At 39.7% G+C, this 288358-nt stretch overlaps 2 protein-coding genes across 2 annotated transcripts; one reads left to right on the top strand and one right to left on the bottom strand.

Moving 5' to 3' along the window:
- The first annotated feature begins 99503 nt into the window (after positions 1-99503).
- LOC128739836 (protein amalgam-like) lies at positions 99504-266054 on the top strand. The gene is made up of 7 exons (XM_053835336.1): positions 99504-99534; positions 100664-100845; positions 100931-101141; positions 188965-189222; positions 256033-256107; positions 260162-260174; positions 265955-266054. Exons 1-7 carry the CDS (start codon positions 99504-99506, stop codon positions 266052-266054), a joined length of 870 nt encoding a protein of 289 aa, XP_053691311.1.
- A 7257-nt stretch (positions 266055-273311) lies between these two features.
- Positions 273312-279122, bottom strand: LOC128739835 (uncharacterized). Its single transcript, XM_053835335.1, has one exon. The coding sequence runs from the start codon at positions 279120-279122 to the stop codon at positions 273312-273314; it is 5811 nt and encodes a 1936-aa protein (XP_053691310.1).
- Between the last annotated feature and the right edge of the window lie 9236 nt (positions 279123-288358).

The following is a 288358-nucleotide window of genomic DNA, read 5'->3' as shown; positions in this document are numbered from 1 at the left end:
TGAACTGGAACAAATTGGCTCTTTAAAGGAGTAGTAACATCCGAAAAGCTACCCTTCATTGAAACACGTCGAAGGCTATGAATTTTGTATCGCTTTGTATCGCACCGGCACCTGTTCTACCGGAACCCAACAACCCGTTCGAAGCGTTACAGTTGTAAGCCGATTAAGGTAGGAATTAGAAGCTGCTCCTGTTCGAACCCTCGTTCGCACCGCCGAACCAAACTAATCAGTTTTGATCGATGAATCTGTTGAAGCTCTACTCTGAAATCAAGTACAGATGCTTGCAGAATATGAGTATGATAGGATTTAGGACTAGGAAAAATACTAGTTTTTGTATGTAGGTATATTTAAATATCAAAAGCTCTCTTTTTCCACGGCCGATTTTAACATTTCAAACCTATTTATAATTAAATCAAGCCAAATAACTTGCATTATTCTTCGGTATTCAGTACATTTCCAAGAACAACTAATTATCATACAATTAATGACAAACTCGAACTGATGTGTTCCTTTTCTCCTATCATTCCAGGTACGCCTAGAACGAAATCAATAGATGAGTATGCCTTCACGTCCACAGTTATATTTCCAAATATCACACATTTTCGTTGAAAGCTCGTTCCACTGAATTTTTCCCATCGGCACAGAGACGTAGTCCCGGGGGAAATTGTCTTCTTGTGCCGTATCGTGCTGTACAGTTGTCGGACGTGGAATCATAAAAAAGTCTGGAGCTGCTGCGTTCGATTTAATCGCGTGGGTTCCATTTGTTCCATTCGAGCCTTCTGAAATTCACCATAAGCCCGAGCGGGCGGCGGCGGTGGCGTCGTCCTTGAGGCAATTCCATCTCTTTGTAGTTGAGTCATCTTGTCCTTGTGTAGCAGACGCGCTTCACGTGAATATACAAGAAATTACCAGAAAAAGGTCTCCATCCCGTTTCAACATTGAATACAAATGAGGTCTGCTGCCCTACAGCTGTTGATGATAGCAGCCCATTACCGACAGACGCTGGGATGGAACGGGGCCAGGGTTATACTATAGCAGGCCTTCCGTTCCCTCTCATTGGTAGGCATATCAAGATCTAATCGTTAAGGCGATACATTATTATCTTTCGCTTTGGCATCAGTAAGGAAGCGCATTGCTGAAAAGTTTGCTGCTTACAGAATGATATACGGCGTAGAAGCATGAAAATTGTTTCACCTCGCTACGAGAGGACGAGAAGCGACGGCATATTACGTTCACTTGAGCAGTTTTCCCATGGTGTAGTGTGCTATTTTCATACCAGACCCGGCTTGACGATTCGCTGGAATTATGTCAGCGACGAACGAAGTAAGTCGTCCTATGTTCGATTGTCAATTTGAAATAGGATTACTAATTCAAAGTGAAATCTCTCTGAGACGACGTGGGAATGTTGAGTGAACTGATTTTTTTCCTATTTGGTTGAAACCATTTCTGTCAATTGTGGTATGATATAACAATATAGACTTTCAACAGGATATTTCTGTCAAATCTTTTTAGTTTCTTCACTTTTACTTGTCAGATTTTAGTTTTTACTTTTCCATTTTACTTCTGACGCATTATATTTTCTTTCAAATTTAAGTATTACTGTATCGTGGATTTTCGGCTTTCCACTCTGTTTTCGATATAAAACAGACTGGAAAGTCGAATATCCACAATACAATATATGTACTTCAGTCGATCTTAAGTGGACATAAACGACTAAATTTTTTTATAAATTTTTTATTTCAGATTTTGATTCTGCAATCTTTTCCGCTTATTTTGATACTAATTTTGTAATGATCCGACCACGGGAAGTGACCGAAAAACTATCGAACACATAAGCATTCCAGTACGATGTGGAACAACCTCGTCGGAATAAAACGCTGCTCCTGTAAGACCATGATTTTCAAACTTGATGTACCTTTTTCTCAGAAATTGCTCAACGTATCGGAACAAACTTTTTTTTGTTTAGTTGGTAGAAGCTTGGCAAAGACTTTCATAACTTTTAGACTTAGTAAACGCAACAATCAATTTGCAACTTTTAACTTTTATGTACAAACTTCGTTTATACTTTATACTTTATACTTTATACTTTATACTTTATACTTTATACTTTATACTTTATACTTTATACTTTATACTTTATACTTTATACTTTATACTTTATACTTTATACTTTATACTTTATACTTTATACTTTATACTTTATACTTTATACTTTATACTTTATACTTTATACTTTATACTTTATACTTTATACTTTATACTTTATACTTTATACTTTATACTTTATACTTTATACTTTATACTTTATACTTTATACTTTATACTTTATACTTTATACTTTATACTTTATACTTTATACTTTATACTTTATACTTTATACTTTATACTTTATACTTTATACTTTATACTTTATACTTTATACTTTATACTTTATACTTTATACTTTATACTTTATACTTTATACTTTATACTTTATACTTTATACTTTATACTTTATACTTTATACTTTATACTTTATACTTTATACTTTATACTTTATACTTTATACTTTATACTTTATACTTTATACTTTATACTTTATACTTTATACTTTATACTTTATACTTTATACTTTATACTTTATACTTTATACTTTATACTTTATACTTTATACTTTATACTTTATACTTTATACTTTATACTTTATACTTTATACTTTATACTTTATACTTTATACTTTATACTTTATACTTTATACTTTATACTTTATACTTTATACTTTATACTTTATACTTTATACTTTATACTTTATACTTTATACTTTATACTTTATACTTTATACTTTATACTTTATACTTTATACTTTATACTTTATACTTTATACTTTATACTTTATACTTTATACTTTATACTTTATACTTTATACTTTATACTTTATACTTTATACTTTATACTTTAAACTTTAAACTTGCCGTGAGACGTAGTCCTACATCCTACGTCCTACATTGGAATTCCCGTGCAGTTGCTTTTTCGCTCAATGAGAAACTAAAGCACAGAGAACAGACATCCAGGCTGGCATACCCAACCGGTGTAAATTTTTGTAACGGCCATTTCTAAATAACCCCTCGTTCACGTTAAAGTTACCCGAAGTTACCCCTCGCATTTGTTAGTTTGGCGATTCGTTTGATGGCGGCGCCACCCGCAAGCATCTGTCAAAACTGAAATCCAATATATTTCTTTCCCTTTTTTACCTATGCAAAAACCAAAAAAACCCGAATTAATCCACCTAGCGGCGTGACCTAGCCTTTCTACTGCCACAATAATCATTATTTAATTTCTCAGAAACATCTGAATAGAACAGAAAAATAATCTTAACACAAAAGATAATTTTTGCAGACTTGAATGAATATATATAGAATATTAGAAATTAACCCTCTAACGGGTCTACAGACGGCCTTAACTTTCGGGCTTCAGAGCCACATACGAAACTTGTTTTGAATTGATAAAAAAGAAGAAAAACAAAAAGTTATTTATATCCTTTAATTCTACTACTGTGTTTTATTGATAAATACGTATTTCGGTCTCGACGTGTGACCTTCATCAGTATCTAACTAACTTAAACTGTTTTGTTTTGAATTGACAATATGAAATATGTGTTCATAGCAGATGTTTTGATATTATGATATTAATACCATGCGTTCGAAAGTTAGCATCTTTGAAAAACAAGAATTCAGAAAAATTATTATTATGCTTCACTTTTGAAGAAAAAGGATATCTACAACAAAATGATTAATCTGAAAATTTTACTATTAGTTTATTTGGCTTCAATTTCGCAACATATCTGAATTAGAAAAAATAACTGAATAGAGCATTAGATATGAAAAAGAGAAATTTCTTAGCTGGTGCTCCTTCAGATAATTATTTTTGCATAAAAATCAAAACTTGAGCCTCTTTTAAATGTACTTTCATGAAAAGATAGTCATTAGCTTGATCGCATCGTTTTTACAATGTTAGCGGGTTAGGAAAACAAGAAGAAATCGAAAAATAGTGCAAAAGCTGCGCCATAAACATGCTTGAGAATGAAAAATATGATCGACATAATTTCCAGCGCATGTACATAGGTACATGACATAAGACATCTGTCCTTTAAAATGTCACTAACGAAAACAAATCTTACAAAATTACTACCATGCACCGTTCACTTCCTATTTTTCAAATAACATTTCTAAGCTCTAATATCTAATGATTGAAAAGAGCATCTATTGATGCGCAAAGTTTGTTTGAAATTTGTATAAATTTATTTGGAAAAATCAACTTTTAATCCTATACACCACTTTACCGACATGCTTAAATTAACTACTTTTTTTCGCTTTTTGCTTTTCTTGTACAATTGTGAGTGAAGTTTTTGGAGCGTCTTAGTAGAATACGAAACCTAAAAATAAAAAATAAGAAAACTTATCCTATTCAATTCTACTATGTGTATTTTATTCACGACAGATACGTATTTCGCCACACTGAGGAAGCCTGCAAGTCGTAGGCGAAATACGTATCTGTCGTGAATAAAATACACATAGTAGAATTAAATTGGATAAGTTTTCTTATTTTTTATTTTTACAATTGTGAGTAACAGCAAGTGAAGAAAATGACAATTGAAATGTGAAATCAAAGAAAGAAAAAACTTTTCGATTGAATCCCACTATTTAATATTTATTTTCAACAGATACGTAGTTCGCCTACGACGTGCAGGCTTCATCAGTGTCTTATTTCAAAGCGTATACGTATCTGTCGCGAATGAATATTAAATAGTGGAATTTAGCCGGTAAAAGTTTTTTCTTTTCTTTAATTTCAGAGTTCGTATTCCACTAAGAGGCTTCAAAAACTTCAGACAATTGAAATGTTTCTCACTTTTCTTGAATTTCAATGCAAATTTGAAAATTGCAAACTGTCATCACATGCACACGTACATACATACATACATACATATATACATATATACATCCCTACATACATACATACATACATACATACATACATACATACATACATACATACATACATACATACATACATACATACATACATACATACATACATACATACGCACACACATACATACATACATACATACACACATACATCACACACATTGAATACAATCAACATTTGATTGAAATGTTTTGAATTCACACGTTTTAACGGTTTAATATACGTTGCTCAAGTGTTAAAGTTTGAATAACTTTTGAATGAACCGTCCGATTTTAAATAACACGGTTTCGTTTGATAGATCTCAGCAGTAATTTTCAAATAATAATAAAATGTGTTATTTTTTTCATTGAATTGATATTTATATGTTTCAAAAATATGTTTTAAATACTATTTTTTCACATTTCTTTATGTAACTTTCAAACTATAAAGCCAATCGTCATGAAATTTGGAAGTTAAGGGTTTGCAAGACTTTTCTTTCATATGCAATCAATTTTGTTCAAATCGGTTAAGGGACCTATGAGATAATGAAGTCCCATATTTTTCGTATTTTTATACATAACTTTTGAACTAAAAGTCCGATCAAAATGAAATTCAATAGCAACCTATGGCACATCTAGACCTTTCATTTGGCACTAAGAACATTAAAATTGGTCCAGCCTTCTCCGAGAAAAGTGAGTGAGATTGAAAGCGTTACATACACACACACACACACACACACACACACACACACACACACACACACACACACACACACACACACACACACACACACACACACACACACACACACACACACACACACACACACACACACACACACACACACACACACACACACACACACACACACACACACACACACACACACACACACACACACACACACACACACACACACACACACACACACACACACACACACACACACACACACACACACACACACACACACACACACACACACACACACACACACACACACACACACACACACACACACACACACACACACACACACACACACACACACACACACACACACACACATACACACACACATACACACACACAGAAAATGCTCAGTTTTCGAAACTGAGGTATATGACATTCGGACCGCAGGACCTTCTTTAAATTTCCGGTTTTCCAAGTGATTTCAATACCTTTATACTATATATTTATATAGTAGAAAGGCAAAACATCAAAAGCTCATCAGTAAACAAACCGAACGATGGGAATGGTACAAAGGTTTGTTGACACTATCGAAACTAGTGTGGTATCGATAGTATCGTCAAACTTCATTGTTAGAAATGATTTGCGATTTGTGACATACACGTGGCAAAATTCGGTCTTCTTTTGATGTTATCGTGTTGTTATGCTAATTATCATTATTATTACTGTTGATGTTTGACTAGTTTTGTTCGAAATAGTATCCATCAAATCATCGATAAATAGCCCCGTAATATCGATAGTTATTTCAAGTGTTATCTCTCATCGTTAATTGATGGAAATACTTGACGGTGATTGTCAGTCAATTTAGTTTGGCGATTCGTAGGCTAGGCGGCGTTTGATAACTGTTGTAATTTTAACGGTTTTTCGTTTGAATTTTTATACAGAAAATTACGAAAAATTTGTTCTAGCTTGGATGTCTGTTCTCTGTGACTAAAGCTTGTTTATATTTCTCTTCATTTTTGGCCTGTTTCGCTTTGCGTGGATGGATTTCTCATTTGTGGCAGCAGTTCTGCTTATTGTATTGAACAAAAAAAGGTGCACTTTTTGCACAATGAGTGAGGAAATGGCAAGCCTGCTCTCGATATCGAAGAGACCCGGCGAGAAATCGGTTAGAATAGAACCGCCGGAAAGGACCGACTCCCGGCAGAACTCTACAAAAATGGGTCTCTTTACTGGAGAATTTCATGGATTTGGGAGGAGGAAAAACTACAGGAAGAGTGGATGGAACGTGTGATTTGTTTCATCTACAAAAAGAACGATCGGATAGATTGCTGTAATAACCGCGGCATTACGCTGGTCAACGCCGCCTACGAGGCGCTTTTCCAGGTTTTGTTGCGTCGTCCATCCTCAATAGCCAGATAATTGGTGGGCTACCAGGCAGGTTGTATGGGGGCCCGTGCTAAAAAAAAGCAAAGCAACGGTGCAACTTGAAGATCATTTACAAAATACGTGACGAATGTTGGACCTCTCCCAAATGTATTGAGAAATAAATGATTGATCTCTAAGATGCTCCCTTCTTAATAATCTAAAAAACAAACCGTGTAAAAAATACTTGAGCGTACTTGCACTTGTGTTGAAAATGGTTAAAAAATGAGAATTACATTTTTAATAACTCAAAACAGTGAACCTCTCGTTCGCCTCGCCAAGGAGCCCAAGAGTTTAATAACAAAAACCCATGATGATCGCCAAAAAATTTTTACTCCATCTGAAAGCCCAGTTCTTATTCTTTACAGAATTGTGCCATTTGCTAATTGTTTCATTGCAAATTTAGAAAATATCACGTAATATAGATCTTAAGGTTTACTAAAACTTACACATTTTTTTAAATTGTTGGACCCCTTGGCGAACGAGGGGTTAACTGTTTAGAGGTATTAAAAATGTAATTCACATTTTTTAACCATTTCCAACCAATCAAGTTCACTCAAGTATTTTTACACAGTTTGTTTTTTTCGATTATTAAGAACGGAGCATTTCTCAATACATTTGGGAGAGGCCCGACATTCGTCACGTATTTTGTAAATGATCCCCAAGTTGCACCGTTCTTGAGTAATCGAAAAAAAAAAACAAACCGTTTAAGAGGACATCAACGACTAAATTTTTTTAAAAAGTCATAAATTTTTTGTTTCAGATTTTGATTCTGCAGTCTTTTCCGCTTATTTTGATACTAATTTTGTAATGATCCGACCACGGGAAGTGGCCGAAAAACGATCTGAAATAAAAAATTTACAATTTTTTCAAAAAATTTAGTCGTTTATGTCCCCTTAAACAAGTACTTGAGTGTACAAAGATTGAAATACTTGAAGACCTCGTGTCAGAAGTGACCCCGTTTCAACGAGAATTGCTCTATGGATCAAATTTTCACTCTCCGACAAATGCTCCAGAAATGTCGTGATTACAACGTGTCCAAAGTAAAGCAAAGCCTGGGTGCTACATTCCGTTATCGAAACTTGACCTTCTGTTTTTATACGACAGACTTCGCAGCAAGCTGTTGGAGTGCAGGTCAATTGTGGGGCCGGTTGCTAGGATCCTATTGACTCTAACGGCCTCTCGAGACCACGTCCACGCATCATATTTTCGTGGATTTCAGAGCAGACAATGTGAAAACACCCGGAAGCCCGATGCGGTCAATCAAAACTACCCTGAAGCGAGTGATGTGCAACTTGCGCGTTTCGGGGACACTCTCGAGTCCTTCCAATCGCGCAGAGGGTTGCGGAAAGGGGATGGACTGTCCTTTATGTTATTCAACATCGCCATTGAATGTGTGATCTGATGAACGGGCATCGAAACGAGAGAAACAATCTTCGGCAAAAGTAGCACCTCCTAGCCTTTGTAGATGACCGCGACATCATTTCTAAAAACTTTGGGACGGGGGAGGCAATCTACGTCAGACTAGAAACGAAGGTTAGGAGGATAAGGCTAAAATCAATGCGTCGAAAACCAAATATATGGTAGGATCGTTAGCCTCCCATGGACAGTGGCTATTGACGGCGATGATCTGGAATTGGTTGATGCGCTCGTATATTTGGGATTTCTGGTCACCGCCGACAATAATACGAGTAATGAGATTCAACGACGAAGTCAAGTTGGAAGTCTAGCCTTGTTTTTCCTCTGCAAGATGTTTCGATCAAGGCGCACACAAACCTATGTGCAAAACACTAATCAGATCCTCTATGGACACGACGCTACGGTGGACCGGCCAAGTCACAAGGATGCCAGACGACTGATATGAATATTATCCTAAGAAACTTATCACCATTCCTTTTTCATTATAATAAACAAATGACAAATATTACAGTGATCGTCCGGGGTTAAAAACAACCGCAGAGGATTCTCTGCCAAATATTGTTAAAATTCTTGAAATTCTTTCACCATCATATTCTGATAATAAAATAAATTTTCACGGTGCTTAATTTCAAACGTTCCGGTTTCATCTACGCATTTCCATAAACGACATGAAATCTGCAGGCACAAACCGCTCAGTGACGTCCGAGAAGTGTACGATAGAGACATTTCGTAGAACGTGGTGCTTCTAATTTGAAAACCTCTGTGGTTTGACAAATTGGTGAAATCAACTTTGCTTGTGATTATTTGCCTAACGAAGCAATGATACGGTTGGATTGATGATGACCATAAATCGCCGGCCTGGCAAAGATTCCAATCAAACTTTATTGAGTGCCAACCACAGCAGGAGATTCTCTGTTTCAATTAATTTTCTACCCGATAGCAGGCTCGCCCGAAGAAAGCGACAGGAAACTAGGCTCGGTCGGCAACTTTTCTGGTGCTAAATTGCTGTTCGATGTTTCATGCATTACTAATAAGGGCACGCCAGGTTTTGGCCCTTTCAGTTTGGTGTCCGGCTGTTCAGGGTAGGGATAAAATGAGCCTAATCCTTTCGGGAGATTCCACTCAGTTGAATTGCTGGCAGTGACTGTGGCCAACTGACCTTTGATCTCATAAAGCTCTGCTTTATTTGGAGCTAAAGATAAAATCAATTAAAGCGAAGTTGCATTTAAATTGGCTTATTTTGTGATTAACATATTTCAACCATCCGCAATCTCTTGATTGATACTGATGACTTTTAACGTAAGGTTCTCTTCTATTTATTATTCAGGAAATGGATGGTTTATTTTTGTTTGGTCGGTGCTTGAAAAAACTTATTTATAGTTCCTTCAACGTAAAAGAAAATTTATTGGGCGGAGAAATCAATAAAAGCTGTGCAGGTTGTGTTACAATTTCATTATGTACGTAAAATGTTATTTTATACTTGTTTTTATAATGAGACTGGATTATGCTGCACGTCATACGTGTAATACAGAGCGTCTCCATCGAATTTGTACCAATTGAAACAGATACCTCAGTCAGGCTTAATATTATTTTTCGAAGTCGACAAAATTATTTCATCAAGCAAAGACGGCAATAGTTTAGCAGCAAATATTCTGGAGAAATTTATTCCTGCTTCAGACCGATCATTTTCTTACCAAAATTCTTCGTTAGGCAAATATTTCGACAAGCCACAATCTGTTCAGTTAGAGAAGCACACCTGTGAATATGCGAGTATGTTTCTCGCTCCGATCTATTACGGTGTCTGACAGACTGACAACTTAACTTGCAACCTTCATCAGTTACTAGTGAAAATGCAGGATTGGGATGAGACATTTCCACTAAAGAACTGGGGGAAAGTTAAATTTGAATAATATATGAAAAAGAATAAGAAAATGAAACAATGTCGGGTGTCACTTATTTGGACAATTTAAACTGTCGAAATGAGCAAACTTTTACTAACTTTTCGACTCAAAGATTGTTTTATAATTACACACAGGAAATGATTGGAGTTGCTCATTAATTTTCGATTTGCCAAGGCAGTAATCATTTAACGGAATAATAACATGACATTTTCAAACAGCAATGCGGAGATGCTGCGCCATACCGAATACAATACAATCTTTCAATCACGATCACGAGTACCGAAGGAAAACGAAATTTTATTTCAAACTCCATTATCCGTAGATTTTCGTTCTTTGGTTGTTGTTCCCGTTGTCGGCAGGTGCTGCCGTCAGACTGACTTCGTTCTACGCTGTCAAATGAATAAATAACTTGAAGAAGCTAACAATCAATCTTTCTTCCTATTCCGAGCCAGCCAGAACCGTGCATATGCAGATGTTCGTGTTCAATCAGAAGTGCTTGTTTATCAGGGGAAAGTTTATTGAGTGTTTTGTTTCTACAGTATTATCGTCGTACATCTCTCGTATAGCAATTTGCGATAAGTTATGCATCTAAGACTAATGAAATATGAACAGGTGTATCTCTACACTGGAAAAAGTAATAAGTAAGTTGATTTTTAATGAAAGCAAATGCAGAAAATTATGCTCAATCATTTCTCTCAAAAGCATTTTTAATTGTGTTTCTCAAAAAATCTACTTAACCATAGGAAATCCTTTCAAAAAAAATATGATCTTGGACTTTTGCCTCGGATTTTGTTTGAGTTCCTCGAATACTATGGTTTCTGGGTGGTTTGCATTTTAATTTCGCTTGTTTAGGGAAAAACCAAGGGGGGCACATTGGCCAGGGGAAGCACGTTATACACAATTCAATATAAGCTCCTGTCCAATTGAGCTTGCTGACGTTTATCGTACGCACACATCGACGCGCGATTTGTTGTTGCTGTTGTTAGATTTTACATTGATTTTACACGTTTGTTTTTGTTTTCCCCCAGTTATACCCCGGTAGAAAAACATACGTTTGAGTGATAAACGATAAGTTTTTGTAGCCTTTTTCACTGGGCTTAGCAAACTCTATAGTTTTAGATGATCTTCTATTGACCGCCTTAACTCACAAAGGGGCATTCGAAATACAAAATAAAAAAACGCGAGTGCGAAATTTTGTGAAAAGGAACAAGAATACATATGATTTGGGTCATAGCCGGAACAAAATTCGGATTTCCGTTGTGGACGAGAAAAAAATCCTTCTTCCCAAAAGCTTTCTAGGAATTGAAATTTAGAAATTAAGTTCAATACCCAGAGCAAGCTTGGCAATCGAAATTCACAAAAGATGCTGTGTACCTAAACAGAAATATGTTCTTATAAGTTAGGTATAAACTCTAAACATTACCTGAATAGCTTTTTCGGCAGTTTTTAATTACCTAGAATGTAAAACATACCTACGATGGTATTTAAAGGCAAGGGAAAAATTTAACTCATCAGTCAGTCAAAGTTTCCATTACTTGGGTTAAGAGACATTTTGAGTTGAAATTCTCCGCTGTAAGTTGAGATCGTAAGCAATGCGACCGATGTGTAAACTGTTCTGTGGATTTCCCGGTAATCCAGCTAGGGATGGGCTGTGTTCAGCGTGTTATGATGCTTCGATGGAACGAACAACTACCGTCGCCGCCACCCCCGCTGATTTGAAGTCATCCAAAGTAGCCAAACCCGTGCATTCCTTACTGCGAAGAATACGGGCGCTGCTCACTCCAAATTTCAATAGTACAATAATCGTGATCGAACATATAGCAATAATCAATCCACGTCAGAAAACGTCAGAAAAGCGCAAAATTGCCGATGTAAAAGTAAAACGTCTATGAACGGATGTGTTCTTTATTCCGTAACGCACAAAGAGTATTCAAATAAAATAAATTAATTCTACAAAACCTCTTGTTATTAAAAAAATCAGAAAGGTTGTGTACAAGACACAAGCGCCTAAGTAACGCAGACACTACGTAAGTCTCTTTGTAGTGATAGTAGCATGTATCCATGCATGTAATAATTTGATTCTTTACGTTTACATGCTATATGCAGCATGCGTTGTATGTAATATTTATCAAAGTAGTAACATTGTATCCTCAATAAATTTCAGAATTATTTCTATGTGCATTTGGAAACCATTTAATAGATTTAATTTAATAGAACACAAACTATTGATTTCCTGTTTTCGTACAGAATTTAAAGATTGTTTTTATTACAAATGTTTTCCCCACGTTGAAAGGATTTTACAAACTCAATCCCATTTTATCAACAGTACATCTTTTCACTACACTGAAACGAAAACATGCGTATCCATCCAGAATCATATAACCGAACACCACAGGTGTAGCGCACATTTTCAACACAGCTATTAAATTTGCTTAGGTTTAATCGTCTCACCGTAAAGAATGAGTTTATTTTTGAGTTTGGTACTGTGTCTTCTACCACTTCGATAATTGTTGCACTACCCTACAGGAGATTTGGCATCTTGGAGTACCTTGCGGGCCACCAAGTTGCCCTAGTGGAACAACCGTTGTCCCTTGAGGGCCACCTGGTTGACGGTAGGGCACATACGGTTGACTATATGGAGCATACGGCTGTACCCCGGTAGCCCGATAGACCCTACCAGCTGCGTGGAATAGGGGCCATCCGCCGGGGTTGTTCATATGCCCGTACATTCCCGTAATCAGCAGAAGCTGCAGTTCGTCGTGACCTTCTTTCCATTTACGAATGATTCCAATACCTTTATACTATATATTTATATAGTAGAAAGGCAAAAAGGTGACAGTCTCCCCATCCCAACAGGTCGAGATTTCTTTGCGATGTTCAGACTTATACTAATTTGATATCTGCGCTTGGGAATAGTGATGTCCGGTAATCGCTCGATTAATCGTGTGATCGATCAGAACATGAAATATTCGAAAAATTTGTAATCGAATACTGCCAACACGACTAATCCATTAATCGAATAGTTCATAGGGGATAAAAAATGCGAATAATCCCCATTCATAATCATACGATTAATCGAATACTGACTTAATCGATCAGTGCGTACAACGCTAACCGATTAATCGAATTGAAAATTTCGGACATCACTACTTGGGAAGTATTCCTTAAAAAGTGAAAGAATCCCCTCGTCGTAACCACCCAAGCAACAATGTAAGTTTTATTGTACTCTTATGGTGATCTTCAAGACCAATTTTGGTCTTAAATGCCACCATAAGAGTGTAATAAAACCTAAATTGTTACTTGGAAAAATTACAAGCATAGATGCCATTTTCACAGATTTTTACACTCACATAAATTTGGAACTCTACCATTTCCTCCGCAATATGTAACTTTTCTGGTGTATTTCTTTCTGTAATATACATAGTTTATGAAGTACTTTAATTATCAGACACATTGGTAAAACCGTAGAACCAGAACTTACAGCAACTGACATAATTGGTAGGTCCCAAATTTATGCGTGCGAAAAAATCTGTGATTCTGGCATCTATGATTACAAGATACCTTGGAACCGCTATAAACCTAGTTTAATTTGATGTCCTGAAAGTAATCAGTTATAAAAAAGTGAGCGACCAACTCTACCTTCCGGCCGATTGTATACGTGGATGCAAGAATTTATTCAAAACTGGTGTCTTGTGGGAAAAAGGGGTTGAGGGAATATTCATGCATGTGAGGTGATGCTGAGGCAGCAATTTGCAAAGTAAGGAAAAATCAACGACAGTCTGATCTGAAAATAGGTTTTGAACGTTTGGTCAACCTGTTATAATAAATGGTGCTATATGTCAACTATTTTCGAGGAAATTGACGAATGTAAACTAGTGATAAATGATAACCCAGATTATTTATTTATTTTTTCCGTTCAACCGTAAATTATGCGTCCAATGAAAAATATTTTAAATTTTGAGCAATCCTTAAGCCAGTTATCATTCGTTTCAAGCCAGTTAAGGGGAAACCGAAAGTGGCTCAAAGATGGCTGGATAAATGGCTACCATTCGAAGCATGTATTGTTTTGCGCCTTAAAAATGCATCTGTATTGGCAGAGCACGCTTTCGCCACGTAATCAGTGCTTCCAGTGCTGTTCTAATTTCCTAAAACTTGTAATTCAATTTATCGATCTGCTATGTATCAATAAACGCTCAGCAAAACATAATTGCTAATGGAAAATAAATTTAACTGAACATATCGAACATTACGTGTTCATAAAAGCGACCAATGTATAATTTGGAATTAGTTAATAGATATTTGGTTACGCACATATTTCGTTGAACTAGCGATTTCCGAAAAAGCAGCAACACAGTATCAAACTTTCGTCACATCAATGAGCTTTTAAAGAGCTTTCAACTTTCGCCGCATCGATGAGCTTAGAGTGAAGTAAACAAACAAAACGCAAACGCAGGAATCAAAAACGCAATCCGATGCAAGCGGATTAATTAAACATCCTAGTGATCCTACGCATTATTCAGTTGCTGCTGTTAATTTTGATTGAATCGGAATGCCTTGAAAAAGAAAACAAGCCCTTTTCGGGATGTTTGTAGTCAGTGTGGTTGGCTGCGGATCAGCTGTTTATGTTTGCAAGCTCCGCTATTTGACATATATTACCAATACTAATGCAATATTCAAATAAACGTTTAGGTTTTTAACGAACACATGAGATATACAGTACAGTGTTTGTCGCACTAACACAATAACGTTAGCCACTTTCGGTTCCGCCTTAATATCTGAAATTGACTAGTGGTACAAGTCACACAAACATTTTAAAAATGCGATATCGTCACCAATCACCAGAGAGGTGTAACTGTGGCCTGATGAAACTCTTAATGGAAGTACAAATTCAAAGAAACGGATAGAACTGATATACAGAGCACGGGCATTTAGGTAATTTAAACGTATCTTCTTGTATCAAATTTACAGGAATGTTTCAGAGCATGAATTACGATACAGCAAATCAAAAATTTGCATGACAAAGGCAAATTATTTTCGGTGAGACGATTAAGGCTAGACGAACTTGATATCTGTGTTGGAAAAGTGCGCTGCAGCTATAATATGATTTTATATGGATGCGCATGTTTGCCGTTTCATTTGAAATAATTCTGAAATCTTTTGAAGATTGAGCGTATACAATGTTACTACTTTGGTAATTTTACATTCAACGCATGTACCATATATGTATGTTAATGTATATATGAAGAATCGTATTACAGTGGACCCCCGTTCGTTTGAACGATTCCTCATGCAAACTAACGGGGTTAGTTTTTAATTTGAACAACTGGTAACCCTAAATATGCTAAAGTTTGTGTGAACTGGCTGCCCTGCTCTTTGTTATCGTTTTGGTGGTTTGATTCAGTTGGCAGTTGCAAGCAGCAAATATTTCATTTTTCGATCGGATTTCTACCATAACCGTTGGGAAAACGCAATGTGAAATAGATTAAACACGCTAGATCAGTACAAACAAATCGTGTTTATGTGCATTGTCCGCATTAGCAAATGATGTCATTGAGAATGACATTTGAACCATTTTTAGTTTGCACGTCGTGCAAACCAACGGGGTTCAAATTAAAAAGTGTTCAGATTAAAAACGGTCAAACGAACGGGGGTCCACGGTACTACATGCATGGATACATGCTTCTATCGCTACAAAGTCCTACGTTACCTGCGCGGTCGTGTCTTGTACACAACCTCTCTGATTTTTTTTGTTGCAGTACTGTGCCAGATGTGGCTTTAAGTTAACTAATCCAACTAGACTGACCAGGAATCCGGCGGCACGAACTGCAGCTGCTGCTGATTACGGGAATGTACGGGCATATGAACAATCCCGGCGGATGGCCCCTAGCGAAAGTTCCACATGCGGGTTGGATGGCCATTACAAGCAGCTGGATGGCGATTCAACGCAGCTGGTAGGGTCTATTGGGCTACCGGGGTTTCACGGGGTACAACCGTATGAGTCATGCAGTCAATCGTATGGGTCATACAGGCAACCGTATGGGTCATACAGGGCAACCGTATGGGTCATACAGTCAATCGTATGGGTCACACGGTCAATTCTATGGGTCATACAGACAACCGTACCGATCATACAGTCAATCAGGTGGCCCTCAAGGGAAAACGGTTGTTCCGCTAGAGCAACTCGGTGGCCCGCAAAATACTCCAAGATGCCATCGAAGGCTCCACGTTGCCAACTGGCCTGTGGTGTAGTGCAACAATTATCGAAGTGGTAGAAGACACAGTACCAGCCGTACCGAACTCAAAAATAAACTTATTCTTTACTGTGAGACGATTAAACCTAGGCGAATTTGATGTCTGTGCTGGAAACGCGCGCTACACCTGTGGTGTTGGTCATATTATGATTCTGTATGGATACGCATGTTTCCGTTTCAGTGCAGTGTAGTGAAAAGATGTGCTGTTGATAGAATGGGATTGAGTTTGCAAAATCCTTTCAACGTGGGGAAACATTGGTAATAAAAACAATCTTTAATTTCTGTACGTGAACAGGAAAGCAATAGTTTGTATTCTTGAATCTGTCAAATTATTTCCAAATTCGTTATTATTCTCTAGATTCGTTATTATTTGAAAATTACCGTTCACATCTTTCAAACGAAACCAAGTTATTGAAAATCGGACGATTCATTCAAGAGATAATCAAACTTAAACATTTAAGCACCGTATGTTAAACCACTCAAAACGTGTAAAACCGAAATATATCAATCAAGGGTCGATTGTATTCAACATATGTGTGACATATGTGCGTATGTGTGCGTGTGTGTATGTATGTGTGTATGTGTCTATGTATGTGTGCATGTATGTGTGTACAATTTGCACAATTTTGCAATTTTTGAAATACAAGATAAGTAAGAAACATTTTATTTGTCATTTTTATCACTAGCAGTAATTCACGATCGGACTAGAAAACCAGAAAAACGAAGGAAAGCGGTTGATTTAGGCATATACATAGGTATAGTGGTGTATAGAACTGAAAATGCTAATAAATGGATTTTCCCTTATAAATTTATACAAAATTCAAACAAATTTTGCGCATATCGGATCACTCGTGCCATCAAAACAGACTAGCGCTTGAAAAACCATTATTTTTGTCATTCTTAAGCATGTTTATGGCGCTACTTTTGTACTGTTTCTTTGATCTCGTATCGTAAAATACCAATGCGATCATACCAATGACTATTTTTTCATGAAAGTATTCAAAAGAAGCTCCAGTCTTGATTTTCACGCAAAAACAATTATCAAAAGGAACGCCAACTAAGAAAAAGTCCAATTTCTCTTTCTTATATTCCAGATCTAATACTCTACTACAGTGATGGCCAAAGTGCGGCCCCCGGGCTGCATGCCGCCCTTCGTGATGATTCGTGCGGCCCGCGGGCTAATTTGAGGGATGGTTGACTTATGAATAATTTTTTTGATGACTCAGGGGTCACTCAGTTCAGTCGTAGTACCTCGTGCATATTGTAGATCTGATTGCTCTGCGGTTTAAATCTTGTGGTGATTGCTAAAGATTGGCTTTTGCTGCTGCTTATTTTACATTTTGGTATGCGAAAGAATGGCCAGAGCTCATTGTGGCCCGCGGACTCATGGGGCGGCCTGATTTGGCCCGTACCATGCTTATGCCTGGGCACCACTGACACAGTTATTTTTGCAATTCAGATGCATTACAAAATTGAAATCAAGCATGTAAATTAATCATAGAAAAATTTTGAGGTCAATCATTTTGTTTTAGATGCCCATTTTCATCGAAAGTAAAAAAGGAAATATTTACGCTGTATTTTTTTCAAAATTTTCCTGAATTCCTTTTTAAAGATGGTAACTCTAACGCATAGTCATAAATATTGTGACATTAATATCTGTTGGATTTCTTTTCTTAGAATTGGTCAGTCAAAGTGTTAGGGTTTGAAACTATATTATTCGGATGATTTCGTTCTGCCTTTTATCACACGATAAAACGGTTTGATACGGATGGTTCGATAGTAGGGTTGCCAAGTCTGAAAATTACAAAAACCGGTCGGTCGGTCCTACCTTCAAAATGTGGGGGGAGGGGGGGGGGGGGTTTGTGGCAGCATATTAGCAAAACTAAGTAGCTATCTTCAATGAACCACTGTTCAGGATTGCTAATAAATGTATCAGAGAATTTAACAAACCAGGCAAAAAGTACAAATCCGGCTTCATAGGTCAGAAAACCGGCCTTTTTGTCGGATTGACCGGGCACTGACTTTGCAACTGAAAAACCGGCGACTTGGCAACCCTATTCGATAGTTTTATTTAGATTGATTCGACTGGCAATGATAGGCGCGTTTTATAATCTGCTCGAAACCGTGTTGAAGCAGGATAACAAAAAGCCTTTGCGATCTTCTGTTCGCTCTATCAGTATCAGTATATATCAGATGACAAAGAAAGCTATTCCTAGAAGTTAATCTAACGAGATCATTGTCATTGTCATCATTGAGATCAATTGTTCTAAATTGAGGTGTTCGAAAAGATCTTTTGCATTTACTTAACAATATCAAAATATCAATAAATCGGTTTTGCATACATTTTTCAATTTGAGTGTTCCTTATAGCATTCTTTCTCAGCTTTCTCCGATGGTGGTCTTAAAATTAAAATCGCTTGGAGGAATCATGGCGAAAACGGCGATTTTTTGATAAAATCCAACATGGCGGCCAAATCCAAGATGGCCGCCGAATTTGTTTTCACTTGCCCTATCTCTCCTCTTTACAAAACCGTATCGTTTGCAGTTTGTTTCATGGGAAATTTTGGAAATAGCACAATAATTATATGAAGATTGTGAATCTTGCTACAATTAACCGGTTGTTTTATTCAGTTAATGCCATTGCACACCTAATTTAATGAATGTTCCTTCTAACATTTTTCTCGGCTTTCGAATGGTGGTCCTAAAATGAAAATCCAATATGGCGACCAAATCCAAGATAGCCGCTAAAAAAAATTTTACTCCTTTTGAAAGCCCTGTTCTTCTTCTTTACAGAACCGGGTCATTCGTTAGTTGTTTCATGGCAAATTTGTGAAATATCCCATGATATAGATCTCAAGGTTTGCTCAAAATTCAAATTGTTTCGAAACTGTTAGGCGCCTTGGCGAACGTGTGGTCCACTATTCCGATGTATTAAAAGTGTAATTCTTATTTTTTAACCATTTTCAACCAATTAGGTGCAAAAGTTCCAATATTTGAAGACCTCGTGTCAGTAGTGGCCCCGTTTCAGCGAGAATTACTCACATATATTCGTATACATTCGTAGTCCTACGTCAAGCTTGCGTTTGTGTCCGGAGACACATTCCCTTTTACTTTTTACATTCGACGGAGGGAAGGAGAAGACTGTAATGAAACAAACGTGTTAATAGTATCTCAGGGGAAACAGGGTGTGGTAGGGAAAGAGCGGAAAATAGGCAAGGGAGGCTCATCGAAGCAACGCTTATTAAGTGAGTATAACGTTTCTCTATACTCAAGCTGAGCGATCCACGGATCGCACGAAGTTTTTTTTTCCTGTATGAACTCACCACTGTGACCAGTACAAGCTAGCTTTATTTAGCAAATTTGAAGATAATGCCCATATGTAACTTGTTTCAAATTCTGCTTGATTGAGACGGTACTGTCAAATAAATGTGAAATGAAATTAAAGTGAATGAAGTGATTGAGCCATGCCTGTTTCTTTATTATTATTTTTTCATCTTAAATATCTGAACGAGGCTGCGAAGTCTGTCGATAAAGAAGGGTAATGTCTAATGACGGTTTAAGCCCACGGCTTTGCTTTTTTATTTATCAATGTTTTTCAAATTTCTTCAAAATTCCAAGGATAGCGAGAAACACTCTTGGTTAGAAAACAGTTTTATTCTGTTTCGAAACATACGTGAATAAGAAAGAATTGTCCAAATTGAAACTCAGTTATGTATTGGAAACATGAGCTTGCACAATTGATTACAATTTCAGTAATCCAGTTTGTTGCAAAATACTTAGAATACAAAAAATGCATATACGGGAAAATAAAGTATATGATATACAGTATTTATAAATTTTTCAATCCACTCTAGACGTTCATAAGATACTGAAGTTTTTGGAGCGTCTTAGTAGAATACGAAACCTAAAAATAAAAAAGAAGAAAACTTATCCAATTTAATTCTACTATGTGCATTTTTTTCACGACAGATACGTATTTCGCCTACGACTTGCAGGCTTCCTCAGTTTCTGTGTTCGAAAACAGACACTGAGGAAGCCTGCAAGCAGACTTGTTATAAACACCGCCCGGTGCGACACGGTTGCCACCCGTCCACATACGCACGGCAATGGGTGCTTTCGATAATAGAACGCACTGGCGTTGCTACATACTGGCACGCTCGCCGACAACGCGAAAACCCGATCGAAGTGCCTTGCCTTCGGTTAGGCACCAACGAGCACGGTACTAACGACGGGCCATCCCATATGACGGCTTGCATGATTTCGTTCTTTGCTTTCTTTCTCATTCGTTCATATTCGGTGTACGTCACTGTGTTGTTAGGACGTTCGGGCACCGTTCTCTTGCCGTGCTTTTGCCGTGTTTTTGCGGTGCTCTAGCAAGTGCCGGCTGGTGTACTGGCACGCCGTTTCGCTCGCGAACTAAATAACCTATATAACTGCTTGGAGCGATACGGTAAAAACTTATGAACGTAACGTAACGATGTAACGCTTATTATGATACCTATAGGAAAACGTTTAGAAACAAGTTAATTTTTCGATTCAAGGACAGGTTTTCTAACTAATTGTTAATTCGTTTATACAAAGCATCAGATTGTGTTTTGTTCCGGAATATTTAATGTGCGAACCTGCATGTCCCATGCGGGTTAAAAGCTATCCTACTTTCTTTTATAAATCTTGATTTGGTTAAATTACGCATTTCAATCGAAAACGGGGTTTCAATTGAGAGATGTGAATATAATATTCAAATAAAGTATGGTTTAAAAACTCGTTAATTTAATCTTTAATCGTTTTAACTTTCATGTCCATATTATTCGCTAAACGAAATGTACAGAATGTTTTCGGATAGGTAGATAAGTGCGCAGCGCAGCACGAAAGAAAGAAAAAAAGCAGAATATGAGTGGGGTGCTCGGCTGTCGGTGTTTCGCCCGGTGCCGCTCGGTGCCCACTCAACACATATAAAACCGAACCTAACAAAAAAAATCGGCACCGATGTGCGGAGTCATATTTGTTCGTACGAGAGTCGGCGAAGTGCACTGAAACCGGGTGCGTGTGATGTATGAACGAAGGAGAATGTTTTAGCACGGCGTGCGGAGCGGCGCGTGCTTTCACATGTCTGCCTGCAAGTCGTAGGCGAATCAAGCAGTTGAGTCATGCAGCTGAGTCGAGCAGTCAAATCGAGCAGTCTAGTCGAGCAGTTGAATCAAGCTGTTCAATCAAGTAGTCCCGTTGAGCTGTCCAATCGAGCTGCCCAGTCAAGCTGTCCAGTCGATCTGTCAAGCATCTGAATCGAGCAGCCCAGCCGAACAGTTGAATCGAGTAGTCTAATCGAGCAGTTGAATCGAGTAGTTGAATCAAGCAATCGAATCCAACAGTTTAGTTAACCAGTCTAGTCGAGCAGTCGAGTCGAGTGGTTAAGTCAAGCAGTTTAATCAAGCTGTTTTAGCCAAGTAGTACAATCGACCAGTTAAATCGAGTAGTATAGTCAGGCAGTCGTGTAGAGTAGTATGTCGAATCGAGTAGTCGAATCGGGCAGTTGAGTCAAGCAGTTGTGTCGAGCTGTAAAGTCGAGCAGTTGAACCGAATAGTCCAGTCGAGCAATCGGGTGTCAGTCGAGTGTAAGTTGAGCAATCAGGTCGAGTGGCTAAGTCGAACAATTGAATCGATCAGTTGAGTCGAGTAGTCTAGTCGAGCAGTTTAATCGAGTAGTTTAGTCAAGCAGTTTTATCGAGCAGTCCAGTCGAGCAGTTGAGTCGATCAGTCGAATCGATCAGTCCTATCAAGCAATTAAGTTGAACGGTCGGGTCGAGTAGTAAGTCGAGCACTTGAGTCTAGCAGTGGAATCGAGCATTTGGGTCGAGTAGTAAGTTGAACTGTTGAATCGAGCAGCTGAGTCGAGTGGTCTAGTCGAGCAGTTAAATCGAGTTGTTCAGACAAGTCGTCCAATCGAACAGTCCAGTCGAGCAGTTTAGTTGTGCAGTCCAGTTGAGCAATCAAATCGAGCAATTTAGGCGATCAGTCGAGTCGAGCAATTTAGCGGACCGGTTGAGCAATCGAGCAGTCCAGTAGTCGACCAGTTAGTTGACTGAGAATAGAACCCATTGTTACGAAAGCATGATGTCCTGTCAGGGACCTGCTTTTAGTTACCGATAATACCCTAGACAGACTTACAATTGTACCAGCGTTGTACGTGTACAGCGTTGTACATGTACAACGGAAGGGTGACAGACATACTGCTGTACGTTGTACGTGGTTGTGCTCATCACTGATATTCTCTAACCGCATGATCTAAGCGTTGGTTTTTGTTCCTATTCGCGAAATGTAAACACAAATTTCAAGATGCCGAGCGTTTAGCGTTAAATCTTTGCCAAAATCTTCCAAAACAATAACCAGTTTAAAATTATGCTTAGTTTTTGTCATCACAACTACCAGTCAATGGCGCGCAGTAAAAATCGAGCAGTTGTAGCTTCGTACAACGGTGAAAGAGGTAGGTACAGAAACAGTAGTTGTACCACTTCATTTGCATGATTCTATCGTTTTACACGGTGACAGACATACAACGCTGGTACAATAGTATGTCTATCTCTGGTATAAGCCTCGTATGACGTCCTGTCAGAGACCTGGTTTTGGCTACAGAAAAGCTTCTTATATATGGGTCATTCTACGTCAAGTGTCCGAGTGCCATGTAATCGACCTTCACGGATTTGAACCAAACTTTGCCAGATTGTTCGTTTTAGGTCAGAAAGTAAAAATTCAAAATCTGGTACCTGTTGGACATTCTCTCGATTAATGGGAGCACCTTTCCCTCAAAATGGGAAAATACCCATTTTTGTCAAACCGTTTTATTGTATTTTGCTTCTATCTCCGGAAATATTAGGTTTAGAAAGACATTGTTTTCGCATTTTCAAAGGAAATCACCCAAGGAATTCGAAAATGATATTAGTTTTGAGCACCAGTGCTGCCAAACTTTTTTTTTACTCGATTTGAAAACTAAATTTACACTTTCCTCTCAATGAGTACAATTTGATCTCAACAGTTCCAACTTCATTGTGTTTCGTAGAATTTTTTACATAAGAATCACTCATCGCCCCGAGGTGTTCTTTGCCGATCCCGAGATATAGCGTTTTAAAGCAAGAAATCCACCATTTTTTATGTAAAACAAAGATTAAAGTGACTTTTTCTTGAAGCAGTGAGACTCTATGTAATGTAAAAATACTTTGCCATATTGTGAAAGCATTTATGCAGCATATAATAGTTTTTCTCAACAGTGTTGCCAGCTTTTCAGTTATTCGCTTGTTTGATAGTACTCAATGAGATAATATTGCTTCAAAAAAGGCGTAAAATATATTTTAGTTGTTTGACCGCAGCATTATAAGATGTTTTGAATCTCGCTGATAGACATGAGTTCTTACCTTTATTGTTTATTGTTGCTATGAGATTAATATTTCCTTAATTAATGTAACTAAACATTCAGAAAACTGAAAAGTTGGCAACACTGTTAAGAAATACTTCATTATATACTGTAGACTTGTTTCCACAATACGACAAAGTATTTTTACATTGCATAGAGACTCACTGCTTCAAAAAAAGTAATCTTGCTAATAGTTTTACACAAAAAATGATGGCTTTCTTGCTTTAAACGGAGAGAAACGTTGGGTTCGAATCCGGTTATAATTGGCTCCCATGTGAACTACGTACTTTGGCATTCTGTTGACACACACTATCACAGATGTGTCATCTCATCAAACATTAAAATTCATATCAGCAACTTGTCATATTCTAAAAAGCATCAGTTTCTGCCTCCGGAAATAATTAACCGTAAAAGCTGCTTTGGTTTGACCACTGTGAAAAGTTCGAAATACATTTATTCCGCGTTGGAGCGCACGGCCTTGACTGGAACTGAAAGAGTGAAACCAAATGATTCTAGAAGTGTCCAATTACGGATAAACTTTTGTCCACAATTGACTTCAATTATATTTTCAGTGACCTTCTACTCGACAAGACAGGACACTTTTTTCGTTTTCCAGCTAGTTTCTATTTTTAGACCAATTTTAATAAAAACAGAGTTTCATGAAAGAATTGCCAGTAATTAAGCCGGCGGTTGCTATAACTTGGTCTAACTTAAGTGTCTGTAGCGCTTGAAGTTCTTTTGAATCTTCAACCAACCAACACGATTTTTTCAATCATTTAATTTCTGTCATAAAACCAATCGTTCCTTCCAGATGGTTCAACTTCACTCATACCTACCGGCAAAGCTTTGCTGTTCGGTGCGAAAAGTTTCGTTTTATCGTCACTGTTTGCTAATCTGTTGTTATTATTGTTGTTGTTATTCTTTTAAATCTCTGCATCGCAATTTACTGCCTTCGGCCAGGCTGACAGCAGCAGTATCTTTCTAATGACTTCATGCAGCAGAACGGCAAAAAACCGCAAGACCAACAAAGAATATCGATTCCCGGCTGCCCTTGGGTGGCGTCTCGTCGGAGAGCAGTAGACTCTGCTTCTATACCTCTGTATATGCGAGGAAAAATTTTCCGATTGAGCAAAATCGTAACGCTAACCACCCCACCAGGGTGGTTAGATTTTTGTGTTACACCAAGGAATAATTATGCTTCATCTTTTTTCTTTCGACATTTTTCCTTTCAAATCAATTTAATTTCTTTTGCTTCTTTTTAAAATTACTGCTACTGTTCTAGATTCGTAATAAAAATTGATGATTATTTATCAATTTCTCTGGGCAGTCATTATTGTTTAGTTCAAGCCACTTGGTACCTGAACCCAAGTGATGCAGCAAAACAATAAATCAAGTTTACTTCTTATTTTATGAACATATCCAGCTTCTTTATGATAATTACACAACGAGCAGAATTCAGTAGAATTATAGTGTGGGAAACTCGTTGACTTTGAATTACCTCGTCCTTTCTGTGCTAAGCATCAAATATCGACTTTTACGGGAAACATTTTCTCCGGTTGCTGCAAACCTCGATTCTTTCAGGGTGCCAGATGGGTCGATATTGCGTAGCCCCATGTTATACGGTGTAGCGCCTTCTACCCATTCGAAACATGCTTCGCAACAGTAGGTATGTCTGGGAGCGGACGGCGTTGAGGGCTTTTGTGTCCAATCCATTGCGACCGAACCACTGACTACCATCGTCGTCGTCGTCGTACAGGTTAAAAATGGTTCCGGGTGAGGTATGGCTTGTCGTCGTCCCATTTCAAATCTACTGCGGCGGTAGAACCTTTTCACTTGATGGAGGAGCAAAAAGCTCCGGCATGCCATATAGAAACACAATGGACAGCAAATTACAAAAATTCGCAAAACGAGCAGACGGTTTTTCCGATGGCATGTCAAAACCTTTTTGCCCCGACAGGCTGGGGAGTCTCGCATTCGCTCTGTTCTACGGTGCTCTCGAACACCTGGCATATGCATCCCTGTGAAGGACTAAGAAGCAATTAGAGCGCGAGTTGACTGGCCAAGTGCTCGTACGGGTGAGTGCTTTTGCAGTGTGTGCAGTTTAAAAATTCCACGCTAGCAATTTGCGTTTCTTCTGTAAGTGCACATCGTGTGTGAGTGTGTGAGCGCGCCAGAAGAGTAAGCTTTCTCTGCAAAAAAAAAAAAAATAGAGCGGGATTCCCTCCAGCGAGATTGTACCTGAGTTTAATACTGCACCGCAGCAGTGTGGTTCGATCCTACATATTATTGCAATGAAAGCATAAATGCCACAGGACTCGTTTTGTCTTGCGAGGAAATATCAATCAGCTGGTACCTTAACTCCAACCGATTATTGGAAATTGGAATTACTATTTTTTAAAAGAAGCTCGAGCTTCAATTAGACCCAATTTATTTTATGTGAATAATTTATGTACCTGAAAATCAAATATTTTTATAAAAATAAGTATTTATAAATCTTTTCATCAGGGCGAAAGCTATCTGAATCTCGAGCAAACGAATGTGTGCCGTTAACAAATGCCATACTACCGGAATTGTTATAAAAATCCTTTCTTTTAACATCAAAAGAATGAATCTAGCCCTGTGGCATTATAAAGCGGAAAAATATAAAGTAACACGACTTTTTCTTTTTAAATAGTAACTGTGCAGTGTTAGCACGGCCTTCATAAAATCTCAAGTAGGGTGGGAATCATTTTTGGAACAATATTTTTGGATCACTCGACTTTGTAGTTTTTTCCACTTAATTTTAAAATAAGGTCGTACTATTCAAAACAGAAGCTTTGATACTTTTTTTTTTGTATGGGCTTATCACTTTGACCACAACATTATTGATCTATTGTAATGTTGCCCGGGTGTATGCTGTATTCTGCACTGCATTTCTGTGCTTTATCGTAATTGAGCAAACGATAAGCTTATATTTTTTTTATGCGTGCTTATGTGTTGAGGGTTTTACCCATGCTTCGATGCATGTCCTACTATACCAAACCTATTTCGTCTCGTTATAGTTAGCACTGGTGAGTCCTCCTGAGGTTCAAAACCATTTCCTCATTAGGTGCTCATACCAGTATACTAACCATAAGAAGCGTCTTCGGGATAATGTAGAACTCAGCATGAAGGAAGGGTAATGAGGGGCCAGAGAATAAACCCATGCTAAAGTCACTTTGACATCGAATGGCCTGATTCTACTAAGATTCAAACCCATGATCATTCGCTTGTCAAAGCAGACTCGGTAACCTTGCGGCTACAGAGCCCCCCTACTAGCTTTGATATTAGATTTAATATCCACTAATTTGATGCGGCTAGACTCCAAATTGTTTGAATATTGATTAACATTTTACATTAAACAGTGCCAATTAAACACCATCTACTCCTACTACTACTACTACTACTACTACTACTACTACTACTACGACGACGACGACGACGACGACGACGACGACGACGACGACGACGACGACGACGACGACGACGACGACGACGACGACGACGACGACGACGACGACGACGACGACGACGAGTGGAAGAGCACAACTTTTGAAGGAGGCAGATTTCCGGATTGAATGCAGCTCTGGGTTCTATTATTGGTGTTGTTACCGACAGGTATCATCTCAAATAAATGAATTCGTCGACCATTTTGCTTCAAACTGTAGTGATTGGATGAGTCTTGCTTCCATTTCAACCTTACAGCTTCCCGAGGCCATGATATCTACAAGAGAACCGGCAGATCATCAGACTAACGAACATTGAACAAAATCGGCCATATTTTCATCACTTAGTTGGTACGCCATCCTAAGACAAAGTCCGATGAACAAAGTTTGTTCAATGCCTTTGGTTTGGGCTACCGCTCTCCATTTGCTCAGACACCGTATACTCTCTACCAGATCTCGCTCCACCGGGTCTAACCATCTTGCTCGTTGCGCCCCTGGTCGACTTGTTCCTACCAGATTTGAGGTAAACGCCATCTCTGCAGGGCAGTTGTTCGGCATTCTTGCAATATGCCCTGCCCATCATATCCGTTTAGCTTTAGCCACCTTTTGGATACGATGGGTTCGCTATAGAGCTGTGCGAGTCAGGGTTCATCCTCCGCCTCGATATTCTATTCTCCTGTACGCCACCGAAAATCGTGCTTAACACTCGTCTTTCGAAAACTCCGAACACTCGCAGGTTCTCCTCGAGCATTGTCCATGCTTCATGCCCGTAAAGATTGCGCTGATAATACGCCTCCGAATTTCATGGCTGGTGTCATTGTCCGCCCTTGCCAGTGAGCCAAGGTAGACAAACTCGTCAACTACCTCATACTCATCGCCGTCGATCGTTATACTACTGCCCAAGCGGCGTCGGTTGACCTCGGTTCCGCTGGCTAGCATGTAGGGTACGGGGTTACCCTACTTTTTTTAGACGTATTTATTTCGTGCTTCGCGCTTTAGTCTGGTTTAGTTTAGTTCAGTCACCGCCACAGATGTTCTGCCGATAATATCCATGTCATCGGCAGACGAATTGACTACACGGATAGAAATTTAATCCCCAAAACGAGCAAAATGACTCATGATTTTAAGTTTCTAGCTTATGTTTTCTGAAAATACATCATGAATCATAATCATGATATCATGAACTTCTTGCAGTACAGCACAACGCAAGATCACGAACTATTATTCATGATTTTGTACTGCCTGATATGGCAGCTCAGTCATGATTTGACAACAAATTTCATGATTCCATTATTTTATTCATGGTATCGGAATCGGATTTCTTTCTTTGTAGATTTGTTGAAAATCGTGCCCCGCGTGTTGATATCCGCTCGATTCATAACACCTTGTAGCGCTATGTTGAACAGCAGGCATGAGAGACCATCACCTTGACGAACCCCTCTGTGTAATTAGAACGAACTTTACAACCCACCCGAACGCAGCACTGTGTACCATCCATCGTAGATTGAATCTGTTTGATGAGCTTCCTGGGGAAACTGTTCTCGTCCATGATTTTCCTTAGCTCTTTCCGGTTAATGGTATCATATGAGACTCTGAAGTCAACGAACAAACGGTGTTTCGACGATGTTCCCACAAATCTGGTCGCAATTGGTGATAATCGTCCCAAAAATGATTTGGGACAGCATTTTGTAGGCGGCGTTGAGAACTGGAATCGCTTGATAGTTCTCACAGAATCACAGTTGATGAAGGGACCGTAAGGGAAAGTAATGAAGAAGGATTTTTTGGGAATGGAGGGGAAAGAGTGGAAAGGAAGGGGGGTAATAGGTAACTACGCTTAACAAGTTGTCGTTGTGACTCCTACCCTTTGTCCAATGCTGGAAGGTGCATGGGTCGAACCAAGCTATAATCTGAGATTATAACCGGATTTGCATAAACCCCCTTATTAACGTGCAGACTCCTTTTGTCCAGCGCCTCTGTGGTTCATAGGTACACGTGTACCAACGAGCCACATGCCCTGGCGGGTGTTGTGGGTTCAAATCCGATTATAGTCTCAGATTATAGCTTAGTTCGATCCATGTACTTTTCAGCATTAGACAAAAGGTAGGAGTCACAACGACAACTTGTTAAGCGTAGCTACCTATTACCCCCCTTCCTTTCCACTCTTTCTCCTCCATTCCCAAAAAATCCTTCTTCATTACTTTCCCTTCCCTTCATCAATTCTAGAACCATCGTTTCAAAAAATATTAATTTATGCCTGACCCACGCCACGCCTGACCACGAAGTTTGGTCAAAGTTCTCACAGTCCAACTTTCCGCCTCGGGCAGCTTTCCCCATCTTTCGGCTAGCTTTTCCGGTCCCATTTTAATAAATTCGGCTCGGATGCCATCATTTCCAGCTGATTTATTGTTCTTTAGCTGCATGATGGCCTCCTTAACTTCGCCTATCGTTAGAACTGGCACCAAACGAGAAAGACCCCGACACCGACAAATTCATTTACTCAGCCGCTCTGATTCACCGCCTAGGCGCCATTCAGATGTGCATCGAAGTGCTGCTTCCAGCTTACGGTCATCGCACGAACGTCCGTCAAAATGCTGTCATTCTTAGCTCGACATATTTCAACTAGGGGCTCAAAGCTTTTGCAGGATCCGTTCAATTTCTGAAAACTTCCGCGTTTCCTGAGAACGATGTAGCCGTTTCAACTCTGCATATTCGTTCTCTTCCAGGTAGCGCCTTTTCTACCCGGAAGATTTGGTTTCACTCCATCTTTTTCTGTTTGTGTCTTTCCACGTTCCGACATGCGTCACTGCGCAACCTGGCCACCCGCGCAGCATTCTACTCATCCATCACCCTCCTACATTCATCGTCAAACCAATCGTTCCGCTGATTCCGTGCCACATTCTTGATGGAGCTTTCCGCTACAGTGCTAATGACTGTCTTGAAGGTGTTCCAACAGTTCTCGAGAGGGGCTTCGTTCAGCTCGTCCTCTTCCGGTAGCACAGCTTCGACTGAGTGCGCATAGTTTGCGGTGACGTCTGGTTACTCCAGCCGTGCGAGATTTAACCGAGGCTGTTAGGTCGGACTCTACTCTATTAGGAGGTGGCAGATGGAATGGAATGGGACCACGCTGAACACGGGAGGTGGAGTCATAGGCTGATCCAGAACGTCTCATCCTGGATCGGTAGAAGACATGGTGAGGTAAATTTTTACCTTACTTCATTTTTGGGTGCTATAAGAAGTATCTTATCTACATACGCGTGGACGGGAAGAGTCGCCTTTTTATCCCGTTTGTAACCGAGGAAACTCCGGAGCACGCGATGTAGGCCACTCGGCGTGACATGCTTGCGGTCTTTGGACTAAACACCAACGTAGACAACATCGAGCAGAGAGTGTGCGCGGAGAAGCGTGCGTCGGGCGCCGTCGTGAAGGCGGTGACGGACGTGACGACAGAGTTGCAACGGCTAGAACGGGTGCAACGACGGGGCCTAACATAAAGGATATCCACGGTAAAATTGCAACACAAAAAATTAATTCGCAAAATTCGTGTTTTCATCAGATTGTCATCAACTTTTCAGGGTATCAAATGAAACAACTAAACTTGATTTAAGCGCCTTCATTTTATTTAATTTCGCCTCCGTATCCGTATCCGTAACCGAGAGGTTTTGCACAACCTGAAAATCGGCATGATTTTGCATATTTACCCACGCTTTCTTCATTTCTTCAACTATTTTGACTACTTTAGGACATTTTAGGATATTCTGCTTCATAATAACTCAGTATTCCACGACAAAGTGAACAATGAGTTGTTTAGCAGTCGTGTGTGTTATAAAGCAGTATAGATGATTGCAATATTTAGTTATATCTTAATCATATACTTATTCAGGAGTATTAAATTGCGTGTTATAAAAACCGCTGTATAAAATGCAAGATAGAATTACAAACAATTGTCAAAATTTTCGCACGTATATTGCCTCTACTTTGGTACATATATGTTCTTATCTGGCATGAATTATAACTTTTCCATTGAGATATGATGTCGTATTTCTCAGTTGTAATCGAGATATACAAACCAAATGGTTTACTGAGTCGCGACTGTATTTTGTTTTCTGTCATGGCTTGCGGCCTTCTGAACCTTGAATTGACTGAATCCAGCTAAAATTTTAGTTTTAGCTAGAATTCAGTTTTTGTCTCATCTCAGAGAACGGAGGAATTTGTTTTTTGGCAGAAGGTTCCAACTAGGCGCTTGTGGTCCTTAACACTATACAGACAACTTATAATTCCGCTTCTTGGCTTACGATCGACAGTCAGACGTTCTTCGAATACGATAATGACACGAGAAATCGTAGAATTCGGGATTCCTAACTTTTTACCGATGATACGATGTGATAGATTCTCATTTTCGATTCACTTGTGCAGAGCTTTTTCGCAAGCGAGCTGTTCTTTCGACAATATTTTTCAGATTATTGCACACCTTATAAAAATACTCTCAATATAAACAATGCACCTTGGACTATCTTGATGCAAAATTTCAATTAAGTATATCCAACGGTTTAATAGTTAGAGCAATTTGAGTGTGTTGCAATTTTACCGGGGACACCCTTTAGCTTAGCTAGATCAGATAAAGGGACGACTGGGTAGCCCAAGTCTTAGGTGATGAGTGTGGCAGTATGGGATGACAGGGGGTGTTTTTTTAACCTACACCAACTACGGCAACGGTGGAGTGCATAGGCACTTCCTCTATTCTGAAGTAAAACCTAAGGGTAGTTCCGCGAGGGGTTCAGGAAAAGGGAAGCAGGAGAGTTTTTAATAGGTAGGCGCACATTCTACACAACACCGTGCTACTACGGATCAAATTTTTACTCTCCAATAAATTCTTCAGATACTACGGGAACACAACGTACTCACGCATTATAGTTTCGTGGATTTGAGGGTAGCATACGACTGTAGTGCGAAGGGTTATGACAGATAATATACGAGGAAAGCTACCATGAAGAGAGCGTTATGATACGTGCGTGTATCGCGGGCACACGCGAATCCTTTCAAATCTCGCGGGTTTGCTGCAAGGGAAGGACTGTCCTGTATGTTATTTAACATGTCCTGAATGTTGTTTAACTGGATCATACTTTCAATCCAGTGAACGGGTATCCACGACAAGAGGAAGGATCTTCGGCAAGAGTAGCCAAATCGTAGCGTTCGCAGACAAACTCGACATCATTATAAGAAACCTTGGGATGGGGGAAGCAACTTACGCCTAAACTAAAAATGGAAGCTGGGAGGATTGATTTACAAATCAATACAAAAATCCAAATATATGGTAGGAAAGGGCTCCAGAGAAAACAACGTTTGCCACAATACCATAATGTCCGATAGCCATAATGTTTGTTTGTCACAATTCGTTATTTTTGGCATGATGGTCCAGAACTACGTATCTACCAGCTCAAAACTTAAAGGACTGGTGTGACTAAATGCTCTGATTTTCCCCCTCTCAGCTAGTTTGCCAGAGACCTAAGCAAGTTTGTTTAATAAATGCAGAATGCCTATAATTCGTCCCTTGTCTTGATTTTTCTTCTTAAGTTTGATTGAAGGTTGCCTTACTAGGGCCACACTACCGAGCCTTGTGACGGGGCCGCCATCTTAGGTGTAGTGCCGAGACAACACATTTCACATTTCCGCTCCAGCTAAGATACTGTCGTGAGTCGCTTCTAACTTGGAGCACAACCGCGCAATTTGTAGAAGGATCGTCAAGCCAAAAAGCTAAAATTTCGATATAGACCAAAAAGATTTTCGGGTAGTGCAATGCTAGGTGGGGGATGGTAAATGGTTGAATAATGCGCTCCAGAACCACCAGGAAGTTCCACAGCCTCTTATTCAGCAACTCCTATCTCTACCTTCTTGTGGTACCATCCGGGATATGTTCCTTAGTGGAAATCAGGCAACCGGGGGAAACTAGGGTCGTATGCGGACACTCATACGACAGGGGGCACTCATGCGAAGGCTGAGTGTAAACTCTCCGCCTGCAGGACGGTTCTTGTAGAAGGTATAACTACTAGGAACCAAAGCAGAGGGTCCCTAAAGGAGATGGTTTTAATAGCTGTTATCCATGGATATAATGTAAAAACTTGAATGGATAAACCTCTAATCCAAGGTGTGACGCGACCCGTGCCGAGGGATGAATGGTGGAGAGTGTTCTATAAATTCTCTCGCCGCAACGGAGCCTGTGGAGTACCAAGGCGCCCTCCGCAGTAATCTGCCCTTGCTGCATCAAGCTGGTCACTGATGCAGTGGACGATTTCTTACCGTGCATGCTCCCTCTGCCGAAAAAAAACAAAGACACGAAAGAGATGGAAGGGAGAATAGGAGCAAACATCTAGCGCTGTTCCTCGTCTATCCTTAATACGCCGACTCGTAGTGAGTCGAAAGATGACATGGCTCCAAATCTGAAGAGTGAGCTGAAACTGTGGGAGAGCCGAACAGTCATGGCCAATTGGATGGCCGTACAATCGCTCAAACGTTCTAACCGTCTATAACGTTGAGTATTAAGGTACTCTAAAGTTGCTGAGTCTCAATAAGAGAGATATCAGCACGCTTATCGGTCTTGAGACAGGAGTAAATATTATATTCGGAATCTTGGTTTCGTACAAGAATATTTAACCACGGAACACTTACTCTGCAATTGCGGAGCACAAACAGCACGCAAACTGCAATATCTCAAAAAGGGGAGACATGGTATGCGTCGCCGATCAAGGTAACAAGGTTCAAAACCAAGTCACCTCTGATTGGCACCTGCCTTACTTTAGCTACCATCCTATCACTTCCTTAATAAGTAATAGGTCAGCTTGAAGCGTACAGAAAAAGTAATAAACGGGGCATTCCACAATAGTTCAAAATAATGGACGCAGTGGTAAGGGTACTCAACAGAAGAAGATGATGCTAGGTAGGACTCGTACCCACAGTCTTCCGATTGGCGCTCGACTGTGTGACGCGTATGCGTGAATGATAGAGTCGAGAGAATGATAACAAAATTAGATATTAGACTAACTGATACAAGGGTAGTTTAATCAGAAAAACAGTCGAGCGCCAATCGCAAGACTGTGGGTGCGAGTCCACGTAGCATTGCACTACCCGAAAATCTTTTTGATCTATATCGAAATTTTCCAGTTCACTCAATTAATCATTCTTCGCATCAGACATTCCTCACTTCCTAACAATACATGGAAAGGAAAATTTCCGACTATGTGGTTTGTTATAGCGACGATTCTTTGTACGAAGATCGCGCGTGTGCTGGTGTTTACTGCCGTGAACCGGAATTGGAGTAGTCCTATTTGTTGGATAGTTACTGCACCGGTTTTCAAGTTGAAATGAATCAAAATCTAAAACAGTTATCGCCTGCCACCCTCAATTAGAAGAACTAAACATTCTGAATGCCGTCCATGTGGTTTGGGTTCCTGCTCATTCTGGTACAGCAGGAAATGAATTGGCTGATGAACAAGCAAGATCTGGGGCAGAAAAGTAAGTTTTCGGTCCAGCACTTGCATACAGAGTTGCGGCATGTTGGATAAAACAAAAGATTCGATCTTGATTTTTATCTGAACATGATTGTTTTTGGAAAAATTTTGAAAATTGTCGTTCAACGAAAAGTTTCATTATTAGGCCTTGTGACAAGGTGGCAAAATTTCTTTTGCAACACTCTAATTTCAATTGCAGTGTTCTTGTCAGATCACTGAGCGGTCATTGCAGACCTAACCCTCTTGTATGAGGTATGAATTTGAACCCTAAGATACAAATTACAGCCGTGTAAACATTACAGATCTTGCAAACTTTCAGCCAGCTCAAACTAGTACCTTTGGCTCCGGAAGGCGGAGACGAAACAGGTGAAAGCGAAAGCGTCAATGATACTAATCATGGATTCTAATATAATGTTTTAACCTTCCTGGAACGATAAAGCTATGTAAAAACTGCATTACACCCCCCCCCCCCCCCTCCCCCCAGTAGCTTTTTATTTAAATACTTTGTTAAGCCCAATGTTCTTGTTAAATTTGATTCTCATGTTGATGTGCATTAGTTTATCAAAACTTGAAGCCTTCGGCCCTAGATTCACAGAAAAACACTTCAGTCTCGATACGGTTTTCATTTCCGCGGTAAACCAAGTTAATGTCTTAATTAGTCGAACGGAAACCCATTGAGATTTAGCGATTATTAATTTTATTTAGCTAGCTGTTTTCACTTGCTTACACTATCTCACCTACTTTTTCCGTTGTGGACTTCGCTTCCGGTCACAAGGCGGGCACCACTTTCCTCTTCCTTTCCCTCTGATTACCGTCGCCTTAGGTGATTTCCGCTTCTTTCCTGAAGTACACGTTCAGTTGCTGCTCCAACACGTCCGGGAGCTCGACCTTCGTCGCCCAAGCAAAAGAATGGGACCATGCCAGTAGGGAAGAGATTATTGATTTTGTTAACAAACGCTATAGGATTCCGGGGAGCTTAAGGAAGCATCGAAGGTATTAGTTGACTGTCGAGAGCATTAGGCGTTAAAAAGGGATTACATGTTGTCACATTTTTTTAAAAACAACTTCTTTTAATTGTTTTCTTTACAAACTGTAACTATGTAACTTCATAATATCTGTTTAACCTATGATGTTTTTGTCCAATAACATACAATTAGAATATTGCAGCAACTTCCACGACAACGGACATACAGTCAGTCTCCTGATAGATTTTATAATTTATCGCTTTCCGCCGGAGTCGTCACCTAGGCGGCTTTAATAGCATTCGTTTTCGCCGATAGGTAACTGGCTGCGTGCTCAAGGCGAACAGGCTGATTGGTGATTAATCAATGGGCGGTAAAGCAAAGCAAATATCTTGCTATAAATAAATACTACATAAAAATTCATAAGAGGCGCAACACGACAATCTCAAAAATTTTCAAAGTGAAGGCTTGCTTACAAACGCTTACAAAGATTAATGTTCATTTGAACAGAAAATTGCTTCAACTTGTACGGTAACGAATATTTGACTAACTCATAGAATGCAATAGTAACTTAATCACCCGCACTAGGTTAGAGAATTTTATTTCTGCTTGAAAACTTTTCATCTCGTACGATTTATTTTCCCGGTAGATGGATGCCTTTTCCGGCGGGCGAACTCACATTATTAAAAACAAAGTTTTCATATTTATTTTCGTCCATATCCATTTCAATTTGCTATCAAACCATTTCGATCGCGATGAACCCGGGCCGAAGTCACCAATTTAGTCCTAATCCGGTCCGATTTTTATTGCTGTCAAGGATTACCGGAGCTTTACGATTTCCCGATGGCATGCAAAGTAGCGCGCCTCTCGTCGTGTGAATTTATTCCTTCTCAAAATCAAATAATGCTAATAAAAACCCATAAAACTGGATTCGTTCTCGAATTTTATTGCCGCAAATTTGCTTAATGTTTCTTCGCTGCTTCTGGTTCTGTGCGCGTATATCTTCTCGGTAGGCAGATAGAAGTTTTGGATGGATAAAGGTTACGAAAAGGATTCGTTTACTTGTGATGGCGGGCACTGCTGGTTGTTGCTGTAAGTTCTCGATTGAAAAAGCATTTAACACACATATTGCAAAGGAAATGGATTGGAATAACAAACTACTGCCGAGGAACTGAGGAAGCCGGATTGTCGTCAAAAGAAGTAAGATTATGCTAAGTGTTTAGAAAGGTAATCATGATAATGAAGTTGTGCTTTGGAAACGAGTTTCCTCAGCATGAAACCATGAAGTCAATAAATAGCTGCCAACGAGTTTTTTTGACATTAATTTTACAGAGCATTACAGTTTAACAGTTACACGTTTCTCTGTGTAGAGTAGATTATAGAGTAGATTTAATCAATGAGTGCCATATGTTTTTGGGATTGTAAACAAATTGGTTGTGAAATTACTGGCTACAATTTATTGCATTATCAAATAATTTATTGCTTTGTGTGATTGGTATACACTTCTTCAATACAGCACAGAATACTCAAGCATCCGTCCTTATGCAGTATCGCACTGGCATTGTAGTAACTGTATTCCTAACTTTGTCTGTTTGTGTCTAAAAATAATCCATCCCGCCAGTGGTGGTGAAATTATTTAATACGTATTGCATGCTTAATAAGGGGGTTGTGACGTCTCTCTTTAGTCCAGTCCACTGTGGTACAACGATTCATCACTACCTGCGATCTCAGGGTTTGAGAGGAGAAGTGGGTTCGAATCTGGTTTTAATTGGCTCCGATTATAGCTTGGTTTGATATGCGGATCCCCACAGCTTGGGTAAAACGGATCGCTACGCAACTTCTTCAGCGTTGCTTCAATGATCCCCCCTTACCTAATTTTCCCCTTCGCGCCTTGTCTCATTTTGTTTGGATCCTATCAACATCGTTGTTTCATTACTTTCTTCTACCATTCCCTCCGTAGATTGTAAAACATTATCCTAATATAAAATAAATTATATGCCTGACTGTACTAAAAGGTCAAGAGAAGAAAAGAGGTTAGTGTATTCCATAAATTCAAAGTCAACAATTGAAAGTAGATTCGTAAAATTAATTCCCCCTTCCTTTTCAGACTCCTTACCTTTTACGACCTAGCCACATATACAACTGTCACTTACTTCCTTTATTGGTGGCGGTTTGTTATCGATCATGCGCCGATTATGGTCCCTCCAGTAGTATCGGTCCTGGACTGCCTTTCTCCAATCCCGTTGAATAGCAGCTGAACACGCATGGTCCTCAACAGCGCACATTTATCGGGCACGGAGTCTCCCCCGAAGTCTACGGCCTCTTCCTGGTTCTCTGCTGAAAATAGTTTTAGCTATTCTTTTATCGGACATTCTGCCCACGTGCCTAGCCCACCGCAGCCTGTCACATAGAGCAAAGCAAAGTCTTAAGTATAACCGTTTTTAAGACATTTCCCCTTTTTATCGATAGATTTCGCAGTTTAATAGTTACGAGGCAGTTACGGGGCTAGTGCAACGATCTTACTGACTTTTAGAAGAACCACCCACTCGAGATTTAACTTGTTAGATTATCATCGTACTTCGAAGCTAACTGGGTCTACCACATTGTACTACTTCTAGCATATTCGTAAATTTACAAAAGCTTGTGGTTCGTGCGTCTGCGCCACACTCCATTTTCCATTTTGCCACCAAGTTTAGATCGCAGAATTTTACACTCAAAACCCCCGAGTACTCGTCGATCAGCTTCCTTTAGTTTCCATGACTCATATCCATAAAGGGCCACCAGGAGAACTAGTGTTCTGTAAAGCACCATTTTTGTGCGAATTTGCAAACTACGGGACTTCAGCTGGCTATTCTTCGTTTTGCTTCGCGGCTTACATCGTTGCCTCATGCCACGAGCGTAGCGAGGTATATGAGTTCCTCTACTATTTCATATCGACACCATTTGGATTCCCAAGTTTCCTGCCAGCAACAATGTACTTTGTATTGGTGGTGTTATTGGTAAGTACCAATCTCACTGGTTCCCATTTAAAAGACCTATCGATCTCTTCCACTCTACGGGTGCTCTTTGTATTACACCTTCCAAGGCAATTCCTTCCTGCAGTTCATCCAACATCACGACAGTAGCTGAGGTCTTACCCGCCATTCTGACACATGATTTTGATCGAGCTAGAGTCGCATAGCGTACCTAGTTTCGTCGGAAAACCAAGTTCTAGCCTTACCTGCCATGGCTCATTTCGTTTAACTGAATCGTATGCCGCCTTGAAGTCCAAAAACAGATGATGCGTCTACAAATTATACTTTCGGAACTTTCTAGTAACTGACGCATGGTAAATATCTGATCTTTTGTGGAGCGTTGATGAAAATTGGTAAATGGTTGAATAATGCGTAAGACAGTGGTCCATAGCCTCTTATTCCGCAACTGCTATCGTTACGTGGTACACCCCGGAATACGAGCAACTTTAGCGGAGATCACCTAATCAACCCCGGTGGAAACTTAGGTCGTATACTAACAGGGAAGGAGGCTCACCCAAGTAACCGCTAAGCACTGAATTAAGCATGAAAACTGCTCTCAATTTGCAAGTTGCATGCTGCCAGATATAATTCAGCATTGTCAATGCGTAGCAGCTTTAACATAGCAATCTAAATGCTGAATTAAAAGTTGGTTGAAGCATTGTGAAATGCTGATTAGATGCTCTAAGCGAGCTTTATTGCCGTTACCGGCAGCAAAGGAGATTTTGAACGCTGCTCACTCTTGCAGGAAATCTCATTGCGAACAGTGAACGAACAAACATCAACATGAATTGGCGATTCCAGCAGTGAAAGAGATTTCGTAGGCTGCTCGCACTTACAGGAAATCTCGAGCCGAACTGTCAACGCGTGAGTGTTGACAAAAGCAACCCTTCCCTTTCTTTTTTTCTCACGCAGACCCTGAACAACATCAGCAACGCTGGCTATGGCAATATATATGGAATATGCAAGCGGATAACATGCAATCATTTCTGCTAAATATATGTATGCCACCACACAAAAACAAAATAAAAGGAAGGGCATTCCCTCAAAATTGGATCTATAGAAGAAATGGGAAAAATAGAATCTTTCCCTACATTCCACCTTGCTATGCAAATCAAACATCCGAGTGAAGAATTTCGGTAGTTTAAGTGGAGCTATTGGCAGCTGACTCTCAACTAGTGCTTACAGTTCAACTGGTAAAGGCGTTGCACTATTCCTGCAAAGCCACATATGGGAGTGTAATTGACAGATTGGCGGTTCAATTCTCACCAAAGATCACAAAAAAGCAGTCTTTAAACATCAACAGAAGATAAGGATAACAGAGAGGGGAGATAAAAAAGGACGAACATATATTTTTTCCATTTTTATGATTAGCGATTAATCGTTATGCAACAGGCGTTACGTTTTATGACATTTGTAAATCTCCAAGCTCTAATGCGGCTCTATATTTCGCCAAAATCGGCTTTTTAATAGCGTTTTAAAAGCATATAGATCAAGGCTGCACGATAAGGTGTGCACCACAGGCCAATAAAAAGCTAGATTTCTGCTTCTTTAAGTGCTCACTGGTTACTTGGGCAGTGTTGTCACGACACTATAAGATGGCAGCCCCATCACGAGACCTGATAACGTAAGCACAAGTACGGCTACCTATCTAAACTCACCTCACTAAAAAGAGTCAAGAAAAATCTACTCGGATCATTCGGCATCCGACAAAGGCGATGAAATAAGAACAAGGAATGGAGACTTGGTACCTAGAAATGCAGATCGCTAAAATTCGTTGATGACGATAGGGTGCTGCTCGATCAGTTAGAACCCCGAAAGTTTGGCATCGTAGCTCTGCAGGAGATCTGTCGTAAAGGCGTGAAGGTGTGAAGGATCCGTGGCGGCAAAGCCTAATTTTTTCAGAGCGGCGGAGCGACCAACATGCTGAGAACGGGCTTCGTAGTATTGGGCAAAATTCACGATCGCATAATGGACTGGAAAGCGATCAACGAGAGGATATGCGTGCTGAGGATAAAAGGCTGTTTCTTCAACTACACCGCCATAAACGTGCATTGTCCATACGAAGGTAGACCCGACGAAGAGAAGGAAGCGTTATATGCGTTCTATGCGCAGCTGGAGCCTGGAGGCAACGTACGACAGCTGCTCACCACGGGACATCAAGATCGTCATCGGGGATAAAAATGCCCAGGTCGGCAGGAAAAACCAGTGATCGGGCTCCATAGCCTGCACACCGACACGAACGAAATCGGCCAGCGATACATTAACTTTCCAGCTTCCCGAGGCTTGGTGATCAGGAACACTTACTTTCCCCACAAGGATATCCACAAAGCCAACTGGAGATCACCTGATCAACGAACCTCGAAACAAATCGACCATTTTCTCATCGAGGGCCGGTTTTTCTTGAACTTCGGGAACGTACACTCCCTGCGGGGTGCGGATATCGACTCGGACCATTACCTAGTATCAATACAAGTGTGCTCAAAGCTATCGACGGTTTATACCTCGCGACAAAGCCGCCCTCTTCGGTTGAACATTCCGCAGTTAAACAACCCGCTGAAAACTACGTGCGCGTACTGGATGAAGCTCTGCCTTCTTCTTTGGAGCTAGATGCTTCGACCCTCGAAAATAGATGGAGTATGATACACTCGACTGTCAATGAGGCCGCAACCGCGGTGCTAGGAGTGGTAGCCTCGAGTGCACGTAATGATTGGTTTGACGGGTAATGCGAACAAGCAATAGAGAGGAAAAAAGAGCCTGGAAAAACTATCTAAGCATATCCACGAGAGAGAATTTGGTAAAATATTGGCGAGCGTGGACTGAATTGACCACGATCCTGAGTAGGAAAAAGCGCCAGAAAGAGGACAGAGAGGAGGAGGAGCTGGAACAACTGCTCCGGGCTAATGACACGCACAAGTTTTATGAGAAGGCCAATCAAACTCGTAAGGGCTACACACCTAAAGGATGTCCCACATCAAATTGCACCACGGAAATGCTGTAGAAAATTACCTGGTTGACCGATCATTTTCAAATTTTCAGACATTAAAATAAAACCCATTAGTAAACTTTTGGTATATTTACTTCATTTAACATGAATACCATAACTATATGCTCCAGAAAATCATAGAGCCATCGTGTTGCTTCAACAGAGGAAGCAGACGCTTCTGTAGACACTCCTTGAGGTAGATCTGCTCGTTTACAGTCCCGGTAGTCACGAACGGCGCACTCCGTTTGCCACACGCGCAGATCACTTGACAAATCATGTATTTCTTGGCAAACTTTGAAAATTTCTGCATCCTTAATTTCTTCGGAACATCAAAATTATGCTGGGCGGTGGAGAACAGTAGCCCCAGAAGCTGGCGGAAGTACGCTCTGACGTAAGTCTCAGCATCCATGATGAGACAATGATGAGACAATGAGACAATGGCATCTCGGTGTGTAGTTTCCGGGCCCGTGAATTGCCATTTGTCACAATTTGGACCCTTCTGCACTTTGTACGTATACAGTCCCTCCCAGTCATTGACTCTCTGAACGAAAGACTTGGACAGATTTAACCTTTAGGCCACATCCCTGACCGAAGCATTGGGATTCCGCCTAAACGCTTCCACGCTTATGATCCTGATAACTAATAGAACATCCATTCTGACCGCATTTCTCCTTCCGTTCGATGCTCAGAGTTTTTTAGTAATGTTTAACCACACGACTCACAGTTGAGTGCACGAATCCGAGTTGTTTTCCGATGTCCCGATAAGATAGTTAAGGATTTTGCAGTTCTTTGCGCAAAATAAATTTGCGACGTTGCTTTTCGGGTGACGCCTTTTTTTACAATTTTCGAAAAACCGACGGCGATAAAAATACAGTGTAAACAATACACTCTAAACTACTTCTACCCAAATTTTCAAGAGAAAATACCCAACGGGTAATTTTCTGCAGTTTTCTGCAATTTGATGTGGAACACCCTTCAAAACTGACATGTGTAGGGCCGAGGGAGGGGATCTAATCACAAACGAGCGCGAGGTGGTCGACAGATGGAAGCAGTATTTAGATGAGCACATCAACGGCGAAGTAGCAGAAGGAGACGCAACGGAAGTTAACCTCGGAGTACCTACAAACGGCTACAACGTACCGACTCCCGATCTCGAAGAGATCCAGCGAGAAATTCGTTAGCTGAAGAATAATAGAGCCACCGAAAAGGACCGACTCTCGGCAGAGCTCTACAAAAATGGCCAAGAGCCGCAGCAACGGCACTTCATTGGATAATTTCTAGGATTTGGGAGGAGGAGAAACTACAGGAGGAGTGGATATAAGGTGTAGTCTGTCCCATCTACAAAAAGGGCAACCGGCTGGATTGCTGTAATTACCGCGGCGTGTTGGTCAACGCTGCCTACAAGGTGCTCTCCCAGATTTTGTTGCGTCGTCTATCCCCAATAGCAAGAGAATTCGTTGGGCAGTATTAGGCGGGATTTATGGGGGCCCGTGCTACTACGGATCAAATTTTTACATCCGACAAAACCCTCCAGAAGCGTCGAGGCAGGTGGTATGCCCAGGCATCATATTTTCGTGGACTTCAGAGTAGCATACGATACAGTTGAACGCGAACTACCCTGGAGCAAGTGATACTCTATGTGCGCGTTTCGTGGTCACTCTCGAGTCCTTTCGAATCGGGCAGAGGATTGCGGCAAGGGTGTAAGTTATCGCTAAGCACAGCCACGAGCGTGGTATGGACCCCCTGAACCAATGCCCCAGGGTCGGCCTGCCTATCCTTGTTTTCGCGGGTAAAGAAATGCTCGTGATAGTTAATGGAAAACTTTTAACTGGTTTGTAAAGTTTCACAAATTTATTTAGCGTTCACTACGGTTATTGTCTTCACTCTTCCCACTTTCTTAAGCTATCTAACCTGTCTATTTCTCTCGTCGACGGAGCCCCGTTTTCACCACACACTCCTTCCTTACTCCTCCAGAATCCGTACTCCAGCCACTCCGTTTCCGTTCCTCTGCTTCCGCCAACACACTCTCTCCGCATACACTACGGCCCTTGCCGCCAAGTGTATCTTCCAACGGACACTATTGCCGGGATCGGGAGCCACTCAATCCAATTCTACTGGCGGTGTAACGGTGATCACACTCCGACGGTGGCGATAAGGTTTTCCAAAGATGACCCAGCGGGGTTCTGCAGTCCTATTAACAATTGTATTGTCACTTGGTACTTCGATTTGTATAGTCACTTTCTATAGCGTATTTAACCTGTAGTTGTCGACTGTCTCGACCGGGATTATATTCACAAGTCTTATTGTATCTCGCCAAAACCGTTTTAATACCTACAGGTTATTCCCCTTAGCCAAAAGAACGTTGCCCCCGTTATGTACATAAACAATCGCCGATCGCCATCTTTTCGCCACCTACAGCCTCCGATCATCTGTGAGCGGTGTCCAGCTTTCTGCCTGTTTTCCCCTGGTGGCATCGGGTGGAAACTCGATGGGTGGTGGGCTGCGTGCTTGGGGTATATGGCCCTATTTCTAACTGTTGTGGGATATCTTGTGGGAATTAACATTAACCAATACAAACATTTCTTACTTTTTAATGAAACAGTAAACAAACGAATAAAATAAACAAATAAATCCATAAAACCTTCATAGCGGAGCCTACCGACGGTTACAAGGGGATGGACTGTTCTGTATGTTATTCAATATCGCTATTGAAGGTGTGATCCGACGAACGGGCATCGAAACAAGAGGAACAATCTTCAGCAAGAGTAGCCAACTCCTAGCCTTCGCAGACGACCTTGATATCATTACCCTGGGACGGCAGAGGCAATCAACGCGAAACTAAAAACGGAGGCTAGGAGGATGCGTCGAAAACCAAATATATGGTAGAAAGTGGCTTCAGAGAAAACAACTTTTGCCTCCCACGGACATTGACTATTGATGGCGATGAACTGGAAGTGGTTGATGCGTTCGTATATTTGGGATCTCTGGTCACCGCCGACAATAATTCGAGTAAGTAGATTCAACGACGCATTCAAGCTGGAAATCGAGCCTACTTTTCCCTCCGCAAGACGCATTGATCAAGGAGCATACGCCGCCGCACAAAGCTAACGATGTACAAAACGCTGATCAGACCGGTAGTCCTCTAGGGACTTGAGACAGTAACTTTGCTTACGGAGGACATAGGTACGTGCACTTGCCGTATTTGAACAAAAGATGTTGCGGACTATTTTTGGTGGAGTACAAACGGTTAGCGGAGAGTGGCGGAGGCGTATGAATCACGAGCTACAGGCTCGAATTGGCGACAAGTAGTCCAGGACTGAGTACATTGGAGAGGAATACGATACGAATTGATACGGCAAGACCTATCCCGGCTCTCGGCGGGTAAAACCAACCGACAAGATTCTAACAGTGGAATGTCAAGTTAATCTGGTTAATGGAAATATGTGCAACCTAAATAAGTGCAAGAAAGAACATTTGAAACAACTTCACAGTGTCCTTATGCCAAGGAATATATTACCAAGTACGGTGGAAAACAATCCATGCCTTCTGGAACATTCTCATACACTCAGTTATTGCATTAACTAAGTGTATGAGAATGTTCCAGAAGGCATGGATCGTTTTCCTATGCACATTAATGTAACTAGTTTAACCCTTTAGTGGAAGTCACCTTACAAAAGACGATAAGGGGTTATAATTGTTCGAAAAAGAATTCAAATATATCAAATTGTCGGATATAGAAAAAATAAAGTGTTGTTTTGCTTTGCTGATTGACTGTCTTGCCGGAAAAAATAAAGTTTGTTTATACATTTCGATTTCCAAATTATTTGTAACTCAAAGCGAATTACCGAAAACTGTTTAGTATTATTGTGTAAGCTAATTCTGAGGGACTTGCAATTTAATTTAGTTCATTTCTAATGTCAGATTACTGCACAAAGGGAATAGCCATAACAAAAGTAGAAGCAATAGATTGTATGTGGCCAATGGTTGAGAATCATTGGCTAAGTTTAGAAGTCAAGCACAAATGCTTATATATTGCAGAAACAACTCTACTTTGGCAATTTTGCTCACAATACAAGAGAATAACTTTTCTGCTCCCATCCAAAACTAAGTGATAGCCACTAAAGACACACGTAGGAAAACACAAACGTGCAGCATCGAGGCTACCAATTCCGAGAGCAACGATGTGAAGAATCCAGACGAAGTGGCTTTGTTTTATTACGTCTGGCGGGGATTTGAATTTCAGTGACCCTACGTTTGAGTAAATTGACTTTTCCATTCATTACTACACCGGCTGATCGGTCTTCTGTCTGAGCACTTGGTTAGGTTATGTTGTTTTTTCTCCGGCAGTAAAATATAACAACGAAATACAGCGCAAGGGTGTTGTCACGGTAAATAATTCCATCGTAAGTTGCTTATGAAAAATCTTTTGCAATTTACATGAACCCACGGAGAGCTTTTCTTTCACGGGAAAGTGGAGATGATGAGCCGGCTTTAAGCGGTACTCGGTTATTTAAATAACAGCGAGACCAGGTGTAAATTCGAAACTGCGCACCCTCGATACTAGGAGAATATTCCCATCGATAAAGTTTTTGCGAAGTTTTCCGAGCAGAAGCGTTGGCTGTTATGGTTAATATAAAACTGACCTTGGCGGGAAAGCGAAAATTGATGTCGAATTCCATCACAAACCGGAAACGGAAGTTAAGTTTGTTATGAGGAAATTTGAAAGACTTTTTGGTTAACTTAAATGAGCATTCTTTCCCCACTCATTCGCTAACAATTCATCATGTTGATTAAATTTAGGGGGAATTTTCAAGACGAGGTATGTGAATAATTTCAAAGCAATTACCATTTCTAAACACGTCTGAAACTGAAATATCAACGTGTGGAAACATCATCCCTAATAGCATATGATTTGCGAATCACCCAACACGTAGTTTTTCAGTATTAGCAGCATTTCCCAGAGGAAACAAATGGTCATGCACGATTAGCATTTCCTAAATAACATAAATAAGTCACGAGATTCTTACCTGCAAAATTCCGTGTTTCATAAGACTGGCGACATGTGTTGAGACGATTTAGGCGTGTATGTGTGTATTCTTGTACTTCTAGGTGAGATTACATAAACATGCTGAACTTACTGGGTCGTTTTCCTCGAAACTTGGCAACAACTTAATGGGAAACATGGAAAATACATCACCTTCCGTACCGTCCATTTCCACACCCACAACAAAACACAACAGCGTGCGTTGCGTTGGAACAACATTGAGCGACACATGGAGGGTACGGCCGCGACCCGACCGTCGTCAGCGTACGAAAAGACGAATGTGCTGACGATATTTCTTCATTTGTTTCGTTACCGGCAAAAATGATAAACGACTAAGACGGCAACCATTTGGACGCAGTCGGTGGGGAATTATTCCGTCGAGATTGAGCTTTTTTACGGCATTGGCGGCTTTCAATGTCTATTTTTGGGCGGACCCGCCGTAACGTGACGGTCCGGCCTGCGCAGCAGTTAGTCACAATTTTCCGAAAGAATTCCAATTACGCTCATGAATGTGACGGATGGCTATTGTAGCTATTCTTTAACCAGGGATGCGCAGCGCCGTTCGCCGGAGGCATCCCGAGGCACCACAGGAGTTGAAACTACGACAGGACGTAAAGTTCGCTAACATGCTCCGCATGCTTTTCGAAAACATGTCGTGTGATTTCGTTTCGATGGATTTGCATTCATAGCGTGTTCGAGTGTTGTAGGACATGGGGATAACAAGAAAAATGGAAACTTTTCTCCTGTTCGCTTTAGGATACCCACAATATTTAGGGAATTGTGCGAATATGCCCGTAACATTCAAAGTTTTGGATATATTATCTTATTCGGCCTTTTTGCAGCATGCTCAATCTTTTTACCTTTGTTATACTATATAACAAAGGTTTAGAAATTGGTCGAAAAACACGAAATTGATCCGAGGCCCGGAGGGCCGAATGACATATACCAATCGATAGAGTTCGACGAACTGAGCAATGTCTGTGTGTGTGTGTATGTGTGTATGTGCAGCTAATTTTCTATTGCCTGTTTTTCGAAGGTGGCTGCACCGATTTGACCGCTTTTACTTTTGTTTGAGAGGTATTATTGCCTAGTATATCACCATTGAATTGCTTTGCGGTCCGACATTTCGTTTAAAAGTTATAAGCAAAAATGTGAAAACTACGTGACACGCGTTTCTCCGGAACAACGTAACCCATTTTAACGATCTTAGTACCAAACGAAAGCTCTTGCTATTACTAAACTTTTTACCAAGTTTTATTGAAAACGGACAAGCAGTTTAAAAGTTAGCCTTAAAAAACCTGTTTTGACTAGGTACAAATGATCGCCTGTTTCTCAGAGTTGGCTGAACCGATTTATGCGCTATTATTCTCATTTGAAAGATAATATAGCCTAATAGATCACTATTGATTTGTTTTTTGATTGGACGTTTAATTCAAAAGTTATGAGCAATCGTATACAACACATTAAAATTTACAATTATATTCGACGATTTCATCTTAGATAATTTATCTAGTTTAAATCAGTTTGGCAGCAAATTAGAGGTTTTATTGCTGCAAATATATCTGCAAAATTTCAGAAGAATTGGTTTTGCAGGTCAAAAGATATTAACCCTTGAACACTCGCGCCAACTCTCGTAACACGGTTGCTCGCACGAGACAATAGCCCTAAACCAAAAAAAAAAACGTGCGCATTAGAGTTTTGACTAGGAAAACTTGGTTTTAGGTTTATCGCACCTTTGGAAGAGTTTCTTGAAATTGCAAGCTCTATCGTCTGGTAGAATTTAAATTTTGATTAATCCCCCTAAAAGTGAAATAACAAAAAATGTTTTTCTTCAGTTAAGATATAACACATTGATGTGATCTGTAAAGTTTAAGAGCATATTATTACCAGAAACTTTGCTGAAGACAGTAACCTTCTGTCTCTTCAGCGAAGATAGAAAAATCTAATTTATTTTATATGAGTTTGTAAAATCAGTTTTTCCATTTTAGCTCGTTTTGTAATTGTTGTATGACTTTTTCATGTTGTACAAATAGTAAAAATACATCACTTTGCGTGTTTAGTAACTGTAGAACTTTGATTATAAAAAAATACCCTAATTTTGACCCCGAATTACCCGACTATCGACAGACGGATACATGACCCTTTGTGTTAAAACCACTCTAAATAAAAAAAAATTATGGCATTTTGCTCGTAACAACTTTATTGAAGAATATATGTTAGTAAAACATCGATTTGTAACTTTATAACAATATGGCATTCTAAAACCTACACGTGTTGTACGAAATACAACAGCGTGAGTAACCGAAGGTTAATAAAAATTGATGAAATTTATTCAAGAAAACTTTATTGAGTCAAATAGAATGCCATTACAGGAAATTATGCATAGTTCAAAAACCTATAAACTAGACCTTTACTACGCAATGTATATGTTAAAGAGTAATATTTCCTCTTACAACTTACTTTTACTTGCATTTACTCAAATTAGTAACACTCTTACTCAGTACTTACTCGGCAATTTCATGAAAAAAGGATCTATCAAAATTTATAAGTGCTCCTATTTTCTAAACTTATTCAGTTTCCAAAAAAAAAATGTAAACAAACGCTCTACGCAACGTTAACGTAGATGGAGACCGTATAACAAAGGTTCCTTTCACCACTAGGTGGATTAAATCGGGTTTTTGTTAAAATAATTGATTTAACGGGTGGCAACTAAAATTTTGGAGTTTTTTCCCAAGCTGTCAAAAAAAGTCAAAGATACATGAAGAAGATCTGATTTACCGACATTAAAAATACATTCTCAAGGAACTCAAAATTCCGATGAAATCTTCGATTGGGCACACTGAGACAGATTTTTCGGGTCGTGCTTTTGGGGTAAAAATGGGATCTAATGGGTATTCAGGAACGATTGTGTTTTTGGTGTAATGCGATGATGCCCTAGCCGGCCAAGGAAAGTATTGTCCATCTGCATGATGTTTATGTAGAAACGGGATCAAAATTTTCTTCAAACATTCCTCTGGTGCATCTTAATTGATAGCCAAACCAGAGGGCTTGTTGTGGAAGAAACGAGAGTCAGAACGATGTCCTTCTGCGTCCATAATTTTGACTGGTCTTCCACTACTTTGCTTGCGAATAGTTGTTGGGCACCTTAGGATATGGCAAAGAGTCGAAGCCGCAACATGTTTGCTGTTTAAATGTCGTACCGTATACTTTTTGCCGAGATTTCTGTTGCAGTTCGCAGAAGTGTACAACACGCTCCCGAAATGCTCCTTGTTTCGATGCCATTTTTAGCAAAACCGGGCAAGCATAAACAAAACAAAAAATATCAACAAAAAGAGGAGATAGAGAGCTAACAAATACATACTCTCATTTCACTCTGAGCTCGTTTGTTGTTGAGCATAAGGGCCGTGAAAAAATTCCCAAATTTTAGTTGCCACCCGTTATTTGCAAAAGTGCCTCTAGAATTCTGATAATGACAGGCTCAATTTAAAAATTACTTCCTTTTTGCTATTATATTAATCCTTTGCATTGAATCGTAATTTTAACAGCAATGTACTGGAATTAAATTATAATTAACACGAATTTATCATTTTCCACTCTTGTTCGCTATTATTGGAAAGTTGTCATGCATCATTTTTATGTTAAACTTGTGACAAATTTGGCATCTTAAATTTGAATTTAAGCAGGTTTTGCTATTAAGGTCATTGCAAATTACTCCGCCCTTCAAAATTGGCTTTAAAAATCGAGAGGCAAAAAAAAATTTGTTAAACTTGAGTAAAATTCGTTTGTATAAAATCAATTATCTGTGGGTTTTACAGCCTAAAGAACTCGAAAAAAGAGTGTAACGTTAACGCTTCTAGCACGAAACAAAAGTGGAAGTACAAATAATGTAATTTCTGAAAATCGGCAAAAAATTTGACGATTTTGACTCTATTTTGGAAGGTTTTCGCATGGAAAATATTAACGTATACATGAAAAGCAAGAATAGATTCGGGTTCACGATTAGACTTCAAGTAAAAATTCCTTAAAATCTCAATTTTTTTCGTGATTAAAAAAATCTCTTTGTTTTTTTTCGCCTCCCCCCCTTCAGTTGCCAGCATCGAAAGGACAAAAACTTTAAAAAATATTTGTAATGCCCTAATTGAAATCGCGAAAAATATCAAAGCAATTGAACTGAAGTTTTTCAAAAAGAACATCTGGAATACACTCAACATCGTGTTGTTGGCTCCAATAATTTGAATAAATTTTTACAAGGAAGAATTTTATAATACGTGGAGGAAATAGTAGAAGCAAAATAATGAGTAAGGCAAGGCCAGGGATACCAGATTTGCAGATTTGTCTGCAAATTGCAGATTTTTGGAACGGTCTTGCAGATCATTATAAATTTGCAGATATTTGCAGTTTTTATGACTTTTATTGTTTTGTTGCAGATTTTTGTTCGAAGCTCTTTAAACTTTCACAGACTTCCTAAAAAAGTGTGCAGATTTTCGCAGATTATTTTTAAACCAGAAAATTCGAGTAGCCGGAAAACTGCTCGATTTTTCCGGTTTTCGAGCAGTTGCAGACATTTTTTTTTAGAAATTATGGCATCTCTGGGCAAGGCATCAAGGGAGGAAAGAGCAGTCATATGAAGCACGTTTATTATGTTCCTAATTTATTGCACTTGCCAAGCTAACAGATCCACGAATCACAATATTCGATCGAAATCGTAGAGGAAAATATTTTATATACACTGAAGTTACCTTTTACACGGTTTGTTTTTTACGCGACTATTTTTACGTGATTTTTCCTACGCGGTTTTGATTTACGCGGAACGTACGTTACGTACGTGAGCGTGAGAATGTTTGTATGATCCGCCATAACACCGGAATCCATTCACCGTTCTCCACCAAATTGGTTATTTGACTTAAGGGAATTAGCAGTGGGGGGTTGATAAAATGGGGTGTTTCCTAACAAGATGGAGAGGTCCAAATAAGTAAAAGGAGTTGCGTTTCTTCTTACGTTTAGACCGAAAGCAGTTGAGCAAGTGACTGGGAGACAAGAAGGGGATTCCACCGAGGAGGGATAGGTATATGAAAAAAAACTTTTTTTCCTATACGTTATAGGGGTTTTCAGAGAGCAAACAGATGCATAATTGGCTATGTGGCAGAAGGGCGAGCTGACTGGGAAAGAGCCAACAGGGGGATTAGATACATGAGTATGAATGTATGTTCCGCCCTAACTCCGGTACGCCCGAAACGGTTCTTCATCGAACACATGTTCCCCATGCACACATGTTCCTCATGCACACAGGTTCTTTGACATAAAAGAATCAATGCAGCGGTGTTGGGGGAGACGGTCTCTTATAAGGGAGGGAGGAAGGTTCAAATGGGTAAGGCGGTGCGCTTCTCTTGCATTTGGAACAATAGGAATTGTACAAGTGGCTGGACGACATAAGGGGATTTATCAAAGTGGGGAATTAGGGTGATTATTGACAAGGGAGAGGTTCAAAAATGTAAAAAAAAACATTATCTCGCTTTATAGGTTATATCGAATGATATCGCGACAAGCAATCGAGTTAAGCAAGCGAGTCGAGCAGTCGAATCAAGCAATCGAGTCAAGCAGTTGGGTCGAGCAGTCGAGTCGAACAGTTGAGTCAAGTAGTCCAGTCGAACAGTTTATTCGAGCAGTTGAGAGGAGTAGTACAATTGAGCAACTGAGTCGATTAATCGAGTAGTCCAGTCGACCTGTCGAATCAAACAGAACTCAAGCAGCTGAGTCGAGCAGTCAAATCCCCAAGTAGCACACAGTCACTTCTGGTGGCTGCAACCTATTTATGACTGAAATTAGTCATTAATCGGTTACCACAACTAGTTTATAACAACTGTGCTAGTAGGGTCGAGCAGTCTAGTCGATCAGTTAAATCAACTTGTTCAATCAAGCAGTTCAGCCGAGCAGTTATGTCGAGCAGTCAAGTTGGGCAGTTGAACCGAACAGTCGAGTCGAGCAGCTAAGTCGAGTAGTCCCTTCGAGCAGTTGAATCAAGTAGTCTTGTCGAGCAGTTTACTCTAGTCGAGTAGTTGAGTCGAGCAATCTAGTCGACCAGTCGGGTCAAGCATTTCAGTCGAGCACTTAAGTCGAACAGTTGACCCGAGCAGCTCAGTCAAGTAGTCCAGTCGAGCAGTTGAATAGAGCAGTTAAGTCGAGCTGTTGAATCAAACAGTTAAGTCAAGCAGTTGAGTCGAGCAGTCCGGTTGAGTGGTTAAGTCGAGCAGTCTAGTCGACCTGTTGAATCAAGCTGTCAGTTGATTCGAACAAGCAAATCGAGTAGTCTAGTCAAGCAGTTTAATCGAGCAATCGGGTTGAGCAGTTGAGTCGTGCAGCCGATTCGAATAGTCCAATCGAGTTGCAATATTCTTGGGATATGGCGGTTCGGTTTGGAGTAAGAATACTAGATGTGGTCCTCGTAACGTGTCGTTCTCGACTATATTGTAATGAAATATTTCTTCCTATGCTATGTGTCGTACGTTTTACGCTATGCGCTGTGTCAGCGTATAATTGTCACCGTTCGACGCGGTACAGTCCGTTTACGCTTATACAGCATAACCGATCCGCGTCGCGCTGAACCATTTCAATCATGAGCGTCCACCACACGCCCTATTTACATTTTTTAAAAATTGTTATCTATAGTTAAGAATTTTTAAACTAAACAAGGAAATATGAACTAGGATTTATATAATGCGTATTATTCCCATGTAATTTGAAAGAACTCATTATGAAACAATCGTCCACCACACGTCCTATTGTTTCAAATTATATGTATTATTATATTCATTCCTTATAACTTTTTATTCTATTTTTATGTATTATATCTTCTTTACCATTGATCTCTACCCTTATATTTGGGTCTATGTCCTCTACTACTCTGTATGGACCTATAAATTTATTGTCCAATTTTTTACCTATTTCATTTTTAATTAGGACTAAGTCATCTTTGTTATAACATTTTGGTACAATGTTTAAGTTATTTTTCATTGTTCTTTTCATCTTGCTAGAAAGAAGGTTTTCTCTTATTTCTTGATGGCATACTTGTAACTTTAACGTCAATTGCTTGCTATAGTTGTCTATGTCATAAATAGGCACTGGATTATCATTTGTTAAATTTGAAGGCATGTTACTATTTTTTCCGAATACTAAATAAAAAGGTGTGTATCCAGTGTTAGTGTGAACGGTATTGTTATATGCGAATGTGTAAAATGGTATCCAATGTACCCAAGAAAATAATTTTTCGTTACAATAGATGCGTAAAAAGTTTCCTAAACATTTGTGTGTGTTCTCCAAAGAACCTATAATTTCATGATGGTAAGCTGTAGAATTTAGTTTTTGAATATTCAATAATTTGGCAATGGATGTAAACAAACTCGACATAAACTCTGTTCCTCTATCCGACGCAATTCGTTGTGGAACACCATATTTTAAAATAACATGCTCCACGAATGCTTTAGCTACTGTCTCTGTTGACTTGTTAGGTATCGGTGTTGCGGTTATAAATTTTGTTAACTCGCATTGCGTTGTTAGTATATATTCGTATCCATTGGTAGGTATCAAAGGACCAACCAAATCTACGTAGATTTTTTCAAATGCTGTGCTTGCTGTTGTCGTAATGATCATTGGAGTTTTTCCGCATCTTCCAACTTTTGATATCTGGCATTGCTTGCATTTTTTAATGAAATTCTCTACATCGCATTTCATGTTTTTCCAAAAATATCTTTTGCTTATAGTTGCAAGTGTGCGTCTAATACCCGCATGTCCCGCTGTCGGTAATATATGATAGTCGTTTAGTATTAAAAGCTTTGACCTTTCGTCTGTTACTTCTTCTATTTGCTCTCCGATTTTTATTAAAATTGGTAATGTTTTTACTGATGATGGTCGACCATATATCTGTAGTTCTTCATATTTTTTAATGACGTCATATGTCTCCTTATTATTTTTGATGATTATATATTTTATATTATTAATTTTTGAATATTCCGCCACCTTCGACAACATTGCCCGTAGGTCAATTTGTGTCCTTTTGAGGGGAATTTCAATTACATCTGTGGAGATTTGCATGCTTTTTATGTTATCTTTCATTACCATTTTAACGTATTTGTCTTGTTTAGACGAAGGTTGATCAGTCCTATCGTCATTCGCTTTTTCGCCTTTAAGTTTCGAAGCTCTGGTAACGACTAGAACAGTTTTCCCATGAAGTGTTTTCAGGTCTTGAATCGAAATGCGTGACAACGCGTCCGCTATCACATTCTCGCTTCCTTTCCTGAAAGTTACTTCAAAATCATATTCTTCTAAAGCTAACCTGAATTTTGTTAATCTGCTGGAGGGGTCAGCTAAAGTAAAAAGGTAAACTAATGGTCTATGGTCACTGTAGACTTCAAATCTTCTTCCATACAGGTATGGTCGAAAATGCTTGATAGCCCACACCATAGCCAATAACTCCTTTTCTATCGTACTGTAATTTGATTCGGCTTTATTCAGAGTCTTGCTGGCATATGCAACCGGTTTGCCGTTGCTATTAGATAGCACAGCACCAATCGCATATCCAGACGCATCCGTATGTAAGTTGAATTTGTTGGTCTCCGTTAGATCCGGGTAATCCAGTACTGGTGGATTTATAAAACATTGTTTTAAATTCTCGAATGAGTTGTGGCATTCGCTACTCCATTCAAACTTTACACCCTTTCTGGTCAACTTGTTTAACGGTGTGCAAAGCCTAGCAAAGTCTTTTATGTGCTTCCGATAGTAATTTGCGAAAGCAACGAATCGCTTGACTTCATCCGCAGTGGAAGGGATCGGCCATTTTTTCACTGCTTCGATTTTAGCAGGATCAGGCCTGATGCCTTCAGCAGATATGTAATGTCCCAGGTATACTAAATTTTCTTGCAAAAAATTGCATTTTTCGGGGTTTAGTTTTAAATTTACCTCTCGCAATCTTCGGAAAACGTTCGAGAGATTTTTGTTATGCTCTTCTAGATTTCTACCAAATATGATGAGATCATCCAAATATACTAAACACTTCTCTCCATTAAGACCTGCCATCGCTATGGTCATTAGTCTTGAAAATGATGCTGGGCTTATTTTTAGTCCCATTGGAAGCCTTGTCATCTGATATTGTCCAGACGACGTCGAGAAAGCTGTTAGTGGCCTATCCTCTTGCTTCAAATTGCATTGGTAGTACCCTTGGGACAAGTCTAAATGCGAAAAGTACTTCGCTCCTGCCAATGAGTCTATGACCTCCTCTATATTTGGGAGTGGAAATGTATCGTTCTCAAGAACATTGTTAAGTTTCCGATAATCAACAACCAACCTCCATTTCTTTTTGTCATTCGCCGACTTTTTTGGCACTAGTAAAATTGGGCTATTCCATTCGGAACTAGTCTTTTCAATGACTCCATCTGACATCATCCTATCAATCTGGTCATTTATTTCCCTTTTTTGCGCCAGGGGAAGGCGATATTGTTTAGAAAATATTGGAGTTGTGCCATCCTTTATTTTAATACTGGATGTGTACTTATCCGTTACTGTTAATTTATCGTCTTTCAAGCAAAACACATCAGCGTATTTTAAGCATAGCCTCTGCATCTCTGCCTGATCTTGTTTTGTCAAATGTTTCAAGTTCAACTCATTTAAAAGTTTACTTGCTCTATTAGTATCGTATTTTGGCAGTTTAATTTTTCCTACCACATTGTAATCCCTTAGATCCTTTGTTTCAATATTTTTTGTTTCAATGCAAATTTCCTTATTTGCTATATTAATAATTCTTACGGGTAATTTCCCTTCTTTTGGAACTGATATTGAATTTGCTATGAAAACATGTGGCATTATTTCTTGTTGTAGTACCACACAAGTACCCGTCACACCGGTATCAACGTACCTTACCACCTCAGTACGAGCCGGTATAATGTAGCATGTTTCAGTTTTTGGTTGTTGCAATCTCATCTCCATACCCACAAAATCAACAATGGCTCCAAATTCTCTCAAAAAATCTGTGCCAATCAAGCCGTTAACTGCATCCGGCAAGCTCTCTATAATATTAAATTTAATGGGATATTCCACAGACTTGTACCCCACAAAAGTGTCAACGGATCCCAGAGTACGGGTTACTCCGTTTACACCACTGATTTCTAATGTGTGTGAATTATTGATATTGATAAATTCGGGAAGACATCTTTTGTCCAGAATACAACAAGATGCTCCACTGTCAATTATGAGTTCTATTACTCTGCCAAATAATTTAAATTTTGCTCTGAGAGCCTTCTTCGCACTAAAATTAACGAAAAAGATCGATTAAATGTGCCTCTTCTACAGGTTGCTGTTGTTGCTGTTGTTGTGTTTGTTGTTGCTGTTGTTGTCGTTGCTGAGGTTCGGCCATATGTGCCACATGTCCGTTGTTCCTCCCGCGACTGTTATTTCCTCGGTAGGTTTGGTTGGTTTGGTGGTTATTGTTATAACCATAGTTGTTATTGTGTTGTGTACCCCTACCACGGTACCTAGTGTTTCCTCGGTAACCACCACGACCTCCAGAGCCTCCTCGGCTTCTCCAATTATTTCGATCGTTGCCCCTATAGGGCGTTCTTCCTGATGTGCACCATAGTGCCATCATATTTTCCAAACTATTTTCAGTTTTTGGAGTACTTTGGCACTCCAACGCATCCGATATCGCTTTATTTAGCGATGTCGGATTCCGTGCTTTTACGAAAAATTGTGTTGAGGGATCTTTCAATCCCTCGACAAATGCCTGAACCGCTACAGGTTCGACAATATTTAGGGCTGCCGCCTCACTTGGGAAAGTTCCCATTGAAACGTGTGCGGCTGCCAATTTAGCGGACAGGTTTTCTATGTCCGCGCCGAACTCTGCGATTTGTTTAGAATGTTGTTTTTTCAATGCCATCTCCTTTTCCACCGCTCTCGGTGTAATCTTCACCGAAAATTTTCTTTTCAGTGCATCAAACGCCTCGGCGGTTGTTCGGGCATTATCGATTGCCCCGTGGGCTGCGCCTACTAGTCTTGTTTTTAAAAATTTCAGGACGTCTGCTGGTGGAACTCCGTTGGAGTATTCCTCCAGCAATTCGACGGTTTCAATAAATATGGACAGTTTCGATGGTTCGCCATTATATCTGTCGACTACCTTCATGGCCAAGCTAAGGTCTAGTTTGGTCGCCATTTCGTAGCGTTCTTCTTCTTCGAAGTCTGAAAATTCTTCTTGAAGAACTTCCTCGTCGTCGTTTGTTTCCTCTGAGTCTTCTTCGTTATCTTGTATTTTCGAATTTTCACCCTCACCCCCTTTAGTGCCTTCAGGGGCTAAGGTGTCGTCTAGGTTAGCAGGTACTGAGCCAAGCAGCTTATAGCACTGCCTAGCAACAGACTTTAGTTGTAGATATCTTCTTTTAAATTGGGCTTTAGTCTCTATTGCTTTACATTTGTTTACGGCCCTTTTTAGCTCTTCTAATATGGTTTGGATTTCCTTTATTTTCCTTACCTTAGTGCCTGGTTTATAATTGGCATGTTTTTTTAAATTAGCATGTAATTTCCCTAACGCATCTCCTGCTTTGAAAAATTCTTCCATTCCAGTGATAGTGCCTAAAACAAAATTTTTTTTTTTTTTTTTTTTTTTTTGTAAAGTAATTTATATTCTTCTTTTTTTACTAATGGATACTTCCCAATTATTTCTCTGGTTATATTTGAGATGTTCTATGGTCATCACATTTGACATTTTTTCCCCGCAGCAGCCGAAATTTCCCATATCTCGCTAGTGTGAAATTTTCCATCCATCCGAAGCTGGAATCATCGAACGAAATTTTCTCTCGCAGTCATCGTCTGGTTGATTGAAATCATTTCCAGTTGTACAACTGAATCAGCACTTTTATCCGTAGAATGTATGTCGATGTACGAATGCAACGTGGAAGCTACTTGGGACAGCACTACACTTTTTTTTTTTTTTTTTTTTTTTTATACGTTTGTTTTTTAAAGCAATTGTTTATTGTTTTAATTGTTTTTATTTTGAATCACAACATTTGGTAGTTTCTTACACGTTTGGCAAATTTGCCATACTAATAGCTCTTGGGCGACACTTTCTGTCTGTTGGCGGTGCAGTTTTGCTACTATCCGCACTACAATGTATCCTACAGCCAACGCTGCTATCACGCACAGTGCAATTGTTTGTGCGGTATGGTTCTGTTCAATGACGCTATTTGATGCGGCCGGTGCGATGATTTCATCCGCACTAAACCATCCCATTTTAATTTTTTTTTTCTCACTCTACGATTCACGTATTACGTGGTCTCTTCCAGAACACTGTTCGAAGCGTGCTTTTTCGCTTTGCAACCAACAAGGACGTTTTTCATTGCACAATTTCTGAAACTATAACTTCCGGGACAAAACTCGACCACTTTTTTTTTTTTTTTTTTTTTTTTTTTTTTGGGCATCTCCAACGCGTGAATCAGAAAATTTAACCGTATCGAAACTCGCTTTCACTGCATACTGGCGAGGATCGCCATGCAATATTCTTGGGATATGGCGGTTCGGTTTGGAGTAAGAATACTAGATGTGGTCCTCGTAACGTGTCGTTCTCGACTATATTGTAATGAAATATTTCTTCCTATGCTATGTGTCGTACGTTTTACGCTATGCGCTGTGTCAGCGTATAATTGTCACCGTTCGACGCGGTACAGTCCGTTTACGCTTATACAGCATAACCGATCCGCGTCGCGCTGAACCATTTCAATCATGAGCGTCCACCACAGAGTAGTTGAGTCAAGCAGTTCATTCGAGTAGTTGAATTGAGTAGTCCAATGAAGCAGTTCAATCGTGCAGTTAAGTCGGGTCGAGTAGTAAGTCAAGCAAATATGTTAAGCAGTCGAATCGAGTAGTTAAGTCGAGTAGTCCACTCGAGCAGGTAAATCGAGCTGTTCAGTCAAGCATTCAAGTCGATCTGTCCAATCAAGCATGAACAGCAGAACAGTCAAGTCGATCTGTCCAATCAAGCAGTTGAGTTGAGCAGTCGAATCGAGCAGTCTAATCGACAAGTCGAGTCGAGCAGACTAGTCAATCAGTTGAGCAATCGAACAGTCCAGCAGTCGACCAGTGAGGTGACTGAGAATACAACCCATTGCTACGAAAGCATGACGTCCTGTCAGGGACTTGTTTTTAGTTACCGATAAACCTCTTATGTCGTCCTGTCAGAGAACTAGTTTTCAGTACAGACATAAGCCTCTTATATAAATAGATGCGAAAATGTATATACCGCTAAAATATCCAATTTTTAGCTCTTTGAACTGGGAACGTGCTTTACAGTGTACTGCAGAATGCAGATTCGCGATCAACGGGAGCACTTGCCCATTTAGGATAAAGAGCCGTTTCTAAAACTACCGTATCATCACCGTGCACTGCCCGCACAAAGGTAGATTTGATGTTGAGAAGGAAGCATTCTAATATTGCTACTGAAGGCAACGTACGATAGCTGTTCGCCACGGGACATGAAAATCGTCATCAGGGATAAGTTCAGGTTGGTAGGGAAGAAATGTATAGACCGGTGTGATAGCCTCTACAGCACCTTTTTGCCATGCATAGATATCCACAAAGCCACCTGTCGATCACCCGAGGAACCTACAAAAAACCAGATTGACCATGTTATATTTACGGTTATATACGGCTGGTTCTTTTCTAACATCACGAACACCCAGTCTTTACGGGGTGCGGATGTTGAACTCTCACCATCGCCTAGTAGCAGTATATGCGCACTCGAAGCTCAACCGTACACCAGATACGTCAAAGCCGTCATCCTTAGCAGAACATTAGAATGCTAGATAGCCCCCCAATTGCCGAGAACTACGCGCGAAGACCGGATTAGGCACTGCCTCCTCCGAAGGAGCTAGGTTCTTCAATCATCGAAGACTTTTAGAGCAGAACACGCTCGGTAATCGGAGGCACTAGGTGGATAGCCCGGGAGTATACGGAATGTTCGGTTTAATGAGGAATATCAACAAACAGTGAAAAAATTATCTAAATTGGAAAAATTATCTAAGCATGGCCACTAGAGAGAACTTGGCCAAATACCGACGAGTTAGAAATCAGTTGACCACGATCCTGCAGAGTAAAACGTGCCAAAAGGAGGACAGAGATCGTGGAAAATCAGAACAACTCTTCCGAGCCAATATCATGCGCAAGTTTTTCGAGAAGGTGATCCAAACCCGTAAGGGCTATACATCGAAACCTGACATGTGTAGGGACGAGGAAGTGCATCTGATCACAAACGAGCGCAAGGTGACAGGTGAAAGCAGTTCTTCGATGAACATTGGAATGGCAGAGCTGCAGAAGTAAACGAAACAGAAGTTCACCTAGAAATGCCCATGAAAGATAGTGATGACAGTACCCGATCTCCAAGAAGTCAAACGAGAAATTCGGTTGCTGAAGACCAACAAACCCACCGATAGGAATCGCTTACCAGCGAAGCTTCATAAACATGGTTGAGAAACGGTAACGGCTCTATACTGGGAAATTTCCAAGATTTAGGAAGAGCAGAAGCTACTGGAGGAATAAATGGAGATAGAGGAGTAGATTGTCTCTTCTACAAAAAGGGTAATCGGCTCACGCCATAACATTGGTAAAAGCCGCCTACAAGGTACTCTCCAAGGTCCTGTTACACTGGTTGTCACCGATAGTATAAGGTTTCCTAGGGAATTATTAGGAACTCGCGTCACCATGGACCAAATTTTCACCATTCGCCAAATTTTGCACAAACATCAAGGTAGGTACCTCACATCTTTGTTGACTTCATAGCAGCATACAATACAGTCCATCGAGCTTAGCGAGGGCAGATAATGCAGTAACACGGTTTTCCGAACAAACTGACGCGATTGATCAGAGGAACATTGGATCGAGAGAAGTATTTCATGCTTATCTTGTGGACACTGTCGAGTCTCTTCGAGACGCGGCGGGATTTGCAATAAGGTGACACCTTATCACGCATGCTATTCAACATCGCTCTCGAGGAACCCAGCTAACATTTTCTTAGGTATATTAAGGTATTCTTAGGTTAAAATAAGAATGACATACCGATATGTATCTAACAAAATCATATACGTACTATTTTGCAGACTGTAAGCACTGAGGAGCAATTTTGCGCGATTCACTTATATTGACTTCAATTACGTAGTCGTGCTAACGTAAGAACTAGAATGGGCCACGTTTTGGAATTCGCCCATAACTTTCGTTTGAAAAAGAATTTTGGAAAGCTAAATACATCGTTGCAAAGGTTTAAGAGTAAGGTATATTTCCGGAAAGTTTTGAACTGATTGCTTGAAAAATAAAAAAGTTATAGGCATTTACGTGAAGACAAAAAATGTTGTCATAGTTGGGCCATGTTGTACAGGTTGTGCCAACGCAGGAAATCTAAGATATACGTATTGAAATTCTTTATAGAGACATGAAAAGAATGAATTCCGTGAACAACGGCTCATAGGGGTACAAATACCTTATCTTTAATTGCATTTTTGCGAAATTTTGGCGATCTTTTAAAATCAATATTGCTACAATCGCCTTTTCCGGAGTGTACAACTACAATGAAAAAAACAACAAAAATCTAGGTTTTTATCGTATTAATTTTGCTTCATTCCATCACATTTTACGTGACTGACATTCTCTAGCGATTATTGCGCTTCTGCGCTTAAAATTATGGTGGCCCAACCATGACTACTCAAGTGGCCCGACCTTTGCACATAGCGCTTTTCTAGTATTTCACCGTAGCCTTCCCAAACACCTTATTGGAGGGGATTTTTCTATAGTCTTCGTTGCAGCACAACATACTTCACACATTTTCAAAATTTATCTCGATAATTGCATTTCATGAATCATTTCTTGAAGAAAAGTTCATTGCGCCTGGAAAACTTTTTTTGTAAGATTTAGTCACTGAATTCAGCACGGGTGTTTTGAATACACGATTGAAACTCACAATATTGTGAAAAGTTAGCTATCACAGTAAGAAGTTTTACAATGGTTGTATCATAGATATCATGAGTTACTAAAACTGTAAAATCGTGATGACCCGACGATAGCGACAATACCCTATTTCTATACAATGAGATCTGGTTAAGCGCGACAAGCTTCATACAGCTATACAACTTTGTGCAGAATATCGTATGTTTGTCAGCTACTATCATTAAGAACGACGCAATGTCAACCTGAACGGCTTTATTGGGCTTTATTTACGATTCAGAATTTGTTAAGCGATATTTACGATAATTGTTGTACATTGATGTGTGAGCCGGTGCTGGCTGAGAGGTAATCGGACGATCGACGACCAACTTTTAGATTTCGCAGATAACCTTGATATCATAGGCAGGAAATTTGCGATGGCGGAGGCAATCTACGTCAGGCTGAAAACGGAGTGTAGGATTGGACTGAAAATAAATGCGTCGAAGATCAAATCCATGAAAGGAAGAGGCTCAATGGAGACAAACGCGCGCCTTCTACGGACGGTAACCGTTGACGTCGACGAACTAAAAGCGGTAGATACATTTACCAGCCGAGAACCGGGGTGGCTCTTGCAAAAAATCCTCTCCATTGTACTCGGTCCTGAGCTACTCGTCGCCAATTCATTGCGGGTCTCGATACACGCAAGTCGGCTTCTACCAGGTCGAGTCATCTAGCACGTTGGTCCCTTCTATTTCTGGTGCTGGTGACGTTCTCGAAGAGAACGGATTTCACTGCATAGTCGTTCGGTATCCTTGCGACGTGACCGTCCCACCGTCTCCCAACTTTCGCCAGGTGTACGATGGAAATCTCGCCAAGCAGGGCCTGCAGCTTGTGATTCATATGCCTTCGCCACTCTCTGCTTTACGTCTGTACTCCGCCAAAAATAATCCGCAACATCTTTCGTTCAAATACGGCAAGTGCACGTAGGTCTTCCGTAAGCTAAGTTACTGTCTCAACTCCGTAGAGGACTTCCGGTCTGATTAGCGTTTTGTAGGGGAAGACTGTCCAGAACGCACCGTGGGGGTAGAATGGCCCATGCTATTAATTGCTTAAAAACGCTGAAACTATTTGGTAAAATTATGAATGCGCATTTTATTTTGGTGTAAAACACGCTAATTCATAATTATGTAGCATTTAAAAGCATCAAACATAGCCACATCCAATAAAATCAAGGGATTATCCGCGATCTCATTCCACATGTAAGAAATCACGGTTTTCTCTTAAGCTTTTGCCACTAATCGGTATGCAAATTTCATAATAAATACAGTCTATCTAATTGATATACTGTCATACCCGATGATTCATCACAAAAACGGCATTAACTATGCATATTTTTCACATATATTGCAAAAAACTTCAAAATACAAAACAGGGGCAGAATGCATCACAGCGGGATCGAACAGTTATAAAATATTTTTAATTTGCAGTACATCTTTTGTTTCGGATTATTTATTAAAAATGTAGCAATATTATGTATTGTATAGGACTTAGAATTTGCCTTAAACCTAATTGTACATTGTTTAACTTACAATATTTCATCATACATCAGTTGGAGAAAAGTAAATGATTAAATTTTTTTGCCAATTATGTTGAGATATGAACCCATTATGTCCCAGCAAACAAGCGTTTGCAACAAACGCTATAACGAACGCTTTCGTCATTTCGGCAGCCTAGTTTTAGGAGTTTATCCAACACGTGATTGAATGGTAAATTTTTTGGTTGCGTTTAACGCCTAGCTGGGCAAACTTGGAGCGTTTTGTCCACGGGTTTTGGCGTTCTGCCTCACATAATGATTTTGACTCTTGCCAAAAATCGTCAAAAATAACAAAAAATACTGGTTTTTGTTAGGAAATTTCACCAGGAGTAAGTGTAAAAAAGATCCCAAAGTCTTCTAGAAGTTGAAAAACGTGAAACAAACACGCCGTTGCTCTGCAAAATGATGTTTTGCTTAAGCGGTGCATTCTGCACCACCTTACCCTATATCGTCAGCTTTGTGCAGCAGCGTATGCCCCTTGATCGAAGCGTCCTGCGTAAGGAAAAGTAGGCTCGATTTCCAGCTTGAATGCGTTGTTGGATCTCCTTACTCGTATTATTGTCGGTGACGGCGATCAGAGCGGTTGATTAGTTCGTGTATTTGGGATTGCTGGTGACCGCACCAACTCCTCTACACAACATTAGTAAAGAAATCCAGCATTTAAGCGGGAAAACGAGCCTACTTTGCTCTTCGTAAAACGATACCATCAAGAACCATACACCGCCGTACGAAGCTGATAATGTATAATACTTTCATTAGATCGGTCGTTCTTTACGAACTTGAAGCGCGCCCTTGCCGTATCTGGTGTACTACAAACTGAAAGCGGAGGGTAGCGAAGGGGTATGAATCACAAGCTACACAAACTCCAAGCACTGCTTGGAGAGATTCCCATCGTACATCTGGTGAGATTCGGTTGGTTACAGTGGGTCGGAAACGTCGTAAGGATGCCGTACAACAGTTCGACGAAAGCGGATCTCTTCAACAACCCCTTCGGCACCAGGCACAGATGGGCCCAACGTGCAGGCTGGCTCGACCAGATCGGAAGCTTCTGAAATTGGTGACGAGTGACCCAAGATCGAATTGAATGGAGACGACTGTTTGACGGCATACGATTTTCGGCGGCACAAAGGAGAATGTGATATGGAGACGGAGGATAAGTCATGAACACGCGCTGGACTTAGAACTACAAATGCAGTTACAATTGTATAACGCTTGACGTTTTGTAAATGTTAACAGTTTTATAATGCAATTTAATTATTTTGGTAGCTTAATTCGCAATTTGTCGAATTAATCTTGACAACTAATAAATTGAATATGTACACAAATATTCAGTGGTGTAGTGTGTATGAACTGGAAAAGATAGTTCACTCCCACCCGCAGGAAGTTGCCGAACGAAAATTATTGGACAGCGGTAGTATGAACAAACATACCACAATAATTTTGATACCTGGAAGCTGCTAACTGGATGAAAGTCCACGTTTGCGATTGAGTTTGCGTTGCTCAGTGCGATGAATTGCCAAGTATAATGAGTAATTTAATGATACAATACAATAGCGTATTTTTTTGTCGTACGTCAACTCACGGAGGCGGTTTGGCAGTTTATATAGCGATTGGAATCAAATATGAATAAGTTCAATGAATGGGCATGTGGAAGGCTATAATCTGCCCATAAATGGAAGACAGTCACATCTGCAAAAACGTGCAACTGCGAAAAACGCTGTTGAAGCCATGACAATTTTTGTTTAATATTGAATCGATTTTGGAAACAAATCGTCCAAATCGTCATGAAAACACTTGAATGTACATTAACATACTTTTACAAGCAATTTGTTCACAAATGATTGATATATTTTTACTACTGTGACTGTTATGCGTTTATTTGTAATATGGGACTGACATAGTTTGATTTTTTTTTCAACATCTTGGGAACAAACGTAACTTTTTTGTTTGAATTATTGAAAGAACAGTTAATTTAAAGATGATTCCCAGGTTTATCTCAAAAGTGGTGAAAAGTCAGATGGGACTGTTATGCATTTATGGGCAGTAATGGTAGCCTGTTGGTCTCCAATGAGAAGAATCACCGTTTCACTTGCATGCTATGTACAGCTTGCCGCCATTCGCCTACAATTCTTATTTAAGCAGGGTGAAAGCAACTCTCAACTCCACTGGGAAAGTAGCGGAGAAAAGAACACTGCAAATGGTTATTACAAACTTTTCAAGGTTGAACGATTTCAAGGTTTTGAAAGTCGCTATGCAGAATCTTGCTGGAAATTCACCATCCGATTGTTAATTAGACGTTGTGGATTTACACTGTCAATTAAACTGGCAATTTACTTACCATAACAGTTTCGGTTCAAATTAGACTCAAAGGGTTTGGCCCATGGATGTCGTTTGATCTTTGAAAGCTCATGCACATCAAGGAAAATATATTCGCATGGTTTGATGACCTACTCATAACTACCTATGAGGACCTCTTCGATCACATATCTAAGAAAGTTCAAGTAGACTAGGACGTTTAAAAGGGTTTGTTACATCAGATATGTTCGAGCAGATGATCAAAATAACATGTAAAAGAACCTTAATGAGCTGATGAGGGTCGGAAAAACACGACTAGTAATCAAGTTAGAAGTAAATGGTCACAAAATAGGTATTCCGCAAGGAAACAATTTAGGTCCGTAGCGCTGCTATAGTACTTTTCTGAAACCCTTTTGAAATCCCAATCTGAATAAAACAAGATTAAGGGATGTTCCCAACATCACGATCGAGATCGGTTGCTAGTATCAATCTGGTAGTAAATACAAGTGAAATCCTCCAGCAAGAAAAATTTAAATACCTTGGGCTTACAATCGATTCTTCGTTGAAATGAAAGCATCATGTTGAAGTACTATCGTCGAGTTGGAGTTCGGTCTGTAGATTTTTGAGGAGCCTCTGTTTAAAGGAACTTTTCTTAGAACCTCGTCTCCCAGCTAGCACCATCTCGTATATCAATGTACGAAAACTATCGTAAATATCTCCTAACAAACTCAAAATCGTAGCTAAAGCTGGATAAAGTGGGATCAAGTTGATTTTCTGTCGTATATAATGATAATGATTGACATACATACGATTTTCAGCACAAAACCGTAGAGTAGTATGGAGCGACTCGCGCTTAATCGGATATTATCGTATATAAATACTTATATAGTCGTAACGCTCAGAATTATTCGTAATCACGTATATCACCTCCAAAATAGCACGGATATACAAATTTTGCGCATGAAATACGATTTATTTAGCATGCATATCTGTACGTAATGCTGATTTTTACCTTTTTTATACATATGAAAATGCTAGCTGGGCTGTAACCAATAATTAGCTTAAAAGGTGAATCTGATAGATCTGTACTGCCGGTATGGGAGTTGTAATGTTTAATTTATAACAGAATTACGGGAGTTGTAATGTATAACGGAAACGATCAGTTCCCCAAGGCTTGTTTCATTAATAATTTGCTCAACAGAATTTTTATTTTCATGCTATTCGATGGGTAGATTTTACTATCGATGGTGCAAAGACATTGAAAATCGGTTATAGGAAATCGCTTCAGAACCTTTTTGTTTCTAGATTTTCAAAATAACATTCTCATAAGCCATAGTCCTACAGCAAAACAGGTGTTTATTTGGGTCCCGCATATGGCATAGATGTCCACGCATAATAATATATTACATACTAGAGGACCCGGCGCGCGTTGCTACGCCATTCCAAAAAGGGGGTAGATGCATAATGCTGTAGATTTGCTTAATTGTAATTTTACAACCAAGAGCTTTCTTTTGGCAAACCAAGATATTCCTAATTTACACCGCAAATTTCGAATCCCACGTAACAATTTGGGCTTTTTTACCAACCCTTAAAATGATAATGTTGGCAAAATCGCAATAAAATATCAGTGCAGTTCGTTTGAAATCAGTTGAAAACTGGTCAGAAACCATGGGCTTAGAGAAACCAGTTTTGTTCCAAATTTACTCTATATTTTAGTATGGAAGGCAATACCTGCGGCCTGCGGCCATCTCGTCCTGAATCATTTAGTGTTACTATAAGCAGTTTTTGGTGGTATTGGTAATGCCTAATGGTTGATCTAATGTTTTTAGTCGCCCCAAAGAAAAAAAAACTTACCTTCAAAAATGTGGGCATGTGAGAGGCCACATTTGTTTCCATTTGCTTGATTATTTCTCGAGTTATGCAGAAATTTGAGTTTCATTTGTATGAGAGCCCCCCTTCCACAGGGGAGAGGGGTCTCTATCCGCCATAGAAAAAAAATATCCTCCAAAAACCTTAGGTTGCCAAATTTGGTTCTATTTGCTTGATCAGTTGCCGAGTTATGCAGAAATTTGAACTTCATTTGTATAGGAGCCACCCCTTCTAGAGAGAAAAGGGGTCTTGAACCAACATAGAAAAAATCCTGACTCTAAAAACCCCCACACGCCAAATTTAGTTCCATTTGCTTGATTAATAGTCGAGTTATAAGGAAATTTTTGGGTTATTTGTATGGAAGCCCCTCCTATGAGAGGAAGGATGGGTCTCAATCCACCATAGAAAAAATGTCTGCCTCCAAAAACCTTAGGTTGCCATTTGGTTCCATTTGCTTGATTAGTTTCCGAGCTATGCAGAAATTTGTACTTCTTTTGTATTGAACCACCCTTTCTAGAGGGGGGTGGGGAGGAGGGTTGTTTAACCACCATAGAAAAAAATTCTGTCTCTAGAAACCCCCACACACTAAATTGGTTCCACTTGCTTGATTACTTCCCAAGTTATGCTGAAATTTGTGTTTCATTTGTATGGGACCCCCCCCCCCAAGTAGCACACCCCAAGTAACACACAAAACAAGTTAGAAAATAATCTTCAGAGAAAGTAGTCATTTAAGAGTACTATAAACGTATTTTGAAAACATGTGTCGTTATTATTAAGGTTTTGAGATGTTTTGTGATAACATGAATTTATGTGACAGCTCATATCAAATGAAAAATGTTTGTTTTTGTCAACATGTCAACACAAAGTTTTTATTATATCTACATTACTAAATTTCAACTACTGGAAGAACAAGTTGTAGCTTATGCTATAATAATGTTTTAAAATGGTATGATATAACCTAATACATACTTCTTTCAATTGTTGTTTCATTAGACTTCAATTTTTTGCGCTTTTCTGGTAATAGAGAAGTGCTGATGTATGTAATGTTATACTATTCTATAACAAGCTGTGTTGCTTGGGACGTTGTCACAATTGAGTCGCAGCGGCTGATATGCGACAAATTTAACTGTAAAACTTCGGTAATAGTAACCTAAAATATAACAGTTGTGTAACCGAAATAGCGCAACGTATGTAACTAAATATGGTTACATTAACAGTTACTCAATAACCAATATGTAACATGTATAGTTACAAAATGGTTACTATTGAAGTTACACATAAACTGTAAATTGACTTTCAATTGGTGGCAAATTAGTTATCTTGAAACTTTTATTGCATAGCGAAAACAATACAGCAGGTTTATTATTTCAATCTATGGCTGTCAACGTCAAGCATTTAACTGTTGAATATAGAAGAGTGTATAAATTTCGCTTGTTATTTCAACACAAATTTTAATGCAGTTTCAAATTTATGGTGAAATGCATGGTTCTAGCTTTGAAAAATTCACGCGCTCTCATTTAATCTAGCTTTTCGTTACATACATCTTTGAAAAATTGATTTTTTGAAAAACAAATATGTACAAATATAAAAATTTTAATTTTAACTTTCTGATTTTTTAAATTTATTCTTAGCAATAATGAATTAGTGAAGCATTCACCTAGAAATCATTAAAAAACAAATTGTTTTCGCTATCACTTAGTAAAATTCATAGCCATTTTGCCTTTGGTTTTAACTACTATACCATCGTCCTTGAAGTTTTGTATCGTTTTCGGCATATTGCATGAAATGATATGAAGCGGACATTGTTCATAGATATCGGGAAAAGGTGTTTTTAGTAATTGTTGTGAAAAGAAAGTGTTAATTTAATATCAAAGATTAGTTTCAGTTTGAATAATACAGTTTACCAGCAGTGTTAATCATAGAAGGTTACATTTCAGTTACATTCTAGTTGCACGTAACCTTAGCCTTCGGCCTGGTTACGCAATCGGTTACGGTAACCAATATTAAATCTGTTGTGGTCACTTATTTCTTATGTCGTCATTTCTAAGTTACACTGTAACCTATTTTCATTGCCGGTTTCGTTTCGATGTAACATGATCGTTTTGACGTTTGAGAATAATCAAAATTTGTTTACTTAATACCAATGTCTGTGCGGAAAAGATTCCAAATACCATCAATTAAGTAATTAAACGCATTTACAAGAGCATTTCACAACCCGTGTACCAATTGTTTATCTTTACCATTAGCGATATTCTTCAGGTCTAATTTTTCCTTAATCCGTTGTGTTTACAAGGAACAGTGAACAAATTGTTGCGAAAATGTTACTAGCCGACTTTTTTTGACTTCGTAACTGCTCGTAACGGAAAATTAACTGTTTTGCGACTAGCAAGTTGATGACAGTTTGGAAAAAGGTTTCATTTGTGTCACTTGATAACTATTTGGTAACTCGTAACTGAAAGGTTCCTGTTTTGCGACGACCAAGTTGTTGACAGTTCGAAAAAAAGGTTTCAATTTGGTCATTTGGTAACTAGCTGGTAACTTTTTGAAATTTTTGTTACTAGAAAACTAAAAAGTAACTATTTTTAATTTTATGTAACCTAACTCGTTACGAGTATCCTAAATGTAACTGCTGTGCAACCTTTTTGTATTTTTTTATTTTTATGATTAGTTACAAATGCTACTTGGGGCCCTCCCCCCCGCCTTCTAGAGGGAGGTGGGGTTTTAAACCACCATAGAAAAAAAAATTCTGCCTCCAGTAACCCCCCTCATGCCAAATTTGGTTTCATTTGCTTGACTTATAGTCGAGTTATGCGAAAATTTTTGTTTTATTTGCATGGGAGCCCCCGTCTTAGAGGAAGCAGGGTCTTAATCCACCATAGAAAAAAATTCTGCCTCTAAAAACCTTTACATACCAAGTTTGGTTCCATTTGTACCATTAGTTTCCGAGTTATGCAGAAATTTGTTTTTCATTGGTATGGAGCCCCCCATTCTAGTGGGGGGAGGGGTCTCAAACCATGCTAACAACATTCCTCACATCATACGCAATATGTGTGCTAATTTTCATCAAAATCCGTCGAGTGGTTTGCGAGTCTATACCGGCCACACGAACAGCATTTCATTTTTATATATATATAGGTATTATTAAACCCCATAAAATCTGAAGCATTTAGCGATAAGCTTGAAGCATCTTAGTATGTTCTAATGCCGGGAAGCATAGCAGATCATTATGGAAATTGGTAAATAAATGGCCCTATCGTGCAAACATAACTTATGACGTTAGCATAAAATAAAATTTAATGTTACTCGTACCAAGCAATACCTTAAAAAGCAAAACAAAAATATTAAAAAATCACGTTATTAGCTCCTTAAACGTCCCTCATCATTATGTAGTTTATCATTTTCAATATCCTCCGCTTTTCCTTTCGAACCACGTAGCTAACGAATAGTTTCTCAGTTGAAAAAAGTCTTTGATATCACCTTTGTGTCGCATTTTGCACGTTGTGAACCTGCTGAGCACAACGATACGCCTGAGTCTAAACGAGAAAATTTCCACTCTGAAAAAAAAAATCCTCGACCGGAAATTGAATCCGACGAGGATAACTTTTTCTAAATTGTGCACTCTTTTAATTCTAAATTGAGAGCAATGAATGTTTTATAGCTAAAGTTTGCGTTCGGTAGGGTTAGAATAAAAACAAAACTATTTCATTTTCTTCATTAGCAATTTCTAACCTTTGTTTTTGTACCCAGCTGCAGCTACAGGTAGCCCATCGTCAGTTACACGTATAATTGCATTGGTGGCAACCGGAATTTATTAACATGCGTAACAAAAATCATAATTTTACATCATAAAATCGACGTAAAATGGAGTGTCTCCATTATGATTGCCTAATGCGTCAGACACCGAAGCTTTACTCTAATGTATTCAACGACATCCAGGAAAATGCGCGAACCTCTCACGGCTTTTTTTCCTTCGCTCATGAATAATCAACCTAAACACAAATTAGAATATGAAAAGCTTTCTCCATTTATTTTTTTTCTCCTTTCATTCTGAACAAGTTTACCATACCCATTTTTTTGGGGGCACGCACTAAACTGCCACTTCCAATTTTACAGCTGCCAAAACCGTTCGCAGCAGTGAAGTGCGGTAAATATCCCACCATGTCCTCGCACTCAGTGACAAAGCGGTCGATGGCTGCCAGTGTGAGATTCTGACGCAGCGGCCGTCAGAATTCGTGCCAGCAGGGATTATTAAAACGAGGAGCGGCAGTTCTTTTTTTTTGCAAGAATTCTTCTCACTCAGAAGCGGCACAATGAGTGAAAATTTCATTACCATCATACAACCCGCCTTCCGGTGATGTTCGCTAGTTAGAGTGTGATGTTTGGCGAAAATACCTTGATGCTACGATATCCTCATTGTCACCGTGCTCTGTTGCCTGCATTCTGAGCAAGACAGAATGTTTTACAAGACGGATGCGGGGAACGCTGCGGCGTAGCTGTAGGACTCTATTAAATTAATGAAGAATTACGGTCACGGCATAACGCTAAATCATCTTGAGCAGCAAGAGATCAAAGAAAAGTATATGTCATCGTGTCTCTGCACCACACCGGTTGCGACGGACACCGTAGAGCCGACGGAACCAAACATGAAACCTCATGTAGCATTCAACAAGGGTTCATACATGATGCGGAACCGGGTTGGCTTTACCATTGAGACGGATCGTAAACTTTGGCACGCGAGCTGTCTGAGAATGCCTTGAATTTTAAACAATCCACCACGGCAGGAAAACGCTCTTTCCCACCGAAAAGATACGACCTACCTGGGTCGGTTTAGATGGCAATGTCGTGTAACGGCGTCGGGTCAATGGGGCAATCATTCACCGAAACTAGACTCACGATCCTATCAACGGAGCTGTGCTGTTAGTGTTCATATGGTTGGTTGGTTGGTGGGGCGGCAATATTTCAGCCACCATCCGAAGAAAGTCGTAACGAGAACATTTGCATTGCTCTGCTAGATTTCGCCCGGTAATTTGGGCAGGCACCAACAGTTTTGCCGTGGGAACAATAAATCTGGTGTGATATTGTTCTTTCTCGCTGGGATAACATAATAATTTCACCCCAAAAATGGTCCTATTATTAAGAGCTCCCGCAACATTGTTAGAAGGATTCTAAACACTAATGCATGTTTAATGGGGGCGCGTGTGCTACTGAAAATCTAGTCTAATGCATTGACAGCATAAAGTTATGGCATGGAAACACGACACACGGAAATTTGCATCTTTATTATGAAAGCAAATAAAAAACAAAAATAACATCCAAAAGACACGAACATTTGAATGATATTTGAAATTATTAAAAGTTCAGCATTGTATAAGAATCACATAGTTTAGAATTAGACCTCGGGAGCGCCCGAGGTTTAAATTGTAACGGTATAAAAGAAGCGTCCCAGACGACCTATTGATTATAGAGTCGACAAAACTTCCATTACCTCGTTTTGGTTTGGAAAACTTTTCAAAACGGAACCAATTGTCGAGACGAGACGTCTGTGAAATCTGTGGTCGGGGTAACGCAAAACGGTTAGCTGTCAAGAAAGTCAATCAATCGATCATGAACTCTGTCAAATAAGCATACCGTTGTTGCTACTTTGCGTGACTGGTAATTCAATATATTTTGCAACAGATTTAGTGGTATTGTTTGCCACGTGTTCTCCGTGGATTTCGCAGTTGGTATCCTTTGCACTGGCAAAGTGGTTGCGAATAGAATTTGAGGCGATATTTTATGGCTTTTGTTGCAACCAACTTTACGTTTTGTGATTTCTATCCTTTGACATTTCACTTTGAAGTTCGATGGTCATAAAACTAAAATAACGCTAAAATTTATGAACCAACTACACGCAAGCGTTTTTCAATTTTCATTTGTGTTTACTTTTTCTATGCTTTGAAGCATCCAAGCACGATTCTCCGATATATTTTTGTTTATATGTCAGATTCTTTCTACTGAAGCAAGTGGCATTTGCTCTGTTCTTCGACACCGGCTCTGATATTTATTCCGGAAACCAAAAAAGAAATGGAAAAGACGCTATCTACAAACGTACGTCAGAAATTTATTTCGGATTGACACACTCCAAAAACTAGAAGCCTAGAATTTGGCGCGTGAGAGCACGTTTCACACCTAGCAAACGTTATACAACCTTATTTGCCAATTATTACACAGTTATGCAGTAAATAAAACAGCAGTTAAAACATCAATGAAACAGTTGTATCCGCCGCCCGATGTACGTTGAACAAAAAACAGAAGTTCGCTCGTTATGTCACATTGCGACAAAAACATAATTTGGGCAACTGGTGACTTATTTCCGTCCGATGTCGGTCGATGCAAGCATACGCATTTCATCGCTTTTTTGTCTTCTTTTGCAACCATTTTCATCATCATTCCCATAGTGGAAATCTCTCTGGTTTCAGCAGAAATGTGGAATTTTTAAAAACAAAAAAAAACCTATTGCTGGTTGTACCACAGCAACCCCATTACTCACCGGCAGTCCGTAAATGTAAAATTTATCTAGGTAGTTACTCTTCCTCTCGACTGTGGTCCCGTCCCCTTTGTAACTGCATTGAATAAATAATTGGAATCATTTATGAGCATGTAATCCAGTTGTGGGACCCGGCGAACATAATTTCGGCATTCCATCCATAATTTTACAAGCGCTCGAAGTCATGTAAGTGAATGATAAATTGAATTACTAATCAACAATGTAATAAAATAATGGATTTTGATTTCTATTGCATTACCGTCTCTCTTCCTTTCATGTATTTAGTCTTCGACGCATTTATTTTTAGGCCAACCTTCCCAAACTCCGCTTTCAGTCCGTCGTCGCAAAGTTTCTGGTTATGATATCAAAGTTTTCTGCGAAGCTTAAAAGTTTGCTACATTTGGTAAAAATCATACCTCTCATTTCGATGCCCGTTCGACGGATCTTGCCCTCAAGAACATACTGGATCAGCCGTTACCTTGTCTCAATCATCGTCGCGTCTCGAAGGGACTCAAGAGTGTTCCCGAAATGCGCACGAAACTCAACACTCGATCCAATGTAACTCTGATCAGTCGCGTCAGTTTATCCGAACAACCGTGTTTGTGCATTATCAGCATAGCCGGTCTCGATAGACTGTATCGTATGCTACTTTGAAGTCAATAAAGACTTGATACGTGGGCATGTTGTACTCCCGATATTTTTGCGAAATCTGTTGGACTGCGAACATTTGATCCATAATGGTGTGAACTTCCACGAAGTCTGTCTGATAATTACATACGAAAACTTGTGCCTTGTATGTGGCATTTACCAGTGTTATGCCGTTATACAACTATCAACAGTCGAGCTGATCACCAGGGGCTAACAACTGAGGCTAACAACCCTACTCCTACTTCCAAATCTTGGAAGTTTAGAGTGTACAGCCATTGCCAGCGTTTCTCGGACGGCGGTTCATACCGGCAACATTGTTGGTCTTCTGCAACCCTATTCCTCGTTTGACTTCTTGAAGGTCAGGGACATTACTAACTTCCATGGGAATTCTTAAATTAACTTCCTTTCTGCCTCTTTCTGCAATTATACGATTGAGAGTTTCATCGAAGAACTGCTTCCACCTGTCAACCACCTCATGCTCATTTGTGATCAGATTCTCTTCCTCGTCTCTACACATGTCAGGTTTCGTTATATTGATATTTTTTGAAACGATGGTTCTACAATTGATGAAGGGACGACCCTTCCCCGTTTCAAAAAATATTAACCCATTATGACCCGGGTATACCTAAATTTGGACCAAATGAAGTGAAACTCTGTAATCTATTATATTATGGCTCGAATGTGTCGGGAAACGCAAAATCGTCATTTGGAATGCTTTCAAGGCCAAAATATCGCAGGTTAAATATTTTATAGGCTCAGTTTCAAACAAACAAATCACAAAGTTTTTTACAGATTTCTTATCGAATTTTGTGATAGACTTTACATATAAATACTAATTTACATGTCAGGTAATGTTTCGTCACTAAATGTAGACTTTTTCATGCGTTTTGGAGACAAACATTTTTTCGCCATTTTTTCAACTTTTTTTCCGACATTTGTCACAACTTTGCACTGTTGAAAATACAGATGAAATGACAAAAACTGACAAATTATATCACACACACATCAGATTGATGTCTTATCTCTCTTGTAGTGATATATTAACAATGGTCACTATTGAAATTCAGCAGTAAACAGGTTTTGAAGACGAGGTATGATATATCATACGCTGGGTCATAATGGGTTAATATATATGTATGACCGCATTTCAAGGTCAAGACTAAAAACTTGAGATTAGTCTATTCGTTATATTGCCCTTACAGGGTTGGTTCCCATTCTCACAAAACTTACTCGTACCATTACTTTGGAATAGCTTGTTCTAATTTTTCACGATCCCTGGCTTCCTTATGGTACTTTTTACTCCTCAGGATCGAGGTCAACTGGTCCCTTGCCCGTCGGTATTTGACCGAATTGTCCCTAGTGTCAGTTCTCAGATATTTTTTTCCAAACCATTTCTTCCTTTCCATTGCTTGTTGGCATGCCGAGAAACAGTGGAAACTCCTCTACACTACACATTTCTAAGATTTGGAAGGAGGAAAAGCTACCGGAGGAATGGATGGAAAGAGTGGTTTGTACTTACTTACTTACTTACTTACTTACTTAATCAGCTCCAGGCCGTGGTTTCCTTTGCTGTACGAAGAAGTCGTCTCCATTCCACTCGGTCCATGGCCGCAATTCGCCAGCCACGAAGTCTACGTAGGGTCCGCAGGTCGCCTTCCACTTGATCGATTCATCTTGCTCGCTGCGCACCCCGTCGTCTCGTTCCAGTCGGATCGTTATTGAGAACTTTTCTAACCGAGCAGTCGTCCGACATCCTCACAACGTGCCCAGCCCATCGCAGGCGACCTATTTTTGCGGTGTGAGCGACGGGTGGTTCCCTAAGCAGCTGATGCAATTCATGGTTCGTTCGCCTTCTCCACGTTCCGTCTTCCATCTGCACTCCGCCGTAGATGGTGCGCAACACCTTCCGTTCGAAAACACTAAGGGCGCGTTGGTCCTCCACGACCATGGTCTATGACTCATGGCCATAAAGGACTACCGGTCTAATCAGTGTCTTGTAGATTGTTAACTTCGTGCGGTGGTGAACTTTATTCGATCGCAGCGTCCCACGAAGTCCAAAGTAGGCACGATTTTCTGCAATAATGCGTCTGCTGGTGTCGTTGTCTGCGGTAACCAGTGAGACCAGATACACGAACTCTTCTACCACCTCGATTTCATCACCGTCTAAATGAATCCCGGAAGGGAGGTCAGCATTCACTTCTCTAGAACCTCTTCCTTTCATGTATTTTGTTTTCGATACATTAATGACAAGTCCAATCCGTTTGGCTTCAGCTTTCCGTCCCATGTACGTTTCCGCCATCCTCTCAAAGGTACGTGTAATGATGTTAACGTCTTTAGCGAAACCAAGAAGCTGGACGGACTTCGTGAATATCGTGCCACTCGTGTCTATCCCCGCTCTTCTCACACCCTCCAAAGCGATGTTGAACAGCAAGCATGAAAGCCCATCACCTTGCCGTAACCTTCTTCGAGATTCAAAGGGACTCGAGACTGCCCCTAATACTAGACTAGACTAGTCACTAGACGACAGAATACCAGCCCCCGATCTCCAGGAGGTAGCAGAAGAGATCGGTCGGCTGAAGAACAATAAAGCGGCTAGGGCTGATCAGCTACCTGGCGAGCTGCTGAAATACGGTGGTGACGTACTGGCTAGAACGCTGCACTGGGTCATTGTTAAAATTTGGGAGGAGGAGCTACTACCGGATGAGTGGACGGAAGGCATCGTGTGTCCGATCTACAAAAAGGGGGACAAGTTGGATTGTTGTAATTACCGCGCCATCACACTGTTGAACGCCGCCTACAAGGTACTCTCCCAACTTCTATGTCGTCGATTATCACCATTTGCAAAGGAGTTTGTGGGGTAATATCAAGCGGGATTCATGGGTGTCCGTGCCACCACGGATCAAATTTTCGCACTTCGGCAAGTGTTGCAGAAATGTCGCGAATACAACGTGCCCACACATTATTTATTCATCGACTTCAAATCGGCGATCTCTCGATCACCTCACGTTCGTTCGTGAGAAGGTTACCGTCTGCGTCCCGGCACATATCGGCCTGCGGCACATAGCCTTTGCGCGAACGGTTTAGCTTCTCGTAGAACTTCCGTTTATCGTTAGCACGGTACAGTTCTTCCATCGCCTCGCGATCTCGTTCTTCTTGTTGGCGCTTTTTCCTCCGGAAGACCGAGTTTTTCCTGTTCCGTGCTTGTTTATATCGCTCCATATTCGCCCTCGTACGGTGTTGCAGCATTCTCGCAGGTGTGTATTCTTCTCCTGCACTAATTGCTCGCATTCGCCGTCGAACCAATCGTTTTTTCGGTTCGGATTCATTGTACCTAGTGCCGCTAGAGCAGTACTACCGATGGCGGTCTTAATGCCCTTCCAACCATCTTCAAGAGTTGCTGCGCCAAGTTGCTCTTCCGTTGGTAGCGCTGCTTCCAGTTGCCGCGCATACTCCTGGGCAACTCCAGTGTCTCGGAAGCTACATTAGCCTATTGCAAATCATTTTCAAAGTTTTTGTCACCCCCTCCTCCCCCCTTGGAATTGTCTGTGGGCTCTACAGTCTGGAAAACTCGAAAAATGAGTGTACAAGTTGAGTTAACGCTTCTAGCACGAAACATAAATGGAAATTCGAACAATGGAATTTCCGAAAATCGTCCAAAAAAATTTTCCTTCGTTTTTGTCTTTTTTCATAGATTTTTGCATAGAAAATAATAACGTATAAGCAAGAGTAGATTCGGTTTTCACGTTTAAACTTTAAATAAAAATGCTTAAACCCAAGTTTTTTTTTGTTCGATTAAAAAATTCACTTTGTTTTTTTTTTGCCCCCCCCCCTTCAGTGGCCGAATACTGGAAGAACAAAAACTGTATAAAATATTTGTAATGGCCTTATTTGTTTTCCCATTTTTGTTTCGTGCTAGAAGCCTTTTTACTCCGTACACTCTTTTTTCGAGTTCTTTAGGATGTAAAACCCATAATTGATTTCATACAAACATGTTTTACTCAAGTTTAACAAATTTTTTTTTGTCCCCCCCGATTTTTAGAGCCAATTTTGAAGGGCGGGGGGACAAAAACTTTAAAAATAATTTGCAATGGCCTAACTTAAGAATGGCTGGGCCTAAGAACAAAGTTTATATGACATAATTTGTTCAAAATTATGCGTAGAATTTGATTTTGTTTTAGTTTTACCAGAAAACTGCATAATTTGGATAGTTTTGAAATTTCAGATTTAAAAAAAATCCGAAATCGTGTCCATCGATAGCTTTTCACTAGATTTTAGGGCATAATTCAAGCTATCTTTAAAAAAAATTATGCAAATCGGAGGGAATGGTTTTGAGATAATTGTTATTTTATAATTTTTATAATAGTTTTGAAAAGTTTTTTCTTTCAGTGTAATTTTTTTCTAGAAATACACTTAATTTCCTACAACTTTCTCTTTTACGCCATTTTGATCAAATAAGTAGTTTTCAAGATATGATGTTTTGAAAAAAAGTACTCTCATTTCTAAATACCCATTTTGAAAAGTTACTCTTGACGAAAAAAATTAAAATTAGTGGAAAACGAGTTCTTGCGTGGTACCCACATCAGGAAAATTTCATTACAATCAAAAAAAGTCGAGTCAAAAATTGCCTTTTTTCAGCGTTTTGAGCTGGAATTGCTCTTAGAGGGAAGGGAGGGGGGTCGAGTTTGCGTTACTTGTTGTTACATAGGGAGGAAGGGGAGTCAGAAGAATAGTTGCGTAACAAAATTATAATTCCAAAAAACAGTTGCAAAACGAAGTAAGGGCGTGTTGGTAGTTTAAAACAGTTGCTCGGTTTAGACTGATGAAGATTCAGATACAAAATTTTAGTTTGAAGCCGATGAAGATGATCTTGCTACATTTCCAGTTACTATAATTGAAAGCCATTTGAGCTCAACATGGGCCGGAACCTGATTGTTGTTTTTAATATGAAGTTTTTGATGATTTTGTTTAATTGGCAAAAATAAAAAATCAGAGAGGTTGTGTACAAGACACGACTGCATATATAGGTGACGCAGGACTACGTAAGTCTTTTTGTAGTGATAGTAGTATGTATTCATGCTTGTAATCATTCGATTCTTCATGTATACATGCTATATGCAACATATATACATGCTACATGCGTTGTATGTAACGTTTATCAAAGTAGTAACATTGCATACGTTCAATTCTCAAAAGATTGTGAATTTGAAAACAATTTAACAAAATCAAGAACACGAACTATTACTTTCCTGCTACCTTACTGAAATTAAAGATAGTTTTTATTATCCATGGTTTCCCACGTTGAAGGGATTTTACCAATTCAATCCTATTTTATCAACAGCACATCTTTTCACTACACTTCTAATGAAACGGTAAGCATTCGTATTCATACAGAGTCGTATTATAACCGAACACTACAGCTGTAGCACATTTTTCCAACACAGATATCAAATTCGCCGAGGTTTAATCGTCTCGCAGTAAAGAATTTGCGATCTGTTGGGACGACGAATTTGTGTCATTTTTTCTGGCACACTTCCCTAACACAGACATCAGATTCGACTAGGCTTAATCGCGTTCGTAAGAAATTTGTTGGCTTGAGGGGGCTTTGTCACTCTCTCTGGCGTACTTCCCAAGCAAGGACATCAAAATGGTCTAGGTTGAACCGCGGTGTTAAGAAAAGAAATCTTGTTGAAATGAGGAAGCTTTTTTTTTGGCTTGTTTTGGACTTCCCAAGCACAGATATCAAATTGGTATAGGTTAAGATCATCGTAAAGAATCTTCCAGCCAATCACGAAGCGAGAATTCTGGTAAAACATAGGTTTATTATTGTCCATTTTTCAATAGTTCAACATCAAGAATCCATACTTTTCTTCATTTGGGTCAATTCTTAGAAGATTTTCCGATCGATTGGTGTAAGAATATTGAAAATATATCGGAAAACCACTGAGCTATTAGCGCTCAAAACCTTTCATTTTTCGTGACGCTCGCATTTTTCGATTTTTTGGAATGACACCCTATCTCAAAACTTGCCGTAAGACGTAGTCCTACGTCAAAAACAGTTTATATAAAAATATATAGGCTCGTCTACTCTCGGTGCCGGTGGGGTTCTTGAAGAGACTTCAACTTCAATAATAATTTTGAATAACATACAGGACAGTCCATGCCCTTGTCGTAACCCTCTGCGCGTTTCGAAGTGAGTGCCACCGAAACACGCACATAGCTGATCACTGGATTCAGGGTAGCTTTGATCAGTCGCGTCACATTGTCATGCAAACCACACTCGTGCATTATCTGCTATAGTTATTCGCACTCGACTATATATACGATGCTCTGAAATTCACGAAAATATGATGCGTGGGCATGTACTACTCCCGACATTTCGGGAGGATTTATCGGAGAGTTAAATCTGATCCGTAGTAGCACGAGCCCCCATAAAGCTCCACTTGTGTTGCCCTGCGCTATTAGGGATAGATGACGTAATAAACTCTAGGAGAATATTTTGTAGGCGACGTTGACTAACGTAATGCCGCGGTAGTTATAGAAATCTAGCCGATCGCTCTTTTTGTAGATGGAACAACTGTGCCCAGACACCATGGACCTTAATTGATTCGCCCGCTCCGAATCAGATGCTATCGAAGAATGGCGCAGGCTTATGAACCATGAACTGGAAAGATTTCCGTCATACACCCGGTAAAAGTCGCTAGGCCAAACGCGTCGCTACCGCTACGAATGTGCAGCGAATTTTGTTCTCTTTAAGGACCCCACCGACAAGCGAAAAAGAGGGGCCTAACGTGCTAGAGTCATCTTTATATGACAAGTACTCCGAAGCCAAGCACAATGTAGACAAGTTCTTAATACAGCACGAACTACCTATATTCAGCTCTATAATGCTACAGAAGAGAAGAAAATGGGGACAATTAAAAAATATTCTTAAAGGTGTGTTGGCTAGAACAAAAAATACTAATATGCGAGTTTTGCAACACTGCTAAGTGGCTTCGAATCTACCCACGTTATTATTGCTGAAGAGTATCAAAATTGGGTACAGAACCTTCAAGCTATGCGTGGTCGGTCATCGTAACAGAACTTTCCGAGAAACATTATTCCTTTATACGGTTATCGAAAGTATCTCTTTTCAGATGTTAACCGGAAGGTTAGTGGCTCGAGCCCACCCGGGTCGTCATTTCGTTAGTAATCTCTTACAATTCAGTTTGTATCATGCAATGTTGCATTCCATAATTGAACGTCTCTATTTACTTATTAATACGTTCTTGCTTTTACTGACTTATAGGGTAGAGGATCCATATTTCGCCAGGAGCCATATTTCGCCAGTTTGATGAATCCAAAGCCTTTTTGCATATTTTTGGTACACTAAGAAGAAATTATCTAACGAATTGGTAAAATGTAGGAACTATTCTAGCAAAAATCATTCATACCTTTCACTTTTTACTAAATTATCAGATAGTACTCAGAATTTGAAAACACCATCTCATAAACGGGGTATATTTTTTTACAAAATCAAAACGAGAGGCTATATTGGGGAAAAATGTAATAAAACTGTTTCATTAATTAATTATTCTTGACTAATATGATTCTGTGTACAATATTTCAACTAATTTTATACCAATTTCACTTTGAACTTCAGATAATTTTGAAAAATTCACCAAAATTAAAGTGGCGAAATATGGTATTCATTTTTAGTCATGGATCCATATTTCGCCACTTGATTTTTTTAAACCGTTTTCGTTGGCTGGCCTCTAATTTCGTCATTTTTTCTATAAAATTGATGAACTAAATGTTCATCATCTATGTTGAATATTGAAGCAAAGCCTTGGGTTATAACCGTCTTTAAGACTTGACACTTCTTTATCGAAAGACTTCGCAGCTGGTTATTAGAGTACAAGACTATTACGGGGCTAGTGCATCCTGTTGACACTAGTAGCACCGCCCAGCGTTTATTGAATACTACAGTTTTCCTAACTGTAAAAAGTATTAACAGTGGATTAAGAGTTTTAGGACTTCATCAGTTGAATTTCAGCGTCATTCACTTCACGAAATATATTGCTATTTTAATCACCAAAGAGACAACACGTGAAATATTGTGGAATTTTCGGCAAAACAAAGCACGTTTCCAAAATTAGACGAAAAGCTTGGTAGCGCAAATCAGGAGTAGAATAAAGTGTAATTGACGTCGGCAACATTTGTAACAAAAAATTTAATGATACTATACTTATCACTTAACACATTTTATACTTCTCGCAATATATAAAATGAAAGCATATTGATGCAAAATGCAACGAAATTTCTTTCTTTAGCTTAAAACAAATATTTTTTAATTTATGAATGGTGTAAACACAGAAGAAAACGTGTTGATTGCTTTTTAAATTAGTGGATTGAATAAAATGCTGTCGTTTTGTTCAGGCCAATATGATACAAATGCTATTTCATCGGAATTTCCCTTCGTATATATTGCTGATTGCAAGGAAAATTGTACCTTCCAAAGTACGCAATCGCTCATGAAAGTGCTAATTTACATCAAATCATTTCGGTATCTTCAGCGCACTTTTTCGTTACATTCCAAGCAATAAGTGAGCCGAACAGACCGGAACGATTTAAGCTGAAATAGCACTTTTATGAGCGATTGTGCACTTATTGATTGGACAATTTTCCTTGCAATTAGCAATATTTACCGGAAAATAAGATCAAGAAAATTATACTACTTTATGGGTAAATCTTACTCAATCCAAGATCCTACTAACAAAGCAAATATCAAAATGTAAAAATATTTCTACAATTTTGGTGTTTTTCGCAGCATCGGTTATTGAATGACTATTTTTATCGTTTTTCAAAAACATTTCATAAACAATCACTTAAAAACGAAGCAAAATTTATTAACGAACTAGATTTATTAAGAATATAAAGAATTCAATTATCATTTTGGCATTTAAGCCTGCATAAATCAGGATTTTCTAAAGTGGCGAAATTTGGGTTCAGCTAATACATCTAAATAATTAATATAACGAGCAAAATACGCAATTCAGTAAGAATATGAGTACTGAATCAGTAAAAGAAATGTCCGATTAATATTGTGCACATGTTATCAAAAATATGAACCTTTAAAACCTTGATCTACTTCGTTTCAAGTAAATTTTTAGGATAAAAGTGGCGAAATATGGATCCGTCACCCTATCAGTTTATATACAATTGTACCAGGTTTAAAATTTTTATTGATATATTTGCATCTTTGAACTAAATTTCACTGTTAAATTTGAATTATCAAAATGAACAGAAACAGTTTGAAATTTTGATAATCAGTAATAGTTCTTGATACAGTTCTTTTTCGTCTGCTCACATACACAATTTCCGATTGTTGTCAAATGACCGGATTTTGAGCTTCAATTAGATGTGTTTACTACCAGGAGCGACATGTGTACGAATGATCCAAACATTCTGGATTAGTTTTACTCGAAATTCAAGCGTGGTTCTCTACAACACCATTGTGTTTTGAATTTAGCATTTTCCACGAATACATCCTATCAATCAGAAGAAATTTTTTGGTTTTCAATTCCCACTGTGAATGCACAGAAACCATTAACTACGTAAAAAGTATCTAACCAAAAACTTTCCTTAATGTATTCTGGCATAGGCAGCCTAGTTCCGGAATATCATCGGCACGTCACACTAAGAAAAAGGAAATACTACTACCGAACATCAATCATTCTTTGCCGAGGAGTTTATCCAATAACGATGGGAACTCGTTCGTGGTAATCTGCGGTCTTCTTCTTCCGCTTCTGCCTCTGCTTACGCAGTGAGAGTAAGACAAAATACTATTTTGTTTTGATGCAATCGAGGTTAGGACGCTCGAAGCAGCATAGCAACTCGTCAATTCCAATCAACTCGGTGGTGATTGCTTTCTCCGATCGGCGCGCGGCTGACGAGTAAATTTTTCCATCACTTCGGTGACCCATGTGTTGCATCCGTGCCAGCCGAGCAGGGAGTAGTGATACGCAGAAATCTCTACGGTAAAAGATAATCGATCAAACCAGCCTCCTCGAAATGAGTGGTTGTTTTCAAAATACCCCATTAATGGCGTACCCGCACTCCACAGTGGGTGTTTGTCAGAAATAGCAATCCAATTCGCCAGAAGGCTGGGTGCGTCATCGATAAACTTGTGTTCGAGGTTATCAAACGTCTACCGAGAATTTGACAAGTAACATGACCTTCCAGCGGTACACTGGTACACTGGTATTAACTTCGAAGATATATAGCCCGGCAATGTTTTGTCTTCGCGTTTCTTCATGCCGGCCGGAATGGATTTCCCAGAAAGGAACAGAACACTTCAAAGTGCCAGGTAACGGATGAATAGAAACGGGAAACCAAGGTGCTGGATACCGTTGTTGCCCTAGCGCTGGTAACACTGTCTGTGGAATCATTGAATTATTGCTGCTCCTGACGCGGAAAAAAGCACTTCAAAGAACAATTGAGATGATGAGATTCTTGGTTTTTCATCAATTTGAAACTAATTGTTAATAAATTGTTTGTTGCTACCGTTTCACTGTCCTCGTTTCGCAAACATACATCGCGTCGCAATGTTTACTGTCTGAAATTGGCAGCAATGGCAAATATTTTTCCTCAAACAGACTCACAAATTGTTCCTTCACCGGCCGCCGATCCACTTTAGCAAGTTTATAATGACGCGATAACAGGTCGTTATGAAGTAATGGCCCAATTTATTGCTGTCGATGTCGCTGTCGGTATTAGGGAGCTTAGCTTGCTGCTGGTAGGAGAGCTATATCCGCTCGATATATTTTCATTCCTTTTAGCCGGAATTCTCTTTGAAAATATGGCTTTTAAAGTAAATTTAATACACTATGTTATCGCAGTTATCACAATGATTTCAGTTGATCCTAGTAACGATATATGGTATTGGTTTGGATTTTGTGGTGCACGGAAAAAAATTTGATTCCGATGCCATGAATGAAATCATGAATTCACGAAATATGAATTCCTGTCAAATCATGACTGAACTGCCATATCAGACAGCACAAAATCACATATAATAGTTCATGATTTTGCGTTGTGTTGTACTGCAAGAAGCTCGTGATATCATGATTATAATTCATGGTATATTTTCATAAATCATAAGCTAGAAACCTGGAATCGTGAGTCATTTTGCTCGTTTTGGAGATCAAATTTCTATCCGTGTGGGTATTATAATATAAGCTTCCAAGTTGGCTTCGAGGTATGACACTGGCCTAATAAACCAGTCGTTGTATGTTCGAATCTCGGGTGGGAGAGGCTGTTAGAGTCAATAGGATCGTACCAAGTGGCCCTGCAATTGTCCTGTACTCTAACAGCTGGCTGCGAAGTCTGTCGTATAAAAACAGAAGGTCAAGTTTCGATAACGGAATGTAGCACCTAGGCTTTGCTTTTCTTTTATTATAATGAGTGTGACTGAAAAATTGTTACCAACTACATTTCAGATTCAGTTAGTTCGCTGTGAATCATATTCTATAATAAGAATGCATCTAGTCTAGCTCATGCTCATATATTTTAGTCACTGAATGGTCCCTGTGGCTTTCTTCCAGATGTAAGCTTCTTTAACGAACAACATCCGAAACCTCGCAGATACGCATTAACTAGCACAATACGCTTAAAGAAGTCAGTTGACTTTCATTCGCTCGCCGCACAAGACCAGAGCACTGACTGTCGGAGTGGAACAGCAGTTTACTTCAGAAGCCGTTTTCACTTCGCCCACGCTCTGGATGATGCTGCCGCATTCAGCAAATAACACATAAATCGCCGTCGGCGTGGATCGGAAATTGCATCCGGAAGCACACTAACTAGATAAAGTGCAACGCCAGCAGTCTCTGGCAGCGTATGTCTCGCGTGCATTATCGGATTTCAAGGCAGCGGGTGATAACGAATGGTGTTGAATACGTCTGCTCGCAAACGTTATTGCTTTCTCAATCACATGGTTCATCGATTGCGGCGATAATAACTCGTAATTCACTAGATTGAATTGTCGTTTCTTGGTAAACCGCCACCCGCTACCGTTACTCGCCGCTTCTTCCGGATTGACCTCGAGCCACAGACGGCACAGTTCTGCATTTACGCGCGCGGTAAAGCTGATTGCATTTCACCTACTGACGTGCAGTCTTCGACTCAGTTCCATAAATTTACCAACGCATCGAATGAATCTTACCTACATAAGCAGTTTATCCCATGGTGGTCATGGTAGCAAATGTGTTTATCAGTAGCATTTTGCTAAGTAAGTCGTCCATTCTGAAACCTGTAGAGAGGAAAGATGGTTGATGGCGTGTTTCGCACAGAGATTGGAACGAACGAGTGCCACAACATTGAGTGGTTTTAAGCAAACATACATGATTCGAAACAAGGAAAAGCACTCCTGTCTCTCACCCCATGGCAACTGATTTGTAGCGAAACTAGTCGAGCAACTCGACTCGGCTCAATCACTGTCGAATCAAGCGAAGTTCTGCATTATAGAACTCCCATCGATTTTCTTCGCTGGAGTTAACAATCTCGAAAAATATTGTAAAAAATACTGCGAGAAGAGATAACATTGCGGCTTAGCGCACGAACAAAACAGAACAAATTCACTTGGCACTGGTTGACAGTTTTGAGCAGTCTACTAGAGTCGAGTTACTCGACAGAATCGTGTCGAGCTCCACTTCTGTAATACCGAAACTGACCTGCTGAGCAAAGACGATCAATTGATTTACCCAATAGAGCTCTATACATATTACGAAACATATGTTAAACATATGTTAAACGCTTGTGAACGGCTGGATAATGCGCAACATTAGTGCCTTGCGTACCTACAGGTATAAAATAGACCCCGCAGTGGTTCTTATCCAGATTTCTATCTCTTGGTACTAGTCGGAATACGCGCAACATTAGCGGAGATCGGCATCGGCAAACTCGGCATCGTAGCTCTGCAGAAATCTATGGCAAAAAAGAAGGTTTGAAAGATCCGCGGCATAAATTGAAAGACGATCAACGCGAGGATGTGCGAATTGGGAATGAAGGACTGTTTCTTCAATAACAGCATCATTAACGTGCACTCCCTACACGAAAGTAGACCCGACGATGAGAAGGAAGCAGTTTACGCGCAGCTACGACAACTATTTGCACGGAATCGTCATCGGTGATAAGAACGCCCAGGTATGGAAGAAATGTGTAGACCAGAATAGGACCCCATAACCTGCATACCCACACGAACGATAACAGCCAACGATGTATAAACTTCACCGCTTCTCGATGCCTATTTGCCTAGTAATCGGAAATACTTTTTTGCCACGTAAAGATATCCACAAAGCCACCTGGCGATCACATAACCAACGTACAATGAACCAGATTGAGCACGTTTTTGTAGATAGCCAGTTCTTCTTTAAAATCACGAACATAAATTCGGCACCAACTTTTCAAAAGGGCCAGTCTGCAAAATGTAAACAAACCGAGTGAGGGTTTCTTTCCCTATGCTAGACCAGCAAAAAGTAACCCTTACTCGGTTTGTTTACATTTTGCAGATTGGCCCTTTTGAAAAGTTTGTGCCGAATTCTCTATGGGGTGTGGGGATTACCTATGATTATGAATGACCGAAACACAAATGACTGAATCACGAATGGCCGAAACACAAGTGGCCGAAATAACAAATAGCATAATATATCTAATGACCGAACCACGAATGGCCGAATTCCAAAAGGCCGAAACACGAATGGCCGAATGTCATATTTATTCAAGCCGAATGTCGAAAATATTCAAGGCCTTCAACTTACACAAACATTGGGTACATGCTGTCTTTACTCGCTACTACTCGTTCGGACTTAACTAAGGCATAATCCCTACAAGTCAGTGAACCTAGGAAAATGCATGCACCTAAATAGAAGTGGTATATCAGGGCTGGTACCGAATGGCCGAAACACAAATGGCCGAATCACGAATGGCCGAATTCCAACAACAGTCACAGAAGGCCGAATCACGAAAGGCCGAATCGCAAAAGGCCGAATCACGAATGGCCGAATCACGAATGACCGAATCACGAATGGCCGAATCACGAAAGACCGAATCACGATTGGCCGAATCACCAAAGGCCTAATTTTCCCGGAATGCCTAAATGAACAAAATTTTTATTGCTCATTTTGTGAGACCTTACATATTTTGAATAAATTTTTTCATCTATTCCTCTCTGCGAATTTGGAACATCTCGCTGAAAAACCTTTAAAATTTTGCCCTCTATCCACTCCACTCGCAGCTCTGTGATGATCCGCGTCATTGATAGGTGAAGGAAAAAAGCTTTTCGTAAAATTCTGTACCTTAGTTTCAGAAGAACAAGACATACTCTGCGTCTTATTTATTATTTTGGTAGATAGAGTAGGGCGGGGCATAAGTGAGATGTTTGAAGTTGTCACCAATTTTCGTGAGACATAAAGAAGGACAACAACATAATATATTTTATAGTGATGTAGTAACTCAATGTCTTGACATTCAACTGTAAATCATCTGCGGTAATAGTGTTTTGCAAAATAAATTCTTCTTTCTTCTGATCAAGTGCAGATTAATTTACCCCACTAGCGGGGCAAAACTTCGAAGCTAGAATCGATGGAATTAGCCCAGCAGTAGCTAACAAAACCATATTATCTTCAATTTGCGTTATGTTTCGGTAAGGAATATTCTCAATTTGCACCTTTTCTAATTTGCGCTGGTGTATTGCAGCCTCCGTTAGATCGAAACTTTTCCAAACGTTTGTTTTGTGTTTCATCTGCGGAAATACATTGTTTTTCTTCGGCCAACACCTGTAGAGCACACAGTTTTCTGCAAATCTTTCATTTCTAGTATCTGTAATATAGTGTCTAAAGCTATATATAATTAGCTATACATTTTTTCCTCGTCCATGAATTGCACTTTTGTCCCGTCCGTGAATCGAACTTTTACCACAGAGAACAGACATCCATTCAGGAACAAATTTTTCGGGAATTCTTGGATAAAATTTCAAATTAAAATCAACTAATATGCTAGCGACACCACCACTATAGTTTCTCAACTAAATGATTCTTTTGATTTGCACACTGACAATCTTTGGCTCCTCTGGCGCTAGTATATATGGACTGTATGCGTTATGCTAGCGTCAGAAAACTAGCTGTTGTGAGTTTAGTGTGGAATTTTATGCGCCTTTAGTGACATCATCACTATAGTTTCCCAACTAATTTGACATAAGTTTTATCCAAGTGGGGACCTTTCGCTTGGATGTCTGTTCTCTGTGCTTTTACCCCGCTAGGCGCTTGACGGGGTTAGATTAAATTACCGAAAAGCGAAATATATTTTGTAAATTATTTTCGCCGTATTTTCAAAACAGATATGTGAGTGATGTAAAACGCTATTACAAATTTTCAACAAGTAATATCCTCCTGTTGATATCGTATTTGCCGTATAACGAAAAATTACATCAAAACCGCCCTAAAACAACATTTGCACATAACTCAGCAACTATGCTTCGTAAGCAACCAAAGTTTACGTTAGATATAGATGACTGATAGTTGTTTCTTTCCCTAAGCGCGAATGATTTACGTTCATTATGGGGTGCGAGGTCTATTGATCGTGCCAGTAGCAAATATTTCCTAGATGAATCAGGGCGAGACGGCCGGTTGTGTGCGCCGTTGACCCGCCGTTGACCCGCCGTTGGAAGCACCAGCCACTGCGGGGGGATTTATTTGCCGCCCGCGAAACGAACTCAAATAGCTTTCAAATTTTGTCAAAACATCAGAAGAATCAAATCCCATCCATTCCATACTGTGCGAAATGCAGGTATAGTCCATTTTGCCCAATTCACCCCTAAATACATAGTAAAACCTAATTAGAACGATTAAAACTAATTCATCGACAAGGGGGTTAAACTCGAATAGTACCAGCTTATTCAAAAGACATCAGGAGAGTTGTTTGTTATCGATTTAGTAGCGTGATGAATTCACAATCGGTCCGTTTTGCCTGATTCTCTCCTAGATCTACAAAAACACGTTCTTTTGCTGTTGCGTAAAAAATCGTAATTTTTCAACGCTTGTGTCTTCGGAGAAGTTTATCAATATAATACAGCGCATCTTTTTAAACTATCAAGGTAATCTCATATTCATCTATCAGGGTGATACAAACTTTGTAATTTTGAATTCGTCCAAAAAAAATTTTTGTTCAGAAAAATTATAGAACACACTAAAATGAGCAACTTTGCTGAATATAGTGACTATCTATCTTATGCTAGTTGCGAGATATAATGATTTATTTAAAAAGTACATTTAAAAATCAATTCTGTACAATAACTCCGCATCCAATTAATTTATTGCTGTCAACTGCTCTCCGAAGTTATTCAGTATGATAACATACATATTTCTTTTGAAGGTTGTTTTTGCCTTTGAGTTAGTTTTAATTGCTTTAATTAAGTTATCTATGTATATGGGGGGGAATTTGCAAAATGGACTATTCTTGCATTTCGCATAGTATGGAATGGATTGAATTTCATTTTTCCGATGTTTTGACAAAATTTGGAAGCTATTTGAGTTCGTTTCACGGGCGGCATATAAGTTTTTATACTGTTTAATTAGCTTTTTTCATGATTTTTGGGGAAAATAGGGTAAAATGGACCACTTCCCGAAGTCTGCGTAGGATGAAACCATCACCAATCGATTTCCCGCATTTTTTACATAAGAATAGGTATCCTGTAAGATTCCAAACCAGCGGCTTCTAATACTTGGTGGTGAATGACCAATTGGTTAAGACCACATTAAATAACATTAAATAACAACAATTCTAATACTTGGGATTACGAGCTCGTTTTTGCCCATTGTGCAATGTATGGTAGAGTATGGAAGATAGCAATGTCCTAGCGCCTGATCTCTAAGAAGTCAAACGAGAAATTGGGTTGCTTGAAACCAACAAAGCCATCGATGTAGACCACCTACCAGCAGAGCAATGACTCTCACTGATTATTTCCAAGATTTGAGAAGAGCAGAAATTACCAGAAAATTGATAAAACGAGTTGTTTGTCCCATCTGCAAAAATGGTGATTAAGTCGATTGCTGCAACTAACGAGGCATAACGTTGCTAAACGCCGCCCGCAAGGTACTCGCTCAGATTCTATTACGCCGGCTGTCATCGATAGCAGAAGAGGTTTTGTAGGGAATTTTCAGGCAGTCTTCATGGATGCTGGACCATTACGGAACAAATTTTCATCATCCGAGAGATCTTGCAGAAATGTCAGGAGTACAACGTGCCCACGCATGACTTCTTTTTGACTTTAAAGCAACATACGATACAGTCGATAGAAGTCAGCTCGAGGTTTTTCTGACTAACTAAAGCGGCTGATCAAAGTAACATTGGATGTTAATGTGTTTCGTGCGCATCTCGGGGACAATCTGCAGTCCCTTCGAGACGCGGCGACGGTTGAGACAAGGTGACGGCGTATTCTGCATGATGTTCAACACCGCTCTTGAGGGATATATCGGACGAGCGGGCATCGGAAGGAAAGACCCGGCTTACAGTTAAAATAGCCAACTCCAAAACTTCGCAGATGACTTTGATATCATAGCCTGCGAAGGGGAAGGCAATTTACGCCAGCCTGAATGCGGAGTGTAGGAGGATATGACTAGAAATAAATGCGTCGAAGACCATATACATATACAAGGAAAAGGCATGCGACATACGCGTGACTCTTCACCGTTAATAACCGTTGACGGATATGAACTAGAAGTGGTAGATGATTTCGTGTATTTGCTACGGATCGCAGACAACATCACTGTTGAGAAGATCCAGTAGTTCATTTAAGCAGGAAATTGGGCTTACTTTGCCCTTCGCAAAATGCTGTGATTGTGAAGCTTGCACCACCGTACGAAGCTGACAATGTATAAAATCTTCATCAGACCGCTGGTATTAGTTAACTCGAGCAAGCTCGATGAAGCAGACTGGCGTGTGTCGAGACGCTCAACGAATTGGCGATGTGTATCCCGGGATCGAGTAGAGTGAAGAGGAATTCTTGATACACCCGGCTCTAGGCTGCTAGAAGTAAGAGTTCTTTATGGACTTGAAGCTGTGACGCTGTTCACGGAGGACATACGCATCCTTTTTTTTTTAATGAGTAGGAAAATCTGCTATCAGACACCTGAGAAGACAACTCAGGGAGTGGGGTTTGGTATCCCGACCCCCCTACTGGGGCGTGAGGATCCAGACCCACTAAAACCCTACTCGAGTCTCCAGCCTCAATCCCCCCTGGCACCACCTTATCGGTATTACTTCAGGGAGGGGCTATTGTGCTTAACGCACACTCTTAGATAACTACTGGACTATGGTAGTTAGGCTGTTTATTCGCCGTTGATCGGCTTTCCAGCGGTTTTGTAGCTCAAGTACGATCTGGGTAGCAGCCGCATTGACCGCACCCCAGATGTCTGAGCTAGAACACATCCTTTGGACTAAGTTATCCGGAGTAGTGTCCTGTCCGCTAACTGCCATCATGTTGCTTCTCGCGCCCGCGAAACGAGGGCATATGAAGAAAGCATGTTCTGCAGTTTCCTCAACCTCCGCGCATTCGGGACACTCGGGGGACTCCGCATGCCCAAACTTGTGCAGATACTGTCTAAAATAACCATGCCCTGACAGAATCTGTGTCAGGTGGAAGTTGACTTCGCCATGGCGCCTGTTGACCCATTCGGATAGTACCGGGATAAGTCTATGTGTCCACCGGCCTTTTGTGGAATCAGACCATGCCCGCTGCCATGTGATCATCGAGGCCGATCTTGTGGTACTCCGTATGCCTCTAGTTCCGCGTTGGTTGAAGCACTCTACGTCCTCGCTGATGATGATACCAATAGGCATCATACCCGCTAAGACGCAGATTGCGTCATGTGAAACTGTGCGATACGCACTCGCCACTCTTAAGCACATGAGACGATAGGTACTTTCCAGCTTGGCTAGATAGCTTTTGGTACCTAACGCCGATGACCACACCGGCCCGCCATACCTGAGTATGGACTGGACCACGTTGGCTAAAAGCCTTCGCTTGCTGCCATATACCGCAGAGCTATTAGACATCATACGAGACAATGCCGAAATAGCTGTGGAAGCCTTCTTAGGCATCCTTGCCGTGTTCGAGCGGAAGGTGCTGCGGATGATGTTTGGCGGAGTACAAGTTGAAGAGCTGAAAGCGTATGAAGCACTGCTTGGAGACATTCACATGGTACATCTGTCGGAAGCCAGTAGGTTACAGTGGCACGGACAAAATCATTCGTCGAATGGCGTCTACGTTATGGTTTCGTCTCGTCGTAAGCTGTCTTCGATTTAAGTTGGACCCCACCAGTGGTTATTTAACTTAGATATCTTTGCTGAGAAGAACCAAAACCAAAACAGGTCCGCACAAGACCTTTAGCATCATTTTCTAAGAACTTGAAGTCACAACTGTACAAAACTTACTACTGAATGTTTTAGGTTGTGTAGAAGAACATACAAACAGATGCAACACCGCCGATGGTTCATCGTCTATGCAAAACTTGCTTCTCAATACGTCCGAATGGAGGCGCTCTAGCTGTAACATATGATGCCAATGAGATATTAGTAACTCTCTTTCTGTAGCGTTTTTCTTTCGCTTTGTACAAACAGATAACTGCAGAATCTAGTTGTCATATGAAAATAATGGGTGAGTGAAAAACATTTATCTTAAATGTGAGTGAAAATTTTAGTCATTGGTCATGTTCGTGAAGCGGTACTTCTGGTAGGTCTAGTGCCTCTATCCCACCGCTGTCACCACATGAAGAACACATATCACACCGAAAGCGTACTTCACATTGGCTTTAATTCAACTATAATAACTAATAACGGCCAAAAAGTCTTTTTACTAACGGTAACTCACCGAACTTGAGGTTTGAAATGACCCAAAACAGTGCTCCGGCAACATTACAAACGTACCCTTGAAAACTGGCAAATAACTAGCTAATTTGCTTGAATGGAAACCATACCAAAAAGGTAAACGATCATGGAACCTTTTTCAAAAGGTAATATAAAAGCATGTAACATAAGGTTGACCTTATGCAGCGATAAATTGGGAGCATCCGATTGTTCACGGTGTGCTGTATGTTTCATAGCTTGTTTCTTAGCTACTCAAGGCAGCTGAAACCGCAAGAGGCGTGTTCAGGCATAAAACACCCTGATTGGAATAAGTTATTTGTTTATAGACAACCATATATCGCCATAGCTGGCAATATCTTGAACCTTTATTGGACCAGCAGTCCTTTATGCACCTGAAGCTTTGCGCTGCTTGTAGAGGGTATACGGAAGATGATGACCTTACCAGGTTGACACAAGGTCCAAAACGACTTGCAACTTTTAAGACACTTTGGAAATTAACGACGAGTAATCCAGGCTCAGGCTCTGTTGGCACAGTGGTAGTTTCCCCGAGGTGATAAATACGTTGTAATACAGAGTAAGGAGGGGTAAAAGTGCGATTCAACGATTTATCGGTGCAGATTCCTAGTAAATTGACTACATTGGCATGGATGCGTGACTACTTCGAGAGCTTGAATCTAACGTAAACTTTTTTTTTTTTAGTAAAACTTTGGTAAACTTTGGTTGCTTACGAAGCATAGTTGCTGAGTTATGTGCAAATGTTATTTTAGGACGGTTTTGATGTAATTTTTCATTATACGGCAAATATGATATCAACAGAAAGATATTACTTGTTGAAATTTGTAGCAGAGTTTTACATCACTCACATATCTGGGGTGACATTGCGCATCTCGTTTCGAGTGATTTTGGTTCGTTTCGGCCACGTTAAACAAATGGGCGTCTCGAACGAAAATCACTCGAAACGAGATGCGCAATGTCACCCCTGTTTTGAAGATACGGTGAAAAAAATTACAAAATATATTTCGCTTTTCCATAATTTAATCATACCCCGTCAAACGCCTAGCGGGGTAAAAGTGCGATTCATGGATGAGGCAAAAATGTATAGCTAATTATATACAGCTTTAGGCACTATATTACAGATACTAGAAATGGAAGATCTGCAGAAAACTGTGTGCTCTACAGATGTTGGCCGAAGGAAAGCAATGTTTTTCCGCTGATGAAACAAAAAACAAACGTTTGGAAAAGTTTCGATCTGGCGGAGGCTGCAATACACCAGCGCAAAATAGGAAAGGTGCAAATTGAGAATATTCTTTGCCGAAACATACCGCAGATTGACGATAATATGGTTTTGTTAGCTACTGCTCCGCTAATTTCATGGATTCGAGCTTCGCACTTTTGCCCCGCGGTATTTGCACTTTTGCCCCGCTAGTGGGGTAAAAGTGCGAATCGGCACTTGATCAGAAGAAATAAGAATTTATTTTGCAAAACAATATTATTCCAAATGATTTATAGTTGAATGTGAAGACATTAAGTTACTGCATCACTATAAAATATATTTTGTTGTTGTCCTTTTTTGTATCTCACGAAAATTGATGACAACTTCAAACATCGCACTTATGCCCCGCCCTACTCTATATATGTTATGCTTGTTGGCTTTTTCGGTGAGAAATAAGAACTAAAATGTTTTCAGCAGACGTTTCGGCTTAGGGTACTTGATCCAATAGTTGTGGTAGTACCAATAGTTGCGCTACTATTCATTATTAATGCATATTTTCGTCACCGTAGCATTTTAGATAAAACAATTACATTCATTATATAAAACAGGTTTTTAGAAGTATTGGTAGTTAGACTACACCATTTAAAATTAAAGCATTATTTGCTAAATTTGCCAATTTTCCAAAATCCAACGCGCAGTTGGAGCGCACAACTATAGGCGTTCATCTATAGTTTTGCTTCGTTGTTTTTTCACTTAGCAACCTAGCAATGTGTATGGAATACCACAATTAAAGGAACATCAAACTTAATTAAGGAAACATTAGCGCAACTGTTGGTACAATATAATTGAATGGGAAAATTCATTTTTTCTTTATAAAGCTTCTCGTACAACGAAAGCAATTGTCTTGCCTTGTGACAAATACCTTGTATTTGATAAATGTATATCCAACAAGCATTAATTGAAGCATATACCTCAATAAACAAGCAAAATGAAGTTATATTGTGCTTAGTAGCGCAACTAATGGATCATCTACCCTACTATGCTTTAGTCATTTACTACGCGTTGAACAACTATTCTCACTGCTTCATCGTTTATAACTTTAAAAAGCAAAGAAAATTTCGTATAAGATGTATTAATCGTGATCGTTTTCTGACTTTTCCCACCATACTTTCTTGATCATTGAATATTGGTGTTGAGTTTCCTAAACATTTTGTATGGAATAACAAAATATCATTCTTCAACATGTTCAACTACAGACGTTTGTCAAAAATTCATTTTACCTTCAAACTGGCTAAAATTTTCAGGTTAACCCTCCAAACTATTCCAGAAAATAAAAATACAATACATGTCAAAAATTTGAAATTGGATTTTTGACTTTTGGCCAGCTTTGCGCCATAGTTCGCCGAGTCAATTTGGCTAATTCAAATTGTAATCCAGCGGCTGTAAGTCCCAGGAGCTAGCTTGTTTAAGATAGTAGACCGCTATGACACTGATTAGGCCCATCGATGTCAGATGATTTCAGCGAATGACCTCAAAAAAGCGAAGCTTTGGATTTAAACGTCTTTCTAAGACTTGACCCTTCTTTATCGACAGACTTCGCAGCTGGCTGGTAGAGTACAGGACAGCTACAGGGTTAGCGCGACAATCCTACTGACTCTATCTAGCAGCACCGCCTAGCCGAGTTCGATGACTGACTTGTTAGACCAGCACCGTACCTCGAAGCTAACTGGGTGGAATGACCTCAATGACTATTAAATTTAAGCACGGCAGCAGACGACAGTTAATCCTGAACCACACCGTGCCGGCCACATCCCCTTCTCCTGTGCTGATTTGATCAAGTCTCAAGAGGTGGACATTTGATATGTAGACGCTAACCTCCGGCTTGGGATAGGTTTCCGTGACGATAGCAATGTCCTTCTTGTTGAAAAAGTTGAGCAACTCAATGTGTTTGCTCCTCAGAGAGGGCTTTACGATCCATACTTATTGACAACCCAAGAAATAATATCAGTTTTATGGCACTCTTATTGCGGTTTTCGTGATCAATTTTGGTTATAAAAGCCACCATAAACGTGTAATAAAACCTACTTTGCTACACAGCTTGACACAGCAGCAAAAATCTGTAATAAAAGTTGAACGAGCTCTTAGGCTTCAAGATTGATTATTAAGCTTAATGAAATTAAATTATAATTAGCCTATCTTCAATTTTTAAAAACTTGCGATATAAAGTAGACGTAGCTTGGTTTGTCAACGAACAGCTTTATATTGCATAATCACGAAAACGAAACTTGAAGCTCTTTTCGAATGATATGGCAGCTTACAATGGGTCCTCTAGTATTCACTATATGTTATTACTATCAAGTTTCGTGGTTGTCCTAGTTACGTTAGCGCAAACCCCAACGAAATTCATTGGAGGTAAAGACAGGTGTCCATTCCATCGGCTGTCTTCGCGTTCGATTTGTGCACTGCAAATCAAATGAGACACTTGTTCTATCGAAAGGTCAATTTCCCAACATCGAAATGAATACGAAAATAAGACCAATCAACTGGAGTCAGCTGAACGGAATCAAATATTCATATCGCAAGTAAATATGGGCATTCGGTCCACTGTGAATCTCTCGGCCGGCATTTCATTCGCTTGCTCATAGAAATCACCCCGCAAACCACCGTACTGTAGTCTCGGGCTCGAGCGGGGAATGATTCAAACATATCGGAGCATTTTGAAATTTAACGTAACAATAATCCCACAAACGTGACGGGAAACCAAAATGGAACAGCGCACCGAGCCGAGAGTCGATTTCTAATGGCTATTCCCACGGTAGCCGTGGTTCCGGCAGCTGCCTGCCTGCCACTGAGGAGAGCCTGAGCATGTGTTAACATTCCGGCAAGTAGTACGGATCCTTGTGCAGCCGGGATGCTAATGGAATCTGAACACCTGCACTTGTTTTCCTTGTGGTCATTGTGAACCGTTGGGAAATTCTTGTATCGGTTTGTAGCGAAAAGCAAAATCATCCCGCATTGAGGAAGCTGGGAAATGTAGTCATTATAAATTCCGGTGCAACGGTCGTGACTCGTCGATAGTGATGCCTGGCTATTCATATAAATGAAGCATGATTCGTAGCATTTTGTGTAATACATCTTATCCGATTATCCATACACCTTGGTTTTGCTGTCAATCATATGAGCTATTAGCCTTATCTCGCGGTAATTGAAAATATTGATTACATTTATTTTTCGATAAAAAATGTAACTTAGCCTTTTAATGGTTATTAAGGAATACAGCCCTACTAGCACAGTTATAGCAACTGATATATGACTAATTTCAGTAATAAATAAGTTTCTGCAACCATAAATGCGGAAAGTGTGTGGTTTGGGAGGAGTGAAACAATAACTTTCATTGTTGTGCATCGAGATCAATGTTTCGGGGCAAACAGTGATTTACACAACGGTATACAATTTCAAGCAGAGTTAGGCAATCGCAGTAGAATTCAAATTTTGCAATTACGAGTATCCTACTGTTAAGCAATGAGGGCACTTGCTCATCTTACATCTACTATTCGTGATGCGATTCAGTATTCCACCGAAGAATTTCAACGTACCAATAAACGAATTCCGCAGGACTATCACTGGCAATTTAATTTTCCCTGCATGCCAACCACTTCCGGTTATACTCACAAGAGTTGTACTTTTCTGCTTTGTTCGCTTTGCAGTGGCAAATCTGATTGGCGGCGAGATGCAATCATACTGGGAGCAACCGTACGCCCAGCCTTACTTCGACAATAGCACAAAGCGGGATGTGACTGCCACCGTAGGCCAATCGGCCCTGTTGCACTGCCGGGTGCGGAACCTTGGTGACCGAGCGGTAGGTAACCACTTGGCGACTAATATCCACGTCTTTCTATCAACAGCCTTGTTTTTCTCTGTACGTTTATATATTCCGTTCGCAGGTTTCATGGATCCGGAAGCGTGACTTGCACATCCTGACCGTAGGAATACTCACCTACACGAACGACCAGCGCTTCCAGTCGTTGCACACCGAGGGCAGCGACGAGTGGACGTTGAGGATTACCTCGCCACAACCCCGGGACTCCGGCACGTACGAGTGTCAAGTGTCAACCGAACCGAAGATTTCACAAGCCTTCCGGCTCAACGTCGTGGGTAAGTGGACATGATGCGTCAAGTTTTGTGTTTCTTGCTGAAGAGATTAATTTGTGTACGGGCTTGATATGGGTGACAAACTTAAAGCTGAAAGTTGAGGTCACCATTGCTAACAGCGGTGAGTTAGAATCTGGAAACAAAAAAATTAGGCTCTAACATTTAATGTGTTGGCATTATTATAGCTATGTTGTTCAATACTATCAAAGCAAATGTGTTTTCTCATTAAGCTATCCTAATGACGAACAAGTTGATTTAAAATTTTGTCCACGAAGAGCAAGCTCTCGATTCATGACATAACACAGAACATAACAATAGACAGCTATAATTAAGCACCATCAACATTTCGTATGCACCGAACATTTCCCGTTACAGAAATGATTCATCGATGGGTACATCGTTTCATTCGACAAAGTACTCATCATCACATTCATTTTCACTTAATTTATTCAATTATAAATGCGTTGTTCTGCTCTCTAATTGATATTTTTTGAGTCCAAACAATTATGTTATAAAAACGATAGTCAATTGCATGTACGCATGCATTAAATATATGAGGATGGCTATGAACATATGGAAAATGTTGGTTCCCTAGAGCTTTTTCGCGCTTTTTTGACAACAAAAGTTCGACTTTGTTTTTTTTTTTATGGGTGATATTCTGATTCAGTTTAGTTCAGTTTAAAATCGTTCTTCAACCACAATTCAATTCAGCCATAACATTTTGAAATTGTATCAAAAATCAAAGTCACCCTAATCCGAATATTTGGAACAGTTGTTTACATGACCATTTGTGAAACATATTTCAAGTAGTGGCGGTGCAACACAGCACTAGAGTACTAGTCACGAATATAAATTATTCATTGATTTGTGCTATCCGAAGTAACAGTCAGTGTGTGACAGTTCGTTTAGTTCGGCATTGTTGCATTTTCGTGACAACCAAATTGCTGTCACACCGTGTAATCATCAGCCGATTTCGATTAACTGCGCTTTCGCCGGCAAGCAATTGTTTGTTTTCCAAATCCAGCGACATACTTATTATGAGCGAGTATTATTTCACACGTCCACCTTCTTGTCCGTCGGTCCACCCCCGCCGGTGTAGGTAATTAGCGTAGATTTTCTACTATTCCAGGCCAGCCAAAAACCAAATGTAAATGAATCATTTACTCGTTCCAGAGCTTTGTTTCGTTTGAACTCTTCGAATCGGCCGTGAATGGGGTTTCGATGGATGATGATGATGCATTGTTTCAATACTAAATCTATTTTGAAATACTTTTTGAATGATTTTATGGAAATGCACTCTGATTAATATTACACGATGGATTTTGAGCAAGTGCTACTGCGGTTATACGATTTATCAATTTGTATCATACGTTATGCAAATCACTTTTCAGATAAAAAGTTCACAATAGGATGGATGCTAAAATTTTGACAGCTCACAGCAGCCACGTTAATCGTCAAATCTTTAACAACTAAGTGAAATTAATTCTATGATCAGAAACCACAGACGAGGGCTAGTTTGGGAAGCTGAGGCCCAAGTTTTATCGGACCGTAACGCGAAGCAAAGCCTGGAAGCAAAGATAAGATCAGGCAAAATTCTACGAGAACTTGCTGATGAAATGTGACTGGATGATGAAATGAATCACAAGGGCGCTTCCAACCGAATTCCTGGACTCGTGGTTCGGTTAGTAAATTTTCACAAAGGATTGTGAATTAAGATAAAAATCGAACTTTCTGAAAAAATTTCTCATTTTGCAAGTAGTCTGCAGTTGCGGATTTCAAAGAAAAACTTTCATTACTGCTGTAAAACCATGAAACAGAAAACGTATTAAGAGGATTGCCATCAGAAGTGTCTGTCTGTCTGTTCTGGGGTAATATAAGGTTGGTCACTTATGCACACACTTATGCAAATTTAATTAAACAGTGGGACAACGACAATGGCGCTAGGATGTTTCTCAAGGAGTGTAATACTGCTCATTTTTTGTTCGGAACACCTACTGACTTTAAAACCATAGCACAGGATTATAACTATCTATATATCAATTTTGTTGATTTTTTCGGTGAAATGTAAGTGTTTTTGGACGCAAGAATGTTTTCTATGATGCATTAGAACCCCTTACCTTTTTAGTAGGGGGGGCACCCATACAAATGAAATTCAAATTTCCTCATAACTCCAGAACTAATCAAGCAAATGGAACCAAATTAGGCATGTGGATGTTTTTGTGGGCAAATTTTTTTTCTGTGATGTATAGAGACCCCTCCGCTCTTTAGGAGGGGAATTATGACCCCTTTTCCGTTTAAGTGAGGGGACTTCCATACAAATGAAATACAAATTTCCTCATCACTCGAGAACTAATGAAACAAATGGAACCAAATTTGGCATGTACAGGTTTCTGGAGGCAAGAATTTTTTTTAAGGTGAATTATGACCCCTCTCCACTTTAGGAGGGGGGGGGGGCTTTACAAATGAAATTCAAATTTCCCCATAATTCGAGAACAAATCAAACAATTAGAACCAAATTTAGCATGGGTGTTTTTGTAGGATTTTTTTTTCTATGGTGAATTGAGACCCCTCCCCACTTTAGGAGGGGGGACTCCCATATGAATGAAATACAAATTTCCTCATAATTCGAGAACTAATCAATCAATTAGAACCATATTTGGCATATGGGTGTTTTTGGAGGCAAGATTTTTTTCTATGATGAATTATGACCCCTTTCTACTTTAGGAGGGGGGGCTGCTATACAAATGAAAAACAATTTTTTTCATAACTCGAGAACTGGAAGTGGAACCAAATTTGGCATGTGAAGGTTTTAGGAGGCAAGAGTTTTTTCTATGGTGAATTAGGACCCCTCCTCACTTTAGGAAGGGAGGCTCCTATACACATGAGAAACAAATTTCCTCATAACTCGAGAACTAATCAATCAAATGGAACCAAATTTGGCATGTGGGGAGTTTTGGAGGCAGGATTTTTTTTTATAATGGTGCTAGTCGCCTCACCGTTGTGGTAGGAGGATAAGGACTCTCATACAAATAAAACAGAAATTTCGAATAATCGCGTTTTAGCTATCGACACCACTGTGCAAAACTTTTTTCTTGCAGTTCCTTTCTTCATCTTAATTTAATTCTACATCATCGCTCAATGTTTCAAAATCGATCTTAACACCGGAATACGAGCAGGTTCATCTTTTGTGGCAGGCCCCGATTGTTGTACACAGTTTTCGGGCTTCTCATACCCATTGTTGGAGTTGAGCTAGATAGTTATAATTGTTGGAGTTCGTCACCGTGAATTTTATATATCAATTTTGTTGATTTTTTCGGTGAAACCCATATGCCAAATATGGTTCTAATTGATTGATTAGTTCTCGAATTATGAGGAAATTTGTATTTCATTCATATGGGAGTCCCCCCTCCTAAAGTGGGGAGGGGTCTCAATTCACCATAGAAAAAAAAAATCCTACAAAAACACCCATGCTAAATTTGGTTCTAATTGTTTGATTTGTTCTCGAATTATGGGGAAATTTGAATTTCATTTGTAAAGCCCCCCCCCTCCTAAAGTGGAGAGGGGTCATAATTCACCTTAAAAAAATTCTTGCCTCCAGAAACCTGTACATGCCAAATTTGGTTCCATTTGTTTCATTAGTTCTCGAGTGATGAGGAAATTTGTATTTCATTTGTATGGAAGTCCCCTCACTTAAACGGAAAAGGGGTCATAATTCCCCTCCTAAAGAGCGGAGGGGTCTCTATACATCACAGAAAAAAAATTTGCCCACAAAAACATCCACATGCCTAATTTGGTTCCATTTGCTTGATTAGTTCTGGAGTTATGAGGAAATTTGAATTTCATTTGTATGGGTGCCCCCCCCTACTAAAAAGGTAAGGGGTTCTAATGCATCATAGAAAACATTCTTGCGTCCAAAAACACTTACATGCCAAATATGGATCCATATGATTGATTAGTTCTCCAGTTATGAGGAAATTTGTATTTCATTTGTAAAGCCCCACCCCCCTCCTAAAGTGGGGAGGGGTCCTAATTCACCATAGAAAAAATTCTTGTCTTCAAAAACACCCACATGCTAAATTTTGTTCAATTTGCTTGATCAATTCTCGACTTATGATGAAATTTGTATTTCATTTGTATGGTTGTGTTTCAGTTTCGTTCAGTAGTTTAGTAGTTATTTGCATTCGAAATCTTTCATTTAAACGTTACACTTCTATTTTCGTTTTCACAAAGTGTTACTCAGTCCCAGTATAATAAACAAAGATGTAGTCCTACGTCAAAAAAATTAGTGTACATTTGAAAACGGTCCGTCATCGGCTGTCCGGCGAAGCTTTTGTTTGATGTCGAAACAGAAGCGTTGTACGGCCACCATGTCAACTTTGCCAATGCATCAACTGTTTGCAATTTGTGGCTCTCTAGTTATTTTTGAACACCAAGGAACTCATAATCCCGAAGAAATCTTCGATTGGGCGCACTGAGACAGATTTTTCGGGTCGTGGTTTTTGAGTACAAATGGGATCAAACGGGTATTCAGGAACGATTGTGTTTTTTTGGCGTAATTTATTTATTTATTTATTTACTAGCTGACCCGACACACTTCGTATTGCCACAAATTAAACTATGTTGTACATAAATCGTGAATCTCGGATGACCTTTGTCACAATCTCGAATTTTGCAAGTTTCTGAGGAGTTCATGGGTGTTTTAATATACAAATTTTCAGTAAAGTAGAAAACAACTCCCCCCATCGCTCAGCCTGATAAAATAAAGCGGATAGCATTTAAATATTCGTCATCATTACAAACCATTTCGCCGAATACCATTTTGCGGAACACCAATTCTCGGTTGACCATAACGCGGAATATAGAGTTTCGCAGAATACCATTTCGCGAAAAGCCTTCCCAAGTAACAATTTGGGTTTTATTACACTCTTATGATGGCATTGAAGACCAAAATTGATCTTGAAGATCACCATAAGAGTACAATAAAACTCACATTGTTGCTTGGGTTGCGCGGGATGTACCATTTCACGGAAAATCTTTTCATAGAAAGTACCATTTCGCAGGGGTGACCCAACTGAAGGAAAGTAATAGAGGTCAATAGATCTAGGAAAATAAATAAACCTAGATGAAGGTGATCTCTACGGGGGGCTGCCCCCCGCAGCGGCCGGCGCTTCCGACGGCAGGTCGCTGGCAACACTCGCGGCCTATGGCCGACTCGCGCTGAATCATCTAATGTTACTATTGATAGTTTTTGGTGGTCTTGTTATTGATTAATGTTTTATGAGTATAAAATTTCTCGAGTTTGAATAGTTTTTGAGTTACGCAAAAATTTCTGTTTTATTTGTATGAGAGTCCTTACCCCCCTCCACAGGGGTAAGGGGTCTCAAACCATCATTAAAAAAATTTCTGCCTTCAAAACCCCCCACATGCCAAATTTGGTTCCATTCGCTTGATTACTTCTAGAGGAGTTTGTATTTCATTTGTATAGGAGCCCCCCCCTCCTAATGCAGGGAGAGGTTTCAATTCACCATAGAAAAAATTTTTGTCCCCTAACACACCCACATGTCAAATTTTATTCCATTTGCTTGATTAGTTCTCGAGTTATGAGGAAATTTGAATTTCATTTGTATGGGAGCCCCCCCTCCTGAAAAGGTAACGGGTTCTAATTCATCGAAAAAAAATTCGTGCCTCCAAAAACACCCACATGCCAAATATGGTTCCTTTTAATTAATTAATTCTCGAGTTATGAGGAAATTTGTATTTCATTTGTATAGAAGCCCCCCCTCCTAAAGTAGAGAGGTTTCAATTTACCATCGAAAAAAATCTTGTCTCCAAAAACACCCACATGCTAAATTTGGTGCCGTTTGCTTGATTAGTTTTCGAGTTATGAGGAAATTTGTATTTAATTTGTATGGGAGACCCCCCTCCTAAAGTGAGGGGGGTCTTAATTCACCATAGAAAAAAAATCTTGTCTCCAAAAACACCCACCCGTAAAATTTTGTTCCATTTGCTTGATTAGTTCTCGCGTTATGCAGAAATTTGTGTTTCATTTGTATGGGTGCCCCCCCCCCCCTCTGAGTGGGGGGAGGGGTCTCTAACCATCATAAGAACCTTCCCTGGCCCCAAAAACCCCTATATGCAAATTTTCACGGCGATCGGTTCTGTAGTATTCGATTCTATAAGGAACATAGAGCAGACAGAAATCCATTTTTATAGGCATAGATTTGTATAGGAGCCCCCTTTCTTAGTGCGGGGAGGGGTCTTTTGCCATCGAGAGAACCTTCCCCAGCCCCAAAAACCTCTACATGCAAATTTTCACGCCGATCGGTTCAGTAGTTTTCGATTCTATAAGGAACATACGGACAAACAGACAGACAGACAGACAGAAATCCTTTTTTATAGGTAGGTATAGATATTTGACGTGGTTATCGACTGTATTCAATAATTCTTTAGACTTGGGTTTTATCGGCTCATCAGTCAGAAAAAACAAACGAAATTTAGCTTTGCCCTAACGTTTCAACATTATATTATGTCTTTTTCAAAGAGCTGTAAGGGAAAGGGGTACACAAAATATATGTGGTTTTACATTAATCGGAAACATTTCTTACAAACAAATTTTTCTCAGTGTACTTACATAGCTATTCGTTTTGTCGTATTATTGTTTATATAGGTATCGTCATTGTGCGTCAAATGTATCGTCCTGTTATATGAATTGTCAAAGGTTTCTTAATATATAAACGTATAGTGTAGACGAAAAAAACTCACATGCATATAAATAAAAACAAAAATAAAAATAGAAACGTACACTAACATCACACACTAAAAAACAATTCTGCTCATACCGCCATCACATCATTCACATGCAGCGGTTTGTCCTGCGTTCTGTTTGCTATTGTTGACAATGGTATGAAAGATGCCGGCGTATGTTGTACTAAGGCCTGCGATGTCACTTCTCTTGTTGACTGTGTTGGTGTTTGTCGCTATGTGGCACATCTCGAGAATCGGCAGTGCTGCCATATTCTGGTGTTGGTCGAGTATTGTTGTGTCGTGAAGATTGAAAGTGTGTTTTGTTTTTATACAATGTGCCAACAATGCTGTTTTTTTCACTGAGTGTTGTAAATTGTGAATCATCGAAACTAGTATCTGAGCTAATCAATTTTTGTAACGCATTTATGTTTGATTTGTGTCCACTAATTCTAGTTTTTAATTTGTTCGTTGTCATACCTATATACTGTGACTTACAATCATTACAGGGGATGCCATAAATTACATTGCAGTGTTCGTCTTTTGTTATTTTATCTTTTGTTTGTGTATAATATTGTTTAGCTAAGTTTGTGTTTCGTGTGGCTAATTTTACGCTAGAGTAGTCTTTTTTCAGGTATTTGCCTATTTTGTCAGTGAGGTAGGGAATGTATAATATTGACCGGTAAGTAGTATCTGCGTTGTTTTGGTCCGGTTGGTTGACAATATTTTGTCGGGTGTTTCTTCTGTTGATGAGGCGGTTGCGTAGTTTTTTCGGATAATCATTCAGCTCCAAATGTCGGTGCATTATCTCCAATTTCGACGCTTCTGACAGACCGGGAGACAGTTTGTCGACTCTGTTGATGAAGTTGATGGCCATATTTATTTTTTGATGTGGGGGATGCGCTGACAGATAATTTAGGAAACGGCCACTCGCAATGGGTTTCTGATACCATTCGGTGGAGATGTGCTGGTCGTCGTGCCTCACTAACAGCATGTCCAAAAAGGGTAACCGGTTGTTCTCCTCAATCTCACAAGTGAATTGGATATTGGGATTGTAACTGTTGAAAGTGTCGACTACATGATCCAGTTTGTCTAGTGGAATGGCTGTAACCAAATCGTCCACATACTTTTTGATGAACGGTAGTTTTATATTCAGTTGTTTTAAAACGCAGTCTAATAGAGTTTCTGTGACAAGGTCCGCTATTGTAGGTGATAGCGGGTTGCCCATAGCTGTACCAAAAGTCTGTTTGTAAAACCGACCGTCGAACTTGAAGAAACTGGCGTCAATGCAGAATTCTACTAGCTCAAGAAACAAATCTAAACAAATGTTTTTGGCGTGTGGTTTAATTTGTTCCCAACCACATATCACGTCATGGCATACTAGGTCTTTCGGAATACAGGTGAACAATGACACTACATCTAGTGAAATCAACGAGTATCCAGGCGGTAGTGTAACACTATTGATAAAATCACAAAATTCGAAGGAATCCTTGATATTGTACGAACTGTCGATTGAATTTTGAATCATTTTTCCCACAAACTTTGAAAGTTCGTAAGACGGGGCAGTCATATTAGGTACCACTGGTCTCAAAGGCAAGCCGGGTTTATGTGCTTTCGGAAGTCCGTAGATTCTTGGGCATGATGCATTTTGTGATTTTAAAGTAGAGGCTGTTTTTCGGTCTATAAGTTTCAGATTGTGTAGCCGCTCGATAAGAGAGTTGGTGTTACGCTGAAAACCTGATGTGGGGTCTCGTGTCAACAGTTTGTATGTCTTGGAATCCTCAAGAAGCGTTGACATCTTTTGCTTATAGTCTGACGCACACATAACTACGGTTTTGTTGCCTTTGTCTGATTGTACCACAATAATGTCTGGATTGGACTTCAAGAATGTTTTGGTTACTACAAATTAAAAACTAGAATTAGTGGACACAAATCAAACATAAATGCGTTACAAAAATTGATTAGCTCAGATACTAGTTTCGATGATTCACAATTTACAACACTCAGTGAAAAAACAGCATTGTTGGCACATTGTATAAAAACAAAACACACTTTCAATCTTCACGACACAACAATACTCGACCAACACCAGAATATGGCAGCACTGCCGATTCTCGAGATGTGCCACATAGCGACAAACACCAACACAGTCAACAAGAGAAGTGACATCGCAGGCCTTAGTACAACATACGCCGGCATCTTTCATACCATTGTCAACAATAGCAAACAGAACGCAGGACAAACCGCTGCATGTGAATGATGTGATGGCGGTATGAGCAGAATTGTTTTTTAGTGTGTGATGTTAGTGTACGTTTCTATTTTTATTTTTGTTTTTATTTATATGCATGTGAGTTTTTTTCGTCTACACTATACGTTTATATATTAAGAAACCTTTGACAATTCATATAACAGGACGATACATTTGACGCACAATGACGATACCTATATAAACAATAATACGACAAAACGAATAGCTATGTAAGTACACTGAGAAAAATTTGTTTGTAAGAAATGTTTCCGATTAATGTAAAACCACATATATTTTGTGTACCCCTTTCCCTTACAGCTCTTTGAAAAAGACATAATATAATGTTGAAACGTTAGGGCAAAGCTACATTTCGTTTGTTTTTTCTGACTGATGAGCCGATAAAACCCAAGTCTAAAGGTAGGTATAGATTTATTTAGTATTTATAAAGTAAGGAGGGGTCCCAGTTCATCATAGAAAAAAATTTTGTCTCCAAAAACACCCACATGTCAAATTTGGTTCCATTTGCTGGATTAGTTCTCGAGTTATGAGGAAATTTGTATTTCGTTTGTATAGGAGCCCCCCTTCCTAAAGTGGGGAGGGGTCCCAATTCATCATAGAAAAAAATTTTGTCTCCAAAGTCACCCACGTGCCAAATTTGGTTCCATTTGCTTAATTACTTCTCGAGTTATGAGGAAAATTGTGTTTCTTTGGGTCCTAATTTACTACAGAAAATATTCTTGCCCTCGAAAACCTTCACATGCCAAATTTGGTTCCATTTGCTTGATTAGTTCTCGAGTTATGAGGAAATTTGTATGGAAGCCCCCCCTTTTAAAGAGGAGAGGAGTTATAATTCCCCTTATAAAGAGGGGAGGGGTTTCAATTTACCATAGAATAAATTCTTGTCACCGAAAACACCCACATGCCAAATTTTGTTCTATTTGCTTGATTAGTTGTCGAGTTATGCAGAAATTTGTGTTTCATTCCCAAGTAACAATTTGGATTTTATTACACTCTTATGATGGCATCTAAGACCAAAATTGGTCTTGAAGACCACCATAAGAGTACAACAAAACTCACATTGTTGCTTGGGTTTGTATGGGAGCCCCCCCTCTTAGTGGGGGGAGGGGTTTCTAACCATCACTAAAACCTTTCCTGGCCCCAAAAAACCTCTACATGCATATTTTCATGCCGATTGGTTCAGTAGTTTTCGATTCTATAAGGAACATACGGACAGACAGACAGACAGACAGACAGACAGAAATCCTTCTTTATAGGTATAGATTTCATCTTACATAAAATATTGTCTACATGAATATTAATTTATACTAAATTAAATCTGCGCAATCTCTGCGCAAACAAGCGCGACGGTTCACCAAAGTCAAACAATTCCTCCGCATTCGAAGCGGTCCTTACACATTCAGTAATTGGTTCGTTGTATCCAAACACAGTCCGATGAAATTGGGTCTGAAGTAAACCCGTCGAGCACAGTGATCGTTGCGAAGCGCGAAAATTGATCATTGATATTAAGTTTGGGCATCAATTTCGCTATTGATAACTTTTGCTACAAATAATGCCTGTTGCACCTTGTGTCTATGTTCTAGTGTGTCTAGGTCGAGTAAACGGCATCTGTCTGCGTATGGGGGCAAGTCGTCAGGGTTTCGCCAAGGGAGGTGTCGCAGTGCTAGTCGGACAAACCTCCGTTGCACACGTTCAATGCGCAGGTTCCAAGTTAGCTGCTTTGGAAACCAAACTAGGCTGCAATTTTCTAATAGCGGACGAACAAGGGCGCAATACAACGATTTAAGACAGTGGGCATCCTTAAAGTTCCGACCAATCTTAAAGATGAATCCGAGCTGCCGTGATGCCTTGGAGATAATTGATTCATGATGCACATTGAATGTCATTTTTGTGTCCAGCAGGACTCCAAGATCGTTAACTCGGTCCACTCTGCGAAACTCAATACCATCCACGGTGTAACCAAAAAGGATCGGATTTTTAATGCGGTGAAAGCTCATAACTTCACATTTGGCAACGCTTATAATCAGCTAATTTTGTTTGCACCAGCTTGTAAACAAATCAAGCAAACCCTGCAGTCGGCGGCAGTCGTCTATATTTCCTATCGAGGCAAATAGCTTCAGGTCATCGGCGTACACTAACCTACAGCCAGTACCCAAAAGCAGCGCAATATCGTTGAAGTCCAACAAGAAAAGCAATGGTCCCAAATTACTACCCTGAAGAACTCCAGACTTATTAGTAAACACAGATGAAACACCGGATCCAAGTTTTATACGAAGCACTCTGCCACTGAGGTATGAGTGCAACCATATATCGATTTGTTGAGAAGCACCGAGTCGAGATAATTTCCGCAAGAGTATTGTATGGTCAATTCTATCGAAAGCAGCTTTCAAGCCTGTATAGATGACATCAACTTGTTTCTTGTCTTCCATTTCCGAAATCCACATTGATGTAAACTCTAGCAAGTTAGTGCATACAGACCTACCGGGCATAAAACCATGCTGAGCCGTTAAAATGTAATTCCTAGTGCAGGACAGCATCACGCTACTCACTATTATTTCAAACAGTTTTGATGATGCAGAGAGACTGGTGATTTCACGGTAATTTCTCACATTGTGACGATCACCCGATTTGAATACCGGGAACATGAACGACTGTTTCCAATTGGTGGGAAATTTGCCTTGTTCGAAAAATTTATTAAAAATGGAACATAACGGATTGGTCAACACTGCAATGCAACGACTCAAAACTACAACTGGGATACCATCAGGCCCCGCAGAAAAGGAGCGCTTTAGTTTTTTGGCGGCAGTTATCACCATGTCAGTAGCAATGGTAAATAAACCCAAGTCCACCAAATCGGCCGGAACAGGTGCAGCAGCAATTCTAGCAATACTATCGGGAGCAGTTCATCAGCGAAAACTGAGGCGAAGAATTTCGCAAACATCTCGCAGGAGTCAGAGATTAAGTTCGACTCAACGTCGTCGTAATACACGTTGGAAGGGATAGAGGAGCATTTCCTTTTAGAGTTGACAAAGTTCCAGAATTTTTTCGGCTCCTTCCGAAAATCGGATTGCACACGCAGTACATACAATTTGTATAATGAAGCATTCAGTTGGCGGTATTTATCACTGGCAAGCTTAAAATTGCGTCGAGTCAAAGCTGTTCTCTAACGGCGAAGGGCACGCTGGGCGCTGTTGCGTAAACGTTTCAGTTGTCGGAGGCGAGGAGTGCACCATGCGGGGGTGGCTGGTCGTCTTACAAACGGCAAATGCGATGATCCGGCCAAAACATTTATTGTCCATCTGCATGATGCTTTTGTAGAGACGGAATCAAAGTTTTGTTCAAACTTTCGTCTGGCTTGTTGTTGAAGAAACGAGAAAGAGAACGATGTCCTTCGGCGTCCATAATTTTGGCTGATCTACCACTACCTTGCTTGCGAATAGTTGATGGGCATCTTAGGATATGGTAAACAGTCGAAGCTGCAACATATTTGCTTTTTAAATTTTGTACCGTATACTTTTTGCCGAGATTTCTGTGGCAGTTCGTAGAAGTGTACAACCTGCTCCCGAAATCCTTCCTGTTTCGACGCCATTTTTAGCAAAACTGGACAAGCATAAACAAAACAAAAAATATTAACAAAAAGAGGAGAGAGAGAGCTAACACATGCATACTCTCATTTCTCTCTGAGCTTGTTAGTTGTTGAAAAAATCCAAAATTTTAGTTGCCACTCGTTATTTTTGAAATTATTGTCACAATGGATAGTGCTCTTAAAAACCTTCCTCATTTCGTGCAATTTGATGAATGCAAATCAGTGATGCACATGCAGATCAATTGAAAATTTTATAAAAGAAATGATAATTTAAAACAGAAAACGAAGCGCCTAAAACGAAATTCGCGTTCCAAAATTTTGCTATACTTGAATAAATTGAGTTCTTAAGTATGGTTACATCTGATCAATACCGAAACTTATTAAACAAAAAGATTTACTACGCAGATAACTTCCATTTATTTAACGTTTTCGATATTTTAAATGCTATTAGATTTGTCGAGGCGAAGCGCAGTCATGCTCACGATATATATTGGACGTAAACTTTTTCATGACAGTTTATCCCACATTTGGAAGCCGCAATGGGCCGCCGTCGAGTCAACCATGAGCGATTCCAACGAGTTTATACTGCCATTTCCATTCCTAGGGACATCTTCGAGCTTAGTAATAGCTTCCTAAGTAGCAGGATTAGTTACATTGCAAGTTGATATTTACGGCGACTACGTGCTGAAAATCCTAAGGGATGCGTGTTGAAACAATCGTGTGTCCGCCCGCGCGTGCCGTTAGTCGAAACCAGCCGGTTTGCTGGCAATGGAACCGGCAAGCCTCACGGCACTCTCAAGGAAGCAAATTGCGCAAATATACGTCGTTCAACGAAGGAATCACGTTCTTAGGATGGATGGCCGGCACTGGAAAAGGGGATCAGAATCGGAAAAGTTCGCCAATCACCCATCAACTGCCATTTCCGTTAAATGGATCGGAAAACGGTGCACCGATTTCCACCACGCGAAAGTTTCGCAGGCCATGCACAACAAGTACCGAATTGAGGTACCTCGAAAAGTTTGCCTGAAAAATAGTGAATGTAATAGGTACATTTGATTCGTGTCAAAATAATAACGATGGAAAATTCCACAATAGCAGCAATGAGCGAAAAGTCGACAAGCGAACGGTAGAAACATGCCAGCAACAGTAATTACATTTTATGTACGGAAACAGGCAAAGAAGCAAAATATACCAGGACGGCGACGAGCTGAATTGAAAGTACGGGGCGCACATTGTGTCTTGCTTGGTTGATTCTCAGTCAGGAGTAGCTTCATTAACGTCGGCAGAGATTACCTCATCACGTATCAGCACCGCTAGAGGGTGTATGTGTGTGTGGAGTTCAAAGGTGAAGGTGAACAACAGCGAAGGCTGCCCACCCACACACTTGTTCATGCCTTCCGAACGGATTAGTTAAAATTACGTACCGGACGCCTCTATGAATTTATGGCAGGTTTGTGGTTTGCCATTGTAGAGCTTTCAATTTTTTGTTGAGACCTCTTCGAGACGGGGAAACATTTTTAAACAAATATGATTATTTTCTTACAACTATTACTTTTTTCCATTTTGAGCACAAACAAATTGTGTAGCTTCTGTTTTACTTTTTCAAATAAATTGCTACAAACATTTCAATATAATATGCCAACAACGTGGAAAAGTTGTTTGTTCCGGTATTGCTTTGAAAATTTGTTTTTTATTGTTTCCGATTGCTGCGAAATCTATTTTGTGCAGATCGATATACCTAACAGAGTGTATTCCCCATTGAATGACAATTTATGTTTCTCTGCGGTATCTTTGACACCCACGACGCTATATAATGTGGTGGTCTATTTCAGAACGAGGAATGCTTGCTACGAGTAATTTTCAACTATTGAAAATTCATTTCTTGTCCTTTTTGTTAGCAATATGAATGGTTTAATTATAATCACCTTGTTTGATTATTTTCTAATTTTATTCAAATTTTGTGTTAATTAAATTGAAAAAAGCAGATTTTAATTTCGAAGATATCTGCGGAAGGAACCAAGAATGTAAAGATTGCAGAATCACTGCATAAATTTAAAATCACACTGTTGTACATAACCATACTTCAATGGTATATCAACCGAGAAAAAAATGCTCGTCCACAAGCAAAACGTGCTAAACGATCACATCACGCTTCTGCCACAGACGGCAAGGGTTCATGAATAAATGAGGAAACAATCCCAGTTCGCCTGGTTGGATCTGCAGTGTGTCGGTGGTCGATGGTATCTCTCTGTGCCATCTCGGATTTACATCAGTTCGGTTGATCACCGTTGCCATTGGCCGGCTATAACACTCAGTCTAACTGGCAGAAGCTCCGGCTTTAAACGTTTCTGATTTTTACTCGAACGGCATTCGTGTCACATTATCCCTAAAGTATGGTTTCAACGACGGCCCATGCATAGCTTTGCAGGATTTCCAATTTCGAACGGTCATGCGTTGGGCTTCCCGAGTATCCCATTTAGGAAACATTCAAACGACGCACACGACTGCGAAAGCGGTGATTTCCGGCAGGTGTCAACGTATTTTTATCCTACCTTCATCCGTTTTTCCACTACTGGTGCCAAAAGCCAGGGGATCGGACATAAATTTGCGAACCGCAAGCCCGGCTTTCGTCTAATTCAATTGTTCAGCTTTCACAAATCTCTCTATGTAACGCACAAAAGTCAGAAGAAAGCCTATCAACGAACGAGTTCCTACCAGTCTTGTGCCACGAAGGATTCTTACCATAAATAAACGTTGCTGGTTATAAGCTGGTAACGTAATTTCTGCAAACACTTCACATATGAAGTCCGTAAGCACAACCTTCAGCAAATGAAGTCAGTAAGGAGAAAATATTGGATGCCAATTTCCAAATAAGTCTGTCAATCCAGGTGGTCCCGTTGCGTAGGGAACAATCTCAAGGTACTATCTAATATAGTAAGACGATTGACAGAAATATTTCTTTTTTCGAATACCGTAATAATCACAATCGCTTTTCCCCCTCATTCGCAGTGAATGGACAACTATGGGTGAATTATCAAATGTTTTTCCTTGAGCGAAGTTGACTTCTGTTCTTCCGCCGCAAACCAGAACGATAGAATTCCTTTTCAAAGAAAATTGCCAACATTCCAGTGCGATACAATCACTTGTATTGTCTTGTTTTTAGCGCCGGTTGAGTCAGATTTTCGCTGCACTTAGACGGCAGAGAGAGGTTCCGGTCCGGTGGGTTGAACGCTGGGCGTTGGCAATCACAAACTGTCGTTTAGTTTCATGGGGATTTTTCCGACGCGAAGTTAAAGTTGAAGTAGCACTTTTTTTGCGGTTCAACGAACAATAACACGTAACTGTTAAATGACACATAAAGCGGAAGACAGTCCGAGTGGAATAATTCCCACTCCAGTCTGCGCCAGTAAACGAATTCTGATGTTCCGTTATCGCTGTTAACGAAGAAGACCAGACCAAAAGATTTCCAATCGCGCGCGTGTTGGCACAAGGGAGTAACATAACTTACTGTGCGGTAATTGAATAAACTGAGTTAGATTTTTAAAAGACAGGAATGATTCTACTCTAAGATATGTTTTTGTTTACTACCATTTAGCAATAAACGAAACCAGAGAATGTATGACGATTTGTTCTAACAGGTAACCGTGCGCCTCCATTCATTTGCATTTTAAGGGGACGCATTGTACTTTACTTGTGTTGAGCTGAGAACAGCCAATATTTGTTATCTAACTTAATTTTCATTTAACTAGGTACTTATAACAAAAAAAAAAAAGTCAAAAATGTTACATTCCTCATCCATCACTAATGTAGCACAATGTTAAACTGCAGCCTATAGTATGGAAGTATCTCCGAGCGTAATTTGTCAGATGATTCTACGCGTAGGTAAACAAGTCACTGTTTGATGTATTCTTCGAACTTCGCTTTGTCGTATTTAGCTTAAACAAAGAATCTAGTTGAACCTTCGTGTTTCCGAAAGAAGCATTGAAAATGTTGACGGTAGCGGTTCCTTTGGCACCCACGACACTATATGATGTGGTGGTCTATTTCAGAACGAGGAATGCTTGCTACGAGTAATTTTCAACCATTGAAAATTCATTCCTTGTCCTTTTTGTTAGCAATATGAATGGTTTAATTATATTCACCTTGTTTGATTATTTTCTAATTTTATTTAAATTTTGTGTTAATTAAATTGAAAAAAGTAGATTTTAATTTCGAAGATATCTGCGGAAGGAACCAAGAATGTAAAGATTGCAGAATCACTGCATAAATTTGAAATCACACTGTTGTACATAACCATACTTCAATGGTATATCAACCGAGAAAAAAATGCTCGTCCGCAAGCAAAACGTGCTAAACGATCACATCACGCTTCGGCCACAGACGGCAAGGGTTCATGAATAAATGAGGAAACAATCCCAGTTCGCCTGGTTGGATCTGCAGTGTGTTGGTGGTCGATGGTATCTCTCTGTGCCATCTCGGATTTACATCAGTTCGGTTGATCACCGTTGCCATTGGCCGGCTATAACACTCAGTCTAACTGGCAGAAGCTCCGGCTTTAAACGTTTCTGATTTTTACTCGAACGGCATTCGTGTCACATTATCCCTAAAGTATGGTTTCAACGACGGCCCATGCATAGCTTTGCAGGATTTCCAATTTCGAACGGTCATGCGTTGGGCTTCCCGAGTATCCCATTTAGGAAACATTCAAACGACGCACACGACTGCGAAAGCGGTGATTTCCGGCAGGTGTCAACGTATTTTTATCCTACCTTCATCCGTTTTTCCACTACTGGTGCCAAAAGCCAGGGGATCGGACATAAATTTGCGAACCGCAAGCCCGGCTTTCGTCTAATTCAATTGTTCAGCTTTCACAAATCTCTCTATGTAACGCACAAAAGTCAGAAGAAAGCCTATCAACGAACGAGTTCCTACCAGTCTTGTGCCACGAAGGATTCTTACCATAAATAAACGTTGCTGGTTATAAGCTGGTAACGTAATTTCTGCAAACACTTCACATATGAAGTCCGTAAGCACAACCTTCAGCAAATGAAGTCAGTAAGGAGAAAATATTGGATGCCAATTTCCAAATAAGTCTGTCAATCCAGGTGGTCCCGTTGCGTAGGGAACAATCTCAAGGTACTATCTAATATAGTAAGACGATTGACAGAAATATTTCTTTTTTCGAATACCGTAATAATCACAATCGCTTTTCCCCCTCATTCGCAGTGAATGGACAACTATGGGTGAATTATCAAATGTTTTTCCTTGAGCGAAGTTGACTTCTGTTCTTCCGCCGCAAACCAGAACGATAGAATTCCTTTTCAAAGAAAATTGCCAACATTCCAGTGCGATACAATCACTTGTATTGTCTTGTTTTTAGCGCCGGTTGAGTCAGATTTTCGCTGCACTTAGACGGCAGAGAGAGGTTCCGGTCCGGTGGGTTGAACGCTGGGCGTTGGCAATCACAAACTGTCGTTTAGTTTCATGGGGATTTTTCCGACGCGAAGTTAAAGTTGAAGTAGCACTTTTTTTGCGGTTCAACGAACAATAACACGTAACTGTTAAATGACACATAAAGCGGAAGACAGTCCGAGTGGAATAATTCCCACTCCAGTCTGCGCCAGTAAACGAATTCTGATGTTCCGTTATCGCTGTTAACGAAGAAGACCAGACCAAAAGATTTCCAATCGCGCGCGTGTTGGCACAAGGGAGTAACATAACTTACTGTGCGGTAATTGAATAAACTGAGTTAGATTTTTAAAAGACAGGAATGATTCTACTCTAAGATATGTTTTTGTTTACTACCATTTAGCAATAAACGAAACCAGAGAATGTATGACGATTTGTTCTAACAGGTAACCGTGCGCCTCCATTCATTTGCATTTTAAGGGGACGCATTGTACTTTACTTGTGTTGAGCTGAGAACAGCCAATATTTGTTATCTAACTTAATTTTCATTTAACTAGGTACTTATAACAAAAAAAAAAAAGTCAAAAATGTTACATTCCTCATCCATCACTAATGTAGCACAATGTTAAACTGCAGCCTATAGTATGGAAGTATCTCCGAGCGTAATTTGTCAGATGATTCTACGCGTAGGTAAACAAGTCACTGTTTGATGTATTCTTCGAACTTCGCTTTGTCGTATTTAGCTTAAACAAAGAATCTAGTTGAACCTTCGTGTTTCCGAAAGAAGCATTGAAAATGTTGACGGTAGCCTACGGGTCGACTCAATAATATCGAAAACATAAGCAAAGGATACGTGTGTAGTACAAAGAGAGTTTAACGGGTGCAACACTGTGGTAGATTAGGTATTATTCTCGTACGTTGGTTCTTTCTGCTCTGTTACTGACATAAACACGTAAAGGATGTTGGCCCAATAGCATAGGAAGTACTTCGACAGTGCACTGTTTGAGTTTGAGGCAGGATGCTTGTTGCAAGAAGCCCCATTTGTGGAGAAATTACTCCTCAACTCATCTTGTATGCAACTATTTGACCAAAAACATCAATACGTTCCGTTCCGCTTACTTGGTGTGCGTATTCCTACGTTTCCTATTAACACACGTTAAGTTAAAACTTCATAGAATGCGTTTCGAAATGATTGATGCTATATTGCTATGTGCGTGAAAGGGTGCAGTCGTCTGAATAAGCTTGTTCTAGTTGTGAAACAGAATAGGAATTCGTTAGCTAGTACAAGAACAAATTTTCACAAACGCTCCATGGATGCTATGGGCGTTTCTATGAATCACAAGAGATCGATTTGTGTACACATAGCGAATAAAGTAAAGTTTCTAGAAGAGGTTCCCTCCCAAGTAACAATTCTAAGTTTTATTGCATTCCCATACCATTCATGACCAATTTTACACAACCGCTAATATAACTATGAGCTCCATCAGAGCTTTCTGATGACCGCTATAAAACTGCTTTCTGACCAAATGAATGTTTTCATAACCTCTAAAAGAATCTCAAGTAGTCGTATCACGCTCTGCTGAAAGCAGCAATGAAACCGATTAAGCTCTCGCTACTTGACAGCTATCACCAAAATTTAATAAAGCTTTGCGCTTTTCACTCTGGTAAAAGCTAAATCAGTTCGCCAGCTTTGTCAACTTGAAAATACATCCGTGAGCAAAAAAGTTGAAGACTTACTCTCATTCTGATCGATTTGTTTTATAGCGACCATAATAAAAAACCCATAGAATAATCAATAAAACTTTGAGCAATCTTAGTGCTGCAAAAGAATATGCGCGGTAAATTTTATCGTGCATATTGATATGACTGGTGGATAAAATCAACACGTCATTGAAACTTCGCAATTTTCGACAACTTGTTGTTCTAACAAAATAAATATATTCAGTTAGTCAATCTCAATTTCTGACAAAATCATTCTAGTTGCTTCCTGTGACAGGAAAACTGATTGATAATAACTTTCTTTCTGCAAAACAATTTGCTTTGATGAATTCGTGTTTGCGAGCAAAAATAAAATACTGGAATATGGCAATATGGCCTCGCGTAAAAAAACTATTTGTGTGCAATTTAAAATTGATATTTTTTGGTGAATACGATAAAAAAACTTTCCCTTTTCTTTACGTTTCGGCTTACTGATTTCCTATTCAGCCATCTTCAGAATATCAGCCTAATTATTTCATTTTTACGTACGGTATCGATGTTTTATTTTGGATGTTAAAGTTGGGACCTAATCTGAGCAATCTAACAAGATAATCTGGAAGATCTACGTTTGTGGTGTTTTCGACCCATTCCGGTTGTGCAGTGATGTCTTCAATCTTTTTCATCTTCATACTATCCAGTTTTCTTATTTCTGTGGATTTTGTTTTCATGTAGACGTTTAGTGCTTTCTTTTCCACCATTTTGTTCAATCTCTCATAGTCCATACTATCCACTGTATCCCGGATATTTGAAATTAGATACACTTTTCTGGTTTTCAACGTAACTAGTGTTCTTTTTGTGTCTCGAATTACAAGGCTGATCATTCGGACTTTTTGTCTGTGTTCTAACTTTTTTAGTTCTCGGTAGGATGCTGGGCAGTATAACGTGAGATTGATTTTATAATCTAAACATTTAGGAATTAGTTTGCATTTCTTGCAATTCAACAGGAACTTTAAACGGTTCTTCATTTTCGTCAACTTTATAGTCGTTTTCAGCAGACATCTTGCCATGGTTCCGATGTTTGCTCTCACGTTATACTGCCCAGCATCCTACCGAGAACTAAAAAAGTTAGAACACAGACAAAAAGTCCGAATGATCAGCCTTGTAATTCGAGACACAAAAAGAACACTAGTTACGTTGAAAACCAGAAAAGTGTATCTAATTTCAAATATCCGGGATACAGTGGATAGTACGGACTATGAGAAACTGAACAAAATGGTGGAAAAGAAAGCACTAAACGTCTACATGAAAACAAAATCCACAGAATAAGAAAACTGGATAGTATGAAGATGAAAAAGATTGAAGACATCACTCCACAACCGGAATGGGTCGAAAACACCACAAACGTAGATCTTCCAGATTATCTTGTTAGATCGCTCAGATAAGGTCCCAACTTCAACATCCAAAATAAAACATCGATACCGTACGTAAAAATGAAATAATTAGGCTGATATTCTGAAGATGGCTGAATTGGAAATCAGTAAGCCGAAACGTAAAGAAAAGGGAAAGTTTTTTTATCGTATTCACCGAAAAATATCAATTTTAAATTGCACACATAATTGACCGGTGACTCAAAAATTCAAATAATAAAAAAACTATTTTTGGTTTGAATTATAGTATTCTTCATCCCAAGTAACATTTTGGGTTTTATTAAACTCTTATGATAGTATTTAGGACCAAAATTAGTCCTGAAGAACGCCATAAGAGTTTGGTCAGAGTGTTACCGTTTTATAGCTCTGTAAAACTAAAAGATTTATTGCGATTTGACAAGCAACCGTGATAAGATCAATTTTGATTGGTACGCCAATTTGTATTGCTACACCACACTTATGGTAAGTTTATAAGAGACGTGGCTCAGCCAACTAGTTTTATCGTGATAATATAAGCAACCACAATAAATTTGGTTTATTAACAGTTTCATTATGGTTTTCTAGCTAGCTAGAATAGCTAGCTAGGTTGACTCGTATCCTCTTGGTATTGCACAATATCACAATATTTACAAATTTTGGGTAACACCAAGTGGCTTTAAAATTGTTACTAGGGCTGGGATATCAAAACCGGGCTCTAAAAATGTGAAATACTGTGCTGCCAGTAATTTTCAGTAAAAATAGTATATTTTAGAATTTTATTTAATTCTAGACAATATCAGCTGTGGTTTTCGGTTTATGACCTTTGACTTTTAAAAGATTCAAGTAAAACCAAGTGGCTTTAGAATTGTTACATGGTTTGATTGCGGACTGTTGACTGTTGACTGTTAACTGTTGACTGTTGACTGTTGACTGTTGACTGTTGGCTGTTGGCTGTTGACTGTTATAGACTAATCTCAAGTTTTTAGTCTTGACCTTGAAATGCGGTCATACATATTAATTACATTAATTACATACATTATTAATATTTTTTGAAACGATGGTTCTACAATTGATGAAGGGACGGTAGGGGAAAGAAATGAAAATTTTTGGTGAAGGTGGGGAAGAGCGGAAAGGAAGGGGGGGGGGGGTATTGGTAGCTATGCTTGACAAGTAGTCATTTTGACTCCTAACTTTTGTCCAATACTGGAGGGTGCATGAGTCGAACCAAGCTGTAATCTAAGATTACAACCGGATTCAGACCTCCAGTCTGTGCCTAGGGGAACAAACGAGGAGTTCATGTGGTACTACGAATGCGGATATAATTCGACAATGCTTGATAATTTGAAAATTTTCAGCAGTTTGTTCCGCTAATTTGTAATTTACTGTGATGTCATAAATGCCCTAGAACATGTATATACATTTATTAAATGAAATGTTAAGAAAGTTTCAATATTCTAAATATTTGAACCCTGTATATCATTTTTATCACTTTCTTAGACTTTGTAGTTTCACATTAAACCATCAGGCCAGAATTACAATCTTCCAATGATTATCAATGAATTGGCATTTTAAGAATTTTGAATAACTTGCAGTACTAGTCAACTTCAAGTAACTGGCTTGAAACTGGTATGCAGCTGACGTAGTTAGCTTACCTAAGCAGCTTGCTTGCAATTATGGTTAAACCGAAAAAATAAATAACTATTCTGAGTCATTTACGACACTGATTCGCATTTTCCAATTTCTACGAAATTGTTGATAGCACCATTCATTGTGATAGATTGATTTCAAGTATAATTGTCTTACAACTAACGTGTGAACAGTCACTTAAAATACCAGTTAGCTAACGTCCTCTGCATCTTACTAGTTCTTTTCGACACTCTACTTCACAGTTATTTGCATACTTGACAGAAATACAGTTGAAACTCTGTGAAGAATTACAAGCAACTAACTGACGCAAAGCAGCAAATGAAACGCCCAAAAACTATTCTCGGATTTTCCTCGCGTCTCCTGCGCCACGTCACATGCACAACAATCCCAGCCAGCACCAAATCGTACATCAATAACCGAAAATTATCGTAAATAACTATTAACAAATTCAGAATCGTAACTAAAGCCTAATAAAGTCCGTTCAAGTTGATTTTCAGCCGTATATAACGATAATAGCTGACATACATACGATATTCAGCACAGAATCGTATAGCAGTACGAAGCGGGTCGGGCTTAATCGGATGTTATCGTATATAATTACTTATATGGATCAAACACGTATGTTTGTTCCTCATCACGTGTATCACCTCCAAAATACCACGGATATGCCAATTTTGCACATCAAATATTAACTTATTTATTTATTACCATGTATATATGTACGTAATGCTTATATTTAACTTTTATATGCATATAAAAATGCTAGCAGAGATCCCTTCAGCCCTGTTTCCATGCAAGACAACAATTCCGAACAAATTCTCGCAGTACCGTCAACCGGGGATACTTGCAACACCGGGGTTACTTGCAACACTTCTACGCATCACGCTTTGGACAGCTCTAACACATTTGTTTGTGAATACCATATAACCATATAACCATATGCAGCCAATGCCGTTTTAAAGAAAGGACGTTTACCTATTGTTTGGTTAAGTTTAATCCATTATATCATTGTTTTGCTTGTTTTTATACGATTGGAAACTAATTTCACTTTCAGAGTAGGAAAAATGGATGTGCAAAGTTGCGTCAGTTCATTGACATGAAATTATTTTTTATCTTTTGGTTCCTGTACACAATTAGTGCATCATATAAGCTAACAAATAGCTGCTTTGAGCTTTGTTTATGTTTTGAACTTGGAGAAGAAACAATGCATCCGTGTTGTTACTTCCAATATGGCGCGGCTTGCAGCATTTCTAAAATAGATAGTTATCGTAATAGATAGTATGTACAAAGTAAGTTTGCGTCTATAAGATGTTATTTTGTCTACTGCCACCTCCAGAAAAACTAAAATTGTGAAAAATTCCACGTGCCTTGAAACGGCAATTTGAAGTTCACTGACATACCGCATTTTCACCGAATATCTTTAAAAAAGCAATAGACGGAATTGCGAAACAAAATATGGCTCCAGTATCTCTTGTTTTACTCAAATACACTCAGAATATTTAAAAACAGTCATTCGCGGTTTGAAATTAAATTTAAAATCATAAGATACGACGCAAAATCGTTTACTGGGTAACTTGCAACACCCCTATTTTCGGTTCATTCTACAGATTCATTTAGTTGATATTTTTTCTCATAATCATAAATCAAAAGTACTGACCACTATACAAGTTTTGGCTACTTACACTTGGACTTAAACGGTACACTTCGAAAGATATACCCGGTCAAAGTTCAAAAGTGTTGCAAGTATCCCCGGATGACGGTATATGAATGCAATCTGGCAAAAGGAAAGGATGATCGTTCACTTTTCTATGCCATTTCACTTTTAGGACATTAAATCGGACTAGATTCATTGTTTAAAGGTAGTGTCGGTTGAAGAAAAGGGGGTCAAATTGGACTAAGGTAAATGTTCAAATGTTAAAATCGGTTGAAAAAAGGGGATGGTTTTGCGCTTTGGCATACTTCCCAAGCGCAGATATCAAATTGGTATAAGTTTAAACGTCATAAAGAATCTTCGACCTGGTGGGATGATGGGGGAGGTGTTTCTTACTTTTTTGTAAAAGGAAATCACACTAAACAGTTGGTGTGTGTCATCCCTACCCATGAAACAAGGAAATCATGAAGAAAATGTATGGGCAAATTTGAACTTGAAACTTTTCGTTAATTTTCACTGTTAAGTGACTGAAAATGTAGATTTTAATAAAAACCACATAACTGCTATTATAAATCGATTGGTATTCAAACCATCAAAATTCATTCATGAATGTCAAAGCTATTAGCGTTCAAAATCTTCCATTTTTTTCGTGACGCTCGCTTTTGTTGATTTTTTGGAATTACACCCTGTACCAGCTACATTCATGAGAAACGCTCTACGTCAAAAAGTCCAATCCATAAAAGCTTTTCTTACATAGAGCTAACCAAGAAAGTCATAGCCCTCGCGTTGGAAGTGACAGCCTTGCGCCGGGAATCGACCATCCCATACAAGGACCAGTATGAGGCTCTTCGGGGACGAAGAAATTAAGTCTGACTTGAAGCAGCAATGCTAGGTACCGAAAATTCAACTGCCGATCTGTATTAAAATCATCACCATCATCATCATCATCAATCATCGACTGGTATGTGAGCCGGTTTACACTCCTTCAGAAACACAGTGACGCCATTGTCGTTGTACCACGGGCTAGTTGAATTTGCAGAATGACAGCTTACCTAGTCGGTCCAGAAAAGGTAATCGTCACTTCCGTAACCTCTCGATAAGGTTTTTGTGTTATGATTTTACAGTAGTTTGAAAAGCGTTGCTTTTCAGTCTGTAGCTGCGGGTTACTTGCCAAACGAGGAACTTTTCCAGAAGGTTCAGCTTCATTCTTAACCGTTATGTGTGCGACAAAAATAACACCTTTAGCAGGGCGACAAGGGTACCCGGGTACCCAAAATTGATATTGTTATAACATCAATAATTTTAAACCGATTTTGATGAAATAGGTGTCATTTGATTCGTTAATTTATCTAGTTCTGAATTCTTTGGCTATTTGGCCATTAAAAAACATACGGGGCCCGAAAATCCGGAATTTCGGCAGACTGTCCGCTGTGAGGTAGAGAAATGATTGTATTGCAGGAAAATCAGTCATGCGGATATAAAAACTCTAAAAATTCATACAATGAACTATTTCATATAATGAGATGAATCAGGTTGGTCATTCCGGAGTAGGTTCCGGTGGGGTCATGGGTGGCCAGTCTAGGATTGGAGGTAAAACCTAGCAATATGGGTATCAAAGTTCTTGGAATTAGTTCGGTAGGTGATATTTTTTACATTTCATTGTATTTTGATTGGTTATTTCGAAAATGGTTTCTACGGGGTCACAGATGATACCGCAGGATTCAAGATAATGCTTAGCATTATCAGAATAGTTTAAAACGTAGAACCATCCGTTATACATTTGGAACCAGTTCCGAAATTATTAATCAGTACTAAACTGCCCATATCAATTCAAAAAATCTAATAGATCCGCCAAACCAATTCTATTATTGGATTAGGCACCCAAGTGGCCATCTGTAACCCTACAGGAACCCAATCCTGGAATTGCCAATGCGATCTAAAGTCACCAATTTATATAATAAGAAGAAAAAAGGGTCCACAATGTCAAGTTCAAAGCTAATAGCTTTGCTGAAATCTGATATTCTTTCAAAACAAGCGGCTACCCTCGTTTTACCGGACGTTGCTCCGGAATTACCGATTCCCGGGAACTACATGTCATTTGATGGCCAAATCAAAACTAGATAAATGTACAAATCAAATGCCACTGGTTTCGTCCAAATCGGTTCAAGATAGCCAAAGTTATGAACATAGCAAATCATGGGTACCCGGGTACCCTTGTCGCCCTCCTACGTAATAAAAAAATTCAGGGCCTCCCATTGCTAATCCCCTTTATGGATATGCACCAAAAAACCTCAATTACTTAAGATCAACGAGTTTTACGATGTCGCAAAATTTCAAAAACGTATATTTTAAATTGAATGAGTTATAACTATTTTAAAACTGAAAAGGTACCCTGTTGCACACATAACGGTTAACTTACAATCTTTGATGCTGCCAACCTGCCTTCCAACACTGATTGCTGCCAGCTACTTGAAGTTGGTTTTCTAAACGCAGAAAACTCATTCCACAAGGTCCTTTTGTTTCCAAGATCAACAATTTGGAAGTCTATTCGCCTGAAGTAATCTTCTTCGCCAGACAGCTCTACTTGTATGGCACAGAGAGTGCTATACGTATAGCTGCATATGCATGTAAAGTTCACTAACCTTGCAGTTGAACCTACATTTTCTTTTCGAATGAAAAACTTTCTTCGTGGCAAACTGCCTAGTTTCACGTAAAGAAAATGAATGATGGGCTTAAAACTATTTTTTCTTCTACAAGGCCTCTACAGCCTCAATTTAGTTGCTAGTTTAATTAATCTATTTTATATTAACGCTAATGGCTTTCGCTGGGTTTCATGCTTTCAGGAAAATTAATAGCGTGCGCTTTGCATGGAAAACATGTGTGGTTAATTGTGGTTCGACACAGATTGTTGCATTGGCAGTTTCCCAGAATGTATGATTGCACCTGTATTACCTGCAGACTAATAACAGACAATGTATCCATTTTTATGGTAATGAATATTTTCAAACCGAGCCCAACACCGACAGCCACTGCAATTACAGCATTGTTAAAGCTGTTAGAGCGGTTCAAGTAAATATTTGCAAAATAAGCCGGTTTCATGTTCAATTTTTCAACCACAATGCACTTAATTAAAATAAATGTTGCAACAGCACTTGTAGAAAAAAATAATATATCCAATTTGCTAGGCCCCTTTGAAAGTGTTCATTTTCTCACCAATTGGCAAACTGTGTAACGAATGATTAACCTGATTTTTTTCCGATGCCAACCCTTGCCACCACGAAATCACTCAGTGATTCATCATCGTGCACACAATGGTAGTAAATTCACCGGTCCGAACCACCAAGGACTGACATCGATGCAAAAACACCCATTTACCGCACGGTGTACCGCAATTACGGACATGCAAGGTATTGTGTGATGATATTTTTCCAACAACTGTAATGGCAGCGCAAATTATATGGAAGCAATATGACGTTTCGGTGAAAGCCAGGTCGTGATCCTGCATCCTGATGCCAGCGAGTGAGTGAGTGAGCTGGCAGTAACCCGGGGAGGGACCATTCATTCACGATGGCACGAGAGAAAGGTGATGACCTCTACATTTGTCCAATTTGTTTCGATGCGTGGTTAACCTCTGTCATGCATGTAATTTTGAGCGATGTTTCGTGAGGCTGGCAATAAGCAATTCCTGTTTGCGCTGCATTGATTTAATTTTGGCTGGTCAAACATTGACTGGCACTCGCTGGTACCTGCTTCAACTAGGCTGCGAATCAATAGCATTTTGCTTTGCTGCCTTCAAGTGAATTATTATTATTTGAAAATTATCGTTTTATGTTGAAATGGCTCTTGCAAATGTACAGGCTTCTGATTTCCAATAAACTACCAACAGGTAGTGAAGCACAATTGTGAAAGATGCTGTATAGCGTTTTGGTGCTGTGAAAATATGGCTACGTCCTTTTCCATTTTGTGTAAAAGGCTGTACTATACAATGTTCATCAATTCATCCGGCTAGATGGAGACCATACATGTTACCAACAGAAGGCTTTTAGAAAACTAGCTGCATTATTATTCAAAAATATACAAAAAATTTAATCGACATTCTACACTATGAAAATTGAAACAAAAGCAAATTGTAATACAGGAGAATATTCATTATAAGTGGCAGAAAATATGTTTCATTTTGTTGCTTTTCCAATAATAAATGAGAATAAATTTGCCTTCCATTTGTAGTCCGAGCCTGTTGCATACGAATAGAACTATCTTTTGTTTCGATTTATTGCACAGATTGGGTGAGTTTAGTGCTCTTTTCCCCTTCTCTGCAGAATAGTTTATTCTGATTTTGTTGATTTTTTTTGTGAACTTTACTGAATACCACTTTCAATCTACTTTATGAAAAGATTAACTCATACTTGCTATTCCCGGCAAGAATTTGTGGGTGATTGTGGCAATCACGAAGGAAAAAAATAACAACAGCAAGCTGAGCTCATATCGGCTGACAGATGCCAGCAACTTTATTAAGCTGTGATGCCTGGCGGAGGAAGCTCATAATATGTACCTTACCATCAACTTGAAAACTTGCCGTCCTGAAGTTGAATAATTTATAACATACGCTTGCTTGTTTTGCCGATGGTACACTGTGACAGATTCGATAGCTACTCAACGTCGACGGTAGGTCCCACGCCAGTGAGGCGCTGCACGCTTCGGTGACTGGCACCGATAAATAGATTGCCTTCGCTTCTTCCTTCGACTACACTCTAATGATGCCGCAGTAATAAACCGATGTTAATTGAGATTTCAGCCCGTGGATATTGAAACTCCATCGACGTTTTGTCTTGTACACCAGACGATGCTACACACGTCGGATCTCCAAAGGTATAACCGGCAGCTTGAATATTAATGGCTAAGCATCATTGGGCTGGACAAGAGCACCTCGAGCCAAAACTAGGCTTTCACAGATGGGCAAACTTTAGCTTGACCATCCGAAGGCTGCTGCATGAAGAACACCGCCATGTTACTCAGCGCATCCTTCGGTTGAGTTATTATTTATAGCTCAACTTCTGCATGATGTATTACTTCCAGGAATCATTCAACGGTGCTGAGCCGGCTGAAGTGAGTTGAACGAAAACCGCACCGTTGCGGTGGTATAAAACACACCACACGAGGAATGCTTCCTGGTTCTACCGAAAGCGGTAGTCCACTTGACATAGTCTGCACCGTTGTGAGTTGTGCCACGCTGATAACGAAATCTAACAACTTCTACAGCGATATTTCACGAACATTACTTTATTGGAACGAACGAGTACACTTGCTACAACGTGCTCACGATTCATGCCAGCTTATATGCAGGACACAGATTAATATATGAACTAGATATGTGACAATAAGTTACGTTTTTGTACGAGAACAAGTTTTTACCCGAAATAAAGTTCATTAGCACTTTTTGCGTTTCATTCGGCATGCCCCCCAGCAGCACAGGAGCACCGAGTGTGACCGACGATGAACCTGTGTCTTCGAACGAAGTGATTTAGGATTTGTGCTGTGCTGTCAGGTTTGTCAAAGTTTATTTATGACCTGCAGAACTTTCTATTTTATGCGAGGGCAGCATTTCTAATAAGTGCCGCACGAGTCACTCTACAGATTGGTGGAAATGAAATGGAAAGGAAAACGAAGGATGTTTTGATGGTATATGAGCCGGACACGTGCAGGTTGGGGGAAAGAAAATTCTCGCATTAAAGTTATTCTTTATGATGTTTTCGGTTTAACACTGGAATGATTGGAGTTAAATCGTACAGGAAAATCTATGTTGTAAAGCTTCCTAACTTGGGATCTGGCATCGATGTAAGCACTTTTCTTACACTTCATAGTTTAAATTGATGCGATAGACGGACATGTTAATTACATGTACACTTTCCTGTTTGTTTTGATTCGTTCTATCATCCGTACCGGATTGACAGACGTTGTAAAGCGGCACACTAACGGCAGATATCCCAACTATCCCAACCGCCGCGACGTGTATCATTGTGTTAGTGCAAAACCCAGCGGTGTCAACATTCGCCTGCTCGTAATAACCGGTAGTTCCTCCGGGAGTTCCGAACTTACCTGACTTCGATCACCTAAGTTGGCTGCGGCTTCCCGGTACATCTTCGCACCAACACTTGTCGTACTCATCCGTCTGGTCCCGGAAGCAGATCCTGTACAACACTTCAAATCCATCCTTTTCGATTCTTTCTTTCTACCACATATAATTTATATTCTACCTGGAATAACTCCTGTTCTATAAGCCAATTTGATCGTTGGTTTATCGTCTGGCGCCTTAATCACCTCCTTTACGGACCTCACCATCCGCTCTCATGTGCCGCCTATGTGCGGCGCCGCCAGCTGGTGGATTAAAATGCCACGCAGTTTGAGTTGCGTCAAGTTCGTCGGGAGTGGCTAAATGCGCGTACCCTGTCTTCTAATACTAGTTATCCTGCTTGAAACCCTTTGCGCGGAGCTCCGGTTCCTTTTCTAATTTCCGGGAACTCTAAATCATCCGTTCTTCATGATAGGCCGGTTTCGAAATGCTTGCCGATTCGTTGCATGGTCTTCTCGACGAGCTCGCAAGCTTGTTTGCCCTCGTCAGACTCCACCGGGATATTGACATAGGATTTGACTTCAAGCAGAGCGAATAAATGCACGGTATTAAGGCCTATTAGTATCTCTGGCATTCACTCGAAGCTGCGCTGCCGGAAGATGACGAGCTGGACGCAGCCCCTCTCGAGGACTGTTGGAACACGATCAAAACAGCCAGCACAGCAGTGTGGAAAGATGGGGTTATCTGCCCAATCTATAAAAAGGGCGACAAGTTGGACTGTGAGAACTATCGAGCGATCACCGTTCTCAATGCTGGCTGTAAAGTGCTGTCCCAAATCATTTTCCGCCGTCTATCACCAGTTGCGAATAGATTTGTGGGATCTCATCAAACCGGCTTCGTCGAAGGTCGGTCTACAACGGATCAAATATTTACACTGCGGCAAATCCTCCAAAAGAGCCGTAAATACATAGTTCCCAAGCATCATTTATTCGTTGACTTCAAAGCCGCATATGATACCATCGACCGGAAAGAGCTATGGAAAATCATGGACGAGAACAGCTTCCCCAGGAAGCTCATCAAACTGATTAAATCTACGATGGATGGTACACAGTGCTGTGTTCGGATTTCGGGTGGATTGTCAAGTTCATTCGAATCACACAGAGGGATTCGTCAAGGTGATGGTCTTTCATGCCTGCTGTTCAACATAGCGCCACAAGGTGTTATGAACCGGGCGAATATCAACACGCGGGGCACGATATTCAACAAATCTAGTCAATTCGTCTGCTTTGCCGATGACATGGATATTATCGGCTGAACATCTGTGGCGATGGCTGAACAGTACACCAGACTAAAGCGCGAAGCAGAAAAGATTGGGTTAAAGGTAAATACGTCTAAAACAAAGTATATGCTGGCCAGCGGAACCGAGGCAGAACGACACCGCTTGGGCAGTAGTATATTGATCGACGGCGATGAGTTTGAGGTAGTCGATCAATTTGTCTACCTTGGCTCACTGGTAACGACGGACGATGATACCAGCCGTGAGATTCGGAGGCGTATTATCAGCGGAAGTCGTGCTTACTATGGGCTCCACAAGCAATTGCGGTCGAGCAGACTAAGTCCCCGTACAAAGTGCACCCTGTACAAAACGTTCTCTACGGGCATGAAACATGGACAATGCTCGAGGAGGACCAGCGAGTGTTCGGAGTTTTCGAACGACGAGTGCTAAGAACGATCTTCGGCGGTGTACAGGAGGACGGAGTATGGAGGCGGAGGATGAACCATGAACTCGCACAGCTCTATGGCTAACCCAGTATCCAGAAGGTGGCTAAAGCTGAACGGATACGATGGGCAGGGCATGTTGCAATAATGCCGGACAACTACCCTGCAAAGATGGTGTTTGCCTCAAGTCCGGTAGGAACAAGACGACCAGGAGCGCAGTGAGCAAGATGGTTAGACCAGGTGGAGCGAGATCTGGCGGAGGGTACTCGGTATCCGAGGAATTGGAGAGCGGTAGCTTTCAACCGAGTTACATGGAGAAACTTTGTTCAATAGGCTTTGTCTTAGGACGGCAAGCCACCTAAGTAACTAAGTAAGCATCTTTGGTATTCCATCGTACGACGCACAGTGGGACGGCTTCAAAAATAGGCGGACATCGGCTTTTGCGGAGAAACTATTAAGTTTTTCGCATTAGTGTCTTCGCAAAAGTTTCTTGGTTTTTAATTTATTTTTTTGTTAGATAAAAAAAATTTACATTAAGGGGGTGAATCAATAAATAGAAAAAATAACTTTTTTATTTTAGGTTCAAAATAAACAGTGCCTAAGGAAAAGTGGTAGAGGACATTATTTCAAGAGTCTTTGGTGAAGGAAGGAAGTTAAGGGAAAAAAGATATTGAGCTACACAATAACAAACCCCCTTAATATCAGTTTTCCTAATTTTACTTGCTTATTTCCGTTTCTACATCGTTTTGATGTTCAGTAAAATTTAAGATATAGTAAAAATACATCTTTTTGCTGAGGAGAGCGAGGCTCTAACCTTATGGAATTTTAAGCTGTTAAAGTTTTTAGACAATTTTCTAGTCAATTTGAAGGTGATTTATTTCAAAAAGGCGCAAGTATGCGCAGCCAATCTTAGCGACTTTATGTGTTGCAATGTAGTGGCTTTCATTTTATGTATATGTCACGGTGGATCACGGTGGAACATTCGAGCAAACTGCGACTAAAAATATCACGTTTAACGCCTGAAAAATTACATAAAATAACATAATCGATCAATACAAATGGTATAAACCCATTTAAAATAAAAATAAATTTAATAATAAATGATTTAAAAATTCAATGTTATATTTCTAAATAACTGTTCATTTCTTCATCGTTAGCTTCGGAGGAGTCAAGAGTACCATTTCCCGCAAAATCTGGTTCACGCAATAATTTCAGTGCTGCTTCACTGAATGGCATTTTCTTCCGTTTTGTGTTCTTACCCACTGATGAAATTATCGGATCAGATGATAGCATTAAACGGTTAAATATATCTTGATTTGTAGATACTCTGTGAACATAAGCGTATGCAATTAGGAACAAAACACAACTTATATGATGACTAATATGTATAGTTACTATATATATAGTTCGGCGGATAGAAAACCAGGCGAATTGGCATCCCTGATTTATGAAATTAAATTTGAAATTATGGTGAAATGTGCAGGTTTTTACGAAAAATAATCACTGGCGGGTGTTGAAAATGACTAGTTCTATGAAAATAAAGTGTGTTTTATTAACATTACTCCTGCATTTTGGATTTTGAAAAGCTTTTGGCTCCGCTTTTGACGTTTATTTGGCTCCCGATTTTCTATCCGCCGAACTATATATATAGTAACTATACTAATATGCACCTTGAACATTTTCGCGCTCGACATTCCCGGAACATTTTGACGTCCTTATTCCGGCATTCTTGCGGTTCTTCTGACAAGGCACCGATAGGAAGCACTGATGCTTGGATAATATCTGCACCATGGATAAGAATTCGGTGCATACTAGCTGGCATTTTGTACCATCCGTATAATGAACCAGATTTTGCGGGAAACGGTACTCTTGACTCCTCCGAAGCTAACGATGAAGAAATGAACAGTTATTTAGAAATATACCATCATTGAATTTTTAAATCATTTATTATTAAATTTATTTTTATTTTAAATGGGTTTATACCATTTGTCTTGGTCGATTATGTTATTTTATGTAATTTTTCAGGCGTTAAACGTGACATTTTTAGTCGCAGTTTGCTCGAATGTTCCACCGTGATCCACCGTGACATATACATAAAATGAAAGCCACTACATTGCAACAAATATAGTCGCTGAGATTGGCTGCGCATACTTGCGCCTTTTTTGAATAAATCACCTCAAAATTGACTAGAAAATTGTCTAAAAACTTTAACAGCTTAAAATCCCATAAGGTTAGAGCCTCGCTCTCTTCAGCAAAAAGATGTATTTTTACTATATCTTAAATTTTACTGAACATCAAAACCATGTAGAAACGGAAATAAGCAAGTAAAATTAGGAAAACTGATATTAAGGGGTTTGTTATTGCGTAGCTCAATATCTTTTTTCCCTTAAGGGATAGAAACTTCCTTCCTTCACCAAATACTCTTGAAATAATGTCCTTTACCACTTTTCCTTAGGCACTGTTTATTTTGAACCTAAAATAAAAAAGTTAATTTTTCTATTTATTGATTCACCCCCTTAATGTAAATTTTTTTTATCTAACAAAAAAATAAATTAAAAACCAAGAAACTTTTGCCAAGACACTAATGCGAAAAACTTAATAGTTTCTCCGCAAAAGCTGATGTCCGCCTATTTTTGAAGCCGTCCCACTGTGCGACGTAGAGACCTCGCATGTGCTGCGTTACCATGCGATATCCCTCACGTCTAACGTTTGATTAGGCAGCATCAAATTTTCGACGGTGCGGAGTGTCTGCAACAATATATTCTCGTCATCTCCTGATCAATACCTGATACCTACATGTTCAGCGGTTTAGAATCCTTCCCCATTCTAGCAATGTCGGAAGTTCACTTTATCATCAGCTTTTCGTACACCGGCAACGTCTAAATGATCCACCAAACTCTTTTCCACAAGACTTACCGACGCGCTTTTGTCCAGGGAGGCTAGGAAAGTTGTTGAATTTTTCCACACAGTGCAGTGCTAATCAAAATCATCCGAGAAAGCTTATCTTTGTTCGTGCGAATATGCGAACTGTTTTTATTGGATCAACGGAGTCAAGATCCGGGCCGTGCCAACTCCTGTTATGGGCAACAACAACGAGGGGAACCTGATTTCCGAGAGATCGGAGGTGGCTAAGCGTTGTTAACAACATTTCGATGCGTTGTTGAATGGTGAACAACATGAAGCGGTCAACAGAAATAAGATACCAATTGGAGATGATGGACAAGCCGTGCATCCACTAACTTTGCACGAAGTTAGAAAAGCAGAGCAAGAACTGAAAAAAGGGAAAGTAACTGAAAAGGACGGCATACCCGCCCTTTCGAAAGTTAGTAGCGAACGGTTGTATTGTGCAATACATCAAGTTATACTAAAGGTAAGAACTAAAGAAGAATGATCAACGGTCTGGTTGGATTGTCCCATATACTCTATTTACAAAAAGGCCATCAACTCGAATTCAGCAATTATCGAGGCATTACACACCTCAATTCACCATAAAAAATTTTTCTGTATGCTGTTTCTTAGATTGAGGCCGTTGCAAGAAACGTTTGTTGGGGAATATCAGTGCGGTTTTCGAGAGGGACGCTCCACGACGGACCAAATGTTCACCTTGCGACCGATAAATATCGGAACTTTAACTTGCAGACCCACCATTTGTTTATAGATTTTATATGCTCTTGCCTCGGAAAGGCGCAGCAACCCAGAAGGGGAAGCCGCCAAAGCTCCGACTCCTGGTCTGGGAGTCGTAGATTGGGCACAGAAGGCATCTTTTGGTTCTGAGTTCTATGGCGTTGTGGTTATGGAGGAGATTTCGGATGTGTGGTTTAACCTATACACGAAACGTACCGTTTTGGTTAGTTTATTCGACGTACGCGTACGCGGCTACGCGTTGATTGATCGTGTTTGGCGTGGCCAGATTTTACGATGGTCTGATTTCGTCTAGTGGGTAACAAAGCGGGCCACTCAACATTTCGCTGAGGTTCGGAGAGGTTATGTTTAAAGCTGGGAACTGGATAACGCTCACCGTGATCCCCTTTCCCCGAGATCGGTGTCTACGGTGTTGAATAATGGGAGTACCTGCGGCCCAGGAGTCCCCCAAACCGCTGTTTCTATCGACCGGCTGGAGTCACTGGTGTATGCGTGATGAGGACGAGATTAGCGGCTTTGATGACGTCTGCCTGGATCCCGTTTTAACAGACTGGTTGTCCACTGTGCTGATTGGTCCCTCCAGGGGGAATAGTCCACTCCAGAAGGTTCAGTGATGACGTTCCGGCTCGTTGAAGAAACTTAAAGAGCTCGAGTTTGTTTTAACGTGGCCAAATCACTCACTTTATAACGTTTCGCCCAAGTGAAAAAGGTGCGTTCGCTTAGATGTCTCGATCAGCACTCTCGACCTGCTTCTCGGTTCACCAACTCGAGATCGGCTTTCAGGGAAAATTCTCCACACAGCCGACTTACTGGTTCAGTTATTTAGTTCAGTGGAATGGCTCACTGCCGCGACCTCTGCGTGTCAAATTGTTGAACACTGACCGTATTAACCACGCCATACAATTGGATATTAAGCCAGTTGTCGTATATTCGAATCACGGCTAGGCGGCGCTACTAGATAGAGCCAGTAGAATCGTTGCACTAACCCCGTAGCTGTCCTGTACTCTAAAATCGGGCTGCGAAGTCTATCGATAAAGAAGGGTCAAGTACTCAACAGGACGTTTATACCCATGGCTTTGTTTTGGCTTTTACATAATTAGGGTCCTACATTGTCACACAAAATAAAGGTACCGACGAATGGTAACAATTTCAAGGCAGCGTACGATTCAGTTAAATGAAATGAGCTGTGGCAGACAATGCTTGAACATGGTTTTCCAACAAAACAGATTACGCTCATAAGTGCTATCCTTGATTGTTCGAAATGAAGCGTAAGAATAGCGGGTGAGACATCGGGCTCGTTTTTGACGTTAGATGACTTGAAACAAAGTGGCGGACTATCGAATTTGCTGTTTAACATTGCACTGGAAGGTGTGCAGAGGAGCGGTACCATCATCTCGATATCTCATATGCTCCTAGGGTTTGCGGACGGCATCAATATCATCGGTGTTAATCGTAAAGCTGTTGAAGAAGTATACACGCATCTTAAGGAGGAAGCTGCGAGAATAGGGTTTATTATAAATTCTACGAAAACAAAGTATATGGTGGCTGGTAGAGAGCGTCGTAGCCCTTCGGATGTGGAAATTGCAGTGGTAATAGATGAAGATACTTCTAAAGTGGTAAAGCTTCGACTCCTGGTCTGGGAGTCGTGGAGTCTGGGAGTGGAGCGGTGGGGCGACCAACGAGCTGGGAACGGGCTTCGTAGCGTTAAGCATAATGCAGCATCGCGTAATGGGCTGGTAAGCGATCAACGAGAGGATGGGCAAGTTGAGGATAAAAGCCCGTTTCTTCAACTACACCATCATAAATGTGCATTCTCCACACAAAGGTAGACCCGACGACGAGAAGGCAGCGTTCTATGCGCAGCTGGAGGCAACGTACGACAGCTGCCCAGCACGGGACATCAAGATCGTCATCGAAGATATGAACGCCCATTTCGGCATGGAAATAATGTATAGACCGGTGACCGGGCCCCATAACTTGCACACTGACACGAACAATGACGGCCAGCGATACATCAACTTTGCAGCTTCCCGAGGTTTGGTGATCAGACGCTTTCTTTCCCCACAAAGACATCCACAAAGCCACCTGGACATCACCTGATCACCTGCAATGAGTTTTTGCGAGTGTGTGTTTAGCTAACAAATACAGTCGTAGCTCGTCGTTAGTCGTTGCAGCCCGATCTGCTGTTACCCATTACTCACGACGGCTCGTACTTTCGCCCGTAAGTAGAATCGAGGGCGAAGATGAAGAAGAAGAAGAAGAAGAAAAAGTAATGCAACATTTGTATTCCAGTACGCCACCAGCCTCAGGATGTGTATGAGAGAGTGTGTGGGTTTCTTTTACGCCTGCATGTGCAATGCATTGTTTTTCATACTCTTTCGCGTGTGAAGTGCTGCTAGCAACGGCTCTTCATTGGACAATTTCAAGCATTTGGGAGGAGGAGAAACTACCGGAGTGGATGGAAGGTGTAGTCTGTCCCATCTACAAAAAGGGCAACCGGCTAGATTGCTGTAATTACCGCGGCATCACGTTGGTCAACGCCACCTGCAAGGTGTTTTTCCAGATTTTGTTGCGTCGTCTATCCTCAATAGCAAAAGAATTCGTAGGGCAGTATCAGGCGGTCCCGTGGTACTACGGATCAAATTTTTACTTTCTGACAAATTTTCCAGAAATGTCGAGAGTACAACGTGCCCACCCATAATATTTTCGTGGATTTCAGAGCAGCATTCGATACAGTTGAATGCGAACAGCTATGTCATATAATGCGCAAGTACGGTTTTCCGGGCAAACTGACGCGGCTGACCAAAGCTACCCTGGAGCGAGTGATGTGCTACGTGCGCGTTTCTGGGACACTCTCGAGTTCTTTTGAATACTGCAGAGGCTTGCGGCAAGGGGATGGATTGTCCTGTATGTTATTCAAAATCGCTGTTGAAGGTGTGATCCGGTGGGCAGGCATCGAAACGAGAGGAACGATCTCCACTAAGAGTAGCCAACTCCTTCGAAAAGGCGTTCGACCGACTCAACCACGAAAACACCTGGGACGCACTTAGGCATAGAGGAGTTCCAGATAAGCTAATCCACCTCATCGAGGCTCAGTACGAGCACGTTTTCGTGCAAGGTTTTGCACGACGGCGACTTGTCCGACCCTACAAGGGCTACTGCTGACTGGCCTGAGACAGGGCTGCATTTTATCACCGCTTCTGTTTCTCATCGTTATGGATGAGATATTAGTCGGAGCAATTGACAGTAGACTAAATCGAGGATTGCCGTGGAATCGTCTGTCGATGGAGCAGCTAAATGACCCCGACCTAGCCGACGACATTGTCTTGCTTGCACAAAGCCAAAACAGATGACCTCTCCGAGAACTCCCAGGCAAGCAGGTTTCACAGTCAATGTAGCAAAAACTAAGTGTATGGTAGTGAACACTGACAATTCCACCAACTTCACAGTAGCGAGGCAACAAGTTGAGCAGGTAGACGCCTTTCAATATCTTGGTAGCCAGACAACGCCCGATTGTGGTACCAAGACTGATATAGTAGCCACACGGATCAAGAAGGCCAGGGGAAACATTTGGCGCTCAAACCAGATCACTCTACGTACGAAAACCCGAATCTTTCATTTAAACGCTAAATCCGTACTGCTGTATGCCTGCGAAACGTGATACGTCTCAGCGGAGACAACGCAAAAACTGCGTTGACATTCGTGAACGTAGGTGGAAGTTGATCGGACACACCTTAAGGAAATGACCGTACGAAATCTGCAGAGAAGCACCCGACTGGAATCCACAAGTACAGCGTAGAAGAGGCGGACCCAGAGGCTCATGGCGATGGCGCTTAGCCAACGACATCCGGGCTGTAGACGAGAACCTGTCCTGGCGACTGGTAAAAGCCATGACTGATAACCGTCAGCAGTGGAGATCTCTGACTTCATCCCTTTGTTCTGCCGGACCGGCGGACATGGACACATAAGTAAGTAAGTAAGTAAGTAAGTAAGTAAGTAAGTAAGTAAGTAAGCCATTGCAGACGACCTTGACATCATTACTAGAAACTGAGACGGCGGAGGCATTCTACCCCATACGAAAACAGGAATGCTAGGAGGATAGGATTACAAATAAATACGTCGAAAACCAAATATATGGTAGGAAGAAGCTCCAGAGAAAGCAACATTTGCCTCTCACGGATAGTGACTATTGACGATGATGAACTGGAAGTGGTTGATGAGTTTGTATATTTGGGATCTCTGGTCACTGGCGTGAATAATACGAGTAAAAATCAGAAGGGTTGTGTACAAGACACGGCCACATATAGAGGTGACGCCGGACTAAGTAAGTCTCTTTGTAGTGATAGTATCATGTATCCATGCTTGTAATCATTCGATTCTTCATGTATACATGCTATATGCAACATTTATACATGCTACATGCGTTGTATGTAACATTTATCAAAGTAGTAACATTGCATACGTTCAATCCTCAAAATATTTCAGAGTTATTTCTAGTGCATTTGGAAACAATTTAAGAAAATCAAGAGTACAAACTTTTGCTTTCCTGCTACTTTATAGAAATTAAAGATAGTTTTTATTACCCATGGTTCCCCACGTTGTAGGGATTTTACCACTTCAATCCTATTTTATCTACAGCACATCTTTTCACTACACTTCTAATGAAACGGCAAGCATGCCGAGAGTAATATTATAACCGAATACTACAGCTGTAGCACATTTTTCCACCACAGACATCAAATTGGACTAGGTTTAATCACGGTGTTAAGAAATCTTGTTGAAATGAGGAAATTTGGTCACTTGTTTTAGCTTACTTTCCAAGCACAGATATCAAGGTATAGGTTTAGATCATCGTAAAGAATCTTCCAACCAATCACGAAGCGAGAATCTGGTAAAACATAGGTTCATTATTTTCAATTTTTCAAGAGTTTAACATCAAGAATCCATACTTTTCTTCATTTGGGCCAATTCTTAGAATATTTTCCAACCGATTGGTGTAAGAATATTGAAAATCGTTCGGGAAACCACTAAGCTATTAGCGTTCAAAACCTGACCACTTTTCGAGAAAGATTTTTTGAAATTATCCCCTATACCAGCTACCTTCCTGGTAGACGTAGTCTTACGTCAAAATATCCAACTACGCATTCAAGCTGGAAATCGAGCCTGCTTTTCCCTCCGCAAGACGCTTCGATCAAGGAGCATACGCCGCTGCGCAAAGCTAACGATGTACAAAACGCAAATTAGACCGGTGGTCCTCTATAGATATCAGGCAGTAACTTGGCTTACGGAAGACACACGTGTGCTTGCCGTATTTGAACGGAAGGTGTTGCGGCCTATTTTTGGCGGAGTACAAACGGAAAGCAGACAGTGGCGGAGGCATATGAATCACGAACTATAGGCACTGCTTGCAGAGATTCCCATTGTACACTTGGCAATAGTTGAGAGACTACGGTGGGCCAGCCACGTCGCAAGGATGCCGGACGACTGTGCAGTGAAATCCGGTTTCTTCAAAAATCTCACCGACACCAGGAACAGGGAAGTCCAACATGCTAGATGACTCGACCAAATTGAAACCGACTTGCGTGTGTCGAGACGTATAACGAATATTCCAATTTCTGCTAGAATTTTTAACTTAATACGCATATATTTAATAGTACTGCATCACAGGTGCTTTGAACATCTACAAATGACGATTATTTCATCTTCTCTAAAGGTTGATGCTATCGAAAAACAAATGCAGCATGGCATTGGCGGCGCCACCTACATGTCAACCCCGAGGCTCAATGACCCATGTGCTATTCTCGTTATCGTTAGTTCCGCAAAAAAAATCAGATTTTATCTTATTCGCCATAATTAAAAGCGTAATGGAATAATATGCATTAAAATGCATGCTACATTGGATTGAATCGTTAACAAACCGCTAAAAAAATATTATAGCTTCATTTCATTCAGACTAGTGAAATAGATTATTCATGTTATATAGCTCTTACATGGCTGCTTTTCAAATAAAACCAGCAATTAGCGTTACCGACTGAGGGCATCTCGTGAAGAGTAGTGTGGCTTCAATGATATGTTTATCAAGCACTTCCCATCACACTAGTTTAATTCGATCACCGTTCATTACTGGTGCAACGCTGCAACTCATTGAGCTATGTTATATACTGGGAATGCTTCCCAGTGCATCATGCAATAGAAATAGCAATATTTTACTAATTTAGCTTTTGTGTGCTCCCATGATCGACCACTTTGATCCTTGACCCAGTGTAAATTTGATTTATCGATTGCATGCTTAATAATCAACCTAACCGTGATTGCATTTGGTCTAGAGTTTCTTTCACAGTTACCGTTCGATAGTGGCTAATGGCTACCATTGAATGAAGTCCAATAGCGTATCTAATCGCCAGCAGAGATGGGACACGATTTTTGTGAAATTATTCCCACGGAATAATTAATGTGGTGATTTTGAACTCTGAGTAGGTCTTACCTGTTTTTTTCTATTTTCATAATAAAAAAATCTACAAAAAATATATAAATTGCACACCTGTGTGTTTCTCCCTGTACACGCCAACGCTTATTCTACCAACCTTTTGCGTTGGTTGTACTTTCTGTAAAAAATAGATAACAACATACAATCGCGAATCACAGCCAGTTGATTAAAAAGATCAAACATTCACCGGTAAACACTTCAGCAGTCAATTCATTTCCAATGTCTAAACAAGCGATTTGCTATGAGAGTGCACCCACCGTCAATTAGCAGTGGAAAAACAGTTCACTCGTTGTTGGATCAAATATTTGCCGTTATTCGCACTCATTAAACTATGGCTATTGCATGCACCACGTACTGTTTTGAAACTACGTGTACTCCTTTCTATTGATCAGAATCGTTGGCATGGTTAAACACCGCTTGATAAAAAGTGAAGTGGGAAACGAATTAATATCCAATTTATTTCCGAAATCGAAAATTTCAATTAAATTTATGATTCCTAAAAAAGAAAATTATGTTGGAAAATGAAATTGTTAATTTTTATTGTTGGCCCACTGGAATCACAATCAACCGACCCACTCACAGGATTGGATTCTAAACCGCAGGCACACATATATAACGTCCACCGAAAACCGACTGATTGTTATTGCTCGCTTTTTATTTGCAATATGCAATCATCATCAGCATAGAACCAAAAATTAGCTTTTTGTCAGCCTCAGGCCAAAACCAAGCTCGTTGCTCAACGAACCAAATCGGTTCCGAGTAATAGTTTATTACATGAAACTCAATATACTAGAACGATTTTACGCTTTCGAGCGGTTACACGTACATTTGTTTACAACACTTAATCATTTTAGTGCCAAGCATTGACCAACGTGCGTAAATTCTGTAATCAAAATGTGTGATCTCGAGTATTCTGTTGAAGTTTGCTCAATCCGATGTATTTTAGTGGTACGTTAGACACACGAGTTCGTGCCGAAGCAGTTAAGATTAGAATATAATTTTAGAATTCTGCACAAACCACAATAAAAGTCAACCACATTGAGACATATTTTTACCCATAACACTCCTTCGGGAAACATCGCGTTTAAAAAATTGGCGAGATTTATCAATTCTGAGCAATTAGCCAGGCTTTGCCATGCGTCCGGATGATGACTGTCAATTCGGCTGGAAAACTCTTTCGCGAACGAGACCGATAAATCCGTGCAATGCCTTTGTCAACCGGATTTATGAGCTCCATCGCCAGTCGAAAACAACTCGTGCAAACGTTTGGAATAATTACACATAACTCATAGCGTGTCCTAAAGCTGGCTGTTGACGGACTCAATAGGATGATGGCATACAAGGAGTTCTCAAGCCTTGCCACTCCAGCAGCAGCGCAGGGGCCATTGATAAATGGATATTCGGACCTAGCCTACATCGGGAATGACCAAAGCAAACCGAACGGCAAATATGCTGACACAGAAAAAGTTTCCCCCTCGCCACGTCCGGAGGGAAGGATACAATGAATGGTGAAGATTGAGGGCAGTGTCCTTTTTTGAATTTTTCGCTTACAAACTGCTGCTGTGATTCTGTCCTGCTCGAAGGGTAATAGAAAATGTGTCAGCTGGACGGAAATATTCCTGACTCCTGAAGCCCATGTCAGCAACGAATCGTTTCTTGTTGTGGGTGAGCTGAAATCACGAGGAAAAATTACTGCGTTTGGACAAAGAGCTCATTCGATGCATGTGATTTTCAATGGGATTTTCAATGGCTTCCGCACGGCGGAGATTTACGTAAGCTTTCGAAGGCTACCGGCAGTGGTGGTGGAGGTGGTGGTGTCGGTGGACAATCGCTTGCGAGTGGAATTTAATGGAGGGAAACGAGTCGATGGCAATTTGTTCTTTTTTTATTGCACAGTCGGTATTGCTGAATAATAGTTATCTAAATTTAAGTTACAATACTACTGTGTGATTCGCTTTAAATATAAACAAGTAACGGTAAAATATTTAAAACTGAATGTCGCCTTGAAGCTAAAAATATTGCAGAAAATTTTTACAATGTTCATACATTTTTTAAATTTCAATTATTTTAATTAAGAACTATTTGTGACGTTTCGGAAAACGATTTCATTCATGTTCAGATTCAGAATTCATGACTTCATACAGCTAACGATTTGCTGCTGAAGCTGTTTTCAGCATACTGTCATACTTCCCATACCAAATTTCATGTTAATGATATGTTATGTGTGGTTTCAGCGGTTTTGTTAGCAATGTGGCTTGCCTCCTCTGCTTCACGGTAGTATAATATCTAGTTCAAGTCCTTGCTAGCTCGAGAGTGTTTATCTCAGAAGATACAAAATGTGATGATACTAATTTCACTCCCTTATAGCTAATAGCTTATCGAGTATCAATTTACTTCACTTATAAATAGCCGATAGCAAATTTAATGCTAGTTAATATGTTTATATTTTAAGCATTACTTGCTGAAGGTTTTTTGAAAATATGTGGAAAAGCGAAATAACGTCTCGAGAACAGAAATAAACATAAGTTTGATATTTGTTACCACACTTGAGACGTTATTTCGTCTACAAATAACAAAGCTTCAGCAAATGTATCACTAGTATTTCCCAAAATATATCGTTTCCGCACAGAACAGAAGTGGAAATCCGAACGATTCGGAGATCAAAACTGGTAACAGAGTCTTTTTTGTTTTTAGTTTTCTTTGGGGAGGTTTTTGCATAGAAGCGAATAGCAGCAATATAAGCAGAACGCTCGCTGCCAATCGCATAGCAGTTTTCACGTCCTTTCGTGCGCATTCGTATGCGTTCGTGTGCTTTCGTGGAAAAAAGTAACTCGCTACCGCCAGGTTCGCTAGTATCTGTAGAAAGTAACATGTACGTGTTTGGATTTATACTTCCACTTCTGTTCTGTGGTTTCAATTGAAAGTACTGTGAAGGACATCATTTTTTATGGGTGATGGGTAAATCTTCGTCATCGTCAGCAACATAGATGGCTCATGTTGTTTCAGTCAATTGTCTCCATTTAAATCAATCTTGGGACACTCGTCGCCAATTTCCCAGGCGTTTCAGAAGTCGCAAATCACTTTCGACCCGGTCAAGCAATCCTGCACGTTGAGCTTCCCTGTTTCTGGTGCCGGTGGCGTTGTTGAAGAAAATCTTTTTCGTCACACTATCGTCCGGCATCGTTACGACGTGTCCGGCCCATCGTAGCCTACCTACTTTCGCTAGATGTATGATGGGAATCTCTCCAAGCAGTGCCTGGTGTAGCTCGTGATTCATACACCTCCGCCACTGTTCGCTTTCAATTTGTACTCCACCTAACGTCGTACGCATGCATCACTTTCCGCTCAAACACGGTAAGGGCGCGTATTTCCTCCGTGAGCAGAGTCACAGCTTCGAATCCATTAAGAACTTCCGGTCTAATAAGGATTTTGTAAATTGTCAGCTTCGCATGGTGGCGGATGCTTCTTGATCGTAGCGTTTTGCGAAAGGCAAATTAGGTCCGATTTCCAGCTTGAAGGCACTGCTGAATCCGTTTACTAGTGCAGTGTTGTCCGCGGTCACCAGCGATCGCAAATATACGAACTCTTCTACCACTTCTATTTCATCACCGTCAACGGTTATCGTCCGTGGGAGTCGCACTTTTGCCTCCTTTGAGCCTCTTACTTTTTTGTATTTGGTCTTCGACGCATTTATTTTTAACCCAATTCTCCTAGACTCCGCTTTCAGTCTGGCGTAGATTGCCTCCGCCATCGCAAAGTTCCTGGCAATGATATTGAAGTCATCTGCACAGCCTAGAAGTTGGCTACACTTGGTAAAAATCGTGCCTCTCGTTTCGATGCCCGCTCGTCGGATCACTCCCTCAAGAGCGATGTTGAACAGCATGCAGGATAGACCGTCACCTTGTCTCAACTCTCGACGCGTCTCGAAGGGACTCGAGAGTGTCCCAGAGATGCGTACGAAACACATCACTCGATCCAATGTAGCTCTGATCAGTCGCGTCAGTTTGTCCGGAAAACCGTATTCCTGCATTATCTACCATAGCTTGTCTCGATCGACTGTATCGTATGCTGCTTTGAAATCAATAAATATGTGATGCGTGGGCACGTTGTACTCCCGACATTTCTGCAAGATCGGATAGTAAAAATTTGGTCCGTAGTTGCGCGAGCTCCCATGAAACCCGCCTGATAATTCCCTACGAAACCTTGTGCTATCGGTGACAACCGGTGTAACAGGATCTGGAAGAGTACCTTGTAGGCGGCGTAATACCACGATAGTTGCAGCAGTCTAGCCGATCACCCTTATTGTAGATAGGACAAACCACTCCTTCTATCCATTCCTCCGGTAGCTTTTCCTCCTCCACAATCCTCGAAATAACCCAGTGTAGAGCCTTTGCTAGCGTTTCTCCGCCATGTTTATAAAGCTCTACCGGTAAGCGGTCCTACCCAGCGGATTTATTGGTCTTCAGCAGCCCGATTTCTCGTTTGACTTCTTGGAGATCAGGTGCTAGGACATTACTATCTTCCATAGGCGCTTCTAGGTCAATTTCCGTTCCGCCTCCTTCTGCGACTTCGCCATTGAGGTGTTCATCGAAGAACTGCTTCCACCTGTCGACCACCTCGCGCTCGTTTGTAATTAGATTCCCTCCCTCGTCCCTACACTACCCCTCAGGTTTCGGTGTGTAGCCCTTCCGAGACCTTCTCATAAAACTTGCGCGTGTCATTAGGTCGGAATAGTTGCTCTAATTCTTCACGATCTCTGTCCTCCTTTTGGCGCTTTTTTTTCTCCTCAGGATCGTGGTCAACTGGTTCCTAGCTCGTCGATATTTGGCCAGGTTCTCTCTAGTAGCAATACTTAGATAATTTTTCCAAGCATTTTGACGTAGGACTACGTCTTACGGCAAGTTTTGAGATAGGGTGTCATTCCAAAAAATCGAAAAATGCGAGCGTCTCGAAAAATGAAAGGTTTTGAGCGCTAATAGCTCAGCGGTTTTCCGATCGATTTTCAATATTCTCACACCAATCGATCGGAAAATCTTCTAAGAATTTACCTAAATGAAGAAAAGTATGGATTCTTGATGTTGAACTATTGAAAAATTGAAAATAATAAACCTATGTTGTTCCAGAATTCTCGTTTCGTGATTGGTTGGAAGATTCTTTGCGATGATCTAAACCTATACCAATTTGATATCTGTGCTTGGGAAGTAAGCCAAAACAAGTGACAAAGTTTCCTCATTTCAACAAGATTTCTTAGCGCCGCGGTTAAACCTAGACCATTTTGATGGCCTTGCTTGGGAAGTACGCCAGAAAGAGTGACAAAGCCCCCTCGTGCCAATTAAACCTATGCGATTAAACCTAGACCAATTTGATTTCTGTGTTAGAGAAGTGTGCCAGAAAAAATGACATAAGTTCGTAGTCCCAACAGATCGCAAATTCTTTACTGCGAGACGATTAAACCTAGGTGAATTTGATATCTGTGTTGGAAAAATGTGCTACAGTTGTAGTGCTCGGTTATAATGACTCTGTCTGAATACGCATGCTTGCCGTTTCATTAGTAGTATAGTGAAAAGATGGACTGTTGATAAAATAGGATTGAATTGGTAAAATCCCTTCAACGTGGGGAACCATGGGTAATAAAAACAATCTTTAAATTTGGGGCGAACCAACCAACGGTTGAAAGCCCCATCAAATAGTAAATAAAAATAAATAAAATCTTTAATTTCAGTAAGGTAGCAGGAAAGCAATAGTTTGTGTTCTTGATTTTTTTTTCTCCTCCACCGCTTGTTGACATTCCCCATCAAACCAATCATTTTGTGTACTCCGATGCTTTATACCTAGTGCCGCGGTAGCGGCCTCTCCGATGGCCGAGCGTATTCTGCCCCAACCGTCTTCGAGGTTTGAAGCACCTAACTCCTCGGAAGAAGGCAGTGCCTCATTCAATACTCGCGCGTAGTTCTCGGCAGCTTGTGGGTTATCTAGCTGCCTGATGTTCAGCCAAGGAGGGCGGCTTTGACGTGTCTGGTATACGGTGGACAGCTTTGAGCGCACATGTACTGCTACTAGGTAATGGTCAGAATCAATATCCGCACCCCGACGGGAGCGTACGTTCGTGATGTTAGAGAAAAACCGGCCCTCTATGAGAACGTGGTCAATTTGGTTCATTGTACGTTGGTCAGGTGATCTCCAGGTGGCTTTGTGGATATCCTTGCGCGGGAAAAAGGTGCTTCGGATCACCAGGCTTCGGGAAACTGCGAAGTTTTTACATCTTTGGCCGTTATCGTTTGTGTCGGTGTGCAGGCTATGGGGTCCTACCACCGGTCTAAACATTTCTTCCCTACCGACCTGGGTGTTCATATCCCCGATGACGATCTTGATGTCCCGTGACGAGCAGCTGTCGTACGTAGCCTCCAGCTTCGCGTAGAACGCTTCTTTCTCATCGTCGGCTCTACCTTCGTGCGGGCAGTGCACGTTAATGATACTGTAATTGAAGAAACGGCCATTTATCCTCAATACACACATTCTCTCGTTGATCGCCTTCCAATCTATCACGCGATCCTGCATTCCGCCCAGCACTACAAAGCCCGTTCCCAGTTCGTTGGTAGTGCCACCGCTCTGGTAAAACTGGCTCTTTCCGCCACGGATCTTCCATACCTTTTCTCCTTTGCGAGCGATTTCCTGCAGAGCTACGATGCCGAGTTTGCGGGGTTCCAGCTGTTCAATCAGCACCCGCTTGCAACCTGCGAAATTTAGCAATCTGCAGTTCCAAGTTCCGAGTCTCCATTCGTCGTCCTTATTCCGTCGCCTAGGTCAATGCCGAATATTCCGCTCCGAATATGCTTGAATGTTGTTAGTTTACGTTTAATTTAGGTGTGTAGCCGTACTGGGGCAACACTACCGAGTCTCGCGATGGTGCTGCCATCTTATAGTGCCGAGACTCACTATACCTCCTTCCCGGTTAGTATACGACCTTAGTTTCCACCGGGGTTGGTTACCCGATCTCCGCTAAGGTTGCTCGTATTCCGGCTGGTACCACGAGGAGGTCGGGATCGGAGTTGCTGGATAAGAGGCTAACGACCATTATGGGGTCTATATTCCGCATTATCCAGCCGTTTACCAACCAAGATGCGGAGAAAAAAGTCGTTAGTATACTGTTAAGGATCACATCCGCGTACAGGGTATCCCACATTAAATTGCATCACGAAAGAAACGCTGAAGAAAATTATCTAATTGACCGATCCTTTTCACGAAAGAGACGCTGAAGAAAATTACCTAATTGGCCGATCCTTTTCAAACTTTCAGATAATAAGATATAACCCATTAATAAGCTTTTGGCATATTTATTTCATTCAACTTCAATACCATAACCGTATGCTCGCACCTTACGCTTAACTCCACTCAAAAAGTTTTGTATAACATCTGGCTGCAGCTTCTGCTGTACGGAAACCCACTTTTTCTTCATATCTTCCTTAGATTTGACCACCTTGGGATGCTTCCGTAGTGCCTGCTTTATAATAGGCCAGTAGTTTTCATTGGGCCTTAGTTCCGGTGCGTTGGGGGGTTCAAGTCCTTGGATACGAAAGTAACCTTGTTGGTTTCGTACCACTCCAGGACATCCTTCGAATAGTGGCACGAAGCTAGATCCGGCCAGAAGAACGTAGGGCCCTCGTGTTGCTTCAACAGAGGAAGCAGATACTTCTGTAGGTACTCCTTGAGGTAGATCTGCCCGTTTACAGTCCCGATAGTCACGTACTCTGCCACATGAGCAGATCGCTTGCCAAATCATGTATTTCTTGGCAAACATTGAAAGTTTTTGCATCGTTACTTCCTCCAGAACATCAAACTTGTGCTGGGCGGTGAAATACAGTAGTCCCGGAAGCTGCCACAAGTCCGCCTTGACGTAAGTCTCATCATTCATGATGAGAGATTTGAGAATTTTCCAGGTGCTTGCGCAAAACAAATTCGCTATGTTGCTTTTCGGGTGACGCCATTTTGTCCAATTTCCGAAAAACTGACCGCGATTTAAATACAGTGTAAACAATACACACTAAACTAATTCAACCCAAATTTTCAAGAGAAAATACCCAATGGGTAATTTCCTACAGCGTTTCTTCCGTGATGCAATTTGATGTGGAACACCCTTTAGTTGGCGTCTTCGACGGAAAACCAAACTCCTCCGTTCGAGATGTGGCAACCCAGGTAGCACCAACTTGTATATCAACGTACGAAATATATCGCAAATATCTGTAAACAAATTCGAAATCGTAATTAAAGCTTGATAAAGTGAGCCCATGTTGTTTCCTGTCGTATATAATGATAATAACTGACATACATACAATATTCAGCACAAAATCGTATAACATTACGAAGTGAGTCGTGCTTAATCGGATATTATCGTATTTAAATACATATATAGTAGTAACGCTTAGAAATATTCCTAATCACGTATATCGCCTCCAAAATAGTACGGATATGCCAATTTTGCGCATGAGGCCAAAACTCGAACTGAATTACATTCGTTCAAGGTAGGCCTCAACAAAATACTGTCGTGAAAAGCTGTAAGCAGGAAATTATACGATCAAAAGCTGACGAAAGTACACTGATGCGTTATGGATGACGATACCTACGTAAAAGCGAACTTCAACCAGACTTTAGGAAACCAGTATTTCACTGCCAAGGATAAGTTTGATGTTCCAGAGAACCTCCAAAACCAGAAGATGTCAAAGTTTACCAAGAAGTTCTTGATTTAACAAGCAATTTGTTGATGTGGACATTGAAATGCACCTTTCGTGACCACCGATACCACGAATGGATAGGTGTATTTGAAAGAATATCTCCAAAAGCGATTTCTTCCTCTTCTGAAGTCTCACAAATGTCCTACGATCTTCTGGTCGGATTTGGCTTCATGCCATCATGCGTAGCACGTACTTTGGTAATATAAGGCAATTAATATCGATTTCGTGCCAAAAGATCTTGATCCCTCAAATACACCGGAGCTCCATCGAGAAATTCAGGGTTATTATGAAGCAGAATCTTCTGAAACATCCTGAAGTGGTCAAGCCAGTTGAGTAATTCTCGTTGAAACGGGGCCACTACTGACACGATGTCTTCAAATATTGGAACTGTTACTCTTAATTGGTTGAAAATAGTTAAAAAATGAGAATTGCGTATTTATTACCGCGAAATAGTGGACACCTCGTTCGCCAAGGGGCCTAACAGTCCAAAAAACTACAAGGTATACAGCCCTAAGGGTTGTACGAAATGGTGACGTAGGACTGTGTCATATAATACTCATTATAAATGCCGTTGGATTCGCCACCAATAGCCGTCGATGGTAAATACTGACCGTCCGTCAGTGCGATCGTGCGATAAATGAGCAGAGCAGACGGCGAACCAAGTGTGCTATTTTATAGTCACTGGCACTGCCGCTGCTACTTTATAAGCTAGTGTAGGTGGTAGGGGAAACCAGATCGACTGCTGCTGCTGCTGCTCAAATGATTATCCGACGCTGATTGAGCAAGCATTTCTCATGTTACCATGGTATAACGCAAAATGAAACGTTAACCATTTTAGAAAGTGTAGAAAAATCTTTCCATTCTTCAATTACTATAGTTCTTATAAGAACTGTTTAAGACCACAACGGCCTGCTGCTGAATTTGCTGCCCGTCAGTCGATCCGTTTCCATTTGCCTTCAGTGTCCGATAGCCGTCGATGATAAATAAAATACTGACCGTCCGTCAGTGCGTTCGTGCGATAAATGAGCAGGCGGCGAACCAAGTGTACCATTTTATAGTCACTGGCACTGCCGCTGCTACTTGTAAGCTAGTGTAGGTGGTGGAGGAAACCATATCGGCTGCTGCTGCTTAAATGATTGTCCGACACTGATTGAGCAAGCTATCGAACAATTTCGCATGTCTGCGATAGGGATAATGCAAAATGTAACGTAAAGTGCATCGTGTGGGATTCACGTTGGCCATTGCCCGCTGATTCCGCTTGTCTTCGGGGTCGGTGTTGCCGTCAATAGCCATCGATGTTGCCAATTGGATTGGAAAAGGGGTGTGGCTTAAAAAGTGGTCTCAAAGGTTATCATTTGGATCCAAATCCTTTGGTGTATCTAATTGTCGTCCGTGCCTGTGAAGCTAGGCGATCACAAGGGAAATGTATGGGAAAATTCGACCTTAAAACTTTACACACATTTTCACTATTTAGCGTGTAAAAAATTATTATTAATATGTTACTATAAAATTGCTGGACATTTTATCTATCCAACGACATATTAACTGTTATGTTTCGTTCAGTAGTATAGTAGCTATTAGCGTTTGAAATATTTCATTCAAAAGTTACACTTCTATTTTTCGTTTTTACAAAGTGCTACCCAGTCCCAGTATAGTAAACAAAGACGTAGTCCTACGTCAAAAAAAGTTGAATATCCGCAACCTTAATAAGGCGGTTATGCAGTTTCCTTTTGTCCAGCGCCTCTGTGGTTCAAAGGTACATGAGTACCTCCCAAGCAACAAACTGAGTTTTATTGTAATCTTATGGTGGTCTTGAAGACCAATTTTGGTCTTAAATACCACAATAAGAGTATAATAAAACCCAAATTGTTACCTGGGCTGCGAGTTACATGCCCTGGCGGGTATTGTGGGTTCGAATCCGGTTATAATCTTAGGTTATAGCTTGGTTCAACTCATGCACCTTTCAGCATTGGACAAAAAGTTCAGGAGAATTTTCTAGCAAACCTTGTGATCTTTATCATGTTATATTTCATAAATTTGCAATGAAATAACGAACAAATTGCCCTGTTCTGCAAAGAAGAAGAACAGGGCTTTCAAATGGAGTCAACATTTTTTGGTGGCCATCTTGGATGTGGTCGCCATATTGGATTATATCAATAAATCGCCATTTTCGCCATGAGCCGCTCAACCGATTTTAATTTTAAGATCATCATTGGAAAGCAGAGAAAAAATACTACAAGAAACATTCATAAAATTAGGTTGCTGAATCAAACAAACTGTTAGAGGCGAACCAGCCGCAGGCTGAAAACCTCTCTAATATAGAATTAAAAAAAAAAACAAACTGTTATCTGCAGCAAGGTTCACAATTTTCATACAATTATTGCTATGAAACAAACTACAAAAGACACGATTTTGTAAAGAGGAGAGATAGGGCTTATAAATGAAGCAAAAAAAATTGGCAGCCATCTTGAATTTGGTCGTCATGTTGGATTTTATCAAAAGATCGCCGTTTTCTCCATGATCCCCCTGACCGATTTTAATTTTAAGACCACCATCGGAAATCTGAGCAGCCCCATAGCGCCGTAAATACAAAAGCTAAAGCAATACTTTCTTCAACAATATTGTAGATAATAATTAACTCTACAATTGCCTCTTACACTACTTTTTCGAATTCAGCTTCGTTGAGGTGCTGACTGAGCGAAAAACCGAAAATGAAGCCTAGCCAGAATACGGCACTCGGAATTCAACAATTTCGTAATTTTTTAACCTGGCCGTATAGGATGTTCAACGTGAGAGTCCAAAATTAATTGTTTTCTTTCGACTTCCATCTGTCACAACTTATTTTCAAAACAATTAAATTTTAACTCCTACAACATTCAAACCAACTGCTATCACAAGATTCCAAATTCAACCAGTAGGAACGCTGCTGTAGTGCGCGCAGATATGGATGGTCTTGAAATTCGTTGATCTGCTCCAATATGATGTTTACTTCGATGGAACCACTGGATTCCACTGATGACCTAATCTAAAAGTAGTGTTGAATTAAGATCACTAGATGCTGCTCTTTTACCGGTACAATTGTTAACTCGACACTAGTTAAGACACTTAAATTGTAGATTTCTTCGTCATTAATCCATGACTATTATTTTCATACTTTCTCGTTTTTTGTGGCACTTTCTTTCCTCTCTTTTTATTCATTATCGAACTTGTTTCAACTGGTTCAAATAAAAGTTAGCCATCTTTCATTCAACTATTTTTGGTTAAAATTCAATTCCTAAACCATTTCGTAGCACCATTTCTCGAATTATTTTTCACAAAAATAATTCTTTCGACATTTTGAGCTTATCTGCCAAACAATCAAGTAACCAAGTTGTTCATAGCGTTAGAAAATACGCAGCAACCTTCAAAATTGACCACCTAATTCACCAAAGGATGTGTGATTGCAACCTAATTAATTAACTCTTAAAACCTAAAAGTCGGAAAAATTTAAAAAAAAATGTCAACTTCTATGTCATCCTCTCGTTCATGGCGATGTGGAGCCCTGAAGTTTTTCGTATTTATTTTAAAACTACCTACCTGTATTAGAAAGAAAATCTTGCAGCAGCAAAATCTAAGCAATTGGAATCCAAAGCAGAAAAACGGCACATTTGATGAACAATTTATTCCATTCACAGCAACTAAGCAAGTCTCACAAAGGCTCATCGGCAAATAATTCCAAACAAGCAACGAGTTTTTTCAATCATATTGTTTATGACGGTACTTTTTGCCGCTACTCCGAACAAAACTGTCTGTTGATACGGTTGATGCAGTTGGGAACATTCCAAAACAGCGCGGACGTGGAAATGAAAACGATGTGAGCTCGGAATATTAAGCGAACATTGTACATTGTGGCAGTGTAGGGACGAAGTCGTTCCATGACACGTACAGGACCCTGGTTCTTCAATATTCTTGTCCAACTCTCCAATTATGGCTAGCCCGCACCACCAACTGGGAGGAACGCAGAAGTATGTCACGTTGAAGACCGGTACGGTGGGGCGGCGAGGTTGCGATGCTGGCTGGTGCGGTGCGACGCTCAAATGGTACGGGACGATGGCTCGATGATGGCCATTTCTCGTTGCCAAGTGCAAATGAATCCTTTCAAATAGTAAAGTTTGTTTACAGCTGCCTTTTGCAGCTTTTTCTGTTTTTGCACACGAGCCACACTATTGGCACTACTGAGTGGCAAGTGAAAATATGCAACGAGAAGTCCGACAAGGAGTGCGCTGACGCTATTTTGCTTACGTAATGCGGCGAGAAAGTGTTACTAGATTCAATCACGCTGAGCTTAATGATGTTGACTATTTTCACGAAGAAATGCAACACTTTCTGGACGACTAATTTGTCTAATATAACCTGATAAGACACAAAGTAAATATTCTAAAAACTTTCCCAAGACGTAAAACTGTGTCAATATAAATATAAGATAATATTGTATTTACAGAGTTGCAGCACTTTTACTATTGTAGCTGGAAGAGAACAAGTCTTTGACCTTTTAACTACAAATCCTCTTGAATGATTGTGGAATCAATCATTTGTAGAGGAGAGATAGCTCCGCGGTATACCAGATTTTGCTCCCAAGCACATAAGAAAGGCTCCATATAAAGTAGCGGCCAAAATTGGCGAATGTAAAATTTCACATTTTAGCACAGCACATGCTTAAACCCGGTTTTGTAGTAAATCTATACCTATAAAATGTATTTCTGTCTGTCTGTCAGTCTGTCTCTATGTTCCTTTTAGAATCGAAAACTACTGAACCGATCGGCGTGAAAATTTGCATGTAGGGGTTTTTGGGGCCAGGGAAGGTTCTCTCGATGGCAAAAGACTCCTCCCCCCACTAAGAGGGGAGGCTCCCATACAAATCTATACCTATAGAAATGATTTCCAATTCCAATTTCCAAGGGAGGGGTGACAAAAACTTTGAAAATGATTTGCAATGGCCTAACTCGAGAACTAATCAAGCAAATGGAGCAAAATTTGACATGTGGGTGTTTTTGGAGACAAGATTTTTTTCTATGGTGAATTGAAACCTCTCCCCACTTTAGGAGGGGGGGGGGCTTCTATACAAATGAAATACAAATTTCTTCATAACTCGAGAATTAATTAATCAAATGGAACCAAATTTGGTATGTGAGGGGTTTTGGAGGCAGGAATTTTTTTTATGATGGTTTGAGTGGTAGGAGGATAAGGACTCTCATACAAATAAAACAGAAATTTTTGCGTAACTCAAAAACTAACCGAACTCGAGAAATTGTAGACTCTTTCCTAAAACATTAATCAATAACAAGACCACCAAAAACTATCAATAGTAACATTAGATAATTCAGCGCGAGACGGCCACAGGTCGCGAGTGTTGCCGGCGACCTGCCGTCGGAAGCGCCGGCCACTACGGGGGGCAGCCCTGTGAAATGGTACTTTCTACGAAACTACGAAACTCTATATTCCGCGTTATGGTCAACTGAGAATTGGTGTTCCGCAAAATGGTATTAAATGCTATCCACTTTTTATTTTATCAGGCTAAGCAATGGGGGAGTTGTTTTCTACTTTACTCTGAGGAAAATTTGTATTTTAAAACACCCATGAACTCCTCAGAAACATGCAAAACTTGAGAATATGACAAAAGTCATCCGAAATTCCCGATTTATGTACAACACAGTTTAATTTGTGGCAATGCGAAGTTTGTCGGGTCAGCTAGTTGTCTATATTTTTATGATTCGCGAATAAAATTTTGATAGAAAAAAAAATATCATGTAGAAATAAGCCGTCAAAGTTTCCCATTTCAAAAGTTTGAAAAATAAATCATTTTAAAAAAGTCAAAAAACTAAATAGTTATCGCGGATGTAAATATTATCGTTATATGCTCGGTGTTCAGTTAGACTGAACCAAGTGACAAAACTCTGATTTCGAGAAAAACGCGATCAAAGTTTGCTCCTCTGTATGGTTTTTAGCTAGCAATCGTTCGAAATCATCTCATAACTCTGGCTGTTTACAACATTTATGTAGTTTGATTACAGTAAAATGTAGCTTAGGAAATTCTTGATCGTTTCCTGTCATTAACTCATTTTTGACGTAGGACTACGTCTCTGTTTACTATACTGGGACTGGGTAGCACTTTATGAAAACGAAAATAGAAGTGAAGAAGTTTGAATGAAAGGTTTAAAATGCTAATAACTACTAAACTACTGTACAAAACTGAACAATTTAAATGTCGTTGGATAGATAAAATGACCAGCAATTATATGGGGGGCTAGAGACCAATTTTAAGGAGAGCGTAAGAATGGGGGGCTCATATTCAAATGAAAGACAAATTTCCTCATAACTCGAGAACTAATCAAGCAAATGGAACCAAATTTGGCATTATAGGTATGAATTTATTTTATGATGGTATGAGGATCGGTACTCTCATACAAATAAAACAGAAATTTTTGAGTATGAGCCATATTTTCTACTATGTAACAAACGGTAAGCTATGAAAGTAAACTAGTAAAACCTTCTCGGAGCAAAAGACAGTGAATCGACGCCGCTAACTTATGTGCCTGTTGCCATTCATGTCAAAAGAGAAGGACATTCGAATGGGACGTCATATTTGCGATGAACGTGCTTTGGCTTTAATGTTATTTGAAACCAATGGCCCTTTTAAAGGCCACTAGCGAGTTAAAGCAAGATTATTGAAACATGTCAAACCACGCATAATCATATTCAGTACAATAATCTGTGGGATGGTCATTCATTACCATTTCAACCTTTACGATGCACACAAGTGATTTTTAAAAGAAATCCCTATGTCTCATTGGTTGCAGGCCTTGTACTAATGAACCCCTGTCCACGTATTTTCAAAGCGACCATTGCATTCAATAAAGAATTAAATTTGGATATGTCGCTCTTCTCTTTTAAAAATTCAATTAAACAATGGCGCTAACAGATTCTTATAAACATATTGTAAGTAGATCCATCGTTTCAAAAAAATATATTGTAAGTTTCCTACCCTATCGAATGCGATGAATTAACCCATCGCGAACCGAAATCGTCGCCAGATTCGTTCTCTAGTGCAAATTTGGTTTATTTTATCGAGTAAATCAACAGCTTATGTCCTAGTCAAACAAAATATATACGTTAAACTCACTCACAACCACGCATTTTTCGCCTGCGACTATTTGAAGCTGCCAAAAAATTGTGTAGCGCGTTTGCAGCGCGCATTAGCAATGAAACTGACAAAACATGTACCAGAAATGCAGTTTACATTAGTCCTTGATCTAATGGTCTGATATAGTCCTACGTCACCATTTCGTATAACTCTTAGGGCTGTATACCTTGTAGTTTTTTAAATTTTGCGATTTGGTCCGGTCTGATTTAACACCGACCATATATCATTTTAAAACTGATACCGTTCTGATTCAAACTTAGAACAGTCTCAAACTTCGAACACTTCAGAATAAAATGTTCGTTAGTATCGCTAATACGATAAAATATTATGCTTATTGTATACCACCGTGTTCGTTAGAATGTCTTCTAGCCGGTGAGATATGACATTGAACTGTAGGACTCCTTGTAAGAAATCATCAGGCGCTGGAAAAAAGTGAGAACTCAGATTTTAACTTCGTTCCCATACTCTTAGGGATCATTCAATAATGACGTCCACTGCTTATGGTGGGAAGGGCATGTCAATTTTGTGACAGGTTGTGACAGAGGGGGGGAGGGGGTCTAGGCAAATGTGACATCCGCCGAAGAAAATTTATTCTCAGAAAAAGGCTACAAAAACTCATCGATTTATTTCGATTTTCAAATTTATCTTACTTCAGAAGATCGCAAGAGGATCCGACATCGTCGAAACAAATAAATAAAGCTGATTCTATCCTATCTTCTCTTCACTCAAAAAGCTACTTGTTTCATTTGTTGAACAGAATCTTTCAAGCAAGCTTCAATTGATGCTGGTAATTGTTTCAGCTGACGGCGCCGAAAGTCGGGCACGATTTACCTATGTTACACTAGATTAATTATACCATGCGTCACATTAAAGGGTATATGTAAATCATTTTCAGTTCATTTGCAATCAAAGTTTCTAGCCTTTTACTAAATATTTGATAGATAAGTACAAAATAAACTTTAAAAGCTATCGTCACGATGTAGGGAAACCTGCCTCGCCGAGGCAGATTGAAGCTGTTTTAAAGCGGAGCGGTGCTCTTCAATTGAAACCAAAACTTCATTTCTTCATTGATTTGTGGCGATTTGCAATTGAAAGTTGTTAGAGCCTTTGTTCACAGTTCATAAATCGTGTCCATAAATATGTTTTTTTTACTAATAAAATTACATACAGCAATTCGGTAAAAAAATCAGTAAAAGTCTACTCGCTGGGTGGAGAAAGTTAGCAAAACGTGGAATCTTTTTATAATTTCGTTAAAAAGATAACTTTGAGATCAGTTTATCCGGAAAAATCTAGAAATTAATTTTTTTTTTGAGAAAATACGCGACTGTTATTTTCTATGGTTTTTTAATCTTATACTACTTCTTAAAAGATTAAGCTATTTTTATAAAACACTTTTTGCTTTTAACACGCTTTTATTTCTATTTTAGGTTTGTGTGACGTCCAAAGGGGGGGGGGGGGGTCGCAGGTTGAGTTTTGTGACACAATCGGACAGAGGGGGGAGGGGGGGTCTAAAAAAGCAGAAATTTAGTGGACGTCATTTTTGAATCGTCCCTTACCGTTTCGTGCAAAAGTAGCTGTTTTTTCGTTTGCATTATTTTATCAATTTTAGAACATTTACCTTCCCACTTGGCGATTATTAGGTAAGTGCAAGATATATATGTACTAAAGCATAGTTAAAATACAATATTTCACGCATTATTTCAAAGATCTATACCTATAAAGGAGGATTTCTGTCTGTCTGTCTGTCTGTCTGTCTGTCTGTCTGTCTGTCTGTCTGTCTGTCCTGTGTTCCTTATAGAATCAAAAACTACTGAACCAATCGGCGTGAAAATTTGCATGTAGAGGTTTTTGGGGCCAGGAAAGGTTTTAGTGATGGTTAGAGACCCCTCCCCCCACTAAGAGGGGGGGCTCCCATACAAATGAAACACAAATTTCTGCATAACTCGAGAACTAATCAAGCAAATAGAACCAAATTTAGCATGTGGGTGTTTTCGGTGACAAGAATTTATTCTAGGGTAATTTGAGACCCCTCTTCTCTTTATAAGGGGAATTATAACTCCTCTCCCCTTTAAGAGGGGGGGTTTCCATACAAATTTCCTCATAACTCGAGAACTAATCAAGCAAATGGAACCAAATTTGGCATGTGAAAGTTTTCGAGGGCAAGAAAATTTTCCATGTTGAATTAGGACCCCTCCTCACTTTAAGAGGGGGGGCTCCTGTACAAATGAAATACCAATTTCCTCATAACTCGAGAACTAATCAAGCAAATGGAACCAAATTTGGCATGTGTGTGTTTTTGGAGACAAAATTTTTTTCTATGATGAATTGGGACCCTTCCCCACTTTAAGTGGGGGGGGGGGGCTCCTATACAAACGAAATACAAATTTCCTTATAACTCGAGAGCTAATCCAGCAAATGGAACCAAATTTGGCATGTAGGTGTTTTTGGAGGCAAGAATTTTTTCTATGATGAATAAGAACCTCTCCCCACTTTAGGAGGGGGGGCTCCTATACAAATGAAATACAAATTTCCTCATAACTCGAGAACTAATCAAGCAAATAGAACCAAATTTGGCTTGTGGGTGTTTTCGGTGACAAGAATTTATTCTATGGTAAATTGAGACCCCTCCCTCTTTATAAGGGGAATTGTAACTCCTCTCCCCTTTAAGAGGGGGGGCTTCCATACAAATTTCCTCATAACTCGAGAACTAATCAAGCAAATGGAACCAAATTTGGCATGTGAAGGTTTTCGAGGGCAGGAAAATTTTCTACGGTGAATTAGGACCCCTCCCCACTCTAAGAGGGGGGGCTCCTGTACAAATGAAATACAAATTTCCTCCTAACTCGAGAACTAATCAAGCGAATTGAACCAAATTTGGCATATGTGTGTTTTTGGAGACAATTTTTTTTTCAATGATGAATTGGGACCCCTCCCCACTTTAGGAGGGGGGGTCCTATACAAACGAAATACAAATTTCCTCATAACTCGAGAACTAATCCAGCAAATGGAACCAAATTTGGCGTGTAGGTGTTTTTGGAGGCAAAAATTTTTTCTGTGATGAATTAGGACCTCTTCCCACATTAGGAGGGGGGGCTCCAATACAAATGAAATACAAATTTTCCCATAACTCGAGAACTAATCAAGCAAATAGAACCAAATTCGGCATGTGGAGGTTTTTGGAGGCAAAAATATTTTCTACGGTGAATTAGGATCCTTCCACACTTCAAGAGGGGGGGCTTCTACACAAATGAAATACAAATTTCCTCATAATTCGAGAACTAATCAAGCAAATGGAACCATATTTAGCATGTGTGTGTTTTTGGAGGCAACCATTTTTCCCATTATGAATTAGGACTTCTTACCTTTTTAGGAGGGGGGGGGCTCCCATTCAAACGAAATACAAATTTGCTCATAACTTTAGAACTAATCAAGAAAATGGAACCAAATTTGGCATGTGAGAGTTTTAGATGACAGAATTTTTTTTCTGTGGTGTATTACGACACCTTTCCCTTTTAAGAGGGTGGGCTCCCATACAAATGAAACACAAATTTCCTTATAATTTGAGTACTAATCAAGCAAATGGAACCAAATTTAGCATGTAGGAGATTTTTGAGTCTTGAATTTATTTTATGATAGTTAGAGACCTCTCACCCCTGTGGTAGGGGGATATGGACTCTCATACAAATAAAACAGAAATTTTTGTGAAACTCAAAAACTAATCGAACTCGAGAAATTCGAGACTCTTCCATAAAACATTAATCAATAACAAGACCACAAAAACTAACTATAGTAACACTAGATCATTCAGGACGAGCCGGTCGCGAGTGTTGCCGGTGACCCGCCGTCGGAAGCGCCACCCACTGGGGGGCTTGCAAAACTCGAGATAGTGACAAAGATCATCCGAGATTCATGATTTATGTACAACACAGGTTAATTTGTGGCAATACGAAGTTTGTCGGGTCAGCTAGTATTAGATAAATGAAAAGTGTTCGAAGTTTGAATCATGTTTTGAGGTGTGATTCAAACTTCGAACACCTACGAATGATATCCGGTTTTTCCGGATTTTTCTTCAGGAAAATTGTAAAGCCGTACAAAGTTAACTTGCTTTAGATGTGGTACATAGAGTTTGAAAATATTAGCAATTGACTGCAGAAGTACGGATTGAAACTACCGTGAACGTACCATATTCTGCGCAGTTAAGACATTTTTATGATTCTTCCGCTATTCTAAGTATTCTAGATTTATATTAACAACGTAGATAGCAGCAACGTGTAGTGCTACGATCTATAATATCTGGTAAAAAACATAGGAATTATAAGTCGATTAACAATTGAGTATATTTTTCGTTTTGTAAACTTATCCACGGTGCCTAATTCTGCGCACTTTCTTATCCATGTTCCTAATTCTGCGCATGTTTGCTCCTAATTCTGCGCACCCAAAAAGTGAATATAAATACTCCTGACATACCGTTTATGTCTTTATACGCTGAAATCACACCAAAAAATCCGGCATTATCTATTACCATAAATAAATCCATGATCCGGCCTTCTTGTGCTGTCCGGGTAGCAAAGGAATATTGTTACCATTTTGATTGCCTCATTTTAAATATTTTATTCTCGATAATGTTTAGGGCGAATTGATTCGGGTTTTCTGCATACTTAACATTACACTTTAGATTAATACTAAAAATTGTGTTTTCATATAGAAACCATTTCCCCACTCTCTGACAGCCCCATGAGGTTGGACATTAAAAAAAATAGAAGACATGGTTTCATGAACTGGCGCTCGTAGGTTCGGACCCCGAGACACAGCACAGGATTCCAATCAATGCAAGTTAAAGATTCTACTTGAATTTTCATGCCTCTATACCTCAGCCAATTGGGTGCGGTTGCGTATTCTTTCGTAATTTCTTTGTAGGATACATTGCTGCGCAGAATTTGGCACATGAATAAAAAATCTGTGCCTAAATCGGCGCATTATTGCATCGCATTTTTCTAAGGAAAGCAATACATGCAATCACTCTTTTTGTCTAAAACATGACTAAAACTAATTATTCTTTCTAATTATGCTGGCTAATTTGATCATTGCAAAGAATTTCGATCATAAATTTGTTAATTTTCTAGAAGGATAATCTTAGCGTTGCTGCCAACGACGATGTTTTCTGCCATAAAAAATACTTTATGTTTCACGTTAAATTATTTCGCTCTCAAATATTATGGCCCGTTTGTGAATAATGGTGTAATATTCAACAGACATTTATAAAAAAATAACGCAATGATCATAGTTATGCACAATGCTAAAAAATACTTATATAAAGAAAAGTGCGCAGAATTAGGAGATGCGCAGAATTAGGTGCGGTCACGGTAATTATTGCGTGAAAAATTTTAATCACACTGTTAGGTGGATTTAAAAAGACAGTGTTTAGAAAAAGGATGAAATTTCACTTATTTAAGTTGAATGACAATAAAAACATTAATACTTTTCAAAGTAATACAAGTATTCGATGCAAGCTTTGAATGTCGACCATGAAAGTGTTCAAAGTTCGAATCAAAACCGAACAGCAGTTTTTTAGTGTTTTTCAATGTAAATTAACATTTTATCCTCATTTTTAAAATTTTAACATGAAAATAATCAAATTGTCATGCTATCAAACCATTTATGGGAGTATAATAAAGATGTTTTCGAACATTTTTCTTTGAAGAAAGTTTCAGCATAGCTTAAGTGTTCGAAGTTTGAATCAGAACGGTATCTTAGCCTATTAAAAATGAAATGAAAACAAATTTAAACTCCATGAGGTGCGCCATAGGCTACTTATAATAAAAATGAAATGCTCATGAACTTTAATCAAAAAAGAAACTCTTGTCGCCCGAGTTTCTTACCGTGCGTCTGAAAGCTCGAAGTATGTTGTATCAAAACATGAATTAAAAGTTTGCTATAATTTGACGTTTTCCGAAAAAATATAATTTTAAAATTGTTATACTTTTAGCAAATCTTTAAAATTTTCAGTTACTCTTTCAACAAGTTTGGTTATCTTTGTCACTAAATTTATTTAGTACCTGAAGAGAGTATCAATGAGAAAATGGAAGAATCCTTGCGAGAAAGAAATTTTTTTTTTGTCAAGCAAATATTTATATCGGAAACATTTGATCATTTTCCCCAATCAAATCACCTTAAATATGAGTCCTTATAAGTTCATCATAAGTTCATCATTTCCTTTGTAACGAATATAATCGAGAATCAATTGTAAACAAAAAAATAATTTTGGCCATAAATCGCAGTTTTTCGACTATTGTGCCATGGAGGAAACATATTTCGCAGCCGAAAAAAGCTCGAGTGCGAATGTCATACGAATAGCGTACGGCACAAAATGATATACAATTAGTGTCATCCCTCATAGGTAAGCCATCATTACCAATTTGGCAGTTATTGAGGAAAAGCTTCCCGGTGCGGCTTTACTACATCATGCTACAAAATGCTATTTTTACCATAGAATGCGCGCTGACTACGGAATTAACCAGAATGGAATGCTCGACCGTAATGCCGTAATGACATTTTGCAAAGCACGGTAAACATAAAGGGCGAGGACGCCGTTGTTAGTCACACTGACTGTCGCTGATTTAATCGATTTTTATTTACTTAGTCAATCAAAAATAGGGTCTTTTTCTAATTCCCGTCGTAATTAGGAAAGCCATTATAATTTTCATCATTTGCTGGATGGATTTAGTGAATACTCCAAAAGTTCTTGTACTGATTTGACTAAAACACATTTACCTTCCGATCCGTGAACTTTGAAATCACTGAAAAGCGACTATTAAAGCATATTATTGAAATTACGCAACTGACTTTATTGCTAAAATTCGTCGTACCGTTTTAAAATCCGTCCAACAAAATTTTTCATCGTCCGAACTAAAAATCACAACAATGTTTACGAAGCTAACGCGCATGTATTTGTGTAGGACGGCATGACAAATGTTATTCTACAAAATTTCTGCAGGTCAGGCAAGTTTTTCTGGCTGGAGAATAACGACAATGCCTTGCGTGAGATAGACAACTAACTAAAATATTAGGGAATAACTAGTTTTGCATTGTATGTCATAAAAATGCTGATATTTTTAATAATTTGTGTTGGATAGGACGGGAATAGGCAATTACGACGATGTAGCAACATACCCTACCTGAGTTTTGTCAGGTGATATAAGTCGCTTTGATTGGCGAGCTGTTAAATTATTTTTCCATATGTTGCCATTGATTTTTCCCTCATTTACCCAATTCCATTCTGAGGGTACTTGTTGAGGCCCCACAAAATGGTTCTGGTCTAATAAAAGGTTTAATCGATCCAGCTTTTGCCAATTGATCTGCTTTTGACGTAGGACTACGTCTTACGGCAAGTTTTGAGATAGGGTGTCATTCCAAAAAATCGAAAAATGCGAGCGTCACGAAAAATGAAAGGTTTTGAGCGCTAATAACTCAGCGGTTTTCCGATCGATTTTCAATATTCTTACACCAATCGATCGGAAAATCTTCTAAGAATTGACCCAAACGAAGAAAAGTATGAAGTCTTGATGTTGAACTATTGAAAAATTGAAAATAATAAACCTATGTTTTACCAGAATTCTCGCTTCGTGATTGGTTGGAAGTTTCTTTACGATGATCTAAGCCTATACCAATTTGATATCTGTGCTTGGGAAGTAAGCCAAAACAAGTGACAAAGTTTCCTCATTTCAACAAGATTTCTTAACACAGCGGTTCAACCTAGACCATTTTGATGTCCTTGCTTGGGAAGTACGCCAGAGAGAGTGACAAATCCCCCTCGAGCCAACAGATTTCTTACGAACGCGATTAAACCTAGTCCAATCTGATGTCTGTGTTAGGGAAGTGTGCCAGAAAAAATGACACAAGTTCGTTGTACCAACAGATCGCAAATTTTTTACTGCGAGACGATTAAACCTCGGCGAATTTGATATCTGTGTTGGAAAAATGTGCTACAGCTGTAGTGTTCGGTTATAATACGACTCTGTATGAATACGCATGCTTGCTGTTTCATTAGAAGTGTAGTGAAAAGATGTGCTGTTGATAAAATAGGATTGAATTGGTAAAATCCCTTCAACGTGGGAACCATGGGTAATAAAAACAATCTTTAATTTCAGGAAGGTAACAGGACAGTAATAGTTTGTGTTCTTGATTTTGTTAAATTGTTTTCAAATTCACAATGTTTTGAGAATTGAAGGTATGTTTTGATGATTGATGCTTTTGAAGTAATGTTACTACTTTGATAAACGTTACATACAACGCATGTAGCATGTATATATGATGCATATAGCATGCATACATGAAGAATCGAATGATTACAAGCATGAATACAAGCTACTATCACTACAAAGACACTTACGTAGTCCTGCGTCACCTATATATGCGGTCGTGTCTTGTACACAACCTCTCTGATTTTTTCATTGCCTTCAATTCCGCAGTGCCCAACACCCAAAAAAGACTTACTGTACTTTCTTTAGCTACCTGCTGTAGCAATAGGACACCGCCTCTTGTTTTTGATAATAAATAGCAAAAGTTGGCGCAAGTGTTTCATCATGCGCCATGCGTGAGAATATGCTTGAAACTATCAATGTTTCCCTGTTGAATACCACAGATGTCGTTACTTCGTAACGCATATAGAGCTTGCCAAGGCCAGTGCAAAAGGCTACAAAAACTTTTTTTTTCACTCAAACGTATGTTTTTTACCGGGGTATAACTGGGGGAGGAATTCCTACAAAGTCGTGTAAATTGATTTACGCCGAAGGTGAGCTCACGCCAAGAGCTGCCATTTTAGTAAGTGAAAACATAAAAAGTTTTCCAATTACAGAATTGATTACAAAAGATCTCACAGCAATAATGGTGGAGGTTCCAACGACCCATGGCACGACTGAAATTTGCGTAGCATCTGCATATTTTCCAGGAGATTTGGGTGAAGTACCTCCACCAAAAGTGGTAAATTTGGTTTCTTACTGCAAGAAACAAAACAAAGCACTTGTAATTGGATGTGATGCAAACGCCCATCACACTGTTTGGGCCAGCACAGATACCAATAACAGAGGTGAACTCCTTTTAGACTATATATCATCAAATGATATAGATATATGCAATAAAGGGGAAGAGCCAACTTTTGTAAACGCAATAAGGCAAGAAGTATTTGACTTAACACTATGCAGTCCGACGATGACTTATAAATTAAAAAATTGGCACGTATCGGATGAAGAATCTTTGTCCGATCACAAGCAAATTATGTTTGATTACGAAGCTAATCAGCAACTTAAGGAAATTATAAGAGATCCCAGGAAAACAAACTGGGATCAGTATAATTTGAAACTGAAGGTTGGAGTCAAGAACTTGAAAGGCTGCTCAAGGACATGTAAAGAACTTGAGGACAACTCAAAACAACTTTCAAACCTGATCCAACAAGCTTATCACGAAAGCTGTCCTGCAAAGGAACGCTCTACGAATAGAGAACTTGGTGGAACAAAACTTTGGAGAAATTTAGAAAGAAAACTCGGAAATTATTTAACCGGGCAAAAAGAACACAACAGTGGGAGGAGTATAAACTAACTCTCACTGCCTATAATAGGGAAATACGAAGATCAAAGAGGATTCACTGGAGGCACACATGTGAAAACATTGAAAATACTCCAGCAACTGCTAGATTGCAGAAAATCCTCGCTAAAGATCATTCTAATGGGTTAGGTACTTTGAAAAAAGAAGATGGCTCGTTTACTAACTCAACTAAGGAAACATTAGAGTTAATGATGAGAACACATTTTCCCTGTTCAATCATTAACACATGCGGAGACCAAAGTGCACCGGCATTGAGAACTGTAAATCTTGAAACCAGGACAGACATTCTCGAAATAGCGAGTGAAATAACTGGGTTAGATAGAAACAGGAATGATGCTTGTACTTTGGCCAAAAAAATTTTTACAAGAAGCAAGGTTGAATGGGCGATTGACACTTTTGAACCCTTCAAATCACCGGGTAGGGATGGAATTTTTCCTGTACTACTACAGAAGGGCAAGGTGTTTTTAATACCTATTCTAACAAACCTTTTTCAATCAAGCCTGATACTAGGTCATATACCAGCAGTATGGCGACAAGTACGGGTCACGTTCATTCCGAAGGCTAATAAGAAGGATAAGACTTCACCAAAATCCTTCAGACCGATAAGCTTATCGTCCGATGTGTTAAAAACAATGGAAAAAATAATTAATGAGCATATAAAATCACCATATTTAGCCAAAGATCCTTTGAGCGAATATCAATTCGCATATCAAGAAGGCAAATCTTCAATAACAGCAGTACAAACTGTTGTAAAAAAACTAGAAAAGTCTTTTGAAGCGAAGTTTTGAAGTCTTTTGATAATTCATCTCATAATTCTATGATTACGGCTATGATGAAACGTGGTTTCGATATATCCATTATCGACTGGATTAGCGAAATGTTATCAAAAAGGGAGATATCAGCAAGCCTTGGAAGCTCATCTATAAGCATTAGAGCAGTAAAAGGTTGCCCACAAGGAGGCGTAATATCACCTCTACTGTGGTCTTTAATTGTTGATGATCTTCTTCAAAAGTTGACGGCGCTAGGCTTTGAAATAATTGGCTTCGCAGATGATATAGTCATAATTGTTCGAGGAAAATTTGATTCTATTATCGCTGACCGAATGCAAATGGCTTTAAATTTGATTTCATCATGGTGTGATAGGCAGGGTCTCAGCATAAATGCCAATAAAACTACTATCATACCATTTACGAGAAGGAAAAAATTTACATTAAATAACATCAGATTGAAAGGAACACTTTTAAAACTTTCAGACACTGTTAAATATCTTGGAGTATTTCTTGACAGAAAACTCAATTGGAACACACATCTAGAGCAAGCAGTAAACAAAGCAACAAATGCTCTATGGATATGTAAAAGAACGTTTGGTAAGCAATGGGGACTGAAACCGAAGATGATCCATTGGATCTATTCGGCCATTGTCAGACCCAGGATTACCTATGCTTCGTTGGTCTGGCGGCCAAAAACGAAAGAGAAAACTACCCAAACAAAGCTGGAAAAACTTCAAAGGCTAGCCACTCTCTCAATAACAGGTGCAATGAGAAGTACACCTTCGAAGGCATTGGATGCTTTACTCTATATACTTCCATTGCATCAGTTTATACAATTAGAAGCTGAAAAAAGTGCTCTGAGGATCAAAAGATCAAAGAACCTTTTTGAAGGGGACTTAACAGGTCATCTCAGTATTCTAAAAACTATTAGTATAAATCCTCTTGTAACCAGTAATGAAGATTGGATGGAGAAAAAATACAACTTCAACCGAATATTTCGAGTATTCGAGCCTAGACGTGATTCCTGGGAAGATGGTGGCCCCGATATTCGTCCAGGCTCGACAGTTTTCTATACAGATGGTTCAAAAATGGACAATCAAGTGGGAGCAGGAGTCACTGGCCCAGGAATAGACATGTCAATTTCTATGGGCAGATGGCCAACTGTATTCCAAGCTGAAATACAAGCAATTCTAGAATGTACGACTGTGTGCTTGCGCAGGAACTATAAACATTCAAATATATGCATCATGTCCGACAGCCAAGCAGCTCTAAACGCTCTAAAGTCGGCGACATGCACATCAAAACTTGTCTGGGAATGTATTCAATCACTCCAAAAATTGTCTCGTCGTAACCAAGTCAACTTGTACTGGGTCCAAGGTCACTGTGGAATTGATGGAAATGAGAGAGCTGATGCACTAGCAAGACTCGGATCATCTCATCAATTTGTAGGACCTGAGCCCTTCTGTTGCTTATCTGCTTCTGCTTTAAAAATGGAACTAAAAGCATGGGAATGTACGAAAGTGGAATCAAATTGGAATAACACTTTCAATGCTAGGCAGTCGAAACGTTTCATCTCTCCAAACGTTTCAATTACTCGCAAAATACTGGAGCTTTCGAAGAAAGATCTAAGCATTTATACTGGTCTTATAACCGAACATTGTCCGAGCCGCTATCATCTGAAGCTAATGGGAAAACTTCATGATGATATATGTCGCTTCTGCGGCATAGAAAAAGAAGACTCGGAACACCTGTTATGCCGATGTCCGGCAATTCTCAATAAAAGATTAAGGTTCTTCGAAAGAGGGCTGTTAGAACCCTCTGATATTTGGAGAACAACTCCCAGCGCAGTAGTGCACTTCATCCGAAGTGCATCACCGGGCTGGACAAATGCTATTAGTCAAACAATAACAATCACTTCTGCTAGTGGTGTGTCATCTTGACAACGCAGTCGCAGTGGTTGCAGTGATAAAAATACCCAACATGGAAAAAAAAGGTCTCCATCTTCTCAGCTTCCAATTGCACGAATAGGTGTAGTGGCAGTAAACTAAAAATAGCATCTAGTGCTTTTGATGGTGTACTACCGGTTGCTCCAGAAATGGAGATTATAGCAAATCTTTGCAACTTCTCCAGTCTCTTCTGTGCATGTTTAATTTTTGTTTTCGGCCACCATTTTTTTCCAAGTGTGAACACATCACTGCGACCAGTATAGTTAATCTATTGTAATATCGCCCGGGTGTTTGCTGTATGACCTGCACTGCATTTCTTTTTGCTATAATTGCTTATTAAATTTTATGTGTGCTTGTGTGTATTGGGGTTTACCCTTCTTTCAAAGTTTGATCTAGTTTACCCACTAGATGGCTATGTACCCGGCTACGTCCGACCAACCGCAGGGGCACTCCCGCGGGCTTTTCCCTACTCCACAGAAAATAAATATAAATAAATAAATACAGACAAGACAATCTCGAAGACTTTCGCAGTGGCATTTCGAACCCAGTACCCTTCTGGCGTAACGGGCGGCTGAATATGAAATGCTGTATCCCGCAAGCTATACCTAAGATGGCAGACTCATCAGCGGGATGTAGGTATCGCGACCCCGGTGAGGTAGTATACCGAAAACTCAATTACCACGAACAACGAACAAAGAAATTCAGGACGAAACAATCGGTATAGGACACAGCAAGGGACAAGGAAACGATTAAGGGATAACGATTGGAAACTTGGTACCTGGAATGTCCGAACTCTCCATGAACCGGCACGGGCTGGCTTGCTTGCTCGAGAGCTGCATCAACTCGGAGTGGAGATCGCTGCTATTCTGGAAGTTCGGTGGCCAAATTCCGGAGAAAGGGAGTTCCGTGCAGTAAACCCTATTGCAGGCACTTCTTTCAAGTACCTACCACATCTACTACAGTGGCGGTAAAAAAGCAGAACATGGAGTCGGTTTCGTAGTGTTAGGAAAACAAAAGCAACGAGTTATCCGGTGGAGGCCCGTAGATGACCGTATATGCGTGTTGAGGATTAAGGGCAAATTCTTCAACAAGCCTAATCAACTTATACGCACCGACAAATGATAAATCCGATGATGCTAAAGACGAGTTTTACGACAAACTTGAGAGGACCTATGGAGAGTGCCCAAAACACGACGTGAAAATCATCATCGGAGATGCAAACGCGCAGATCGGGAGGGAGGAATTCTTCCGTCCAGTTATTGGAAGACATAGCCTGCATCTGTCGACCAATGATAACGGTCTGAGGCTCATAAATTTTGCCGCGGCCGGAGGGATGGCCATCTGTAGCACCTACTTTCCACGTTTGAATATTCGGAAACAAACCTGGAGGCATCCAAATGGAGACTCTAGCTCTCAGATCGATCATGTCTTGATTGACGGTCGACACTTTTCGGATGTTATCGATGTACGGTCTTTTCGTGGACCAAATATCGACTCTGACCACTATCTCGTAGTGAGTAAGATTCGCGCAAGGCTGTCGAACACGGCGAAAGCTCGCACTGAAAGGACGCTGCGTTTCAACATCCAGCGGTTAACGGCAGACGGCGTTGCAGTGGAGTACGCCAGGAAGCTTCACCAGCGAATCGCAGAACAGCAGGTAGAAGAAGAAGATATAAATGGGCTGTGGAGGATCATCCATGGTGCCATCCAAACAGCAGCGAGAGAGGTGGTAGGCACGACGCCTGGAAGACAGCGTAACAGCTGGTTTGATGCCGAATGCCAGAGAGTGACAGACGAAAAGAACCAGGCCAGGAGTCGCATGCTCACTGCGGCAACGCGTCAAAACAGAGAGATACAGAGAGACTAGAGCTGCGGAAAAAAGAATCTATCGTCTAAAGAAACGCGAGTACGAGAAGCACTTGCTCACCGACGCAGATGAGCGATACGCCAGCAACGACACACGGAGTTTCTATAAAACGGTGAAAAGCAGGAATTTTGCCCTGCCTGTGATGTGCAATGATAGTGCTGGCAACCTGCTTACCTACAAAACGGCGGTAGTAGCCAGGTGGAAGGAGCACTTCCAGACACTATTGAATGGAGAGGTAAATGCGGAGATCAGCAGGGACAGGATAGAAATTGTAAGCGATGGTCAAGCTGTGGAACCACCAACACAGGAGGAGGTTAAGAAGGCAATCAGTGAGCTGAAAAACGGTAAGGCTGCTGGGAAGGACGGTATCCCGGCTGAACTTCTAAAAGCGGGGAGCGAGCGGCTGTACGAAGCAATCCACCGGATCATTGTCAGGATCTGTGAGGAAGAACAAATGCCGGAAGAGTGGTTGGATGGCCTCATTTGCCCAATTTTCAATCGCCCAATCGAATGGAGTGTAAAAACTATCGAGGAATTATATTGTTCAATTCTGCCTACAAGGTGCTTTCCCGTATCCTGTTCTGCAGACTGAAACCGTTAGCGGAGACCTTCGTCGGCGAGTACCAAGCTGGTTTTCGTGACGGTCGCTCCACGACGGATCAGATGTCTACCCTGCGCCAGTTGCTAGACAAGTTCCGGGAGTACAACTTGCAGACACACCGTCTGTTTGTGGACTTTAAAGCGGCGTACAATTCAGTTAAACGAAATGAGCTGTGGCAGATAATGCTAGAACATGATTTTCCGACGAAACTAGATACGCTGATTCGTGCGACGCTGGACGGATCCAAATCATGCGTTAGAATAGCGGGTGAGACCTCAGCTGCTTTCGTGACGTTGGATGGACTGAAGCAAGGGGATGCACTAACCTGCTATTCAACATTGCCTTGGAAGGTGCATTGCGAAGAGCAAACGTGGAAAGGAATGGAACTATCATCACGAAATCTCACATGCTTCTTGGTTTTGCGGATGACGTCGATATCATCGGAATCAACCGTAGAGCAGTGGAAGAGGCCTTTAGGCCCTTTAAAAGGGAAGCTGCGAGATTGGGATTTACCATTAATACCGCCAAAACGAAGTACATGGTTGCTGGTAGGGAACGTGGGAGCTCAAGTGGTGTTGGTGCCGAGGTGGAGTTAGATGGGGAACGATATGAAGTAGTGGAGGAATTTATATACCTTGGTACACTCGTGACATGTGACAACGATGTAAGCCGCGAAGTGAAACGACGAGTTGCAGCCGCGAATCGGGCTTTCGGGCAGCCAGCTGAAGTCCCGTAGTTTGCAAATTCGCACAAAACTGGAGCTCTACAGAACACTAATCCGCCCGGTGGCCCTTTACGGACACGAATCATGGACACTAAATGAAGCTGATCGGCGATTGCTTGGGGTTTTTGAGCGTAAAATTCTGCGATCTATACTTGGTGGCAAAATGGAAAATGGAGTGTGGCGCAGACGCATGAATCACGAGCTGTACCAAGTGTACAAATATGCTGATATAGTGAAGGTAGTGCAATGTGGCAGGCTGCGGTGGGCAGGACACGTGGCCAGAATGCCCGATGAAAGAGTAGCCAAAACTATTTTCAGCAGAGAACCAGGTAGAGGCCGTAGACTCCGAGGCAGACCCCGCACCCGGTGGGTGTGTGCTGTCGAAGACGATGCACGTTCAGCTGGTGTTCGTGGGGATTGGAGAACGGCAGCCCAGGACCGACGGTACTGGAGGGCCATAATTCGTTCGGCGCAGGATCGGTAACGGACCGTTGCCACTAAAGTAAAGTAAGAACCCTTCTGGCGTTAAAAAAAAATGTTTTGTGCAAGACAATTCACCTTGAATGCACACCAAAGTCTTTCCAGTAGGCAAATTATTATTGAGCCGATTGCGCTTGGAATTCAAATGAACATTAAAAACAATAAATAAAACTTTTTTTGGAGATACTTTATTTATTCTATCAAAAAATATAATGATTACATATGTTAACTTCGTACCTTTACCTACAGTTTTACTCGACACTGGATGGAAACCTGCACCTTTTGAACTTTTTTATATCCTAAACGTATCTCCAATACAATATTCCTTAATATTCTACTAGAATGAGATGGAGCTATATCTTATTTTGTGTTAATCCACTGTGCGATAGTGTAAGTGTTCATTTTCCTATCTAATTTGCTTTATCACAAGCACGGGTGTATTGAAACAACTGAAAGGTACTGGACAAAGATAGAGCTCCTTTTCTCATTCGAAATCGTACGTACGAAATCGTACGTAGGTATCTTATTTTCTACAAATCCACTGTGCGATAGTGTAAGTGTTCATTGTTCGATATAATTTGCTTTATCACAAGCACGGATGTATTGCTTTTGATACATTGAAACAACTAAAAGCTACTGAACAAATCTGACAGAAACTATCGTGAAGTTTCTATACTATCTTGCATTCCAAAATTATTTGAATCGATTGTTAATCAAAATATTTTCTTACAAATTAAAAACTTAATTTCTAACACATGAATGTGTCAAACGGCGATCTACTAACGCGAATACGAGACACAACACTTATGGTTCTTATATCTACTACTTCCAACTTATTTAACTTTGTGCCATTTACGATTAACGCAATGGATAATGGAAATTATGTTGAAGCACTATATACTGACTTTAGTAAGGCGTTTGATAGAGTTGATATACCTCTTTTACTTTTTGAATTATCTAAGATGGGCTTCAATCATAAACTATTAGCATGGGTTCAATCATACTTAACTGAAAGAACACAAAAGGTAAGATTTGAAGGATGCTTATCATCAGTAGTGAATGTTACATCTGGTGTACCACAAGGTTCCCCCCTTGGCCCACTTCTGTTTATTTCGTTTTCTAACGATGTAGAATATATTTTAAATCGTGTTAATGTTTTAATTTAGCATCGGATCTTGAACTATTTCAATGCGAAATCGACTGCTTTCACATCTGGTGTAAAAAAGCTTGTTGGAACTGAATGTGAAGAAATGCAACTCTATCTCAGCGTTACTAGCTCATAAAGTAGTGGCAAGACACAATCAAGTTAGAGACTTATGTGTTATACTTGACTTTAAATTAACTTTTACCATTTAGCATTTATCTAAAAGTTTAGTTCACAATTTAATGATCTTTATACAAACATAACATACGAAGCATATGTTAGACCTCATCTAGAATATTGCAGCATTACATGTAAATCGTATATCGAATCAGTTCAAAAGCAGTTTTTATTGTTTGCACTACGAAAACTTGGTTGGAGGTTTTTACCGTTACCCTCTTACGAAGCACAATGTTCATTAATTAGGTTAGATGTGCTTAAAAAACGAAGGCAGTTTGCAATGATGATCCAGTCAAAAAATCTAAAGGTCAAAAAATCCAAACGCCGTGGTCAGATTTTGAACATTGTTCAATATTTTTCTAAATTTTAATGATCTTTTTTAGCTTTTGCACAAGATAACTGTTTCAAATTAACGTAATAAATCAAATTGATTCAAATGTACTTGAATGGATACATACTTAAAATAAAGCTCCGAATTCGGTAAAATTTTACCGAAATCCAAACAACTGAACGTTCGGTAAACTATGATGCCAAACATTACTAAAAATCCGCAAACGTCGATATGCACAACCGAAATTTTTACCGAACATTCAGCTCTTTAGATTTCGGTAAATTTTGCTGAATCTTTTAAGTGTGTATAGGTTAGACTGTAATGAGAAGGTGTGAGTAAATATCAGAGGTGGGCACCGCTAATCGAAAATTTAGCTTCGCTAACAGCTAAACCGCTAATTCAAAACGTTAGCTTCGATAACCACTAACCGCTAAATTAACCAAAAATGTAGCGGAAGCTAACGCTAACCGCTAAATTGGTCAGAAATCAGTGCAAATTTAGCAATATTTTGGAACCGATTTTGGAAAATTTTGTAAACGATTTTTTGAAATAATATATTTTCTGGATCGCCATAAAATATAACATTTTCGTTAAAAAATATTTGCTCTACTACATGCTAGGTTCCTGAGATATGAATTATCAAAGTAGTACAGGAATTCCCCAAATGAGACAATGGGTGGTTCAGTACGGCCACCGCGATTTCTCAGCGATCTATCGATCAACATAACTGACTTTTGTTATATTGTTAGAGCCCGTTATATGCTTGTTAACTATCAAACACCAACTAAATTGATTACGATGAAACTGGGAAAATGCAATGGGCGTGTAGTTCCACTCACCGCCTTATTCTGCTTATGAATATTTTAGGAATTTTTTGGTCATCACTCAGAAATAAAAAAAAACACTATCGTGAAATTTTAATCCCTAGCAATCACACATTTGTCGGTATGTGAAACAAGAAAAAATATTTTGGAAATTTTCCATAAGGTAGTGCTTGCTTTTGAATTTTTCGCTTCCATGGTAAATTTTGTGAAAAACTGTGTTCCAGATAACAATTCTGCTTGATTGTTGAGAAAACTTTGTTACATTTTTATAATATTTTTTCAATGATGCTTGGCTTAAAACTTATGAATTTTTGAAGTAATATATGTGATGTAAGTGAAGTGAATAAATCGAACAATTTTTCTTGATGTACGAAAATTGATGGACAAGACACAAACACGTATCACTCTTACAACAAGCTCTTGATGTTTTCTGAGAATATAGGTGATCTCAAAATTTTTAAATATTGATTTAGTTCGTGAGTTAACTATGCTCGCTACGGTATTAACTATGCTTTCGATTAAGATCTGTGCGATTGATAGATAATAGCTAAGTAGTTGAATTAAAAGATAATTTACATATTTCTCAACAATTTTCCTCTTGCTAAAAAAAGTTAGCGGTTTATTTAGCGGCAGATAAATTTAGCGGAAGCTAACAAAAACGCTAACGGTTTTAAAAATTAGCGAAAACGCTAACCGCTAAACAAAATGTTAGCTGAGCTAATTAGCTGTTAGCGGATTAGCGGAATTGTGCCCACCTCTGGTAAATATTAATATTGAAAATGAATTATCTGGGATTTACAGGCATCACATGCAATATTTACCTACGCTATTCTTGTTTTCATTGAAGCAAGCTGAAAAAAGAATACTTGCGTGATCTGGAGTCATGGAATCAGTCCGGAAGTAGTCATACCTCTAATGGCGGTAATTTTTCTTTATAAGGATTCTTCCAGCCAAGCCATCTTCTTTCATCGGCAGAATTGTTACTTAAATCATTTCATCAGTAGAACTGTAGGAACGGAAACTGAAGTCAACATTTCCATTGAATAGTAATCATTTACGTTGGTTACGTTGTTTTTGTTTTTGTTTTTGAAGGCGACGCTCGTGCATCAGTCCATGGTTGCTCAATTGATCCTGACGATAGAATATTTTTACACAGGACGGATAGGGGCACTTGAACTTCTTATCTCCCCTGTGAAACATCTGATGGCGCGAGTAATCATTTTTATGCCAAAACCCTTGCAGGCAACCTACAACCGTGCATTGGAACCTTTTGTTAGTCGAATCATGCTTTTCAAAGTGTTCTAAACGTTCTTCTTCCGTAGGAAACTTCTTGCCACATTTTACGCACTTGTAGTTGCGGTTCGTATGAATCCATTTCTTATGTTGCGTTAGACTGCACTGGCGGGTAAAATATGCCCCGCAGTGACATTGCCATTTACTAAATTCAAGCTTACTTGGTCGTGCGGATCGACGGTTTTCGACCGGTGTGTCAGGTGATGAAACCTGGCTTTGTTTTCTGGGCTTTTTCATCGGTTGTGCTTTCGGCTGCGGTGTTGGTATCGAATCTAATTGATTAACAGGGGCCGCTGAAACTTGCTGAACGCCCTCTGGTAACGGCAGAACTTGAATTTGAATGTCACCGTAGTTTACGGGTGGGTATTCAGCTGCCTCGATAGCGTTATTCCCGGTTGGATGTGCTTGGTTCGCCGATTGGAGGAGAACATTACTAATAATTATAATATTGTTTTGATTCGGATTGCCAAAAGACGTTATGTTTTGATTCTCATTGACAGTGGACGTTTTGGTCTTATTCTGATCGACAGTCGGCGTGCCGTTTTGATTCTGATCGATAAACGACGCATTGTTTTGATTCTGATCGACAAACGACGTATTGTTTTGATTCTGATCGATAAACGTCGTATTGTTTTGATTCTGATCGATAAACGACGTATTGTTTTGATTCTGATCGACAAACGACGTTTTGTTTTGATTCTGATTGGCAAACGACGTTGATGGCTGTGCGTAAACGGGCTCCTTTTGTTTGTAGTTTCCCCAGCACTCCTGCTTGACCATAGTATCCAGATCGTGAAGATTTATGGTGCTCGGTTCTAATGGAGCCGGGATTATTTGATACGAATTAGCATTTGATTGCATCGCACCGTTATAACCGTTATTATAATATGTAGCTTGATAGTCGTATCCTGAAGATGAAAAGCCGGTGTCTGGCAACACAGCGTTTTGAGCGTTCGAAAACGGTAATGGCGGCATAAAGTTAGGTGAAAAATAATCACTACCCTGCTGATGATATGGAGTCCATGGCATGTGACTGCTATTCAATCCATGCAGGGCCATTGTAGAATCTGCTTCAGCGACTGAACTGGCTGGCGATTCTGGCTTTAAAACGCTGAGGTCACTTCCTACTTGTGTCGGATTCATGTTTTCTTGTGCTGATACCGAGGAGCCGTATTCCGGATAACTGCACTGTTGGCCTCCCCAGAGTGGAGAATTATCACTCTTGGGGGTTTCTTGGGGACTCATCACTGGTGGTTACACTATTACGATGACGAATTTTCAAAATACCACACACTTCAAAAATATTCAATACCACTGCGACAATATCACTTATTAAAAGGAAGGACCTAGTCCTCACTGAGGTAGAAACTCTAGCGACTGGTTCTTTTAACAGGTATCGTAAGGCAGCGGTAAGCGTAAGGTAGGTAACGTAAGGCAGCGGTAAGCATAGTACGAGGTAGCAGCATTTTTGGCTCGAGCACGTTCCTCACTGTTCGAGTAGGTAGAGTATGCGAATTTTCAAAAGGACGTAAGCAACGTTAAGAGCAGCGTCTCTCTTTGGTGACCTTCTCTTCAGAGTATTACGGCGATATACATTTACAAATTTTCTCAATACAGCCGACAACCGACGTCAGAGTAAAATTTACGTACTTTTGAAAAAGTGTCCGCGATTTTACATATAGCAGGAAAAGATTCGCGTAGAACTATGCTTCATATCGGTAAAATTCGTTTACTGAAGTGGAATCACCCAACATCGTTAAAATAATATTAACATCTCTCACCGAAGGCGAGTGCGGCTTACCTTTATACATTGGCGTAGCTAGAGGGGGGCTAGGGGGGGCTAATCCCCCTCTAGGAGACATTCAGCCCCCCCCCTAGAAAAATTAAGCTGGATTTTTTAAATTTAGGAAAAAAAACTACAGTTAGATAACTTTACATAATGACATGAACATGAGAGTAATTTTTATATGCATCACAACTTAAAGTTCCCATGCATCAATGTACATTTAATTTTAATATGCCGAGGAAATAAAATGGTCGAAAAAATGCCGGGGGCTATAGCCCCCCTAGAAATGAACGCTAGCTTCGCCAATGCCTTTATAACAGTTCACTACACTCTTAAATGATTCTACCTGTAAATAGGTCGGATTTAGTTAAAGCTAGGTTGAAACTACTCAAAATGCCCTTAAAGTGTACAAACTCAAACTTTGGGTAAAAATTTCAACCAATTTTGGCTACTTGCTACCGATAATTGAATTATTCTCTATGACAAATAACGTAATTTTAAGTTCCTACTACCAATTTTTTGGTTGAAAAACTACTCAAAATCTGAGTTTGTACACTTTAAGGGCATTTTGAGTAGTTTCAACCTAACTTTAACTAAATCCGACCAATTTACAGGTAGAATTATTTAAGAGTGTAGGCAATGCTATCCGTCAACATGCTAACAGAGGTTTCGGTGATGACTGATGACTTTTGGCACCAACCAGAGGTAGCAATAAAGCAAACCCACCCCAATCAACTTGGTTGGCAAATAGGAGAGGTTAGTTCGTGTAGTTAGCTGGTTTATTGTAAAACACAGGCAGACGATGTGCTAGTCAAATAAACGTCAAACTAAACATGCACCAAACATTTAACTCATAGGTTTTTCATTTTTTCAAAACTACAGTGAATCAGAAAAGCATCCATCACATATATACTTAATTGATCAAAATAACGTCATGGAAAAATTTGTAGAACATTAGGCGTACACTTAATTACACTATAAAAACCATATTTTTTTATTTAATTTTATTTCCTACAAAACACTTATCTAAATCTTTAAAGTCTTAATAAATGTGCACCAAAGTTATAGGATCCTGTTAGTTTCACAACGAATTTCTGCGTTGATTCATTGAAATTAAATAATTGTTCGAAGGTGCATGCGGTAATCTTACTTACTAATGTGTCCATGTCCGCCGGTCCGGCAGAACAAAGGGTTGAAATCAGAGATCTCCACTGCTGACGGTTACCCGCCATGGCTTTTACCTGTCGCCAGGACAGGTTCTTGTCTACGGATGTCGTTGGCTGTGCTGTGTCGCCATGAGCCTCTGGGTCTGCCTCTTCTACGCTGTCCTTGTGGATTCCAGTCGAGTGCCTCTCTGCAAACCTCGTTCGCTCCTTTCCTCAAGGTGTGTCCGATCCACTTCCACCTAAGTTCACGAATTTTTGTGACTATCGGCCGTTGATGACACCGACGATAGAGTTCCTCATTGGATATCCAGTTATCAGGCTACCAGGCACGAATAATGCATCGCAGGCACCGATTAATAAATACCTGCAGTTTTTGCCTTGTCTCCGCTGAGACGCACTACGTTTCGCAGGCATACAGCAGTACGGATTTAACGTTTGAATTAAAGATTCGAGTTTTCGTACGTAAAGTGATCTGGTTTGAACGCCAAATGTTTCGCAGACCTGCAAAGGCACCCCTGGCCTTCCTGATCTGTGTGGCTATATTACCCACCAAACATTTTGGTCTGTATAACTTAATTCTAAATGAGATAAACGTCAGCATATAAGGTCTATCAAATCATATATCATGCGCGTTCTTCAGAATAATTGAAATGCCGACAAAACAAAACAGTTTATACGACTGAGCCGATTGACTGGATTGCATTTCGACACAGTTACGATAATATTTCTACTCTACCCTTCGCCTTTCCCCATGTGGTAAATGGCAGGTGTCAAAAATTGCATACAGAGCAGGCTATTTATAGCCAAATATTCGCCCTGAAAGTTAATGAGACAAAAAAGTAAAAGCTTTGCTGAAAGCTTTTTTTCATAAGCTTCCAGATATTTTCGACCTGTCACAATATTTAACTTTTTTGTCTATATCATTTAAAACAAAGCTGTACTCACCTGGTTTAGAAACCAAGAACCACCCGTACCGCAGTATTTGTACATTACCTTTAAGCTACTGGCACATCAGTACCTCAATGATATTTTTGCACACCTTAAACCGAAGTCATCGTATATGTAAGCAATGAGATCGTATCTGATGCATTGAACATGTAAGTACGGATTTGATTTATTCTCATCCGACATACGAGTTTGTGTCAATTGTGACTGAATTACAGTGTCGTAAATAAGTTTGCATTTGATCGTTAATTTTAATGATAATGCTGACTTCATGGAATGATATGCAGTACCTTTGTTAGCATTCCGTGGTATAGATTGTTCCAAATATATATTATAATACGTTATATGCATATTCATATTTGATTACATGGAGATAATATTATTAAAACTCAAGTACAAAAATGTTGTCTGTTATTTCAGAAGCTCTTAAAAAGAAATTAAAAGTTATTTAAAAAAGAATGCTGAACATTTAGATGCTTTAGGACAGCAGCATAATTGCTTACAACAATAAGCATCAAACATTATTTTTTACTGTATTAGTTTAATACTGAATGTCTTTTTCCAATTTCACTTAACATTTGCATTTCTTCTGAAAAGCCATAAGATGCACTGATATTAAGGCATTTAGATTAGCGGAATGGATTATAATCTAGACTCGCCCAGTTCTGAGAAATACTCTCCTTGATAAATTTTAAGATTTCCGTTCGTTCACTTACCTATCAGAGAAATATATAAAACATTATGAGTTTCTACTTTTAAAATTTTTAATTTTTAAAATGTTACGTCACGTGGTTTTAATATGCTAAAAAACAATCAAACTCCTTAAAGAGTGCTTTTTCAAAAAGATCTTTTATTGTCTTGTCAGTATGACTTAATCATTATATGCTTGCTGCTTAATATTTAGGCGGGCTTAATTGAATTATTAACATTTTTAAAATAATTAAAAAAGGTAATTGTAAAAGTTTTTCAAACCAGATAATAGATTTGAATATTCCGTCACAATAAAAATAAGTTCAATTTTAACAAAAGAGATAAATATATATTTAAATTTAAAATAAAAGCGAAGAAACCGTTAATTTTTTTGGTTGACAAATCTGCATTAAGAACGTATCCTTGAAATCTCTCTATTTTGTTATTTTTGTTGTAAAGAAATAACAACGAATTTGATGCAAACCATAATTTAATGCACCTAGAATCTCATGATTATCACCGCTTGTATGTGAATCTAAAACGATGTCATATAACACATTTTGCAAAACATAATCCGATGAAAACTGTAATTAAATACGATTACATCTTCATGATAGCCATTGTTGGTAACTAAATCTAAGAAATCGTCATGTGCGATATTCGCTAAGCATAACCCGGTTATCTTTCAACCTATTTACGATTTTTACTATTAATTCGTATATCAATCATCGTGTGCATTACATACGATGAAATTTACACATTGTGCTTACAACATGTGTACATCTATGCGAGTCCGATGTGATCTCCATTTATATAAGATTACATCTCGACATGAATATACGATATCTGGTTTGCTGGGGTGCCTCCTTTGCAGGATGCCCAGAGGCAAGCAAACCCTTTAACTTCTTTTTTCTGAGCTTTAGTCAGGTTTCGTTTCTACGGAATGTCATTCTTAGCTGGACCTTCCGCTTTAGGTCCAGATCTGATTATGACGGTTATACCGTCACTTTCATCGTCCGTCGACTCACAACGAGTCGGCGTATTGAGAATAGACGAGGAACAAGACGGAACCTCTGCTAATGCATCGTTCAATTCCTGATCCTCCCCTGGGCTCATCTCCTTCTCCTTCGTTTCCGGCAGAGAGAGGCTGTCGGAGCCGTGTGTTTTATTTATAATAAGACTCTCCATGTGAATCCCACGAGTCGCTCGGTAGAAGATAGTCCACTGCATCAGTGACCGGTTTAATGCAGCAAGGGCAAAAATACTGTTGACGGTGCCCTGGTACTCCACAGGCTCCGTTAGCGGCTGAGTATTCCTAGAACACCCTCCACCATTCATTTCTCGGCACAGGTCGCATGACACCTTGGATTAGGCGTTTACCCATTTAGATCTGTACGTAATAGCCATGGATAACAGCTATTAAAATCATCCTCCTTTGGGGGCTTTGGACCCTCTGCTCAGGTTCTCAGTATTTTCAGGTTCATCGAAAATGCTTCTACCGAGATCCGTCATTTGCAGGCGAAGAGTTTACATTTAGCCTTCGCATGAGTGCCCCCTTCTCTGTCCGCATACGACCCTAGTTTCCACCGGCTGTCCGATTTCCACTAAGGAACGTATCCCGGATGGTACCACGAGGAGGTAGAGAAAGGAGTTGCTGAATAAGAGGCTGTGGAACTTCGTGGTAAAGGGTGTCCCACATCAAATTGCACCGTGGAAGAAACGCTGTAGAAAATTGCTCATTAGGTATTTTGTCTAGAAAATTTGAGTAGAAGTAGTTTAGAGTGTATTGTTTACACTCTATTTTTATCGTGGTTAATTTTTAGAAAATTGGAAGAAATGGCGTCACCCGAAAAGCAACATCGTGAATTTATTTTGCGCAAGCACCTGGAAAATCCTCAACTCTCTCATCATGAATGATGAGACTTACGTCAAGGTGGACATCCGGCAGCTTCCGGGGCTACTGTACTTCACCGCCTAGCACAAATTTGATGTTCCGTAGGAAGTAAGGATGCAGAAAATATCATAATTTGCCAAGAAATACGTGATTTGGTCAAGAAATACACCATGTGGCAAACGGAGTGCGCCGTTCGTGACTACCGGGACTGTAAACGGGCAAATCTACCTCAAGGAGCGTCTACAGAAGCATACCCAGCTAGCACCAACTCGTTTATCAATGTACGAAAACTGTCGTAAATATCTCCTAACAAACCCGAAATCGTAACTAAAGCTGGATAAAGTGGGATCAAGTTGATTTTTTGTCGTATATAATGATAATGACTGACATACATACGACTTTCAGCACAAAATCGTAGAGTAGTACGGAGCGACTCGCGCTTAATCGGATATTATCGTATATAAATACTTATATAGTCGTAACGCTCAAAATTATTCGTAATCACGTATATCGCCTCCAAAATAGTACGGATATGCCAATTTTGCGCATGAAATACGATTTATTTAGCATGTATATCTGTACGTAATGCTGATTTTTACCTTTTTTATACATATGAAAATGCTAGCTGGGTATGCTTCCTCTGTCGAAGCAACACGAGGATCCTACGATCTGCTGGCCAAATCTACCTTCGTGCCAATATTCAAAGGATGTATTGGAGTGGTACGGAGCCAACGAAGTCACTTTCGTACCCAAGGACATGAACGACTCCAACGCACCGAAACTAAGGTCCATCGCAAAATACTAGGCTATTATGAAGCAGGCACTACGGAGGCATCCCAAGAAGATCAAGCCTGAAGATGAAGAAAAAGTGGATTTCCGTACAGATGAAGCTGCTGCTAGGTTGTACAAAACTTTTTCAGTGGAGTTTAGCGTATGGGGCAAGCATAAAAAAGCAAAGCCATGGGTTTATACCGTCTTTAGACATTACCCTTCTTTATCGACAGACTTCGCAGCCGGCTGTTAGAGTTCAGGAAAATTACGGGGCCAGTGCAACAATCCTACTGACTCTAACTAGCAAGCACCGCCTAGCCGAGATTCGAACATACGACGACTGGCTTGTTAGACCAGCATCGTACCTCGAAGCTAGCTGGGCGGTATACGGCTATGGTATTGATGTTGAATGAAACAAATATGTCAAAAGCATACTAATAGGTTATATTTTGTTGTCTCAAAGTTTGAAAAGGATGGGTTGATTAGGTAATTTTCTACAGCATTTCATCCGTGGTGCAGTTTGATGTGGGAGACCCTTTAGTTCTGGAGCGCATTATTCAACCATTTACCATCCCAGACCACTATGGGCCAGAAATTAAAATTTCGGGACAAAAATATTTACGGTTAAACAGCGTGTCTCATCTCAATGTGGTCTTCGGCAACTTTTTGAATAAAAAATTGATGCATATTTTGAAGGGGTCGTCAATATTTAAGCGTTATTTAAACAACAATTTAAGTAATAACTTTTTGAGTAAACTTTTTTTCACCTTTTTGGTTGCAAAATATTAAAGATAAACCAGTTTCAAGTAATTTTTGTGAAGATACGAAACTTCTACCTTTCATCCATTTTCAGCAATAGACTTTTGTTTATAAACGACCCCTCAAATCACATTTCTTCTTGTAACATGTTTATTTCAACAGACAGCTCAATGTGATGTTCTAGAAAATATTTTGCACATAAAAGAGAAATATTTTTACTGAAGACTGTAAGTTATTACTTAAATTGTTGTTAAAATTACACGTAAAGATTGGACGACACCTTCAAAAGATGCATCATTTTTTCATTCAATAAGTTGCCAAAGACTACATTGAGCTTAGACACGCCGTTTAACCTCAAATATATTTGTCCCGAAATTTCAATTTCTGGCCCATAGTGCAGATCTTCATACTTTTTAATTGTAGCTTTGATTTTTTAGAAGGCTGTCAGTAGATTTCAAGGTGTGTTGTGTCACTAAGTACGTGACTTAAAACTAACTTATTTTCATAAAACCTCGAATCGTGCTGCTTTTCATCATCACCGTCTATCTTCCGATCCAAATTCATTCGTAAATACAATTTTGATTCGAACGCGTTTTTCAATTTCCTCACGATCCATAATAGTATCAAAAGGCATTTTTGCAATCGAATTTATGTGTTGTATTTTTTTCTGTGCCATTGTTTTGTTTTAGTTTTTCGCTATTACACGGTTTGGTGCAAAATGTACTTCTGAGTACGAAAAGCTTTTTTTCTGAGTGAGAAAAATCAAGCAATATCTATAACTTACGAATGTGTGGAGAGCATTGCAGCTATTTGATAACGAGAAACACGTTATGATATGATGTTTATTTTGGTTTGCTCTATTTTTGTACACACTTCCTCGGTGTGCTTCCACAGCCCAATGCACTGGACGAATAAATAAAGTCCAACGAAGTTCGGAAATGATTTGAAAGCAAAGCACGGTTTGTCGAGGCGGAAAATCCCCTGCTCACTCATCCTCTCATGCCGATAAGAACCTCAGTTGTGCTTACATTCGTGACGATGCGATGGTGGTCTGTTCTCTGTTCCGATATGTTCACACAGCACACCGACCAGTCAGTGGCATTCATGGAAATGCATATCGATGTTCGGTTCTGGGCCGCCGTTCTGGGGACCCAGCTTGAGGAGAAGACCCGGACAGAATTTTCAACTGTAAAAAGTTTTCTACGTTTATTGGTTGAAAAGTTTTATCCTTTACTGGACGACGAGTTGTGGTGGATGAGATTTTTTTCGGCACTTCTGAGTCGTGAGGGGAAATCGAAGAAATGACACGTGTCAGCTTAATGGAATCAGTAGATGTTTTGATCTGTTCAATATCGATCTGCAAAATATCGTTGAACTCAGTTTCAGAGCTAAAAATACAAATGAGGTCAAGGAAAAGCGCAGATTAATAATTTTTAATGAATATCAATCACCAACTGTCTAAAAATCAATATTACACTGCTATTTTTTATAAATATTATTTGCCGTCTATAGTGATAAGAACTAGGCATCACGAGTTGGTAGTTGATAAAAAAATTTGAACGAATTTCGGTTAGTAATCAAGTAAGTAGGTTCCTTACATAACCAGTCATAAATATGTCATGTTCTTTTGATCGGATTACCTCACTAGGCAATACCCTCGACTGTACGAATTATTTCCCTTCTGCCACCCTTTTCGATCGGATAACAAAACAAATATGCAGTATAAAACCTGATTAGGATCATCATGTTTAAGACGTTTCTTCTTGCTAACCCTGTTCAACCTGCTCAAGCTAAAACCATAACTTTTCTCGGCATTTCTTCTTTCAGTTTCCCGGGCGAAAATTCTCGGCAACTCGGAGCTCTTCATCAAGAGTGGCAGCGACATCAACCTGACGTGTGTGGCCCTGCAGTCACCGGCGCCGCCTTCGTTCATCTACTGGTACAAAGGTGGCCGCGTGGTTAATTACTCGCAACGGGGCGGAATCAGCGTACTAACCGAGCGGCAAACCAAAACGAGTAAATTGGTCATTGCACGTGCGATGCCGTCGGATTCGGGCAACTATACGTGCTCGCCTAGCAGTTCCGGTAAGTAGTGCAGCAGGAAAACCTGAGGAAACACAGACGGGTTAGGAAAAATAACCGTTCCATAAAGTGTTCCACGTAGGATCACACCGCACCGTAAGGACCAAACCGTCTGAGCGTTAGAGAATAATAGCGATTCAGAGATACGCAAAAGGAACGGGTTTATTGGATAGATTATCTTTCTGGTTACTTATGTCTTATGACACAAGGTAGTCATATACCTACTTAAATTTGGGAACAAACAAAATTATTGTTTTAACAACTCTCTTCAAACAAACAAAAAACTATGGAATGGGCTACCAAATACAAAGACCTAAGTCAAATTTTAGCAAGTAGGATAATTCATAATATGCATGGCGACTGTTTCGTATACCAGGAATTACATTTTGAGACCAGGGCAGATCGTAAATGCATTACAATAAAACGCTATGAATTATTTTAATTTAACAATCACGTACAGCATAGCCATGTCTGTGCGTATGACAATTACTTTCATATCATTATATTATAGGCAAGATCAACAATATTATGGCTTTGCTAATGAAGTAACTTTTCTAAATTAAACGAAAACCATTTTGATAATTTTGGGATTTCAATTAAAAGCATGGTTAACACTAGATATACCAGCATTTTGAATATACCTATTTATACCAAAACCAGTCAAAATGACTGGTGGATAAGAAACGGTTGGTGAACGACTGAATAATGTGCAACACAGACCCCAGAGTGGTCCTTAGCCTCTTATCCAGCAACTTCTATCTCCACCTCCTCGTGGTAGGGTAACCAACCTGTTTTGGACCTCATCTGCAGCTGTACATAATTTGGACACTTCCATTTGATTTTGCTGTAAGTATCCAAATTATGTACAGCTATAGATGGGGTCCAAAATGGGTTGATTACCCTACCAGCCCGAATACGAGCAATCTTATCGGGGATGGTAACCAACCCTGGTGGAACTAAGATCATATACCGACATGCAAGGAGGCACTGTCTTGTCTCGGCACTATACGATGGCAGCCCCATCATGAGACTCGGCAGCATAGCTTTAGTAAGGCAAGCTTTTCATATTTAAAATATTACGAAAAATCAAGAAAATTCAACTCGAAACATTTAGCATGGACAAAGGCGATGAAACAAGGATTTGGAATGGATGCTTCCTACCTGGAACTGTAAATCACTAAATTTCGTGGATGGCGACAGGATGTTGCTCGTTGAGTTAGATCCGCAAAAGTTCGACATTGTGGCACTACAGGAGATCTGTCACAAAGGCTGGAAGGTGTGGAGGATCCGTGGCGGCAAGGCCCAATTTTGCCAGAACGGTGGAGCAACCAACGTGCTGGGAACGGGCTTCGTAGTGATGGGCAGAATGCAGGATCGCGAGAGGATATGTGTGTTGAGGATAACAGGCTGCTTCTTCAACTACACCATCATAAACGTGCACTGGTCACACGAAAGTGGAACCCGACGACGAGAAAAAAGCGTTCGATGTTCAGCTGGAAGCAACATACGAAAGCTGCTCACCACGGGATATCATGAACGCTCAGATCGACAGGGAAGCAATGTATAGTGATAACGGCCAGCGATGCATCAACTTTGCAGCTTCCCGAGGCCTGGGGATCAGAAACACATTCTTTCCCTGCATAGATCTACAAAACCACCAGAAACCACCTGACCAAGTAACATTGAACCAAATCGACCATATTCTCATCGAAGGCTGGGTTTTCTCGAACATCACCAACGTACGCTCCCTACAGGGTACGGATAGCGACTCAGATCATTACCTAGTAGCAGTACACGTGCGCTCAAAATTATCGACGGTATATACCTTACGACAAAGCCACCCTCCTCGGTTAAACATTCGGGAATTACACAACCCGCAAGGTGTTGAGAACTACGCGCGTACTATGCGCCTTCCTCTGTGGCCAGGTGCTTCGACCCTCGAAGATAAATGGAGCAGGATACGTTCGGCCATCAGTGAGGTCGCAAAACGCCAGAAGGAGAGCTAGAACCACTATTTCAGGCTAGTGAGATGCACAAGTTCTATGAAAAGGTGAACAGATCTCGTAAAGGATACACACCGAAGCCTGACATGTGTAGGAACGAGCAGGGAAACCTGGCCACAAACGAGCGCAAGGTGGCTGGTGAGTGGAAGCAGTTCATTGATAAGGATCTCAATTGCTGATATAGCAAAAGGAAATGGAGCAAAAGTCAACGTATGAGAGCCTATGGGCGTTTCGACTTCCGAGCTCAAAGATACCCGGCGAGAAATCGGTCAGCTGAAGAATAGAACCGCCGAAAAGGACCGACTTTCGACAAAACTTTACAAAAATGGCCAAGAAACATTAGGAACGGCATTTCACTGAATAATTTCATGCTTCGTACTCACCGTTCTCCCGAAATGCTACATTTCTTCATAGAATCTTGCACCAGTCATTTTGACTGGTGCTGGTATAAATGGCAAAAACAAAAATTATATTTGTTACCAATATATATAAAGTAACATTAAGTTCATAAAATGTATTCTCTACTTACAGCTACAAAAGTCATAACATCGCTTCTAAAAGCAAATGTTATAAGTTGTAGAAATTTCAAATTGAAACTGCACGACCAGTCAAAATGACTGGTCTGGTATATCTAGTGTTAATACCACTGATGTATTTTAAGGGAACTACAATAGCGGGCGTAATAATTCCAACAGTATTTACCTTTTGCATAACCTGATTGTAATTTATTTGTGCCACCCTAGCAATGCCATCGGTGTTAGTAAGCCAACTGTTTATTGTTTAGTTCTCAAATAGTTAGAAATTAGCAGTTAGCCATGCCGAAACCGCTTTTTCAAAATAACGGCAATACTGTTTTCTTTATGTTATTTCCGAGCGTTTGTGCCGTAGAAACGTACAGACTTTATAACAATGGTCTAACTAAACACACACAAAAGACTAATCAGTTTGGAATAAATCGTGCATGTTCAACGGTCCGCCCCTTGCGGGAAGACAACAGTCATTGGATTTTCCACTTAATCAATTATTTCACTGGGCAGACCTACTACTGTGTTACCTGACTCCTACTACTGTGTTACCTGACTCCTACTACTGTGTTACCTGACTCTTACTACTGTGTTACCTGACTCCTACTACTGTGTTACCTGACTCCTACTACTGTGTTACCTGACTCATAACGAATAGAGGATGTTGGCCTACCCGATTTGGCCGTCGCGCTAACTTACCTTGCCATAGCTGTCCGCTTGCTCCCAGCCCTGCGGCGACAGAAAATACGTCAAGGAATGACAGATTGCGAAAACAAATGCTTGGTAAAGATCAATAGATGTCTAGTTCGATTCCTGATACAACGTAAAACTTAAAGTTAAAGAGAAATCACTGCTACTATATTCAACGTTAAAGTACTTAAAAGCTTACTTATTTACTGAAAAACTTATCTAGTGCTTAATATCTAAATTTAATTAATACTTATTATCTATACTTATCTAGTGAACAATCTGCATCAAACCTGTTCAATAATTTGCTAACCTAAATTAAGATTTCGTCGATACAGTGGTAAGGTTAACGATAATGCCAAGAACGAGAATATTAAATAATTCACGCTTTTATATAGAACCACTTTTGAATAACGTATACTCGGCACAACCTAGAGGAAACTAAAAAAGGGATAGTAAACGTAAGTTACGAGCCCTATATTAATATATATTAATATATATTAATTAATATCCATCGCAATGCTAGTAATACAATTATGTATAAATCTTGTTGGCAGGAAAATTATATTCTCACTATACAAACGAATCACGTGGTGACTTTACTTTCGTTGAGAATCATAATTCCGGAAATCCTGTTGAAATAGTTTGAACAGGGGAATTGTGTATAATGTGCCCCCCTCTAAGAATAAATGGATATATCTCTGTTATGCTTCCCCTAATTAACATGACAACTACGAGTATATGTTGGTATTTAAGGTGACAACCAATTGCAATTGTTTATTTCACTTAGGATTATGGAATAAACATGCTAGGAATTATTTAATAAAAGCACCTAAATGTTGTGTTTCTCGTATGCGCGGGGTTAAATGCCCCACCTGCGGTATAATATGCCCAATGCGGTAATTTGAGTATTTCTACCAGTGACAGACCAACTCTATTTTGTAGAAAGTAAAACTATTTCCTTTGTTTTCAAAATATCGTATTTTTATATAAAATAAACCTAGTTTCGGCCTTCTGGTGCACTTTTTCTTTTTTGCAAGGGGCACAATGTGCCCGGCACATTATACTGCAGCTGTGGCATTTTGTACCGCGTAGTTGAATTACCTGGAATTTGGACGTTGGTAATAAATTATTCCCACCACGGTTACTCTACAATACTAATTGAATTAAATAATGGCAATTCAACTTAGATCTGTTTACCTATGTTTATAGCCACATTTGCAAGGGGGGGGGGCAAATTGTACCACCGCAAGTGGGGCATATTGGCCTGCTTTTACTTATTTGAAAAAATATTAAATGCTAAATCAAATCAAGCATTTCAAACCGTTATTTTTGGCAGGGATGTCTTTTTGAAGTTCACTTTACGCAACCGAATCGCAACAACTGGTTATTTACAGATTTTGACAAAAAAATAGCTTATGGAAATGACGCCAAAAGTTACATCGGAAGCTGCTCAAAAACAAATTTATTTTTGTTTTGTTTTTACAGCATGTGATAACTGTCATACTTGCATAGTAGGCTAGTTCCATCAAATACTATGGTTTCTGGGTGGTTTTGCATTTTAATTTCGCTTGTTTAGGGAAAAACGAAGGCGGGAGCACATTGGACAGGGGGGGCACGTTATACACAATTCCCCTATAAGTTATCTACAGGGTAGGGTTCGTAACTCACAAACTTTGTGGTTTTTCGTTTAATTGATCATAAATTCGAATAGAACATACAAATATCAACTATATAACTTAAGAAATTACATGTTTACTCCAAAACTAGAAGCATGAGAGATTTTAGAATTTCGGAAATAGCGGTTCGTTATAAGTCAGGTAACACAGTAGTACCTAAATCTAGATACAGGCAATAAGCAAAAACATTCCATCAAGAAGACTGGCATCTTTTTCTCGCGCCCATATAAATGACTATTAGTAAAAGCAACAGCGCTCCCCTCCCGACAAAAGTTGAAGTTGTGCGTACATGTAGGGTAGAGGATCCATATTTCGCCAGGAGCCATATTTCGCCAGTTTGATGAATCCAAAGTTTTTTTGCATATTTGTCGCCTTAAAAGAAATTATTTGACGAATTGGTAAAATTAAGGGTATAGTACTCCCAAAAATAATTAATACCTTTGGCTTGTTATTAATTTATCATGTATTACTTGCAATTTGAAAATACCATCTCATACTAAGTGTATATTTTTTTCATTATTCAATTATTTTTGGCTAATATGATTCTATGTACAATATTTAAACTAATTTTATACCGATTTCACTTTAAACTTTGGATAATTTTGAAAAATTCATCAAAATTAAAGTGGCGAAATATGGTATTCATTTTTTGTCATGGATCCAAATTTCGCCACTTGAAACAAATGATAAAAATATTTGAAAAGAATGGAACAATAGTACTTGAACGGTAATCAAAATAGCGGTTGGCGGTCATCTCATGGCTCTCGGAGGCTATATGGTCGATTCCAGGTCCCGGATAAGTTCCCTCGAAATCCGTTCCGTGAATCAGAAAAGAAACCCTCCTCGAGGCCGGAACCGGTCATGTGGCTTCTGAGAGACATGAGATGACCGCCAACCGCTATTTTGTCGAATACTGATGTTTTTTAATATGTGACACAACATACTTTACTGACGCTGAAATGACCCTTTATAGCAACCGGTTCCGGATTCAAAGTGTCCCCCTGGATCCAGATGGCGCGCATCATGGCTCGTAACTGCGGCAAAGTAGCTGATATGTCCACAGTCGATGATATGGTTACAAAAATCAACAGATTTCAAACTAATTTTAAATATTTGGCAGCTTTATCTAAAAAAGCCATGTCATGGAACCCCAGGGAACTCCAGAATATCGCCGAGGCCATAAGCAATATGGCCATTATCTATAGATATTATTAAAATAGAAAAGATTTTCGGGAAATCTCCCAAATTTGGTAAAAAAATATTGAAAGATAAAAAAGTTACGACCTTTTTAGTGGTTAATATACAGAAGAAAATATTTTGAATTCTTCTTAATGGCTTGAATAAAATGCCGTCGCTTTGCATAGAGTTTCCTATGGCCTATATGATACAATTGGTATTTGACCGGAATTTCGATTCGCAAATATTTACCGGAGACAGAGAAAATTAAGTTAGGTACTTTATGAGTGAATTTTATTCAATATGTAAAATATTTCTCCAATTTTTGTGCTTTTCATTGCTTTATTTGTGGTTTTATTGCTATTTTTATTAAACGTTTCATGAACAATCACTTGAAAACGAGGCAAAATATATTTAACAACTGGATTTATTAAGAATATAGAGAATACATTTATAAATTTAACATTAAAATCTATTTAAATCAGGTTTTTCTAAAGTGGCGAAATTTGGGTCCAGGGGGCTGGCGTAATTTGGCAACTGGGTGGCGAAATTGGGGCTCAGAATACACATTTAAATAATCAATATAACGAGAAAAATACACAATTTAGTATGAATATGATGATTGAATCAGTAAAAGAATTGGCCGAAGTATAATATTTTCATGTTATCAAATATCTGAAGTTATAGAACCTTGATCTGTCTCGATTCATGTAATTTTTTTGGATAAAGGTAGCGAAATATGGATCCGTCACCCTATTGGCGGGAAAAGATATGCGCGAGTGTGGTAATGCAGTGCATACATGTTTGTGTACATCCATATTCTAATATACACACACTAGTATGTGCTAGTTCAAGTTTAACTCGACAGATAACATTGCTGTTACTGTCGCTCGACTTTTGGTAGAGTTGCCAATTCTTCTTGATGGAGTGTTTTTGCAATAAAGTAAATATGCGTAGAAGAAGAAGACATTTAATGGCAGTAGAGAGCTTTCCAGTTACGTGTGTATTGGTGCTTGAAAATGAGGCAAACAACAACAGTAAACAAAAGAGATGCATTCCTTTGTCACCAAGGTACAGAATGAATTTCGTCTTTCGCTGGCTTAAATACTAGCATATTTTCAAAATATGTGCTTGAATTTGGAACAGGATGGAAAATTTGACCGAAATATGTGCTTTGCAGTGTGGCAAACGGAGAAACACAACTAGTACCGTCATCCGGGGCGAGATTGTGCCAAAAAAGCATATGTTTTTGTTCTTTAGCTCAGTATACACGCGATTTAGGAACTAAGTTGATTTCAAACCTGTCAAATTATACTAAATTGTTCAATTAACAACTGCCGTAGAGATGGTTTAGTTACAATGAAACCTTATTTTACTGGAAGTGAATGAACTTTGGCACAATCTCACCCCTTCTAGAGGGTGACATTGTGCCAAAACGATAAAGTTAGGCTAAAAATCTAAACAGTGAACATTAGCATGTTTATAAACAATACACATAAATATCAGTATAAAGTAGTTCATGTGGGGCTGTCCATGAACTAAGTGGACTAGGGATCGGCCAAAAACAACGCATCATACAAAAAGTATGAACGAAAATAACCCGGGGAGGTCTGAAATAACTAAAAATGAGTTCGTACTCAATGGACAGCCTTTATATAGCCAGTAGCGTTTCGAGGGTTAACAAAGGGGAGATATATGAAGGGGTGTATCCCAAGGGGGCATGCCTATTTGATCATTTTACAACAGTAACCATTACTTCGTTCGAGAACCCGCAGCCGCAGAACATCCCACGCCCCTCCCCCTCCTTAAAACTTGCAGTTTATACACGGTATAATATATTCGTCTTATATTAGAGTGTTTATTCAAAGTATCTGAAATTTCCAGAGAAAAAGTAAAAATTAGTTTAAATTATTCAGCAGACATATGATGCTGTTTGTTCTAAAATGGATGATGCAATCTAATCTGTCAAAATATTGTGCTCAATAGTAAGGAATGTGAGTGTACTGGTGTATACTGACGTATTTTTGTTGTATATGTGAAATCCACAAATAGGATCGATCATTATGGCTTGGCACAAGCTCACCCCCATGGAGCTCGAAAAGTACAAAGTTTCGAAAAATATTATTTTCGTAATCAAAACTTATCCAACGCATAATAACCTTTCAATACATTGTAAATGATTAGTTTATATACCTTCAAAATAGCAAGTTGATGCGATTTCTTGTTTGGGTTGGTTTATGGGGGACATTTTTTACAAGCGTTATTTCCGAGTATTATTGATCGCAAACTTTGAAGCCCTGTTTGGGCTAAATAGTTTGCTAATATTATCTGTGTTCCACTCTAAGTTATGAATAGATATGTTATGTTCATCATCAGTTTGAATTTAGGTTACCAGTTTCTATAGATATAATAAATTTTCACAAATGAACATTTTTGGTTTTTGGCCCAATCTCACCCCCGTGGCACAATCTCACCCCGGATGGCGGTAATCGCTTTTTGTCTGTTTGTTCCTCCAGAATCAGTTGTTCCCCAAAATGTATATACACGCGTATTTCGTGTTCATCATGTATATACACGCGTATTTCGTGTTCGCTAGTGTACGTGCTTGAGCTGTCAGAAAGCTCTAGTAGCGAAAAACCAGTAATGGACGTCAAACTATAATTTGTCCACAATACAGAGACTGTAGTTTACAGAGGTGCCGAGACACTCAAAATCCGCTAAATTTTGAAACAAAACGGAGAGTACCATCATAAATAAAGGTACTCTCCGTTTTCGTTCAAAATTTAGCCGTTTTTGAGTGTCTCGGCGCCTCTGTAATCTACAGTTTCTGTAGTCCACACCGAACAATGATATTTGTTTTGATATCACGCTTGAACGTAAATTGATCGATTCCACCCACACCACGATGAAATATCTTATTTATTCTACACTGAGAAAACTTTTCGTATAGCTTCTATGTGTTTCACACATAGATTTTTTCCATATGCCCAGTAAATGAACTTTATGTGCCAAACAGTTACCATTTATGTGTTTTTAAAATTTACCTTTAAAATTTGCACATACTATTCATATGCATATAATTTTTATGTGTACTTCTGGGCGGATTGTGTTTTTATGTGGCACATAATAATCATAAGGATTTTCATATGAATATTTTCCATTAGCTATGTGCGGATTATTTTGAGTGTAACATGACTCCACCAATAACCAGGGATGCCACATATAATTCTGTGTTTTTTGTTGGAAAAATCTGACAATCTGTACGGTGAGGAAAAATATCTGTGCACAAATCTGTCCAATGCAAAACAATGAGAGTGAAAGAGATAGAGAGTCATTTTGCTGACTATTTCCGTCTCTTTCACTCTCATGTAAAAGCTCAAAAATCTGTTTAATCTGTGTAATTTGGCGAAAATCTGTATTCTATGCATACAGATTCTATACAGGTGATTTCTTTTAAATATCTGTTAAACACAGAATAATCTGGCATGTGGCAACCCTGCCAATAACACCACATCGGTATTAGAGATGGTCGGGTATGAAAATTTAAATACCCGAACCCGACCCGTACCCGATCAAGAAAAAAATTTAAAACCAGTAGCCGACCGGAACCCACAAGCTTATTATTTTTGATACCCGAACCCGACCGCAACCCGACGGGTACGGGACAGGCCCGGATACCCGACCATCTTTAGTGTTAAATGTGGTCAATAGAGATACCCGACCCGACCCGTACCCGGTTTCGAAAACAAAAATTAAGAACCCGTACCCGACCCGAACCCGAAAATTATTTTTCTTCGATACCCGTACCCGGCGGGTACGGGTGCGGGTCTCGGGTATATTTTCCGCTATCCGATCATCTCTAATCGGTATATGAGCGGTGCTTCTTTTGGCGAAGGTGGTAAATTTTGCATGAGTGTTAGTAAGCTTTGCAAAATTCTGTTTGTTCGACTATGTTGGCATAGCGCACAGTGGGACCATTCTAAAAAAAGACGGTCAAAAGTCTTTTCTCGCCTATCCTGACGTTTTCAAGCTTAGATGTCTTTGAAGAAGTCTCTTAAAATTGTATTCAGTATCTTTTGATTTTTTCATACAATTAGATATTAAAGGAGTATTACACTTGAAAAAATCAACTTTTTGTAGCAACTAGAGAGCAGGTTCCTGTCTGTATTCAGTAAAGTTGCAGAACTATAAATTTCATTAAACTTTGCCAAAGATATTAAGTATCTACGTCATATGGTTTGCAAGATATAAGGCTTTCTGTCGTGACCCCCTTCAAATCAGGGTTTTAACTTTTTTATATACACAACCTTATCTAACTGGTTTGACATGCTCTACAAACTTTTTGATACTATCGAAATGCACTTATTTATTGTCTTTAAAGAAGCATATTATGGTAAAAACGGAAGACAGTTATGAATACAATATTAACGATAAAACTACTTGTAAAAATGATAAAAATTTTGCTTAATATCAGTTTATGAAGCAATTAAAGCAACATGCGATATTTATATCTTCTAGATAAGTAGTTTTATCGTTAATATTGTATTCATAACCGTCTTCAGTTTTCACCATGATATGCTTCTTTAACCGTTATGTGTGCGACAGGATACCCGGGTACCTTTTCAGTTTTAAAATAGTTATTAGTCATTCAATTTAAAACATACGTCATTGAAATTTTGCGACATAGTAAAACTCGTTGATTTTAAGTAATTGAGGTAATTTGGTGCATATCCATAAAGGGGTTTACCAATGAGAGGCATGAGAGGCTCTGCTTTGACAAGCGAGTGGTCGTGGGTTCGAATCTTAGTTGAATCAAGCCATTCCTTGTCAAGTGACTTTAGCACGGGTTCCTTCTCAGGCCCCTTATTTACCCTTCCTTCATGCTGAATTCTATATTTACCCTCTGAAGCCTCTTGACAGTGCAAATGTCCCTCCTATAGTTAAGTGTACTGGTCAGAAGTACGAATGAGTCCTCGCCAGGGACGGCTATAATATGGGATAGTACTGGCAGCGAGGAATAAGTGGATAAAGTAGATCAAGCTTTGAAGGAAGGGTAAACTCCAATACACACAAGCACGCATAAAATTTAATAAGCATATCGCTCATTCAATAGCGATTATAGCAAAAAGAAATGCAGTGCAGGTCATACAGCAAACACCCATGCGATATCACAATAGATCAACTATACTGGTCGCAGTGATGAGCATAGATGCCATTTTCAAAGATTTTTTTACACGCATAATTTTGGGACCCTATCATTTCCTCCGCAATGTTTAATTTTTCTAGAGTATTTTTTTCTCTAATAGACATAGCTTATGAAATACTTTAATTATCAGACACATAGGTAGAACCAGAACTCACAAGAACTGACATAATTGGTGTGCCCCGACTGCTGGAGAAAGCAGAACGCGCCTGTGCCTTCTGCCGCCTAACGAAAGCGATCCTCAGACCACCAGTCATGGCTCCGCTGCCTGAGATGCGCCTGACAGCCTTCTGTCAACCCTTTACATTCACCGGGTTGGACTACTTCGGGCCAGTACTCGTGACGGTGCGCAGAAGCAACGTGAAACGCTGGGTTGCCCTCATCACGTGTCGTACAGTCAGAGCCGTGCATATGGAGCTAGTACACTCACTGAGCACCGAATCTTGCATCATGGCAGTTCAACGCTTCGTGGCACGCAGAGGCATGTCAAGAGAGTTTTGGACAGACAACGCCACCTGTTTCCAAAGTACCAGTAACGAGTTGAAGCCTCGACGGGACGCCTCAAACAGAGCACTCTCGGAAAAGTTTACGTCGGCAGATACCACCTGGAACTTCATCCCACCAACGGTGCCTCACATGGGAGGCGCGTGGGAGAGGCTCTTGCGATCGGTGAAGGTAGAGATTGGAGCAATCCTGCACTGTCCACGCAAACCGGATGATGAACCCAGCAAACATTTTCGTATGCATATCAGAGTAACAGATGAGTTATATGTACTTATATATACCCTGAAAAATCGTATCTGATGCACAAAACTAGCATATGCGTACTAATTTGGAGGCCATATACGTACTACAAAAAATACGTTAACAATTCCACACTATAAATCTTTGTATGCGATAAGACCCGACTCAAAGCGATTAGTTTTATAATGCTATACAAATCTGTACTGGAAGTCGCAGCTCAATCACTTGTTATCGTCAAATACGACAGAATGTAAACTTGTATGCATTTCATTAGGCTATATTTACGATACTGAATTTATTAAAAGTCAATAACAACAATTTTCGTACATTGCACAGTGGTCCAGAAACGAAAGTTAAGTGGAAGCTTACTTTTGCGGCTAAGCGTTTTATAATAGCTCCCTATAATGTTCAGCAAAGTTGTCCAACTCTAAAAGACAATTGATGCGAAATCAACGACTAAGTTCCAGTTTGGCTTGTAAACACATAATCCATAATAACTTTTTATAAGAAAGAGATAGAAGGATAATTTCTTCGACAAAGTTGTAGCGAAAGATTATATAAGTAACTTTGCCAAAGACATAGTAGGCGTATTTTTAGGCGTTTCTAACTTACAGGGTGTTTTACAACAAGACCTCTCAAAAATCACTTTTTCGCTGATTTCTTCAAATTCAGTGGTTTTATTGCATCATAATGTTTTACAAAGTTGGTTATCTTATCAAAAGACATATTTTTGTAGAACATTGTATGTTGAAAACTCATACGTATAACGAGTTCTAACGCTTTTCCTGTGTTTTTTTAGTCTTTTTTGGAATAGAATATCTCAAAAAGGGGCAAACGAAAAAAATCAAACTTGGCCGTTTCTGAAAGCTTGGAGTTTTATCTCAAGCATATGTGAAAATAAAAAACTGGTTTTTTCTCTAACTCGAGTAATTTCAATTTAATTATTTCATGTTTGACCATTTTCTACTATGCAGTATTTTTCAATATCTTCTTGAAGACGATTAAAGTCAACATGTCAATAGTAAAAAAGAAATTTGTCGTATCTTGACACAATTTCTTCTGCTTGTCACGTAAAATAGTCTTCGAACTCCAGATATGACATCAGTTTTCTATCAGCACCAGCTGTTTTTGATAAATATCTATCTTTCAATTTTCATTATTTTGCAAATATGCTCAATCTACCATCAAAAATGTTTTAAAATTATTTTCAATAAAAAAGCAAAAAATATTGGTTATTTCATACGTAATATTGTTAACTGTTATTTTAGTTTTATGCCATTTTTTAATAGCAGGTAAGTATATCAAAACAGGCAAAGAGGTAAAAGAGAAAAAAACCTATAGATCCTTTTCGAACTTCAACCACCTTGTATCAGTATATCGTTGATTTGGAAAAAAAGCGTAGTCATTTATTTGAGAGATTCAATAAATGTTTGGTTTTCGAAATATTTTATTATTGTTAGCAATATAATAATTTATTATATTAATAATTGGTTTGCGCTTGGTGGAAGCCAGAGTACGTGTACAATAAGAACGATTTTGTATTGCAATGACTGGATCGGACGACAGCAGGAGGCGTTTGAACACATCCTCCAAATTGGCAATCCGGTTAAATTTTCTGACGTGAACTACAAATACATTTATTTCGCGTTTCCTGTACCTCTTCACTTCATAACCCTATGAGTTGTGCCGTGGCCTTAATAATATCTGCGCCGTGTACTAACATTATATAGCTAATATGGAATTGAATGGGAAATAATCTCCTAAACTACCGAATTACTTTCACGAACATTTTAGATACTAATTTAAAATAACAGTAACGCTACCCTCAAATCTTTTGACAAAAAACTCCAGGACTCTAAAAGGATTTGCTTGAAAATGTTCCTCCTTTTTTACTACGATCATAGTCATGTTCCTGTTCCTGAATACGTATAAGACATTAATTTTGACTTCTCAGCTTTCTGACACTAAAGCAATTTAAAAGATTACTTTAGACTAGAATCAGAAATATCAATATAAAATTTCATGTGCATATATCCAAATGAAGATTTCCATGACTATTTGTAAAATAATGAAAATTGTAAGACAGATATTTATCAAAAACAGCTAGTGCTGAGCTCCATTCGCAGAGATGACGATACGACAGTGATTATTTGAAATCCAGGATAACTGCTAACCAGAGTACAGTAGTTCTGTGGAGACCAATGCCCTTCACTGTAACCACCGTCGAACTAACTACGCGCGCAATGAACCAGCCTGCCGCTGTATGCAGCTAATGAACAATTTTAGAAACATACTAAACTTAAACATGTCGTCTGATACTATTAAGAAAAAACTTTCTGACTATTTCTGAGAGGTCAATTTCATGTACACCACTGCATTTTATATTATTTTGTATTTGGTATTATAATTTATATTTATATGTATGGATTGGATGACGGGCGAAGTCCATATATCTTGACAATAAACAATTGTAAAAACTACCGTTATAAAAACTTATTTGATGAATATTTCAGCAGTGGTTCGAAAACTAGCACAAGGTCAAAAAACTAGATCTCTTAACTTATCCGGAGTTCGAAGACTATTTTACGTGGCAATCAGAAGAAATTGTGTCATGGTACGACAAATTTCTTTTTTACTATTTACATGTTCAAGAAGATATTAGAAAATACTGCATAGTAGAAAATGGTCAAACATGAAATAATTAAACTGAAATTACTCGAGTTAGAGAAAAAACCAGTTTTTTATTTTCACATATGTTTGAGATAAAACTCCAAGCTTTTAGAAACGGCCAAATTTGATTTTTTTCGTTTGCCCCTTTTTGAGATATTCTATTCCAAAAAAGACTAAAAAAACGCAGGAAAAACGTTAGAACTCGTTATACGTATGAGTTTTCAACATACAATGTTCTACAAAAATATGTCTTTTGATAAGATAACCAACTTTGCAAGACATTATGATGCAATAAAACCATTGCATTTGCAGAAATCAGCGAAAAAGTGATTTTTGAGAGGTCTTTTTATAAAACATCATGTAAGTTAGAAACGCCTAGAAGTACGCCTACTATGTCTTTGGCAAAGTTACTTATATAATCTTTAGCTACAACTTTGTCGAAGAAATTATCCTTCTATCTCTTTCTTATAAAAAGTTATTATGGATTATGTGTTCACAAGCCAAACTTAAACTTAGTCGTTGATTTCGCATTAATTGTCTATTAGAGTTGTACAACTTTGCTGAACATTGTGGGGAGCTATTTTGAACCACAAAAAACTTTCCACTTAATTTTCGCTGCTGGACCACTGTGCATTGATATACGAGTTGATGTTTGCTGGGAAGCACTAGAGACCATCCTTCCGGAAGCGGAGGGAATGATCAACTCCAGACCGCTTACCGTTGTCTCTCTAGAGTCTGCAGATCGGGAGGCTCTAACTCCCAACCACTTCCTGCTGGGTAGCTCCTCTGGGTCGAAGTTCCTACCGACCGAACAGCTGGATGTACGCTCTACCCTTCGAAGTAGCTGGAAGCTGACCAGGTACATAGTCAACGATTTCTGGAGCAGATGGCTCAAGGGGTATCTACCCGTAAACAAGTGGAGATGCAAATGGTTCCAGGACGTTAAGGATCTGGCGGAAGGCGACTTGGTACTCGTGGTTGACAGACCCGCGAGGAACCAGTGGATACAAGGACGGATCGAACAAGTGTTTCCTGGACGAGACGGCAGAGTACGGCAGGCGCTGGTTCGGACATCCTCAGGGATCCTGCGTAGACCAGCAGTAAAGATCACTGTATTGGACGTCGAGGAGAAAGGTAAACCTGGCTACAGAGTGCCACGAGAATTGGACTCTCACCAAGGTTTACGGGCGGGAGTATGTCACGACAGGACCCTTCGGTGCGGTAACGCTTCTAACGGCAGCATACTGTCGGCTGTCAGTGAAGAGTGACATCGAGACTGACGAACGTCAGATAGAGTTGGAAAACGGACAAGGCGAGAAGAAAGATAATTGTTCGGTACACGCATTGATTCACAGTTAAAATTCTTTTTTCTAATTATTTCGCTAAATTTGTTATCCTATTCATGCAAATTTGTTATTCTATTCATGCAAATTAGTTATTAGACAAGTTTACATGCAGCTATAACTTACTCTAAACAAAAGTGTAAAACTAAAATATGTAAGTACTGATCGATAAAAAGTGAACTTAGTTAAACTTAATACTGGTGTTAAAATTTATATATAGATAAAAGTTTGTTGCAGTAGAAAGTGGGAATCAGGCCACACCACTTCCAGAAAGTGTACACCAAATTTGTAAGACTGAATGCAATTGAAACCTTATAAAATTTACTTAAAATGAATACATTTTTAGCTTAAAACTTCACTCAATAAAAACACGTGTCGAGTTACAGAGTTGGTCGACATAACCCAACAGAAAGGTTAATGTTTCGTTGTTTTTATACAACCGAAAATTTGATTAATGTTTTTACCTACTGACATGTGCCATTCAAAAGATTTTCGTATAAGGGTAATTACTTAATTGGCATCAATTTTAATATACACTGTCTAAACATTATATTGTCGGTTGTTGAAGTATCCGGAAGGCAGTTTCCGGTGTTGGAGGAATAAATTCGACGGAATAGGTGAATATGCATGGCTATTTTTACAATAAGAATGATTCCAATGCAATGTGTCGAAATGACGAATTTCCATCATAAAATTGAAGAAACTAGAAATCAACACAAGTAGCAAAAATTGGAACCACTAGAGAGAATCCTCATCGATCAGTATAATTAATTGAGCAGGATTTAGGACTGATGAAGCGCTATAATCAAAGAGATTAAAATGAATTATTGTCAGATTAGCTAAGCAATCAATTACATGTGGAACGCGGTACGCTGAAATGTGCATTCATTGTGTATACAACAGTGCACATAGAGCGCATCGCTTTTAGTGGAAAAAAGCACATGTTTAATGAGCAAATATCGTGATCATACTCTACATTGTAAAAAGATATTCCTTTCCACACTTGCCACTTACATCCACAATCCACACTCCCTACGGAAGCATCGCGGTGAACTAGAATAGCGAAAGACAGCAGTTAGGTGCATATCCAACTCACTTCACCACAACCATTACAACCTTCGTCGGTCGCTAAGTGTGCCGATTGCATCCTGCAGCCAGAGCGATGAGAATGCAACCATTCCGAACAGTCAAGCACAAATGCAACTGTAAACCAGGTGCGGCGTTCTCAGGTGGAAACGAAAAGGTCGGTGGTGGAAGGAAATGATTTACCCCTCTGGTGAAAACTCCATCAGCACTGCAAACAATAGGTTGCGGTAGGTAGCTGCTATGCTACATGAGGAATTCGGAAACCGGAAAACTTGGCTACGGGATGTTCCTTTTGTACGTAGGTAGGTACCTGTATAACTCAAATGCACAGGCACCCATTCTCGGCGATATCGAACCAGAAAATTAGTTTCAAATTTCGGCCAGCGGATTGTGGTTGCGGGATATGATCGGTAAGAACTGTGTAAAGTTAATTAGTAAGTTTTATTATGCACATTCCGAAAGGAGCGAAAAGAGCAATAGTGCAAGTTCGGTTCTATATTAGCAGCGATACGATAAAGTTGGGTGGTAGAAACCTGAATTGATGGGAAAAGTTTCTCTTGTTTAACATGAAGATTATCGATTGCGGAACGAACTCGAGCATCGATATTGATTATTGAGCAGTTGCATGTTAAGCGTGATAAATAAACCTATCTTATCGTGATGAAGTATTTCAAGGCTCCAGCGTAATGCGCGTAAGTTGCTGAGTATTCAAACGTTTGAATTTGACGTGACCTCGACATTTATTCCCGAGACATCCGACGAAAAGAAATATCCTCGCATGAAAGAAAATGATGCAAAGGAAACTCCAATGGATCACTCGCAGCATTCTTACATGATTTGTTGGCAGTACTCAAAACATAAACTCACATACGTATGCATGCCCCGACCGGGGGGCTGCCGGGAGCTGGCAGTTTTCGTTATAAATCATCCCGCTGTCCTACACTGCCAACTCATCCGTTCGCATTTTGCTGCTCGCTGCAAAGCGCCATTTGGTCGGTCGCTATCCGGAACAATGTGAGGATTTGTTTTATTTCATCCATATTTCATGAGCAGAGTAAACAAAGGCTCAACTCTATATGTGTACGGAATAACGTCAACGCGTTTTTGCAGCGCGATTTCGCGGGCATTGAATTACCATAGATCACCTTCAATGGGTTCGTTATTACTATTCTGTATCAATGTTTCTTATTTTAACATTTCAACCGAAATACAAGCGGTAAAACATTAATCACCAAAGTGGTAGTTTTTCAAGCGAATAACAGTGCGAAACGTCGCTGTGCGATAATTTCTATGAAAATTTGCTGTTACAACAATCTCGAATCTTCAATGGAGCTGCTTTCGCAAGCAGAAAATCTTTTCCATGCAATTCTCTTGATACTATAGGTAACCAACGTTTCATAAAAGATACAATCTCAATCCACATAAATTGTGGCCCCGATTCTTTGTGATTAGGTATTGAAAATGGCAAAAGCATAACATGAACATTACTTATCTGACCTTATTCTGATCTGATCTAATTTTATAAAAATAATTCAAAACAAGCAGAGAAAATAGTACAACAGAGTCACAACAAAATAGCCAGGTACTCGAATTCGTCTAAAAAAGACAAAACATTGATACGAGAACCTCTCTACAACCATTTAATTTATTTTAATTACAAACCTTTTTATTATCACATGACTCGGTTAAATACCGAGACTTAACACGAATCCCTTGCTGATGTGTTACTTCCCCTGAGATAGCGCTAATTCATAGACATTGCAGAAAAATTAGTGAAGAATTCCAGCAGCAAGCATCCAATGCCACAATTCCGTTCCGGAATGCCGGAACGTTCTGCTGCTGGTGAGCACAGGATATGGGGATTTCAGTTGTCTACGACTCTCTGGAGCATTCTTTTTTTGCTTCATACCTAGGCATACGTACGGAGCAGCAAGAAGAGAACGTGCCTGCAGATAATCGCATAAACGGAATTCACTGAAAGAGCACAAATCGTAATGCAAAGTAAATGAATTTATTTCTGACGTACTCGACCTCGTTTTCTGCCGTCCGATTTGCATAAGTACTTTGAATATAATTGCACTATGATAGCTTTCAATACGTTGATAGTTCAGCAAAATCATAGCTCTTAAACATTTAACATTTATTTAAGTAGCATTATTTAAGGTAATTAATTCGGTGTTGTCGGCAGCCCCTAGATTAATTTGACTGCTCTTCCAATATATAAGTTCCACTCTGTAGGACATCTGCCCCATAATAAACTTTAAGCGAAATGGGGCATAACGGGTGGCAACTAAAATTTTGGAATTTTCTCGCGGCCCCTATACTCAACAACAAACGAACTCAGAGAGAAATGAGTGTAGGGTAAGTTATCTTATAGTGGACCCTTTACCTATAATGGACCTCGGGTACAGTTTCGGTGTTAATTAGCTTGTACTTCTTATTTCGGAGGATATATGACATGAAACAGAAAGTACTAAACATGCCACACATTACAGTTTATAGAGATTTAGCTGCGTTCAATTATTAATGCCTTAAAATCGACATTTTCAACAAGGAATGGGCCATTATACGGTTAACAACGCAAAATATGTCGCCATTAGTGGACCCTATCCATGCAAAATACACTAGAATTCCTATAATGGACCCGGTTGTTATCCTATTGTATCCTATTGTAGAAAAACGGACAACCAATTTGTTTTAAAAAATGCGTAAAAGATAGAAATTTGGAACATAAATTGATATTTTTTTGGCTTAATCGAAAGTTCCTCGTATAGTAAATGCTATCGGTTGGATGTCTAGCCGTACCAGTGGAATATAATTCATGGAAGAAAATCACTCAAGCACTAAAGGGTCCACTAATGGTTAATTTACGTTATGTATTTGTTAGCTCTCTCTCTCTCCTCTTTTTGTCAATGTTTTTGTTTTGATTATGCTTACCACCCAGTTTGCTTAAAATGGCGTCAAAACAAGAAGCATCTCGGGAGCGCGTTGTACATTTCTACGAACTGCCACAGAAATCTCGGTAAAAAGTATACGGTTCAACCTTAAAAAATCGAATATGATGCGGCTTCGACTGTTTACCATATCCTAAGATGTCCAACAACTATTCACAAGCAAGGTAGTGGAAGACCAGCTAAAATTATGGACGCAGAAGGACATCGTTCTCTTTCTCGTGCTTTCAGCAACAAGCCCTCTGGTATGGAAGACACCATACGAACCGTTGCTTTTCAAGAGATGGCTCTTTTCTAGTGGTAGTAAAATCAAAATTTCTCACTTATCTATGTTTACATACCTGAAAAACAATCACTAATCATATTTTATTTGTGGTACAGTTACTCTGTTATACTTAATTTTCATGACTTCTGCTGAATTTTGCTAAAAAACAAACTTTTCTTATACCTCTCCATTGCATCTTACTACCATTCATCCGAGAGCCCGGAAAAGTGATTTGATACCGTACGGAAGCCAGGAGCTGAATATGTTTGCGACATTTCAATTCGAAAAAATTAAATTTCGCAACATGAACGCAATAAATAAAAACAATGTTTACCAACTATTTATTGGTTTAGGTGTCAAACGTTATATTGCGATTAGCGATAAACACAAAAGAAACTGAGATGCAAGAGAAAGAGAGAGTAATGGTGCTGTGTTGAGTAAATTCATTGTTTCCGAAATGTACAATATGCATTACAAAGTAACGACATCTGTTGTATTCAACAGGGAAACATTGACAGTTTCAAGCAAACTCTCACGTAAGGCGCATGATGAAATTCTAGCGCCATCTTCTGTTATTTGAGGATAGAACCAACAAAAGGGCGAATGTCGCAACTCGCAAGCGTAAACAAACCGAGAGAGAGTTGATTTTTCTATGCTGCTCCAGCAAAATGTAACTCTCACTCGTTTTGTTTAAATCTGCAACATTCGCACTTTTGTTAATTCTATCTAGATTTATTATCAGAAACTAGAGGCGGTGTCTTGTTAAGATGTGCACCAGAAAAATGTTTAAAGAAAATTTTGATCCCGTTTCTACAAAAATATCATGTAGATGAACAATAGGGTACGGGAGGGTATTCCCATCACGCTACTAATTTAGGCATACATTACCTTTTTTGGCTACGCTTTCCCAAATAAAACTTTGCCGCTATATAACAATACTGAAACGAATGTAGCACTCATAGGCTTTAATGTGTTATAACTATTTTCATAAAAATGTAAGTAATTTGCTTAATATTATTCAATAAACATCAAAACCACTGTTTTTCCACTAGCACGTAACCAGGCTGAAAAAACCAGCAGCAATCGCTTACGCGTATCCGCTCTTGATGATGGTTTGGAAAACACACAATTATGATCACGTTTACTTATTCTAGAAACTAAACAGCTGTGAATATGCTATCACAGAACAATTCTACTTCTTTTTATCACGGAAGAACACAAAAATTCCCCACTGATATGAAAATATAAATCAATTTTCATTCACTAGCCATTAGCAGCATTTGGGTTTTAATTCCAGCGTATGGTGCGTTATTTACACTACTACCAATATATGTGCTGACATATCTGGTATTTGAGTGACAACTGGCGCTAGTGTATATGAACGATTCAGTGATACCCAAGCGCCAGCAGCAAGCTGTTGTCATTGCAAAACTAATTATCTTCAATGAGCCCGGAAAGTAGGCAATAGCGAGAAGTTATCTTTTCTTGTCTCTTTTGATCTGTTTTTGAAAAGCATTTAATGGCTGTGCTAGCTATTTCGGCCTGTCGGATTCAAAAAACACAGACACTACTATAGAAAATGGGCTCAACTTAGCCGCAGCGACTTCATCATTTCTCGCGACTATAACTCAAAATCGCGTCAGTAGCGTTTTATTAAGACCAAAATACACGCCGATATTCAGTAAATATTATTCTATCAACTGGTATAAAAATATTGTCTCGGATAAATATAGTTTCAACGTGGGCTGGAAATACCCACCCGTAGCCTACATGTTTTTACACCAAAAAACACAATCGTTCTTGAATACCCTTTCGATCCCATTTGTACCCAAAAGTCACGACCCGAAAAATCTGTCTTAGTGCGCCCAATTGAAGATTTCTTCGGGATTTTCAGTTCCTTGTTGAACAAAAATAACTGGAGAGCCACGACTTGCAAACAGTTAATTGGTAGAATCAAGAAATGCATTCTCAAAGCCAGGGATGGTTCCTCCTCAGAAGAAAAAAAGAGAAGAGAAAAATTCAAACTGTGCTCAGTCTTCGACGCGATTTATTCTGCTCCGTTTCATTCTAACTTTTCTCTTTCTTGCTGAACGCAGTTGTATGAGCAACCGCACACTGTGCTACTCATTGAGGAGAATGTTAATACACTTTGAATACGTTGATGCGATGCGCTGACGTATGACAAATACGGGTAGTTTTAACATGGGTAATGCGTTGAGAAAAAACGACGATTGTCAGTAGCGGTTGCCATCAGAAAAATATTAACCCATTAATGCAGTTGAATCATGATTCTTACATTTAGTATATTCAATTGAATTTGGCTGCCCGTGACCGCAACTGCATCATATGGTTAGGCATGTCACAACGGCAACAGTGCGAAAAATGTTATTTAGATATGACATTTGAATTCCCATGCATTTGCTTCTTGACGCGCACCAACAGGAAAGTCCCATTATAAACAAAGGTAATTCTCCGCTAAGATTCAAAATTTAACGACTTTTGATTGTCTTGACGCCTCTGAGTCTATAGTTGCTGTACGCGCACCAGTTGTTTTGTTTTCACGTTTACTGCTGTGCTGTGCTGTGCTGCTGCTACTGAGAGGACTGGGAGCAAAACCGAAAGTTGCTCATTTAAAGAGCGCATTAAGAAGTTTTTTTGCGCGTCAGTTTTTCTCATTATGTTTAGTCTGTTTCTCATTGCGTGGATTTACTTCTCATTTCTGAAAGCAGTTCTGCTCATTGCGTTGAACAAAAAAAGTTGCACTTTTTGCTCAATGAGTGAGGAAATAACAAGCCTGCTCAAAGCTGTCAGGACGGCCGTACAACGCTCCTGTTCCGACACCAAACGAAAGCTTCGCCGAACAGCCGATTACGGGTTGGTTTCAAATGTACACTAATTTTTTTTAACAATGGATAATGTATCTTTAATTTCGGTAAATCAGATCTTCTTCATGTATCTTTATCTTTTTTGACAGTTTGAGAAAAAAAATCCAAAATGTTAGTAGCCACCCGTTAATTTATGATCTTCGTTCAAAGTTGAACTTCAAAATCGTCTTGATTTTTCCAGGAATCCCTGGGACAATTTATTGGAAATTACTGGAGATGCAAGCTGTTTGGTTCTGCTATTTGGTTAGCTATTTTTTAAACCAGATATAACTACGTTCGGGGAAATCGTAACTAAAAGCCGAATACGAGCTTACAAGCAATGAATCCTTGCCGTGGTATAAATGAATTGACGGACAAGGTATAGAAGTCATTTAGATCACTTGAAAGCGCATCCTTTATGCTGTCTTGTCAGTAAGGTGCGTAATATTTCGCTCCTCTGGTCATTGAGGTTACAGGTACTAGTGGGAAAAGCGCTTCCGAATGACTGCTGCGAGTGCAATTCCTGTCATCATACTTGATTTTCCGTTAAGAAGATTATAATAAAATTCGATATTGTCAATTATCAGTTTTGATCCAAAGTCCACTTACGTTCTGACAATAAATCAACAGCAGATTGAAAAAGTTCTGTTACAAATCGCACATAGAGCTTGAAATAAGATACGCTTTAAGACAGATGGGCTGGTAAACGGCTGAATAATGCGTACTGTCGGTGCCTTGTGCAATTGTAGGCATAAAATAGACCCTACAGTGGTTCATAGCCTCTTATTCAGCAACTCCTATTCCTACCTCCTCGTGGTACCAGCCGGGATACGAGCAACTTTGGTGGAGATATAGTAACCAACCCCGGTGGAAGCCAAGATCGTATGCTGACAGGAAAGGAGGGCTCTTTCGAGCTTCGTTGGCCATCCGGCGAAACAGGGGTTGGTGTAGCAGGCTTTGCAAACCGTCACCACGAAAAATACTAAAGCACGGAACGAAGAACAAATAAATTTTTACTGGAACAATCGGAATAGACCCACGCGACGAAAAAGGACTATGGATTGGAAACTCAGGACGTGGAACTGCCGATCTCTCAACTACCAAGAGAGCACTCGAGTGCTCTCCGACGTATTGAAGAGCCGCAAGTTCGACGTCGTAGCGCTGCAGGAGGTGTGCTGGAAGAACGGTACGTACGTTCAGAGATGGACATACCGTCTGCCAGAGCTGCGGCAATACACACGAGCTTGGTTAAGCTTTCATGGTGACGGGCGAGATGCGGAAACGGGTGATTGGGTGGTGGCCAATCAATCCTCGAATGTGCAGGTTGAGAATCAAGGGCCGATTCTTCAATATAAGCAACATCAACGTGCACAGCCCTCACCTCAGAAGTACCGATGACGACAAGGATGAATTCTATGCGCAGTTGGAGAGTGAATACGACCGCTGCCCAAAACATGATATCAAGATCGTTATCGGGGATTTCAATGCTCAGGTCAGCCAGGAGGAGGAATACAAATCGGTGATTGGAAGGTTCAGGTCACACCAGCGGACCAATGAAATGGGCCTAAGACTTATCGACTTTGCCGCCTCCAAGAATATGGCCGTACGTAGTACCTTTTTCCAGCACAGAATCCATCACAAGTACACCTGGAGGTCACCAAATCAGACAGAATCACAGATCGACGTTTTGATCGACAGCCGGCACTTCTCAGACATTATCGACGTCAGATCCTATCGAAGCACTAATGTTGACTTGGACCACTACCTACTGATGGTTAAGATGCGCCCAAGACTCTCCGTTGTGAACAACATTCGGTACCGACGCCAGCCTCGGTTAGATCTCGCGCGGTTGAAGCAGCCAGACGTCGCTGCAAACTACGCACATTCACTCGAAGCTGCGCTGTCGGAAGAGGACGAGCTGGATGAAGCCCCTCTCGAGGACTGTTGGAACACTATCAAAACAGCCATCGGCAGTGTAGCGGAGAGCTCCATCGGGCATGTGGTTTGACGATGAATGTAGGAAGGTGATGGATGAGGAGAACGCTGCGCGGGCGGCCAAGATGCGCAGTGCCACACGACAGAACGTGGAAAGACACAAACAGACGAAGATGCAGCGAAACCAAATCTTTCGGGAGAAAAAGCGCTACCTGGAAGAGCCTGGAATATGCAGAGTTGGAGCGGCTGCATCGTTCTCAGGAAACGCGAAAGTTCTACCAGAAACTGAACGGATCCCGCAAAGGCTTTGTGCCGCGAGCCGAAATGTGTCGGGATAAGGCTGGCAGTATTCTGACGGACGATCGTGAGGTGACCGATAGGTAGAAGCAGCACTTCGACGAACACCTGAATGGCGCCCAGGTGGAGGACCATGGCGGTGGGGAAAGCGATTTCGACGGTGCAACAAGCGGTAAAGAGGTGCCAGCCCCAACGATAGGTGAAGTTAAGGGGGCCATCATGCAGCTAAAGAACAACAAGTCAGCTGGAAAAGATGGCATCGGAGCGGAGCTTATTAAAATGGGATCAGAAAAGCTGGTAGTTTGTCTACACCGACTAATTGCTAGAATTTGGGATACGGAACAGCTACCGGAGGAGTGGAAAGATGGGGTTATCTGCCCGATCTACAAAAAGGGCGACAAGTTGGACTGTGAGAACTATCGAGCGATCACCGTTCTCAATGCCGCCTATAAAGTACTGTCCAAATCATTTTCCGCCGACTATCACCAATTGTGAATAGATTTGTGGGAACTTATCAAGCCCTCTTCGTCGAAGGTCGGTCTACAACGGATCAAATATTTTCATTCCGGCAAATCTTTCAAAAGAGCCGTGAATACTGAGTTCCCACGCATCATTTATTCGTTGACTTCAAAGCCGCATATGATACCATCGACCGGAAAGAGCTATGGAAAATCATGGACGAGAACAGCTTCCTCAGGAAGCTCATCAAACTGATTAAATCTACGATGGATGGTACACAGTGCTGTGTTCGGATTTCAGGTGGATTGTCAAGTTCATTCAAATCACACAGAGGGCTTCGTTAAGGTGATGGTCTTTCATGCCTGCTGTACAACATAGCGCTACAAGGTGTTATGAACCGAGCGGATATCAACACGCGATATTCAACAAATCTAGTCAATTCGTCTGCTTTGCCGATGACACGGATATTATCGCAGGACATCTGTGGCGGTGGCTGAACAGTACACCAGACTAAAGCGCGAAGGAGAAAAGTTTGGGTTAAAAGTAAATACGTCTAAAACAAAGTACATGCTGGCCAGCGGAACCGAGGCAGAACGACACCGTTTGGGCAGTAGTATATTGATCGACGGCGATGAGTTTGAGGTAATCGATCAATTTGTCTACCTTGGCTCACTGGTAACGGCGGACAATGATACCAGCCGTGAGATTCGGAGGCGTATTATCAGAGGAAGTGGTGCTTACTATGGGCTCCACAAGCAATTGCGGTCGAGCAGACTAAGTCCTCGTACAAAGTGCACCCTGTACAAGACGCTTATTAGACCGGTTGTTCTCTACGGGCATGAAGCATGGACAATGCTCGAGGGGGACCTGCGAGTGCTCGGAGTTTTCGAACGACGAGTGCCAAGAACGATCTTCGGCGGCGTATAGAAGAACGGAGTATGGAGGCGGAGGATGAACCATGAACTCGCACAGCTCTATGGCAAACCCAGTATCCAGAAGGTGGCTAAAGCTGGACGGATACGGTGGGCAGGGCATGTTGTAAGAATGCCGGACAACTATCCTGCAAAGATGGTGTTTGCCTCAAATCCGGTAGGAACAAGACGACCAGGAGCGCAGTGAGCAAGATGGTTAGACCAGGTGGAGCGAGATCTGGCGGAGAGTATTCGGTGTCCGAGGAATTGGAGAGCGGTAGCCCTCAACCAAGTTACATGGAGAAACTTTGTTCAACAGGCTTTGTCTTAGGACGGCAAGCCACCTAAGTAAGTAAATTCAAGACAGATGCTACAAGTAAGTAAATTCAAGGCATAATGCTGCAATTATTACATCCCAACATCACCTCCGATATTGGTTAGACTGTGGAAATTGGTTGCTTAGATTTGTGAAGAAGCCAGCATGCAACGTGGGGACAATTTTGAAACTTAAAATCAGGGAGTGCATCAATAGTGAGGGAGGATATTACCTTTGAAAAAGACCAAAACCAAAGGCCGAAGCGTCAGGCAGGTTAAAAAGCCGTTTTCGATACAAAACTGACTGGAACTGACGGCTGACTCAGTCGATCTTAACATTTATAAGGACATATTTGCGTTTGGGTACACAACTTCTTTTGTAAATTTCAATTGTCAAGCTTGTTCTGGGTATTCAACTGCATTTCCAAATTTAATTTCCTAGAAAGTTTGGAAGAAGTAAGATTTTTTTCTTGTCCACAGCAGCGTTGACGTTTCCACCCTATCTATGACTGACTTGATGGCATCGACGGTGGACTTCCGCAAGGTACCGCAAGGTTTAATACTGGGCCCGGTGTTGTGGAACGAAGTATGACGAAGTGTTGAAGCTAAAGTTCCCGGTGGAGGTTTTGATTGTCGGCTTTGCGGACGACATCACCTTGGAAATCTACGGTGTATCTATCAGAGAGGTTGAGTTGACGGGTGCCCACTCTATAAGAATTGTTGAAGACTGGATACGCTCCAGGAAACTAGAGCTAGAGGTTCTCGTGGTGAACAACCGCAAGTTGGTGCAGCAAGCAACGATCAGCGTCGCGGACTGCACTATTTCGTCAACGCGGTCCTCCTGGCAGTCATGGTCGACGACAAGCTCAAGTTAGGGAGCCACGTCGACTATGCCTGCAAGAAGACTTCCACAGCTATTTCGGCATTGTCCCGTATGATGTCTAACAGTTTTGCGGTATATGGCAGCAAGCGAGGCAGGCTATTAGCCAATGTGGTCCAGTCCATACTTAGGTATGGCGAGCCGGTGTAGTCATCGGCGTTAGGAATCAGAAGCTACCTAGGTAAGCTGAAAAGTACCTATCGTCCCATGTGCTTGAGAGTGGCGAGTGCATATCGCACAGTTTCACATGACGCAATCTGCGTTTTAGCGGGTATGATGCCTATTGGCATCATCAACAGCGAGGACGTAGAGTGCTTCAACCAACGTGGAACTAGAGGCATACGGAGTACCACAAGACCGGCCTTGCTGATCACGTGGCAGCGGGCAGGGTCTAATTCCACAAAAAGACGGTGGACACATCGGCTTATGCCGGAACTATCTGGCGCTCAGAGGTGCTCAGCAGATTTTCCTACTCGTACAAAATCAAATTCTTGTAGTATATAGACACGACCTATATGGACACAACCTGGCAAAAGGAAAGGATGATGGCTCACTTTTATATGAAGTTTCGCTTTCAAGACATCAATTTAGACTAGATTCAATGTTTAAAGTTAAACTCGGTTGAATAAAACGAGTGATTTTACACTTTAACAAAATTGTCTACTTTCAGGACATCAAATTGGACTAGGTTAACTAAAGGTTTTGCACTCTGGCGTACTTCTCAAGCACAGATATCAATTTGGTATGGGTATAAACGTTGAAAAAAAAATTTCGACCTATTGGCACGGGGAGTTTCTGTCACTTTTTTGCAAAAAACACTTGCAAATTTTGATGACGTCTTTTCCAACCAGTCAGTATGAGAAAAATTTCTAGTTGGACAATGCTCCATTATTTTCAATTTTTCCTTAGTGTACATTTACGAATTAATAGTGTTCTTCATTTGGGCCAACGCGTAGATAATGTTCCGATCGATTGGTGCAAAAATATTGGAAATCGATTAGGAACCCGCTAAGCTTTTAGTGTTCAAAAACTGACCACTTTTCGAGAAAGATTTTTTGGAATGACACTCTATCTAGCCAAACCTTGCCGTAAGACGTAGTCCTTCGTCAAAATCGACATTTCCGATCGATTGGTGGAAAATTATTGAAAATCAATCAGAAAACCGCTGCTTTATTAGCCTATGGGCCTTGAAACTCACGCGTGTCACATTCTTGAGGATGTTTATATTAGATTCAATTAAGTTAATATTTAGTTATTATAGTGACAGTTTTTGTGCAAGATCCGTTAGAAAGTGGCGAGAATTATAAAAATTGATTATACTTAATTGAATATGTAATTTTGCATGGGCGCCTAAAATTTTTTTCTTAGTTGCAAAATCTGCCTACAGTAAAAGTAAAAAACATGGAACTCTGGCAAGCTAAATGTTTATTGAAGCTGCTCTAAACGAATTCAATTGGGCATTCTATTTTTGTTCGAAACCGTGGGACGGCGGAAAATTCAAAAATTTTCTCAAGCACGGAAGATTACGATCCCGCTGCGCTGTTCGCTAGGTAACGCGGGAGCTGTTTCCATGCACACAAAACCATTTAAAATTCATACGTTCTGCTCGGGCGTGACGACCGGACGGAGGAGACTAGCCGGGCTATCTCTCCGTTTGGGCCAGAGCCGTGCGGCGATACGAACGACGAACGTGTCGGTGGATTGGGAAGGATTATGACGAAAAGAAGGTCGTTTTCATTTCGGCTGCGGAATAATTTCACTAAAGGAGCTGGGCAAACGGGACCGTTCGTTACTTGGAAACTGCAGCGCGGAAAATTTGTGATAATTATTCACAGAAAGTTCCTCAAAAGTGCTGATCAAGGGAGCATTTGAAAATTAGTCCTGGGAAACGGGCAGGCTTGGCAGGAGTTTGCAGTCGAGCGCCGCCGGCACGGTCGGTAGACTTTTTAATACTTTATGGAAATTTGTGAAATGGAAGTAGCAGTTTGAAGAAAAAAAAGCGGCTCAAAACGAGCCTAGAGTGAGGGAAAATTTAATTAAAGCTAGGGCTAGTAATTGGGTTCTATTGAACAATTGATCAAACAATGGGCTAAAGAAGGTTGAATTAGTGTGTGCTAAGTGTCAACTTGATTATCCTTATAGAGACACATAAAATTTAAACATTGCATGGCTGAAACTAATATTCACCACATCCTGAGTCAAACAACTATTAAAACAAAGTAGTGATTAAACTACAGGAAGAGTGGTTGCTTTCGTGGAACAGAACGTCGCTAGAGTGTACTAACTTCTACGGAACATCTTGCATGATACTTATAAGAACTTTTTTCAGCTAATTATAATTAGCTTTATGTAGTGTCAAAACTCTAAAACAAATCGTTTTTATTCTTGTCTGGAAGCGGGAAGTTGCTTCTACTGGGACAAGATGAAATTTAATTAAATAATTTTAAAGTTTGAAGTTCTGATTTAGCAGGTGCAGATTTAGTTGAAAATTTATTTCATCGAGAACGTTAATTGTTTTCTATATTGTCTTAAAAATTTACCATTTTGTTTGACTGAATTGTCACCACTGAAAAATAATTGATTGGATAAAGAAAAATCGGAACCATTTCGTTTCTTCCATACCTTTCATTCCAAGCCAATTGCATCATAGTTTTTCCCGCTCAGGAAAATTACTGACAGAGCGAGTCATACAAGACGAAGGATCGGTGAAAATTTGCTTTTCAAATTCATAGATAAACTTTGTGTGGTTGTTTGCTTAAAAGTTTGCTAAACAAGGTACGGTTTCTGAAATAAGAATCTGGAACGAATCTAGAATGTAGATTCCTCCCGACTAGCGTTCCTGATGTTACTTCCTTCACTAGCTCTTTTAGTTTATTTTTCTGTGTTGTTTTCTCTTCAGACAGCTGACAATAGAAAACATGCTGCTTCAGCGGTAAAATAGTTCTCAGTTAACTTTCCAAAGCTCTCGAACTTTGTCATATCTTCACTCTAATTCCGGTGAGTAGTTTTCCATTCTACGGTTTCCTTCAACCTCGAAGCAGTGCGATGGGGTGGTCTACTGTGAACAGAACACAATAATGGACCCTTGAAGGTTTGAACCTCGTTGCAGCGCTGCCCGAGCGAAATTACTGAAGTGCATCGGAAATAACTACTCAAAAGCTTTGAATGAGTTTTAACGGACTTCATCATTATACATTTACTTACGAGCAATAATTAAAATTTTGCAATTTTTTAAAGTAAATTTACTAATCTTTTTAACATAAATAAAATTGAGTTGAGGTCTATCCAGTTGATTAGTGATCCGGTGATCAGATGCAAATAGTAATTGAATTTAACTAAATTTTCTTATTAGCCATAGAAAATAACAACTTACTCTCTGGTTCACCAGACTTCCGGATAATGTTAGCTTGCTATCGATTACTTCCAGCATAACAACCATGCAAAAAACTTGAGGACACTTTTCTGCATGATGAAAAGGTTAAGCTCGGAATGTGCAGTGAAGAAAGTCATTTGAGTTCATCTATACCGACCGACCTCTTGCACCACTCACTCGCTAGAATTTCTTTTAATGGAAATTTTGAACGTTGTTAAAAAAACTAGACTCTATATATTGCGTCCTTGTGCGCTCATGTTACCCGTGTACGAGGTAGAATTTATGAGGCGGTAAACGAGCTTTTTAGGGAAGTGCTTTCGTAGTATAAACGGAAGAAACACGTGGCGTACAGACGACGACGGTAGCGTGGTGTTGATTAATGGAGAAAACGCTTTAATATTCTCGAGTCGATCCGGCATGGCAGCGCCAACAGCTAGCAGCAGCCGCGCAGGGACGCACCGGGTGATGTTGGAGGAGAGAAACGTGAAGGGGGTTGATGACGGTTTTATTCCTGCATAATTATCAGTCCCGCAAGCCGAGGAACGCAAATGCTTTCGACTGATGGGATTGTCTATAATTTTGATACCGTCGTCGGGGTAATGGGTTTTTTCCCAGGATAAGCAAAAGGCGAAACCGAGTTACTTTATTAATTCAGTTTGTAAAAAGGGTATGTTTTTGTTTAAAGGCAGAGTAAATCTTTTCAATTTTATCCTACCACAAGGATCATTTCTATGTTCTGAATTTGTTACTGACCATGCAGGGTGGTGGTTCAAAATCAATCGAAAATTTACCAAACTAAATTGTTGAAGTCTAAGAATGGCATACATTATTCTGATAATAGTATAACCAAACGATGCTGCAGGGCAGATTCATGTGCACAAATTCATCAAGCTAGTAGTTATTAGTGCAACAAAAGCGTTATATTGTTTATGTCAGGGTTCACGTAAAGTTGCGTTAAGCTACTTCCTGTAAATTGTCACTCAAGCAGTGGTGGTACCAACTATTACATTAATTATATACGTCACAGCGCTGATGCGATCGGTCTTTTTTCGTTCCTGTGTTTTGTTAATTTGCATATTATAATTAGAAATAAATGTTCTTGTGAGTATTGTTCTGCGTTATCAGTCTATAACAGAACCAGAAACATAATGCGTTTTTTCATCTGATGAAAAGAGACAATATCGATGAAACAATAAGCCAATAAGCTGCTAGAACATCACGCGATCAATAGTATTTCGAACGACATTCAATAGTTTATTTATCATTAATAACAGCGTAAAAAATAATGGTCCTAAAATACAACCTCGTGGCACTTCCGAAATAGTCAAGAACTAAGCTAAAAGCTGGAATCCTATTTTCAAACTGTATGTGATTTAACAGGTAATAACAATGATTGGAGAATTCGCAAAAAACGTATATTTGAATTGATAAACATACACTATTCGTCAGTTTCGCCGATAATGCATCGGAACATCGGAATTGCTTCAAAAAGTTCAATGTTAAACACTGAATGTGGCCGATTTAGCAGATATAGGATGCCCGGGGATGTTCAAAATACTATCAACATGAACTATGAATAGTTTAAAGTTGTGTCACGAACCCCGCTTTTGTGAGGTCTAATTTCCTCACACGAACGTACTCGTTCTAACGAGCACACTGGCATTGGTATCTCTTTTGGGCTCTCTTTTTTATTTTTTCATGCACTGCGACGAGTTTTTGCGAGTGTGTATTACGCTATCAGCCACGATCGTCGCTTTCGCTTGTTATTGCCACCCGCTCGTGAGACCCGCTCTTTTACCCGTGCTTACATGCGAGGGCGTAAAATAAAGAAGTAAATTAAAATCTATAGCCATACATCTTAGTGTACCGCTCACGGGCTGTTGGTTGCAAACGATGATAACCGAAATATGTTATCAAAACGCCTAAATCAGTCCCTGACGAATCCGTACTATGTCGCGCCACCAATTTCATTCCGATCCCGTAGTCGGTGTCATAGCAGAGGTATCTTCAGGCAAATACGCATGAATATTTCAGATTTCCTTGCCCTGAAATGTCTTTTATCCGCAATGACGTGTAGACCACTCCGTCCTCTAGCGTGGTACCCCAAGTTCATCGGTCAGCTGTCGGATTTCAACTTGGATGCACACAAAGCCCTATGAAAGCCCCAGTTGACTGTAACAGCATATCTATGCAATTAATTTTTTTTATCTGCAACTAGCTGACCCGACAAACTTCGTATTGCCACAAATTAAACTTTGGTGTACATAAATCGTGAATCTCGGATGACCTTTGTCACAATCTCGAGTTTCAAGTTTCTGGGGATTTCATGGGTGTTTTAATATACAAATTTTCCTCACAGTAAAGTAGAAAACAACTCCCCCCATTGCTTAGCCTGATAAAATAAAGCGGATAGAATTTAAATATTCGCCATCATTGCAAACCATTTCGCCGAATACCATTTTGGCGAACACCAATTCTCGGTTGACCATTACACGGAATATAGAGTTTCGCAGAATACCATTTCGCGAAAAACCTTACGCGGGATGTACCATTTCACGGAAAATCTTTTCGTAGAAAGTACCATTTCACAGGGGTGACCCAACTGAAGGAAAGTAATAGAGGTCAGTAGATCTAGGAAAATAAATAAACCTATATATAGGTGATTTCTACGGGAGGCTGCCCCCCGCAGTGGCCGGCGCTTCCTGCCAAATTTGGTTCCATTTGCTTGATTACTTCTTGAGTTATGAGGAAATTTGTTTTTTATTTGTATAGGAGCCCCCCCCCTCCTAAAAAGGGAGAGGGGTCCTAATTCATCATAGAAAACATTCATGCCTCCAAAAACACCCACATGCCAAATATGGTTCCATTTGATTAATTAATTCTCGAGTTATGAGAAAATTTGTATTTCATTTGTACAGGAGCCCCCCCCACTCCTAAAGTAGGGAGAGGTTTCAATTCACCATAGAAAAAATTCTTGTCTCCAAAAACACCCAGATGTCAAATTTAGTTCCATTTGCTTGATTAGTTCTCGAGTTATGAGGAACTTTGTATTTGATTTGTATGGGAGCCCCCCTTCCTAAAAAGGAGAGGGGTCCTAATTCATCATAGAAAAAATTCATGCCCCTAAAAACACCCACATGCCAAATATGGTTCCATTTGATTAATTAATTCTCGAGTTATGAGAAAATTTGTATTTCATTTGTATAGGAGCCCCCCCCCCCTCCTAAAGTGGGAAGGGGTCTCAATTCACCATAGAAAAAATTGTTGTCTTCAGAAACACCCACATGTAAAATGTTGTTCCATTGACATGATTAGTTCTCGAGTTACGCAGAAATTTGTGTTTCATTTGTATTGCAGCCCCCTCTTAGTGGAGGGAGGGGTCTCTAACCAAGAACCTAAGAACCTTTCCTAGCCCCAAAAACCCCTATGTGCAAATTTTCACGCCGATCGGTGCAGTAGTTTACGATTCTAAAAGGAACATAGGGACAGACAGACAGACAGAAATCCATTTTTATAGGTATAGATTGTTATTTTTGTTATATGAGTTAATTATGCACTTCCTTAAAAAAATTCTAACTCACTGGGAGTTAATTTTTTTTTTGAAACGATGATTCTACAATTGATGAAGGGTCGGTAAGGGAAAGTAATGAAGAAGGATTTTTTTTTCCGGGAATGAAGGGGAAGGGTGGAAAGGAAGGGGGGGAGGGGTAATAGGTAGCTATACTTAACAAGTTGTCGTTGTGACTCCTATCTTTTGTCCAATGCTGGAAGGTGCATGGGTCGAACCAAGCTGTAATCAGAGATTATAACCGGATGAACCCACAACACCTGCCAGGGCGTGTCGCTCACTGGTCGCTCACGTTTAACATTTAATGTATTGTAGTTCTAAACGCAAAAATATGCATATAAAAAAGTTAAAATCAAAATTGGGCCCCCGGGCCCCCCTTCTGGCTACGTGGCTGTTGGCATACCGGCATTGTACAACGATAGTACTAGAAACCTTCTTACTAACAAAACAGCTGTAGGACTAAGTTGGAGAAGTCTCGCGTAACTTTTCAAAAGGTCCTAAGTAACAAATGTTAAAAAATCAGGAATATCAGGAATAGGATAAAAATTATGAGCAATGGCCACGCCGTAGAGCCACCAAGATAGAATGAGGTTGACAAGGCACTTAGTGAACTGAAAATTGTGGTAAAGCACGATATTCTTACTGACCTCACGAAAGTAAGGAGCGAAAAACTGTACGAAGGCATTCCCAGAACTACCGGAATTCGGATGGAAGAATAAATACCGGAGGATCGGTTAGAGGGCCTCATTTGTCCTATTTTTAAAACGGGATATTGAATTTGAGTGTGAAAACTATCGAGGCATTATATTGCCTAATGCTACCTATAAGTTGCTCTCCCATATCTTGTTCTGTACACTGAGACCGTTAGCAGATTCCTTTATCGGCAAATACCACGCTGGTTTTCGTGAGAGTCGCTCTACAATGGATCATATGTTGAGCATGCGCCTGTTATTAGACTAATTCCTGGAGTACAGTTTGTTGACTTATTGATTTGAAGGCGGCGTACGATTCAATCACGATCACGCCCGTCCAGTTAGGACGTACAATACTGGTCTGACAAGCCAATCGTAGTATGTTCGAGTCCCGGCTGGGCGGTACTGCAAGAGTCCATACGATCGCAGCAATAACCCCAGCTGTTGCCCAGAGTTTGCTCGCCAGTGATGTACAAGTTTTGTTCTTATTTGGCACTTACCAACAAACTCAAAAGCTTTTTCTGTTTGTCTGGCGCGCTATCAAAAATCTGGCAAAATCCAAATTTATCTGGCATAATGGCTACCTTGAATGTATAAGCTGTGTTCTTGACGTTTTTTGGATGTGTCGGGATCGGCCAGTTCTAATGCTGTAGCTGTAGCTATCTATTGATAAACAGTGGGAACTTAGGGACGCACCTGATGTTCTTTTTGTTTTGTACGTAACGTAAATCGTAAATTATAACGTAACATAAATCATCAACGTAGGTATTCACCTTCTCTGGCCTAGTTGATGTACAACAATTCTAATAACAGCTCACACGTTAATATTTCAATCTCCCCATAATTCAGTTAGCAAAAGGGGAAATACAAACAGCTCATTCTGTCATAAAATAAAATTCAATTTCATTTTTTGCCATGCAGAAATTGGCAAAGAGAAACATAGAAGCAAATCAAATAATTTGATACGATCTTCGATGTAAAGCAAGGGATATTTCCTACGTTTGTCATAGGAAATCCGCTCGCTACCAACCAGTCGCTCGCTGGCTGACCGACAGGAGCACCGAATCAGTGAGTTACCATCGCAAATTTATTTTGGCGTTTACGAAAGTAAAGGATATACAGCTACAGTTTGACCATGGCGGCCGCTGGGAAACGAAACGGAACGAAATGAAACTGGCCACTGTACGAAAAGTCATGGCCCTGCGGAAATGATAGCTCTTATCGCCCAGCTGTCGGACCTCGAGCGGAGAAAATTAGTTTTATGCTCCAACGGAGATCGTTTTGACACATTTTGCTTTGGTGCAGCGCTCGGGTTTGTATTTATTTTCCGATTTAGCTTCCGCCGGACCTCTGTTGACACCGGTGTAAAGAAGGTGTTTCGGCTGACATCGGAAGAGACGGGAAAGTTGATAAACAGGAATTGTTTACGTAGGTACCAGGACCAGCCTTCTAAAGGGTGGTACAATGTTGCAAAACCGAGGAGACGATAGTAATGTTAGGAACTGTTGCTTTTACCGTAGCGAGCAGATATAATCGTTGAGTGATAAACTAACAGCGTACTGTTGCATAAGCTGAACCACGTAATTAGCTAATTAGTTTCTGAGTACGAATACAAATGCGGCGTATCGTCACAAGTTCTAAAATCAAACGGATCGTCCGAATCAGTGGTCATCGAGCCATGTTTTGAGTGTTCCTATTAATATGAAAAGGTTTGCTTGAGAAAAATGACAAATTTAAATACGGTGTCAGATGAAATTGGGTTGGCTTATGCGAAATTTCAACCCTATATGTTTGAAAACCGTTTTTTTAAATTTATGAACGTTTTTTATGAACGTTCCAAGTTTTTTCGTCAACAAAATCTCGAAACAAAGTAAATTTGATAAGAAAGTTGCCTGCATTTTCAATTGACTTTCATTCTTTGAAATGGCACTGCCTCTAGCAATAGAAAATAAATCAAAGTTGTTCGCTCGGCAGTTTCATCCGCCCGGTGCAGCCTTTCTCGAATAATTTTTGTTCTTCAAAGTTAAAATTTGTGCCATTATTAATGTTCAATTTACTAGCTAATAAGGAAAGTGTAATCAAATCAACTAAGGTAAACTAACCCTCTAGAGCGATCGAACCTGGTTACCGTGTCGATGAGTCCGCTGAAGTTAAACAGTAAACTTTATTCGAGCGCAGCGTCAACTCGCTAATAGTGCCTTGTCACGAAAAGGGCAAGCCCACTTCCTGAAGTAATAAGTAACTGCATTCTGTCGGCTTTCGATTTCGATAAGACTTCCTTGCCACGAGTCGGCCGTCCGTTAGTTTCGCTTGGGTCAATTCCCGAACGTTACCACCGTTACCTAGCCAGCAGCAGTAGTCAGCGTCCATCGAATCGTTTTCGTTCCGTTCATTGTTGCTGACCAGGGACAAAAGTGGCCGTCGCAAATCGCTAGTTTATTGGCTGATAATTGGTGCAATAAGTCACGGCAATGTCGAAAGGACGGTGTGATTATTGTGTCTCCGTCGCCTGCCATCGAGCCATGGCTTTGTGGGTGACCTTTAGCCGTCCCGTCTGGGTGGGTGTTGTGCTATCGGGAAATGCTAGAGTTTCGAGTAGAATTAATGGAATTCGAGGAAGGAAGGTAAATTTTGAGCTGACGATTACCGATTGCTGGCATTATAATTTCATTTAGGTGAAATGGAATCTTTCTCGAACTCACTGAAGTTTGTTTCGAAGAATTTTGATTGTTCTGTCGTTGTCGTTAAGACGATGGCTGGATGGATGTTATGTATTTATGAAGAAAAAGGTATTTCATCTGATACAGTTGTGTTTCATTTGTTTCATCCGTTGTAAAAAAATGCTTTCCAGATTCCAGATAACTGTACAGATACGGCTGGATACCGGGTATCATCGGTGTCTCTCGTACCTGTAAACATACAATAGCTCCCATACTGGTTCACAGCTGGGTTAACCAAAGAAATTTCTGATAACAAACCACATGGGAAACTGGGCCGTATGCTGATAGAGAAAAAGGACTGTCTTAAACTTTCAAACATCTGTTCTAGAGCTTGAGAGCGGCGTAAAACTATCTGTTCTTCACCTTGGGAGCAGCACAAAACGGTATTTTACCATGTAGAGTTGACTGGAGTCTAACCAGCTCTGTTATTGCTCTACTAGTTACCCGTAAGTTCAACTCGCAGTTTGGAAGTTAATGATTCAATATTTTCCCTGGTAACCTAACTCCTGAGCTTCTTGGTATGATAGCGATGCCTACCTTTTCACGGTGATAAACGAACCATCACTAAGACTATTTAGCTTCAATCTTCTACTCAAGTTTACATTCAAGCTTACAAGTTATCATTCAAGTATACATTTTGACTTGCTCTCAAGTATTAAAACTTCTCTACAACATTGTATTACATGAATACAAAATTGCAGACTTCAACACACCTGCATGATGGACTTAAAACATCACTGTACCCGATGGCTCTTCCATGAACCAGAATTTAGGGATTGCAACAATCGGCAAAGATATAGGCCACCAGATGCGTATGCGCCATACACCGCTTTCCATTTTGCTCCCAAACATTGATCGCAGAATTTTACGCTCAAAATGCGCCCAAGCACTCGTCAATCAGTTTCCTTTAGCATCCATAATTCATGTCCATACGGGGCCACCAGGAGGGCTAGTTTTGAGCGAATTTACAAACCACGGGACTTCAGTTTGCTATCGTAATTCCTAGAAAGCCCGATTCGCGGCTTCAATTCTTCGTTTCACTTCGCGGCTTTCATCTTTGTCACAGTCACGAGCGTACCAAGGTATGAATTCCTTCACTATTCCATATCGCTCCTCATCCAGCTCCACCTGGCACTAGCTAGTGTCGTCGGAAAACCATGTTATAGCATTATCTGACACAGCTCCTTTCGTATCATTGAATCATACGCCGCCTCAAAGTACAAAAACAGATGATGAGCCTGCAGATTATACTCTCGGAACTCATCTAGTAACTGACGCAGGATAAACATCCAATCCATCGTGGAGCGACCCTCACGAAAACCAGCTTAGTACTCAACGATGAAGTACTTCTCTAACGATCTTAGTCTACAGAACGAGATACGGGAAACCACCTTATAGGCAGAATTGAGCAATGTAATGCGACGATAATTTTTACACGCGAGTCAATGTCCTGTTGAAAATAAAGCAAATGAGGCCATCCAACCACTCCTCCGGCATTTGTCGTTCCTCCCAGATCTTGACAATGATCGGGTGGATTGCTTTGTGCGTCCGCTCGCTTCCCGCTTCTAGAATTTCAGCCGAGATACCGTCGTTCCCAACAGCTTTACCGTTTTCCAGCTCACTAAATACTTTATGGATTGATGGCGAAGCAAAATAAAGCTAGAATGATTTGATGAAAAGATCTACTTGAGCGGTACGCTCGATTAGTGATAGGCAAAACGGATCACTAGACTGAACGGATCAGAGCCGGTTCATGTAGTCAAGGATCCGGATTTTCGGAACGGTTTATCGGATCTTTAGTTACACTGAATATATATTTAGGGTTTTCCCCTAGAGAAAGACATAACTCTGAAGAAGATTCTACGGAGAATATAGCCACGCATGCTTTACGTGCACGCGTTTCTCGTACAAGCTAGTACTTTGAAACGGGTTTTCTCTCATTTAGTTAAAATGCGTTATGGCTACGACGACATTTCCATTTAAACCCAAATTTGAATTTATTATTAAAGCGCGCGAAGAATAGAGCCATTAGGCCGTATGAATAAAACAGTTTACTTTGCTTTTCCCGTTTAAATCGCATGGGAGTATTTGCTCTAACTCCTATTAGGCCGTATGAAGAGTTAGAGCATACGCTCCCATAAGATTTACACGGGAAAAGCAAAGCAAACTGTTTTATTCATACGGCCTATTGTCTCTAATCTCGTTTTATCTTGCCTTGTCAGTAGTCTGAAGACAGCAACCTGAAATAGAGTGAAGATAACGAATAACTACTAGATAAGACATAAAATAAAACTCTAGATAGAACTGACATCAGCGAAATAAAACCTAATGAAGTTCGCTGCAGACTAAAAATCGCACGGGCAAGATCCGTGTCCGAGCTTTGTTATTGTACTTTTCTAAACACAGCTTTTATTTATTTATTAGTTTAGTATTACATGATATCCTAATAAAAAAAGTAGAAGGTGCAACAGTGTTTCTTCCATGGATACAACAAACCTGTCATTCCTTTCATCTCACTTCAAGACAAAACTTGTTTGTAAACAATGTTTTTAGTGTCGCCACCAGGAGCAAGTATGCACAAATTATTGGCTGAGCCCATTCTGCAGCATGCCACATAAAGTTTAACCAGGGAAAAACATGGTGTTCTCAGATGAACTCCACGCTGTTTGAATGATTGCCCCTGGGACTCAAACAGAGTCGGCCAACAACAATTAGCACTAATAATCGAACAGTTTTTATACAAGTCACTTTGATTCGGTGCATAATTACACTTGACAAATCTACAGCTGCGAGCATTAAAGTTTAGTGTTTCGTATTTTGATTTTTTCTGTTGTACGGATAAATTGTTACAGTCATGTGTACGTTACTCCCCCCTTCTCGTCAGCAACCTCCATCATCAGCTCCTCCTTTTGTCCTGTCCTTATGGGAGAACCGTCTAAACATTTCCGTCCCCCTGTTGTCAACCCCTTCAGTGCTGATTCTCTTATGTCAAGGAACATGTGTGCCAAGTTTGATGAAAAACGGTCAAGGCGTTTCGGAGTTAACGGCTCCCCCCCTGTTATGAACCCCCCTCTTTTGTCAACCCCCCAGTGCTGATTCTCTTATATCAAGGAACATGAGCGCCAAGTTTAGTGGAGATCGGTCAAGGCGTTCTGGAGTTATGGTGGAACATTCAAACATACTCAAGCTCACTTTTATATATATATACTAGCTGACCCGACAAACTTCGTATTGCCACAAATTAAACTGTGTTGTACATAAATCGTGAATCTCGGATGACCTTTGTCACAATCTTGAGTATTGCAAGTTTCTGGGGAGTTCATGGGTGTTTTAATATACAAATTTTCCTCACAGTAAAGTAAAAAACAACTCCCCCCATTGCTTAGCCTGATAAAATAAAGCGGATAGCATTTAAATATTCGCAATCATTACAAATCATTTCGCCGAATACCATTTTGCGGAACACCAATTCTCGGTTAAGCATAACGCAGAATATAGAGTTTCGCAGAATACCATTTCGCGAAAAACCTTACGCGGGATGCACCATTTCACGAAAAATATTTTCGTAGAAAGTACCATTTCGAAGGGGTGACCCAACTAAAGTAAAGTAATAGAGGCCAGTAGATCTAGGAAAATAAATAAACCTAGATAGAGGTGATCTCTATGGGGGGTTGCCCCCCATACAAATGTCATACAAATAAAATAGAAATTTTTGCGTATTTGCCATATTTTATGCTATGTAACAAGTGGTAAGTTAAGAAAGTAAACTAGTAAAACCTTCTCGGAGCAAAAGACAGTGAATCGACGCCGTTAGCTTACGTGCCTGTTGCCATTAATGTCAAAAGAGAAGGATATTCGAATTGCACGTCATATTTGCGATGGACGTGCTTTTTTTTAATATTATTTATAACCAATGGCACTTTTAAAGGCCACAAGCGAGTTAAAGTAAGATCATTGAAACATGTTAAGCTACGCATAATAATATTTAATACAATAATCTGTGGGCTGGTCATTTATTACTATTTCGACCTTAATGTGCACACAAGTGATTTTAAAAAAAATCTCTGTCGCAATGGTTGCAGGCGTTGTACTTATGAACCCCCGTCCACGTATTTTCAAAGCCTCCATTGCATTGAATGAAAAATTGAATCTGAATATTTCGCTCTTGTCTTTTAAACATTCACTTGAACAATGACACTCTTCTTCTTCAGCAGCATAGAGCCGGGGTGGCTCGTGCTGTTTCAAGCACTCGTCTCCATTCAACTCGGTCTTGGGCCACTCGTCGCCAATTTCCTAGTCGTCTCAGAAGTCGCAAATCGCTCTCGACCTGGTCGAGCCATCGTGCACGTTGGGCCCCCCTGTTCCTGGTGCCGGTGGGGTTGTTGAAGAGGACTATTTTCGTCACACAGTCGTCCGGCATCCTTACGACGTGTCCGGCCCACCGTAGCTTGCTAACTTTCGCTAGATGTACGATGGGAGTCTCCCCAAGCAGTGCCTGTAGCTCGTGATTCATACGCCTCCGCCACTCTCCGCTTTCAGTTTGTACTCCGCCAAATATCGTCCGCAGCACTTTCCGCTCAAACACGGCAAGGGCGCGTATGTCCTCCGTAAGCAGCGTCACGGCTTCAAGTCCATAAAGAACTACCGGTCTAATAATGGTTTTGTACATTGTTAGCTTCGTGCGGCGGCGTATGCTTCCTGATCGTAGCGTTTTACGAAGGGCAAAGTAGGCCCGATTTCCCGCTTGGATGCGCCGCTGGATCTCCTTACTAGTGTTGTTGTCCGCGGTCACCAGCGATCCCAAATACACGAACTCTTCTACCACTTCTACTTCGTCGCCATCAACGGTTACCGTCCGTGGGAGGCGCACATTTGTTTCCTTTGAGCCTCTTCCTTTCATGTATATGGTCTTCGACGCATTTATTTTTAGCCCAATTCTCCTAGACTCCGCTTTCAGTCTGGCGTAGATTGCCTCCGCCGTCGCAAAGTTCCTGGCAATGATATCGAAGTCATCTGCAAAGCCTAGAAGTTGGCTACTCTTGGTAAAAATCGTGCCTCTCGTTTCGATGCCCGCTCGTCGGATCAACCCCTCAAGAGCGATGTTGAACAGCATGCAGGATAGACCGTCACCTTGTCTCAACCCTCGTCGCGTCTCGAAGGGACTCGAGAGTGTCCCAGAGATGCGGACGAAACACATCACTCGATCCAATGTAGCTCTGATCAGTCGCGTCAGTTTGTCCGGAAAACCGTATTCGTGCATTATCTGCCATAGCTTGTCTCGATCGACTGTATCGTATGCTGCTTTGAAATCAATAAAGATGTGATGCGTGGGCACGTTGTACTCCCGACATTTCTGCAAGATCTGTCGGATAGTAAAAATTTGGTCCGTAGTTGCGCGAGCCCCCATGAAACCCGCCTGATAATTCCCTACGAAACCTTGTGCTATCAGTGACAGCCTTTGCTAGCGTTTCTCCGCCATGTTTATAAAGCTCTGCCGGTAGGCGATCCTTCCCAGCGGCTTTATTGGTCTTCAGCAACCTGATTTCTCGTTTGACTTCTTGGAGATCAGGTGCTAGGACATCACTATCTTCCATGGGCGCTCCTAGGTTAATTTCCGTTCCGCCGCCTTCTGCGACTTCGCCATTGAGGTGTTCATCGAAGAACTGCTTCCACCTGTCGACCACCTCGCGCTCGTTTGTAATTAGATTCCCTCCCTCGTCCCTACACATGTCAGGTTTCGGTGTGTAGCCCTTCCGAGTTTGGTTCACCTTCTCATAAAACTTGCGCGTGTCATTAGCTCGGAATAGTTGCTCCAATTCTTCACGATCTCTATCCTCCTTTTGGCGCTTTTTTCTCCTCAGGATCGTGGTCAACTTGTTCCTAGCTCGTCGGTACTTGGCCAGGTTCTCTCTAGTGGCAATACTTAGATAATTTTTCCAAGCATTTTTTTTCTCCTCCACCGCTTGTTGGCATTCCCCATCAAACCAATCATTTTGTGTACTCCGAGGCTCAATACCTAGTGCCGCGGTAGCGGCCTCTCCGATGGCCGAGCGTATTCTGCCCCAACCGTCTTCGAGGTTTGAAGCACCTAACTCCTCGGAAGAAGGCAGTGCCTCATTCAGTACTCGCGCGTAGTTCTCGGCAGCTTGTGAGTTATCTAGCTGCCTGATGTTCAGCCGAGGAGGGCGGCTTTGACGTGTCCGGTATACGGTGGACAGCTTTGAGCGCACATGTACTGCTACTAGGTAATGGTCAGAATCGATATCCGCACCCCGACGGGAGCGTACGTTCGTGATGTTAGAGAAGAACCGGCCCTCTATGAGAACGTGGTCAATTTGGTTCATTGTACGTTGGTCAGGTGATCTCCAGGTGGCTTTGTGGATATCCTTGCGCGGGAAAAAGGTACTTCGGATCACCAGGCCTCGGGAAGCTGCGAAGTTTATACATCGTTGGCCGTTATCGTTTGTGTCGGTGTGCAGGCTATGGGGTCCTACCATCGGTCTATACATTTCTTCCCTACCGATCTTGATGTCCCGTGACGAGCAGCTGTCGTACGTTGCCTCCAGCCTCGCGTAGAACGCTTCTTTCTCATCGTCGGGTCTACCTTCGTGCGGGCAGTGCACGTTAATGATGCTGTAATTGAAGAAACGACCCTTTATCCTCAATACACACATTCTCTCGTTGATCGCCTTCCAATCTATCACGCGATCCTGCATTCCGCCCAGCACTACAAAGTCCGTTCCCAGTTCGTTGGTAGCGCCTCCGCTCTGGTAAAACTGGGCCTTTCCGCCACGTATCTTCCATACCTTCTCTCCTTTGCGACAGATTTCCTGCAGAGCTACGATGTCGAGTTTGCGGGGTTCCAGCTGTTCAATCAGCACCCGCTCGCAACCTGCGAAATTTAGCGATCTGCAGTTCCAAGTCCCGAGTCTCCATTCGTCGTCCTTATTCCGTCGCCTAGGTCGATGCCGAATATTCCACTCCGAATATGCTTGAATGTTTAAGTTTATTTAGGTGTGTAGCCGTACTGGGGCAACACTACCGAGTCTCGCGATGGGGCTGCCATCTTATAGTGCCGAGACTCACTACCTCCTTCCCGGTTAGTATACGACCTCAGTTTCCACCGGGGTTGGTTACCCGATCTCCGCTACGGTTGCTCGTATTCCGGCTGGTACCACGAGGAGGTCGGGATCGGAGTTGCTGGATAAGAGGCTAACGACCACTATGGGGTCTATATTCCGCATTATCCGGCCGTTTACCAAACAATGACACTCACATATTCTTATAAACATACATATACCAGAAATGCAATTTACTGCAATTTATTTAAAGCTTAAGTCGCTGCAATTTATTTAAAGCTTAAGTCGAGTACTATAAACTTGTATGGGTTCCGCTTAACCCCAAACCACCCAAACTCGCTTGCCGTACTCTCAGCAAGCATACGTTTTATGTGTTTCGCTTTCGCTAAAGGCTCGATACACGTCCATTTTTTTTATGTTAGGTATTAGATAGACACATGATTTCTTCGGCAAAATGATGGAAATTATAAAGGTAAACAACTTTGCTAAAGAAATGACATTTCTATACCTATCAAGTGCAGAGCTATAGAGCATTTTCCTTGGAAATTCTTTAAAAATTAATTTTTCATACTTAACTTATGTTGGTTGCATTTTACAGGAATATGTTGTTCTCGGCGATTATTGAAGGACTCAAAAATTTTAAAAATTTTGAGTCAAAATACACGTTTTTGCAGAATATTGCAAATCTCTAGGACCTTTCCTTACAAAGTTATCACTTTTGGCTCGTGAAGTTAAGGAGAAATAAAGCTTAAATAAGCGATGACTTTGTAAGGAAAGATCTTAGAGATTTGCAACCTTCTGCAAAACATGTGTTTTAAGTCTTTCAATAATTGCTTAGAACCATATAGGGTAAGAAACGAGTTAAATCACATACCAAATTATTCAATACAGTTTTTTTCTATGACCTAATGTTTTGTCCCTAGCCGAAAATCTTATTATTTTATAACAAAACTGAAAATAAATTATGAATCGATGGGACCTGTTCAGCAGTAGCAGCAACGGCAGTGAAACTCGTAAACTATTCTGTTACCAAAAGACTGATTCGATTCTGGAAATAAGAATTATAGGTTTGAAATTAACTGAAACCTCCAATGCACAGTGGTCCAGCAGCGAAAATTAAGTGGAAAGTTTTTTGTGGTTCAAAATAGCTCCCCACAATGTTCAGCAAAGTTGTACAACTCTAATAGACAATTAATGCGAAATCAACGACTAAGTTTCAGTTTGGCTTGTGAACACATAATCCATAATAACTTTTTATAAGAAAGAGATAGAAGGATAACTTCTTCAACAAAGTTGTAGCTAAAGATTATATAAGTAACTTTGCCAAAGACATAGTAGGCGTACTTCTAGGCGTTTCTAACTTACATGGTGTTTTATAAAAAGACCTCTCAAAAATCACTTTTTCGCTGATTTCTGCAAATGCAATGGTTTTATTGCATCATAATGTCTTGCAAAGTTGGTTATCTTATCAAAAGACATATTTTTGTAGAACATTGTATGTTGAAAACTCATACGTATAACGAGTTCTAACGTTTTTCCTGCGTTTTTTTAGTCTTTTTTTGGAATAGAATATCTCAAAAAGGGGCAAACGAAAAAAATCAAATTTGGCCGTTTCTGAAAGCTTGGAGTTTTATCTCAAACATATGTGAAAATAAAAAACTGGTTTTTTCTCTAACTCGAGTAATTTCAGTTTAATTATTTCATGTTTGACCATTTTCTACTATGCAGTATTTTCTAATATCTTCTTGAACATGTAAATAGTAAAAAAGAAATTTGTCGTACCATGACACAATTTCTTCTGATTGCCACGTAAAATAGTCTTCGAACTCCGGATAAGTTAAGAGATCTAGTTTTTTGACCTTGTGCTAGTTTTCGAACCACTGCTGAAATATTCATCAAATAAGTTTTTATAACGGTAGTTTTTACAATTGTTTATTGTCAAGGTATATGGACTTCGCCCGTCATCCAATCCATACATATAAATATAAATTATAATACCAAATACAAAATAATATAAAATGCAGTGGTGTACATGAAATTGACCTCTCAGAAATAGTCAGAAAGTTTTTTCTTAATAGTATCAGACGACATGTTTAAGTTTAGTATGTTTCTAAAATTGTTCATTAGCTGCATACAGCGGCAGGCTGGTTCATTGCGCGCGTAATTAGTTCGACGGTGGTTACAGTGAAGGGCCTTGGTCTCCACAGAACTACTGTACTCTGGTTAGCAGTTATCCTGGATTTCAAATAATCACTGTCGTATCGTCATCTCTGCGAATGGAGCTCAGCACTAGCTGTTTTTGATAAATATCAGTCTTACAATTTTCATTATTTTACAAATAGTCATGGAAATCTTCATTTGGATATATGCACATGAAATTTTATATTGATATTTCTGATTCTAGTCTAAAGTAATCTTTTAAATTGCTTTAGTGTCAGAAAGCTGAGAAGTCAAAATTAATGTCTTATACGTATTTAGGAACAGGAACATGACTATGATCGTAGTAAAAAAGGAGGAACATTTTCAAGCAAATCCTTTTAGAGTCCTGGAGTTTTTTGTCAAAAGATTTGAGGGTAGCGTTACTGTTATTTTAAATTAGTATCTAAAATGTTCGTGAAAGTAATTCGGTAGTTTAGGAGATTATTTCCCATTCAATTCCATATTAGCTATATAATGTTAGTACACGGCGCAGATATTATTAAGGCCACGGCACAACTCATAGGGTTATGAAGCGAAGAGGTACAGGAAACGCGAAATAAATGTATTTGTAAGTTCAGGGAATTTCACGTCAGAAAATTTAACCGGATTGCCAATTTGGAGGATGTGTTCAAACGCCTCCTGCTGTCGTCCGATCCAGTCATTGCAATACAAAATCGTTCTTATTGTACACGTACTCTGGAGCTTCCACCAAGCGCAAACCAATTATTAATATAATAAATTATTATATTGCTAACAATAATAAAATATTTCGAAAACCAAACATTTATTGAATCTCTCAAATAAATGACTACGCTTTTTTTCCAAATCAACGATATACTGATACAAGGTGGTTGAAGTTCGAAAAGGATCTATAGGTTTTTTTCTCTTTTACCTCTTTGCCTGTTTTGATATACTTACCTGCTATTAAAAAATGGCATAAAACTAAAATAACAGTTAACAATATTACGTATGAAATAACCAATATTTTTTGCTTTTTTATTGAAAATAATTTTAAAACATTTTTGATGGTAGATTGAGCATATTTGCAAAATAATGAAAATTGAAAGATAGATATTTATCAAAAACAGCTGGTGCTGATAGAAAACTGATGTCATATCTGGAGTTCGAAGACTATTTTACGTGACAAGCAGAAGAAATTGTGTCAAGATACGACAAATTTCTTTTTTACTATTGACATGTTGACTTTAATCGTCTTCAAGAAGATATTGGAAAATACTGCATAGTAGAAAATGGTCAAACATGAAATAATTAAATTGAAATTACTCGAGTTAGAGAAAAAACCAGTTTTTTATTTTCACATATGCTTGAGATAAAACTCCAAGCTTTCAGAAACGGCCAAGTTTGATTTTTTTCGTTTGCCCCTTTTTGAGATATTCTATTCCAAAAAAGACTAAAAAAACACAGGAAAAGCGTTAGAACTCGTTATACGTATGAGTTTTCAACATACAATGTTCTACAAAAATATGTCTTTTAATAAGATAACCAACTTTGTAAAACATTATGATGCAATAGAACCACTGCATTTGAAGAAATCAGCGAAAAAGTGATTTTTGAGAGGTCTTGTTGTAAAACACCCTGTAAGTTAGAAACGCCTAAAAATACGCCTACTATGTCTTTGGCAAAGTTACTTATATAATCTTTAGCTACAACTTTGTCGAAGAAATTATTCTTCTATCTCTTTCTTATAAAAAGTTATTATGGATTAAGTGTTTACAAGCCAAACTGGAACTTAGTCGTTGATTTCGCATCAATTGTCTTTTAGAGTTGGACAACTTTGCTGAACATTATAGGGAGCTATTATAAAACGCTTAGCCGCAAAAGTAAGTTTCCACTTAACTTTCGTTTCTGGACCACTGTGCAATGGTGAAAATGTGGTTCAATACTTTCAAGAGAAATGTATGTTCATAATTAATTTTTCTTGATTAAAAATAACAGAAAAGACAGCTTTTCAATAATTTTCGATGATTTTCTCAGTGATTTAATGAAGCAACGATGTGTTTCAATGTTATTTGCTTTGACAACACTGTTTTGTAGTCGGACCGTGTGTGCTGCTATATTTGGCTCTTTAATTCTCCCACCATCCTTATGAACAGCGAGTGAGAGGTTAAACTCGCAGTTTCCCATAAGAACACTGGAGAATAAAAGAGACGACGAATACCGTTTGCCGAACGGTGCGGTGGGTATATGCGCCGATAAACAATGTAGACAGATGGCACTTTACGCATCTATCGACCAAAAATATCAAATCTATTAATGCAGATGCCGATTAGTAGGTCGCGGATAGGAACGCGAACTTACTGAATAGGGGGAAAAGTTCGAGGGATTTTTTATGGGGGCGTATAAAAATTCTGATTTCAGGACTGCTTAAAAAAGCACCTTGAGGGTGAAAATATGTTCGGTCTGATCAAAATTAGTTCCATCGCTCCAACTTTTAAAGCGAAAAATCAAAAGTTTAGCTCAACAATAGTGTCTTTTAATGGTAACAGCTTGAAGAACTTAAGGTAGCAAGAAGATTGGTATGCTGATATCCCCAACTTAGTCAAGCCATCGCTTGTAATAAGGTAAAACAATCAGTGACCCGCTTAGACTGCTTAAAACCGGTTCTTTACCCTAAATACAGTTTCTGAAAAGATTTGCTACACTTGAAAATATGTACGTTATATTGAGTGACGTTGTATCGAGGGTACGTAATAACGAGGGTACGTTATATCGAAGTTTGCCTGTATTAACCTCATTACCATTATTCCGGTTGCAATAACATTTCATTACAAAAGATCAATCGCTACGTTATCCTTGTGCAATTTCTTTCTCATCGATTCAGTATAACTATCCAACAAATTGTACTGTATGTGTGATCGCAGACAGTCGTAGATTTTCCATTTGTACATCAACCGTCAATCGATAATCTTCCCTTAGATGGAACCACAAATTGGATTTATGTTATTGAATTACATAAAGCTCCCATTTTTTGATTGCAATCAACAGACAGCTTTCGAGAGTATAAAAGCATTACTTTTAGAATTCCGTCGTGGATGAAAGGGTACCGAAAGAAGCGATGGAGATGGAACCAGATAACGACCTCAAACGCATTATTGGAGAATTCAAACATTACACGATATTATTGTGATATAATCTCGTTTTCTGCCTGAAATAGGCCTTTTGGAATGGAAACCAAATAGCTGTAATTAACTATAAGTGAAGCCCGTATAACAATTGTGAGTCGGAATATACATGGACTGAAATGTATAATGACCAACTATACTGATGGTCGTTCAGAATGTTAATTGAATTCAAGGTACTAGAACGGAATGACCTATGGTATGTTCTACACTTGAATGCAATGTGCTCTTAGGTGCATCCTTGAACTACAGATTCACTCATATTCACATTGCTGTGTCGTTTGATTATCTAAATGCCATCCGTTATTACCGATTGATACATTGTACGCATGTATGAACGCATCCTGCATTCGAAGGTAATTCTTTATCATTGCACTAAATGCTCCCACATTTTGAATAGCTTAAATAATTACTAACAACGCCACATTCCCCTTATCAGTGATGTTGGTTAGTTTCTGCTGAAGTAGCACTTTTTTGTGCTGCCCATCACAATGCACAGGCAATTAAAAGTCATTCCGATATGCATTATTCAGCAAAAGCTCTCCTATAGGATACTGGAGAGCAGCATACGGGAACATACGTATCTCACTTTTACACAACCGTCCTGTGCCACTCATTGCCTATGATGGGCCTACGCATTCCCGATTCCGGGACTCACTTATCTGTGCATCGTTTTGCCGAATTGAGCGTTCAGAAATCCAATCGTTTCAAAACAATTTCCCCCTGACCGCACTTTCGGTTTACTACCGTCGACTAGTGGCGAGCCAAATTGACCAACGAAGTCGACCGAAGTCAAAGCCAAACGGGCACCAGCTGCTGCCGGAGGCCCATTGAATTTATAATTCACCTACCGTGGTTGCGCTGCAGCTAGGCAATGCTTTTTCGATCCGCCGGCCATTCTGGGTGCTCCATCTGGAAAATTACACCTATTTACCAATAATATTTTGCTATACCAAAACCGAGCAAACACCCCGCATCACGCACAATCGCTAATTTTGTGTACAAACATCAAAAAGCTTACGTTCCGCATCTGTTCGTGGCGGGCGCGAATCGCCGCTAGTCGTCCTGCCTGATACTGCCAATATACATGGCGGACAAGGCAGAAATTGTTGCAGCTTGCCGTGCTGGTCTACGGAGAAACAGATGGAGTAAATGAGGCATTCCCGAGTGGCCATTCTGTAAAATTTGTTTCGATATTGAATTGCTTGTATATAGTCTAGTAGGTACGCAGTTTGTAGCAGATCGCGTGAAACATTCTAGTTGCACGCACTAAACGTTCACTTAATTTTGGATTATTGCTCCCGCGTTAGGCGGTTCCTGTTGCTATCGGTTATACCCGATAGGCAGAGTTTTCGGAGAGTTTTAATTAAACGTTTTTGCTAATAAGCTTTCATTTTCCGATAGACTGAAATTGTTCCATTGCACAGAAAACACGCCCTGAATTCCTGGATGAATAATTCAATCTCATTTCCGAAAGAAAGCACTCTAATTCAGTTGTGGTTGAAATGAAAAAAAAATCAAATATCTTTTCGACTTAAATCCAAATTCATCAAAGCCGTTTAGCTTCAGTCCGCTATTCTATTAGTTATAGTAGAATTCCATCAATGATGTGAGACGGCATCCCTCTTTCCGTCAAAGTAGTCTTAAGTTTTTGACTTTTACCTTACTTACTTATTTTACCAACCGAGAGCCGAAGGCCGTATCAAGAATTCCCCTTCATTGTACTCGGTCCTGGGTTACTCAACGTCAATTCGCTGCGCGCCTCGACACACGCAAGACGGCTTCAACTTGGTCGAGCTATACAGCACGTTGGGCCCCTCTATTCCTGGTGCCGGTGGGTTTCTTGAAGAGAACGGATTTCACTGCACAGTCGTCCGGCATCCTAGCGACGTGACCGGTCCACCGTAGTCTCCCAACTTTCGTTAGGTGTACGATGGGCATCTCTTCAAGCAGTGCCCGAAGCTCGTGATTCATACGCCTCCGTTACTCTCCGCTTTTCGTTTATACTCCGCCAAAAATAGTCCGCAACACCTCTCGTTCAAATACGGCAAGTGCACGTATGTCTTCCGTGTCTCAAATCCTTTGAGGACTACCGGTCTGATTAGCGTTTTGTACATCGTCAGCTTTGTGCGGCGGCGTATGCTCCTAGATCGAAGCGTCTTACGGAAGGAGAAGTAGGCTCGAATTCCAGTTTGAATGCGTCATTGGATCTCCTTACTCGTATTATTGTCGGCGGTGACCAGAGATCCCAAACATACGAACTGATTAACCACTTCCAGTTCATCGCCGTCAATAGTCACTCTCCGTGGGAAACAAACGTCGCTTTCTCTGGAGCCTCTTCCTACCATATATTTGGTTTTCGATGCATTGTAACGCTATCCTCCTAGCCTCCTTTTTTAGTCTGGCGTAGATTGCCTCCGTGGTCCCAAGGTTTCTAGAAATGATATCGAGGTCATCTGCGAGGGCTAGGAGTTGGCTACTCTTCATGTAGATCGTTCCTCTCGTTTCGATGCCCGATCACCGAATCACAGATATTGAATAACTTATCGGACAGTCCATCCCCTTGCCGTAACCTTCTGCGCGATTCGAAAGGACTCGAGAGTGTCCCCGAAATGCGCACGTAGCACATCACTCACTTTCTTTGTTCGGAAAGCCGTACTCGTGCATTATCTGCCACAGCTGTTCGCGTTCAACTGTATCGTATGCTGCCCTGAAATCCACGAAAATATGATGCGTAAGCACGTTGTACTCCCGATATTTCTGGAGGATTTGTCGGAGAGTAAAATTTGATTCGTTGCAGCACGGGCCCCCATAAAGCTCGCCAGATTTTGCCCTACGAGTTTTCTTGCTATTGGGAATAGACAACGCAACAAAATCTGGTAGAACACCTTGTAGGCGGCGTTGACCAGCATAATGCCGCGGTAATTACAGCAATCTAGCCGATCACCCTCTTTGTAGATGGGACAGACTACACCTTTCATCCACTCCTTCGGTAGTTTCTCCTCCTCTCAAATCCAGTGAAGTGAACTTATCCAGTAAAGTTCCGTTGCTAGCGATTCTAAGCCATTTTTTTAGAGTTCTGACGGGAGTCGGTTCTATCCGGTGGCAAGGAATAATATTACTTACGCCATCTCTTATTCCAAGGGAGTTTTTTTTTGTATGGGCTTATCACTTTGACCACAACATTATTGATCTATTGTAATGTTGCCCGGGTGTATGCTGTATTCTGCACTGCATCTATGTGCTTTATCGTTATTGAGTAAACGATAAGCTTATATATCTTTTTATGCGTGCTTATGTGTTGAGGGTTTTACCCATGCTTCGATGCATGTCCTACTATACCAAACCTGTTTCGCCTCGTTATAGTTAGTACTGGTGAGTCCTCCTGAGGTTCAAAACCATTACCTCATTAGGTCCTCATACCAGTATACTAACCATAAGGAGCGTCTTCGGGATAATGTAGAACTCAGCATGAAGGAAGGGTGATGAGGGGCCAGAAAAAAGTCACTTTGACATCGAATGGCCTGATTCTACCCACGACCATTCGCTTGTCAATGTCAATGTCCAAGGGAGTTACTACTGCTTATAAGTGCTAGTGATCGCAACCATCTGAAAGAATGTATGCGTATGAAGTTGATGTACGATGTCATATACAATGATGTCAGTATGGTTGTGATGCTGGAGTGAAGCACATATACAACTTAAAAGTTACCACCGTTATCCGTAGAGGGCGTACTGACCCTGTTCGTCGAGATTTGACAGTGTCAGAGGGGTAATAGATGGCCAGTTGTTCTAATAACGACGGACAGTCGATGCGATTCGTTAGCAGCTTAGTACCATTTCGATTCTGCGAGACCAATTTGCGTAAAATAGACACCTAATGGCAAAAACAGATCGTGGAACTCATTCAAAATCTTGAAAATGAATCTGGATCCATGTAACAATTCTAAGTTTTATTGCATTCCTATAGTGGTTTTCATGACTAATTTCATAAAACCGCTAACAAAACTATGACCTTCACCCAGGGGCGTAGCCAGAATTTTTTCTTAGGGGGTGGGGGGGGTTTACAACAAAAATTGACGTAGCATAACCTTAAGGAGTTTATTCAGGTAATGGGGAATTATTTTCATTCATCATAAGATATTTTGGTTTATACTCCGGGTTCTTCATTTAACAAAAAAAATCTAATTTCTTCTTTTATAAGTTAAATGTTGAAACTGCGCCTCCCAGTTGACATCGTGGTACGTTGTATATTCAAATCTTGGCAGGGAGAGATTATTAGAGTCAATTGGATCGAGCCCCTTCCAGGCGCGGCAAAAGTCGAGACAAGTTGAAAGCTGATAGCCTTGAGAAGATGATCCGGCGGAGCAAAATCGAAACAAGAGACTTGATTTTCAATGAAGATAGAAAACTTCTTGGCTATGCAGATGACTTTGATATTACAGGCCGAAACTTCGCAACGGCGGAGGCCATCTGCGCTAGACTGAAAGCGGAGCAGTCCAAACACTCCAAGTAACAACGCAAGTTTTATTGCACTCTTAATGCGGTTTTCCTGATCAATTTTGGTCATAAAACCTGATTTAATCCACCTAGTGGTGAAAGTAACCTTTGTTATACGGTCTTACGTGCTATTTGAGATGGAAATCGACACGTCTTCGGAAAATAATTCATGTATTGGTTAAGATTGCGTTGTGTGTTGGCTTACATAAAACTTTTGGAAACTGGATAAATTTACAAAATTTGAACCAAATCGAAGCACCGTAAAACGGGGTAACATTGATCAGTTCAGGAAAGTTGGCAGTAGTAGTTTATTTCACTTATTTATGGGAATGGTTCATTTGATCAATGTTACCCCGGTGATCAATGTTTACGGCACTTATAAATTTTGATAGTTACTTTTCTTATGAATTTGCTGAGTAAGTTGTTACTAATGTAAATAAGTGCATGTAAAAAAAAACTGTAAGAGAAAATATTTTTCTTTAACAATAGTAAAGGTTTAGTCTATGGGTTTTTAAACTATGCATAATTTCCTGTCATGCCATTCTATTTGATTCACATCAATAAAGTTTTCTTGAATAAATTTCATCAATTTTTATTAACCTTCGGTTACTTTCCCTGTTGTATTTTGTGCAACATGTGTAGGTTTCAAGCCATATTGTTATAAAGTTTTAAATCGTTGTTTAACTAACGTGTATTCTTCAATAAACTTGTTATGAGCAAAATGTCAGAATTATTCAATGCATTAATACTTTAAATTGTTAAGAAAACAGATCAGCATAAACCGACATCACAGAAACGAAGCAAGCAGTATGTGAGGTGTACCGCAATTGGCCCCAGCTGGAATTTTCTTTCGTTTCTTCATATGGAAAAATGGTGTCTGTATGCAGCAAAATTATCGGCAAATGTAAAATGTTTAAAATGGATCCGGCTGTTGGTAGTCGAGTCAAAATCAGGGTATTTTTTATAATCAAAGTTCTACAGTTCCTAAACAAGGAAACAAAGAGGTATATTATTTTCAGAAAAGTTGTGTAATTTTACTATTTGTACGACTTTGTAATACACAAAAAAGTCATACAACAATTACAAAAAGAGCTAAAATAGAAAAACTGATTTTACAAATGCATATACAATAAATCAGATTTCTCTATCTTCGCTGAAGAGATAGAAGGTTACTGTCTTCTGTAAAATTTCTTGTAATAATATGCTCTAAAACTTTGCAGAACACATCAATGTGTTATATTAAAACTGAAGAAAAATAATTTTTTTATTTAACTTTTAGGGGGATTAATCAAAATTTAAATTCTACTAAACGATAGAGCTTTCAATTTCAAGAAACTCTCTCAAAGGTTCGATAAACTTAAAACCAAGTTTTCCTAGTCAAAACTCTAGTACGCACGTTTTCTTTGGTTTTGGGCTATTGTGCGCGCGAGTAACCGTGTTACAAAAGATGGCGCGAGTGTTCGAATGTTAATATCTTTTGACCGGTAAAACCAATTCTTATAAAATTTTATATATATATTCGTAGTGTCAAAACCTCTCGTTTGATATTAAAATAATTGAAATTAGGTAGATTATCGTGGTTAAAAGCATTATAAATTATTGTTAATTTTGGTGTGGTGTATACGATTGCTCATAACTTTCAAATTAAACGTCCAATCAAAAAAACATTCAATAGTGATCTATTAGGCTATATTACCTGCCAAATGAAACTAATAGCGCATAAATCGGTCTGGCCATCCCTGAGAAACAGGCGATCATTTGGACTTTGTCAAAACTGGTTTTTTAAGGCTAACTTTTAAATTACTTATTTGTTTTCAATAAAACTTGGCATAAAGTTTAGCAATAGTAAAAGCTTTCATTTGATACTAAGACCGTTGAAATCGGTTGTGTGGTTCCGGAGAAAATCGTGTCACGTAGTTTTCACATTTTTGCTTATAACTTTTAAACGAAAAGTCGGACCACGAAACAATTCAATAGTGATATTCTCCACGCACACACACACACACACACACACACACACACACACACACACACACACACACACACACACACACACACACACACACACACACACACACACACACACACACACACACACACACACACACACACACACACACACACACACACACACACACACACACACACACACACACACACACACACACACACACACACACACACACACACACACACACACACACACACACACACACACACACACACACACACACACACACACACACACACACACACACACACACACACACACACACACACACACACACACACACACACACACACACACACACACACACACACACACACACACACACACACACACACACACACACACACACACACACACACACACACACACACACACACACACACACACACACACACACACACACACACACACACACACACACACACACACACACACACACACACACACACACACACACACACACACACACACACACACACACACACACAGACATTGCTCAATTCGTCGAACCCTATCGATTGGTATATGTAACTCGGCCCTCCGGGCCTTAGATCAACTTCATGTTTTTCGACCAATTCCTAAACCTTTGTTATATAGTATAACAAAAGTAAAAACCATCATAAAAGTGTAATAAAACCCAAATTGTCGCTTGGGACATGATTGGTAGAGGCTCAAAGAGACGAACGTGCACTTTTCATTGTCGGTTATCGTTGGGATCGCTGGTGGCCACGGTAAATACAAATAAGGAGATCTTGTGGCGCATTTAAGCAGAAAATTGAGTCTACTTTGCCCTTCGTAAAACGCTTCCATCCGCTAGCAAACGATAGCCACCGTACGATGCTGACAAAGTACATAGCCCTTATTAAACCGGTAGACAAATCGATACATTTTTGCTAAAACAAAATATCAGCGAGAACAAAGAGCCAATGCGCTTTTTAGATATTTTTGAATTTTGGCTGCTTATAAAGATTGAAACATATCTTCTTTTGTCACCGAAAATCATAACCACTTGCCAGCGTTGCTGAAATTTTGCATGATTTTTATCATAGCTAGACACAGAAAGAGAATTTGTGCAAAAAGCTTCTTTCGAAATTTTCGCATGTGTTCTTAGACTCCTTAATCTTATAATTCTTGCGAAATGTCGTAGTAAACTGTTATGATATGAGGGATAACAAGATATTTCTTTTTCTGTTTCCTGAAGCTTCGTCAACATGAATGCAGCAAATTTGCATAATGTTCATTTAATTGCAACCTCTCAATTTCAGCAGATCATCTTGATTTCAAATGCTAGCCTTACTGAAATGAATATTTTTTAATTTTAATTCTGCACCAGAAACGAAAGAATAATATGACTTTTGATGCAGCGGGAGTTCTAGTGGAAACAAACTCTAGACAGCGGGATTTCAGCGGGAAATCAACCTCTGGGCAGCGGGAAAATGGGCAATCGACCTGGTAACACTGCTGAGGGGGGGGGGGGTTTGAACCTCCAAAGTAGTAGTAGTAGTAGTAGTAGTAGTAGTAGTAGTAGTAGTAGTAGTAGTAGTAGTAGTAGTAGTAGTAGTAGTAGTAGTAGTAGTAGTAGTAGTAGTAGTAGTAGTAGTAGTAGTAGTAGTAGTAGTAGTAGTAGTAGTAGTAGTAGTAGTAGTAGTAGTAGTAGTAGTAGTAGTAGTAGTAGTAGTAGTAGTAGTAGTAGTAGTAGTAGTAGTAGTAGTAGTAGTAGTAGTAGTAGTAGTAGTAGTAGTAGTAGTAGTAGTAGTAGTAGTAGTAGTAGTAGTAGTAGTATGTACTACTACTGGAATGTAATAGAGTTCCCAAGTAACAATTTGAGTTTTATTACACTCTTATGATGGCATTTAAGACCAAAATTGGTCATTAAAACCGCCATAAGAGTATAATGAAACTCACATTGTTGCTTGGGTTGCATCCTTTGAGTTTCCAAATGTGCTTCCAATAATTAATTTAATTTTTTTCTTCTGGTCGCCATGTGCAGTATTAAAACTCGTTTTGGCCAAAGTTTTCACTATATAGCAGGAGGTGCTCATAAGCAAAAACGAAAAAAATAATTAAAATAACTTATAATATGCTAACCTATTAGCAAGGCCGTGTGGCTCCGCCCAAAACCGCGGTTTTGAGATCAGCAAGCCGGGAACCACCCAGCATCACAACTCCTAGCTTGGCTAGTGGCTACTCAATAGAGCATTACCAGGTATGGCCACGTGGAGGCTTGGGATGGGTTAGAGCTATATTGGACGCTCCTCATTTACCTTCCCCATTTCGTACCCTGACTTTTACAAAATGTAGGGGACCATTCAATAATGACGTCCATTGCTTATGGGGGGATAGGGTGGCAATTTTGTGACAGGTTGTGACAAAGGGGGGGAGGGGGTCTAGGCAAATGTGTCATCCGCCGAAGAAAATTTTATTTTCATCAAAAGGTTGCAAAAATTTGTTCTCAGTCATTCATCACTCAGCGATTTATCTTCAGACAACGTCGAAACAAATAAATGAAATTGATTCTCTCCTACCTTTGCTTCACTCAAGAAGCGACTTGTTTGATTGGTTGAAAAGAATCTTTCAATTGAAACTGGTATAGTTCCATCTGACGGCGCTTGCAATCAGACACAACTACAAAATTACATACAAGCAAATCAGCAATTCGATAAAAAAAAATCTGTAAAAAAGCAGTAAAAGTCTACTTGCCGGGTAGAGAAAGTTAACAGAACACACGTGGAATATTTTTATAATTTCGTTAAAAGGTAACTCTAAGATCAGTTTATCCGGAAAAATCTCGAAATTTAAATTTCTGTTTTTCGAGAAAATACTCGACTGATATTTTCTATGTTTTTTCAATCATAGTCTAACTCTTAAAAGGTTAAGCTATTTTTATACACTGGGTTTTGTTTTCAACACGCTTTTCTTATTTATTTTGGGTTTGTGTGACGTCCAAGGGGGGGAGGTTGAGTTTTGTGACGCAATCGGACAGAGGGTGGAGGGAGGGTCTAAAAAGCAGAAATTTGGTGGACGTCATAATTCAATCGTCCCTAGAGCAGCCCAAAAATTTGAGTAATCTGACAATTTCTCAATTCTGAATAGTTTAGGCTGACCTCATAACTGAGTTACATTTAATCATAATTTGTGTAAATACAACTCAGTTTTGGGTTAAATGGCACTCATTTTTGAGGAAATATTGCTTATTAATGAGCTTCTGCGTTAAACTCATAAAAGGAGTAAGAGTTACTCAAAATAGTGTGCAAAAATCATAAAGAAAACCTTTTATACCGTATTGACCTCTGTATGGCGTAAAATAGCGTTAAGTAAATAATAGTGCGTATTTTTGATATGTATTTTGTATTTTGTGTATTTTTACCAGTACTAAAATCGGAGTATTTTAGGATAGAAATCTCCCTCACGCACCTACCTATTAACAACATTATAGAAAAAAACCTGATTTAATCCACCTAGTGGTGAAAGGAACCTTTGTTATACGGTGTTACTTGCTATTTGAGATAGAAATCGACACGTCTTCGGAAAATAATTCATCTATTGGTTAACGTTGCATTGTGCGTTGGTTTACATAAAATTTTTGGAAATTGAATAAGTTTACAAAATTTGATCAAAATGAAAGCACTTATAAATTTTGATAGTTCCTTTTCTCATGAAATTGCTGGGTAAGTTGTTACTAATTTATCAATATACATCATCAATTTTTATTACCATCAATTTTTATTAACCCTCGGTTACTCACGCTGTTGTATTTTGTACAAGATGTGCAGGTTTTTGCATGCCATATTTTTATATAGTTACATATCATTGTTTAACTACCGCATGTTTTTCAATAAACTTGTTATGAGCAAAATGTCAGAATAATTCGATGCATTAATGTTTAAATTGTTTAAATTGTTATAGTTCATGAAAAAGTCATACAACAATTACAAAAAGAGCTGAAATAGAAAAACTGATTTTACAAGTGCATTTACAATAAATAAGATTTCTCTATCTTCGCTGAAGAGATAGAAGGTTACTGTCTTCAGCAAAATTTCTTGAAATAGTATGCTCTAAAACTTTGCAGAACACATCAATGTGTTATATTGCAACTGAAGAAAAATAATTTTTTGAAGTAGGACTACTTCTTTGATTTCTATATTGGGGTGCACTTTAGAAAAACGAAAAGGGAACATGTAACGAAAAGTGGTTATGGTTTGCACGCCTATAACTCAGTCATCCGTCAACAGATTCTAGAGATATTGGTATCAATCGATTGGAAATTTTTCAAAAAATCCATAACAATACAATAGATTCCATGTTTCCCAAACAGACGTTTAATAATTGAGAAAATATTAGACTATATTCATTATTTCATTATTTTCATGTTTTTGCCTTCCCACGCCAATGCTTCCCTAGCACAGATGACAGAAATATATACGAGATGAGCTATGGGTTTTGATTGTATTTAATTTACGCTCTATAGAATCCGCTCGAAAATTGTTGAGCTTCAGTGGGTGCTGCTTGCTCGGAATAAGGCATCGAAGATATTCAAATTCACCAAGCAAGACGCCAACAAACCGAAGAAGTAACCGACTCGCCCGCCAGCGAACGGTATGGTTTTTGCTGCTATCAATACCCAGTAAAATCAATGGATCTTCGCTGCAAGCCGTTAGAAGTAAATCGCCGCTAGCCACAATTGTGACGTTCCAAGGTTGGACACATTTGTGAAAAAGGTTTTGAAATTAGCTGTCGAGAAGCTGGTCCAAACAAAAAGAACAGGCGCTTCCGATTTGTTCAAGGTTGATAAAACGGACGAAAACAATATCTTTGCTAACTGCTGCAAAGGCGGCTCCGATTAAAGCTGTACTACTGGAGTAAATATGCGGGTGCCCCGAACAAAAATCTACTAAGCCAATGAAAACCGTAGCAAAGGCACCGAAAGCCCCAGTCAAAGGAAATCGTTCCAGCGGAGAAGGTGCCCGAAAAAAAACTGTTGCCTAGATGTAAATTTCCTTGATTTGCATTACTAATATCTGGTAGAAAACAATCAGTTCTTTTAAGAACTACTGAATAAAAAGTATACGAAGCAGTTAAATTGATTTTTCTCACATTTTAAAGTGATGTTGGCAGTTTAGTATGAGCGTTCGAAGTATGAGCCCGTCAGAAATTACATGTTTAAACTGTATTAAGACAAACACAACTGTGAGTGCACGTCTACCATGCTCGTTGCCGTGCCATCCCTGTGTTCAAACAATGTACGGAGTACGGTTTCATTGTATACCGCCTTTCTTTCGTGTCTATGATTCTCTGCCCTACGTTGATCCGCCTTTGTTACAACTTGCTGCCATTTGCTCTGGTATATAATCAGAAGTAAGTCGGCGAACGGCATCATTTTTGCATTGGCATTGGTACGGTGCAGAAGCAGAACAGACAGCAGAGAGTTGCGATTTCCCTCACTGGACTCGACAAACTGGTAAAACGCAGCGCAGCGGCAGCAGCAGTAGCGGATCATTGTTTGGTGTAGAGTGCGCTGAACGTGTTGGTACCGGAGCATCGATCTATTATCAGTTATATTAGAATATTTGGTTGCGGGAGCGGAAGAGCTTGAATCAATGGAAAATGCTCTGTCCGGTAACCATTGTCACCATTGCCCTGGGAGGTGTTGTTTCAAACATTCAAGCCATTCTGCTGGCCGGATTTTCAACCACATAATTTACCACAACACGTCCTTTTTAGGACGAACGAATTTGTTTATGAAGAGATGAAAATTTTCTGCATACTAAATTTCTTTACTTAAATTTCCAAATGTCGCTGATTCTTTAAATCATGAAGAATTTCTTCTGATTTGATCTATAAAACGATAAATATGTGGTGACTCACCAAGGCTAAACCGATTTATGCGTTATCAGTTTTATTGGCAAGGTAATATAGCCGGATAGAACACTATTGAATTGTTTTTTGATTGGATGCTTAGTTTGAAAGTTATGAGCAGCCGTATACACCACACCAAAATTAACTATAAATTATAATGATTTTAACCACGTTAATCTGCCTAATTTCAGTTATTTTAATGTCAAACGAGAGGTTTTAACACTACGAATATATATGCAAAATTTCATAAGAATTGGTTTTTCTGGTCAAAAGATATCAACCCTCGAAGACTCGCGCTAACTTTTGTAGCAAAGTTACTCCTCCGCACAATAGCCCAAAACCAAAGAAAACGTGCGCACTAGAGTTTTGACTAGTAAAACTTGGTTTTAAGTTTATCAAACCTTTGGAAGAGTTTTTTGAAATTGAATGTTCTATCGTCTGGTAGAATTTAAATTTTGACTAATCCCCTAAAAGTAAAATAAAAAAAGTATAAGGGTCCATGCCTAGTGGCACGGGCGCAGGCTTGAAGTAGGACTACGAATGTAGCGCAATTCGTCTCCCAATGCTAAAGCCGGTGATTTTTGTATGAATTTCATATATATAGGCGCTCAAGTTGCGCATTAAAGAATTGTGTTCTTACATGTGAGAAATTCATAATTTCAACTCTTCAGCTAATTTATATGGTGGACCTGAAAAGGTCCGTTCATTAATCTCTAATTCTCAAATTTCTGACTCGTAGTGTCCATTGTCAACTTTCGTCCTTCAGATGGGCTTAGTGATGTCCGTTAATCGTTCGATTAATTCAACTAATCGAATAACACAAGGAATATTCGAATAATTTTTAATCGAATAATGCCAGCACGAGTAGTTGAATTAATCGAATAGTTCAATTAGTACGTATAATCCCCGAATAATGCTCGGTAATCGTTCATAATCGTTCGATTAATCGAATTATGCAAAGAAATATGCGAATATTTCTAATCGAAGACCACTAGACCTTTCCAGTTATGTGTGTATTGGTGCTTGAAAATGAGGCAAACAACAACAGTAAACAAAAGAGATGCATTCCTTTGTCACCAAGCTACAGAATGAGTTTCGTCTTCCGCTGGCTTAAATACCAGCAAATTTTCAAAATATGTGCTTGAATTTGGAACAGGATGAAAAATTTGACCGAAATATGTGCTCTGCAGTGTGGCAAACGGAGAAACACAACTAGTAATCGCTATTTTTCGGTTTGTTCCTCCAGCATCAGCTGTTCCCCAAAATGAGGTAAACATCATGTATATACACGCGTATTTCGTGTTCGCTAGTGTGGATGCTTTGCTTCCGCGACCAAACTTTGGGTTTTCTAGCATATTTAATATTCTATTATAGCAGCTTATTGTCAATTGCAAGTAAAATTGTACCATCCAAAGTGCGATATCCCTCATAAAGTGCTATTTTGCATTAAATCGTTTCGATCTTCGGCGCACTTTTTCGTTATCTTCCAAGCAATAAGTGCGCCGAAGAGACCGAAACGATTTAAGCTAAAATAGCACTTTTATGAGCGATTGCGCACTTATTGATTAGACAATTTTCCTTGCAATTGACAATAATAGATCGATGTTTCGAATCCAACACGGTCGGCGTAATTTCCACTCCACACCAAACAATAATCGGCTGCTGCCGAGTTTTACCACCTTTGCCGCGTCCGGATCCGGACAGGGAGATAAAGTCGTAACTCTCATTATTATTTGTAACCCAAACAACGCGAAAATGATGCCGTTCGCAAAATCAATTCAACTGCTTCATATACTTATTCAGTAGTTCTTAAAAGAACTGATTGTTTTCTACCAGCTGTTAATAATACAAATCGAAGAAATTTACTGCTTGGCAGCAGCTTTTTTCGGACCGCATTCTCCGTTAGAACTTCTTTTGGCTTTGGAGTTTTCGAAGCCTTTGCTATGGTCTTTATTGACTTAGTAATCTTGCTTCTCGCTAGCAAGTTTGGTAGGCGAACGAACCGGAAGCGCCAGTTCTTTATTTGGATCAGCTTTCTCTTGTTGAAAACTAACTTCAAAGCCTTTTTCACGAATGTGTCCAACTTTGAAACGTCACAATTGTAGCTGGAGGCGATATACTTCTAGACGGCTTGCAACGAAGATCCGTTGACTCTTCGGTTTATTGGCGTCTCGCTTAGTGAATTTGGATGTCTTCGTTGCCTTATTCCGGGGAAGTAGCAACAGCTGAAGCTCAACGATTTTCGAGCGGATTCTATAGAGCGTCAATTAAATACAATCAAACTTTGATTCAAAGGGAATTTAATCCACAGCTCTTCTCCTATATATTTCTGTCATCCGTGTTAGGGAAGCATTGGCGTGGGAAGGCAAAAATAAGATTAAAGCAACGTCATGAGTTAGAAGACTAATGGCTAATAGCCATCTCTGAGAAACAGGCGATCATTTGGACCTTGTCAAAACTGGTTTTTTAAGCGTAACTTTTAAACTGCATATTTGTTTTCGATGAAACTTGGTAGAAAGTTTAGTGATAGCAAGAGCTTTCATTTGGTACTAAGATCATTAAAATTGGTTGTGTAGTTCCGGAAAAAACCGCGTCACGTAGTTTTCACATTTTTGCCTATAACTTTTAAACGAAACGTCGTACCACGAAACAACTGAATGGTGATATACTACGCATAAATACCTTCCAAACAAAAGTAATAGCGGATGAATCGGTTCAGCCATCTCCGAGAAATAGGCGATAGAAAATGAGCTGCACACACATACATACACACTAGAGATGGTCGGGTAGCGGAAAATTTACCCGAAACCCGCACCCGTACCCGTACCCGCCGGGTACGGGTCGGGTTCGGGTATTGAAAAAAAATAATTTGCGGGTTCGGGTCGGGTACGGGTTTGGTTTTGAAACCGGGTACGGGTCGGGTCGGGTCTATTGACCTCGTTTAACACTAAAGATTGTCGGGTATCCGGACCCGTACCCGTGCCCGACGGGTTGCGGTCGGGTTCGGGTATCAAAAAAAATGAACTTGCGGGTTCGGGTCGGGCACGGGTTTTTATTTTTTTTCCTAATCGGGTACGGGTCGGGTTCGGGTATTCAAATTTTCATACCCGACCATCTCTAATACACACACACACACACACATACAGACATTGCTCAATTCGTCGAACCCTATCGATTGGTATATGACACTTGGCCCTCCGGGCCTTGGTTCTATTTCGCGTTTTTCGACCAATTTCTAACCCTTTGTTATATACCTAGTATAACAAAGGTAAAAACCTTTAGTGTGTAATATGACTTATCAAAAATAAGACGAACTGAAAATTTTGATCTTAGACTAAAAATATCGACTAAGCGAGGGAAAGAGTCAAACTCACAGCTGTCAGAGTGATAAATACCAATACATACCAATGTTGATAGTCCTACGTCATCCTCCGGTACGTGCCATAGAGGTGCACATTTTTATATTTGGTCGTCTTTATTCCAACTAAAACTATATTAACTAAAACTTCTTTTTTGTGGACCACCCAAAGGTCCAAAAGGGAATGCTCCAATATTCGTTACTATCCATTTTTTGGGGCCCTAACGGTGACAGTTTACCATTGTGATGACCTCGTTGAATGCTCTCCCAACCAACCAGGCACCCAGAACTAACCCTTTTTCCATCTCTTTCCGCTTCGTTTCAGATTCCGCCAGTGTGGTCGTTCACGTCATAAACGGCGAACAGCCAGCCGCAATGCAGCACGGGAATAGCAGCGCTAATAGCATTTCAATAAATAAACATAGTTTTAGCTTAGGCTTTGGTGCAGCCCGGGGTGGTAAAAATTTTATATTATCATTAACATCGTTGTGGTTTTGTTTGGTATTAAAATCGATTGGTGTGTTCGGAGTTTTCAGGTGATTTATGGCGTAAGCCCCGTTCGATAGTGGTGCCGCGAGTGCTTTTCGTTTTTCGGTTCAAAACTTTTATCACCGGTGTTCCATATACATATATCCTCCATCGGTTCGGGTTCTTTTGTATGCCGAGGAGATTTCCGAGCCGAGGTAAAAGTTTTATACAATGACCACAGGAAAAAAGACTACAACACAGCGTATCGGGAATTTGCTTCCTCCGTGTAATATATTAGCTTTTGGTGCAAAATAATATTAAACTAGGGGATGAAAAATTAGACGTACACGTATGATAATAAGCGGACTAAGCGTGACATCAACGGAATGAACGGAGGATTTTTAACAAGCTTAACACTTTTAAATGGGATAGGTGCTGTATCCGAGAACGAGTTTCGAAATGTGTCATCATTATGTAACTTTGACTGTCACCGAAATGACACTAGATATACAAAAATATACATTTTTGTAAGCTTGGTGCAGCACTTAACTAATTACCTACTGTATACGGTAAAAAAAATCCGAAAGCATTTTACCTTAGTAGGTTAGGAAAATCATAGCCAATAAAGGTCACGTAGAGTCGATAGAAAATTATTCACTATTAATAGGTAATCGCCAACATGCTTATTTCGACCGTAAGGTGAATATGAGGGAAAGAATACTGCGTTTTCATAGCGGAAAATTAAACTCAAAAAATTGTTTCATTCTCGCAACATTATCAAATCGTGCTGAATGTTGGTGGTTTCGTGAGATCCAACAATAGACATATTATGCCCCGACAGGATACCACTCCCGATGGTTTTGAACAGTATCCATTTAAACTTTATGCGCAGTTGTGTTTGAAGTTTTAATTCAATTAATTTTTTCCTGAACTCACAGTCACCAGTAGAGTCATCGTGAAATATCTGTGCAAAAGTAGTGCACTTTTTCGTGAATATTCTGGAACGTAAGTGAATCTGTGGCGAATTTCAACTTTTCGATGTGAAAGAATGGTTGCAATGGATGAAAAATGTTTTTTAAGGTACTTTATCTCCAATTCGACAGGCTGCGACGTTCCTGGGGTAGTTTTGAACAAACGTAAACGTGTTAGATTAGGACAGAAGCCAGCTAGGAAATCCTAATCTATTTTACGCAAGAACAGAGTTTATAGCTCAAAAGCTCTAATTAGGGAAAACCATTCAAAGAAGAAAATGTCTAGCATAAGATGAACGTGCAAAAATAATAAATACATTGTACATTTATTTCATGACGATGAACTGTGTGAATTAATAGTACAATACATTCCCTATACTGTAAATAAGAAAACTATTCAATCAAATTTTAAACATGTTGCGGAACTGAAAAATTTCATTGATCATCACGCAAAAGTCAACCGAAAAGTTGAACTCGAAAATTTGTGAAAAACAGACGATAGGCAAATGGAACTGTTGGATTTTAGATTAAATGTACAATTAGGCGATAAGAAAGTTGCACAGAGAGTTCGCACAGAAAGTGGAATCAATAATAGGTCCCATGAAAGCTCACGACTTGTACCAGCAATACATTTGTGAATGTAAGTTATAGTTAATAAACGATATTTTACAAGAACTTTCTTGTCTTTAATTACCACTGGATGACATAATACACAACTCATTAGGTAAATTTTCAATTTTCCCACAATTTCAATAACAAAAAGTCCACGTGCCGTTCATTGTTTCCCATTGTTCGGGTACAAATTGAAAATTTTCTTCCTAGAAAGAAGCATCTCAAGCTTCTTTAATGAAGTCCTTAAATATTCATTGCGAAAAGTATCCCTTTTGTATGACGAATAACTTTCCGCGCGTTTCCCACTGAGATTTAATTTTCTATTTTTTTTCTATTAAGCTCTGTTCCATGCATCCGAGCACCACCGTTCCAAATCCCGTTCTTATATGCTTCTGTCCTAGGCAAGAGATACGCTGCCGATAGTAGTGAAACCGGGAAGGAGTCGTCTTTCGATGGTGAGTACTCAGCACAAATGGCAAGTGGAGCCCTAGGAAACATCTAAGAATCAGTAACAAGCTAACCAATTTCTTTATTGCATTTTCCTTTTTCCGGGGGAATAGCATTCGAGATAGCAAGCTGAGGCTCGCGGACACTTCCAATGGAAAATGAAATGACGATGATTGCAAACTTGCTTGCGCTGGCAGTTTTTGTGTGTGTTTTTCCGCTTGCGATGGAATTTGCTGGCGGATAAATAGCGGAAAAAAATGACGATAAGACGATGGCATTGCTTTCTCTTCTAGACTATTCGCTTGCTTTGCTTAACTTTCAAGAGATTCTCAAATTAATCGTACAATCGCTATTTGCTAAGAATTTAACTTTTTTGCGCCACGCTTGGAAATTACTTATGCGTTAAGCAATTTCGTGTTTCGTTGCGGTGACTAAAAGCATTCAACCTGCATTGATTCTTTTAAGCTTTGTGTACCTATTTCCCACAAATTTGCATCGCGTAGCTTCCGATACGTAACTGAAATACATGAAAGGCTGCTTTTAACATTTTTCCAATCCGATTGCCGCTTTGTTTAGTATGAAACTTGCCAAGAGGGAGAGAGAGAGAGGTTTTTGTGACATGTGGACAAGTGAGAGGGCATGAGCATGATATTTTTAGTAAAATGGTAATTTTTACAATTTACAATCGATTGTTATCAATAACCCCCTAATTTCTTTGTTTTTTATCGATCTTTAAGACCCACAAAAAAGAAAATTTGTAAAGTGCGATAATCTTGTCAAAAATCTTTAATTAATTTGAAATTGTTCCAAAAAATTCTTTACATCAATTTACATCTATATAAAAAGTACTATTATTCTTGAACGATAAAAAAAGAAGAAAAACAAAAAGTTATTCTTCTTTTTTTATCGTTTCAGGTATTCTACTAAGACGCTCAAATAAACATTAGTTAATTTGACTATTATTCTTACAAAAAATCAGAGGGGTTGTGCACAAGACACGACCGCATAGCTGCCGTATGACTACATAAGTCTCTTTGTAGCGATAGTAGCATGTATCCATGTATGTAATAATACGATTCTTCATGTATACATGCTCCATGCGTTGTACGTAACGTTTATCAAAGTAGGAACATCCCGATCAGTAGCGAAGAGCAAAATATTATCAAAATGTATTATTGGAAATCGAATAACTCATATCAAAATTTGGTCTTGCTTTGGCTGACATAGTTGGTAAAATAACAAAATATAATATCAAAATTTAACTCCTTTAAGGCCAAAAGAATAACTACTTGTGTTATTTGAACAACAAAGCAATAACATGACTGTATTCAGAGTTTAGAATAACATATTTTAGTATTATTAAGGTATTGAATAACAAATGCAGTAGTATATGATATATTAAAAAATCATTTCATAAAATATTTATAATCTAAAATCTCTTTAATCAATTAAAAAAATTGTATGAAATATATCGAATGTCATTTTAAGGCCAAAATAAGATATGATAACAAAATCAGTTATTAAACTCATCATACAACCACTGTTTTAAATATCTACTCAATAACAAAATGTGTTATCAATGTATCTCCATATCTATTCAATAACAAAATATACGATATTATTGATATTGATATTATTTTGCTCTTCGCTCCTGCTCGGGATTGTATACGTTCAATCCTCAACAGATTTCGGAGTATTTCTATGAATTTATTGAATCTATTTTATCAAAATGAATCAGTCACAATAAACCAAACAGTAAATTATGAAAATTGATCTGTTTCTACGTTGAATAGTGCTTTTCCTCTGGTAATCGGTACACGGTACGCGCTAGTTTTCAAAAAGCTGAAAATTTTACGCAAAACTTTTCTGCGGCTTACAAAAGAAGAACCCTGATTTACAAGCTGCAGACGTTTTGGATGTGGTAGAAAAGGTCGTCCGTAACCAGAAAACTTATTCCCGCCATTTGTTGGTCATCCGCAACGACGAAAAATTCAACTTTTCCCTCGTTGCCTGTGTTATTATCGTATTAACTGGACAAGAAAATATAATAAACTCTTCAATTGTTGCGTGGTCCTTAAAAGAACCGATTGTTTGATTATCATAGCTCCAGCTTGCAATAAACTTCCACTAACGCACTTAACGTAATTTTCTTTTTCGGTAAATTGGAGTACCGATAACCGCTAACCAGGCACGGCTTGTTGCAACGAACCAACCGGAAAACCACAGTAGCTATGTGAACGACGATGCTGTTCGTGTATAGCCATGAGTCACGATCACGATGAAATACCGGTCCAGGTGGTCAGCTGCAAGCGACGTGGGATAATTCTGGTATTTTTGTTGTCGTGAGCAGCACTTCCGCAGTTAATTATTTCATCACGGCAGCCAGCTCCAGCTTCAACAGTTTCCTTTCCTCAGCAGCCGATGAATACGACTCACTGGGAACTGCAGACGTGCAGGACACGAGCGTGACTTTCGCTTGCCCTTGATGCTTTCTCCTTTGTCGCGTCCAGTCATGCCAGTAAGATGTTGGCTGAGCTACTAGCTAGCGTTTGAATAATGCTGTTCGCCGGCTTACCTCGTGTAACCTCGTACCAGAGCAAGCGACAAGAATCGGTTCCGCGTATTTTTCGTGGTCCTTCATTCTATCATCTACGTTGAAGAAAATGGAGCATTACAATTTCAATATTTTGAAACGATGGTTCTACAATTGATGAAGGGACGGTAGGGGGAAGAAATGAAAAATTTTTTGGTGAAGGAGGGGAAGAGCGGAAAGGAAGGGGGGGGATTGGTAGCTATGCTTGACAAGTAGTCATTTTGACTCCTACCTTTTGTCCAATGCTGGAAGGTGCATGAGTCGAACCAAGCTGTAATCTGAGATTATAACCGGATTCGAACCCACAACACCCGCCAGGGCATGTGATTCGCTGGTACTTGTACCTTTGAACCATAGAGGCGCTGGACAAAAGGAGACCGTAAAATCCACTTCTCAAGAATAGCGACGCGTTTGGTTGGGTTATCGACACATATTGTGCCGCTTCCTACATCAATTGCAGATTACCACCGAGCGAGAAGTTTTAATCTAACTACTTTTGACGTGGGACTACGTCTTTGTTTACTATCTGGGACTGGGTAGCACTTTGTGAAAACGAAAATAGAAGTGTAACGTTGGAATGAAAGATTTCAAATGCTAATAACTCCTAAACTACTGAACGAAACTGAACAATTTATATGCCGTTGGAAAGATAAAATGGCCAGCAATCTTATGGAGGGTGCGAGAAAGCAATTTTATGGACGGCGTAAGAGGGGGGGCTCCGATACAAATGAAACACAAATTTTCTCAAAACTCGAGAACTAATCAAGCAAATGGAACCAAACTAGGCATGCAGTGGTTTTAGAAAGTAGGATTTTTTTCGATGGTGTACTGAGACCCCTTCCCCTTCTAAGAGGGGGGACTCCCATATAAATGAAATGCAAATTTCTTCATAAATCTACAACTAAGCAGGCAAATGGAACCAAATTTGGCAAGTGGGAGTTTCAGAAGGCAAGAATTTTTCCTATGGTGAATTGAGACCCCTCCCCTCTTTATGAGGGGGGGCTCTCATACAAATAATGTACAAATTACTTCATAATTCGAGAACTAATCAATCAAAAGGAACCAAATTTGGAATACGTGGGTTTTTTCAGGCAAGAATTTTTTCTATGGTGTACTGAGACCTCTTCCCCTTCTAAGAGGGGGAGCTTCCATAAAATGAAATACAAATTTCTTCATAACTCTAGAACTAATCAAGCAAATGTAATCAAATTTGTCATGTAAGGGTTCATGGAGGTATGAATTTATTTTATGTTGGTTTGAGACCCCTCACCCCTGTGGTAGGAGGATAGCGATAACTCAAGAATTTTCGGATATTTCACTGCCACACTAAGCCACTTTTTAAATTTTAAATGTATAATTAACCTTACATTAAAGTACACCGGTAAGTAGTTTCCTGACGTTCCCTGTACTACGGTAATGGAATAAGAGAGTGCGATGATGTTGTAACAAGCCTTTTATAGCATTAATTATATCGTGGTCGTCGATCAGTTTCAATTCAGCGTAGTCGAAATTATTCGATGACTAGGTAGCGAATTTGATCTGCATTCAGCGAACCGGTTGAAGAGTACCATTCTTTCGCGGATACGCGACCAGAGGATAAGGACTCTCAAACAAATAAAACAGAAAATGTGCCATATTTTTTGCTATGTAACAAGCGATAAGCTGTGAAAGTAAACTAGTAAAACCTTCTCGGAGCAAAACACAGTGAATCGAAGCCGTTAACTTTCATGTCACTTGCCATTCTTGTCAAAAGAGAAGGACATTCGAATGGCACGTCATATTTGCGATGAACGTGCTTTGGCTTTAATGTTATTTGTAACCAATGGCCCTTTTAAAGGCCACAAGCGAGTAAAAGTAAGATTATTGAAACATTTCAAGCTACGCATAATCATATTTAATACAATAATCTGTGGGCTGGTCTTTCATTACTATTTCAACTTTTATGATACACACAAGTGATTTTTAAAAGAAATCTTTGTACTTAAGAAAGCGTTGTACTTATGAACCCTCGTCCACGTATTTTCAAAGCCATCATTGCATTCAATGAAGAATTGAATCTGAATATTTTGCTCTTCTCTTCTAAACAATGGCACTCATGGATTCTTATAAATATATAGTCCTACGTCACCCATTCGTACAACCCTTAGGGCTGTATACCTTGTAGTTTTTACTTTCAGGACGACGACACTATGCCGGCCCTTACGACTTGCAAGGTACTGCACGTGACGTTGTTCGTCTGTCAGCGTGTGTTCGCCGCGTTTCTCGGCGCGGGTTTTCGAGGGAAGGCCTCGTTCCTATGTAATAGTCAATTACGTCAATTTCCGGTGAAAGTCGCACGTTGGAGCTACTAGTTATCCTCGTTGATGTCGTTTGATTAGCTGGTATATCTTGGAATAATAAATAACCTATGTAATAGACCCAAGTAACAATTTGGGTTTTATTACATTCTTATTATGGCATTTAAGACTAAAATTGGTCTTGAAAACCGCAATAAGAGTACAATAAAACCTACATTGTTGCTTGGGAGACTAATCTTCCCTCGAAAACCCGCGCCGAGAAACGCGGCTAACACACGCTGACAGACGAACAACGTCACGTGCAGTACCTTACAAGTCGTAAGGGCCGTTAGCGCTCATCATTTTTCATTTTTCGTGACACTCGCATTTTTCGATTTTTTGGAATGACCCCCTATACCAGCTACCTTCCTGAGAAACGTAGTCCTACGTCAAAAATTCAACAAAACGTTTAATGCCTTTGGATCGAATTTCCGATGCTGCAAAGCGGCGAAGAGTAGCAGAACTTGGAAATAAGTTTTAATGCGTCCGAGCTACTTTTTGCGGTACAGATGAATTTTCGTTCTCTGGGAAAAAAGTACAGCTCTGATAATCAAAGAAGCTACCCAAAATTCTTCAAATTGTTTCACGCGTTGTCTCCCAAAATCTGCTCCGTTGCTTTCATACTCGGAGGTAGAAGCATTATTAGTATTAATAATGAACACCGGTACCTATATCCAAATCACAGTATATCCAGGTTCAAAATCATGCGAAAGCACGAAATGCAAACATATACCCGCCGTACTATAAAGTACTAGAAACTGCTGCTATCCGGAAGAAATCACAGTTACTGAGTGTTTAGCAGAGACTACAATGCAGTCATTGCTGAATCACATGTCCCGTCATATTTTGGAGACAAATCCGAAATACATACACACATTAACTGACGATGAACGGCGGAGCATAACGTTCGTCGTAAAATGGGATTTCGACGGTAGCAGTGATCACCATCTATACAAACAAAAGTTCAAGTCAACCGGCATTTCACTTTCTTATATTTTTTGACCTCAATTGTGCCAATAAGGGCACAAGCAGAAAACGGAAAAGTTGTTATTCAGAATGAAGTCCCATCATCTACAAGGTACTGTAGACCGTTGAGAATTAAATATACATATTAAAGAATCGACAGTGCGTTTTAAACCACTGTGCCACGGCTCAAGATACTCGACAACTGTGCAATGGAATCTGTTCTTTTTTTAAGAACCCCCTCCACCAATGGAGGGCCCAACATGCTAGATGGTATCGAGATGTTCAATGAATTTGCGACGAGTAGCCCAGGCCGCGTACAGTGAAGAGAAATTCTTAATATAGCAAGAGTCACTCCGGTTCTTTGCTGCTAGTAGGAGAAGAAGAAAGAGAACACACCTATTGACGTAGGAGCTTGCAAAAAAATGCTTGCAGTGAATGAATTCAATGGAGTAAATGAAATCATAAAATCACGAAAAATGCTTAGCGGTTTCCGGATCGATTTCAAATACTTTTGCACTAATCAATCGGAAAATCCTCTATGTATCAACCCCAATATAGAAACCTATTGATTTTAAAGTACGCACTATTGAAAAATTGAAAAAAAAAATGAAGCATTGTCTAACTTAAAAGTCTCGCTTCCGTACGTGACTTTAACGTACTTTTAAAAAAAGTGACAAAATCTCCCCGACCCAACAGGTCGAAGATTCTTTGCCACGATTGAACCTAGATTAATTTGATATCTGTGCTTGGGAAGTACGCCAGAAAGAGTGACAAAGCCTCCTCGTCCCAACAAAATTCGTTTCGAACGCGATTAAACCTTTCTGTTATCAGTGTTTGGTAAGCACGCCAGAGTGCTAAACCACTCCTCTTCTTCGACCGGTGTCATCGTTTACACTTTAAGCCTAGTGCAATTTGATGTCCTGAACGTAAACAATTTTGTTGAAGTATAAGACCACCCCTTTGATTTAACCGATATCACCTTTAAACATTAAATCTAGTCCAATTTGATGTCCTGAAAGTGAAACTTTATAGAAATGTGAACAGTATGTAATCTTTTCCTTTTGCCAGATTGCATCCATATACTGCAAGAATTTGGTCGGAACTGTTGTTTTGCTCGGAAACAGGGTTGAAGCGATGTTTGGGCATGTGACATCACGCAGAAATTCTCAAAGCGAGGAAAATCAGCGGCTCTCCTCTTCGAGAACAGTTTTGAATGTTTCATTTGCTGCTTTGCGTCAGTTAGTTGCCTGCAATTCTTTACATAGTTACAATAGTCAAGCATTACATTTAGATAAATTTCTTTCGAAAATGATGGACAAGGCAAGGCAGGAGGGATCCGTACTCACGTCAATGTTTATTTGGTATAAGGCAGTAAGGTACAACACATTTTCCAAACAACTCTAACTTACTTATATAGTAGCTTTGAATCATGACAATGAGTAAAAACATGTAAAAAAATCAGAAGGGTTGTATTCCAGACACAACCGCGCAGCTGGCGTAGAACTACGTTAGGCGGGTTTTTGGCGAAGGAACCTTGAATATTAAAGAACTTCACACCATCAATAAAAGCCATTTCTTGATTTGACTTCACCAAAATTCAAATATTACTATATTTAGCGCACGTTTGTCCGCGGTGACAATAAGCAATTAGCAAGTTTGCCGTGCAGATGCCGTTTAAATCCATTCTTTGCCATCTGTTGTCTGCTCTCTCATTCCGCGGTTGCAACCGTCAAAGCACGAAAATTGATTTACATTAGCCAGTCCATGACGGCATATGTCGCCTGTTCGCAGCGTTATGTAGCTAGCAAAATGCAAAACGATAATGGCTTTGATTTTCTTTTTACGTCATTTCAGTGACCTTTACATGTTAAGAACCCAGGACTGCGCAACCATCGCAAGTTTATTCTGCTTCTCTGTCTTGAAGCAGCAACAGCAACCACAACCACTAGCGTAGCGAATGTAATCGTCGTCCGCCGATACGGAAAATGCATGGGAAAATTTCACCTTGTATGTTTCCATTGATTTTCACTAAGTAGCGATTGAAGAACAATCTTTTCAAGAAAGCCATACCATCACCATCACCATCAAAATCCGTTCTAAATTGGAAGAGCTATTAGCATTCGAAATCTTTCATTCTTTCGTGACGCTGATTTAAATCCAGATTTTGGATTGACACCCTGCGGTAAGACGTAGTCTACGTCAAAATTATCGACTTGCAAAAATTTGAATTTCTCAACCTGCAGCACAGCCAAGCCATTCATAAACAACATAACATACAACATAACATCCATAACATACAACATAACATACATAACAACATAAAATAACATAACATAACATAACAATTTTTTGATGTCATCAAAATACATATATATGTAAATAGTGTTTAATGTTGAAGAAAGATTTGAGACGTTAGTAACATTCATTTAAAAAAATCGAATTTTCTCAACCGGCAGTTAGTCCCAACAAATGCTGCATGTAGCATGATGTACATGAGGAATCATATTATTACATGCGTGGATACATGCTGCTATCACTATTCACTACAAAGAGACTTACGTAGTCCTGCGTCACGCATGCGGTCGTGTCTTGTACACAGCCCCTCTGATGTTTTCTTACAAGACTTCAGTTTTGATTATATTCTTACACCATATTCATACATCGCTGAAAATAAAGGGCTTGTTGCACAAAAATTCACAGTATGTACGGTTCACTTTCAGGACATCATAATTGTAAATTAATACTGTAATCAACCGTAAAGTTTACTTGACGACTCTTGCGATTTTCGTAGGCTACTAATAGGTGGATCTGATGGTCCGAGACTAGTCTATGCAGTACAAAATTTTCATACCTCTTAATGTGTTTGTTTCGACTTTCTAGAGCTTCCTCAGAGAGTTGTCCAATAGGGAATGAAATAGGAAAGAAAATTTTTCAAAATGACACGATCCTTGGATCAAAATCTTATGAACGGTTTTCTGCATATAGTACCAGGAATATGGATGTGGAACAGGAAGTATTGCCATCTCCAAGCAGTACTTCCCTTAATTTCCTAGGTTTTCTTCTATCTCATATGCCATAACGTACAGTATTGCTTCTCTTCTTTGATTTGCACTTGCGTCGCGCTTTCAGTCGTTTTAGCAGTTTTTCCGGATTTCTAACCTTCTACCTGTATTGCCATTGTTGGAGTTTCCTTTTTGACTTCAAGCTTATACGAAATATTTATGTATGAAGTATTCGAAAAATCTAATCCATGCATGGAGAATGCTTAATCCAAATTCGTAACGTTCGTTTTTCATCGCTTTAGTTCTTACATGATCGATATGATTCATTTCTTTTGGGCTTGCTCCGCACAAATAACACGACTGTGTCGACTTATTTTCTACCACCGAATTGATGGCTTTACCATCAACCATGGACCGTAAAATGTTGCAAGCAACTTTAAAAGCTTCATTGTTTTTGACGTAGGACTACGTCTTACCCAAGGGTGTCATTGCAAAATTTAGATTCAGACGAGCGTAACCAAATAATGAAAAATTTCGAACGCTAATAACTCTACCAGTTCTGAACAGTTTTCAATGGTTTGGCAATTGTATGGTAATTAGTACATCATTGTTTTTCAATTCGGTCCCAAATTGATAAATAGTGAAAATCAACCAAAAGTTTCAAGGTCAAATTTTCCCATGCATTTTCAGTATGATCACCATACTTCCCAGGCACAGACGACAATTGAACATACATCCTAGCTACAAGAGTTTCAGTTTATTTCTATTAACGAAGAAAAGCGAGCAGGTTTCTTCGTTCTATCTATAGTTACCATATATATAGCTCTGCGGATAGAAAATCAGGCACCCCTGATTTTTGAAATTAAATTTGAAGTAATGAAGAAATGCGCTGGCTTTTAAGGAAAATAATCGCTAGTCGGCGTTGAAAAAGGTTCCATGAAAATCAACACTCCAGCTTCTTCTGGGTGTACTTCAATGACAAAGTAGTCATTTGCTTGATTGCATCGTTTTTACAATGTTACCCTTTAGAGGGTTAAGGTTACTCCTACATTTCGTATTTTGAAAAACGATTGACTCCGCTTTTGTAGTTTAAATTGGCTCCCAATTGTGTATCCGCTGAACTATATATTTATAGTAACTAGTTCTAACAGGACGATGTCACGCTTATAGGGGGAAGAGGAGGTTGACAAATTTGTAACATATACCAAACCTCGTGTTTTTAGTCTTGACCTTGAAATGCGGCCAAGCATATATGCATATATTTTTTTTTTTGAAACGGTCGTTCTACAATTGATGAAGGGACGGTAGGGGAGAGTAATATAGAATTGTTGAATGAAAGGAATTGATTTTGGTCAAAATTTGCATGACGTAATAAAAAGATGTCCTCTAAACTAGTAGGATGCTCTGAAAGTAAATTGGAATATTTGGGAAAGTACTTACAATCCCCACTTCGAACGATTGTATAGATATACTGCTGTCATGTGTAGTGATGTCCGTTAATCGTTCGATTAATTTAACTAATCGAATAACACATGGAATATTCGAATAATTTTTAGTCAAATACTGCCAGCACGAGTAGTTGAATTAATCGAATAGTTCAATGAGTACAAATAATGCCCGAATAATGCTCGTTAATGGTTCATAATCGTTCGATTAATCTGACAGACTGACTGACTGACACGAATAGTTGAATTAAATCGATTAGATCGATTAATCGGTAATCGAATAATTGAAAATTTTGGACATCACTAGTCATGTGTTCATAACTGATGTCTTGGAAGAAAAAGTTATGGAGGTAATGTGAGTCTAGATCTTGAGTGAGGGCATTAAACGATCTCTTGCACCTTCTTAAGGCCGTATCCCACTAGCCGTTGCCGTTCCACTGCAGCGGTCCGGTTCCTTTCCGTTTTCAATCACATTTGCACAACCGCAACCGCGCCCGTTCCCTTTTCGAATTCGTTTTGTAAACAATAATGTAACGTGCATTTTTTCACTTTTCAAGAAAGTACAGTAGACTCTCGGAAAAGTTAACTCTCTGAAAAGTTAATTGTTCAGAAAAGTTAAGCGAATATTAGCTCTCATGCAACGCTCTAAAAGTTAATTTTTGGCTTAACTTTTCTGAGAGTTTAAATTTATTGGTTGTCCAAAGCGTTCATTCACACGTGTAATAGACTAATCTCAAGTTTTTAGTCTTGACCTTGCAATGTGGTCATACATATATATTGTAGAACCATCGTTTCAAAAAATATTAACACACACGTGTGTTTCCTGTCATCTTTATTTCTCATTTTTCGGTTTATTATCGCCTTTCCACAACTTCATACAGAGTATCATCAAAGCTGGGATTAAATTAAACTCTTGTACCGGACAGTCGTAGTAATAGTTCAATACGGGCACATAGTTGCTTCAGGATTTTTGATAACAAACTGGAAAAGTGCAAACTCAGATTGAATTTTAAATGCAAAAGAAGTAACAGTATAATACAAAAAATAAGCACGAACATTGTCAAAAGTAAACTAGATTAACCGACTATTTGAAATTTACTGAAAGGAGCTAAGTATCATTTCATAAGGATCTTGGTACATATTTCTTTACATTACAACTTCCAGATTCCTAAAAATGTATATCCTGTATCCGAGAATATATTTTTCGCTTTTGTATTTATCATTTTCGATGACTCTTAGGACTACTCAGAAAAGTTAATATTTCGGAAAAGTTCATCGACCCATTCCCCAATCGATTAACTTTTCCGAGAGTCCACTGTACCATGTCAACGAGAAAACGATATTTTGAAAATTGCGAATTATTTCGCCGTCGGCAATTAACTGCAGCTATTTTACTACATTCGAATTTGTTAGAAAAACAAAAGGAATCTAATAAAAAACGAAAAGTGTGGGTGCATTCATATTTATTGCGTCGTGAAGAAAAAGGAAATCATCAAAATCTATTTATGGAATTAGCCTTGTCTGTTTATCGATTTTGAAGGTAATAGCAAATAAACATGAATAGGTGACTCATGAATCTCCGTTATCATAATATGTATTTTATTTAGATGTTTACGTATGGACGCAACATCTTTTGAATATCTACTCAAGAAAGTTACTCCTTATATTCAAAAGCAAGATACTCGTTTACGAATAAGTATTCCACCTGCGGAAAGGCTTTCTCTGACATTAAGACACCTTGCTACAGGTTACTTTTCATTTTTACATCACCTTTATTCACTCATATAAATTCCATATACAGTGGTTTACCGATTTTATCTACCCATCCGAAAATTTTTGGTAGATATATTTGGAATGTAGACAAATTTGGGGAAAAATAAATTGCTCCAAAATAATTTAAATGAACAAAAAATATTGCTATTATTAATAATTTTTTTCAATTATGTATTATTTCAGCGTAATTTTAGGCATAGGGGTTATTTTATTCATATCAACCATTAGCCATAATGCATGTTAACTCAGCAATATTATGAAAAAAGACATATCGAAATTCAAAATTGCTCCGATTTTATTCAAATTTTGTGTACTTATTCCTTTACAGTAAATTTTAGATCCGTATTTTCATTTGGTACTTAGGGTTCTCTTTTCTAATCTTGTTACAGGTCTGTTTTTTGATCGTATGTAAACAACTAGCTTGCCATTGAAAGTACATATAATGAAAAAATAAAAGGCGAATATATTAAATATTTTAAGTGATTTTAAGAGGTTCATACAAAAAATGTTTTTGCAATCATAAAAAAAATTGAACGTCAGTTTATTGTTTTTTTTCTGTAAAGCTCATTAAAATGCCTTTTATTTGGTAATAAAATTATTAAACTCGGTACAATGATTCAAAAGATTAGAATTTTTAAAGAAAGAAAGGTGACAACCATAGTTCCTAGCGGAGACGGGGTGTGCCCGTTGGCGTTACGGTATAGAAAAATCTCACGAAGGATCATTATGAAATGTTAAAAATATGCGTTACAAACAAAATAAATGAAAGTTACATTGCGTATTTGACTTCAGCATTATTATACCCATTCTGTGTATAATTACATACCACAGATGCCATATAGTAAACTATAATATACAAAGAAATATTCTCTGTTATGCATAAATTCATGAAATCTTCCAAATTTTCATTCCTTATGGTTGAAATGACAATTTAAAAAACCCGATTTAATCCACCTAGTGGTGAAAGGAACCTTTGTTATACGGTCTTACTTGCTCTTTGAGATCGAAATCGACAAGTCTGCGGTACATAATTCATCTATTGGTTAACGTTGCGTAGTGCGTTGGTTTTCATAAAATTTTTGGAAATTGAATAAGTTTACAAAATTTGAACAAAATAGCAGCACTTATAAATTTTGATAGATCCTTTTTTCATGAAATTACTGAGTAAGGGTAAGTTGGTTGTTACTAATTTTATTAACCTTCAATTACTCACGCATTTTGTACAACACGTGTAGGTTTTTGAATGCCATATTGTTATAAAGTTACAAATCGCTGTTTAACTAACGTATATTCTTCGTATTATTTCGTATTATGAGCAAAATGTCATAATTATTCAATGCATTATTATTTTAAATTGTTGGGAAAATAGATCAGCATAAACTGACATCACAGAAACGAAGCAGTCAGCATGTGAGGTGTACCGCAATTGACCCCAACTGGAATTTTCTCTCATTTCTTCATATGGAAAAATGGTGTCTGCATGCAGCAAAACTATCAGGAAATGTAAAATGTTTAAAATGTATCCGTCTGCTGGTAGTCTAGTAATTCGGGGTCAAAATTTGGGTATTTTTTATAATCAAAGTTCTACAGTTCCTGAACAAGCAAACATAGACGTATGCTATTTTCAGCAAAGTTGTGTATTTTTACTATTTGTACAATTTTGTAGTACATGAACAAGTCATACAATAATTACAAAAAGAGCTAAAATAGAAAAACTGATTTTACAAATTCATATACAATAAAAAAGATTTTGTTATCTTCGCTGAATAAATAGAAGGTTACTGTATTCAACAAAATTTTTTGTAATTAGATGCTCTAAAACTTTGCAGAACATATCAATGTCTTATATTGAAACTGAAGAAAAATAATTTTTATATTTCACTTTTAGGGGGATTAATCAAAATTTAAATTCTACCAGACGATAGAGCTATCAATTTCAAGAAACTCTTCCGAAGGTTCCATAAACCTAAAACCATGTTTTCCCAGTCAAAATTCTAGTGCGCATGTCTTTTTGGCTTTGGGTCATTGTGCGCGCGAGTAACCGTATTACAAAAGTTGGCGCGAGTGTTGGAGGATTAATATCTTTTGATCGGCAAAACCGATTCTTCTGAAATTTGGCAGATATATTTCCAGCATTAAAATCTCTAATTTGATGCCAAAATAATTCAAATTAGATAAATCATCTTAGATGAAATCGTTATAAATTATTGTAAATTTTAATATGTTGTATTCAATTGCTCATAACTTTCAAATTAAACGTCCAATCAAAAAACAAATCAATAGTGATCTATTAGGTTATGTTACCTTTCAAATGAGACTAATAACGCCTAAATCGGTTTAGTCATCTCTAAGAAACAGGCGATAATTATTACCTTGTCAAAACAGGTTTTTTAAGCATAACTTTTAAACTACTTGTTTGTTTTCAATAAAATTTACCCAAAAAATTTAGTGTTAACAAGAGCTTTTGTGGGGGAGAAGAATAGCACCACTTTTGATAGTGAAACCCGAAATTTGGTTATGGTTTACTTCAACTGCAAAACGATTATGTTTATTAAATATGGCATAATAATGTGATTAAATTCGCAAGCTTACAATTATTTGGTGTACTTAGCTATCCAATTGAAGGATCGTAACACTTGGTAGAAATCCGTTACCAAATATCTAATTAATTATAATTCTTTATAATAAATGTGCTTTCATATTTAGGTTATAATCTAAACTTACATGATAGATATTTAGTAACAATAAGAAATATATCTTTTGGGCAATTAATTATGCACTTCACCAATCTACGTTAAATACAGAAAATATTATTTGGTTATGTAAAAAATAAGAATTTACATACTATAAAATATATAAACGAGTAATTATAACTCCGCGAGCTCCGTTTTACAATCTGATTCTGGCTTCTTTTTCGTAGACAATAAGATGCTTTTGATATCACTACTAACGTAGCCAAATGTACGTCGATCCAGCCGATCGCAAGTCGATTTATATGATCGCTGGTCGATCAAGCTGATCGCATGAAAGTGCGTCTGCTACTGCGCTGCATCGAGGGGTCTCGTCGTCACAATCCCCCGCCGGTGAATCCTGGTGTGGACGCGGTTCCTCCAAGTGCCTATGGTGGGATTCACTATTCTCTCTGACGTCGAGTACCGCCAAATTCACCGCTGCACGCTTTACCACGCCTGTAGCCGTTTGGACCAATGCCTGCCGTACTCGGCCGTCACGTCCCCGAATCACGTCTAATACGCGACCTCTGATCCACTGATTCCTTGAAGCTCCGCTCACTACAAATACCAAGTTACCTACTTTGATGTCTTCGACCTCGTCGAACCATTTGCATCTGCGGTTTATGACTGGCAGATATTCTCTGATCCACCGTCGCCAGAACTCATCGCGTAAATATTGAGCCAATTTCCAGCTGCTACGCAGAGTAGCATTCCTTTTTATTGGCTCCGACGGAAGGGTTTTCTTCCCACTCGAGCATCCCAGCAGAAAATGGTTCGGGGTAAGTGCTTCTTGATCAGCCGACTCGAGTGGGATATACGTTAATGGTCTATGGTTTATCATGGCTTCTGCTTCACACATGATGGTAAGTAAAGTTTCGTCGTCCGGAACTCGGGGAGAATCCAACAACGTTCCGACAGCGACTTTCACGGATCTCACAAGTCGTTCCCACACGCCTCCCATGTGAGGCGTTGCAGGAGGAATGAATTTCCAGCAGGTATGGGCATCGGTGAATGTCGTGGCCAATGCTCGATTTCTTTCCAATATCTCTTGTTGCAAAAGATTACTGGCACCCGTGAAACACGTACCATTATCCGAGTAGAACTCAGCTGGAGATCCACGTCGTGAAACGAAGCGCCGAACAGCCAAAATGCATGATTCCGTTGATAGACTGTACACCACTTCTAAATGCACTGCACGAATTGTCAGGCAGGTGAATAGGGCCACCCACCGCTTAGCATTGCTCCTGCCAACTTTGGCATGGATTGGTCCAAAGTAGTCCACGCCGACAGAAGTGAAAGGTTGAACGAATGGTGTCAATCGACTGCTGGGAAGGGACGCCATGGGGGGATGACTTGGAGAAGCTTTGGCTATTCGACACAAATTGCATTGTGACATTACTTTTTTAATTTGCTCCCGAAGTTTAGATATTTCGAAGCACTGTCGCATTTCGTTCACCACGGTTTCTCGATTCGCATGACGAAAGTGACGATGATACCAGTCGATCAGAAGGAAAACTATTGGATGTCCCTTTGGGAGAATGATTGGATATTTTGCATCGAATAGAACGAATGGTGCAGCATCTATTCTACCACGCTTGCGGAGTATGCCTTTTTCGTCGAGAAATGGCCACGTTTTATAGATGGAACTAGATTTCGCAACAACAGCATGGCGCGATTGAGGAGACCCTTGAGTAGGTTTGAGAGTCGCTATTTCTGAAGGAAAACCCTCCGCTTGTGCCATCTTCCAGAGTGCTTCTTCTGCTTCTTGAAATTCCTGCTGTTTAATTTCTTCAAGTTCAAGGGGTAAGCGGTTTCTTTTTCGGTGAAGATTCTGAATGAAGCGGATAACGTAAGCCATTGTTCGATTGAGCTTTTCCCAGCGACCGAAGCGACTGACTTCCACGAGTGGTGAAGCAGATGTGTGTATAAGCAGAGGACGTATTTCCTCCACCGTCGTAGTAAATCGCCTTTGTTCTGGCCAATGTTCTTCTGTTGTTCGTAGAAAACATGGCCCTACAAACCATGGGTTATCGGAGCGAAAGTTTGGATCCGAACGCCACTTAGTACCTTCGTCTGCTATATTAAGCTTGGTAGGAACCCACATCCATTCTTGCGGTTCAGTCGCCATTAGTATCTCACCCACCTGAACTGCAACAAATTTTTGATATCGACGATGATTTGATTGGATCCATGCCAACACAGTAGTGGAGTCACTCCACAGGTAACGTCGGCAAAAGGTTAAAGTGTGAGAATTAATAACGGTATTCATAAGGCGTACTCCTAGCACTGCTGCTTTTAACTCGAGCTTCGGGATCGACAATGTTTTCAACGGAGCCACCTTGGTTTTGGCGGCCACCAACGAAACCTGAATGCTTCCGTTTACCTCCAGCCGGAAGTAGATTACACAGCAATATGCTTGCTCGCTGGCATCTACAAACGCATGAACCTGCAGGTTGGGATTTCCTGCTGGCAGGCCTGAAAGAAAATAGCACCGTGGGATCCGGAGTGTATCCAACAGAGGAAAGAAACTTGTCCAACGAATCCAGCGTTCGTAGAGTTCCGCATTGATTGGTTCATCCCACGTAATTCCGGTTGCCCAACAATCTTGTATAATTATTTTCCCATGGACGAGAAAAAATGATAGCAGGCCCAGCGGGTCAAAGAGTGACATAACTACTTTTAATATTTCGCGTTTGGTTGGAATGTGTTCCTCTCGAAGTATTGGAAGTAAATCTTTCCGAAGCATAAACGTGTAGGTAAAACAGTCGTCTGCGGGAATCCATCGCATGCCAAGCACGGACTCCGTTACTCCTTCACGTTCTAGCGCCAAATCTTTTGTACCATCGTCTGAGATCTCACCTATTAGCGATAAAACTTCCAGTCGGTTGCACAGAAAATTTCGTATCTCGAAGCCACCCATGGTATGCACGAGCTTCACCTGGTTAATTACATCAACTGCTTCCTGTACCGTTCGAAAGCTATCCAACAGATCATCTACATAGTGGCTATTTAAAATAGCATCAACCGCTCGAGGAAAAGCGTCAATAAATTCCCTTGCGTTAAGGTTCTTTACATATTGTGCCGAGGTGGGCGAACATGTAGACCCAAACGTGGCAACGTCCATCACGTACACCGTAGGAGGCTCATCGGATGTTTCGCGCCACAGAAAGCGCTGAGATTGACGGTCAGATTCCCTAATTTTGATTTGGTGGAACATCTGCCTGATGTCCCCACACACAGCCACGGGAAACTGCCGAAACCGGAAGAGTACGGTGGGGAGAGGAGATAGCAGATCAGGTCCCTTCAGAAGAGTAGTGTTGAAAGAAACTCCATCTACTTTGGCTGCCGCATCCCAGATGAGTCGTAACTTTTCTGGTTTTCTGGGATTAACGACGACGCCGAGTGGTAGGTACCACACCTGATTCGCTTTCGTAGAATGAAGTTCCATTTCGCTGGCCTTGTGGGCGTACCCTTTCTTCACATACTCCTTTATTTGCATGTTAACGCGTTGCTTCAACTCTGAATCCTTTTGCAACTTACGCTCGAATGAGAGGAGGCGCTGAGTTGCCATGGGGAAACTGTCCGGAAAATCACGATGGTCCGCCTTCCATAGCAAGGCCGTCTCAAAACCCGACGTCGTACGTCGGGTGCTCTCTTCAAGAATCCTTCTCGCACGTCTATCTTCTGCCGATTCCAGTTTCTCGACAGGAATTGTAGTACCTGCAGCTTCGATGCTAAAATATTCTCGGAGTTGTTCGTTAAGCTCGCGGTCTGCATCGGAGATCGCGCTAAGATGAAAATAAACAGATGTTGTTTTATCGGAACTGTTTGCACCGCACCCGTATATACTCCATCCCAGCCTACATTTATTTGCAATAGGATCAGCGTTGCCGCCTTCGCGCCGCTTCAGCGGCACAGTCAGACGAAGGTTGTCCAAACCAATTAATAATTTCGGTTGACGCTCTCCATAATCCTCAAGCGGTAATCCTCTCAGGTGGGGATATCGTCGTGCTAAGTCGGTATAACGAATCGTTTGATTGGGAAGTACTAAACTGCTAACCGTGCGGGCTCGAAAAGGTTGACGCCTCGTTGCACAGTTTTTACCTGCTATCTCCAACTGCAACTGTTGCGATTTCGGTTCCTCGCGTTTCATGTTCCCGGTCCACTGTAAGGTCAAAGGCTCAGACCTTCCTGCAATGCCGAGTTCTGTAGCTACTGTTTCCTCTAACAGGGTAACGGATGAACCCTCATCGATAAAAGCAAAAACCGTGATTGAAACACCGTTCCCAAAAAGCTCGACTGGTAGGATACGAAATAGTGGACAATGCAATGCACCTTGACTGGTGTGACTTGCGGAAATTTTCACAGTGGGCAGAGGGTGGAGCAGAGTGTGATGCCTGTCACTGCACCCGTCGATCGCACACCCTTTCCATGACTTACATGGCCATTTGCCGTGATTATTTAGGCAAGTTCTGCACAATCCTTTTTGTTGTACAATTTTCCATCTTTCGACCACGCTTAGGGATTTGAAACGAACGCATTCATTTACACGATGTCCAGCTACGCTGCACGTAGGGCAAGGTTTACCGATCGAACCTTGAGACTTGCCTACCGCAGCAGATTCAGGCATTTTTCCGAACTTCTGCTCTGTAGAATGCATTTGATGAAAAAACTTTTCTTTTGGTTTTTGCTTCTCTCCTCTAGGCGTATTGTTGATACACGGTAGCTCAAACGTCACTTCGCTTGCTGCTTCTACCAGACCCGACATGAAATCTCCAAAAGTGGCTAACGTTACGGAAGGGAATTGCCCTTTGAACATAGCCCACTGTAGCCTCAAGGGCCCGGGCAATTTTTCAATTAACTCCTGCATTAAAACTGGATTTGTCAGATGGCTGACTTGGTGTGCTGCTTTAAGATGGTCTACAAGATTTTGCACAGCCAGGCCGAACTCCATAATAGTCGCTAACCGATCATGCCTGGGTGGCGGAAGTCGTTGTATCTTTTCGGTTAGTGATCGAATCAGTAGTTCCGGTCGACCATATAATATCCGCAAAGTTTTAATAACGTGAGGGACTCCAGCGGGTAGCAGCAAGCGACTGCGGACTGACTCCAGCGCATGGCCTTTCAACGATCGTTGTAGGCGAATTAGATTTTCTGCATCGGTAAAGCCACAAGCAGCTGTCGATTGTTCGAAGCTGCTGATGAAGATCGGCCAATCTTCTGGATGGCCACTGAAAGACGGAAGTTCTCTCCCCATTACCTGACGGGCAGCTAATTGTTGAGCTACATTTACCTGTGGTTGAGAGTGAGACGGTGCTTCGACAGGGTGCTCGACCACCGACCTAGCACGTGGAGGAACTATACCACTATGTGCTACTTCTTTGTCTTCGACGGCGTTGCAAACAGGCCCATCATTTGCTTTCAGATTGCTCACCCAATCCATCGTACGTTCTTTTGGATCGAGCTCCGATCCAATGCGACTACCAGAAACGGACATCTGCTGCATTAACCCACGTTTCTTTTCTAAAGACTGCTGACGTATCAATTGTTGCTGTGCTTGGAACGCTTTAGATTCTTTTAACTTACGCTCGCGTAGCAACTTTTCCCGCTCCATCAGTTGTCGTTGCTCTTCGATTTGACGCTGTTCTTCTTCACACTCTTGTTTTCGAATTTTCTCCTGCTCCAAAAGCTGCTGTTCCTGCATACGTTGCTCCTCTTCAATCAGCCGCATTTGGGCTTCCATTGCAGCACGGTTACTGGATGTAATGCTATTAACAGAAGGCGTAGGTGGAACTTTGCTTTTGCCTTTTGATCCCATTTTACTGGATGTTTTGGTAGATTTTTTCTTTTCAGCAGCCGCTGGTTGTAGAAACACAGATTTTTCTGTCGACTGCTTGGCGATACACGATTGACATTGATACGGTTGATCAGCAATCCGCTCATCCACCCCGGCACACTTAAAATGCTCCCATTCCTGGCATATATCACAAGCAACCATGTGATTGTCCGCCGAATCTGGCAAGGTACAACGCTTGCAATTAAATCCGGTGAGATTGTGTTGTCCATCCATTGTTATTCCCACGTACAAATAATTTTGAAGAATGTGGGGGAGAAGAATAGCACCACTTTTGATAGTGAAACCCGAAATTTGGTTATGGTTTACTTCAACTGCAAAACGATTATGTTTATTAAATATGGCATAATAATGTGATTAAATTCGCAAGCTTACAATTATTTGGTGTACTTAGCTATCCAATTGAAGGATCGTAACACTTGGTAGAAATCCGTTACCAAATATCTAATTAATTATAATTCTTTATAATAAATGTGCTTTCATATTTAGGTTATAATCTAAACTTACATGATAGATATTTAGTAACAATAAGAAATATATCTTTTGGGCAATTAATTATGCACTTCACCAATCTACGTTAAATACAGAAAATATTATTTGGTTATGTAAAAAATAAGAATTTACATACTATAAAATATATAAACGAGTAATTATAACTCCGCGAGCTCCGTTTTACAATCTGATTCTGGCTTCTTTTTCGTAGACAATAAGATGCTTTTGATATCACTACTAACGTAGCCAAATGTACGTCGATCCAGCCGATCGCAAGTCGATTTATATGATCGCTGGTCGATCAAGCTGATCGCATGAAAGTGCGTCTGCTACTGCGCTGCATCGAGGGGTCTCGTCGTCACAGCTTTCATTCGATATCAAAATCATTGAAATCGATCATTTGGTTCCGGAGAAAATCGTGTCACGTAATTTTCACTTTTTTACTTATAACTTTTAAACGAAATGTCGGACCTCGAAGCAATTCAATAGTGATATACTAGGCAATAATACCTTTCAAACAAAAGTAATAGCGAACAAATCGGTTCAGCCATCTCCGAGAAACAGGCGATAGAAAAGTTGCGCCCCGCACATACATACACACATACACACACACACACACACAGACATTGCTCAGTTCGTCGAACCCTGTCGATTGGTATATATGGCTCGGCCCTCCGGGCCTCGGATCAATTTCGTGTTTTTCGACCAATTCCTAAACCTTTGTTATAGTATAACAAAGGTAAAAAGGTAGATAAAACCGAGTCTAAATGGTAGACGAAATCGGGGGTACCTAAAATCGGGTGTAGATTAAACCAGGTGTAGATATAATCGGAATACCACTGTATATACTTAAATAGGAGAATCCCAGGAGTCATGGATGGAGGAATATGGAATAAGTCAACATTAAGAAAAAAATTGCACGACAAAACTCTCGCAATCCCACCAGAAAAATTGTTACCGGGATCAGAGAAGAAATTTCCTTATGTCACAGTTGGAGAAGAGGCGTTTCCGTTGACTACAAATTTGTTGATTCCCTACCCTGGCGGTTAATGTCGTAACCGCAGTGATAGAAGGATTTTCAATTACAGGTAGAATAAATATTGCCACACCACAGGTACATGCCAATTACAATTTTTTAAGGTTATCAAGAGCTCGCAGATGCTCGGAAAATGCTTTTGGTGTCCTAGGTGCGCGTTTTCAAATATATCATACCCCATTGCGGTACGCCTCGATGACGCAGAGCAAATCGTGTGGGCAACAATTTGTTTACACAATTGGCTCAGATATCAATCTGAAAATCGTTGAGACACGTTAAAACCAAAACAGTAGCTACATCGAAACTCTTCCAAATTATTTGAACTCATACGACAGCCAACTTCATACAGCCAAGAAAAAATGTAGTTTTACCTAATTAAAACAAAAAGAAGGTTCAATATAACAAACTGTATTCTAATCTGAAAATCCAAGTTACATATCATAGATAACAGACATCAATTTCTGTTCAACTGCTTTTCTTTTTGACGGTTCCATCTCACGAAGTTTCGCCGCAATTAAATTTCCTAGGCATTCTGCTGAATCCCCCGGAACGAAAATTGGAACGCTTTGTGAGAAATTTTTGATAATATGAAGTGTGTCTTCGGACGAAATTTCAGTTTTCTTCTCTTTATTTCCTCTTTTTTCGAACATGGACGATTTGGCTGAACATATCGGTGAACTTGTCGCGCTCATCTCAAATGTATTTTGAAAATCCGAATCCTTTTCCATTCCCCCGTTTCTGGTTTCTTGCAGCTCCTCAGCATCTTCGATGGTTGTAGCATAGGCCTGTGTTATTTAATTAAATTAAAATACCTTGTTCAACAGTTAATTTTTTTATTTTTACCTGTGGTTCGTTTGTTGTTTTTTCGTTTTGGGTCTCGTATTCACTGCTCTGTAAATGTTGGAAAATTTGCGAATCAATTTGACTGCTGTTTTCCGACTGATTCAAAATGCTTTGCGAATTATCACTGCTGTTTACTGAGGTAATAATGTTAGATGAGCTCGAACGTTGAGCGACACTGGGTTTTAAAAAGCCCAAACTTCCAAACAAATCCCATTTTGGAACATAAATATCTTCTGCACCTTTTCCACTGCACCTTCTTTTTGATTCATTTATTCTTTTGTTATTTTCCATGTACGTATCTTTCATATTCGCAAACCGTTTTTTTACAAAATCAGCTAAAAGAAAAAACGTACATCATAATATAACATTGATCATAACATTTGCGTTTCTATCCTACCTGTATACGACGGCCCCGGTTCCGGAGCTATGTCTTCCCACTGCAATTCTTTCAGATCGTTGCGCCGATAATCTCTTAGTGCGACATTCCATAGAATGGGGCGTTGTTGGACAGCGTGAATCTACCTGTATTCCACGTCTCATGGCCACAAAACACGTTTCTGCAGTTTTTCTCATTTCGTAGCACTTTTTGGCGAGAAGGTAAACTAACAAGAATGTTTTTTCATCTGGTTGTTTTGTATTTTGCGCTTTCGACTATTTGGCTAGTATCTGTCAAACTATTTGGGCTACACTCTTAAATGATTTTACCTGTAAATAGGTCGGATTTAGTTAAAGCTAGGTTGAAACTACTCAAAATGCCCTTAAAGTGTACAAACTCAAACTTTGGGTAAAAATTTCAACCAATTTTGGCTACTTGCTACCGATAATTGAATTATTCTCTATGACAAATAACGCAATTTTAAGTTCCTACTACCAATTTTTTGGTAGAAAAACTACTCAAAATCTGAGTTTGTACACTTTAAGGGAATTTTGAGTAGTTTCAACCTAACTTTAACTAAATCCGACCAATTTACAGGTAGAATCATTTAAGAGTGTAGAGTGCCTAAATAAAGAGATTCGACACTGTCAAAATTGGAATGACGATTTTCTGATATTGCAATCGAGCATACGACCCACAAACGATTGAAGTCTTCGGACAACTTATAGCGAATTTTATATTTCAATCTGGGTTGGAACCAGCTGAATTTTATCTGTCAGTTAGGAGCAAATGAGCACAAGAAAATCATCCAGTTCCAATTCGGATTGAATTAAAAATTTTCTATCAGTTGGCAGAAAACTCGCCATTCCAATTTTGAAAGTATCGACGCTCTTTATTTAGGCACTATCCAGCTTTTTACAAGCCATAATGGCAGCCATGTTCGTAATATTTGAACGGTATTTTTGACATTTCAGTAATACATCGCATGTTTGCTTTCCGCAGGCTCCTTTAGTTTTACCGTGAATGTGCGGAAACAAGACGTGCGATGTATTACTGAAATGTCAAAAATTACGAACACGTCCGCCATTATGGTTCGTAAAAATCTGGATAGCTAAACAGTTTGATGCTAGTCAAATAGTCGAAAGTGCAACCAGATAAAAAACCGTTCTTGTTGCAGTGCAACGAAATGAGTATAAATGTACCGAAATGTGTGTTGATTCTACTCTGAACATCGATATTTTAATACCGTTTTTGTTTTTCAACCTGGCTTAGTTACCCGGCCACTGAATAAAAAACCTGATTTAATCCACCTAGTGGTGAAAGGAACCTTTGTTATACGGTTAAGATTGCGTGGTGCGTTTGTTTACATAAAATTTTTGGAAACTGAATGTTTGGACACGCCGCCCGTACTGCGGTCGGTATCACTGTCGTCACTCGTGAGTGACCTACATGAAAACCACGCTATGTATTCCCGCTTCCAGTATAAGAATAAGTCTTTGTTGCGCCTCACGCTATTGTTACCAAAATCTATATAAACCAGCTCAGATGCTGGTCAGTATTCACATTTATCATTCACATTTATCATTCGCATTTATCATTATCAGCATTCAGTAGCCCAGTTGCTACTTGTCACCACTGTTACGTGGCTAGATTAGTACGAAATGTAGTTGACTTAGTGCCACTGTCGGCCTGCTTACCAGTAGCCGCCAGTATTCCATAATTGTTACCCCGTTTGTGATATAAGTGAATATAATTCGTATAGTAAACTAGTGTACTATTCAGTAACTGAACATAAAGAAACCCGTGATTCCCTGATTCAGTGATCCAAATTCACCAGGCCTTAATTGCCCGGTACAGTTTACTACAATTGGCAGAGGCCAGGAAGGAAAATTAGAAAACACAACGTAGGGCCTTCCACAACGGACGAACACTGAATAAGTTTGCAAACTTTGAACGAAATAGAAATACCGTAAAACGGGGTAACATTGGTCAGTTCAGGAAAGTTGGCAGTAGTGGTTTATTTCACTTATTTATGCGAATGGTCCATTTGATCAATATTACCCCGGTGCTCAATGTTAGCCCGTTTTACAGCACTTATAAATTTGGTAGTTCTTTTTCTTATGAAATTGCTGAGTAAGTTGTTACTAATGTGCGAAAGTGCAAGTAAAAGTAAGTTGTAAGAAGAAATATTATTCTTTAATATATACATTGTGTAGTAAAGGTCTAGTTTATGGGTTTTTGAACTATGCATAATTTCCTGTCACGCCATTCTATCTGATTCACATTAATAAAGTTTTCTTGAATAAATTTCATCAATTTTTATTAACCTTCGGTTACTCACGCTGTTGTATTTTGTACAACATGTGCAGGTTTCAAGCCATATTGTTATAAAGTTACAAATCGTTGTTTAACTAACTTACGTTCTTCAATAAACTTGTTATGAGCGAAATGTTAGAATTATTCAATGCATAATACTTTAAATTGTTAGGAAAACAGATCAGCATAAACCGACATCACAGAAAAGAAGCAAGCAGCATGTCAGGTGTACCGCAATTGGCTTCAACTGGAATTTTCTCTCGTTTCTTCATATGGAAAAATGGTGTCTGTATGCAGCAAAACTATCAGCAAATGTAAAATGTTCAAAATGTACCCATCTGTTGGTAGTCGAGTAATTCGGGGTCAAAAGCAGGGTATCTTTTATAATCAAAGTTCTACAGTTCCTAAACAAGCAAACATAGAGGTATGCTATTTTCAGCAAAGTTGTGTATTTTTACTGTTTGTACAACTTTGTAATAAACGAAAAAGTCATACAACAATTACAAATAGCTAAAAATAGAGCTAAAATAGACAAACTGATTTTACAAATGCATATACAATAAATAAGATTTCTCTATCTTCGCTGAAGAGATAGAAGGTTACTGTTCACTTTTAGGGGGATTAATCAAAATTTAAATTCTATCAGACGATAAAGCATTCAATTTCAAGAAACTCTTCCAAAGGTTTGATAAACTTTAAACCAAGTTTTCCTAGTCAAAACTCTAGTACGCACGTTTTCTTTGGTTTGGGCTATTGTGCGCGCGACTAACCATGTTACAAAAGTTGGCGCGAATGTTCGAGAGTTAATATCTTTTGACCGGTAAAACCAATTCTTATGAAATTTTGTGTATATATTCGTAGTGTCAAAACCTCTCGTTTGATATAAAAATAATTGAAATTAGGTAAATTATCTTGGTTAAAATCGTTATAAATAATTGTTAATTTTGGTGTGGTGCATACGATTGCTCATTACTTTCAAATTAAACGTCCAATCAAAAAACCATTCAATAGTGATCTATCCGGCTATATTACCTGTCAAATGAAACTAATAGCGCATAAATCGGTTTGGCCATCTCTGAGAAACAGGCGATCATTTGAACCTTGTCAAAACTGTTTTTTTTAGGCTAACTTTTAAACCACTTGTTTGTTTTCAATAAAACGTGGCACAAAGTTTAGCAATAGTAAGAGCTTTCATTTGGTACTAAGATCGTTGAAATTGGTTATGTGGTTCCAGAAAAAATCGTGTCACGTAGTTTTCACATTTTTGCTTATAACTTTTAAACGAATAGTCGGACCACGAAATCTAGCGAACAGCAATATTCTTCACTATAATACCTTTCAAACAAAAGTAATAGCAGACAAATCGGTTCAGCCAGCTCCGAGAAATAGGCGATAGAAAATAAGCAGCGCACACACACACATACACACACACACACACACACACACACACAGACATTAACAAAGGTAAAAACATTTCTGGGAGAATAAACAAACGTTTTCAGGTTGTCAGTGAATTGCTAATAGGGGTGTTGAAGCTGTGAAAAAACTCAGAGCAAACCCGTCATCGTGTTCAACCTATAGCGAAATTCAGTTCAACCTGAGCGAAAAAACAAACGTTTTGACAGCTGTTCGATTGGAACTAGAGCGAACCTAGGTTTGCCTAAGCGAACCTAGGTTAAACCTAAGCAGAAACAAAAACGCTATAAGTTTGTTTACATATCCAATCCTCTAAGTTCCAGTAGTTCCCCTAAATAGCCAAACATCATGCATACACGCGTATTTTGGGTGCTTGAGCTGTCAGAAAGCTCTATAGACTGTGTGCAGAATGACTAGTGGCGCCGCAAGCGGCTGCTGTGTAAGCTTTTGTGGAAGCATTTTCCATTGAAAGTATTATCGCGCATGGTAAACGGCTCGCGTAAGTAGACAAAATTTGTCGAACAAGCGCATTGTTATTTCATTTTGAGCAGGTATGATTATTAAGTATCATTTGATAAGCAAATAAACCTAACAAATCATGTATATTTGTATTTTTCTTAGAATGGAGATACACCTGTTTACGGGATACGCGGCGGTAGTGTATGAGATTGACTTTTTAAAATCTACGATTGAAAAAGGGAAAAAATTAGTTAATGCTGACCATATTAGTCCTCGCCCTATTGAGAAACAAGATAGAAGCGATAACATTACAATTTCAGGTTACTGTATCCGTCAAACTTCGGTTACTTCACCTGCGTATAATGTGCAACTTCATGTAAGTCTCATGATGTTAGATTGTTGTTAAACTTTCTGTTTAACAAAATTGCTTGGATTATTTTTAATTTTTAGTTAATTAATCTGAAAAACCATTTTACAAACATCTCCCAAAACACTGATTTCATATTATCTTAATTCATAAACTTTCTTAGCTGAATCGAGATCGACTGATCCTAGACGTTATGTGCAGTTGTGTTTCCAAAAAGCGAAAGAGGTGTAAGCATATATATGCTATAATTTATTACATAAATAATTATCGGAGCTTGTCGAAAACCAGCTTTGGGCAAAAATGGCTTGAACCTTCAGCTTCTGTCATCGCTAAAGAAATGTATGCAAAAGGCCAGCGAATCAGAGACTTATTTCCGCCAGCATTCCAACTGGAAGACGGAGATCCATACATTTTCGCCATAAACGATTTTGACGACCGACTTAAATTGCGCGACCAGATGCATGCACATCGCCGAGCATGTTGATAGGGAATCTAGAGAGGCTAGACGAGCACAGGTAATGGCGTTGGAAAAAGACCTCGAGAAAGTAGAGGACGGCAATGCAGTAGGATGCATAATGCATTTCTTGGCGACAACTCAAGAGTTTCGTCGCTACGGAGAGAATTTCACTTTTTTAAATAAGGAACATGAGCGTTTTTTTTGACTGAGGTGGCATTGAACGACGCAGGTGTGCTGGAGTTATGTCGGGCAACAAGAAAACAAAGCCAGAGTATCGGTTGGGTCGAAAGTCGACGAAAACGCATCACAGCGAGTGTAAATGCTCATGAGGTGAAACGATTACATACAGGTGATCCTGAGCGACTTGCCGAGAGAATGGTAAATCCAAAAATGGTTCAGGCTAAAAATTTGAAGTATGGACGTGACAACGAGAACGTGGCACGTCAGCAGTATGCAACACTCTCTGGTATGGCGGTTTATCAAGTTGGTTTTTTCGTTCATCCACAGCAGCCATGGCTAGGAGCTTCTGTGGATGGAGTTGTTGTAAATGATCTCTGCGTAGTAAAACTGTTAGAGATACAATGCCCATCTTCATGTGAGAATAAACCCATTATCGATTTGGAAACTGGCAAACCGAATCTCGAATATCTGATTATTGATGGCGAAAATGTATGTATTAAAAAAAGTCACATGTACTACACTCAATGTCAGATTCAGCTGTATGTTACTGGAATGAGCAGTGTAGATTTGTTCGTGCGGTCTCCGTTCCAATCGTATACAATTGAAATGCTACGTGACGAAGAGTTCTTATCGCAAGTCTTCCCGAAATTAACGAAATTCTATTTTACGCATTATCTCACGGCTTTATGTAAATTTGAAAACAAAAATAAATAATATCAATAATTTATATGTAATAAAAATGTGTAAATGGAAAAGCAATTGAATTGAAAGAATGTATTGAAAGAAAGTCTCTGTGTGTGTGTGTGTGTGTGTGTGTGTGTGTGTGTGTGTGTGTGTGTGTGTGTGTGTGTGTGTGTGTGTGTGTGTGTGTGTGTGTGTGTGTGTGTGTGTGTGTGTGTGTGTGTGTGTGTGTGTGTGTGTGTGTGTGTGTGTGTGTGTGTGTGTGTGTGTGTGTGTGTGTGTGTGTGTGTGTGTGTGTGTGTGTGTGTGTGTGTGTGTGTGTGTGTGTGTGTGTGTGTGTGTGTGTGTGTGTGTGTGTGTGTGTGTGTGTGTGTGTGTGTGTGTGTGTGTGTGTGTGTGTGTGTGTGTGTGTGTGTGTGTGTGTGTGTGTGTGTGTGTGTGTGTGTGTGTGTGTGTGTGTGTGTGTGTGTGTGTGTGTGTGTGTGTGTGTGTGTTTCACTCCGTATTCAAAACTTGATCTTGGGTTTTTATAGAACAGACTGCAATTGTTCAGGACAATTGACTTTTACAGCCGAAACCACCCGAAATTCGAACATGCGACGACTGATTTGTTAGGCTAGTTGTACCTCGAGGGAATATATATGGGTCATTCCACGGGAAATTTACAGTCAAAATTTTTTTTCTCTTCGGAATATTTTTTTTACGTTCTTTGTCCAAAAAAAATCGACACGTATTTTTCTATTTCGATGTTACTGTTGGAATTCGCAAGATATGATTTTTTAAAGTATCGTAATCTGAAAAAATCACTATTTTTTAAATGCTGATTGTA

Source organism: Sabethes cyaneus, chromosome 3 (genome assembly GCF_943734655.1).
Source record: "Sabethes cyaneus chromosome 3, idSabCyanKW18_F2, whole genome shotgun sequence".
Classification (NCBI taxonomy): domain Eukaryota; kingdom Metazoa; phylum Arthropoda; class Insecta; order Diptera; family Culicidae; genus Sabethes; species Sabethes cyaneus.
Note: the sequence above shows the minus strand (reverse complement) of the source record. Positions and strands in the feature narration are given on the sequence as shown.

What these genes read in the sequence shown, in the direction of transcription:
- LOC128739836 (XM_053835336.1), top strand. Translation starts at nt 99,504, where the DNA reads ATGAATACGAAAATAAGACCAATCAACTGGA. An exon ending in AATAAGACCAATCAACTGGA is followed by an intron (nt 99,535 to 100,663) that starts GTCAGCTGAACG and finishes TACTCACAAGAG; the next exon opens with TTGTACTTTTCTGCTTTGTT. An exon ending in GTGCTCGCCTAGCAGTTCCG is followed by an intron (nt 189,223 to 256,032) that starts GTAAGTAGTGCA and finishes GCTTCGTTTCAG; the next exon opens with ATTCCGCCAGTGTGGTCGTT.
- LOC128739835 (XM_053835335.1), bottom strand. Translation starts at nt 279,122, where the DNA reads ATGGATGGACAACACAATCTCACCGGATTTAATTGCAAGCGTTGTACC.